This window comes from Prionailurus bengalensis, chromosome A1 (assembly GCF_016509475.1).
Source record: "Prionailurus bengalensis isolate Pbe53 chromosome A1, Fcat_Pben_1.1_paternal_pri, whole genome shotgun sequence".
NCBI lineage: Eukaryota > Metazoa > Chordata > Mammalia > Carnivora > Felidae > Prionailurus > Prionailurus bengalensis.
In genome coordinates, this window is record NC_057343.1 from 220,876,647 (window position 1) to 221,165,004 (window position 288,358).

A 288,358-nucleotide genomic window follows, 5' to 3' on the forward strand; every position below is an offset into this window, starting at 1 on the left:
TGTTTTCAGGAAATCAGACACTTTTTTTTTTTTTTTTTGGTTTCAAATACTTGCTGCTAACAAATTGACTTTCCTGGTGAATGCATATGCCTTCCCTGACTCCAATCAAAGAATAGGATTCCATACAGGTATATGCTTTGGAAAAAAAAACAAACAAACAGGAAAATAAGAAAGCAACATATAATGTCTATGGCATCCACATATGTATGTATATGTAGGAGGCCAGTGGTTAAATTGACTGGTACCTGATCAATACTTCAGATGTTATTCCTAGATGTTTATAAAAACTAGCTATTTGGTGATACCAGTACAGCACAGGTATTCGGTTTAATATCACACAGTTAGATTTTTACCACACTGAGATTTTCTTTAAAAAAGAAAAAGATGGAAAATTGATTTTCTATCTAGGGAGATGTACATTTCTGGCACATTATTAAGAAAGTAGTGTAATCTGAAAGGTGAATGGCTTTTTCTTGTTGAAAAAGAGTATATTTGAAACCGAAAGGTTAATTCCAAAATACGTGAACCCTGTCCAGACTCTAATATTCATTTCGTGATCTTCATATTTAATTTCCCATATAAACAAAAAAATTGAGGCAGATAATATATTATCTAGGGGATTTCTGGACATAGGACTTATTTCCTATGTTTCTTAACCTACTTTGCAGCAAGTGATAACACTGTGTCCTCCCGGAATATGTCATTTTTATACCAAATCATTCCGCTAGGCTGCAGCACAGGAATATCATTAGCTCCAATGATGCTGATTCAGCAGCAAAGTGAACCATATTTTTGTTAAGTGTTATTATCAGGAAGAGTGCTGCATAGTAAGCAATTAATACAAATCATGGATATAAACCCAACTGTCTCTAGTCTAGCCCTTGGGTTTGAAAACTATTAGCCACAGTATATTGTTATTTCTACTCCGCAAATTGCTTTCTAATACTGTTACCACATTAGAAGTGCTTGTAAAATACTGAAATGAAGTAACAAAGTATAAGAAAAGAAATATAAACATTATTTGTACCAATCATAAGTAATTTTATGCAGATATTTGATCTCCAAATTTCAAGTCTATGTTTGAAAGCTCTACTTTTGATTAACCTAAAATATTATCTGATTAGGGTTTCAGAAAAGTCACTTTACTAACCATATTATATGTAGCAGTCCTGTCTGAAATAAACTGAAGTTAAAAGTCAAGTAGCAAGAATGGTGCCTTCATTCTTATTAGGCTTATACTGAGCCATAGTGATATTGATAAGGCATTATACTAAGTATAATGGACCATACCCTGTTATGAATATTTTGAAAAAAAAAATCAGAGCCCAAAGAATATCATTATGAACACATATTTGAGAAATGAAAGTAAACATAGGGCAATATATTTTCCTTTTCTTGACACTTTATTCACATCAATGAGTTCACTGAAAAAAATTTATTTTGTCATAATTAAAATAATCTGAAATATACAGGTAGAAAGAAATGTCCCAAATTTAAACATTTTTAAATCTGCCCTCTCTCTCTCTCTTTTTTTTTTTTTTCTGGTTAAAGCATTTGGATTATGTTCAGAGAGCACTAACATAACATTCCCTGCTTTTATCTCTAATAAGTTCAACACTCAAAATTACAGATTTTTTTTCACGCATGAAGAACGAGAAGATTTCAATCAACAAGGAGTGCCTGTTTTCTAAGATAACAATATCAGCTCACGGTCACCTCCCTTCTCTTCTTCCCTTCTTGCTTTACAGCAGCTTCACTTCGCTTGACATTTTAGTATGAGACTTGGAGCCCTTTCAAATCCAGTCATAGTGTCTTTCGTAAGGGTATCTAAAGCATGAGGCCATTTTTGCCTTTGCCATAACCTCCTTTGTCACTGCTCACTTCAACTAACTCAAGAGTCAAACCCTGTAAGAAAACATCTATCACATTAAAGTTGTAGATTGCTGGAAATGCATTATCCTTAATGTTATATGAACACTGATCAGTTAAATTATCTGACAGTTTTATAAAAACTGTTTCAAAAGAACTTTTGTTTAACTCTTTATTATCAATGCAACTTCTTGCAACAAAAAAGTAATTTGATTTTTTTTAAAGAATAGAGATGCTTTATTTTCACAAATGTCTTTACATTTTCATCCTATTTCTCTCTCTTGCAATGTATGTGATGGTCTGTCCTCTGTATTGCTAAGAGATATTTGTTAAACGTTACCACATGGGTGGTAGATTTAAAGAAAGCGAAAACTGGAAATTGAGTAAGAATGAATAAAATGAAATTACATGCCGCCTCATTTTAAGAAGTAAAATGTAGCATTCCTTAAAAATAGTGACTGCCTTTGGGAGTTGAAATACCTTCATATAACAATCCCTTGTAGTAGAGGAATGTAGTACAGAGTTTGCCAGTAACATAAAGCACTTTACCAAACCATGTGATCTCAATATCCTCCCCGCACCCCACCCCCTTCTTTTAGAAAGTGTCCTGGATTCTCCATACTCTACCTGATGCAAAAATATACAAAGTTAAATGACCTTTGACTTCAGGACAGAATTTAGCAATAGACTGTAAGGTATAATACAACATTCCTTCACAACAGGAAATTCATCATTAAATGACATGTCTGAACACTTCAGAGCCCTGATGATGCTCAGAAATTTTGTAGTGTGCACCCATTCTCTCTCTCTCATCGCACCTCCCTCCCTTTTTCCCTCTCTCTGTCCCTCTCTCTCCCTCCCTCCTTTGTCTCCTCCCTCACTTATGGCAGTTACAAAGGTCCTCGAATGAGTTTTCCATGTGCTTTTTAAAAATATCACCCTATACGAAATAATATTTCTGTAAGTCTTGTGATTTTTATAGCCACTACCCTGTCATTTGCTATATTATACTTTTGATTTATTACATTGTACTTTGCATTATAGCATAAAGTCTATGACAGTTCAGTTGGCTGCTTCATGTCCCTTAAAATGAAAGCACTTCTTTTAGATATTATAACACCTAGGCTTTTAAGGAATTGAAATTGGCACCAATGTAGTTTACTGCACTAGCAAGGGAAGTATGGCAACTGCAGCATTTATTAACGAAATGACTTCTCCAAAGTATCAGAACGTAGAATGCATAGACATGAGTTATTATGTTCAGTACATTGGTTTATTGATTGGGAATCTTTGTTGATTTACTGTAACAGAAAATATTGAAATAGTTGGGCAGTCCTGGTTTTAAAAATAAATTAAACATAAATTGCACTTTCCAGGAAGCAGTCTTTCATTAGACATGTTGATTCTTCTTTTTGCAAGACACGAATATTACCAGTTTGTAATATAAGGATGTAAACTGATATAAAATGAGCAAATGTCTTTCATAGACACTGTAAAGAACTGTCATTGCTCCTTTTTGTTTTCAGTAGAAAATTTGGGAAACGTAAACCATAACCATACTCAAGTTAAGCAGAATCTACGGAAATTAAAATAGTCAATAAGCTCAATAAAGTAAATGTTTTAACTTGGATTATTCTGGTAATTCTCTGCAATGATCATGTAGAATTTATACATAGAAGAATCAAAGTTGAAATTTTGCATAGTTATATAAACGGACCAAAGACAATCAATATGTTTGACTTGGCTATTGAGTACATTTTTTGCATAATGCTAATATAAGTTTTAAAAATGTGACTGGGCCTCCTTTTGTATATAACTTTGCTCCCAATAAAATCAAGTTATATCCACTCCATTTGAAAACCATGGTAACTTTTGGGATTTCTAAGAGTAAAGAATGTTTCCATAATTCTTGAATCAGACTTCACATTTAGATGAGGTTCCATAATATCTACGGATAATTTGACTTACAAGCATCGGCTATAAATTAGTACTCCTTTACTTAGGTAGATTTGAAAATATTTGTACTAACTGCAGGACTTTAATACTTTTGTGTCCACCATGTAAATCTTCTAAATGTGGAATATATTTATTATTTTATTTAAATTTTTGCTTAAAATAACTAAAATATTAATATTTTACTAGCTCTAACTCATTGGTTTAAATCTTCTGCTGATAAAATAAGTAATAGGAATTACGTGTACTTTTAATACCAACAGTGTAGTATTTTATTTGCTTTAGCAAATACATGAAGAAAATAAACCACTGGAATAAAATAACATATATGTCAACTTATTCAATCAAATAAGCAAAAATCAAGTCCACAATGACTAACAATTAGCCCTGGCAAGTATATATGTTTTTCCTTTCTTTCATTTTTTTTCTTCTTTTGGGGCTTCTTCCTAAATCACGGTAAGTTGGGGTTTATTCCTGCTCTGTAGTCTCAAGCAGTATTTGGTTGCCAAAGTGACTTTTTGATGTTTACTCTCTAGGGTGTAAAACCCACCAACATGCACATTTATTCTGTCTACATCTAGCTACTTAAATTTGAGTACAGTAGTCCCCCCTTATGTACAGTTTTTGCTGTCCACAACTTCAGTTACTCACAGCCAGGTGTTATTTGAAAACAGATGACCCTCCAGACATCACAAGGTCAGTCGTAGACTAACGCTATGTCACAGCGCCTATATCGTTCACCTCATTTCCTTTCATCATGTGGGCCTTTTATCACCTCACATTATCATATGAAGAAGAATGAGTATGGATATTTTAAGAGGGAGAGAGAGACCACATTCATCTAACTTTTATTATAGTATCGTTCTATTGTCTCATTTTATTATTTGTTGTCAATCTCTTAATGTGCCCATATAAATTAAAGTTTATCACAAAATGTATGTATAGGTAGAATCATAGTTTGGTACTATCTGCAGTTCCCAGCATCCACTGGGGGTCTTGGAATGTATTTCCAGCAGAGAAAGCGGGACTGGTATAAAAGCCTTTGCCTATGAATAAAAACCTATGGAAAGTCTTCATTTCTTGATCAACTCCTTCACCCCAGCTTCAGCTATTCTTTTGGAGATTTGTTCAACATTGCATCCTAAATACAGGCATGGGCCTAGAGGCATTCTTCCATCTTTCTGCTTTTTCTTTAGGTGTGTGTGTGTGTGTGTGTGTGCATGTCTCTGCGTGTATTCCTGCTGAATTGAAGACTGGAGATTTTCTGTAGAATTTCTCTCCATGAAACAAAGGAGTTTTTTTTTTTTTCCTACTGGACATGATTTTTGGATGGATGAAAGTAAAAATATAATGAGAACTCTACATATTGTCTAAGAATCTCTTCTGTTCTAGCTACTATGCCTTTTAAAATACATGCCCTATTTTTTTAACATTTAATAACTAGAGAGTTCTACATTTTAAAAATTAAATTTGTAAAATTTCACTCTCTTGGGAATAGGCACAAATATTCTTTTCCATACTAAAAAAAATAAATAAATGTTGGTAAATGAATAGCACTAAATTTAAGTTATAATAAATCATTTCTTTACTATTTTTTTTTCTCAGAACTGGATTAGCCTCCATCATAGAATATGAAATCTGCACAAAGTGAGGGGAAAACATGTTTTCTTTTTTAGGGCAAAGCCATGTGATTGTTACATGTACCATCTCTATTGAACATCCAACCCAGTGGAGAAACTAGAGAAATGATAACCATAATTTTGACTTCAGAGAAAAAAACATTATTTCACTTCACTTGATAGGTAGGGTCTAAATCAAACCCATTTCTGGGTAAGGCCAAGGTTAAAAAAAATGTGGAAAAGAAGAACCCTGACCTTTCTAGAAGCAAAGTGTGATGTCCCATATCAACCATTGTCCTCAAAAAACTCCTTATGGAAATTTTCAATTTTTAATAGTGGCAGCAGGCTAAACACTATGATGATGCAAAATTCGCAATAATTAATTTAACCCCCTTTGGTTTTAGGTTATCATATTCTTTTACATGGGTTATATTTTTCACTTTTATTTTCCTTTATAAATTTAAATAATTTCCTGGAGTGTAAACAATAACTCTTTCAATTTTCCCCCAGCTTCTAATTGATTTCATTTATTTTGGGGGAAGTTTCTATGAGCCAGTCCCGTCCCTTAGTACCACATCTGGATATATAAAGATGAATCCAAATATTGTAAACATTGTACTTGAGGAGAGGTGATTCTAATGTAAGATATTGACAACAAATACATTCACAGTAAATATTACATAAGTTATAATAGGAATCTTAGGTAGCTATGTTTTTTATTTTATTTTATTTTTTGAGAGAGAGAGAGCGAGCAAGCGCACAAGCAGGGGAGGGTAGAGAGAGAGAGGGAGGCACAGAATCTGAAGCAGGCTCCAGGCTGGGAGCTGTCAGCACAGAGCCTGATGCAGGGCTTGAACCCACCAATCTGAGCCAAAGTCGGACGCTTAACTGACTGAGCCACCTAGGCACCTCGGTAGTTATGTTTTCAGTGTTTCAATTTTCATGGAATAGCAGTGAATTAGATAACAGGATATCATTTAGTCAGTCACCTATTTCTCCACCTGACACAAAACCTTCAGTTTTGATTTTCTGTTATTTAAACTACTGAAGAAACCTTTCATATCTTGTTTCCTTCATTCATTCTTTCATTCCTCCATTTGGTATGTATTCTTAAAGTGCCTACTGTAAGCCACATACTGCGTGAGCATCCAAAGGTCCACACATGGAGAGAGAGAGAAAAAAACCAAACCTAACCTCTGCTACACTGAGGCATTAAATAAATAATCACATGATTTGTTATCATCACCCAGTTTGGGTAAGAAAGATGAGTACTAGGTACTTTTATAATGAATGACCTGGGGCTCTAATTCACATATTTTTTAAAAAAATTATATTCTGGGGCACCTGGGTGGCTCAATTGGTTAAGCATCTGATTTTGGCTCAGGTCATGATATCGTGGTTCGTGAGTTTGAGCCCTGCAAGGAGCTCTATGATGACAGCTTGGAGCCTGGAGCCTACTTCGGATTCTCTCCTCCTCTCTCTGCCCCTCCTCTCTCTCTCTCTCTCTCTCTCTCTCTCTCTCAGAAATAAACAAACATTAAAAAATTAAAAATAATATAAAATTTAAAAATATATTCAAAGCCACGTGACATCTTTCAGGAAATTGCCACAATGTGTTAGCAGATTAGTTCAAGGTACATTTTTATGTAACCTCAGATTCATTCCGTGGCCTCCTGAAAGTGGGTTCTGAATTGGTGCTTCAGTTAGGGGCCACCATCTTGGTTGGAGTTCTATGTTATACTTCTCGTTTGCAATAGACAATTGTCACCTTATAGCACGGGCTTTAAATTTGAGACTAATATTCTCATCCCAGACATGGAGCCTAAATAACAAGTGCGTATCTGAAGGCCACGTGGACCCCCAAATTCTATTGCTGAAAATTGTTGACAGAAGGTCTCACAAACCCATGAGTAACTAAAATATGCACTGGCATAGAAGCCATTGTGTTTGAAACTTGGTCACTCTGTGAAAAAGTTTCTCTGATACAATATTCTGTTCTTGTAAGGACACCCGATGAAGGTCATGTTTAATAGGGAGGCTAACAGTGATAAGCCTACATGCCAGAAGCACTGAGGTTCCTTTCTTGGAATGGTAAGATTGGCAAGGTTGCCTTTATTAGAATTTCTTTGATGGAGAAAAGTATGGACTGTGGCACCAGGCTGTCTGGCTTCAAATCCTATGTCACTTACCGTATATTTAATAATTAATATTCCTGATACTTTTTCATCTGTAAAATGAGGTTAATAATTACACTTACATAATAGTGCAATTATTATAATTTTTAAAACTTATAAATGTAAAATATAATACCTGAAAATAGCTGTTCTAGTGCTATATATTCTTGTTACCTTTTATTTTTATTGGTATTATTACTACTATATGTAAATTCATGTGATCTATGCTCTTTTTTTTTAATAAATATTGAGTGTGCTTTATTTTAACCATAGCATACAATATGAGTTGGACTACCACTTTAAAATTTTTGACAGTTTTTACTTGTATCCTATAATTGTAATTTTGTGCTTGAGTTGGAATGAAAAATCCTTGGTGTTTTAAGTTAGATTTTGTCACTAATTCTACTGATAACATCATATTTTTTCAAATTATTTTTTGTTTGAAGTTTGAATAATATATTTTCCAAAGACACAGTTTATCTATTGCTGTAATTAGAAAGGGCTCATACAATCTACTATGGTATCTGGCAAAGGCTCAGTATATAACTGCTATAAATATATTCATTCCCTAATGATTGTGAAAATGTCAGTTGCATAAAGAGAGAATGTAACCTGAAAACTTAAATTACATTCTCAGAATCACACATAGTAATTGCATGATCTAGGGAATTGATGGACATGAATTTTGAAAATGATATAAGGACCCAAAAAGGGGACAGAGGAGGGAGAAAGCATTAGAAAGATAGAGACTTACTGTTGTGAGTTCCATAAGCCACATAAACTCACTCAGGTGAAACATGAACCATTTCTGAATACAGGCAGTAATGGTTCTTTTAACAGATTCTCCTTCTTGAGGTCAGAGTAATGAGAATTAGAACAAGAATGATGAACAGAGGCAGTGCATTACAGAAATAATCCCATTAAAGTTTGGATACCCATAAATCTCAAGAATAATTCTGCAGTCTGTATTACAAGCTGAAAGGTCAGTGGACTACTGCTTTCTTAGACTAGGTTCCAGAAACTGTCTGATGAAGACATAGGATCTGCTGCAAAATGTGAAAATTCTAACAGGTTTTATTTAGATAATTCTTTCTTTTCATCCTTCATATTTAAGGTGATATGAAGATCAATTTAAAATCGCTTTTTCTTCTTCTGGCTTGGGGCTGTATATGGTAATTTAAAAGGCATGTGGAATGAATTTTATGACTTACAAAAACAAACCAAAATATTGAGGTCATAAAACATACATTTCTGTGAGTCCATAAATATCTTTCTTTTTACAACTCCTTTTTTAAAATCCAGAATTATATCACAGTTTTCATATTTCAGTCTCATTTATAACCCAGGACTAATTAATGTACTTATTTTAGATGTTAACACATTGAAAGAATATACTTAGTAGTTTATTATCCATCCACATGTAAAGGTGAAATAAGTCATGATAGAGACCACTAAACCTAGCCAACAGATGTATTTTTGTGAACATAATAAAGATAATCCTCATTTTTGGTCATAGCTATATATTTATATGTATTATATATATATATATATATATATATTCTATTTGATCAAATTCACCGTCTTCTTATGTCATCTTTATTAAATAAATGCTGTGATTATTTAATAACAGTCATTTCTCCTCCTGACTTCACTATAATATTTGGATAAATGTTTTCATCTTATGGATGATTAAGATGTCTGACTTAAAATATTCTGTTAATGTTATATATTTTAGTTTAGTAGATATTCTCAAAGTGTGTACTTTTAGAAGGAAGCCTCTAAAGATTAAAAAAAAAATTAGGCATGCTTTCTCTGTAGTTTTGAAATTCTTTATGCTAGTGAGAAAGTTCATTAACTTGCAGGTATTTTCCTTTCATTTAGTTGGAAATCAATTGAGAATCAAATTGTGCAGAATTAGAGGAGAAATTAATTATCAAAACCTAAGCAAAAGAAATGTTGTTGAATAATTAATTATGCAGGCCAAATAATCATTTCCCTTCAAAATCCTCCAAATTCTTTAAGGTTTTTAACCATTTGACATGTTGTTTTGAATATCTGCATTTTAAAATAATATAAATTTTATTTCAAAACTTAATTTGAAGGTTAAAATGAGTTTATGTTTCTGAAGTATCTTCCCACTTAGTAAATTACTGCTAACATTCCTAGTAAAACTGTATTCACCTCTCAAGAAGGAAAATAACATACTATGGTCTTTGGAGCCACCTTGTGGCCACATCATAGTACATTAAGGAATGCTCTCTGGTTTCAGATTCTTTTAAAAAAATCTTTTTTTTAGTGTTTATTTAGTTTTGAGAGAGAGAGAGAAAGGTAGAATGAGTGGGGGAGGGGCAGAGAGAGAAATAGGGAGACACAGAATCTGAAACAGGCTCCAGGCTCTGAGCTGTCAGCACAGAACCTGATGTGAGGCTCAAACACTGAATGGCAAGATCGTGATCTGAGCCAAAGTCTGACGCTTCACGGACTGAGCCACCCAGGCGCCCCCAGATTATTTTCTAATTAATCATTACACCTGGAAGCATTGACACCAATGAAAGAGGTCCCTGGCTAGTTTAGTAGGTAGAGCATGTGACTCTTGAATTCAGAGTTGTGGGTTCAAGCCCCTCTATTGGTTGTGGAGACTACTTTAAAAAAGTAAAATAGAAATATTTTTTAAAAAAATTTTAATGTTTATTCATTTTTGAGAGACAGAGAGTGTGCAGGGGAGGGGCAGAGAGAGGGGAGACACAGAATGTGAAGCAGGCTCCAGGCTCTGAGCTCTCAGCACAGAGCCTGACACAGGGCTCCAACTCATGGATGGTGAGATCATGACCTGAGCCGAAGTCGGACGTTTAACCGACTGAGCCACCCAGGCGCCCCTAAAATGGAAATATTAAAAGAAAAAAGAAACAAATATGAACATAAGGGCTATATAGTAGTACTAAAAATAGGTCATTTTTACATTAATTCAATTTAATTTTTATATATCAGTGTGAGGTTGTAAAAATATCGTTTTGAAAAAATGTAAATAAAATATTTTAAACAACACTTTTGAGGAAATAAATAATTTTTTAGATTTTTTTTGAAGTTTCTTTATTTATTTTGAGAGAGAGAAAGAGAGAGAATCCCAACAGGCTATACACTGCCAGCACGTGGGGCTGGAACTCACGCACTGTGAGATCATGACCTAAACTGAAATCACAAGTTGGTTGCTTAACCGAGGAGCCACCCAGATGCCCCAAAGTAAGATATAACTTTGGAAATGGAAATATTAATATTAAATTAAATTAATTAAATTAAATTAATTAAATTAAATTAATATTAAATATTAATATTAAACTGTATTTCACTGTGTCACTGCAAGTCAACTCTAATGACTCTTTAAATGTTTAACTTTCTCAAGCAACATTTCTTCCAGCATCCTCTGGTATATAGCACAAAGAAACCAGGGGCTGCATTATTGTTACTCTTGAGTTTTGTAAAACTTTAACATAAATATGTAGCCTGCATGAGAAAGCAAACAAATGATTGTGATTGTGTTTTTGAACTGAGCTCATTGGAAGTTTAGGGAGACAATTTTTTTGCTTTCATTTCTCCATAAATACTAGAATAATTTATAGTTTCTGTGGCATAAGGTACCTATCCACAAAATGTGAAACCTCTTTTACTAGTTTTTTTTGTAACTTAACACACTTGCATGAGAGTACCCATAGTTACTGCTTCTCCTGTAATTTCAAAAGAAAATACCTGCACTTAAAAACAAAACAATACAATTATTTTCTAGAAGCCAGAAATAAGCGCTTCTAGATTTTAAAATCTGGAACAGGCATTGATTACTTACATGGTCTTACTCCTCATTGGTTACTTTATTCTCTACAGGTAAAAACGAAGCCGTTTGATTAGAAAACATTTTCTTCCCACATTGCCCGTAGCAAAAAATTTCTTTAATTCTTATTTCTATATCTAGAGCTGTATCTATAGCTTTCTCTATTTCTATTTGCCTGTCTCTCTGGACACATTTATGTTATCATACTAAAGTAACACTGTTCATCATCATCATCATCATTTTCATCAGCATCATCATCAACTGCATAAGACTTCAGTTCCAACATTGGACATGCGAAAGCTTAGTCACATTTACAGCCCACAATGTGAACAGGTCCTGAATTGTCTCTCTGGGTCAGTGAGATGATTAATTAAAATAATAAAGCTCAAAGGGAACCAAAGACAAACTCATAAAATTACAAAATAATCTTATGAAGGTTTTCTCTGTTATGTGTTAAAGCCATAAGTTGTCCATATTTATTATTTTTTTAAACATGTTAATTTATTTTTGAGAGAGAGAGAGCACAAGCAGAGGAGGGGCAGAGAGAGAGGAAAAGAGGATCGGAAGCAGGCTCTGCACTGACAGCAGCAAGCCCGATGCTGGGCTCTAACTCATGAACCGTGAGATCATGGCATGAGCCGAAGTCAGGTGCTCAACAGACTGAGCCACCCACGTGCCCCTAAGTTGTCCGTCTTTATAAAGCAAATCATTTTCTGTCTCTATTTTGAACATGTCAGGTTGCCTCTTAATGTAAAACAAGTGGTCAGAGCATATCATTTCTCATGCACAGCCCAATAGTCTGACTGAAAACAAAGATTACTTTGCTTCCCATTAAGCTATGTTCCCTCTGTCAACGAAAGTGCTTCTATTCTAAGAGATATTACTATTGATTTGCTTTTATTCTCAAAAGACTGCTAGGTTTTTTTTCCTTGGCAGTGCTATACACTGTATTATTTCAAATAAGTCTACAAAGCATTTATTATAATCCAAAATGGAGACAGAAATTGAAATGTTGTGTTTAAGAGTTTAGAAATGTTTAAAATTTAGATAAAACCTTTGGATGATGTTATATTCACATTTTGTGCAATTGCTTTGGACAAAGTTTTTTTTTTTTTGAGAATGGATAGTAAATGGATAATCATAAATATAGAAAGAAAACATATAAAAACATCTCCCCTTGTGAGTAAAAACCAAGAAACATCCCAAACACTTTTAGCTAAAAATTTCTAGTTCCTTCTCAATTTTAGTCTAAAACATAGTATACCTACTTGCCCAAGATAATTGGGTATTATCATTAATCATCATTCCTGAGACCATTTTTAAACTTTTTTTTTATATATGAAATTTATTGACAAATTGGTTTCCATACAACACCCAGTGCTTATCCCAAAAGGTGCCCTCCTCAATACCCGTCACCCACCCTCCCCTCCCTCCCACCCCCTGCTGATCACTTAGATTCCACCTACACCTGCCTAAATAACCCAGAAAAACGCCAGAGGATTACCATTTTTAAACTTTTAAAAATCATTTTTACTTAGGGCAAATGCATTGTTTGTAAATCTAATTCTCTCCACCCCAATATGATTATTTGATGAACCTTTTTAATTCTAACTCTATAAAAATTATAAAATTGTTACTTTTCCTAATTCCAATGCAACAATACAGAAGAGGTTCTAATTGTATCTTTCCTTCTCAGTTCAACCATATTTTTTAAAGTTTTATGAGGTTTGCTAGGAACCTGGGAAATAGTTATAGATAATTTGATCCCTTCCTCAATGAGATGAAAATACGGTAGAAAAAAAGCAACATTTAAAGGTAAATACACTTATAGTTATTTAGCGTTTTGCTTGTAGGATGAATGAGGCTTTAGGGGAATGTGGATAAGGGAACATGGCAATTTAATCATAGAGGCAATTTAATCAATGAGATGAAAATACGGTAGAAAAAAAGCAACATTTAAAGGTAAATACACTTATAGTTATTTAGCGTTTTGCTTGTAGGATGAATGAGGCTTTAGGGGAATGTGGATAAGGGAACATGGCAATTTAATCATAGAGGAGATGAAGGGGAATTTGAAAGATGTTATTTGATTATTGTTCATTATTTAATTTGTTATTGAAGGTGAAACTAATGAAACAAGAGACATGGCTATGTACAAATCCAAAAATCCCCTAGGTGATCTTCTCTCTCCCTGCTCTAGTCCTTCCTAAAATATATTTTTCTTAATCCATTTTTCATGTAATTATTCATTTACTAATCGTCATTGATATTTCATTATGAAGAAGGCAGTAAATTAGATACCGAGATGTTATGGAAAATAAGTGATATTCAAACTTTCTAACCTTGAATGCCTTCTGGTATTTTCCAGGAGACAATCAAAACAAAAATTACAAATAATCTGATGCCTGCAAGGAACAGTATAAGCACAGGGTACTATGAAGTTAAAGATGAGGGCGTATGCCAATGTTAGAATCTAAGAAAGGCTTGCTTCAGAGATGAAACTAAAGGGAAACCCATAAAGCCGTGTCGCTCATTAGCTCGCAAGTTTTCCTGCTTATCTCTGTTTTGACAGATGCTATCAAGTAGTGGTAAATTATTCTCACTCCAGAGTTCAGCGGATGGATCAACATAGTTTTACTTCCGTCACCAAAGAGCTTGGAAATCTCGGCCAAGGTTTTTAATCTAGCTAAGGCTGGGTTTCCTCATCTGGAAGATGGGATAATGATGGCTACTTCTTAAACCTGCTGAAAGGATTAAATGAAACTGTGCTTATAAAACACTTAGAGATTTGTTTTGCAATTATAAACTCCTAATAAATATTACCAGAGTTGTTACTGCTTGCTAGGTAAAATTCAAATTTTCTAACCTAATCTGATCTATTTCTTCTTTTAAATCATTGTAGCTCCTTCAGCATCCCCCCACCCTGCCCACACCTAGTGATTTGCCTCAATACATACAAAGTGACCAGCTCTCAGTTCTAGGAGAATTCTCCTTGTTCTATGCATTATTTAATTATTATTATTTTGCATCTCCCCAGCTTTGTTTATATTGGTCATTCTGCCTCCGGGTTCTGCTTACAAAACCTCTTACCATTCAGATAGGCTTCAAGTGTTGCTTTTACTTGAGATACTCTTTGATTCCCCTGCTAGACAGACTCCCTAGCTTTAGAAAAGTCTTAACTCTTTATTTACACCTCTCTTTTACTATGGTTCATCATCTGTCTTGAATTATTTTTTTGTATATGCCTTGTTTCCTTTTTATATGTAATTACTTTCTTTTTCTTTTTTTAATTTTTTTGTGTGTTTATTTTTGAGGCACAGACCATGAACAGGGGAGGGCAGAGAGAGAGGAAGACACAGAATCTGAAGCAGGCTCCAGGCTCTGAGCTGTCAGCACAGAGCCCAACGTGGGGCCCAAACTCACAAGCTGTGAGATCATGACCTGAGCCGAAGTCAGACGCTTAACCGACTGAGCCACCCAGGCCCCTGTAATTACTTTCTTAAATCCAGGATCGTTTTGATTTTTATCTACAACACCAATGCTTAGCTCCATAACTCCCACATAGTAGCAAATGTATGATAAAGAAACTCATGCATAAGTTGAACATATACTGTGGATTATAATTTAAAGATAAACAGACTACCATAGAGTAATTCAAAGATTAAGTCTTTGAGGACACAAACGGTGTTTCCTTTTCCAGTGGATGATATTCACTATCTCTCCTTTAACAAAAGGCAATTTTCATTTTTAGAAGTATGAACCTAAAGCAGTTTTTTTTCCCCTCAAACTGATTAATTTATTATCTTATTCATTTAATATGAACAACTGACCCCACCCTAGACTTTTTGGAGCTATGATATGGACTTACATATTTTAAATTTTTGTCAACATTTATTTGGTTTTGAGAGACAGAGTGTGAGTGGGGGAGGGGCAGAGAGAGGGAGACACAGAATCTGAAGCAGGCTCCAGGCTCTGAATTGTCAGCACAGAGCCCTGCGTGGGGCTCGAACTCATGGACCAAGAGATCATGACCTGAACTAAAGTCAGCACTTAACCTACTGAGCCACCCAGGTGCCCCTGGCCTTACATATTTTAAAATTCTTCCTGGATGATTTGAATATGCACACCAGAGAAATCATTATAACTAGAAAATACTGTGATGTGTTTATGTCTGGAGCCGTAAATTGATCACAAACCGGTTTTAAAAGGGAAAGTTTCATAAATACATTGAAAATAACTAGTATTTTTTCTTGAAAGTAACCACCATGAAGGAGACGTTACTTATTTTAAGATACACAAATTCTTATTTGATTCTTTTCTAATTGACTCTTGCTTTATAGTCATTTTAAGCACCTATTATGTACAGAGCTTTGTATTGTCCACTGAGATAAGTATAATGGAAAAAGTAAGAGATGCAGTATGTTACTGAGAAACAAAGTAGAACCGTCAGTACTTGGTGTATGATTAAGCACTCAAATGACTCTAAAGCAGTAGGTTTTAGGAATCATTAGTATAAGTTTAAAAGGTGAAATAATGGGGAAGATAGAATTGTTATTTTCCCTTTGCTTGGAGGATGTATACGATGTGTGCAAAGAGCAGCCAGTTCACCATTTTTATCACTAGGAGCAAAAACAGGAATGGACATGGAAGATTGGTTGGCCACTAAGGAACAAAGCTGTGTTTAATCTGAGAGTACTATATTTATGAAGAAACTTGCAAATTACAGGGTTCAGACATGATTAAAAAGTTCACAAAAGGTGTACTAATTTAAAGCTGTTAAAAAACATATATTCTTTGAGGCATCTGGGTGGCTCAGTCAGTTGAGTGTGTGACTCTTGATATCAGCTCAGCTCATGATCCCAGGGTTGTAGGATTGAGCCCTGAGCTGGGCTCTGTGCCAAGCGTGGAGCCTGCTTAATGTTCTCTCTCTTTCTCCCTCTGCCCCTCTTTCCTGCTCATGCACGTGCTCTTGCTCTTTCACTCTCTAATATAAATAAGGAAATATTACTTTACCCTGAATTCATTGGAACAAATAAAAATTAAAAAAAAAAAATTAACCATGGGGTGTCTGGGTGGCTCAGTTGGTTAAGCGGCTGGCTCTTGGTTTCTTCTCAGGTCATGCATTTACGGTTCCTGGGTTCAAGCCCTGTGTCAGGCTGTGTGCTGACAGCGCGAAGCCCGATCTGGATTCTCTGTCTCCTTCTCTGCCTGCCCCTCCACTCGCGCTCTCTGTCTCTCTCGAAATAAATAAACTTAAAAAAAATAATTGAGCATTATGCTTGACATTTTAAATGCCTCACATGGTGGAGTGCTTCAAAGTGAACCAAAACTAATAGCCAGCCTGAAAGTGCTAATGGAATTATGCTAATAAATAGTATGTCTGCCTCTGCCCATTCTCTACCACCAGCAGTTTTCCTGTATGTGCCCTCAAACACTGGTGTGCCCTGCGTTACCATATCAGGTCTGTGGTTTTCCTCCACTCCGTACGCCATTCCCAGTGTCCTGGTTGCTCTCTGGTGTCTTCTACTACTGATGGAAGCATCGTTTTCTCCAGTCTGTGTTTGCTCATGGGATCTGGTGTTCCAAAGCTATTGAAACCACTGATGCCGACACTAGTGAGTTAGCATCTTTGATGTATCACACAGCCTTTCAAAACTTCTGCTTCAGTCGAGGCCCATTTGTGTGTGTGTATGTGTGTTTCTTAAGAAAACAACTTGTTCTTAATCTCATAGTCAGTTATTGGCAAAACACAAAGTAGAACTTATGTCTTAAAATTCCCATCCTTGTGTTGTTTCTACCATGCTATAAAAGTAGTAAAAGGTTTTCCTTGCTATAAAATGGAAAGTCGGGCAATACAGTTGCATGAGTTTATTTATTTTTTTTATAATTAAATGAGGTAATACATGTAATATACTACTGTTGTATGATACACACTGCTTATTCTTTATATAATAATTAAAGCTACCATAGTTCTTTCACTGATACTGATTGTTTGTAGGAGATGTTAGATCTGTTAAAAAGTTTTAAAGCAAATGGCTAAATATTAATAAGCCTCATAATGGCAATAACTGTCATTTTTTGAGAATTTTCTAAGTGTCAGACACTGCTCAGAGTGATTTACATCTAGGGTTTTTCTTTATCATCATTAAAGACAAATTTTTTTATGAATAATATTATTATCTCATTTTTGAAATGAGAGAACCAAGGCACAGAGAGGGTAGATAACTTTCACAAAGCACAAAGCGAGTACGTTTGAGAGCCAGAATGCAAACTCTAGTATGGCCCCTGCCCTTCTATTCTGACCATCTCCCCCCTGGTTACCTAAGCCATGAATGCGTTCCTGAAAGGAGAAAATACATGATCTACTTTTTTCTACTCCTGTTTTCCTTTTTGTAAAATTTCTATTTGCCAATGGCTATTTTTATTTGTTTCTTTTTCAGTGAGAACATTGGACTAAAAATAAGTGGGTTTTAGCATGTAATAGTATAGCGAATGTGCCATATTTTAAGCACTGTTTTATTAATATGTACAATTGAATTATCAAAATTTGTTCATAAATTGTGTCATGGCGAAGCGAAAACTTGCACATAGAACAAGTTTTACTAAAATATCTAACCTACAAAAGTAACCATAAATTCCTTATGGATATCAGGTCATTCTCTTAACATTATATTGTGGTTTTTTTAATGCCTCCAATTAGAGAAATAAGGCATATAATAATACTCTGAAGCATATGTAGGATATTTCTGTAGTAGACATAGAAAAATGGCCACAATGGTTGCCTCTGGGTATTGGGTAAGGGAATTCATGTGTCTGTAGTTAGAAAACCATCTTCATTGTACCTTGTACATTAATCAATACATTGTACCTTATTAGAAAGTATTATGAATATGAACTAATTTTTCAAAACAATATTTAGTTTAAAAAGCTTGTCAATCATCATGAAGCCTACTGAGAATATGAGAAATGAAAGATTCCAAACTCTTAAATTGATCTTTATAGCATAAATTAAGTCATTCATTGTCTTTATATAAAGAGGGAAAAAAAAACCTATTAAGTGAATGTACATATAAACACCATTTACTAAGCTTTAGTAAATTGAACAGATATTACCAAGAAAACTCTCAATAACATTGTTTTTTCCCATGTGGCTCTAACCTTAAGAGGAATTTTATATATTTTTTAAAATTAAGTATTAGCAAACCATGTTGAGATTGTGATATAAACCAATGTTCTTCAAACTTGATTCAGGCTATATGAATTTTTAAAACTGTGAACTTTCATATGACAGTATGGATATATTTAATATAATCATACACTTAAGGCAAAAAAAAAAAAAAAACCCTTCTTGTAACAAATTACTCTTGGGGCACCTGGGTGGCTCAGTCGGTTAAGCATCTGACTTCAGCTCAGGTCATGATCTTGCGGTCTGTGGGTTCGAGCCCCAGATCGGGCTCTGTGCTGAAAGCTCAGAGCCTGGAACCTGCTTCAGATTCTGTGTCTCTCTCTCTCTGTTCCTCCCCTGCCCTCTCTCTCTCTCTCTCTGAAAAATAAATAAACATTTAAAAAATTACTCTTATGTTATTCCAGGACCCACTTTTCCATTGTGATCATTGTCACCATTGAGCTTCTTTTAGGTTTCTAAAGCAAGAACAGAGGTAGAAATATTATATATCTAATGGGTTTTTCCAAGTGAGCTTTAAATGATATTGTGATGAATTATCTGAATTAATTGAAAGTTTTGCCACATAACAAAAAGTGAATCAAGAATTTACTTTGTTCTTTTTTTTAATGTTGATTTATTTATTTTTGAGAAAGAAAACAGAGAGAGAACAAGAGAATACGAGTAGGGGAAGCGCAGAGAGAAGGAGACAGAGAATTCCAAGCAGGCTCCATGCTGCCAGCACAGAATTCAGTGCCGGCCTGAATCCATGAACAATGAGATCATGACCTGAGCCAAAATCAAGGGTCAGATGCTTAGGCGCACCTGGGTTGCTCATTTGGTTAAGCATCCATCTTGGTTTTGGCTTAGGTCATGATCTCACGATTCCTGAGATCAAGCTCCATGTCAGGCTCTGTGCTGACAGGGTGGAGCCTGCTTGAGATTCTCTTTTGTGTTCTCTCTGTGCTCCTCCCACACTCAAATGTGCTCACATTTATGCTCTCTCCCTCCCTCTCTCGAAATAAACAAATAAACACTTAAAAAAGAGGTGGATGCTTAACCAACAAAGCCACCCAGGTGCCCCTACTTTGTTCTGTATGTATCAATCTCTAAATAATTTCCATGTTAATTCTCAGTGCTGTATTCACACTCAACCAATTAGTTATTGTAAACCAAAATAATCCCTTGCATAGAATTAGTATGAATTTGAATACTATGAATTTTGTCAGTTTTGCTTGTAATTACTACTTTTGTGTTATAGTCTAAGTACAAATGTTTGTCATTTCACCAAAAAAATCTCATGCTTAATTTATACATGTTCCAGTAACATTATTCTACAAGTTATTCACATCAATGTAGCAGCAGGAATTATGATAAGAGAAGACAATTCAACCTAAAAGTTCGCGAATAAATCTGAAATTATCTCTCAATATTTAGTTGTTGAGTGAGAGTAATATATCACGGTGGTATTTTTTTTTTGCAGCCAAGATTAACATTTTAAAATGTGTTAGACCTCATGATATTAGGGATGTAACACCAAGAGACTAAGAGGCTTCAAAATAGAGCTTTCTGTGTCCCAAAACCTAGCGTGCATATCTGGTAGAAAAATAGCCTTTGGTATGTTTTCATATTTATGAATTTGTGAATATGTGTATTTGTATGTCTGTATATATATAAGTATATATTCCAGAATCAGACAGATCTTGCTGCTAAATGTAGAGATTTAATCCAAACATTCGGAGACGATGCAGCCTCAGAGAGAGTTCAGTATATCAAATCACGTTTTCATAATGGTCCCATTTGGAAATTTTATCTTCACTGCGGGAAATTAATCCAGTCAACAGTAAACTATTGAGAATTAGTTAGGTGTAGAGCTCTGCTCCACATCAACTTTAACTGCTTAGCCCATGTTGCCAAGACACGTGGTTCTTTAATTTTGGTGTGAAAATGTTCAAGCTCGATCACTTCAAGTATCACTAAAGACAAGAAGAGCGCTGTATGTACTTTGACAAAGATAAAAGCAGTTTTAATGGTATATTGGGCCACTTCCCTTAAATAGTCTAGAATTGATTTATTGTATGTTTTTTATCTAAACCTTTTATGAACCTATTATATTTTCAGCCCGTGTTACTTCCATAAGCACTCTATCTAATAAATAAAGTAGTTTGGCACTTCCCATTATTTGTCCTAAATTTATCTCTTTTAAACTTCAAAGGATGCCCTTAGACCTTGTGTAATTGAAGTTTGTGGATAGCTTGGCTTTCACACTACCAACCTTCTTCATGATTTAATAGATGTCAGAGTATCCAGATTGAAGATTCTAATCTTTAAGGTCTTCCTATACAAAGCTGCTCCATTTCTTTAACAATAGTTTAGTTGTCTCTCTGCGAGCATTTTCTAGCTTTGCTATATTTCTTTGAGGTAACACAGTCAGCATTGTGTGAGAACCTTCAGGCAAGTGGATCACAGAAGTTCATGACACAAAGAGTGAGTATCTTAGAATATGAGTTCCAGTCTCGCCCTTTCCACCAATCAAGGGATCTTTAACACATGCCTTTATACCTCTTGCGTTTATTTTGTTTCCACCAAAAATTGGGCATTTAGAAGCATTGACTTCTAAGTTCCTTTGTGATGTTAGGATCTCAGAAATGAAATTACCAAATTATTTTTAAAAAAGAAAAAAATACTTTCGGATGTGGTTGACGAGGCCGGACTAACAATGAAATAATTTAGATTTCACCTTTGTGTAGTGATTGATACGGTAGCCACATAATTTGATATACTAACATAGAAACCTTCTCATACCTCCATGACCACTCTTTTCAGTCTCGTGTCACCTCATATAGCTTTGTTTAAATGTCTCAGAAATAGTTATGTTTTCCTCCCTCTTTCTTTAGGTTGTTTACTCGCAATTCAATAAAATAATTTTCAGTAATAGTTGGTAACTTTATATTGATTCATTTATATATTGAATGAAGCAGTGGGACAAAAATCCATACATAAAAATCTATGACCTCATGGAATGAATTTCAGGGTGGGGATCACACAATAAAAATCTAAATGACAAAAATATTTAATATGGCTGATGGTAATAAGTGCTATGAAGGAAACAATGCAGAGGAGGGTGTTACTAGTCTAAAAGGGGTTCCTTCCTCTCAACAGGATGCTGCTTCTTTGATGGCGGGGTTTTGGTCCCTCCTGTACCTTGGAGCACCTAGTGAGCTCTCTGAAAAACAGTTGTTGTGTGGGTATCTGGCGATGTCCTGTTTTTTTCCTTCAACCTGCTGTTCTACTGTGATCATGAAGAAATGTTATAGAAATGTATTTTGCAGGGAAAAAAAGAGAGAGAACTTTCATTTCTCACTAGATAAGGTACAGTTCAGAAAATGCAAAAAATAGTTTTGAGTGATACATTTTTCATTTTCATCACTGATACAGTTGACAGTTTTGTGAAGAGGAAAAAAAGGCACATGCTGTGAGACAAATCCCTAAAAACATATATGCGGTTATTTAAAAGTACAGCTCACCCTTCACTTGCATTTGGAATTCAGCAATGCCTTCTGCTTACTTTGTTTTTGATAGCTTTCCTTTTCTGCAAGGTAAGAGATACTCTGACCAGAGGGTTGTTTGATTTCATAAATATTTTTGTTCACATGATGCTTAAATGCTATTGAAACAGCTCCTGCAGGATCTGTAAATCTCTCTGTTTGGGGTTTTCTTATTCTCTGTCGCTATCTTTGCATCAGTTTCCTTTCACGTAGCTTTGAGGTATTTGAAAAGAGAAGTTCTCTGATTGTTTAAATTATTTCTGATTTGAAAGAAATACTCTATTATAAGAATGCACGTTGCAATGGCATTCTCTTTTAAAATTTGTTATGCGATTTACATGTTTTGGGCTGTCACTCACTGCACATTTGTTCTCTTATATATTGTTATTACCTTTTATCCTTATCACGTGTCATATTTTATATGCAGTCATTAGACACTTTCATGCTCAAGCGGTCATTAGCTGTGTGCTCTCCAGCTGTTCACGACTGTTAAATAAAACTAGTTCCCCCATCGGGAGCGTGCCTGACTGGCTTCCCCGCATCTGCAGGAACCGCTGGCACGGAGTTGGCTATGAATGAACATGAAGAGTCTGCCCTGATCTGGTAACTTCATTTCCCAATCCTGTATCTTCTTCCTGGGTGACACAGAGGAAAGGGGAAATAGTACTCATTTCTGGAAGAGCCATACCATTTTTCTTCTTTTCCATATACTTGGCATTATGAGCACAGCACTCTTTGAAGCTACCTCACATTTTTGTATGTCCTAGAAAGTGCCAGAACTAAGGTCAAATATGCAAGTGCAAAGCTTTATTTAGTCTCAAAATCCTTTTTTTTTTTGAAATGGGAAGAATTGAATTGGTAGATTTCTATCTTTTTCATTTCTTTGAGTTTTACAAAATGGAATGATTCTAGGTAAAGCAATATTTAAAAAAATATGTGGATGTGGGTAAAATATAAATGTGACTTTAGAGGGTTCCCCACCCCAACTACCTGTATTTTTATGTCTTTGTAATTACAATACATGAAGCAATGTTTGGTATCTCAGAAATATTGAGAGCTGCCATACTACCACCATGAATATATGCCTTCTCTGTCCTAGAAATTTTAAGTGCTGGGCGCCTGCAGAAGAGTAAGATATCCTGTGTATCCAAAAGTTTATATTAGCAGACTTAAAATACATCGTGATCATCACTGTCAAAACTAACAGGGATTAAGAATGGTGATTCATTTTCTCATTAGAAGTAAGAGTGATTTGGCTAAACACATATCTGACTCTGCACACTCTCATCCATCCTAATGCATTCCAAATTTTCACAGCCTACCAGAATAGATCTTTTAATATCAACAGAGCTGAGTCTGTTATGGCTAGCTAGGAGAATGTCCCTTTTTCCCTCATGCTCCTATCTTCTTCTTCCTTGCACATTCTCACAGCCCACACATGATGTATATGTGTGTGTGTGTGTGTGTGTGTGTGTGTGTATGTGTATTATTCATCCACCAAGTGTACTCTTGCCTACAACATTCAAAAGCTGAAAAAATTTCACCACATTAAATGAATGTTTTGTTAAAAGTCAGCTGTGTCTTGTAGAATTGTACTGATGTTTTTTTCTGGAGTCTTAATTCTAACTGAATTGAGTAGCCTTCACATGGATCTCCTTGTTTCCATGCTTGCTCCACCTCAAACTAATCTCAGCCCAGGTACGTGAGATCATGTCACTCTTGTGTGCAAATGCCTCATTTGGCCTAAAAGCCAAAGACTTTGCAAGAACTGGCAAGGCCCCTCTATGGTCTGGTTCTCATTCGCTCTCCAAGCACATCTCCTGCTTTCCCAGGGCTGACACACCACCTCTGCCATTTTGGTTTCTAGCTGAGCATGTAACATTCTATTATGCCCCTGCATTGGGTGGAGCTTTTGAATTTTTATGTCCCTTCTGGAAATGTTTTCATATATGCATATAAAATATGTATATATGTCACATATCTATTTTATACATATCTATTTGATATATTTGATTTTTACACATGTGTATTCTACATAATCTATGTGTGTATATATGAGGCCAGATTCACTCTTCTTTCCTTTGGGTCTTTACTCAAACACGATCCCTTCATAAACGCTTTCCCTGATATCCCTATTTAAAATAGAAATCCTAGGGGTGCCTAGGTGGCTCCGTCGGTTAAGTGTCTATTATTTTCAGCTCAGGTCATGATTTCATGGTCATGAGATGGAGCCCCGCGTCAGCTCTACATTGGGTGTAGAACCTGCTTAAGATTCTCTGTCTCTGTCTCTGTCTCTCTCTCTCTCAAAATGACTGACTGACTAAATAAATAAATAAAATTTAAAATAGAAATCCTTCAACACTTCCATTTTTCCAATTTCGGTGTTTCCTAAGCATTTCTCATATCCAACATACTATATATTTTACTTATTCCATTTGTTTATTGCTGGTATCCTCCCAATGAAATCAAGGTTCTTGATGACAGTGAATTTGCCTGTTTTGCTTCTGCTGTATGACTTATTAATTAGGTTTGTTTCTTTGTTTGAATCCTTCCAATAAAAATGTAAGCTCAGTACTGGCCAAGAATTATCGTTTGATTTATTTAGCTATGTCCTGTCAATTCATATGCGTTGTTTGAATGTTTTAACAAGTGAATGAATATGGGGATTCTGTAGGGTTTCTAGATGGTGACCAATCCTGGAGATTGCAAGGAGACTTAGATCACTTCTTTGGTTTTCTTTCTCCCCACTGATGCTCTGACATCCTTCAGTATTGTGGGCAAGGTCAGTTGTGGACTCCCAGGTGTGGCTCCCCTGACCTGGCAGTTCCGACTGTCCTTGAGTAGACAGCTGATGAAGGAGGTTTCTTCCTGAATTAAACTGCATCCCAGTATTTGCTGCATGTTGGCAGGTACACCCCAGTTTCAAACTTCAAAATATGAAGTTGGATGCTGATAGGTCCAAATGTCTTGTATATTATGCTGACAGCTAGACCTTGATGATAAGATGAAACTAAAAAGAATTTTCCATAAACCTTCAAAAGTTAAAACAAACTGTCCAGAGCTAGTCAGTCAGCTAAATTGATTGCTGTTTTCTGGAATTTGTATATTTATTCTGCACCTCTTCTGTCAACATTTTTTATGTCCAATATGAATACTGACTGGTACAGGCATGACTTACAAAACTGTGGCAATGAGAGGAGAAAAAAATCTGCTTCACCCCATAAGTGTGGTCATACATAACTGGCCTATTCAGAGTTGATTCTCTAGAGTAATTTTAAACAATATATAAAGGTCAGGAAAGTACAACCTTGACAGGGATATGTTCTGTCCTTACCGCCCGCCAAAAAAAATAGTTGGATTTATATGATTTTAAATCAAATGCAATGTTAATGTGCTGCTTCATTTTTAGAGAACTTCCTTTATTCAGAGGACAGATTTTGAGAACAAAAAGAACTCTATCACATTTTATATGTCTTATGCAAGTTTTTTTTTCTCATCTTAATCGATTCATAATGAAGCCATTTAATTTTAGACAGAATGAACAACTTTGCTTCTTAGTACTACTCTTTCTCAGTGTATTTGAGGTCTGATTGTTGAGGAAGGTTATTTACATCTTAAAAACAATATGGAGTCTTCTTTTAACTTATATAATTTTGTCAAAATGTCATAACTATAAACAATTAACTGCTTCATTTTGAGCTGTCTGACAAAGGAAACAAGGAAAATCTATGTTCAGGAATATTAGAAAAACTTTTTTATGTTTACTGTGATAAAAAATGAATATGTTAACATCTGTGAGAGATTAGAGCTTTATGTCTGAGGTCGGAAGGTAAAATTGAAAAAGAAGGAACTTACAGGTTTTTATTGAGAAGTGCTTAGGCTGATACATGTAAGTATGCTGAGTTCATTTTATGGCTAACAATGTTCCTTTTTTATGAACAAATCTCAATTATAACAAAAATCATTTTAGAAAAGCCCAGTGTGGTACTATATAAGTAGAAACAATACAAAATTAAATTATATGTTAATTTTGGGTATATAAATTTTGGCAAAAATAGAAAAAATATGCATGAAAGCACACACACTAATTTTATGGCAGTGTTATATTGGTAGAGGGAGAAGAAAGAGAAGAGCTGGGATGAAGCTTATTTTGATTTTTAAGAGAGACATCTGAAGCATATGCAATGCTTTTTGACATGTCTAAAGTCTGATTTTTGGTCATTTGATTTCTCTTGCAATATTTGTTATATTTTAAAATACAGGCATTGATATAAACATATTAAAATGTGTGGACAGGTAATATCAGATTGCATTTGTAGAACTATTAACACTTTCTGCACTATTTTCAAACATTCCAGTTTGTATTTTACTTTCTTTTCATGCATACTGTTGAGAAGAAATACAATGGCAGCCTCATCTTTTCCCAAAGCACTTATGGTTCCATATCCAAATACGGTAAAACCTTGAATTGCAAGTAACTTGTTCTGTGAGTGTTTTGCAAGATGAGCCAACATTGCTAATAAATTTTAACTTGATAAACAAGTGATGTCTTGCCATACAAGTAGTATGTGATGACGAACATCACATGATCAGAACTGAGCCAGTGGTTCTTCTCTTGCGCGCGCTTGCTGGGGGACTGTGGGGGATTGTTTCCCATGTTCGGATGCTTGGTCTCAGGCCACGAGATGTGTGGCAGAAGTCAGTGGTCTTTCGGAACATTGGAAGGTGCCCACAACTGGCACTAGTGTACTTTTTGTCACTTCAAAGCACCTATGGACAGTCTTGCTTTTCCATAAAAGAGTGAATTTAGGAATGCTTTGCTTCATTCTAGGTCATTGGATAGGTTCCTTGTTAAAGTTGCACAAAAAGAAAAAGATTCCATTGAACCAGTAGATAGCAGTGATTCGGTTAGTGATAGTGAAAGTCCTGCTATGCAGTAACCCTCCCCTCTCCTGTCTCCCTCACACCAGCCACAAAGATTTTCAAAGGTAAGTGCAGGTTAATTTGTTTATTTTTCTTTATATGTTGTATTTTCTTTATTATTTTGTATTATATTACCCTATTATAATCATTTTATATGAATATTTTTGGGTTGTGGAACAAATCATCTGAGTTTCCATTATTTCTTAAGGAAAAATTTGCCTCAATATACACGTGCTTTGGATTCTAAGCATCAAACATGTTTCCAGAACAAATTATGCTCGCAAACCAAGGTTTTACTGTGTTATGTATATTATAAAATTTTATTTCAACATGAAACATGACATAATTTGTTTCTATATGCCAATGAACATCCCATGTATCAATATACAATATTACCAATATGTAACCTTTATATTCTGATAGACTTTCTAATAAAATACTTTTTTTTTCCTATTTAAAGACATAAAGGGAGAAATATTTATAATTTTTAGGGTCCTGGAAAATTTTCGTTTAGGAAGAATTTCTGATGCTTAAAAATATTAATCTTTTGAGTGAATAGTTTTTGGGGAGATTAAGGGTTAAATTGATAGTGGAAGATTATACCCTTTGTATTTAGTGAAATTTATTTCAATTTAACATTTTCAGCGTTTTTCTCTTTGGGTGTGGGAGGAAGGAAAAATATCAAAATGGCTGTGAGTATATGTGAAAACTTCTCCAAGATGCTGTATGCTACACTCTTTTTTGTTTGTTTGTTTTTGTTTCCTTTTTTCTTAAGGAGGTAGTTTCTAATGTTCAATGAAAAGGGTCAATCAATCCATAATCACTTATTGAGCTTGTATTATGTCTTAGATGTGTGAGCAGTGGTATGGAGGTGGATAAAAAGATAAATAAGAAACTATAATGAATTTATAAGCTAGATAGAAGTTTTAGAAGCATATATATATATATATATATATATACTCAGACCACAGCAGATTTAGAACTTTTTGAGGAGATTCATGAGGACATTATTTATCATCATCAATATACCTACAAACCTAGTTAGGCACCTTTAAATTGGGATCTTGGTCATAGAGCCATATAGTTTTAGAATTGAGATCTGCTATAATTTGCAGGCAGAGGTGATTGGATAAGGAAGGCATAGCCTTATAAAGAGTATTAATGCCCTTGTAAGAGAGGTCCCAGGGAGCTCCCTTGACCCTTTCATAAAGTTATGACACAGCAAGAAAACAGCTACTTATGAATCAGGAGGCGGATTCCTTGCAGACATGGAATCTCCTGGCACCTTGATCTTGAACTTCCCAGCATCTAGAACTATGAAAAATAAATGTTTGTTATGTAAGCCACTCAGTCTATCTCAATGGTAAATTTTATACCATACCAGTCTATACAGACCAAGCAGGATCTTAGCAGTCAGTGTATCTCCATCCCCTATTTTATATACCATCATCAAAAATGTTATGTGATTTTTCTTATATCTCCTGCTACTGCTTCAACAGTAGGTCACAGCCCCCAATTCATCAGTGTCCAATCTCAATGTTTGTTTGGTAGGAGTTTGTTCCCCTCCTCAACCATTTTATACAGATCATGAGGTGATTTATCATATGTTCATTCAAGATCCCATCTCAGAAAAAATGAACTATTATTATAAGCATAATTTTGGATAATTTTGAGTTAAAATAATTTAACACGGGCATGGTGGCTATAATTTTCTGGTGTCTCGAAACTGCACTGTTTGGAATGTTACTGAAGGCTGATTAGTTATAAAGCAAAAGTTCAAACATTTAAGGAGACAACTGTGGTGGAACATGCAAATTCTGTAAAGCTAGTTGCTGAGGGGTTTATTCCCACTTACATTTTATATATTTTCAATATTTACTTCGTTTAAATGTCACTGTTAAGATTCATATGATTATAATCTTTTCTGCACAAATATTAAACGGGCAAGCATGAAACCCTTTTTCATTTTTGAACTTTATACTTTTATTGAAGTTCCAAATTTGTATTAACTATATCTTTTAAACACTGGCCTTAATTTTCTTCTGACATAGTGATTTCAAGGGAGTACTGGTTTCATCTAACGGAGAGTGATTTAACTGTTTACACAAGTGATCCATTAACTGATGCTGACCACTTTATAGAATTATAGATGGAAAAAAAAGTTATATGGTATAGCTATCTAAGTAATACTTAAGCACTATAACACTTTAATCGAATGTTTATTCCTGAGCACGGAACTCAGTATCTATAGGAACATCTTCTTTAATTAGACTTTTTTCTCTTTTGTAGATGTTATTTTATATTGAAAGCAAATGATATATTGAGAAGTATCTAGAGGCATTGCATAGTGTCAAAATAAATTTCCTATAGTCTTAATCATCCTCAATATGAATTTAAAAATGTTTTCTTGACTTTTAAATTTTGAATTACTTGCAGACTTCAAGAGCTTCTGTCAAAATATTACTTTTTATAATTGTTATTCTTGCTTGTTTTAGTATGTTCTATAGAATTGTTCAGTAATCTAGTAAAACAGTCAAGGTTGAAACTAACCCAAAACATGGGTTTATTTTTGAATTAGTGAGAGTATATACAATAGTGATGTGAATTTCCTAATCCTTAAATATTTATGCAAGTGTTAACTTATGTCTTTAAATTTAAAGTGCATGAACACATAAAAGGTAACTCTAAGCACCCGTTTATACCTTTTAGCAAGATATAAATTAGACCCTCTTTTATGAAATTGAATATAAATTATTTGTGAGCACCTCAATTTTAAAAAGAAAACATAGGCATAAATTATTTAACTTGAAGTACCCAGAATTGTATACTATCTTTATGAATGATATTAGTGAAGTTATAAACTATTCACTGGGTAAATTTGTGGTTTAGATTTAAGATTTGAATATTCAAAATTTCAAATTCTTATGCCTTTTTAAAAACTAATTTAAAACCTTCAAATAACAAATAAAATCTGTGATACAATATTAATAGGTAAGTGACTCCACTGATAAATTTTAAAACCCTCATGAAATGTCTTAGTGGTTCTAATGAATAAAATATTACCTGTAACAAAACTTGCCCTTAGAGAGTCAAGTTGTAAATTCTCAGGAACTATAAACTGCACTGAAATAATCATTAAACATCTTTGCTGGAAATTTATTTAGAAATATCTCACATTTGCCAAGCGACTATCATGATGTGTTTTTTTCACATTTTTTTCACATTTAATATGTTAAGATGGCCAGAATTCTTTTTCTTTAATAAAAAGTTGCTTTCTCATCAAGAAAAAATTAAACACCCCTACCAGAAAAAATTTCACAAATAACATAATTATAACACATTATCCTGTATAGAGCATTAACCTGACAAATACCATTTTATTTCCAGTTATACATCCACAGCTTGTCTCAGAGAGGGTGATTTTGTTTGCAAATTTTACTGAACTAACAGCCAGTGAATTTAGTCCTATCCCTAAAGTAATTTATTGGTTCAGTTAACTAGAAGACCACAGATATAGGAATTCTATGTTGTTTGAAAACTTGGGTCTTTCTGGCTCTATTTACTTTCATTCACAGTTTTGAATTCTTCCAGTAATAAGGCCCCTTATGGTTGCAAAAAAAATAGCCATAGGTGGTAAAGAGAGAACGGGAGAGTGAGACAGATCTATCATAAAAATAACTGAAGAGAGCCTCTCAGAATTCTATCATTGGATCAGTCAGGAACAAGGGGCATGGGATTACTGGAACTTGTAAAGCTGGCTGTGGTTAAGTCTCTCCTTGAGGTACATGGTGGGAGTGGAGTAAAAAAAAAATCTGAGTAAAAAATTAAATATTTAAGAAGAAGTAAAAACGAATGAAAGCTAGCTAGCTTTTGGAGATTTTCTTCTAGTTTCTGAGCATGTTCATTTCAATAATATGCCCAGAAACTGTGTACATTGATATTGGATAGGCTTGAGGTTTCACTGAGTTGATCATGAGATGAAATTAGATCAAAAGTCCATTTTAATACTTCATTTGTCCTCATTCTGGGTGTGGATCAGAAAAATTTTTAGGTTCCTAAGTACTTTGATAAGCTTGAAATTTTTATCAACATTCTCAAAATGTCTAGCTATTTCTGTCTACCCAGTTCACAGTTAACCCAGAAAGTCTCATTTGGAAAATCTAGGTAGAAGCTATTTGTGCTGTTACCATGGTTATTATCTAGGTGTGGTCAAATAATCATTCTGAGTCTTTGAAGTGACTCAGTTCTGGAATTTGGCTGAAGAGACAAATCTCTGTTGTTGTTAGAGCATCCTTTTTCTGCCTCACCAACTGAAAGAATTCTCAGTTTCATAATTCTTGTAGACCTTGGAGTGCTATACATCTATTTCACTCCTAGAGACTGAATCATTTAGTCACTGAAAAATGCTCTCTTGTACCACTATTAATTACAGAAATTACATCTTGAATATGATGGTTCATTGGCATTATTTACCCTCAATACTCAAGGGTCTCATCCATGCCCATAGATATAGGGAGGCTTTTTTAACTGCAAAATCCGTTAGTAGTATTTTTAGCTAACAGAGAACAACCTCTACAGGACTTTTGGAAGATGCTGATGTGCTATAATCTATATTTCTTAATACCCATGTTAGAAAGCATTTTTCATTGTCTTTTAAGAGATGTAAGGAGTCAACTGAGTGAATTACACATGATAAACTACTCTACCATTCTCATTTCCTTAATTAAATGAATCTTTTTTATATACAAAAGAGCAAAGAGTTTTGGGCATCTCATAGTCTTCATTAAGTCCATATTTTAATTAGCTAATAAAGCAACAAAGCATACCCCATTATCATGTGTTGAGAATAACACAATAATTCTAAAATTTACGGGAAGGGCAACCATGTTAGTAAATGTTGCATTATAAAATGTTCTGCAATCCTGGGTTTATTACTTTCAGAACTTAATCCTATATATATTTTCTAGATTTTTGCTAATACAAATCCAACAATTCTTGCAATGTTTTCATGATTAATCATGTCTTCTAAAATCTGAGTTTGTAATTATCTTTCTTGGGCACATTGGGTTCTGATTCTAAATTAGATTAGGAGGTAATTAAACATGGTGGAAGATCAACATAATAAGAATAGTTTTGCCTTGTAAAGTAACTCTCTCAAAAGAGATCCTTACTGGATTTTAAGCAAAAGCAAAAAGGGCCTTATCGCACTTGGAAGGAAGGGTTGCTTTTGCTAACCATGATCAGGGATATTTGGGAGTTTGGGGCCACTGAGCCATCTGGATCCTATCACATTTCCCTACTCCAATATTCAGAATCTTACTTATTCTCAATTAATTCACTAGTTTTCATACTGTGGTAGTAATGAGACTGTGTAGACAACCAACTTACAATTTTATAATTGACAGGATCACATTTTTGAGTTTAGGGCTCTGCCTTAGGTCTACAGTTGTAGATGATAGAAGGTTATTTTATTAGTCATAAAATTCCCATGGTTTCTCTCTGTGCCTTGAGCCAAGATCAGAGCTTTGAGCTTGTTATTCTTCTTTAAGCTGTCAGTACAATTTGAAACAATCAACTCTTTTACAGTTCACACATTCCTCATGCTTTTTATATTGTTCTCTGGTAACAGCCACCTGATTCCTCAAAGCCTTGTGCTCAGTGAGCACTTTACTCGAGGTTACCATAGGTCATGATTTAATTAGCTGTTTTGCTACTGCAGACCACGGGATGATAAAATTTCATCTGGAATTTTTTTAGAGCCATAAGCTATGCCAGGCCTGTTAACAGAGTCAACATTTCTTTTATTGCCCTGAGGTCCTGTTGGCTGCGACCACTTCTACCAATTTATGTATCATTTCAATTTGTGATGCATCAGGTTTGTGGAGTCAAACTCACATGTGGGTTTTCTAACTGCAAAGGGGGCTAAGAAATCTATTCTTTGGAATTCTTTCTTAGGATTCAGGAATCAAAAGGCAGGACATTCAATCAACATTGAAAAGGTATTTGAAATAGACTTGTCAGCAAAAATAGTGACAAATATATAATACAATGATTCTTATCTTTTGGGGAAGCATTGCATATTCATTTTTTTACTCATTTTTTATGAGGGTCTCATTTTTTTAAATTAATTTGTCAAAGTACTTTGTCCCTTAGAGGTATTAAATCCTCTGTCCTATATATTGCATGTTTTTTTTCCAAATATTCACATTGTCCATCACAATATATACATTTGTTATTATTATAGCTTTTACATTGACTGTATTTTTGCCTTATTTAATGTATTCAGTTTTTCTTTAAAGACTGTTTAAAAGGCCATGTCTATAATAGCAGTGTGATGTTTTTATAATTACCTTTCAATTCATTTTGATTTAGATTCCATCAGGAACCTAAGTTCTGTTTTGTTTTGGGGTTGTTGTTGTTTTGTTTTGTTTTGTTTTTGTTCTCAAAAAGTACCAAAATTATTTTTTCCTACTGATATGAAATTAATGTATATTTGAAAATATAGTCAAAGCTTATATTTGTCCACTATTTCTTTGATGTTATTATGTAAGCAAAACAAAGTGTTAGTAGTCCTCTTGCTCCTGGGGCTGCCTGTCAGCTGACCTAAACAAATTACATGGCCAAGATGGAGTGGGGATATAGGTGTCATTAACTCAACAAGGAGGCTCTCCTCTTTGGAGGTACATGGTAGAGACTATAGATACATTACCCTAACAGAAGGAAGAAATCAAGACTTACAAGTGGTTGTTTAATTATTCCTTTGTAACATCTTCCATTAATTTGTGGCTGGATATCTCTCCAGTTTTTGTTTCCTTCTGAGATTTGAAAAATATTAAATGATAACTTCGATTTTACATTTATACTTTAAGTCATTTGGAATTTATGTTGACATACTTATGCTATGAGTATCCAATTGTATTTTAAATTATCAATTAGTTTCATCGGTAAATTTAGCTGAATATATGTATTTTTCCATATTTTATTTTATTTATTTTTTAGTGTTTATTTTTTTAATTTTTTAACATTTATTTATTCTTGAGACAGAGAGAGACAGAGCATGAATGGGGGAGGGTCAGAGAGAGAGGGAGACACAGAATCTGAAACAGGCTCCAGGCTCTGAAGTGTCAGCAGAGAGCCTGACGCAGGGCTCGAACTCAGGAACCATGAGATAATGACCTGAGTCAAAGTTGGACCCTTAACCCACTGAGCCACCCAGGCACCCCTTTTAGTGGTTATTTTTTGAGAGAGAGACAGAGTATGAATGGAGGAGGGGCAGAGAGAGAGGGAGACACAGAATCTGAAGCAGGCTCCAGGCTCTGAGCTGTCCCCACAGAGCCCCACGCAGGGCTTGAACCCACAAACTGTGAGATCATGACCCGAGCTGATGTCGGATGCTTAACCAACTGAACCACCCAGGCGCCCCATATTTTTCCATATTTTAAATTAGTACCAACTGTTCCTTTTCTAATGTGGGGCAGTAATGTACCTACTGAGAAATATCAAATAGCTAAGATCACTAAGTCATCGAAAATACCACAAATATTTTATTGTTATTATTGCCTCCAAACCAAAAATGAAGGTTTTCTTTCAAAAAACTATGTTGAGTTAATGCGTTCTACTGAAAACCAAGGTGAGGATAAAGATAGATGGTCAGACAGACTCTTAAGATAAAAACTCTAACAGATATATGCTGTATACTATTGCTTACAGAAAGCAACTTTTTGATCTTCTCTGAACCACTATTCTTGTCTCTACCATATTCCATATTCCTCAATTGCCAATTTTTTCCAGCCTGTCTCTATGCCAATTATTACAGAATTTACTAAGCCATATCAATCACATACTTTAGTGTAAAGGAGCTTTTTTTTGATATGTTCCTGAGTTTTGGTTCAGTGTGACACAGGAGAAAGCCTAAATGTATGCCTGAAGGTATACGGAATGTTTTAGGGAATTTGGTGTGACTGGACTCTGGAGTTTTGGATTATTGGATTAGCTATGCTAGTATGAACCCTTGGAGAAATAATTTACCTGTCTGATGACATATGTATATATATTTTTATAAGTTACTGATTTGGATTAGATTAACTCTGAAGTCATTTTGCACTTCAAGCTTTTGTGAAAATAGCTTAGAAAGGGAAAACAGAATGATATCCTGTAAAAGAAAAAAACAACTTACATTCTATATTTGCATACAGATTAATTAGCAAACATATGCCCAGCGCTTACCTCTTTTCAGGACTTCAGTCAGCTCCTGATTTCAGTCTTCCTTTTCCTTTAAACTTGCACATTTTTTAGGGTTTGTTCTCAGTGCTTAATTAAATTATTCATCTAAATATAAATATTAGAGGTGATGTTACAATTTTGTGGTTTTAACTGGGGACCCTTTTGCTGCTACTTCCCCGGGGAACATTTGGCAGTATCTGGAAACGTTTTTGTCTGTCACCACTGAGCAGGGTGTCATTGCTACTGGTGTTGGGTGAATACAGGCCAGGGTTGCTGCTAATCATCCTACCTGGCACAAGATGGCCCCTCACAACAAAGAATTATCCAGTCCAAAATATCAGCAGTGCTTCTGTCAAGAAAGTCTGATATAAATTCATCATAAATTCAACTTGATTTATTTTCAAGAGGCTGGATTTGCCATTCTTTTACAGTGCTAACCATGCAAAGATTTTTGACTAAAGGGATATGTGTTTTAAAAGGATGAGATAATTAAATTCGATGGAGTTATAATCATGAGAGATGTGTGTTTTTCTCAAATAACTATCTTGCTTGGATGTTCTTGAAAAAAGAAGATATATTTATATAGATGGTAGAGGAAAAATAACACATGCACTCTGAGGACCAGTATAATCTATGGTCATTCCAGAGCATGACCTTAGCTGACATGCAAACTGATAAACACAAGAATTTGGACTTAGTCCAGTGGTTTAATAGATATGAATTTGAGACTCCTGCTTATCTAGAATCAATGAATGCATCTGAATGCCTACTAAAACATTCTGGAGAATAAATTTTATTTTGTTCCACATCTAAATTTTCACAGAACAGGAACAGTTGATTGTATGATACTTTTTTTTTTAATATAGAGAGTATTAGTTATGTCCAGTTTCCAAAATAATTGCAATCTAGGAATAGCCCCTACTTTGTACTAACTTCATTCACATTTATCAATGCTACTATTTGTTTTATATCTACTTATTTAATACTTTCTTCCTTTTTGTTGTTTTTAGCTTTAAGAAATCACAAAGTGTAGAAGCCATACTCAGTTATTTCCTAAAAATGCAAGAATTGTTGAAAAACACAATGCTAATTATAATCCAAATTTATTGCTTAAAAACCAATTCTTAATTCTGATTAACCTTTCTCATTAACACACACACACACACACACACACACACATACACACACACATGAATCCTTCTTTTAATGACTTACGTAATGAACATTTAAGTATTACTTGGTCTTTGCCACAGAAAACTCAGATAACTGAAGTCTACTTTTTTCCCCACTAAACCTGGGTATCTCTTGAAAATTACTACACATAGCCTTCTCTCTTCTTTTTAACCTGCTGAAAAGACTTAAACCCATGCAATGTCATGGAATATACATTTCCTTTCAAAAAAGCATAACAGATCAAATAATTTTGGGTAACAGTGCATAAAAAGAGGATGATTCTTATTGAATAATTTAAAGTAACAGAAGGCATGCTAGCTTGAAAATGTGGAAAGATAAAATTACAAATGCTAGAGCCAAAATCATAACCTCTAATTTCCAACAGATTTGGGTAATAAACATATGCTATGGCTCATCATGGTAAGGACCACTTTATGCTTCAAGGCATAATTTCCAAAACACGTGGCCTGCTCACCATCAGTTTGTTGAATTACATATATGGATTACTTTATGACATCATCAGAATAAAAAAAAGTCAGTCTAATGGATAGGCTTGAAAATGAGAATCTGAACTGTACCTGGAAGTCAAGTGAAAGTTTGAGAGGTATGTTTTAAATTATTTGGAGCTTGATATTCACTAGGAGATGCAAAATCCATGATAGGTACAGGTTTTAGGTAAGCTCTCTAGTCTTAGAAAGACTTAACTTATTCATTCATTCTTTGTTTCATTTGATTTGTGCTAACAGAATATTGACCTACAATGAGTTCAGTACTGCTCTGTGTTTGTGGCTGCAACAAAAAACAATAAATGCTAGTTTGCTGTATTCATGTAGAATGTATTTTAGGAATAGATGACAGTTACACAATAGATAGAAATAGCAATAATATCACTGTGTGATACAATCTACAAAAGAAATGAGTGAGGTGAAATGAATGAGAATATCTTTGAGGCCAAATTTTGAGTAAGATTGTCAGAAATTTCTGAGGATGTGATATTTGAGTTGAGACTTGAGAAATGTTGAAATGTGAAACATGCGGGATGTGAACAAAGCGCTTTCCACACAGAAGGAACAGCAGGTGTAAAGATCCTGATGCAGAAGCGGGCTTGAATGTGTTGGTGGAAATAAATGGAAGGAGAAGAAAACCAACCAAGAGAAATAGATGAGAGATGACTTAAGAAAATAGACAGGCACAGTATTATTATGCATTATGAGTAAAGGACAACCTGAGAAGATGTGGGGAAGAGGAATTTGGGAGTTTATATCAATGGATCTGAAGTTACAGTTATAGAAGATGAAAAAGTTTTAGAGATCTGTGCAGCATAGAGTTTATAGTTAACAACACTGCATTACTCATTTACAATTTTAAAAGGGTAAATCTCATGCTAAGTGTTTTTACCCCCCCCCCCCCCCACACACACAAAGACAAGGAATGCACAAAATCTTTTGGAGGTGGGAGATGTGTCTATTACCTTGTTTGCAGGGATGATATCACAGGTGTATGCATATATCCAAATTAATCAAAATGCATACATCAAATTGTGCATTTTTTGTGTATAAAGTGTACCTCAATTTAATTTGAAAAGAAGAAAAAAGCATAGTCAAGAGTGTCCGTAAATGGACTGGTTCAGTGGCTACACTCACTGGAGACATCAGAACACGTGAATGCCTCCAGGTGCTAAATTCCTGCAGTTGAAGATGGCATGATGGTTGAAGCCAAAGCCTGTATATCTTTGTCAGCTGCTATTCTAGGCAATAGAAAATAAGGGGACTACATTAAAAAAATAAGCCCTGTTCTCTTGGATGTGGCTGGTAAACAATGAGCAAGCAGGTGGCAAAATGAAGAATGAAAGCCGAGATAAATACGGATCTTGTGCTATGCCTCAGTTTAAATAGTGCCCAGAATTCATCCCCAAATATCAGTCTGGTTGGCACAGAGAATTACTGCAGACAGCAGTAGCCTGATAGTTGTGCCTGGTTCTCTCTTTACTGTGTCTGAAAAACAAAACAAAACCAGCTTCATCAGATGGTGGCCTCAACAATGAGAAAGTTGTGAGAGGCAGTGGCAGAGAAAACATAGTGTGATCGATTCCTCACCCATTTCATTGGCTTCTGCAATATCATGCTGGTTCCTTTACCAAATACTTAATTTATCAACCCTCTATTATTTATTTTTAAGTTCATTTATTGTGACAGAGAGAGGGAGAGAGCACAGGCGAGTGGGGGAGGGGCCGGAGAGAGAGGGAGATGGAGAATCTCAAGCAGGCTCTGAGCTGTCAGAGCAGAGCCCAAAGCAGGGCTCAAACTCAAGAACCATGAGATCATGACCTGAGCCAAAAAGTCGGATGCTTAACCGACTGAGCCACCCAGGCACCCCAACCCTCTATCATTTAGAATTTTTAAAATTAGTGTGTACATCCTCAATTACACTGGGATCAGACACTATAGTTTCATGATCCTTATTTTTTCTGTTCCAAACTTAAGTTGTCTAAATTCTATACCATATAATCGGGAGGAAGTGTGACTACCATTGAAAGGGTGCAAGCTAGAATTAATTTCTTGGAAGTAAAATATATTTTCTATTTCTCTATGGTTTTAGAAAGTGAATGTATTGCACATTGTATTATGCCAGATCGCATTATTTGAACATTCCTTGTATCTATACTTGTTTACATTTTCCTACTTCATACATTTCCATTGCTGTGATATGGCCTCTCCTTAGAACTCACAGTTTGTTCTATGAGTAGTGACTAATTATTTTGTTAATACTGTCAGATCCACTGTGTCTGTATTATAGCCACTTACTAATATGAACCACACAATAGAACCAGAAAATACCCTATCACAATTATAAGAATATGTTCCTTAGTTGTGTGATCTGACTTCAGCCATACTCTTCTAGAATGCATAGTTTCACATCCAAGAGACCATCTGTTAGTTTTGGTGTTTAGGTATCCCTACAAATGAATAATTCCTCAGGTTTCAAGTTACATTTGTAATTTTTCTATTCATAAGCAAATGATTCACTCAACAAACATCTACTTAATGAGTAGTTGAGTCAAGGTGTTTTCAGTGGGGATGTGAGAGCAATAGACTCCCAGTTCAAAAAGGCCTTTCTGTAAATTCTTTCTATTCAAAAAATAGCCTGAACCTTTCATATGTATTATGTATGGTATCTTCGTAAGGGACTGATTCTTTAATTACCAATAAATTATGTGCCCCCAAATTAGTGTATGTAAAGCCTGAAACAATCGCCAGAATGTACTGTGTTGCAACCCTGTCCGGATTCCTGAGAATGTCTTCACAAGCTGCCTCAAATACTTCCAAGGACTTCCTTGAATTTTTATGCTAAACGAAAGCTGTATTTCATTTTATTTTTCGGTGAAGAGGATGCTTGCAAGCCAAAGAATACAGCAGAGAGTACAATGAAAACAATGAACAAAATTTTGAAAACTACTATATAGGAAAGTAAGAGGATACATAGAAAATAAAGATGATTTAATCTCTTTTTTTGCTAGGAAGGCTATAAAAGTGAATCATACTGCTGTAAAAATGAGTCTTATCAACCACCTAGTTATTTACACTTGCTCATAGATATATTTACAGCAGAGAATACAAATGCATTGTTTTTCCTGAGTTTTTATTTTTAAGGTGATTTTACTCACCACAGCTATAGTCAAAATATGAAATAATGAACAGTTCAATGCTATACGCCTCTTTCCACACATTCTCTAGAGCTGATGGGCACCTCAATTATTCATTTGCAATTTTAAGAACCAAATACCTCCAGTTTAGATAGAATGAACATAATGGAAAAATTACATTATACTCTTTACATTTTTTTCTGTATGGAAGTGCTCTAGGATTATCTTAGATGATGACAATGATATCCAGTCAGTTCTTGCAGCCTGTCTCAAGAATAGTAGATGTGACCTACATCTCTAAGGGGTGTCTTCTCATGTCTACAAATAAGGTACTGCATGATCCTGATTCAATCACCCTTTTAGAAAGACTCAAAAATATAATGTAATGTTCCATCAGAAGTTGTCATAACCATATACATTTTTGATGACTAAGAAACTACCCTACATTTCCAAAGTTTAATTAGTGTCCTACCAATTTCGCTATATTGATTAAAAGGAATCACACCAATAAATTTAAACAAATGAAAAAAAAAAAAACTTCTTAAACTACCATAAGAAACGTGTACAAATTTGAGGGCCGTATATTTTCTTCAATGACTTCTGAATTTTTAAAAAACATTGTATTTGTGAACCTTGATTTTTGTTCCAATATTGCAGAACAATAACAAAAGTATTTAAAATGTATACCATTAACACATTTATAATTATTGTGGTTTATCGGTTGCATAAGCACTGTCATTTTATGTCAATAAGAGAATAAATCTCTTTTTAAAATTTTTTATGAATTTTTTAAATGTTTATTTTTGAGAGAGAGAGAGAGTATGGGCAAGGGAAAGGCAGAGAGAGAGGGAGACACAGAATCCAAAGTGGGCTCCAGGCTCTGAGCTGTTGGCTCAGGGCCTGATGCGGGGCTCAAAGTCACAAGCAGTGAGATCATGACCTGATCCTTAGGACACTAAACTAACATGCCATCCAGGCACCCCTAAACTTCTTTTAATTGAACTGTGTCATTAACTGAAAGATGTTTTCTACATTCAAAGGTGGTACGATGTGAAAAAAAAAATTCATCTTTGAATTGATGAGTTAAGGTCAGAGGAAATGGGGCATATAGAAAACAAATTATGCCTTTTGAAAGATTTTCTTTTTGTGGTACCTTACTGCAATTGGAACCATATAAAATATGGCATTTATTGTGGTTCAGGAAACTATTCTTACTTCCAGTGGGCCTTTGGTCACTCTGTCCCTTTACTACATACATTTGCATGATCATAAGCACCTGATACTTTTTTTCTGGAAAATGTGATCCTTTTAAAAAATTGATTTGTTTGAATATAATATTAGTTATATATTAGCATGAAACAGATTGTCAGAAAATTTGGCTGCTTAAAACAAAATGCTTTTATTATATTACAGTGGTGGTGGGTCATGAATCCGGGCATGACTTAGCTAGATCCACTGCTTTAGGATCCTTCACAGACTACAAAGATGCCACGAGAGGGACTGAATAGATGGTTGTTGGCAGAATTCAGTTCCTCACAGGTTGTGGGACAGAGGGCCTCAGTCCTGTGATGGCTCTTGGCCATGGGCCAGGCTCAGTTCCTCGTCACATCATCCTCTCCAACATGGCAGCTTTCTTGTGAGCATGTAGAGAAGGCAATGGAGAGAGTCTGCTAGCAAGATGTAAGCCACAGTCTTTGGAATTAATATCTCTTCACCTTTCTTGTATCCTCTTGGTTAGAAGCAAGTGTCTAGGCCAGCTTGACATTCAAGAGAAAGGGATTACACATGATTGTGAATGCCAAGAGGAAAGAATCACTGGGGACCATCTTAGACGTTTACCTGCCACAATTAATGAAAATCTATGCTGAGAAATAGGAGACAGGAATTTTTAAATGTTTCTAGTGATTCTGTTTTATACTTTCTTCCATAATTATGTTTATTGCTGTTTTACAAGGTATGAACAGTCTATTGTTAGAAAATCAGATAATAAAGAGGAAAGAAAGAGACTCTTCTAAAATCTTAGTCACTTACTAGCTATGTTGCCTGAGACATGTTATTCTTCAGACTTGTGTGATTTATCAATTAAGTGCGATTAATACTTTATATGATCTAGTTGTAGGTATCCTGTCAAGGAAAAATAATAGCTTACTTTTCAATAATTTATTGAGTGACTATATATACAAGGATCCACGTTAGGTCCTATGGATTAAAAACAAAGTAGTTAGTCTGTTCCCAGAACAGTAAATAATCTGAAATGAGAAACAGTATTTAAACTATATAGAAACATGTCTGGCCCATAATAGTCACTCAGCCAATGCTGGCCCTTCAGAGGCTTTTTGTTCTTTTTAAATTTTCTCCTAATAAATGTTGGTTGTTGATCCTTCAGTGAGGGCAAAGGGGACAATTGCTAGAGTCTCAGGAAATCAGTAAAAAAGACAGCATCCCTATTTTCTTCAGTACACTTATCCGTTTACATTTCTACACCTCTTTATCATTTCCCACCTTTCTTCCCTACCCTAAATGCACAGAAGCCCAGGCTCTTACAATCTCCTTGAGTATTTGGATTGAAGAAAATAAAATTAAGGATGAGAAAATTGCCAGGAAGTATTTATTGATGCTAGTATGAAGATTTTACCAGAAATAAATTAAATCAATATATAATGTCTATATTCAGGGATCATAATTCCAGTTGGTAGAGCTATTTAACATTGCCATTCAGAGAAAATGTAATGTTTTATTCATAAGTTTTTTTTGAAATAGAGGCCAAACATTCATATTTATAATATGAAAAAAATATTAATATTTAAATATCTACCTCTAAATTTAATCAACTGCAATTAGAATAGCGGAAGTAAAAATACAGATGACCCTAGTCAGTGCAATTTTTAAATGGACTATTTTTAAAATGGCTTGTATATTGAAATTAAGATTAAAGAATTCAATTTCTATTTAAGAAGTTATTTAAGATGATGTTATTTTCTATAGCCCTACACAGGCATCTTAAGTATTTTTGCCTTATTTTTCCCATTTATATAATTAGAAATCTAATTCACAGCTTTTTAAGAATTAACAGCATTTGTGAAAGTACCTTGCTCAGTGGTTGAAATGTAATAATTGGTCATATATGAAATTTGATTTCCCAGAACTATCTCCAGATAAAATTAGATCCTACAAAGAAAGATCAGCTAGCTAAAAATGTCCAGTGTATGTGTATCAATATGGAATATTTCTGATTCCAAGACCCCCTTAAAATATGCTAATGAATTTTTTTAGTGTTTATTTTTGAGAAAGAGAGCAAGCAGGGGAGGAGCAGAGAGAGAAGGGGACAGAGGATCCAAAGCGGGCTCTGTATGAGTCACCCAGGCACCCTGATGCTGAGAACTTTTAATGTGTTCACTTCCCTGCTCTTCCATTATAGTACCTACCAGATGTTATGGCCTGAATTCTGGACTGGTAGGGGAAGAGATGAACAGATATCTGACAGCTAGTGGTGTGATTAGTAATTCTGATGGGTGCCTGATCATGGAGGCAAAGCCAGATGACCAGGGGAATTAGGAGATGGTCAGCAGTGGTGAGGATGACTGAAGCCAGGCTGAGAAATGTGTGTATGGGGAAGAATCTAGTAGGGGAGATCAGAAAGCAGAACATTGTAGGGTTGCTCTCATAGTCTTGTGGTGGCAGTGTCTGATCTGGGATACCTGTTGGTCTCTGTTGCAAAATACCTAGTCCTTAGAAACTACACGGTAATTATTTGAGGGATGATCATTTTGGTAGATAACCCCAGAGTTGTGCTGGCCTCTGATGTAGTATGGTTGGTTTATGATTGTCTGGTAGGATCCTATCATAATCTTGTGGCTGAAATCTGTGGTCTCACTTCCTTGTCTTTTCTTAATCTCCCTTTTAATGTTTGTTCTGGTTCACGAATTACTTCCTCAGAACATGCTCGATTGTATAGGGTTCTGTCAGGCTGCCTTCCCACTCACCCACCTAGGCATATTCATCAGCCATTTCTATCTACCGCCCAGTCTGTGTCTCTAACTCTTCCTCCCCACTCCTCAGCCACACCTTAAGGGTGTAGACTAGAGGCCTAGAAGAGGAAGAAATTATCAGGAGTCAGGAGCCTAACGTCTTTGACCACTTGCCATTCTGTTTGTTTTCCTGAGAGTGCTTCTTCAGAATTTGAAGTGATTTCCTCCTTTCCAGTGGAGTGAGAATTCTGCATTTTATCCTTAGTTCTCTCCATTCTGAGGTAAAGCTTTACAAGTTCAACAATTACTGACTTTCAAGGCATTTATTCTACAGATATACTAAAGAAAATACAGTTGGAAACTCAGTGCTAAATAACACAACTTTATTCTATCCAAACCCTTGGAGCCTAACACCCAAAACTTCCAGCACAAAGAACGGTGTTAAAGTAATTGGGGGTAGCATTTAGCAACATGTGTCATGAGGAATTCTTTGAATGCACAAACCTCAATAACTTTAAAAAAGCTGCATATTCAGTTTATATTGTGAATATCTCTTTTTTTCCTTTTGAACATTAGGCTTGTTTAAAAGAGTGTTGTACTTTAAATCCTGATTGTATTTTATAGTATCTGGTTTATACTAAGTGTTAAATAGCTGTTCATTGAATGAATTGATCAAGTGATGGGATAACAAAGATTTTAAATGTTTTTCACAAATACTGAGACCATGTGATGTGCACTAATACATTCTATTTTGAAATGTTTTGCTAAAATATTCAGATCGTAAGTAAATGAAGCCATTAAAGAACAACATATTGTGTTTACAGGTAGTAAGAAAAGTCAAGAAAGATGGCTCATTATGCTAACAGAATCCATTACTATTCTTTATCTTTTCTCATTACCACTGGTTTAAAATGGGATGATTTGCAATCTGTTTATTTGTAAGAATATGTCTATGTTATTAAAAAATACAAAATATTGTGTCACATACACTGTTTAGTGTACTTCCTCCTAATACTAACATTTCTTGTCAAGGATATTTCAGTAGCAAACTGAGGATTCCAAACATTGTCAGGGAGCTAAAATAGCCAGGTTGATGTTATCAAATAAAAACAAAATAAACTAAAAGAAGGCTTGTTTTAAATATAAAATCACCTTTACAACAATATTGAGTTGATAATTTTTTATCGCAAGATAATCTTAATATTTAGGTCAGGCTGAGATATACTGTTTAAAGTATTAATAAAACACTGTTATGAAAATCATCATAGAGTATTTGCTTTTGCTTCAATATTAACAAAACTTCCATTTGTATGATCTCAGATGGAAAAGTTCTTCCTAGCTCTGTGAATGATTCATAATTTAATTCCTTTCAAGAAATTATTAATTTTATTTTTTTGGATATCATTTGGAAAGGTATAACTAATAGGCACCCCTAGAGAGCAAGATGTAAAATACAATATATGGAATTCTAACTCATAGCTCTTGAACTTCTCTGGGATTCACAAGAAAGTTTTAGAAAGCTTAGCATGTGAGTCATAAAAATATTATTCCTCATTTGTAATTTATGTTAGAAATTTGCATGTGAATAATGTGGGAACGGTAGAAGTCTGGTGGTATCTTTCATAACTTTCGTTCTTATTTATAATGCAACTCTGTCGAGTTTGTTTCCCTAGTTGCCTTTCCCTAAAATGTGCCCTTCCCTATTTTTGTCCTGTTCCATCAAATACTTGTAAATCTAAATCCCTCTGAGCATAACTTCGCACCTTTGCATCTGTCTCCAAGGGAAAATGTAATCTTCCTTCCGTCATCTAATTAGCAGTGGGAGTCTCTGTGCTGTAGGCTCCATCATAGACACAAGTGTGATGTGCCAGTGCGCTGACATCAATAAACACTTTATTAAATTACACACCCCTCTAAGCAGGCACGGGCTTTCAGAGCCCTAATATTTTATGCACTATTGCACTGGCTCCCTGTTTTCTGAAACTGTGAGTATAAGGCCAAGCTAGGGTTATAAAGTCTTGGTGAGATTATGTAGATATAAAAAAAAGATACATGGCACCCTCTTATGTGTTAGGTTTGATGTTTACTTTTGAGAGAGAGACACAGAGCGTAAGTGGGTGAGGGACAGAGAGAGCAGGAGACACAGAACTCAAAGCAAGCTACAGGCTCCAAGCTGTCAGCAGAGAGCCGGATGTGGAACTCGAACTCACAAACCATGAGATCATGACCTGAGCTGAAGTCGGATGCTTAAGTGACTCAGCCACTCAGGCACCCCTTAGGTGTTAGGTTTAGTCTGTTTTAACAACTGATAACTAGCTAGAATTAAAGAATAACAGGAAGAAAGATGGGGCATATAATTTAGTGCCTCTTTTTCTTTGGACCACCGATGTCTCAGGAGAATAAAGGAGCCACTGATCTGAATAAAATTTCAAAATGATAAACCTTTCCTGGAATACTCCATCTTTAGATTTATAAATAGTATGTCGTAGTTAGTTTTCTGGATAATTTATAAAAGTATACATTCTTAATGCTTTTAAAATTATTAAAATGTTTAATATATGATAAAGGTAAGTACAATGAAACTAAATATCCTTTTTGAAAATTGAAATTTATCCTATTTAATAACCATCCTGACAGGTGCGAGGTGAAATCTCATTGTGGTTTTGATTTACATTTCCCTGATGATTAGTGATGTTGAACATCTTTTCATTACCTATTAGCCATCTGTACGAAGGTCTAATTTACATATAGTAAACTGATCCTTTTTAGTGTAAAATTCTATGAATTTTGACAAATGTATACAGTCGTGTAAGTACCACCGCAGAAAAGATAGAGAACATTTCCATCTCCCCAAAATGTTCCCTCATGTCACTTTGTGGTGATTAAGTCCCTGCAACCACTAATCTTTTGTGTTTTGAGTCTCGATACTTCTCTTTTTTCAAGAATGAAAAATTGAAAATATGACAAAAATGTCATATACAAGGTTATGCACTATATATGATTTTAAGTCCACTCAGCATAATGCATTGGAAATTAATCCGTGTTGCTATATCAATAGTTCCTACTTTGCTAATGACAAGGAGCATGTCAGTGTATGGTTGCACCAAAACGTCTTTGTCCATCTCGCATTTGAGGACATTCAAGCTGTTTCCAGATTTTGATGATAAAGAATAATGAATAATCATTATTTAATCATTTACATATACTGTAGTTTCGTGTGAACAAGTATGTTTATTTCTCCGGAACAAATACCTAGAATGAGAACGTTAGAGCAAATGATGAGTGCATGTGTAACATTTTAAGAAACCTCGTTTTTTTCTCTAAAGTGGCTATAGGCAGTCCCAGCCCCCAGAACAAGGCTCAGTAAGTGAATTATTGAATGAATGAATCTTTCCACAATGGTAAGGAGCCCGCAAGAAAGAGTGTTAGTGTAGAATTTGTATGTGGGCTCATCACACCCCACAGCTGTAATCTTGTCACTGGCACTGCTTGGGGTGTCTGAACTCTCCAGTGAAATCCCTCTTTAAAGGTGGCATTGGGGGAGAGACTGGAAGGTGGCGGCGTAGGAGGACGCTGGGTTCACCTCGTCCTGCTGATCGCTTAGATTCCACCCACATCTGCCTAAATCACCCAGAAAGCTGCCAGAAGACTAGCAGAACGGACTCTCTGGAGCCAAGTATAGACAAGAGGCCCATGGAAGAGGGTAGGAAGGGCGGAGAGGCTGTGCGCGCTACATAGACTGGCGGGAGGCAGCCAGGGCAGTGGAGGGGCAGCCTGCCGGGCAAGGCAGAGGCCCCGAGTCTGGCTTGCAAAAACGGAGGGGCAGGACTACATGAGTTCTGAGAGCCAGCAGGACTCAACATCTGGAATGTTATGTCAACAGCTCTGCTCTCGGAGAGTGGGAGGGTGAGAGGACACCGGGAGGGAGAGGTATTGAGCCCAGGAGGACAGAGCTCAGCTCGGTGGGGAACAAAGGTGCTGGGAAGCACCATCTCCCTCCCCCATCCTCCAGCCGAAATCCCAAAGGGAACCAGTTCCCGTCACCGAACTTGCTGCAAACACCCAACACTGTGCTTCTGTGGATCCATCCTTCCAACCGGTCTGCCTCCCTCCCAGTGCTGCAGGGCCCCTTCCCCAGGGGAACACTGATGGCAAAGCAAGCAAAGCCTGGCCCTCCCGCCCCTGTGCATCTTGTGGATCCACCCTGGCTAATTCACCCTTGGCCAGATCCCATCGAAGCAGCACCACAAGCCTAACAGTATGCAAATAGCCCAGACAGGGCTTACACCACTTCACAGTGAGTCCTGCCTCTGGGAGAGGGTAAGATAAGGTACACACCAGTCTGACTATGGCCCCAGCAGTGGGATGAGGGCAGACATAGGGTCTGACTGTGGCCCTGCCCACCAACACAAGTTACTCTGGACAGTACGGGGGAAGTGCCCTGCAGTTGGGAGCCACCCCAGGGACTACCCAAAATGACAAAATGGAAGAATTCTCCTCAAAATAAATTCCAGGAGGTAGCGAAAACTAACGAATTGATCAAAAACGATTTAAGCAATATAACGGAATAAGAATTTAGATTAATAGTCATAAAAGTAATTGCTGGGCTTGAAAACAGCATAGAGAACAGCAGAGAATCTATTGCTACAGAGATCAAGGGACTAAGAAATAGGAGCTAAAAAATGCTATAAATGAAGTGCACCATAAAATGGAGGCGGCCATAGCACGTATTGAAGAGTCAGAGGAGAGAATAGGTGAATTAGAAGATAAAATTACGGGAAAAGAGGAAGCTGAGAAAAATAGAGATAAAAAAATCCAGGAGTATGAGGGAGAATTAGAGAACTAAGTGATGCAATCAAATGGAACAATATCCGTATCATAGGAATTCCAGAAGAAGAATACAGAGAGAAAGGGGCTGAAGTTGTACTTGAACAAATCATAGCTGAGAACTGCCCTGATCTGGGGAAGGAAAAAGGCATTGAAATCCAAGAATCAAGAGAACTCCCTTCAGAAGTAACTTCAATAGATTTTCTGCATGACATACCATACTGAAATTGCCAAAATACAAGGATAAAGAGAAAATTCTGAAAGCAGCTAGGGATAAGCAGGCTCAAACTTATAAAGGGAGACATATAAGACTAATGGCAGACCTATCTACTGAAACTTGGCAGGCCAGAAAGGAATGGCAGGAAATCTTCAATGTGATGAATAGAAAAAATATGCAGCTGAGAATCCTTTATCCAGCAAATCTGTCATTCAGAATAGAAGGAGAGATAAAGGTCTTCCCAAAAAACAAAAACTGAAGGAATTCATCACCACTAAACCAGCCCTACAAGAAGTCCAAATGGAGATTGTGTGAGTGAAATGTTCCAAGGACCACAAAGCACCAGAGACATCACTACAAGTATGAAACCTACAGACATCACAGTGACTCTCAACTCATATGTTTCAATAATAACACTGAATGTAAATGGACTAAATGCTCCAACCAAAAGACTTGGGTATCAGAATGGATAAAGAAACAAGACCCATCTATTTGCTGTGTACAAGAGACTCATTTTAGACCTGAGGACACCTTCAGATTGAAAGTGAGGGGATGGAGAAATATATATCATGCTACTGGAAGTCAAAAGAAAGCTGGAGTAGCCATACTTATATCAGACAAACTAGACTTTAAATTAAAGGCTGTAACAAGAGATGAAGAAGGGCGTTATATAATAATTACAGGGTCTATCCATCAGGAAGAGCTAACAATTATAAATGTCTATGCACTGAATACGGGAGCCCCCAAATATATAAAACAATTACTCACAAACATAAGGAACCTTATTGACAAGAATGTGGTAATTTCAGGGGAATTAATACCCCATTTACAACAATGGATAGATCATCTAGACACAGGATCAAGAAAGAAACAAGGGCCCTGAATGATACATTGGATCAGATGGACTTGACAGACATATTTAGAACTCTGCATCCCAAAGCAACAGAATATACGTTCTTCTCGAGTGCACATGGAACATTCTTCAAGATAAATCACCTACTGGGTCACAAAACTGCCGTTCATAAGTATAAAATAATTGAGATCATACCATGCACACTTTCAGACCACAATGCTATGAAACTTGAAATCAACCACAGGAAAAAGTCTGGAAAACCTCCAAAAGCATGGAGGTTAAAGAACACCCTACTAAAGAATGAATGGGTCAACCAGGCAATTAGAGAAGAAATTTAAAAAATATATGGAAACAAATGAAAGTGAAAAGACAACAATCCAAACGCTTTGGGATGCAGCAAAGGCAGCCCTGAGAGGAAAATACATTGTAATCCAGGCATATCTCAAGAAACAAGCAAAATCCAAATACAAAATCTAACAGCACACCTAAAGGAACTAGAAGCAGAACAGCAAAGACAGCCTAAATCCAGCAGAAGAAGAGAAATCATAAAGATCAGAGCAGAAATAAACAATATAGAATCTAAAAGAACTATAGAGCAGATCAATGAAACCAAAAGTTGGTATTTTGAAAAACAGAATTGATAAAAGTCTAGCCAGGCTTCTCAAAAAGAAAAGGGAGATGACCCAAATAGGTAAAATCATGAATGAAAAAGGAATTATTACAACCAATTCCTCAGAAGTACAAGCAAGTATCAGGGAATAGTATGAAAAATTATATGCCAACAAACTGGACAACCTGGAAGAAATGGACAAATTCCTGAACATCCACACTCTTCCAAAACTCAAACAGGAAGAAACAGAAAACTTGAACAGACCCCATAACCAGCAAAAAAATAAATCAGTTATCAAAAATCTCCCAACAAATAAGAGTCCAAGACCAGATGGCTTCCCTGGGGAATTCTACCACACATTTAAAGCAGAGATAATACCTATCCTTCTCAAGCTGTTCCAAAAAATAGAAAGGGAAGGAAAACATCCAGACTCATTCTATGAAGCCAGTATTACTCTGATTCCTAAACCAGACAGAGACCCAGTAAAAAAAGAGAACTACAGGCCAATATCCCTGATGAATATGGATGCAAAAATTCTCAATAAGATACTAGCAAATCAAATTCAACAGCATATAAAAAGAATTATTCACCATGATCAAGTGGGATTCATTCCTGGGATGCAGGGCTGGTTCAACATTCGCAAGTCAATCAATGTGATGCATCATATTAAAAAAATAGAAGATAAGAACCATATGATTTTGTCAATCAATGCAGAAAAAAACATTTGACAAAATTCAGCATCCTTTCTTAATAAAAACCCTCGAGAAATTCGGGATAGAATGAACATACTTAAACATTATAAAATCCATTTATGACAAGCCCACAGCTAATATCATCCTCAATGAGGAAAAACTGAGAGCTTTCCCCCTGAGATCAGGAACCCGACAGCGATGGCCACTCTCACCACTGTTGTTTAACATAGTTTTGCAAGTGCTAGCATCAGCAATCAGACAACAAAAGGAAATCAAAGGCATCAAAATTGGCAAAGATGAAGTTAAGCTTTCACTTTTTGCAGATGACATGATATTATACATGGAAAACCTGTAGACTCCACGAAAACTCTACTAGAACTGATACATAAATTCAGCAAAGTCACAGGATACAAAACTAATGTAGAGAAATCAGTTGCATTCTTATACACTAATAATAAAGCAACAGAAAGACAAATAAAGAAACTGATCCCATTCACATTTACACCAAGAATCATAAAATTCTTAGGAATAAACCTAACCAAAGATGTAAGAGATCAGTATGCTGAAAACTATAGAAAACTTATGAAAGAAATTGAAGAAGATACAAGGAAATGGAAAAATATTCCGTGCTCATGGATTGGAAGAATAAATATTGTGAAAATGTCAATACTACCCAAAGCTATCTACACATTCAATGCAATCCCAATCAAAATTGCACCAGCATTCTTCTCGAAACTAGAACAAGCAATCCTAAAAATCATATGGAACCACAAAAGGCCCCGAATAGCCAAAGTAATTTTGAAGAAGAAGACCAAAGCAGGAGACATCACAGTCCCAGACTTTAGCCTCTACTCCAAAGCTGTAATCATCAAGAGAGCATGGTGTTATCACAAAAACAGACACATAGACCAATGGAATAGAGACTCCAGAATTGGACCCACAAAAGTATGGCCAACTAATCTTTGACAAAGCAGGAAAGAATAGCCAATGGAAAAAACACAGTCTCTTTAACAAATGGTCCTAGGAGAACTGGACAGCAACATGCAGAAGAATGAAACTAGACCACTTTCTTACACCATTCACAGAGATAAATTCAAAATGGATGAAGGACCTGAATGTGAGACAGGAAACCATCAAAAACCTAGAGGAGAAAGCAGGAAAAAAAACCTCTCTACCCTCAGCCACAGCAATTTCTTACTCAACACATCTCCAAGGGCAAAGGAAATAAAAGCAAAAATGAACTATTCGGACCTCATCAAGATAAAAAGCTTCCACACTGCAAAGGAAACAATCAACAGAACTAAAAGGAATGGGAAAAGATATTTGCAAATGACATGTTGGACCAAGGGGTAGTATCCAAAATCTATAAAGAACTCACCAAACTCCACACCCAAAAAACAAATAATCCAGGGAAGAAATGGTCAGAAAACATGAATAGAAACTTTTCTAAAGAAGACATCCAGATGGCCACAGGCACATGAAAAGATGCTCAACGTCACTCCTCATCAGGGAAATACAAATCAAAACCATACTCAGATACGACCTCATGCCAGTCAGAGTGGCTAAAATGAACAAATCAGGAGACTATAGAGCTGGCGAGGATGTGGAGAAACAGGAACCCTCTTGCACTGTTGGTGGGAATGCAAACTGGTGAAGCTGCTCTGGAAAACAGTGTGGAGGTTCCTCAAAAAATTAAAAATAGATCTATCCTATGACCCAGTAATAGCTGCTAGGAATTTACCCAAGGGATACAGGAGTGCTGATGCATAGGGGCACTTGTACCGCAATATTTATAGCAGCACTTTCAACAATAGTCAAATTATGGAAAGAGCCTAAATGTCCATCAACTGATGTATGGATAAAGAAATTGTGGTTTATATACACAATGGAATACTACGTGGCAATGAGAAAGAATGAAATATTGCCTTTTGTAACAACGTGGATGGAACTGGAGAGTATTATGCTAAGTGAAATAAGTCTTACAGATTAAGAAAGATACCATATGTTTTCACTGTTATATGGATCCTGAGAAACTTAACAGAAGACCATGGGGGAGGGGAAGGAGGAAAAAAAAAGTTAGAGAAGGGGGGGGGGAAGCAGCAAACCATAAGAGACTGTTAAAAACTGAGAACAAACTGAGGGTTGATGGGGGGTGGGAGGGATGGGAGGGTGGGTGATGGGCTTTGAGGAGGGCACGTGCTGAGATAAGCAGTGGGTTTGTATGGAAACCAATTAGACAATAAATTTCATATTAAAAAATAAATAACGTGGCTATAATAGGCAGCATTACCATCTGCAAAGTATAGAAGTTTGATTTACTTTGTATCCTTGCCAGCACCTGTTAATGTCTTTTAAAATTTTATTTTAGCTATTTAATGTAGTGTAGTGGTCAACATTGTGGTTTTACTTTTCACATTTTTATTAATGGTGACTGATGTTGAACATTTCTTTTTGTGATTATTTGGCATATGTATGCTGTTGTAATTGTGGAGCCTGTGCCCATTTTTAAGTGAGTTAATTATTGACTTTTATGGAAGGAACATTTATGGAAAATGTTTTATCACATATGTGTTTGCAATTATTTTCCCCAAGTTTATGAATTTTCTTTTCATTTTATTATGTTTCTTATAAAAGACATAATATTTAATAAAATATATCATTATCTATATTAAATATATAGTTATTACATATATGTTTCTTTTGTCTCCATCATTTAAGAAGAATTCTTCTTTTAATTGTCTCTTTAAAAAAGCTTAATTGACATGTTTTTTCTTACTGAAATTGATATGGTATGCTTTAAATTTCCCTTTAAGCACTTTATTAGCAACATCCTATGAATTTTGAAATATACTGGCTTTTAAATTTTATTAAGTTTAAAATCAACACAACGTTGGCAAGGGTGTGGAGAAAGGGGACCCCTCTTTCACTGTTGGTAGGAATGCAAACTGGTGCTGCCACTCTGGAAAAGAGTATGTAGGTTTTTAAAAGGTTAAAAATAGAACTACCCCATGGTCCAGCAATTGCACCACTGGATATTTAACCAAAGATTACAAAAGTACTTATTCAAGAGGATACAAGTACCCTGGTGTTTGTAGTAACAGTATCAACAATGCCCAAATTATGGAAATAGCTCAAGTGTCCATAGGCTGATAAATGGATTAGAAAGTGCTATGAAAAAGAATGAAGTCTTGCCATTCGTGATGATATGGATGGAGCTAGAGAGTATCACGCTAAGCAAAATAAGTCAGTCAGAAAAAGACAAATACTATATGATTTCACTCATAAATGGAATTTTAGAAACAAAACATGCAAAGGGGAAACAAAAAAAAAAGAGGGGCAAACCAAGAAACAGGTTCTTAACTATAGAGAACAAACTGATGGTTACTAGAGAGGAGATAGGTGGGAGGATGGGTGAAATGGGTGATGGGGAGTAAGGAGTGCATTTGTGATGAGCCCTGGGTGTTACATGGAATGTTGAATCACTAGAATGTACAGCTGAAACTAGTATTACACAGTATGTTAACTAACTGGAATGTAAATAAAAATTTAAAGTAAGATAAACTAAAATAAAAAATCTAATCTAATCCAGTCTAATCTAATCTACTCTATTATGGTACTTCTTTTTTTTTTTTTTAATGAAATTTATTGACAAATTGGTTTCCATACAACACCCAGTGCTCATCCCAAAAGGTGCCCTCCTCAATACCCATCACCCACCCTCTCCTCCCTCCCACCCCCCATCAACCCTCAGTTTGTTCTCAGTTTTTAACAGTCTCTTATGCTTTGGCTCTCTCCCCCTCTAACCTCTTTTTTTTTTTTTTCCTTCCCCTCCCCCATGGGTTCCTGTTCAGTTTCTCAGGATCCACATAAGAGTGAAACCATATGGTATCTGTCTTTCTCTGTGTGGCTTATTTCACTTAGCATCACACTCTCCAGTTCCATCCACGTTGCTACAAAAAGCCATATTTCATTTTTTCTCATTGCCACGTAATATTCCATTGTGTATATAAACCACAATTTCTTTATCCATTCATCAGTTGATGGACATTTAGGCTCTTTCCATAATTTGGCTATTGTTGAGAGTGCTGCTATGAACATTGGGGTACAAGTGGCCCTATGCATCAGTACTCCTGTATCCCTTGGATAAATTCCTAGCAGTGCTATTGCTGGGTCATAGGGTAGGTCTATTTTTAATTTTCTGAGGAACCTCCACACTGCTTTCCAGAGCGGCTGCACCAATTTGCATTCCCACCAACAGTGCAAGAGGGTTCCCGTTTCTCCACATCCTCTCCAGCATCTATAGTCTCCTGATTTGTTCATTTTGGCCACTCTGACTGGCGTGAGGTGATACCTGAGTGTGGTTTTGATTTGTATTTCCCTGATAAGGAGCGACGCTGAACATCTTTTCATGTGCCTGTTGGCCATCCGGATGTCTTCTTTAGAGAAGTGTCTATTCATGTTTTCTGCCCATTTCTTCACTGGGTTATTTGTTTTTCGGGTGTGGAGTTTGGTGAGCTCTTTATAGATTTTGGATACTAGCCCTTTGTCCGATATGTCATTTGCGAATATCTTTTCCCATTCCCTTGGTTGCCTTTTAGTTTTGTTGGTTGTTTCCTTTGCTGTGCAGAAGCTTTTTATCTTCATAAGGTCCCAGTAATTCACTTTTGCTTTTAATTCCCTTGCCTTTGGGGATGTGTCGAGTAAGAGATTGCTACGGCTGAGGTCAGAGAGGTCTTTTCCTGCTTTTTCCTCTAAGGTTTTGATGGTTTCCTGTCTCACATTTAGGTCCTTTATCCATTTTGAGTTTATTTTTGTGAATGGTGTGAGAAAGTGGTCTAGTTTCAACCTTCTGCATGTTGCTGTCCAGTTCTCCCAGCACCATTTGTTAAAGAGGCTGTCTTTTTTCCATTGGATGTTCTTTCCTGCTTTGTCAAAGATGAGTTGGCCATACGTTTGTGGGTCTAGTTCTGGGGTGTCTATTCTATTCCATTGGTCTATGTGTCTGTTTTTGTGATAACACCATGCTCTCTTGATGATGACAGCTTTGGAGTAGAGGCTAAAGTCTGGGATTGTGATGCCTCCTGCTTTGGTCTTCTTCAAAATTCCTTTGGCTATTCGGGGCCTTTTGTGGTTCCATATGAATTTTAGGATTGCTTGTTCTAGTTTCGAGAAGAATGCTGGTGCAATTTTGATTGGGATTGCATTGAATGTAGTTAGCTTTGGGTAGTATTGACATTTTGACAATATTTATTTTTCCAATCCATGAGCAGGGAATGTCTTTCCATTTCTTTAAATCTTCTTCAATTTCCTTCATAAGCTTTCTATAGTTTTCAGCATACAGATCCTTTACATCTTTGGTTAGATTTATTCCTAGGTATTTTATGCTTCTTGGTGCAATTGTGAATGGGATCAGTTTCTTTATTTGTCTTTCCGTTGCTTCATTGTTAGTGTATAAGAATGCAACTGATTTCTGTACATTGATTTTGTATCCTGCAACTTTGCTGAATTCCTGTATCAGTTCTAGCAGACTTTTGGTGGAGTCTATCGGATTTTCCATGTATAATATCATGTCATCTGCAAAAAGCGAAAGCTTGACTTCATCTTTGCCAATTTTTTTGCCTTTGATTTCCTTTTGTTGTCTGATTGCTGATGCTAGAACTTCCAGCACTATGTTAAACAGCAGCGGTGAGAGTGGGCATCCCTGTCGTGTTCCTGATCTCAGGGAAAAAGCTCTCAGTTTTTCCCCGTTGAGGATGATGTTAGCTGTGGGCTTTTCATAAATGGCTTTTATGATCTTTAAGTATGTTCCTTCTATCCCGACTTTCTCAAGGGTTTTTATTAAGAAAGGGTGCTGGATTTTGTCAAAGGCCTTTTCTGCATCGATTGACAGGATCATATGGTTCTTCTCTCTTTTTTTGTTAATGTGATGTATCACGTTGATTGATTTGCGAATGTTGAACCAGCCCTGCATCCCAGGAATGAATCCCACTTGATCATGGTGAATAATTCTTTTTATATGCCATTGAATTCGATTTGCTAGTATCTTATTGAGAATTTTTGCATCCATATTCATCAGGGATATTGGCCTGTAGTTCTCTTTTTTTACTGGGTCTCTGTCTGGTTTAGGAATCAAAGTAATACTGGCTTCATAGAATGAGTCTGGGAAGTTTTCCTTCCCTTTCTATTTCTTGGAATAGCTTGAGAAGGATAGGTATTATCTCTGCTTTAAACGTCTGGTAGAACTCCCCTGGGAAGCCATCTGGTCCTGGACTCTTATTTGTTGGGAGATTTTTGATAACCGATTCAATTTCTTCGCTGGTTATGGGTCTATTCAAGCTTTCTACTTCCTCCTGATTGAGTTTTGGAAGAGTGTGGGTGTTCAGGAATTTGTCCATTTCTTCCAGGTTGTCCAATTTGTTGGCATATAAGTTTTCATAGTATTCCCTGATACTTGTTTGTATCTCTGAGGGATTGGTTGTAATCATTCCATTTTCATTCATGATTTTATCTATTTGGGTCATCTCCCTTTTCTTTTTGAGAAGCCTTGCTAGAGGTTTGTCAATTTTGTTTATTTTTTCAAAAAACCAACTCTTGGTTTCGTTGATCTGCTCTACAGTTTTTTTTAGATTCTATATTGTTTATTTCTGCTCTGATCTTTATTATTTCTCTTCTTCTGCTGGGTTTAGGCTGCCTTTGCTGTTCTGCTTCTAGTTCCTTTAGGTGTGCTGTTATATTTTGTATTTGGGATTTTTCTTGTTTCTTGAGATAGGCCTGGATTACAATGTATTTTCCTCTCAGGACTGCCTTTGCTGCGTCCCAAAGCGTTTGGATTGTTGTATTTTCATTTTCGTTTGTTTCCATATATTTTTTAATTTCTTCTCTAATTGCCTGGTTGACCCACTCATTCGTTAGTAGGGTGTTCTTTAACCTCCATGCTTTTGGAGGTTTTCCAGACTTTTTTCTGTGGTTGATTTCAAGCTTCATAGCATTGTGGTCTGAAAGTAAGCATGGTATAATTTCAATTCTTGTAAACTTATGAAGGGCTGTTTTGTGACCCCGTATATGATCTATCTTGGAGAATGTTCCATGTGCACTCGAGAAGAAAGTATATTCTGTTGCTTTGGGATGCAGAGTTCTAAATATATCTGTCAAGTCCATCTGATCCAATGTCTCATTCAGGGCCCTTGTTTCTTTATTGACCGTGTGTCTAGATGATCTATCCATTTCTGTAAGTCGGGTGTTAAAGTCCCCTGCAATTACCACATTCTTATCGATAAGGTTGCTTATGTTTATGAGTAATTGTTTTATATATTTGGGGGCTCCGGTATTCGGCGCATAGACATTTATAATTGTTAGCTCTTCCTGATGGATGGACCCTGTAACTATTATACAATGTCCTTCTTCATCTCATGTGACAGCCTTTAATTTAAAGTCTAGTTTGTCTGATATAAGTATGGCTACTCCAGCTTTCTTTTGGCTTCCAGTCGCATGATAAATAGTTCTCCATCCCCTCACTCTCAATCTAAAGGTGTCCTCAGGTCTAAAATGAGTCTCTTGTACACAGCAAATAGATGGGTCTTGTTTTTTTATCCATTCTGATACCCTATGTCTTTTGGTTGGCGCATTTAATCCATTTACATTCAGTGTTATTATAGGAAGATACGGGTTTAGAGTCATTGTGATGTCTGTATGTTTTATGCTTGTAGTGATGTCTCTGGGACTTTGTCTCACAGGGTCCCCCTTAGGATCTCTTGTAGGGCTGGTTTAGTGGTGACAAATTCCTTCAGTTTTTGTTTGTTTGGGAAGACCTTTATCTCTCCTTCTATTCTAAATGACAGACTTGCTGGATAAAGGATTCTTGGCTGCATATTTTTTCTGTCTAGCACCCTGAAAATCTCGTGCCAATTCTTTCTGGCCTGCCAAGTTTCAAAAGAGAGATCAGTCATGAGTCTTACAGGTCTCCCTTTATATGTGAGGGCACGTTTACCCCTTGCTGCTTTCAGAATTTTCTCTTTATCCTTGTATTTTGCCAGTTTCACTATGATATGTCGTGCAGAAGATCGATTCAAGTTACATCTGAAGGGAGTTCTCTGTGCCTCTTGGATTTCAATGCCTTTTTCCTTCCCCAGTTCAGGAAAGTTCTCAGCTATGATTTCTTCAAGTACCCCTTCAGCACCTTTCCCTCTCTCTTCCTCCTCTGGGATACCAATTATGCGTATATTATTTCTTTTTAGTGTATCACTTAGTTCTCTAATTTTCCCCTCATACTCCTGGATTTTTTTATCTCTCTTTTTCTCAGCTTCCCCTTTTTCCATAACTTTATCTTCTAGTTCACCTATTCTCTCCTCTGCCTCTTCAAGCCGAGCTGTGGTGGTTTCCATTTTGTTATGCATTTCGTTTAAAGCGTTTTTCAGCTCCTCGTGACTGTTCCTTAGTCCCTTGATCTCTGTAGCAAGAGATTCTCTGCTATCCTGTATACTGTTTTCAAGCCCAGCGATTAATTTTATGACTATTACTCTGAATTCACTTTCTGTTATATTATTCAAATCCTTTTTGATCAGCTCATTAGCTGTTGTTATTTCCTGGAGATTCTTCTGAGGGGAATTCTTCCGCTTGGTCATTTTGGATAGTCCCTGGCATGGTGAGGACCTGCAGGGCACTTCCCCTGTGCTGTGGTGTATAATTGGAGTTGGTGGGCGGGGCCGCAGTCTGACCTGATGTCTGCCCCCAGGCCACCGCTGGGGCTGCAGCCAGACTGGTGTGTGCCTTCTCTTCCCCTCTCCTAGGGGCGGGATTCACTGTGGGGTGGTGTGGCTCGTCTGGGCTACTTGCACCCTGCCAGGCTTGTGATGCTGGGGATCTGGCGTATTAGCTGGGGTGGGTAGGCAAGGTGCACGGGGGCAGGAGGGGCAGGCTTAGCTTGCTTCTTCTTAGGTGATCCACTTCAGGAGGGGCCCTGTGGCAGCGGGAGGGAGTCAGATCCGCTGCCGGAGGTTTGGCTCCGCAGAAGCGCAGAGTTGGGTGTTTGCGGGGAGCGAGCAAGTTCCCTGGCAGGAACCGGTTCCCTTTGGGATTTCGGCTGGGGGATGGGCGGGGGAAATGGCGCTGGCGAGCGCCTTTGTTCCCCACCAAACTGAGCTCTGTTGTCAGGGGGCTCAGTAGCTCTCCCTCCCTTTGTCCTCCAGCCTTCCCGCTTTCCTAGCAGAGCTATTAACTTATGACCTCCCAGACTCTAAGTCGCGCTTGCTGTGGGAACACAGTCCGTCAGGCCCCTCCGCTTTTGCAAGCTTTTGCAAGCCAGACTCGGGGGCTCTGCTTGGCCGGCGAGCCGCCCCTCTGCCCCGGCTCCCTCCCGCCAGTCCGTGGAGCGCGCACCGCCTCGCCGCCCCTCCTACCCTCTTCCGTGGGCCTCTCGTCTGCGTTTGGCTCCGGCGACTCCGTTCTGCTAATCCTCTGGCGGTTTTCTGGGTTATTTAGGCAGGTGTAGATGGAATCTAAGTGATCAGCAGGACGTGCGGTGAGCCCAGCGTCCTCCTAAGCCGCCATCTTGCAAAAAACTACTATTATGGTACTTCTTCTGTGACCCAGGTCTAATAGTTTTTTAAATTTTTAAATATATTGGATATTCAGGTTTTTCTCTCTCATTAGTTACTCATTTAAATTTGTTATAGTTAGAGAAATATGGTATAATTTTTCTTCTTAAATATACTATGACTCATGTTACTGCCCAGAATGTGGCCTTCTCACTGCATCTTATAGGTATATTTGAAAAGAAAGTATTTGCTGATATTATTGGGAGGAATGTTAAAGTTCCCTGTTGTAATTGTGTAATTACTGATTTTTTTATAGCAGTTTATAAATTTTTCAGTTTATCAGTTTATAAATTTTTGCTTAATGTATTTTGAAGTCTGTCTACACATTTATTTTTGTTGCATTTTCTATGTGAATTGGCCCTTTTTCATTATATAGTTTCTTTTTCTCTGGTAATATTCCTTGTTCTGAAGTCTACGTTATCTGATGTTAATTTAGCCAGTCCATATTTTTTTATAATTAGTGTTCTCATGGTAAATATTGTATATTCTTTTACATTCAACCTATCTCTATCTTACTATTCAAGATGAATTTATTTTATATCACATGTAGTCAGTTCGTACTTTGTTACCATTCTGGTACAGGGCAAGTGAAGATACTAGGCTTCATAGTGTTTGGAAGTTTACTTATTTGATAATTAACTCTAAAAATATAATGAAATTTACTATAAGCTTACTATAGTTTTCATTATCAGTTTTATTCATGGTGATAAATCTACCTAATCAAACTAAAAATCAAAATTAGAACTTTTTTCTTTACATTTATAGACTTTATTTATACTGACTTTAGCAAATGAAATACTATGTAAAGTCTACCAAATCTATTTTTTTAGTTCCCTGTATTGGTTTATTTCTTCCGATGGCACAATTTGTTTTCAATTGTGATTTTGCAATCACACTTTGCAGTTGCAAACTTAGAATGCACATTTGCACTGCACAGGAGACATATACAATATTTGAGGGGATGGAATTGGTAAGGACCACTACGAGCTATATGATCTTAAATGATATTTTAGTTTTTGTGTATCTTGTCATATAGTTTTATCATCCTTTTCCCAATGCTGTGGAACTTTAAGATAAATTCAGTATTAGACGTATGAGTCCACTGCTGATATGTGTGTGCGTGTGTGTATATACCTGATATAACTGATATCTCTACTTATGCACAGTGCTGTGCTTCCCACCACACTGTGTTCTCTGTTCGTATGGATATACCATAGATGTTTTATCTCTTCCCTTGTAGTTGTCCTACTCCTATTTTAAGAATGGAAACCAGCTAGGTTTTAGAGTTTTATCATCAAATGAAACTGCTATCATCCAAGATAAGTTATGGAAGTGATCAATGTGTTGTGCTTAAAAAGGTGAATATAAATGTTTACAAAAAGAAATCAGGAGAAATGTTGAATGAATACAGGAGTCTTCCATTTTAAGAAATTAGGACTGGAGGCATATGCCTTCTTTGTGACCCTTTATTCTCATTCCATAACTGACTTAGGAGAAAATAAAAGTGAGAAAACTCAATCTCCACTCAACTTCCTTTCTGTATGTCCCACTCACCTCCCCACCCCCAGGTATCTATGATTCTTTGTTGGTGGTGGTGGGAGGCAGGAAAATAAGTTAAAATGTCCTCAAATGGAAACGCAAACTAGATAATACTTTCTTTGATTAACTCAGTCCATTAAAAACTATTCACACACAAGAATACAAACACACGCACAAATACACAAAGCAATAAAAACATGCCTTTTTCTAAGATGCAGAATGCATGTTTGGAGGAGTAATCAAAAAGTCAGGAAGTAACACCATGTAAAAAGAATCCCACGCAGAAAATAAGAAGGTGTCATGTACACAGGAAGGGGTTATATACAGAAGATATACCTAGTATCCAAGGGAGCTAGGAAATGCTGAACAGCATTCAGCTTGAAACAGTCGTTTGCAGTTAACTGAGGAGATGTCATTTTATAGATTATGTCTTAATGGTCCAGAGTTTAGATGTACTACTTTGTTTCTGGCACTGATCTTAACTCACTTAATTCTTATTAAAATGAAGCATCTTTGTGATTCTCATAGTGATCGTGACTGAATATGGGTCAAGTGTATAATTGTTTCAGGGACCAGTGAATAATCTCCTTTATTATCTGAAAGCTTATCAATTTCATTGCCTTCAGTAAGCGTAGATTTTTGTTATATGACTTTTTTTTTTTTGGTATTACCCTGGATTTAAGCACTAAATGATTCAGTAAAGCAGACTTATAAACTGTAATACTATCTAATGGTTAAAAATAATTACAGATGTGTTTCTTCCATTGGTGTTTATACTACAAAAAAAAAGTCAGATATACATACATGAAAACCAAAACTTTTAAAAACAGGTGGTCATAGGGGCGCCTGGGTGGCTCAGTCAGTTAAGCGTCCGGCTTCGGCTCAGGTCACGATCTCGCGGTTTGTGAGTTCAAGCCCCGCGTCGGGCTCTGTGCTGACAGCTCAGAGCCTGGAGCCTGTTTCAGATTCTGTGTCTCCCTCTCTCTCTCTGACCCTCCCCCGTTCATGCTCTGTCTCTCTCTGTCTCAAAAATAAATAAACGTTAAAAAAAAATTTAAAAAAGTAGGTGGTCATTAAACTTATCATGTGAAAGACTGAGAGCTGTATTTCAGTTGGAATTCCAAGAGGCATAGCAGGGAATTGAATGGTAGTGATGAGGCCAGGAACAGGGTGTAAAGTTAGAGTAGGGGACAGAAACGACTAAATGTAGCCATACCTTTCAAGAAAAATTGTTAATTATTTTTATTAACTATTTTGCCATCAATTCCAACTTTCCTCCTAAAGACATAATTCTTTAAAAAGAAGGATTGCTACTGAACCTTTGTTCTCAAAGGGACTTGAATAGCGACTTTATACTTAAAATTCAACATGACAATCATACGTTTTAAGTCCAAAGCAATCTGTGGACATTACATGTCCAAACACATTTTTGCTGGCATTTTTAATAAATATTCTGTATCCGGAATGTGTATATGTCCACATACTTTTGTGGTCTGTAATTCAGAACACTTCTGTGGTGTCAGATCTCCCCACTCCAGTGAGTTCATCTTTTCTGTGCTCAGCAAACTGGAAGCTAGCCAGGATGTCTTCTCGATAACAGTATTTCAGTGTAAGTTTTAATCATGATAACATCTATTCATTATTAAATTATGCAAGACATTTCAGAACGGTTCAAGGGAAATCGGATGACCTGAGTTGTATTTCTGGTTATGACACAAACTACTGGAGACTGAGCACATCATATAACATTACTCTTGAAACTGTTTCCATCTCTGTCAGATTAAATTATGGGAGAAAAAATTTATTTCTGAAACTCAGTTCAAAAGTACTTGATACTGGGTGACTCAGTCGATTAACTATCTGACTCTTTTTTTGTTTGGGGGGGTGCACAACTAGGGGAGGGGCAGCGAGGGGGACAGAGGATCTGAAGGCTATGTGCCGACAGGCTGACAGTAAGGAGCTGAGGTGGGGCTCAGACTCATGAACCACGAGATCATGACCTGAGCCAAAGTCTGACGCTCAACCAACTGAGCCACTCAAGTACCCTAAGTGTCTGACTCTTGATTTCAGTTCAGGGCTCGTCTTGTGGCTCATGGGTTCAAGCCCCATGCCGGGCTCTGTGCTGACAGTAATACTATTTTTTTTTAAGTTTATTTATTTTATTTTGAGAGAGAGCATGCATGAGCAGAGGAGGGGCAGAGAGAGGGAGAGACAGAATCCCAAGAAGGCTCTGCACTGTCATCACGGAGCTGGACATGGGGCTCTAACCCATATATTTGTGCTAAGGCCAGGTGTAATTTCTCCCTTAGGCACAGTAGGCCCAGAACCTAGGGTCCCCCTTACTTTGGGGGGGCGACCAAAACATGAAGGTGTTTTTATTTCTTTTACAATCAGAGCCAAAAAGTAAACTTTTATATCAAAGACAATTCTTTAATATGTAATATTAATATATGTGTCCTTATATGAATGCCATTGTAAAATATGTTTGCTGTTATGTTTTATCGAGGAAAAAGTCCTCAAGGGGCCCATGGAAGTCATAAAACCAACCTGGCTAAGATAGAGAAGGCTGTGGCTGAAGAATTAGATGGCTTGGACTCTGCATTGTAACAGGCCTGGACCTAAGTTTAGGTTTGAGCTTAGACATCTTAAGAAATTATGTCATACAATCAAAATGAAATGATTCCATTTTATCATGCTCGTTTTTTTGTACGTGAGCTTTGTACAGTCGTTTGCCTGTTTGTGACCCATTGCATATTCATGATCCGTCATTCCAATTCATGGAAAACAATTCCATCCCACTATGTGGTCAGAACTCAGTTTAACCACTGCACATGCTTGCATACAATATGCACAAGTGTTCACAAGATTGCACTCTGTCTCCTCTTCCCTGTGTGTCATCTACGATATGATTTCCTGCAAAAAAGATTTCTCAGAGCTTCCATGTTTGCATTCGGGGCTCTTTTCACCCATCAACACTGTTAATTCTTAGATAGTGAGAATCGTTTCAGCTTTGTTCACATTTGACAGCCTCCACACAGTAGAATGTATGGCACACAGACAGTGCTCCATGAACGTTGCTGAGAGAACAATCCTGAGCCTCAGTGACTGCATCGACGCAGTGAAAATTCTAAACACAGTCCATTGAAATGTGTGGGAAAAAATACATCTACAAGCAAATATTGGTACACCTAGTGCATTGGGATGCTTATTATAATATAGCTTAATATTTTAAGTATCTACAAAACTCACACTATGTCTTAGAGTGCATACTTAAGCATTGATACCTTTAAGACTTAAAAACATGAATAAATATTAGAAAATAAAGAAATAAACCGTTTATTGTCTTTTTAGTTCAGTTTGAAATATATGATGAAAGTACTATTTAACATTGAGCCAAGCATTATGAAAAATAGAAAATAAATTACAATCTAGTCCCTTTCTGCCCCCAAGAAAATGAAATTTAATGCAACACTATTCCAATTTTATATTTCAGCTACAGATGCATAATTTAGGAATTAATCCTTTTTTATGTAATGGGCCTCCATATAGAGATAAGATAGGCTATCTACAAATGGGCTTTTTTAGTATTGTGCAAATATTGAAGCATAATTAGAATTAAAAGTTAGTGCTGATAAAATTGTCTGCTTCTTTTATTTAAGCCTGACCATCTCATAAATGCATGCCAAAAAGATCTGTCTAATGATGACTGTGCTAATCACATGTAATCCACTATATTTAAAAATTAAGTATATCTTTATGACCGATAATATATTTCCACGTTTGTACCTTTGAATAATTTTACAAATTAATGTCATGTCTCTTTGCACTTTTAGGGTTACTGGCAAGAACACAGATTGCTGTATAGTAAATCCCGATTTAGTGCATATACTACACATTCACATAGTAGGACACTCTGAAGTGTGTTGTGATTGATTGCATGCTATTTATTCGTACATGCACAGGTCTTCACATAAGTAACTTGGAAAGGAAATGATCTTTAAGGGGTTTTTCCTTCTAGCTATAGAAGTTTTTCCTTGATGTTCTTCCAAGAATGCATTAAATGAGGAATGACACCCTACCTTGGTAAGGAATTCCTAATAAAATTCTCGAGCTCTTTCTCCCTATCTCTTCATTCATTGCTTTTCAGAAGCAGTTTAAGCCCTGGATCAAAGAAAATTGGGTACCAGATGGGTTTTATCCTAACATCTTTAAGTTACCCTGAGAGCATTCTTGCTACCAATTTCCACACAGTGAAATAAATCCTAGCTACAGTAGAATGAGACTTCCAGGAAGCAGCAGGTGTAATGTCACAGCTGTATTAGCACTGCTAACTTGATCGAGGATCACGTTACATCTGGGACTGTCACAGTCGCTACTGAAGTTACAAAGGCTGCTGAGAGTGAAGCAAAAACTCTTGGGTGCTATTCTTTAGCTTATTAGTGGGAATCTTAGAGAAAATGGCCACACTAACTAATGTGTCTCACTCACCAATGCTTCTCTTTACTCCTGCCACATGCTTTATTGACCCACTGCACCCAGTTTTTGTGTGCTTTGTCTGTTTTTGCTAATTATCATGTTAAAATGTTAGCATGTGGCTTAGCTGGAGAAGTATATTACTGGTTTGCGTGCAGGTCACATTCTGGGGGAATAAAATTAATTTCAAAGGGCTTTGCTTAGAGGGAAATTTTAATCTGAGAAGAATAACAAGGATCAGAGCTTCCTGGAATTCTGTCTGCATTTGTAACATTCCTAACAATGTTTGATAACTTATCTGATACTTTGTGTTACATATGCATTTAAAAATCATATATTGATTTCCTATTTGACTGATGTTTTATGTGAGTTCTGTGATGTTGTATATAAACAGGATATGGGCATAAAACGGTACAAATGGTCGTTGATGCCATGTTGTACATTTTAGAAAAATAAATCGTTTCCTTCTCATTGAAATATTTTTGAATAATAATATTCAATTCCAAAAATATTTATTGAATATTTTGTGCAATCCATTTATGTGTAACTTTTGATTCAAGACATAAAACCATGCTTTAAACCTACAATCTAAACAGAGATACATATGCAAACACATACTTAAAATAGAGTGATAAATGTTCAATTTAGAATTATATATTTCCTATGACATTAGAGCACAGTAGGTAATGTGTAATGAATGCTTGGAAAATAAGATTAAGCATATGGACTCATATTATTTGAGTCCTAAGTGTAGGGCTTTGATTCAGTTATTTCACATAGTGCTTTTTACTAGATGCATAAAATGGTATCAGATGCATAACAAGGAAGTATTTAGTATGCGCTGGCTCACTTAAATTGTATAAACATACCTGAAAAATGTTCTTTTCTTTCTCAATATTGAAATTTCATTAGGCTGTATTGGTGCTATAAACCTCTAAAAGGATTAAAATTATTCATCCATAGAGCCTTGGATTGGGTCTTAATAATCTTCAGGATTTTCTATTGTTATAAATGGTAAAATTAAAGAAAATTTAGGAAAATGGTACATTAAAATCTTAACATAATCAGCTGACTGAAGAATGACTAATTCCTTTTATCAGCCAAGGATGGATTACAGCTTAATGGATCATCTGTGATGTGTAGAGACCTAATTAATTATTGAGATGAGTCAAAATGTCTATTATATTTTGTGATCTGCCATTCTCTGCTTACATATATAAATAAAATTAATATGTTTTAGAGAAAAATGGTTTTGATAAATATTTTAGAAGAATAATGAAAACTCTGTGATTGTAAAAATGAAATGAAATCCAAACATTTGAAAACGTAAATCTAAAGGAAAACAGAGTTTGTAGGGTGATCAGAATAATTGCTGTAGTTTACTGACTTTAATCAAACAGATCTTTCAGATTAAAAAAAAAATTCTGGAATAAACTTGATTATTTGGAAATAATCATTATCTTCCCGCAATAATCACCTTATATTTGATTTTCCTGAAAGTGTAACAGGACACATACCTGAGCTGTGAGTCATTGAACAGGGGAAAGTCATAACACATTCTGAAGATGACTTAGGTTTAGAGAGTCCTTCGATTTTTCTATTCAAAGTGTGTAGGCCAGCCTCATTGGCCTTACAGGGGAGCTTGTTAGAAGTGCGGAGTATTGTGCCCCCCCCCAAACCCACTAAATGAGAACACTGACTTCTAACAGGAGCCCCAGGAGATGTAAATGTACATTAAGGTTTGCAAAGCACTGGTCTAAAGGAATTGCGGGAATGCAGAATGAATGCTCAGCGATGGTTCAATGATTCTTGTGATACTCATGTGAAATTATTTTTGAGATTAAAATACGTTACTGGGGTTTTGAAAGGGCTTCTTGAAAATAAATTTATTAACTGGAAATAAAATTATATAATTTCATTAATTTTTAGCATTTTCATGGCAAGAAATAGTTTAACTTTGGTCTCAGCCCATTTGATTCGTTCTAATTATAGTTCCGTTTACAAGTATAGCTCCCTTAAGTGATATTTTCATATTCTAAACTTTAGCCTTTATTTTTCACCAGAAATAACCCAACCGATTCAGAAAGACTTTTTTAAAACATATTTTTTACTTAATTCAAGAAATGTTGGAGTGCCTAGTTGGGCTCAATTGGTTAAGCATCTGACTTGATTTCAGCTCAGGTCATGATCTCATGGTTTTGGGGATCAGGCATCATGTCTCTCTCTCTCTCCCTCACTATCTGCCCCTCCCCCACTTGTATGTGAGTGCGCTCTCTCTCTCTCTCTCTCTCAAAAATGCATAAATAAACTTAAAAAAAAAAGAAATGTTTACTTACACACCTATATATACACAGTAACAATTCACTAGTGAGGGAAATTCAATAAAGTATAAATACCTAGACAAGATTCAGAATTATGTATTAGTGAGGGAGTAGTTTATGTACATAAAAAGTTACATATCAGGCTTGAAACTAAATAACCCATCAGAAATAATGTAAAAGAATATATTTTTTTAAATATCACTTGGTTCCATGTTATTATCCTGGTAGTTAGATATATTTAAAATTTTTAATTGATTTGGGTCAAGGTGAAATGGTTTTTGGAAAATTAATTTAGCTAATACCCCGCAGGATATATTTTAAGTAAAAAAAATGAAGGTTAAGGAAACCTGTTAGTGTACATTTTTTGCATGAAATGATAACATAAAATAGTGTGTTGGTTCACTTGCTCTCTGCCTCTCTCAAAAAATAAAAAAATAAAAAATAAAAAAAAAACATAAGGGTTCCTGGGTGGCTGAGTTGGTTAAGAGTCAACTCCTAATTTTGACTTAGGACTCTGGTCATGATCTCAGGGTTGTGAGACCCAGCCCTACATCAGGCTCCCTGCTGAGTGTGGAAACTGCTTAAGATTCCTTCTGTCCCTCTTCCCTTCCCCTGCTCACTTTCACTCTTTCTCTTTCTCTTTCATAAAAAATAAATAAATAAGTAAAATAGTGTGTTGTCACATACAATAGGAAGAAAAAAAAAAAAGATGACCACTATGAAGAAGAAAACAAAAACAAGGGTATATATTGACAGACTATGTTGGAGATGGGCTTGAATTAATGGAAGTGTCAAAGATGTTCCACATTTTGAGTTTAGTGAAAGAATATTTATTTGTGGTATTTATAATGAAAGAGCAATATTTTGAAAAGTCTAAAACTGGGTTTCTAGCTGCATAGACCATACCCAGGAAGAATTTACATGGGACAAATTAACTGTTGGTTTGTTTCATACAATTCCCTATTTTTATTTTATGTGTGTGCTTATGAATTGTTTATTTTTTGCAGCATTTTTAGGTTTCCAAGAAATTTAAGAGGAAGGAACAGAGATTTCTAATATATCCACTGCCCCCCCACCCCATACATAGCCTCTCCCATTAACATTGCTTACCAGAATGGTATATTTTCTTACCAAGGAATAACCTATATTGATGCATCACAATTGCTCAAAGTCCGTAGTTTACCTTATGGTTCACTCTTGGTGTTATACATTCTATGGGTTTAGACAAATGTATAAAGTGGATGTGTAAGGTTTTGGAGGATTCTACTGGTATATCTTCCTGATCAAAGACACTTTTCTCAGCCATGTCCAGTCTACTAATGAGCCTAATCATTTATGTGACAGTGTTCTTTATTTCTTGCATTTCTTTTTAGTTCTTTCTTAGGATTTCATCTCTTTACTTACATTGCCCATCTGTTGTTATATGCTGTCTACCTGATTCATCAGAACACTTAATATATTGACCACAGTTACTTTAAATTCCAAGTCTGATCATTCCAACATTCCTGCCGTGTCTGATTCTGATGCTTGCTGAGTCTCTCCAGTTTGTTTGTTTTTTGCCTTTTGGTATCCCTTGTAATTTTTTTCTTGATAGCTGGATATATTGTACTGGAAATGCCACTGCTGTAAATGGTCCTGTAGTAATGGGATGTTTAAGTGTGGGGCGGGGGAAGCGTTCTATAGCCTCTGATTAGTAACTGTCTTTTAGTGAGCCTATGCCCTTATACTGTGAACTTCACAAGCATTTCTCATTTTTTTCCTTCTGTAGGAGAAACCTGAAGGTTATATGGGATTGAATTCTGTATTTCCCTCCCCTCAGGTCAGTTAGGCTTTGATAATACCCCAAGTTAGGCTCTGGTTAACTAGTTTCCCTGAGGGCAGACCTTGTTAGGAACACAGTGTTCTGAGGCATTTCAAAATATTTCCTTCCCTGTTGAAAGCATATGGGGATTTTTATGACATTTTACTATAGGAAACTGGTGAGTCCCCACAGGTAAATCTCCAAGTATTGAGGAGCACCTCCCCAAACAGCATGGCTGGGTCTCCTGGAGTTTTTAATTTTGAGAGTTGTGTGCACTAAGCCTCCATTAATTTGTCAATTATAGTTCAGTTTTCCTCTACCATTACTGGTTCTAAGATGGTTTCTGCTCCTGAGTCTCTGCTGGTAAGCCTTGTTTCCTTCTATTCACATGTCTCTCTCTCCAATCTTGGGGGCAGTAGTTTGCCCAGAGTCCTTCTGTCTCTTATGGATCCAAGAAGAATTGCTGGTTTTTTAATCTGTTCAAGTTTGTGTTGTGTTAGCTTGGAGTGGTAATTTCAAGCTCCTTACATGTGAAACCAAAAAATATCATTCTTTTTTATTGTTTAGTAACATTGCATTGTACAGATATACTCTAATTTGTTTATCCATTCACCTGTAACATTTGGCTTGTTTCCAGGTTTTTTCTCTTATCCATAAACTTCTGTAAACATTCATATACAACGTTTAAATGAGCATATACTTTCATTCCTCTTTTATAAATACCTGGGAGCAGAAGACTGGATTATATTGCAGATGTACCTTTAATGTTTTAAGCATCTACCAATCCTCTTGCTACTGTAACAACTTACCACAAACCAAGTGACTTAGGACAACATAGATTTATGTTGTTGCATATCTAGAAGTCAAAGTCTAAAATCAAGGTGTCGAGGGGCCGTGTTCCATCTGGAAGCCACGGGGAGAATCCACTGCTTTCCTTTTATAGTTTCTAAGCTTCCTGCGTGCTGGCTGCTGCCCTCTTGCTCAGGGCACTCAGACCCCTTGCTTCTGTGATCTTATCTCTTACTATTGACTCTGATCCTCCTGCCTTCTTCCTACAAGGATCCTTATGATTACAATGATCCCACTTAAATACTCCAAAATACTCTCTTGAAATCTCTACAATTGTTCAATTAATAACATCTGCAAAGTCCCTTTTACATATTTACAGATTCCACAGGTACCAGGGATTAGAATGTGAATGTCTTTGAGGTGTCATTATTTCAGTCTACCACATTATCTTCCAAGGAGATTATATAACTTTACATTCCCATTAATAGTATAGAATTGTTCTAGTTCCTCCACATTCTCACTAACACTTGGTAATAGTCACTTTATTTATTTATTTATTTATTTATTTATTGAGAGAGTGTGTGAGCAAGCAGGGGAGGGGCAGTGGGAGAAAAAGAAAAAAAGAGAGAGAGAGAATCTTAAGCAGCGCTGAGATTCCACCTTAAGACATGAGATCAGGGGCGCCTGGGTGGCGCAGTCGGTTGAGCGTCCGACTTCAGCCAGGTCACGATCTCGCGGTCCGTGGCGGTCCGTGGGTTCGAGCCCCGCGTCGGGCTCTGGGCTGATGGCTCGGAGCCTGGAGCCTGTTTCCGATTCTGTGTCTCCCTCTCTCTCTGCCCCTCCCCCGTTTATGCTGTGTCTCTCTCTGTCCCGAAAATAAACGTTGAAAAAAAAATTAAAAAAAAAAAAAGACATGAGATCATAACCTGAGCTGAAATCAGGAGTTGGACACTAAACCGAATAAGCCACCTACGTGCCCCAATAGTTGGTCATTTTAATTTGCATTTCTCAGATAACGAACAACGTTGGATACCTTTTCATGTACATTTTTGCTTTCTATAGGTAAAAATGTTGGTTCAAATACTTTCCCCATTTTTTATTGGACTTTATTCTTTTTGATTTTTGGATTTTGAGCATTCTTTGTATATTTTAGATATGTCTATAACCAAATGTAATATGTTATTATATATTGTTGGCTTGTCTTTTTTAAAATATATTTAAACATACTTTAATGATTTAAAATCATTATTAAGTAATGTATTTAACAGTGTTCAAGCTCATCAAGTTGTATAAATTAAACATGAACAGATTTTTGTATCTCAATCATATCTCAATAAAGTGGTTTAGAAATAAAAATAACAACAAAATATGAAAATATTAGGGTAATATTTGATAAGAAGTAAGCAATATCTGTACACTGAAATCTCTAAAACAGTACTGAGATGAACTAATTGATGTAGAGATATATAGGGTTTTTAGGTCAGAAGAGTCAATGTTGCTGTGATGGCCATTTTCCCCAAATTTATCTAAAGATTCAATGCAATCCCAGTCAAATCCCCACAGGCTTTTATATAGAAATTTCAAGGTAATTATAAAATTTAAATATAAAATGCAAATGTAGACATATATAGACACACATATGTAGACAAACTGATTTTTGACAAAAGCACAGAGGCAATACAGAGGAGAAAGAATGGACTTTTCAACAAATGGAGCTTGGGAAAGTAGATATTCATATGCAAAACAAAGAACTTCAATTCATATCTCACACTATATACAAAACTTGATTCAAGTTGGATCATAGACCTAAGTGTTAGAACTAAGACAATAAACCTTTGAAAAGAAGACATGAGATGAATCTTCTTGATCTTAAGTTAGGCATAGATTTTAAGTTTATTCATTTATTTGAGAGAAAGAGAGAGAAAGAGAATGAGAGAAAGCACAAGCAGGGGAGGGACAGATGAAATATTGAACTAAGTTGAGATCAAGAGTCAGATGCTTAGCTGACTGAGCCACCCAGGTGTCCCCAAATATTTTTAGATATGGGACCAAAAGCCCAATCGAATAAAGGAAAAAAAATCATAAATCAAAATAATCAAAATTTAAAACTTTTGGGAGCACCTGGGTGGTTAAGCATCAGACATCAGCTCAGGTCATGATTTTGTGGTCTGTGAGTTTGAGCCCCACATCAGGCTCTGTGCTGACAGCTCAGAGCCTGGAGCCTGCTTGGGATTCTGTGTGTCCCTCTCTGCCCCTCCCCTGATTGCTCTCTGACTCTTTCTCTCAAAAATAAATTTAAAAAATCATTAAAAAAGTTTAAAACTTTAGCTTTTAAAAATTTTATTTAATCTTGTCATTATTTTAAATGGTTTATCAAATATTTAATTCATGTAAAATATATTTTTAACATATAGGAAACCAGAAAAATGATGAAAAAAAAATTCCATGCGTATGTAGAGCTCCAGTTATTTACTAGCAATTTTCACAGTTATCATCTCCACCTACTTATTCCCCAAAATATTGATGCTTAAACTTTTAAAATTATAGATAGTTATAATTGCATTGAAAATGATTGCCAATATATCTTAGAGTTGCTGGAATATATTTTTAAAATGAAAAAAAGAGATGAAATGAGAATGTTGCTTCAATAAGTATTAAAGCTTTCACAGAAAGTAGATACAGTAAATTATACACACTGTCCTCTAATTTTTAGGAACAGTGAAAGTTTCTGGAAATATTATCTATCATGCCCTGTTACATAAAAAGACAAACATTTGTTTGGTAAATGTTCCTATTACTTAGAATCCAATCAATTTAAGTTTCTGTAATGTCAGTGCTATGTAAGGTAAAATCATTTTATGTATCAGATAATTTCTATACTCCAAGTATAGCAATACATGATTTTTTAATACAGTTTACATCTGTCATTTTGAATGCTTCACATGCTGTAGAAACTCCACTGTCATTTAATACACTCAAGGGAATACTGCTTCACCATTAATCTTATTTGTAAAACATGTTTGCATTAACTTTTAAATCTTCTTAATAAAAGAAAACCGAAAAGAATAAGCAGATTGCTAACAGATTATTGTGGATGAAAGCATAAATGTCAGTGTCAATGCTGGAGGACTTAGAATGCTTGCCATATTAGAGAAAAGGAACTCAATCCTTCGGTACCAAAACTACTTTTTTATAAGAAATGTTTTATCCTATTCTGAAATAAAATCCTTACCTAACAGGAAACAAACAAAGAACAATCTATAGAGGAGATTTTAAAATAAAAACAAGATTGTGAGGATTAACAATAATATAAACAAAGAATAAAATAAAGTAATTATGATTTCAAAAATGTATTTCCATACATAAGTGTTGGAGCATAACTACATAGAAAAAGGAATGGGGGCGCCTGGGTGGCGCAGTCGGTTAAGGGTCCGACTTCAGCCAGGTCACGATCTCGCGGTCAGTGAGTTCGAGCCCCACATCGGGCTCTGGGCTGATGGCTCAGAGCCTGGAGCCTGTTTCCGATTCTGTGTCTCCCTCTCTCTCTGCCCCTCCCCCATTCATGCTCTGTCTCTCTCTGTCCCAAAAATAAATAAACGTTGAAAAAAAAAAATTAAAAAAAAAAAAAAAAAAAAAAAGAAAAAGGAATGGTACTCAGATTTTTTAATCAACTTACAATATATTCATTTATTCAATTAAAATGTTTTTTGGTCATCTGCTGTAAGAGTCTGTTATACAGTAGCAAAACAACCCATGGGATTACAGCAGGGAGACAGAATGCATCCCAAATAAAATAAAGCACTTATAGTATATGGGCATATATGGAATGTTAGGGGAGGATTCAAGAAAGACCTGAAGGAGGCAAGAAGTCTAACCAAGTGGACCTCTATGTGGAAAAACATTACAAATAGAAGGAAAAAGTAGAAAGTTCCAGTTGAGGAGGGGAGAATATGAAGTGTATTGCAAGGTGAAAGAAGGACACTTTGGCTGGAAAGGAGTCAGTTTTGGGAGGTGACATGGGGGATTGGGGTAAAATATGAGGTCAGAGAAGTGACCAGTAGTCATGAAATCAAGTACAGAATTGTAGGTTTTTGTAAGGCATTGGGTTTTAATCAAAGTGAGAGGAGACTTCATGTGAGTTTTTTGTTCAGATAAGTGACATAATCTGATTTATGTTTAATAGGGTTACCTGGGTTGAGGAAGCAAGCAGAGGGAGGGAGGTGGAGAGCAGCCTGGAATCTATGGCCCTCCTTAGTCAGGCTGGGGCAGTGTGGAGTTCTAGACTCAGAACTTTTGTAGTGGGAGTACAGCTGACAATGTCATTCACTCCCTCTACACAGTAGTATGAATTATATTACAAATGGATCTACTTCAGTAGTGATTTTTTTCTACTTTAAGAGGGAAGAGAGAACTCTTCAGCCAAAGGCACTTCAAGTGTTTTATTTGTTCTTATATTGCTTTTACCTTTGAGCAGAATTAAATTGGAAGAAACTGCTGCTGTTGAAAAACATTCAAATATCATTGTATCGCACAACAGATGCATGTTTTCTGTAGCTTTAATTAAATCAATATTTTGTTTTCAGTTTTTTAATTTATGTTAAGTTACTCTGAAAAAATTGATGTGCAAAATTAACTTCATCCCTACTCCATACAGGGATCATAATTCCTGAAAACTGTTATAATCACAAAAGAAAAAAGAAACAAAGCTTAATATGCCCCTTCCTTAAAATTTGTCTGAAAGACATTATTTACCATGATCTTTTCATAAATTGCTGACATGTTACTAGACAAACAATATCTTCCAAAAGTAATCATTATTTTATAAAACAGCAGGAAAGTAGGTATTTTGTTTGCTACTAATCTTTATCAATTTCATATTTAAGGTAACAGGTAACATTCATAATGTTTTCAACTGACTTTTTTTTATTTGTTTGTTCTTTTGTTTGAAGCTTTTGGAAACATGTCCAAAACATTGATGAGATGTTGGAAACCAGTTGAAACACAGTAAAATTCAACTCAATAAAACAGGACTGCTTTCTCTTCATCCACGTTGGAAATTTTCAAGAAGTGAACTATGACAATATACCAATTTTTGCTACTATTTCTACTCTGGGTATGCCTGCCACATTTCTGTTCTCCAGAGATAATGTTCAGAAGGACTCCTGTACCCCAGCAAAGAATTTTAGGTGCACGTGTACCTAGGAGTGATGGCAAAATTCTGCATCGTCAAAAACGTGGGTGGATGTGGAATCAATTTTTCTTACTGGAGGAATACACAGGATCTGATTACCAATACGTGGGCAAGGTAAGTTTGCACTGAAATGGCAAATAGTTACATTTTTTCTTTACATGTCTTAGGAAAATTTGAAGGTTATCAAGATCATCATTCTTATAAAATTTTTTTTAATTTTTTTTTCAACATTTTTAATTTATTTTTGGGACAGAGAGAGACAGAGAATGAACGGGGGAGGGGCAGAGAGAGAGGGAGACACAGAATCGGAAACAGGCTCCAGGCTCTGAGCCATAAATTTTATTCTCTAAATATCCATAAAGCAATTTTTGTTTATGGAATAGAAATTATAATTTGAAAAACCACAGAATAAATAAATACAGCATGGTAAAGGTAGACATTCACTTGATAGAATTAATTCTGTCCATTTCCTCATGGATCAAAGAAGTACTAAAATTACGCTTTTAGAATTTGTAGTCAGAAATCAATGATAGTGAGAAAACTATACGTCAATCTGGCTACTTGAAATGACTAGATAGATAGATACATATGCAATGGTTCCCATCGCTCTTGATTTTCACAGGGAAGAAAAGACATTTAAAAGTAGTTTAATATTCTATAGAATGAGAAAGCAAATGTCATTAAAAATATGACCTAAGGCCAAAAAAAATAGCTTTTTTATAAGAAAACTTATTTCAGATATGAGTGTTATTTACTTTTCTTAAGTCTCACTGTGGGCACATTTATATAAAGGAAAATACATAGAAGACAAGCAGGTAGAAGTGGTTTACTTATTGCGATATGTGGACAGAGACAAGTTTCTACTCTATTCACTTATAAAAGTGAGGAAAATTAGTTGTGGTTGGGAGTCGAATGAAAAGTAACAATGAATGCTTGTGTGAACTATCTTCTATTCATTTTGAGTGTTCTTTTTTTTTTTTAATTTTTTTTCAACGTTTATTTATTTTTGGGACAGAGAGAGACAGAGCATGAACGGGGGAGGGGCAGAGAGAGAGGGAGACACAGAATCGGAAACAGGCTCCAGTCTCTGAGCCATCAGCCCAGAGCCCGACGCGGGGCTCGAACTCACGGACCGCGAGATTGTGACCTGGCTGAAGTGGGCCGCTTAACTGACTGCACCACCCAGGCGCCCCCTTGAGTGTTCTTTTTTTGGCACTATCTGAATGTAGTAGAAGTTAGTGTCTTAAGAAAGGTTTTGTGTTAATAGGCATGGTTATTATTTTTATGGACAGTATGAAAATATATCAAAGAAGAAAGGGAAACACTAGCAAGATAAAAGTAAATATAATCACATGTTAATACATCCTATGTTAACACTATAAAGTTATGATAGATACATTACCGTGATGGAGAATTTTGCGTTAACCTAAACTTTAATAGCTTCATCCAAACAATTAAAATGTGCTAATAATTTTTAATCCTCTAAGAAAAACTATTTTTAAAAGTTATGTATTTTTTCATTGATTTTAAAACACTTTGATATGTTTTTTCATGTTCCAATTATTTCAGTCATCTTTAAATGTCTGGCAATATGGCATAGATGACATTAAAGGTTAAATGTTATATCAATTATAAGGAGAAGGAAAAGTGGCAGCAATCTGAGCAATATTACCAGAAAGCACACAGTAGCAGACTTATCACAGGTCGCATCTGATTGGGTGTCCGAGATCAGTGGGTTAAGGTACATTTTATGGTTGTTGTGATACGCAACATTTAGTTAATGAAAGCAACCACATGAAAATATAATAACAGAAATCTACACCAAAGAAACTATACAGTAAATAATTTCCTTTGGTTCTTCCTGAACAAAGAGCTTATTTGGGTTATTTGCCTGTGTTTTCTTTTACCTAGTCCATTTTAATAAGGATTTGATAAGTGTTGGTAAATTAAGTTACCATTGCATTGTATACTCTCTCATGATAGTCAAGTGACTTCTTATGCACTTTCATTTGTTCTCTCCCAGAAGAGTGTCAACACCTTGAGATCAAGTCCTGTACTTCACACCTTACTTTGTCTTTGGCTCTTTGAATAGAGCTTAATATTTCATTGATTGAATTGACCTGAGTTGCACTGGATTGAATTCCCAGAATCATCTGGTCCTGCTCGGTTCTTTGGGGGAGGGTGGGGGGGGGACTAGTCTAGAATTTAAATCCCTATGGGTAATTAAAACTGGTAATACTTGTATATGCATATTGATATACAAACCAAATTTTATTCTTATTTACTCTGCTTGAACAAGGCAAGTCAGAAAACTCTTTAACAAGAACAAACATAAGGAATTTATGGGATGTGTCCACTAGTTCCTTTCTATGTAATATGTGCTGAATTACTAGATCAACAGAAATTTATTAGATTCTGTAGCTATAAGCTTACTTCTAATGCCCAGAGTATCTATTTTTTGTTTTATATTTCAGGACCACTTTGTAGTTTGAATCATTTATTCATGTCATGACCTGTGAAATAGCTATTTAAACATTTTCCTTTTCTATAGTATAGTACTTGCATTAATTACTTATTATTTATATTGCATTAGTTACTTATACAATTAAAAACCTTATTTAGATATAAACAGATTTGCAGATGTCAAGAAGGTAATGTGCAATATAGAATATTTTAATACACATACTACAATGGATATAAAACATTTTAAATTCTTAAATATTCTTTCTAAAAGTACTTACAGTAAATCTAATACACATTTATCCTTTCTTTCAGAAATTTCACTTCCAGTTTTTACTACCTTTAAAGTAGGAATGTAACATTGATGCTTAATGATGTATCTATGTTGGTTTAGATATATTAATAATACATGTTCTAATTCCTTGACATATGAGAGATAATGATAGACACCCCATTGTAGTGGGAAATATTTGAGAAGCTCAGAATAAGAAAATGGAGAGAATTACACTGATAGGATGAGGACAAGACTGAAAGCACATGCGTGAAGAGGGAATCTTTTTTTTTTTTTTTTTAATACCAAACAATTTGCCAACCAAAACCTATAAAGAATGGATTGGTATATAATTTCTCAGATAAAAGCCCATTACTGATTAAGGGAAACAGAGGGAAAAACCTATTGCTTCTCATTGGGTAAAAGCTGAGGGAAGCTTAGGAAAATCATATAATTGTGGAGCCTCTGTAGCTCAGTTGGTTAAGCAACAGGCTCTTGGTTTTGGCTCAGGTCATGATATCATGGTTTGTGGGTTCCAGCCCTGTGTCCGGCTGTGCATTGACAGTGTGGAGCTGCTTGAGATTCTCTACTCCCTCTCTCTCTGCCCCTCCTCACTCCCACACTCTGTCTCCCTCTCAAAAATAAATAAATAAATAAATAAATAAATAAATAAATACACTTAAAAAAGAAGGAAAAGCATGTAATCAATGATCAGAAGACTTAGGATATAACCTCGTTTCTACTACTATTTTTCTCATAGTGGTTACATCAACCTACTTCTCTAATCCTTCATTCCTTCATGTATGAAATCAACTATGATTATGTGAATGGTTTAATTTATATATTCATGTTATGTAATTATATATGTTAGTTTTATCCACATTAATTTTAATATATTCATCTTACTATATATTCATTTTTAATTTAATAATATTTTGCATTATAAAGTATATGAGAATTTTAAAATCCATTTAGAAAAAAAAGAAGAAATAAACAGAGAGAAAGAAAGAGAAAAAGAGATAGATCAGTCGCCAAATTGTCATTGCCATGACTGTTATTAAGAAACCAAGCCAAGAGGCACTCGGGTGGCTCAGTTGCTTGAGCGTCTGACTCTAGATTTCGGCTCAGGTCATGATCCCAGAGTCGAGGGATTCAGCCCTGCATCAGTCTCCATACTGAGTTTGCTTAATATTTTCTCTCTCTCTCTCTCTCTCTCTCTCTCTCTCTCTCTCCCCACCCCTTCCCACCCCCGTCCTGGCTCTTTCTCTCTAAAATTAAACAAACAAACAAAAAACAACGAAGCCAGCCAATAATGAACTCACTCAAAGCATTTCTTTGTTCAGCTCTTGATGTTCAAAACACATTTTCCTCTAACCATTCAATCAAATACATCCTAAACCAAAATATAATTGTCATTAAGTTATTTTTTCTTTTCAGTGAGATAATAACAAAATTTGCCTTTAAGAAGTTTCCTTTATAGGATAACACCATGTCCCCTTGCTTTAACTTCCATAGCAAGGGGTTTATATTTGAACTTCAAGTAATCTACTTTTGTACTATGTTGCTTTCATTTTGCATCTTTCTATAGACATATTACATTTTTCCAACTTAAGACTTGAGAATCATTATAACTATAAACTATTTTTATTTAAGTATGACTTTTAATCACGGTTTCTTATTGCCTGATTCAGTCACCCTGGACAAATAATTTCAAATATCTAGGTTCCAAATTTTCAAACGATATACATAATGACATTAAACTAGATACTCTTATCTATACTACACTGTCTATCAATTAACATGAATTTAAACTACAAAAAACCCCTAGATACTCTTGAATTTACTTTAAGCTGTAACAGATAAACAGTGGTCAAAGAAATACTAATTTTATTTACTACAAAAATTTTGTATTCATTTTATATAATAATTACTCTCAAGTGGGGAAGAGCATGTGAAAATTAGACTTTTAATCAAAACCAGATACTGAGAAAAACCCCTAACACGCCAAAAAATTAATAACATATTTGGGTAATAATAACCTGATTTTGAGTGAGCATAGTAAGACAATTCACTCCAGGAAGTGAAAATATAATAATACTTTAAAAATAATTAGGGTAACTGTCTACATTTTTTGGTACAATAAAACCATCAGGTGGTGGCAGTAAAGGGGCTGCTACTGGGATCTAGTTGGCAGAATCCAAGTTTACTGCTAAAACCCGCAATGTATAGAACAGACCTCCATAAAATTTTCTAGTTCCAAACATCAAGTGTGCTAAGATCAAGAAATACTGTCCTAGTTTGCCAGTTTTTTTACATTTTCCTAAATAGCTCGATCTTTATTTTAGTTCTTTCTGGGTTCTTGCTTCTGAACCTGCTCCCATTTGTAATTTTATTTCTTCCTTCCAGAGTTGCCATTAGTATTCACTTTCTGAAACGGACTTCTCTTAAGATCTCCTCTCCTTCATGTCCTATCTAATCTTGAAGTCATGCATTTGGTTCCAGCCTCTTAATCACCCTTTTCTGTAGACTTATGGGCTCCACAAACCCCCTAAAACTGAAGTATGCATTCATTCTTTCAGTAAATATCTAGAAGACCCACTACTCAGGTATTAATTACTCCTATTAAGCATATAGTAGAGAAAATGTAATTTCTCTGCTCACGAAGTATCTGCCTTTAAGAGAAGGAGAAGATAATAAGTAAAGCTAACAGGAAGTTATGGGACTCTTTTAATCTCTGAGAGAGCACAGAACCCAAAAGCCACCAACAAAAAAATAAGTGCCAACTATCCCCCTGTTCTATTTCTGCAGTAATTGTAAGTAAAGTGGAAATGAAATTTTGGGATTTGCATCACATAAATCAATGTTATTAAAAGTCAAGATTGGAGAGCCAAGGTATATGCTTTTATTTTTTACTTATCTGTATTTCTTTGGAGCTCTTTTGATGTACAATGCCTCATAAAAAGTGATCACTGTAAATTTCTAGAAGAAAGATCTTCCAAAAACTGAAAAAACATGATCCATGAAAGAATAACCTAACCTTAAACAGAATGCCAGAAATACCAACTGTGCCCACCATATTAGACCAGGTTCCTTTCACCCTTAATAATGTAGGTACAATCAAGTCAGACCTGGTAACAGGGGAGAAAGAGTAGTTCCAACTAGAATAGAGAGAGGAAGCTGCCCTGACCTCCCCACTGCAGTCTTCCGGGGGTGAACAGATCTGAGTCGAGCACGTGGAGAAAATGCTACATAAGAGTTCAGAAATTGCAAACATTTTAATGTTAAATATTATCTTCAGAGAGTTGGATATTTTAACGACTGTCATAATACTGCTCTTCACACTAAAAATTCCAGGTGAATATTTCTTAAAAACAATCCAAATATGACCAAAAAAGACCTACATTAAACAAACAAACAAATGACAACAACCGAAAACCCTTTGACTGTTTAATATATAGAGATCTGATTTTAGTGGGCGGGGGCAGGCAGAGTGTTGGTATATGGTTATTTTCTATTTGAACCCTATTAATTGCAGCCACTAAAAGAATGAGGCATGAAACAAATAACACAGTAGACAATTTTAGATAGAAAAAGTCCTGGAAGAAAGTAAATGAGGATGATGTGACAGATATTGGCAGAGACTCCTTTAGATTAGGTAGTTCTAGACCTTCCTGATGAGGGGACATTTGGACTTTTGGATGGATCAGGACATTATTTATCTGATATGCAAAGACCACAAAATAAGACAAATCTGAATTAGAGTGCTTAAGATCTTCTTATACTAATCCTCAAGCAAGAGGTAATAAAAGCATTTTTAAATAGAAGCCTGGCCTGCGGAACATTGATAATGTTTTCCAGGCAGACCACCTCTTGGTTTTTAATTCTCAAAATGCATACAATATTTATATCTTTCAATACAATGATATTTCAGCCAGAAGTTACATAGGGAAAATATGCTTGCATCCTCAAAGCTCACTATATTTTAACAAAGCAGTATTTAGGAAGGTAGTTGAGTTGCATTCCAGATGCATTTGCATTGAAGATGAAACTTCAAAACCAGGAATAGATGATTTGAAGATATCAAAGGCTGTCAAAAAGAATGTGTATCCAAGTTTTATAAGAGAGAGAAGCCATACTAATTCATATTAACCTTAGGTGATCAGGTAACACGGATTTAAGCATTTTACATATTAACATTATAGGACGTTATTCATATTATACAGATTTTACTGTACTTTGGTTACTAAATTTTAGAATTGGTTTTGAGCTTAGATGTAATGTGTGAGCATTATATTTTTTCTCATTTAAAATATTAGGAAATAGGGTCCCTTTTAACATTTTCAAGAAGGGGCGCCTGGGTGGCGCAGTCGGTTAAGCGTCCGACTTCAGCCAGGTCACGATCTCGCGGTCCGTGAGTTCGAGCCCCGCGTCAGGCTCTGGGCTGATGGCTCAGAGCCTGGAGCCTGTTTCCGATTCTGTGTCTCCCTCTCTCTCTGCCCCTCCCCCGTTCATGCTCTGTCTCTCTCTGTCCCAAAAATAAATAAACGTTGAAAAAACAATTAAAAAAAAAAAAAAGAAACATTTTCAAGAAAAACATCAAATGGTAAATGTTGCATGTTAAAAATAAATGACATTTATTTACAAGATAAATGGAATTAAGTATGGAATGCTCATATATAAATAACAACCACAATCATCTTTTTAAATACAAGTTTTACTGGTAGTAGTGATAACATGTTTTCTGTAGTCTTCCATGAAGTTATTTGCATAACATACTACCAAATATCAAGATTATTCATATAGGGGCGCCTGGGTGACTCAGTTGGTTAAGCGTCCGACTTTGGCTCAGGTCATGATCTCACAGTTCAAGGGTTTGAGCCCCACATCGGGCTCTGTGCTGACAGCTCAGAGTCTGGAGCCTGCTTCGAATTCTGTGTTTCCCTCTCTCTCTCCTCCTTTCCTGCTCACACTGTCTCTCTCTCAAAACTAAACATTAAAAAAATTAAAAAAATAAACAAAGGTTATTCATAAATATGTGTGACAACTTCATTTTATAACCTTCATGAAACAACTCACACACACACACACACACACACACACACACACGCACCCCACCTAAACATATTTACCACACTCCACTGCCCATATTGTCTTTAAAGGATTTATGGAAAGTCTACCCTTTCATTCTCCCATTTTTTCCCCCTTGAGTTACTATCCCAGAGAAGCTGTGAATGTTGTCATCTTTTCTTTCCTACCACAGCCTGACTTTTGTATATTCCTGTTTCATGTTTACTAATTTATTAGCCCTTCCCCACAGAAACCTCTTCTCTTTTCCTGTTTCTTCAGTTAGCCACATAGCACCTCTTAAAATCTACCTCCCTATGTCACATCCCTTGAAGTTACTTTTATTGGAATATATTTTAGAAAAAAGATAATTATGGGTTTATTTTCTAAAGGTTTTTTTTTTTCTGTGATTTTAGGCCAATGAATTCACAAAGACTAGTAATAGTTGGAAGTAGATAGAAGGGCATTCAAAATAATAATAGACTGATGACAATAAAAAATGATTAAAATTTTTTTTCTGTGCCAAATATGTTTTGGAAAACTTACCTATTATCTCAAAATATTCAAATTCAAATAAAAATTTAAAACTATAATTTAACCCATCATTTTTTCAAATATAAACTTTTAAGAAACATGATTACTTTATAATGAAGATTATGTGAAAATTGAGTAGATTTTTAACAAAAACTCGGGAGAAATCTCTGTAGATGAAAAATGTATTAAATCTCACATAAATTTGCTCAGCAGAAAGTATCTCAGCGTAATTTATCAGTAACAGGTGCATGTGTAATGGTCATGAAGCATGGGAAATTATTATTATTGTATTATGAATTTCTACCAAAGCCCTCTCATTTTCTTTCTTGGAGACAATACATAATTATATATTCAATTAAATTCTGTCCCCATTGTACTGAAGAATAATGTTCTCTTCAGGAAAGAAAATGAAAAAGTGGGATGTATGTTATTGTGTTTGCTCATCAATGTTTCACACTTGGTATATGTTCATATATTCAGATTCTCAGTTACCTTTCATGAAACCATGAAAAGGCGTGAATACGTTAATAAATGTTCTGAAGTGAGTTCCTAAATATTCATAGTTAAATTTCTACATTTTTTAGTAAACAATATTATTTAACCTTAATATTTTATTAATATTATTATTACTATTGCCATTATTATTATTGTGATGCTAATTGGGTAACTGTCCCATGGCTTCTCATAATTGCAACTAAAAGCAAAAATAAAGAACAGTATGAACATGTAAGTTTCTATATAGATGGGCTAAATTTAGAGAAGGGAGCAGTAATTCTGTTGGAATATAGTTCTCTCCTTTGGTTCTCTCCTTAGAACCCTAATCCACAATAGGCAAAGGGCGTTTTATGTAAATTTCAGATTCCCTCTTTCAGTAAAATTCTTTCACTTCTTTAACTTCACATTTAAAACTACACTGTATGTGTTTATGGATTACATAAAACTATTAAATTTAGAATTTCAAATTCAGATGTTAACTCTCAGTCCAGTACTAAAATTATTTTATGAAGTATGAAATTTTACAAAGTAAGAGCATATACTATTATAGACCTTTTTCTAAAGGAATATTTCCTATTTTGGTGGCTGTTTAGCTTAAATTCCATCAGTGAACTTCTCAGTTCAGTATTATGTCTTCCAAATACCCAAAAACACTCCAAGACCACTGAGTTTTGCAATTTTCCTTGACACCAATTTCGCCACAAACCTACATCAAATCTAGCAACAAATTTAGTTTGTACATATGTGTTTGACTATTCTGAGTCTAGCAGAACAGAAGGATAGAGTTGTGAATCATGAACAGACCCAGTTTCTGCATCCTTGATGTCTGAGTTTCTGAAGGGAAACAATAAATAGATAAAGCAAATATCAAGGACATGACTTTTGATTAAAAATCAAATAGCATACAGGTAGAGGCAGAGAACATCCAATGAGAAGCGGGGTGGTGGGGTGGTGGGGAAGAAGGGCAAGACTAGCATTATTATAGAAGACAAGGGAGGGAAAAAAAAACTGCAAAGAATAAGTGACTAATTTTGTTGTGTAATGCGAACTCAATCAAAAGACAGGCGTGACAATTTAAAAATCAGTGTGGACCAAGGAGAGAGTTACTGTAATCATCTGAGGCAAATGGGAGTCAGTTAGTTTTGTGTTGGGCAGTTTCTCATAGGCATATTATCAATTAGACAAAATAAGTGGAGAATGAGAGATATTTTGAACTGATGAAGAGCTAGTGATAGGATATTATGATGTGGAAAAAGAGGATGTGAATTTGCAAAAACAGATGAGCTCTCTTTCCTTATTAAAAATTGGAATTGAAAATATCCATCAAGGTGACAGTGAGCACCACACATAATCATAATCACTAAACAAAAAGCATACTGCCGTGTAAATCACCAAGAGAAGTAAAACAATTAAAAAAAACAACACTTTTCTTGCCGCTAATACTTACACATTTCTGAAAGCAAAAAAAAATTGATGTAAATATTATTCCACATGTTTTATGTGAGAATTAAATAAAATATAGTTTATAATAATCTGAAACACACTGATATATCCTGATAATGATAACTGTAAAATTTGATTTATTTATTATTACTTAATATTACAGTAACCTCATAAGATATTTTTATTATTATCTCTCATTTATAATTAAGAAAAATATGTCCTCATTGTCTAAATAAGTGTTCTAAAGGCACAAATCAAGTAACTTGTAGAGCTGGAGTTCTAACCCAGAAGAGATGACTCCAGAGTATATAATAGCCAACATTACACCTCATTACACCATTATTAATAATGATATTCTTGTTGTTGTTAATATTCTGTATGTTACCTCACTGAAAACAATTATATTCTTATTTAAGAAGTATAATGATAGGGGCAGCTGGGTGGCTCAGTCGGTTGAGCGTCCGACTTCATCTCAAGTCAGGATCTCGCAGTTGACGAGTTCGAGCGCCATGTCAGGCTCTGTGCTGGCAGCTCAGAGCCTGGAGCCTGCTTCAGATTCTGTGTCTCCCTCTCTTTCTGCCCCTCCCTCCCTTGCTCATGCTCTGTCTCTCTCTGTCTCAAAAATAAATAAACATTAAAAAAATATAATGATAAGTATATTAACTGTCTTTTCAGAATGATATCAATAGAAAACTAAAACTGCATGGGTAACAGGGATATTTCTATTACATCATAGAGGTGTCAAACTTATTTTGTTATGTGTTTATTATTTAATTTATGTATGAAATTGATAATGCATTTACTTTGTATAAAATTTGAAGGGCAAAACAGAGTATGCAGTTAAAACTAAGAATCCCACCATGATCCTCAGGCCTTCCTAGTTCTCTTCCTAAGAAATAATTGCATTTACCAGGTGGTTTTTGGCAGTGGGTATATATTTCAAGAGACATTATAGAACTATATAACCACACATGTACGATTTGCTTTTACATAAATGGCGATGTACTTTATGCAATCTTATATAATGTCATTTTTTAACTTAAAAATATAATTTGAGAACTCTCAGTTTCAGTAAATAAGGATTTATTTAAAAATTTAATAATAACATGAACTGTTATTTCACACACTGCTGGCATATCTTCAGGAATAAGATGAAAGGTGGAGATGCTGAAGCAGTCTTGAGCGATTTTATACTTTAATTAGTATTGCTAAATGGTTCATCAATGGTGGATGAGAGTGCTTCTTCACCATTTTATCATATCTCTATATCATCATCATCTTTTAATTCTTCCAGTCTTATGAATGAAAACATATTTCTGTTATTTTAACTGATGATAAGCATTTCTTCATGTGCTTATTAAAGTGTTTTCCATTTCTTTAAATGAGTGTTTATATCCTTTACCAATTTTTATACTGGCAAGATAGGTTTTTTTACCCTTAACTTCCTGTTAACTGACCTTTAAGTTTTTTTTTTTAATTTTCAAATGTAATTCATACTGAAAGTTGAATAAAACATGTATATACACTTTAATGAATAAATATAAATCAATGGAAATGGAAAATTGCTACCTTATGAAACTTTCTCTGTGGGTATGTTAACAACATTTCTCCTTTATGAAGGTGTCGATAGGCTTCATGTTGTGTTAATAATGCCTTGCTTTTCTTTATACTTTGGACTTGTATGTAGCCCTTGCTAAACAAGATACTAGAGTTTTTTAATGTTTCCGAAATCAGGTATAATTATAGTTCATGTATTATTTTGTGTCTTTTTTCCTTTGTTCAAATAGGTTTATAAAATTAACCCATTTTGTAAAGGATTTCTTTATATGAAGGTGTTTGGATTTAGTGAGATAATATTAATAATGAATATACACTAGTGTCCCTTCCCCTAGCTTTGGCTATTATTAATAATGCCCTTATGAACATCTAAATATGCATTCTGATACGTATGTATACTGAATAAGTTTAGAGTATATAATTAGGAGTAAAACTGCTGATATATATAGTGTGTGCCTAGCTTTAATTTTTCCAGAGAGTTCCATATTAGCTTCCTAAATGTTAACCGATACATATTCTCACTAGCAGTATATGAGAGTTCTGTTACTTTGGATGCCCAACTTTGTTATTTAACACCCCCAGCCCCCAGTCTGGTATTTTACTTAGCATTATCCTAATTAGCAGTGAGCTTTCATTTTTGTGAAAACATTTTTCGAGTATTTTACCAATTGTTTCTTTAGGTCATCTTTTTTTTTTCCTATTGATTGCTTCATCTCCAAATCCATAATAGTTATGGAGCAGGCACCTGTTATTTCACTAGTTCACATAACTTAACAACATATCCTATGTCATGAAGCTCATGTTTTTAGTAGGAAATTCAGGAAATTAAAAAGAAACATAATAAATATATTACTATTACAGTATGTCAGAAGATGAAGAGAGCTATTAGAAAAGAAGAGATGGGGTGCCTGGGGTGCTCAGTCAGTGTCCAACTCTTGAATTTTGGCTCAGGGCATGATCCCAGGGTCGTGGAACTAAGCCCCCAGTCAGGCTCTGTGCTAAGTGTAGAGCCTGCTTAAGATTCTCTCTCTCCTTCTGCCCCTCTCCTCCGCTCTCTCTCTCACTCTCTCTCAAAAAAAAAAAAAAAAGGAAAAACAAGGGGAGGAATATTGGGAAATGAGACATAGTGGGTGGTGGTGGTGAGATATTTCCTCATTGATAAGGTGGTATTTGAGCAAAGGATTTGGAGGAAGTTAAAGAGGTAACTAAGCAGCTGTCAGTGGAATATATATATAAATATATGTGTGTGTGTGTGTGTGTGTGTGTGTGTGTGTATATATATATATATATATATATATATACTGAAAACTCTCCAAATCAGGAGGTTCCTTGTGAATATTCCAAGAAGAGCAAGGAAGTGAGTGTGGAAAAAAGGAATCAATAAACAGGTGGTAGAAGGGAAGGTCTGAGAGGTAACGGGATGCCCAGATCTCATAGAGAATGGTAGGCAGAATAGTGGCCCTCAAAGATATCTGCATCCTAATTCTCAGAATTTGTGGCTGAGTTGGTTAGGCACCAACTTCGGCTCAGGTCATGATCTCACCGCTGTGGGTTCGGGCCCCCAGTTGGGCTCTGTGCTGACATTTCAGAGCCTGCAGCCTGCATCTGATTCTGTGTCTCCTGCTCTCTCTGCCCCTCCCCTGCTTGTACTCTGTCTCTCTCTCAAAGATGGATAGACATGAAAAAAAATAAGTTTATTTATTTATTTTGAGAGAGAGAGACAGAGCATGTGAGCAGGGGAGGGGCACAGGGAGAGAGAGAGAAAACGAATCAGGCTCTGCACTGTCAGTGACTGACAGTGCAGAGCCTGATGTGAGACTCGAAACCACCCACCGAAAAACTGAAAGGTCATGACCTAAGTCAACACCCTAACGTTTACCAAATGAACCACCCAGGCGCCCCAATGAATATGTTATTTTAAATAGTAAAACACGACTGTGCAGCTGTAATGAAATAAAGGACACTGAAATTGGAAGATTAGCCTGCTTTATTCAGGTGATCCCACTGTACCCACGTGGGACAGATGCAAGAGGGCGCAAGTCAGTAAAGGGACCTAGCAGTGGAACTTGGGATTAGGGTGATAAACTGTGAAGATGGAGGGAAGGGATGCAAGCCAATGAATGCAAAGAGCCTCTGGAATCTGGAAAGTGTGAGGAGGTCCCTGAAGCCTCCAGTAAGAGAGGAGCACTGCTGACACCTGGATTTTATTCTGACTTCCAGAACTATAGGACAATTAATTTGCGGTGTTTTGAGCCACTGAGTTTGTGATAATTTGTTGCAGCAGCAATAGGGAACAGTATGTAGACAGGACCTCTTAAGTAGTCTGACTTGTACTCTGAGCGAAATAAGAAGTTCTGTAGAATTTTTGGCAGAAGAGTGGCATTACACGAATTACGTTTCAAAAATCTCATTCTGGCTTCTGGCTTTAACGTCGATACAACATAAATTTCTGCAGTAGTACACATGGAGTGTTGGGGTTGTTGTGTACGACTCAAAAAATTTAGGGGCACCGGGGTGGCTCAGTTAAGCATCCAACTCTAGATTTCAGCTCAGGTCATGATCTCGAGGTTCTTGAGATCCAGCTCTGTGCTGAGAGCGTGGAGCCTGCTTGGGATTCTCTCTCTCCTTCTTTCTCTTCCCCTCCCCCCGCTCAAGGGCACATTCTCCGTCTCCCTCTCTCGCAATAAATAAACATTAAAAAAAAAAAAATTGGCCCAAGCAACTGGAAAGATGGATTTGCTTTTATTCGGGACTGTAGGATACCAAGAAATTGAGTGTTCTGAGAGAAGAGGACACAGGGCCGGGTTCAGGGGCAGACGCATATTGAAACATGTGTGAGATAGACGAGCATGTGGGGGGAGAGATGAAACACATGATAAATGAAATGGAACATAAACATTCCTTGAACTGCAGGGAACACTAAGAGCCTGGAGTGTCTTAGAATACAGGTAAAGAAAATGTTTGGAGAAGAGTGTGGATTAACTGTGCCAGATGCTGCTGGAAAGTCAAGTATGTTGGGGCTTTTGAATACTAACTTTAGTTTCTCAGAGATTATAGGTGAACTTGATGCTCGGCTTTCAATGATACAGTCATCCAGAATTCTTATTGCAGTGATTTAAAAAGGAATGAAGGGAGAGAAATTAGAGAAAGTACATGCCAGAAACTTTAGAGAGTCTTGCTACGGAAGGGAGTAATGTATGCAGCAGTATCTGGCAGAAGAGAATGTTAGTGGGATCAAGGGAAAAAATAAACACACCTTTTTTTACTTGTCTTTCTGCACTGAAGTAAGCTCTGATGCAATACTGAATAGATGATTTGAGAGAGAACATCTTTATTTTGCTCATGATTTTTTTAAAAAGAGTTCAACATTTTGTTATTAATTGTGAAGTTTCTTAGGGTTGTTTTAAAAAATATTTTTATTATACTAAAAATGGCCTTTTCATCCTAATGTGCTCTGTTTTTAAATCATAAATGAATATGAAGTGTTATCAGATATATTTATGTATCTATGGAACTGTTTATTTTCCCATTGGTATGTTAGTCTAGGGATTGACTTAAATGATTTTTCTTGTTTGAACTAAACTTGTAGAGTTGAAAAAATTCATGTTTGGTAATGATATAATAGCTTTCTATTATTGTATTCCATTTGTTCTTACTTTGTTTAAAATTGTACTGTTATGAAATCATGTGTTTTTATCCAAGAAATCACCCTGTGAAATTTCTTTAGGTCTATTCCTATCATATTTAGATATCAAAATTATGATAATCACATAAAATGAAATAGAAAATGTTACCAATTCATATAACCTTAAATAATTTGTGTGTGATTTAATTATTGCTTTCATGAATGTTAGCTAAATTCACTAAAAATTCACTAAAAATACCCTAGGATGCAGCAGTTTTATTGTAAGAAAACTTGGGCTGTTGACTTATTTTCTTTAACAGTCATAAAGATACTCAGATTCTCTTTCCTTCTTAGTTTCTGTAAATTGCATTTTTTGCATCTATTAAATATTTCTTTGAAAGAAATAAAATGATAATGATAATAAAATAAAATAAAATAAAATGATAATGCAGAAAGGAGTCCCAAAAAGACTTTTTAAAATGCACTATTTTATTTAAAATTTTTTTTTCTCAACGTTTATTTATTTTGGGGACAGAGAGAGACAGAGCATGAACAGGGGAGGGGCAGAGAGAGAGGGAGACACAGAATGGGAAACAGGCTCCTGGCTCCGAGCCATCAGCCCAGAGCCTGACGCGGGGCTCGAACTCACAGACCACGAGATCGTGACCCGGCTGAAGTCGGACGCTTAACCGACTGCGCCACCCAGGCGCCCCTGCACTATTTTATTTAGCATTTATTTTATTTTTACAGAAGAGTTGCAAAGGCATAGAGAGTTTCTATTAACTCCACACCCAGTTTTCCTTATTATTAAGATTTTAAATTACTATAATATGTTTGTCACAAATAATGAATAGTATGTATAGATAATTATTTTTTTTAATTGTTTAACTTTTTTTTTATTTTGAGAGAGAGAGAGAAGAGAGAGAGAGCAGGAGAGGCAGAGAGAGAGGGAAACACAAAATCTAAAGCAGTCTCCAAGGTCTGAACTGTCAGCACATAGCCCAACACGGGGCTCAAACCCATGAACCGTGAGATCGTGACATGAGCTGAAGGCAGACGCTTAACCCACTGAGCCATCCAAGAGCTCCTATGTGATTATTAATTACACTCTATACTTCATTAGGATTTCATTGTATCTTTCCTAATGACCATTTTCTCTTCCAGAATCCCAATAGGAGACGATCCTGCATTTAGCTGTCATATATTCTTATGCTCTTCTGACTGTGAAGGTTTCTTATATTTCTTTTTGTTGATGACCTTGACATTTTTGAGGTGTACTAATTGGATATTTTGTAGAATGTCTGTCACTTGGACTATCCTGATATTTTTCTCAAGTGTAGATTGTGGTTATGGGCTTTGGGGATTTCGAGACCACGGAGGTAAAGTGTCATTCTCAGCATCATGTCATAGCCTGGGCACTTGCTTTCAGTATTACTTATCACTGATACTGTGAATGTTGATTTGAAGTCTTCCTAAGATCTAACATCACTTTCTATATTGTACTCTGGAAATGAGTCACTAAAGCATAGCCCACACTCAAGGGACAAACACTTATGTTCCAAATCCTTGAGGCGTAGAATCTACAAAATTATTTGAAATTGTTCTGTGTGAGAAATGTGTCTCTTCTTTCTTGTTGTTTTATGTAATAGTTTATTTATAGTCAGACAGATATGTGGGTATTTATTTTTATGTATTTGATTACAAGCTAATGTTACTTAATTTGTTGCTTGAATTCATTCAGATTTGGCCACTGGGAGCTCTTTCAGATTGGCTCCTGTGCCCTTTGACATACCCCATCATTTTGTTTTTTGAGCACTTTTTTGTTTTCTAGTACCATAAGATATTCCAGGTTAATCTGTATTTTCTGCCCCAGCACTAAAACAAGATACTGTTCAAAGGGGACATTTCTTTAAATATGAAAACAGTGAGAAGCTTTAATCTTCCAGAGTTTAAGTCAAATAATATCATAATCCCAAAAATGCACATGGCTCTGACAACAAAAAGAAAAAAAAAATCAATGAATTAAGAGAAATTCTGAAAGGTGAAGGAAACTCTCATGAAAATTACATGTAATACACATCAGGAACAACTCAGTAATAGAAAAGTCATCCTCACTCTAACTTGTTATTGGAGCTACTGGATAACAACATAGGGAAATTAAATTCAATTATAACTGATATAATTGAAGAAATGGAGACGACAGGTCATCACAAAGAAAAGTGAAAATTGTCCTTAGAAACAACAGAGATAATATCTTAGAAATGAAGTTGAAAATATAAGTAAAAACATCATTGGCAGATTAATACAAAACAGGTACATGTGAATGATAGCTCTATCATTTGATTGAAATGATCAGAAATCAATATTTTAGACAATATATAATAAATTACAAGTTTTTATATTTTCAACCCAATAATTCCAGTTTGTACAATTTAGAAAGCATTAATTCTACAAAAAAATAAAAAAATGTTTATAGAAATATATTTGTAAAACAACAAATGGAAAATCCAAACTCCCAGCAACAGGATAATGAATAAGCAACTAAGATTTGTTAAAACAATGTAAAATTTGCTCGAGTCTTAACAAATATGCAGACTATGAAAACACATGGAAGTATCTTAAATTAATTCTTACAAATGTAGCAAAAGACTGCTGTAAATTTTCAGACTGAGAATGAGAATACATTGAGGGTGAAGTTTATCTCTTTGTCTCAGGCCAGTTTGAATAACTATTAAAAATTTACTTGAAAATAGTCTCCTGTTTTACAATTATCCTTCATTCTGGTGGAGAGACTTTATTGGCAGAAGTTCAAAATGATTAATTTCGCTTCTAAGTTCTATATTGAAGTTTTCAAATTATTTACATTTAATATGATCATTGATATCTTTCGGTTTGAGTCTATCATCCTGCTCTTTGTTTTCGATCTGTACCATCTGGTTTTGTTGCCGTTTTCTCTTTTTAGACTTCCTTTTGAACAAATTGAATTTTTTCTAATTGTATATTATTACTTTTTGTTTCTGCTTATTAGCCGTAACTCTTCATTTTGTTGTCTTAGTGCAGAGGTTGGTAAACTGTGGTTGGTGGGATAAATTGAACCAAATGGTAGTCTTTTAGCTCATAACCTAATTTATGCAAGTTTTTAAGGCTATGTTTTTTTAAAAAAAGAGAGAGAAAGAAGAGGAAAAATATGGTGTAGGTACTCTATGTGGTTTTCAAAGTTGAAACTATTTATTATCTGTCCCTTAATACACACACACAAAGTATGTTGATCTTGTGTCCATGTTTTCTTGAGGATACTAATGTAGAAAGTCCTTTTTTTGCATGGTAGTATGGGACCATAAAAATGTCTATGCAAGATGAAACCATGTAGTATGATCTTAATAATCATTGAGGAAAATTACAACACTTCTATTACTTTAGAGTTGCTATATTTTTGTCAAAGCTTTAAAACATTCATCGAATATTTGATATAAATTTATAGGAAATGAAAAAAATATATAAAGCTAATATTATTGAGTATGCTCTAATTTAAAAGATTAGAAATCCTGAGAATTAAAGTGTTGTATTTCTTTATTTTAAGAAAAAGTAGCTTGAATAGTGCTTGCATTCTTGTCATCATAAACTTGATACACAGTGAGCATCTTTTTTAATGCCTTGACAAGTTCTCACACTCTTTTCTCCTTGTAAAATATCTTCAAGAGTTTCTTTACTCTACAAAGGGAACTAGAGGCTGGATTGTACAAGTATCACAGAATACATTACTGCTATTCATCTCCAACATGAATTATGTCATCTTTGCTTTTATATTCCTTGTTTCTTTAGATTTACTTACATGTTTTGCTTTCTCTTCACTATTTCTTCTTACATCTCAGACAGTCATTTAAGAATCAGTTCCCTTAATATTTATTAATATATACACTGGTGATGATATCTTCGGCTTTGTTTATCTGATGATATTTCCGGCCTTGCGTTAGAAAGTCAATTTATGTGGGTATAGAATTTGAGAATGGCAACCACTTCAGGTAACATTTCTCTGCCTCCTGCATTATTAATGAATTGTTGCTGTTGAGAAATCAGCTGACAGTCGCTTCCCCTTTGAAGATAATAAGACTATTTTTATCTGGCTGCTTTCAAGTTTTTATCTTAGAGTTCTCTGGTTTATTTGCACATTTTTATTTTATTTTATTTATTTTCATATTATTTTTATTTTTTTGACAGAGAGGATACAAGTGAGCAAGGGGCAGAGAGAGAGAGAGAGAGAGAGAGAGAGAGGCAGGGAGAGAAAATCCCACAATGGACAGAGAGAGAGAGAAGCAGGGCTCACCTGAAGCAAGGCAGGAATTCACCTGGAGTGGGATCGAGCTCACCCAATACCTGACTCGAGCTCACAAACCATGAGATCTTGACCTCAGCTGAAGTCAGATGCTTAACCGACTGAGCCACACAGGCGCCCTACCTGCACAGTTTAATCTGGCTCAAGATATCGGTGAAGGTCAGCCTGTGGTCAGAGCCTCTCATCATCAGTTGTTTTTTCTTCACCTTTACTGTTTATGCATTGACTTTCCTTTATTCCTCAAGTTTTGCTTAAGATCATTTTTTCTTCGGTTCCATGATATGAGCGTCTGCCTTTAAATGTTTAATTTTGGGTGTTAAATCTATAATTTTGGTCGTGAGTTGTATACCCAACATGGGCCACAAAACTGAAAAGTGAGTTTTCTCATATAGACATATTTTCATAGAAAAATAGCTTTGTGATCTGTTGTTCTACTCACTGGTCTAGGTTTTTATTTTCCATTATATTTTGTTGCTGAATCTTGTCTCTTTTTTAAAAATTTTTTTAATGTTTATTCATTCTTGAGAGGCAGAGAGACAGAGAATGAGTGGGGAAGGGACAGAGAGAGAGAGGGAGACACAGAATCCGAAGCAGGCTGCAGGCTCTGAGCTGTCAGCACAGTGCCCGATGCGGGGCTCAAACCATGATCTGTGAGATCATGACCTCAACCAAAGTCGGACGCTTAACCAACTGAGCCACCTAGGGGCCCTTCTTGTCTTGTATTTATTACTTTTATTAAAGTATTGTTTATATTCTCTCCAGCACTCTAAATTGTTTCAACCTAAGTTTTTCCAAGCAACTTCTCTACTGCGTTTGAAAATGGTGTCTCTAAGAGTTTTAATGAGTTGCAATATATTTTTACCAGTGTATGTTGTATTTAGCTATTTGAATATATATTCCTACATAAGACTATTTGATTATGTTTGTGAAGTTAAAGTGTGTATTTCTTTTGTTGTGTGAATTTTCTCTCTGATTCTCTTCTTGGAAAAAACTTCTTTTTTTCTTTTTATTTTTTCTCTTAACATCTTTTTATTCCACATCCAAGTAATTTAGCATTTATTTTCTTCAAACAAAGCCTTTCTGTTACACAATTTCCTTATTTTAATGGTTCTGTTGTGATTAACACTAATACATTACAAACATCTATTTCAGACCACATTCAAATCTTGCCAGTAGTCCCAGTAAGCCCTTTATAACAAAATGATGCACCCCACAGTTATACATTGCATTTGGTTGTCATGCTTTTTTGCTTTCCTTCTATCTTCTGATATAGTTCTCAATCTTTCTTTGACCTCATGACCTTGACCTTTTGGAGATGACAGGCCAGGTCCTTTGTAAAATGCCCTTCAATTTGGGTTTATCTGATGTTTTTTCATGACTACACTTAGGCATCTTTGGCAGGAAATCTCAAGCGATGCTGCTGTCATTGTATCCCATCCTGTGGGGCAAGATTTCCATTTGGCTCATTTCCATGGGCCCATTTGGCCTATTATACTGGTGATAAGTATGATGATTGGATTAAAATGGCATCTCCACTGTAAAGTTAGTCTTGTTATTTATTCCCTTTTGTATTTTAATTTTTTTAAGACTTTATTTTTAAGAGCAATTTCAGATTCACAGCCAAATCACAGATATTTCTTATATACCTCTGCCTTCACACATGCATAGTCTCCCCATTATCAGAATGGTTTATATCTTACACTTGATGAACCTATGTCAGTACATTGTAATCACCCAAAGTTCAGAGCTTACCTTATAGATTACTCGTGACATTGTACATCCTATGGGTTTGGACAATGTATGTAATAATATGTATCCACCCTTACAGAATCAGAAGGACTATTTCATTTCTCTAAAAATCCCCTGTACTCCACCTATTTATTTATCCCCATTCTCTAACACTGGTAACCAAGGATCTTTGTACCATAGTGTACCTCTTCAAATGTAATATAGTTGAAATGAAACAATATGTAGTTTTTCCAAATTGGCTTATTTTATTTAGTAATATGCATTTTAAGGTTTCTCCATGTCTTTTTATAGCTTTATAGTTCATTTTTTTTTTAGCACTGAATTGTATTGCATTGTCTGAATGTTGCACAGTTGATTTATCCATTCATCTATGGAAGGACATTGTGGCTTATTCCAAGTTTTGGCGATTATAAAAAAGCTACTGGAAATATCCTGAGTGGGTATTGGGTGGACATAAGTTCAACTTCTTTGGGTAAATACCAAGGAACACAACTGCTGGAATATCACAGAAAGAGCCTGTTGTAAGAAACCACCAAATGGTCTTCCAAAGTGGCTCTAACATTTTGCATTCCCACCAACATGTATGAGAGTTCTTTTTGTTTCACATCCTTGGGTGTTGTCATTGTTCTGGGTTTTGGCCATTCCAATAGATGCGTAGTGGTATCTCATTGCTATTTTAATTTGCATTTCCCTGATGACATATGATGTAGAGAATATTTTCATATACTTATTTGCCATCTGTTTATCTTCTTTAGTGAGGTGTCTTTTAAATTCTTTTTGGCCTTTTTTTTATTTAGGTTGTTTGTTTTCTTGTTGTTTAATTTTCATATTTCTCTGTATATATTGGATATCAGGCCTTAATCAGATATGTCTATTTAATGTTTCTAATTCATTTTGCGTGCTTTTCTTGGTCAAGATTTCTCTTTTGTTTACTACATTAATAAAAAGTTCTACTCTCTTTTTGTTGCTTCCTCTGTTCCTTCCTTTTTGTTTCATTTTACTTTTCTCATTGTTCCTGAATTCTGTTTATATTTTAAATTTCTGTGTTATTGGAATATCTTCTATCAACTTTTGTGTCGAGACTTGGACTTCTGTTATAGAGAAACACATTTTCTTGTGACAGTTTTTGACAATCCATGCCTGTTATCATGCGTGTTGGGCTTATCATTTTTATGTGGCTTAAAAAAACACTATTACATTATCTGCATTACTAGTAATGCAAACACTATTGCTAGTACCTGCATGATATTTGGCAATTCCGTATAAATTGTTCCTACCTTGTAAAAAATATTCATGCCTATTTCATCATAATTTTCTGATGACCTTTTTTCTGTATGTATCTTTTGTTCCTGATTTTTTTGTTACATCCATATATATATGTTACATCCATATATATATGTATATCCATGTTATCCATATATATATATATATCTCCAAATACACATCCATGTATGTATATACATACATCCACTACTAACTACCAAAGATACTGATTATGATGGATGCTACATAAAGTGAACGAGGATTGGTTCTCCCTAAAAACTCCTAAATTGGATTTTTACTGATGCAAAATTCCATTTTGAGTAATACTCAATGTCTAAAAGAGGACTGAGTTAATGGACCCTGTTTCTTTTCATTCTTCACATCAAATTCTGAAAGAAACTATCCGGAGCAAGTCCTCATTAAAATGGGTAATAAGCCAACAGGACTTCCAACGAGCAGCTACTAACATACTCTTCGTCTTACACGACAGTGAGCCTAGCCAGGTCATAATTTTCTTTGGAAAAAAAGAAATAATTTCAAAGCATTCACAAAAGTAAGCTTGTAAAATTGGTAAAAATTTAAATTGCCTCAAAGCACATTAAGTAAAAACTCTGAAGCACAAATACATTATGAGCAAAATTTTCTAGATTTCTCTAGACAGTTTTAAATTGTGAGATTTGATTAGATAAAATGCAAGAGCATTTAAGTAGTATAAATTATTTGCAGGAGTCAGATAACAAACCAAGTAGTATCTATTTTGAGGGTTGCATGATGTAGCCTTTTGGAATGCGTATTAGGGAGTTCCTTGGCATGAACGCTTGTGAAGGGAGATGTGAGAATTAGATCTGAACAAGGCACCTTTGTGGTGCCTTTGGTTGACCATCTGACTCTTGATTTCAGTGTTAAGTCATGATCTCACAGTTTGTCAGATCAAATGCCATGTCACACTCTGTGCTGAGCATGGAGCCTGCTTGGAATTCTCTCTCTCCCTCTCTCTCTGCCCCTCCCACCCCCCTCGTGCTCTCTCCTTCTCTCAAAGTAACTAAGTAAATATTAGAAAAAAAGAATTAGAATTGAACTGAGAGTTGGTCACTGATACACGCCCCACAGCCTTAGCCCACCTCATGGGGTCTCAGGAGCTTAAATATTCTACCAGAATCTTCCTTCATTAAAGTGGAATGGCCATATCCTTATACTGTTACCTCTATCAGATTCTGGATGTGGGTTTCCCTCAGAAATGGTGACCTGGGTTGGGTAGCTCTCTGAAGTTGAGACCATCCACAAAGGAGATGTCATACAGCTGGAACCACATTCTGTCCTTCATGGCAGAACTGGGGCTGGCAACTCAATGCACAGACCACAGAGCAATGTGTAACCCTTATTGTTTTCAGTTAAAACAAAATTGAATAGAAATATTTTATCACCATTAAAATCATATGCGGAAGTTTCTACAAATTAACGTCTCTAAGAAAATAACAGATTCCTATGTAACAGAAAATTGGAACATTTTGAGAGAAAATTGTCAAGGAAAGCATACAGTTGCTCACACAAACAAACACGGAGGTGACAGTGTCTCCCAGTGAAGAATAAAGATTTGGGGGAAAAAAACACTACATATTTGAAATAAATTTATTAGGCCTACTAAATTTTTATAAAAGCAACAAATAATTTAAATTGGGAAAATGTATAGAGTCATTTTAAATATAAATGTGCACAAATACTTTAGAATGACATTAATGGTTCTAAGGAAAATCTGTTTTTGACAATAGAAATTATTTTGAGAATTTCCCCATGAGTGTTCAGAGGCATGGATGTGTTGCCTTTTAGCATATGTATAAAAAGCATTGCACATCATGAATATTAAAATTAGTATGTTTGGGTGCCTGGTTGACTCAGCCGGTTAAGCATCTGACTTTGGCTCAGGTCATGATCTCACTGTTCATGATTTCGAGTCCTGCATCAGGCTGTTGTCAACACAGAGCCGGCTTCAGATCATGTCTCTCTTTCTCTGCCCTTCCCCCGCTCAAGCTCTCTCTCCTTGTCTCTCTGTCTCTCTCAAAAAGAAATAAACATTAAAAAAATTAGTCTGCTAATAAAGTTCCTAAAATTATTTATTTTATACATTCCCACCAGCAATGCAAAAGTATTTCAATTTCTCCACATCCTTGCTGAAACTTTCTTTTTCCTGTTTGTTAATAGGCATCCTAATGGAGGGGTCTCATTGTGGCCCTAGATTTGTAGGCCCCTCAGGACTAGTAATAGTGAGCGTCTTTTCATGGGCTTATTGGCTATCTGTAGATCTTTGGAAAAATGAGTACCAAAAGCTTTGTTCATCTTTTAATTGGAGTGTTTATTTAAAATTTTATTCATTTTAAATTATTTTTTAAATGTTAACTGAGAATACCTTCTCTATACCCAATATTCCTTTATAGAGGTAATTATGTTCAATACATCAATGTTTTTCTCTTTGATTTCTATTCTATATTTATTTCTTTTTATAATAAGCCTACATTAAAAAATGTTTTTAAGTTGCTTACACTAAAATCTAAAACTAAAAATTCATAGGTAAGGCAAACAGTAGCTATTTTTCTGGAGAGTAGATCACGAGATTTGTATTGAATACCATGCTCTGATTCTAATTTTCTTTATGATTATGGAGAAACATTTAATTCTTTGGGTTTCTGGTGTGACTATTACCAAAAATGGAGTATGTGGCTGAGACCAAATCTGACATACCATTACATTCTATAATTCTATACTAACATAGCTGATAAAATAAAAACCAAAGGAAAGAAATGCACACATACAGAGTTAGAGAAAGGGGAGATACTGTTTGTGGCATATTTAAACTTTCTCAATAAATCTCTTCAAGTAAGGTGTTTTCAAATTTTTCTGCTATAAGTAGCCTATAGCAAATCACACTGATTTGTTTTTGTTTTTGTTTTTGTTTTTGTTTTTTTGCAAATCACACCACCTTAGCTGTAGTCTAATGAGTTTTGAAAAATGCATTTGCCTCTGCAATCACATGAAGTATAAAACATTTTCATCACCCTAGAAAGTTCTCTGTGTTCCTTCTCAGTTAGCAACAGTCAACCACTGTTCTGATTTATTCCAGCAGAGATTAGTATTTCCTCATTTAGAATTTCATACAAATGAATTTATAACAGGTACTCTTTTGTGTGTGTGTGTGTGTGTGTGTTTCTTAGAGCATTTTTTGAGGATTTCGTGTGCTATTGTATTTATCAGTGAATCATCCCTAGTTATTGGTGAGCGGTGTTTCGTTGGATTAGCATACCACAATTTGTTTATCTGGGTTTCAGTTGATGGGTATTTGGGAACTTTTGTGTACATCCATTTTTTGTTTTCCTTCCTTCCTTCCATCTTTTCTTTCTTTCTTTCTTTCTTTCTTTCTTTCTTTCTTTCTTTCTTTCTTTCTTTCTTTCTTTCTTTCTTCTTCCTGTAAATGCATAGAAGTGAAATTTCTGGGTCATGAGCTAGGTACATAGTAAATGAGAAAATTCTACTTTTCTGAAGGGGTTTTATGTACCATTTTATACTCTTAATACTAATATATGAGAGCTGCCATAAAATTGGCAGCTAATGTCTTAAAAATTGAGCCATTCCATAGAATGCATAGTGGTAGAACAACTTTGCATTTCCCTAATGACTGATGACATTGAGTATCTTTAATATGACTTAATAAAATGGAAAATAGCCATTATAGGTAAACCTTTATGCAGTATCTTTATTAATTTTGCCTAATATTTTATTGGGTTTCGGGACTTTTATAAATGACTCCTAGGAGTTTTTTTTTTTAATATTGTGGATGTAGGTTCTTTATCAGATATATAGTTACTGCAAATGATTTTTTTTCTCCAATGAATGGGTTGGCCCATTCATTTTCTTTATGTTGAAGTAAAGGTTTTAATTTTAATAAAGTCCATTATATATAATATTATATATTTAAATATCCTAGAGAATATTCTATATATATATTCTATATTCTATATATTCTACATATATATATTTTCCCTTTTATAGTTAGTGCTTACTGAGTACTTCCTCCCATCTAACAGATTTTTTGGTTACTGTAAGGTCATGAGGTTTTTCTTCTTCTATATTTGCTTCTGGAAAATTTATGGTTTTGTATTTTCTGTTTAGATTTGCATATATTTGTGTGTGTCGTGTAATTTATCAATAAGAGGTTTTGTCGTTATTGTTGTTATTGTTGTTGCTGCTGTTATTGTTGCTGTTGTTTTTCCATATAGAGAACCATTTGTTCTAGAAAAATTGGTGAAAATATTTTCCTGTTCTCATTGCAGTCCTGTCATGCCTTAGTCAAAAATCAGTTGACCTTATCATTGTAGTCTAATAATGAATGATCAATCCACTCCATTGATCTATTTGTATATCATTGTGCCATTCTGATGTTGTCTTGCGTACTATAGCTTTAAAGTAGGTTTTGAAATCAAATAAGTGCACCAACTTTGATTTTATTTTAAGTATTTTTGACAATTCCATGTTACTTTCTTTTTTTATTTAATTTTTTGAATATTTATTTTTGAGAGAGAGAGAGAGAGATAGAGACAGAGAGACAGAGTGGGAGCAAGGGAGGGAAGAGAGAGGGGGAGACAGAGAATCTGAAGCAGGCTCCAAGCTCTGAGCTATCAGCACAGAGCCGATGCGGGACTTGAACTCACGGACCACAAAATCATGAATGGAGCCAAAGTCGGATGCCTAACCGACTAAGCCACCCAGGTGCCTCCCATGTTACTTTTATTTATATATGTATATATGTGTGTGTGTATATATATATATATATATATATCTTACCCATATATATATATATATATATATATATATCTTACCCTCACGAAAAAATATATTTAAAATATACTATTATTTGGATTTCATTGGATTTATAAATCAAGTTGTGTAGAATTCACATCTTACATTAATCTGCTTAGGGCTATCATAGCTAAATAGCATAGACTGTTGGCTTAGACAACAGAAATGTATTTTCTCACTGTTCTGGAGGCTGAAAGTCCCAAAGGTCCAGCAGATTTGGTTTCTGTTGAAAGCTCTCTTTTCCTGGCTTGCAGATACTTGCTTTCTCACTATGTTCTCACATGGCCATTCTTCAGTGTGTGCATCATGGAGGCAAGAAGAGTGAGCTCTCTTTTGAGACACTAATTTTACAGGATCAGAGCCCCATACTTATGACCTTATTTAAGCTTAATTACTCTTTAGAGGCCCCATTTCCAAGTACAGCCAAACTGGGTGCTTTAGCATATGAATTTGAAGGGGACATAAACATTCAGTTCAAAACACATCTTAACATTGAGTCTTCCAGGCTATTAACAAGTTATATTTTTCCATATATTTAGGACTTTTTTAATTATGTCAATAATGTTTTGCATATTTAAGTATAGAGATTTTAGATAGATACTGTTACAATTTCCCCTAAGTGTTTTATGTTCTTTAATGTTATTATAAAAGGTATGCAATTTTAGTCAATTTTCCAGGTGTATTTTGCCAGTATGTAAAAGTACAAGTTGTTTTGTATTTGACCTTGTATACTGTGGCCTTGATTAGTGTATTTGGCACATCTAGCATTTAAAAAATAGATTGCTTAGGTTTTTCTACACAATTAGGTTGTCTGAGTAAAGATGATTTTACCTCCCATCTCTTCTCTTTTCCTTCCCTTCCATTCCTTTCCTGGACAATTCATTTAAATCTGAGACAGAGCAAAGTAGACATTCACTCCCAGGACTGAAAAGGTCTTAGTTGCACAGAATGATGTTTCAGAACCAAATCAGGGTAAGCAAGCATCCTTTTTTTATGGCAGCCAGAAGTAGAATGTCAGAGGCTGTGCAAGGTAAGGAAACATATATAGGGAGTTGAACTGATGTGGCAGACAGACTCAAAGATGAGTGAGGTGGGCATATGTACAGTGACCCAGCACACACACCAGAGTAAGCAGAAGAAGGATGCCATCTGTGCTCTGGACGAACCAGTATGAGGTATCAGACCCCGGGCAAGGAGGTGCATTCTACTGAGAGAGAGGTGATGGTGGCAGATATGGGAGATTTGTTACAAGCAGAATTTATTAAATAAGGATAAATATTAAGGATTACAGTGAATCTATAGATCAAGTTGGGAAGAACTAACATAAAAACAATATTTCTGTCCATGAACATGGATAGATCTTGTATATATTGTGCTAGATTTATGCCTAAGTATTTTATTTTGGGGGGTGCCGATGTAAATGGTATTATGTTTTTAGTTACTAATTCTACTTGTTTACTGATATTAATAGGAAAATAATTGACTTTTATATATTAACCTTATGTCTTGTAACTTCACTATAATTGCTTCTTGGTTCCATTTTTGTTGTTGTTGTTGATTGTTTCAAGTTTTCTATGTAGATAATCATGTTACCTGTGAACAAAGACAATTTTTCCCTCCCTAATCTGTATACTTTTATTTCCTTTTCCCTTTCTTGTATATTAAATTAGCTAGAAATTCCAGTATGGTGCTGAAAAGGAATGGTGAATGGGATTATCCTTTCTAGGAGGAAAGCTTTGAGTTTTGTATTATAAATAAAATGTGATGTTAACTGTAGTTTTTTGTAGATATTCTTTAACAAGTTGAAAACATTTCCCCTCCTCCTTGCTTACTGAGAGTTTTTAACATGAATGGGTATTGGATTTGCCAAATGCTTTTGTCTATCTATTGATATAATTATTTGACATTTTTTATTTAATAAATTTTTGAATTTTAGATCAGCCTTACGTACCTGGGATGTACAGATTTCACTTGGTTGTGGTATATAATTCTTTTTATTCATTGTTTACTTGATTAATAATATTTTGTTGAGGGATATTACATCTATTTTTTTAAGTTTGTTTGTTTGTTTATTTATTTATTTATTTATTTATTTATTTATTTATTTTGAGAGAGAGAGAGAGAGAGAAGGAGAGCAAGCAGTGCCAGCGCAGAGAGAAGGGCAGAGAAAGAATCCCAACAGGCACCACTCTGTCAATGCAGAGCTCAATGCTGGCCTCAATCTCATGAACGAGGAGATCATGACATGAACCGGAATCAAGAGTTGGATGCCCAACAAACTGAGCGACCCAGATGCCCCTTACATCTATTTTTTTGAAATATGACCCCCATTTTTTTTATAATGCCTCTGTCTGGTTTTGGTGTTAAGGTAATACTGGTTTCATAGATGAATTACAAAGTATTGCCTCTGCTTCTGTCTTCTGAAAGAGATTGTAAAGAATTGGTGTAATTTCTACTTTAAATGGTTGGTAGGGCCATTTGAGCCAGATGGCTGAATCACCAAATCACAAAGCTTTCTGTTCTGTAAGGTGATTAATTATTTAATTTCTTTAATATATATGTGCCTATTGAGATTCTCTTTTGCTTCTTGTGTGAGGTTTAACAGATTGTGTCTCTCAAGGAATTGATCCATTACATTTAGGTTATCAAATTTGTGGGCATGAAATTATTCATAGTATCCTTTAGTATGCTTTTTATGACCATGGGATTGGTATGATGTCCCCTCTTCATTCATGATGCTAGTAATTTGTGTCATTTGGTTCTTTTTCCTTAGCTTGGGTGGGAGCTTATGAATTTTATTGAAATTTGTCATAAAACCAGCTTTTTTTGCATTGATTTTCTGTATTGACTTCTTGTTTTAAGTATCACTGACTTCTGCTTTTTCTCTTCTGTTTACTTTATAATTAATTTGCTCTTCTTTTTTTAAGTTCCTAAGGTGGAAAGTTAGATAATTGATTTTAGATATTTTTTTTTCTTTTCTACTATATACTTTCAATGCTGTAAATTTCCAAGCTCTGCTTTCACTGCATCCCACACATTTTAATATGTTTTCATTTCATTAAGTTTGCATTTTCATTTCATTAAGTTTATAATAATATTCTTATACATATGTGTTATTTAGAAGTAGGTTGTTTAATTTCCACATTTTTGGGAATATCCCAGTTATATTCCTATTATTGATTTCTAGTTTGATTCCAATGTGATCTGAGAACAGGTGTTGTATGATTCTATTCTATTAAAAATGTTAAATGTTTTTTTATGGCCCAAATTGTGGTTTATTTTGATGAATGTTCCATGTTAGCCTGAAGAGAATGTATATTCAGCTGTTGCTGGATAAAATATCTATAGATATCAGTTATATCCAGGTGATTGCTTGTGCTGTTGAGTTCACTTTGTCTTTACTGGTTTTGTGCCTGCTGATCCTGTCTATTTCTGGTAGAGGGATATTGAAGTCTCTGTGATAGTGGATTCATCTATTTCTCCTTGCAGTTCTATTAGTTTTTGCCTCATGTAGTCTGATGCTCTCTTGTTAGGCTCATACACATTATGAATCGTTCTGTCTTCTTGGAGCACTGACACTTCTATCATTATGTAATGCCCTATTTTATCACTGATAACCACCATTGCTTTTAAGTCTGCTCTATCTGAAATTAATATGGCTACTCCTTTCTAATATTAACTAAAAGTGCTTTCTTTTGATTAGCTTAAGCATGGTATATTTTTCTGCATCCATTTACTTTTAATCTATATGTGTCTTTATATTTAAAATTAGTGTCTTATAGACAACATATACCTAGGTTTTGTTTTCTGATCCACTGTGGCAGTCTCTGTCTTTTAATTGGCAGATTTAGACCGTTTATGTTCAAACTGATTATTGATATTGATGGATTAATACTACCATATTACTTACTGTTTTCTATTTGCTGCCATTTTTCTTTGTTCCTATTTTAGTCTTCCACTCTTCTGACTTTTTCTGGTCTTAATTGAGCACTGTATATAATTCCATTTTCTGTCTTTTCTTAGCATATTGGTTATACTTCTTTTTTTTTCTTTAACGGTTGCCCTAAAGTTTGCAATATATACTTACAGCTAATCCAAGTTCACTTTCAAATAACACTGTACCAGGGGCACCTGGGTGGCCCAGTCAGTTAAGCATCTGACTACAGCTCAAGCCATGATCTCATGGTTTGTGATTTCAAGCCCCATATAGGGCTCTCTGCTGACAGCTCAGAGCCTGGAGCCTGCTTCGGATTCTGTGTCTCCCTCTCTGTCTGCCCCTCCCCCACTCACACTCTGTCTCTGTCTTTCAAAAATAAACATTGAAAACAAATTTTAAAAAGTAATACTGTATCACTTTCCAAATCATGAGATTTTTATAACAAAATAATTCTCTTTCTCCTATGCATCTTTTGTATAATCACTGTCATTCATTTTACTTATATATAAGCCCACATAAACATTTACATGAATTATATGCAAATCATAGACATTCAAATACATTATTGGTATTATTATTTCGAAAAAAGTTATTAGATCAATTAAGAATAAGAAAAACAAAAAGTTTTTATTTTACCTTCACCCATTCCTTCTCCAGTGCTGTTGTTTACTTTATGTAGATCTGAGTTTCTAACCAATACTATTTTCCTTTTTTCTAAAGATCTTCTTTAAACATTTCTTGCCAGTCAGGCAGGTCTACTGGCAACAAATTCCCTCAATTTTTGTTTGAGAATATCTTTATTTCTCCTTCACTTTTGAAGTGAATAATTTCAGGGTACAGAATTCTAGGTGGTAGTTTTTTTTTCCTGTCAGCACTTTAAATATTCCCCTCCACTAACTTCTTTCTTGCATAATTTTTGAGGAGAAGCCGACATAATACTTATCTTTATTCCTCCATAGGTCAGATTCCTTCCTTTTTTGGTATTCCAATTAAACACATGTTACACCTTTTGTAGTTGCTTCACAGTCCTTGGATATTTTGTTCTGATCCTTCCAATCTTTTCGCATTTGCTTTCCAATTTTTGAGGATTCTGTTCATATATACTGGCTCAGAGATTTTCTCCTCAGCCATGCGCAGTCTGCTAATGATCCCATCAGAGGCAACTTCAGTTTTGTGACATTTTTTGTTGTTGTTATCTCTAGCATTTCTTTTTGGTTCTTTCTTGGGATTTCTATCTCTCTGCTTACATTGCCCATCTGTTCTTGCTTGCTGTCTACTTTCTTCATTAGATCCCTTAGCCTATTAATCATAGTTGTTCTAAATTCCCATTTTGATTATTCTAACATCTCTAATATGTCTAGTTCTGATGCTTGCTCTGTCTCTTCAAACTGTGGTTTTGTTTTTGTTTTTGTTTTTTTCGCATTTGAGTATGCCTTGCATTTCTGTTTGTTTGTTTGTTTTCCTCATAGCTGGACGTGATTCACTGGATACATAGTCCTTTGTTAACGTGATGATGAAGTGTGAGGGGAAGGGAAGCATTCTATAAGTGATCCTGTACCTCTGGACTTTGGACCTCCCAAATGTTTCCCGGTTTTTTTTCTCCCCCACTTCGGTCAGAATGGCTAGAATATCTTGGTGTTGAGTGATTATATTCTCCCAAGTGGACGGTTAGAGCTGACTGGAGTTGGGCATCTCCACTTCCCGGGACACTTAGATCCTGTTAATACCCCAACGACTTGGTCTCTTGTTAACTAGTTTCCCCTGCAGGCAGGCCTTATTAAGAAGAATGCAGTACACGGGCATATGTCAAAATGGTTCTTTTTCTTCTTCCTCTGCTGGGAGCCAGAGGGGATTTTTCTCAGGTAATTACTGTGGAAACCTGCCGGAGCTCCTGGAGGAAAATCTCACAGTTCTGTGAGAAACTCCCCCATAACTACGTCCTCTTGGTGTTTTAACTCAGAGTCGTCCTCACTGCACTTCCATCCACTCATCCATTACAGTTCCGGTGGCCACCCTGGCACAGGTTCCTTTGTTGGTTTCAGCTCATGAATCTCTGATTCATTAAGTGGATTCCCTGTGATTGCCTTTCTGTCTCCAATCTTGAGGGCAGTAGTTTGCCCTACCCTGTGTCTTACCCTTTCTTTGGGACCCAAGAAGAGCTGTTGATCCTTCAATCTTTTGAGCTTTCTTGTTAAAGTTAAGATTGAAGGAACTTCTAAGATTTTCATAGGCTGAACTGGAAACAAGAAGTTTTTCTTATTTATGTATTTATGTATTTATGTATTTATGTATTTATTTATTTATTTATATTTAAAAGCTTTTTATAAGAGACTCTTAAAAACTGAGAACAAACTGAGGGTTGATGGGGGGTGGGAGGGAGGGGAGGGTGGGGGATGGGTATTGAGGAGGGCACCTTTTGGGATGAGCACTGGGTGTTGTATGGAAACCAATTTGACAATAAATTTCATATATTGAAAAAAAATAAAAGCTTTTTGATGGGTGCCTGGTGGCTCAGTCGATTGAGCATCCAATTCGAGTTGGATTCAGGTCATGATCCCAGGGTCATGGAATTGTGCCCCAAGTTGAGGTCCACACTAAGTCTGGAGCCTGCTGGGATTTTCCATCTCTGTCCTTCGGCCCTTCCCACCCCCCCCCCTCCCCACTGTGCTGTCTCTCTCTCTCTCTCTCTCTCTCTCTCTCTAATAATAATTTAAAAAAAAATCTGATTGTGAAATGAATACAAATTTATACCAAACAAACACATATTTATGAAGTGAATAAGACATAATATGAAATTGATGTTAACCACCCCGATATTTCTGCTTTCAAATTGCATATATTCTGTTGCATTCATATTTTTACTAAAGATATTCTATATAAATATTTTACTATATATAATATTAGCATTACCTTTACATATAATATATATATACATAGTACTTTTGAACATTAAATGATAAAAGTAATACTAGTTACCATTTATTGGGGCCATAGTGCATACCAGTTATTGCTATGCCACTTTAGATGCTAAAACTTACACAATGCTTTGCGACCCAAGGATTCCTATTTCTATTTACCAACCAGAAACTGAAGCTTAGAGGAGCTAGGTTAAAGCTACTTATTTAGCTAGTAAGTTATATAGCTAGGATTCAAATCTAAGACTATATTACCAGGAAACTTAGATTATTTAACTATAGTATATTAGTAAAATGTACAAAAAATCACAGAGAACATGCAACTTTATTTTTATGGGTAGGGTTTTTATCGAATACATAAATTTATCAGCCTGAAATTTTCAACCTGAAATTACTTTACTCTTAAGATACAACTATTTATAGACGAAAGAATTCTGAGTTTCAACTTCAATGAACATCAGCAGTCAAGATTCCTTGAAAACATGATCTAATCTCCTAGATTTCATATTTTTGAAGGGAAAAATAACATCTATTTATGCAAGTTGTAATTTTGAAAGTCAAAATTAGATAATGAATATGCAACCTTTGAAAAATCCATCACACCACATCCAAATATCCAGTGTTAATACAATTTAGGGCACATCAGTGAAAAAACCACAATAGTTTGTGACCAACAGGATATTTAATTCAGTCCAATTTTAATTATATAAATGAAGAGTCTAAAGAAAATATTCAGAAATGGAAGTAGCAGCCTAAGTAAAAATTATATGTTGGCCATGTGCTTCTTTCCCAGCATATTTTCCTAGTGGCCTGTTTAATATGCCAGAAACATCTAAGCCAAAGGAACTGTGTAGAATATTGCACAGAGATATACGCACACACAGAGAACTGGAATTAGTTCCAAATAAAACAGAATTTCTTTATTTTAATATAATCAGCAAAGGTAAAGAAACTCTTGCTTCTATTTTTTTTTTTCAAAGATTTTACTTTTCTGCGTGGGCCTCGAACTCACAACCCCGACATCAAGAGTTGCATGCTCCACCAACTGAGCCAATGAGGTGCCCTTAAGAAAATCTTGCTTTTAGCTGAGTGGCTGCAATCATGGGTTGCTAAAGTAAAATCGTCAAAAGATGTTAAGTTAAAGACACAAATGGTTAGATGGTCACAATTTGGAGATATAATAATGAAAACTGGTAAGTCACTTAAGAGCAATGATAGGAAAGTAACAAAATATTTTTAAAAATCACACTTTAAATCATGGAAAATACAATTTATTCTCTAGCCAAAAGTGATATTGCTACTGAAATCTTGCCTATAAAATAAACAGATTTTTTTTCCACTTTATCAGTTAAACAATTCCCAAAGAAAATTTTCAATCTTTGTTTTTTGAATAGTGCTTTTAAACTAGATCACATTTCTCTCTTAGGAAATTTAGACTGTGTTCTCAAAGCATCATTTTGCAAGCAGATTTTTTTTTCTTTAAAATACAGCAATTATTGTTGTAAACTGTTTCATTGTCAGATATATCTGTTTCTGGTAATATTTTTACCACAGATTTTCTTTTATTACAATACACTATTTTTCTCTTCCCTGCCCATGATATGTTTTCAATTGACCGGAAACCTTTTGAATTTACCCTTCCAATAAACACGTTTCTCAAGATAGAGTATTGCAGTGTAAATCAGTCCAATAGTGAAATGTCTGAAAGAAGTGTTGATTGGATATTGATCTAGGGTCAATTTATGCATATTGTAACTATGCATTCATTGGTTAAAAAAAAGTAATTCATTAAGAATATTTCTTTTATGTGCCGAGATATACATTTGTATACGCAGATTTGTAACTAAAAAATGTCACAACCAAATAATAAATTTCAACAGATGTCTATTTGTTACTAAAATTGGCTGTGATATACAACTTGGCTAACCTGAGTTTTTGTAGGATGATTTGCTTGAAGAGTAAAATAACCAACCACAGCCTATTTTCTTTATCTGTTTATTTACACTAACAAGGGGAAAATGATTCCTATGATACCTATTTCCTAACAGTATGTTTATTTGTGTGCACTAATAAAGCAAAGTAGAAAATCAAGTGAATGTTTTTATGAGAATAATTGTCCTACCAAAAGGATAAGTTAAAACAAATAATTCACACCATGCAGTAGTCCCCACCAGCCCTCTGCCCCACTAAGCCACCTTAAGTAAAATGCTTGTTAAAAAGGATAAGGTACAAAAGAAAAATCACTAAGAAAATAAAAAATAAATAAAATCAGGACACTGAATTAGATAGGACCAGGCACATGAGAAAAGATACCAGATCTTAAAACACATTAATGTAAAATAGTCCCATAACTAATGTGATATATTACATTTCATATTAACAGGTCACAGCGGTGTAAAAACGAAGGCTTCTCCAATATTGAACCCAGATGCTAACATTGTGTACATATTTGTAATTGTGTATTGAACCAAACTTCTATAAATTATAATAATTTGGATACCCTTACTTATAGTATTTGATTTTTTTTCCTTCTCTGTTCCTTCTCCTCTTTTGTATTTCTATGCTGATATATTCATTTCTTGACTTTGACTGTTTTGTTTGTTCAGTCTGAAAAGCATACTCTGAGAAAGGGCATGAATTTTAGTATCTCTTAAAATATATACTAACTCCATTTGAAGACTGAATACTTTTCAATATAAAGTGTGGTCATCTAAAATTTAAAAAATGTAGTTTTCTAAATTAGTTCTCCAAATTAATTATGATCTTTAAGATTTTCATCCGAATAAACTTTATTAGTTACTTAATTTCTTATAATTATTCTGTCATAGTGACTTTGCTTGCTAAACACATAATAGTTTGGAAGAATATTTGAAACTATGATCTGGAAAATTTGGAATCCTGATCATAGCTTATAATGAACTACTATATAAATATAATTATCTAAATTCTGTATGTAATCTCTGTATAACCAAATGTTCTGAGATGATAAAATATACTAGCATTGTATTAACCTAGGTAAGTTACAGAAAATGCTCCAAAACACAGTCATTTTCAACGTTACTTACTGAAAGTCTTACAGATTTTCAACACTTAAATGGTCTTTGTTTTAAAATATACTTATTTTAATATTCTCAATTTAAAGAATACAGTCTTTTCCCCAAGCTTATTTTGTTTAATATTACATAAAATTATAATAGGCACAAAAAGTACTTTTATACATCACATCTTGTTTCAAATAACTTGTATTCTGGGGTGGTTAAACATTTTAAGCAAAATATAAGTTTTCTGTCATAATTTCTCAAAGGAGTTAAAAACAATTAAATTCAGTTCTTGCTTGAGAAAACTGATATGCATCATTAGTTACATCTTTAATCCATTCCATTAATCTTATTTTGTTTGGTGACTATACCAATTTTTAAATAATTGTTAAATTCAGCAGGGAGAATTTTGAAATATCATCAGTTGCTTGCAGAACCTGAAGTAGTTATTTGTTCTTTTGGATGGAGATACCTCCTGCAACCTCAGGCCTTCTTCCTTTCTTTTTTTTTTTAAACTGACTAGAAATTCATCTCATTTTCTTTTCCCTTGACTAATGACTAAAGGATTCAAGCAAACAACTTCGTTGAATATGTAAATTAAGCTATGAAATGTTAATGGTGTGTTATCTTTATTTTTATGTGGAGAGGATCACAATTGAACTTAAGCATGAAATTATATGGAAATATATTGAACCCTTTTTTTTCAGCCAGCCATCAGTTCTATTTTGCTAAAAACAGAAGAGATACAAATAAATGAGAACACGGTGGGATATAAGGATGAGTATCTAGGAATATTAAAATAGAAAAAATATCAAGACTTTCAGGTGGTAACAAAATCTAATTGTAAGTAATGCCAAAAAAAAAAAAAAAAACAAAAAACAAAAAACAGAAAATTTCTACCTAAAAATGTTCTGGAAGTTTTCAGGGCTAGAGAGCATCTACACTGAGGTGCAGAAAGTAATTGCAAAATAAAAAAGTGACAGATTTTTAATAACCCCATTTTTATCTGTATTCACAGTTGTAAGATATAGTACTAACAACAGAAAGCCATCTACTCCCCTCACCACATCACCACCACACTTACACACTAAAATTTTTCATAGAATTTAGGCACAGGAAATGAGGCGGTTTAAGCAGACTTGAAAAGAATACCTTAAAACATAGTTTATGGTTAAAATTTTTATAAAAACACATGAAAAACTTTTCAGATTAAAATTTATTAACTTGGCTTTAAATCATTTCATATATGAGAGTATATGTAAAAATATTTTTATGAACAACTCTAGAACAGAAGTGAATGTGTAATCATCAGTGTGTAACACAAGAATAAATTCTGCTCAGTTAGTTTCCACTCTATATGCTGCCATATAAACTATCATACATTGTTCACTATTATAGACCAGTGGGCTGCTTTTTAATAAAGGTGTATTAACTATTTTATTAAATTTTATTAATATTTTACATCTATTCTTTGTAATTTTCTAGTCATTAAGTTAAAAAAATCATCCACGAAATTACTATTTAATGGCTAGTTCGATCAAAAATTTTGTTTAATCATTAGAGGTAAGAGAACCTTTAATAGATTTTTCAGTAAGGATGGAGCCTGACTTAGTGATTTTATTTAAACCTTATGCAGAAGGCTTGTTGAGCTAATCCCGGAAAATAACTACATTTTATAGACTTTATTTATTTTAAGTTTTTATTTTAATTCAACTTAGTTAACTTACAGTGTTATGTTAGTTTCAGGCATACAATGTAAGAATTCATACTTCATACATCATCCTAGGCTCATCACAGCAAGTGCACTCCTTAATCCCCATGACCTATTTCACGAATCCCCCCACCTACCACCAGTTTGTTGTCTATAGTTAAGAATCTGTTTGTGGTTTGCCTGTGTCACACTACTAGGTATTTACCCAAAGAATGCAAAAGTATTAAATCAAAGGGATACAGGTACCCCAATGTTTATAGCAGCAATATCTACAACAGCCAAACTGTAGGAACAGCCCAATTGTCCATTGACTGTTGATGAATGGATAAAGAAAAAGTAGTATTTATACAATGGACTATTACTCAGCCATAAAAGGAAATAAAATTTTGCCATTTACAGCAACATGATGGAGCTAAATAGTATTATGCTAAGCAAAATAAGTCAGAGAAAGACAAATACCATATGATTTCACTCGTATGTGGAATTTAAGAAACAAAACAAACAAGCAAAGAGGAAGATTTTATAGATTTTTAAATGTGCTAGAAATCTGAACATTCTATACAGCAAAAAAATTAAAGTTAACACAATCTTGACAACCTGTTATATTTTATTATATTATATATTGTATTATATTAATATGTAATGAATGCATTGTTTTATTTAATAATGTAACTTAAACCACACTTATTTGTAGAGCATTTAGAGCAAATACTTTCAATTTGATCCAATACAATTGCACTGTTTCAAAAAAAATAATGTTTAGTTTTTTTTGAGACAGAGAAAGAGAGAGAGAGAGTACAAATGGGACAGAGAGGGAGGGAGACACAGAATCCTAAGCAGGCTCCAGGCTCCAAGCTGTCAGCACAGAGCCTGACGCAGGGCTCGAACCCACAAGCTGTGAGATCATGACCTGAGCCAAACCCACAAACCTTGAGATCATGACCTGAGCCAAAATCAGGCGCTTAATCGACTGAGCCATCCAGGTGTCCCCTCTTTTTTACAGGTAGTTTTCCTTCAACTTGGCAATCTACTCACTCTTGGTTATTTCCTTTCCCACCTGAAAAAGAAGAAAATGAAATGATATGCCCACATTACAAACAGAGAGAATGGAAGAGATTTCAACTGAAAAAAAATTATGAAGATTTTATGGGCCACTGAAAGTGGAAAGGTCACATTGATAGCTACACCAATCACCAGAACAAAAGTAAACATGCAATAAGAGTGGTAGAGAAGAAAGCTGAGATGGAAGTGTTACTTTCAACCTTAATTTGGACTCAGTGATTATTTAAATTGCTCCTCAACAGTTAGATGCATGGATTGGCTTTTCCTTCCTACTGCCCCACTTCCCACCTCTACTAACAGCATGAGCAAAACATTCAATCAGATATCTTCCTAGCAGTGATTATGGCTCTCAAATTGGGTATTACTAACTACTAATAACTAATATTTGTGCCTGGTAGTGGAGGTGGGAGCTTCACTTCATGTTTCCCATCTGCACAGTTTATTTTGAAGTTCTCAATCCCGATAGACATATTCTATCCTTGTTGGAAGACAACTTTTCATACATATCTTCACTTCTAGATATTAACAGCCAATTTGCTTAGATTAATTTACATTACAGAACAGTACAAATAGAAAATAGCTCCCTCCCCAGTGGTATTTCAGAATAGTAGATAAAAAACTCTCTCTCTCTTTCTCTGTCTCCCCAGTAAGGATTTGCTTAGTCCAGGGAAATAAGTATAATACTAGAAATTCCTTTGGGATTTCCTGGGTTCAGTGGCTTTCAGCTAGCATAGACCCACTGTATGATTCTGCATCATCCCCTTAGGACTTGGGGAGTAAGGGAAACCAGTACAAACATTAAGTTTAGGCAGCCTGCTTTGCTTAGAGTAATACAGTGTCTAAATCTGTTGGGCTTCATTGTCTTTAGCAGCCAAATCTACAGAAGCATGGCAACCCAACCTACCAGCTGCTACCAAGCCCTGCTTAGGAACTGGTTGGCTGCTTGATGATTCTATTTGGGCTGTGTGTTGTCCTCATGCTCATTTAACAGTCAGACTTTTAAGGAAGGAGAAAAGTCATTTAAGCCTCTAATGAACCTTTTACACAAATGTAAAAGAATAACAAACTGTCACTAACACTTTAGGAAATCCTATAGCACAAAAAAAAAGACCCTCATTTAATAAATAGAGCATCAATCTCTGAGGAAACAAGAAATAAGTCAAAGAACAGTAAAGAACTTTAGAATAATTAAATTGTATTTTCTAAGAGAATGGAAAAATGTAGGAAATTTTTATAAAAAGGATCATTTGAAACAATTTTATTTCAAATAATAAAGCAAATTTTAAAAGGGTGATATGGATAAAGCAGTCAAGAATAAATCCAGAAGGTCTAAAAAGCTATTACAAATCTAGAAAAAGAGGAAGAGGTAAAGGAGAGAGAAAACACACACACACACACACGCACACACACACACACACACACAGAATGAAAACAAAGATCAGAAAATGCAGACATAATAAAATATTAAACAACATATTTATCACCCAAAGCTGATGTCAGACACCAATGATTAAACCTAAGGGACTCCTTAAAGAATTAAAATGAAGTTATTTAATTTCTAGAACTATTATCACAAGATTTCAAAACCAAAAGGACAAGATCTTTGGATTAAGTATACCCAGAATATCTTTTTATTTTTTTACTACCATTAAATAAAAATCACATTCTGACTACACTTTTCAACAGAAAAATTGGATGGTAGAGTAACATGGCACAATTTATAAAATTTTCTGAGGAAAAAATTTTGCGGGCCATGACATATATCTAGTTAAACTACCGATCAAAATATTGAATAAAGCTGTTATTATAAACCATAGCAGAAAAAAAAAACAAATAGAAAAAACAATTTGAAGGAATTAGAGAATATGTACAGAAAAACTAATAAAACAACTTCTACAGCTATGTAATTTTACCGTACATTAATATACAATGCAATGTATAGAAGTGCATATATGTTACACTCAAAAAATGAAAGAGTACTCTCTGGTTAGCCATTGCTGCCTAGTACCACAAAATGTAATGACTTGTCACAACAACAATGATCTTATTTGTCATAGTTCCTGTCTCTGTCTGTCCGTCTGTCTCTTTCTCTCTGTCTCTGCACTTCTCCCTGTGGTCTCTCCCTGCATAGTTGGGATTCCTTAAAGCCCGATAGCTTCACAACAGCTAGATTGCTTACACAGCGGCTCAGGTCTGTAGTCCAAGTGTTACACAGAAGGCTGTAACTTTTTCACTTTTTTCCCCACTTTTTCTGACACAGCCGAGAAAATTATGCAGCCTCACCTTAGCTACATTCTGTTCGTTACAAGGGAAAAGGAATTAGGTTACATCTCTTGATAGGGATTCCAAAGAGGCGTATGGAGCTATTCTTCTTGAATATCAGAAGGGGATAGGGTAGAAATAATGTTGCAGTCATGTGTAGGAATATTATGTGCTACATGTATATGATTTTAAGAAGTGAATTCAAATGGAAAAAAGAGTTGTCTTTGGAATATAAAGATATGATATCAAATATAAAAATCTCAACAGATAACATGGAAAATAATATTAGGAACATAACCTAGAAAGTAAAGCAATAAGCCTAGAGATGGAAAATCAGAGCTAAGTGACAATCAAATTAAAATGAAAAACAGTGCAGACCAATATCTGAATAGTAAGAGTTCCAGAACAGGGAAAATGGTGGAGAGGGGATATCAATGAAAATTTTATTAGAATGTCCCAGAACAGAGATAGCAGAATGAAAGCACTTGGTTACAATCCTGAAATTTTGAAAGAAATGTACAAACGCCAATACCATTCATTTTCAGAAATCTAGACAAACAGAAGATTTTTTAAGTTTCCAGAGAATAATAAATCCCTGGATCTTATACAAAGATCAGACATCAGAAACACTTCAGATTTCTGAACAGCAATACTACTAATAAGAAGATGATGGAGTAGTGTAGTTCAGATTCTCAGGAAAAATAATATCCAGCTTTGACTTCTTTGCCCAATGAGAAACTACATGTACATCCAGTATTTTGGATGTCACCTCAAAATTGAAGGGTAACAACAACAGCAACAAGAAAGAAAGAAACATACTGGAGATTGGAGAGGCAAAGGATTCTGGTGAAGAAAGATCAGAGGATAGCAGCTATAAAGTCTGAATCTCAACGAGTTCCTTTTGGAACATGGTAGGGGCTCTGGGAGTTTGTCTTCTGAAAGATGGAAATTGTTTTAGCCTCAGCAGCTTGAGAGGAAATTCACACAGTTGTGGAAGAGTTTGTGGTTGAAAAAGGAAGAGAGAGAGAGAGAGAGAGAGAGAGGAAGAAAACTAAGGATTTAGGCAAATACTATTTGTGAGGAAAAGAGAAACTACCAATGGTAACAAAGATAATATGTTCAAAAGTAAAAATAATCATTGTGGGCTGGAGAAATAGACCTCAAATCAACTCTGTTTTAAGAGTTCACTTTAATTATATGAACAAAGAAAGTTTGAAACTGATGCATGTACAAATACTAACAAAAGTAAAGAATGATTTGCAATATGATAACAGAAAAAAGAACGGCTAAAATATAGTGAGATGATTCTATCAGTTTATAGAAAAACTCACAAGAAAATTATGAAGTAGGGTTCAGTGGAAAACTTACATTGATTATAATTGATTGATGTTGATCTGCATGTATAATGAGTTTTCTTCATATTACTATAATTCAAACTATCATTTTTGCACACTAGAAGCAACTATACTAATTAAAAAAGTATGTAAAATGATCCTACTTGATAGCACAGTCTCTAGAAACCTAAAACAAAATCTAATGAATTCAGATGGTAAAATTGAGCTAAATATCAAAACCAAATGCAAAATTATCTTGAAGGGGATTAATATGTCCTTAATGTATGGAAATAAAAACAATATTTGAGAATAGGAAGTGGTCTTACGTTTAAGATTATACTCTCTCCAATTTAACCTATAAATTGCAATCCCAATAAAATACTTAGCAAGGTTCTTTTGTTCTTTGTTTTGTATTTTTACTAGAAGCAACATGCTAATGCAAAAAATACATATGGTGAAGACCAATAATTGAAAGATAATTTTTTTTTAATATGGTTAATACAGGGTACTTATTTAAACACCTATCAATCATGAAGCTCCGGAAATTGAATGTGTTTTAGTATTTATACTATAATGGTGCCAATAGTCAAATGGAACAAAATAGAAGGTCCTAAAAACACTTGTGATTATGTAGAAAAGGAAACGTTTTCAGAGAAGCATCAGCTTTATTGGTCTTTTGTGCTTAGAAAAGTGGGAGCTTGGACACCTGAGGAGGGTTCTGTGGTCTCTTCCCCAGTCACTGCTGGTGGAGGGCTTATGCGGGGTCCCAAACCAAGCCAGCCAGCTCTCTCGCGATTTTCAAGAGCAAGTGTGAGACCTCCACTAGCAACGATGGCGGGGGTTCTGAGAGTCCATCGTCCCAGGTCCGGAAACAGCAGAGACCGCGGGTCGCCCAGGGTGGACTGCAAGAGAGGCCTGGCTAGGTGCTGCTTTGGCAGAGGGAGGGGCGTCTTGTCCGGCCTCTGGAACTGTTCTGAGATTGAGGCTGGGCCTGGCCCCTCATCAGCCCATCACTGGGCCTGCCCCTTGTCCGTAGGTGGGCAAGATCCTTGTCCCGGGCTCCCCAGCTCGACCTCGTGGGCCTCGCCGCCCCACGGTCCAGGAGAATGCGGCAGCCAAGGACTCGAGTGAGCCCCGCACTGGCCAGTGTGGCCTGACTGCGTCCAGCTGGGCGTTTGGGGAGGGTTACTGAGGTTGTACTTCACGGGGAAGGTAAGCAGCACCCCCATGCAGTTATGCAGCATGAGGAGCTGGAGATGAGGGCCACCAGGGGTCAAAAGGGCAAAGCCAAGGTCTTCAGTTGGAAGGCGTTGGCCCTTAGCATCTTGATATCCAGCATGTCCTGGGCACTGCTCTGCTTATTGGAGCAATGGTCAAAAATAAATTAAAAAAAAAATGCCTGTGGTTACATAGAATAACTTTAGGTTACAGAGTTGGAATTAAAATCAACGGTTTAACCATATCTACTGTAAATCCTTAAGAAAAGAAAAAAAGATCTGTTGCTAATACCACACACACACACAGACACACACAGCATTCAAATGGTAACAGTGAGCTAACTGTCCAAAGAAAACCTTTAAAAATATTAAAAGTGAAGAGACTATCCGAGGCCATATATATGACTTTGATTTAGGAAAATATTTTTTGAGTAAAAGATAAAAAGAAATTACCATAGAAGGGACGACTGATAAATTTGACATTAAAATTAAACATTTTCTGGGACAAAAGAAACTATTATCAATGTTGAAAGAAACAGACATGAAGAAGACATTTGTGATGGCATAAGAACAAATTACTAATATTCAGATATATACAGAATTTCTTGCAAATTAAGAAGAATATGACAAACAGTGGGAGAAACATGCAGGACAAAAGATAAGGATACACAAGAGATAAACTGAAAGGCCTATAAAACTTAAGTGAGGAGGTGTATCTCATTCAAAGTGACAGCAAGTGCCGAAGACTGAGGTAGAAATATTTTCAACATGTTCAAGAAATAGGGAGGTCAGTATGAGTTCAAGTGGTTAAAGGGAGAATGGAAAGAGATGAGATCAACATTGACAGGCAAGGGCTACATCACTGGGAATGTTGTAAATTAGGGTGAGTTAGTGTTGTAAATGGGACGGGAAGCCATTGCTCAATTTTGAGCCCAGTAGTGGTGATGTGTCAATTGGCATTTTTAAATAATCACTGGCTAGTGTGTGAAGAGTGGGAACCACAAAATGAAGGAAATGGAGGTGGGACACTGTGTGGAAGACTCACCACAGATGATGCTGATTTTTGTTGGGATGGCAGCAGTGGAGGCAGCGAGAAGCAATTGGAAATATATTTTGAAGTCAGAAAGGATTTGCTTATGGAATAAATGGGTAGAGTTAGAAGGAAAATCAATGACCCTCTAGGTTTTTAGTCTGAAAAACTGGCTTGATTATTATGAAGTTTACTAAACTGAGAGGAGTTGCTTTGTGGGGAGGGTGGAAATGAAGCATTCTGTTTAGGACGAGCACTATTACTCAAATTGTAAATATATAATATATGGAAGAAAAAGATTCTTCAGAGTGCTGACATGGGTAAGGATGTAAGGAATGGAGTGAAGGGACAGAGAAGGCTTCACTTGTATGAATTATGTTTTATTTTCATGATTGTTTTGCTTAAAGCGAAAAGGATCTGACATCAATTTGGCAAAATATTGATGTTGATGGAATCCTGGTACTCAGTTGTTTGGTTTATTATTCTCTATGTTTTTCTTCATATCCCATTATGGTGGCATCCATTTTGGGAGGGGGGATTATAGGCAGATTTATAACCCTGGAGTTGATGGTGCATGAAGGGGTCAATATGCTAGGTGGGAAGACAGCGAAGATAAATTATGCTAACCTTGTATTGACATATGATAATCATGCAGAAAAAATGTGCATATCAGAACTTCACACTTCAGTGTATTGCGCAAACCAGTTTAAACTTAGAATACTTTATTTTTTTATTTTTTCCATATTTATTTATTTTTGAGAGAAAGAGAGAGTGTGAGTGGGGGAGTAGCAAAGAGAGAGAGACACAAAGAGAATCTGAAGCAGGCTCCAGGCTCTGAGCTGGTAGCACAGAGCCTGATGTGGGGCCAGAACCCATGAACTGTGAGATCATGACCTGAGCCAAAGTTGGATGCTTAACTGATTGAGCCACCCAGGTGCCCCTAAATTTAGAATACGTTAAACTTCTATCCCCTCTTCTTTTTTTCTATGATGTTATTGTCATGTACTTTATTTCTACACATCCAAAGACATTACTATTATTTCTTTGTATATATTCAGTAATCATTTTTATATTTATTACATAATTACAGTTCTGGTTCTTTCATTCTCTTCAGAAACTTTATTTGAGATTATTTTCTTCCATCTTGAAAACACTAGTTTCATGTTCCATTTACTGAATGCTCACTGGGGTAAATACCCTTTGTTTTTGTCTGAAATCATACTTATTTTACTTTCCTCTGTGAAGCCTGTTTTTAAGCACAGTGTAGAATTCTAGGTTGCTATTTTCTGTTACTGCTTTAAGATGTCATTTCATTGTATTTTGGCATCCATCATTTCTATTGAGAAAACAGCAATCGGGATTAAATCTTGTTGCTTTGAAGTTCATGCATCTTTTTTTCCCTAAATACTTTTCTAGTTTTCTCTATATGTCTTCATTTAAAAATGTGACTATAATGGGACTCGTTTGCTTTTACTTTTATTTGTCCTTCTGGAGCTTCTCAGATCTTATTATATCTGTTGGTTGATATCTTATACCAGTTTTAAAAAATTCTTCCCCATTTTCCCTTCAGATATAATTTGTGCTGCATTCTCTCTTTTCTCTCTTTCTGGGAATCCAATTTCATGTGTGTTGCAACTTTTGATTTGATTTCACAAGCATCCAATGATCTTATCTATTTTTTCTCATATATTTTCTCTCTGCATTTCAGTTGCTATATACCTAACTTCAAGTTGGCAACCTATTTTTACTTTCTGAAAGACTAATCTTGTGTTTTACTATACGCAATCTGCTGTAAAAACTTTCTATTGATTTATGAAAGCCAGACATTGTATTTTTCATTTTAGAATGCTCTTTTGATTATTTTTATTTCCATTGTTTACCTGTTTTTTTCCATTTTTCCTTACATTTTCAAATATACATTATTTTTTTCGATTTTTTCCCTTAAATACAATATGTTTATTATCTGCCATCTCCTGTTATTCTGTTTTTACCCTTGCATAAGTCACATGATCTTACCTTTTTGCATGTATAGTAACTTTTTGTTCTTATCACATCTCATGTATAAAGAACTTAAAACCCCCAGAATGGGTCAGTTTTCACTAGAAAGTCTTCTTCATTTATTGGGTTATTTGGTCACCATGAATGATCATTAATTTTATGTATCAACTTGACTAAAACATGGTGCTCATTTATTTGGTCAGACACTAGTCTAGATGTTTCTATGAAAGTATTTTTAATGTAATTAATATTTATAATCCACAAGCTATAATTAAACTATTCTTCATAATGTGGGCAGGCTTCATGCAACCAGCTAAAGGCCTTAAGAGTAAAAACCGAAGCTTTTAAGAGACACTTAAAACTGTAATATAGAAACCTTGCCCGAGTTTCTAGACTGTTGGCCTGACTCAACATTACAATATCAATTGTTACTTCATTTCTGAGGTTTCTTTCTTTCACTACCAATTTCAGACTTTTTAGCTTTCACAATCTCATTAGCCAATTCCTTATTATTCTCTCTCTAGATGGATAGATAGAAAGAAGGAGATATATGGATATAGATTTCCTATTGGTTCTGTTTCTTTGGAGAACCCTAACTAATACATTACCACAATTCAATCAGGGATTGAGGAAGATAAGGGTAAGTAGCCATTTAGTAAGACTATGTTTACCACTGCTTATTCCTTTTCTGAGAGGGTGAACAATTCAAATAAGAGTGTTTCCTGACTCCTCTGCCCCCAAATTCCATAGCTCTACTCTTCAAAAATTAATCATTTTCTTGAAGCTGCTTCCCCCATTGACAGAAATCTCCAGGAGAGAATGAGTGGGGTGTTTTGCCACTTCAGCTTTGCACGAAGAACAATGCATGTCCTGCTTTATTTCTCCCCATTTGTCAAGGGATCAAGCCTGTACTTATAGCCCTTAGAGGCACTGAGAATAACTGTATGTCCCTAAATAAAAAAAATATCCCTGCATTCCCTCACATTCAATTTGACAGTCCCTGGAAGGGTTTCAAAGTTCACCTATTTGCCATTGTTTTTCAATTTGAGTCTGAGAACATCAAGTCTCTAGGAATGTGGACAATTCTATTCTGGCTTTCAAAGGCTTTTAGCCTGGACTTTTAGCCATCTACAGACCTATAATTCAACAAATGTCTTATGAGAAGGCATTTGAGGACCTTCATTTCTCTAATATTTTCACTGCGTCACCATGTGAGCTCTAAAACCTCTCCTGTTTTCTTCTTACCCTCTTTTGACAGTCACAGATTTTTGTCTCCAAACCTAGCCCAGAACAGGCACATGCCCAGAACAGGCACATGCCCAGAACAGGCACATGCCCACAGGGAAAAAGAGCTTCCAGTCCCCAGTTCATTTTTTTACGATTCTCTCCTCCCAAGTTTTAGTCCGTTCAGTTCTTGTTCACAGCAATTTGGTCTTGGCAATACGTTTTCCTTGTCATCTATGGTTGTTCTAGATTTTGTCAGTGGGAATGTTGTACTGTTATTATTGCCTAGCTACCTTATCCTAATTTAAGTTAAATTACAGATGTTTACAATGACTTACCTTACAGTTTCAGAGACAAATTTGGATTTGCATTTCTATCCCTAGGTCTTCACTGAAAAATTTAAATTTGTCCCCTGGTAATCTATGTATATATATTTCACTGATGCAACCTTATAGTTAAATGGAATTTGTACTAACTTACAGCCCCCATCTTTTTCAGTACAAAGAATAATATTTTCTTTACACACACTTATAATGTAGACTTTTCATTATGGACTTCTAACTTCATTTCGCTCCATTCAGAATATTCATCCTTGCTAAGAAAGTACTACAAAATGAACTCTCTATGCCTCATATCTGTGGCATTTGATGTTGATATTTGTTTATTTCCTTCCACAGATAAATAACTGTGTATTATGTACTGTGAAATGTTGAATCCAAAAGAATGGAAACTTTGTTCTTATCCTCAAAGGAAATATATTTGTAGTTCCATAAGGACTTATAAAAATAATAGTTCAAAATTAATACAGATGCTATGAAATTTTATACATGCAAACACACACACACACACACACACACACACACACACACATTATAATTGGGCACCAAGAAAGAGAGGGTAATTCAGCCTTACAAAGGAGTTTGAAATGATTATGGATTTTCAGGGTGGATAAATTAGTGTAGTGGGGAAGGAGACAAGTTATAGAGGCATGATATTGTCTGGGAACTAAGTTTCCTCATTTAATGAAGATGTAACAGTCTCTCAGTCAAATGAGCAAACCCTTTTCTGAAGAGAACATCTATCTTGATTTCTCAGTTCCTTTTTGTGTGTGTGGGAAAACACAGAAAGCTGACCTAGAATAGGAGTTTTTAACCTAATGGTCTGTGGCCATATTTCTGAGGCTATTTGCACTCTTGGATACTGTGTATATATAACATTGTTTTTTTGTATTTTACACACACACACACACACTTACTTATGTAATTTCTTTTATAGGATAGCATTCATAGCCCTTTTTTGATTCTTATTTAAGCCCATGCCTCAAAATATCCAATGCATGTGAAGATCCAAACCCCTTTTCATTTTTCTTGACCAGAGCCCCTAGAGACGGCAGGCAGCTCCCTGGTCCTTCTCCTCTGGGCTCCCAATCATGTACTTGTTACTCTCTGCTTTCAAGATGAAAGCACCTTTACAAGTCTGAGGAACCCAACAGCTTCAAATACTGCCTGCACAGCAAAATCTCCAAAACTTTGAAATCCTAAAATACCACACTTAAAATTCTCATCACTTTCTTCAGTTTACAGTAGATCAATCCAGTTCAGAATATACTTATTTAAATAAATTCCTTCAAGGCATAGCTATCCTTTAGCCCTTTCCTACCTTTCCCATCTCCTATTGTCAGCCTTTGTTGGTGAAAAGGAAGGAGGAAGGGTTCTCAGCTGCCCATGTAACCCATGCATAAGTGACCATCGGTTTTAATTCTTTTCACCTTATTGATTAGAAATGAAAATCTCTTGGTTTTAATCATTTTGCATTTACTTAACAATTTAGACATGTGTTTACAAAAATCCTGTATTATAAATCCAAGATGCTTAAGAAGACTTCTCCAAGTGGTGGGGAGGAATGAGATATAAAATGTTGATTTCATTTTCACACCACAAGGGGCTACTTTACATAATTAGGTGATTTTCATAACTATAACAAGGAAAATGTCAGGCTTCTAAAAGAATACGAGCCTCCTCTAAAATATTTCCCCAACAACTCTCTTTGAAAAAGATAAACTGGGGGACCAGGGTGGCTCAGTTGTTTGAGCATCTGAGTCTTGGTTTTGGCTTAGGTCATGATCTCACAGTTCCTGAGTTCGAGTCCCGCATCTACTGTCTCCCTCTCTCTTTGCCCCTCACCCACTTGTTCTCTATTTCTCTGTTTCTCTCAGAATAAATGAACATTTTTACTTAAAAAAAGAAAGAATAAACTAATATGTCAGACAGAATGTGACTACGGTTTATGATACATATCATTTAAGTTCTTGAAGCAACTAATGTTCTGTAAACGTGTCTATGGAAAACTTAACTGAATCCCTTCAGTGTCATCTTGGTATCTTTACAGTACTAGCAAAGGAATGTACCCAAGTTAAAACACTTTAAGATGTGGGTTAGCTATAGTTCTAGCAGGAGAGGTCATGTCTTCTTGAATTTTATATCACTTTCTGCAAAGAAAGCTAACCTGTTGCAGGGCCTTGAGTAATTTCTAATGGCTTCAAAGAGTGCACCCAGAACTATAAGATGATTCCAGATTAGACTCCCCACTCAGGGTAGTCCATAATCAAAAACAAAACAAAAACAAAACAAAACAAAACAAAAATAAACAAACAAACCCACACAACTTTCAACAGGCTGAACTCTTGGAAGACCAAAAGAGAAAAGGAATCCTTAGTTATTGAATCCAGACTCTACCAGAGTTTTTCCTCTTGAAGGACATTCTCTAGAGAACCAATGTAGAAAATAAACCATTAATTTTGTTTTTTTTTTTTTTTACAAACCCTAAGCTATGCAGACATCATTATCCATCCATCATTTAATCCTCTATACTTGCCTCTGGTCCAAGAATGAGATTGTTCCAAAAATATTAACTAATATAAATCATATATTTGGTGTATTTTTAAATTATAATTGTTTTTATAATCCATGTCATTGATAAGCTTTAATTTCTCCTCTCCATTTCTATTTTTGAAGGAAAAATTGTTTCATTGGGATTAGTAAAAATTGGCCATATTTTTCTTACATCACAAATATTAAAATAATGCCCAGTTTTACTCTGTAAACCCCACATAATCCAAATAAGATTGTCACTCCTCTTCCCTTTTTTTACCCATTCTCCACAAAATGAGTAACTATGTATTTATTTCTGACCAGATTGTATTTACTTGCTTTAACATGTTTTTGGCTGTTTTCTGATGCTAGTCCATCTTTACTACTACTATTTTTTTGATGCAAATTTGAAGTATTTGATCCAATGTCTTATTTTCCATTTGATACTGTACTATTCATGAGAACAATTAAAACAAAATGCTAACAATGTTACTACCAGAATAGCACAACGAATTTGCCACATCCTGTATTTTTTAAAAACAAATATAGAATATATTAGCTGTTTGAAGGACTAACAGCCATAAAATTATCACTATTCATTAGAAAATATATTCAATAACTTCTGATACTTTTAAGTTAATGCACACACACACACAAAATTGTTAAACTCATATAACAAACGTTACAGTCCTATAAATTCATCAAAATGTATCCTTCAAAGAACTAGTCTAACTGATATAAATATAATTCTAATATAATTTTACAAAGAAAATTCAAATTTTCTCTACTATGTTTTCTCAGTTTTTGAAATAGAACCAAATACCAACAATTACCAGTATCCAAAAAGGTATCAATATTCGGAATGAGAAAGAATCTCACATAGCAATATACATTTCCCTTATCTGGCAGGAATCATACCTTTCCTGGCGGTGTTGACAGATACGGTTTTTTGCTTTTTAAAACTTACTCTTCATTTTCCTCCAGACAAGGGTGAAACTATAGGTAAAAACCTTTTATCAGTTATTCTTTTGGTAATAAATTACTTAAATTCCCTGAACTTTATAGACACTTTGATTATTTCTTTTATTTCTTTATTTAATGTGAGGAACTGAAAAATAAAAATGAACATAGTAAGAGATAAAGATTCCATGAACATAGCACCTAGCCAAAAGTGTAATCTTAATTTAACTTCTGTGTCATAAAGAAAATAACTGATCATATCTCAGTTTCTTCCTCTTAAAAAAAAAAAATAGATGACCTTAAACTAGATAAGCTACAAGGCCCCTTTTAGCTTACAGACTGTTTTAGACAAATATCTTAAGATGATGCTTTACATGAAATATTAAAAAATTATCAGAAACCTGACACATTTAAAATGAATAGGCTTTCAGTAAATAATTTTTGGTTAAAATATTTCTTTAAAATCAATGGATTGCTTAGTTTTAATTACTAAGCTACTCAATACAAGCAAATGGGTTATATAATTCACCACATCTAAACAGAAAAGTTAAATAATAGGAGAATGACTTTTAAATGTGCAACACAGTAGCAGTTGTTCTAGTTTCATTAATTGTCATGTATCGTGCCACGTCCTTTATCTGCTTGTGAATTTACAAGGAACACAGCAGGTTGTGAATTTTTAATAGGCTTTCCTCAAGGAAAGAAAAGGTCAGCATTAACATAAAATTCTTCTTAAAGATTTGTGGCACAAATGTTTCACACAGGAGAACAGGTGTTACAGAGGAACTAAAGCCACAATAGTCTGACATTCTTTCTATGTTTAAAGAAAACTTAATGTTTCACATAATAAAATAACACAAGGTCAAATCAATACAAAAGTTATTTCAAAGTGGATGTTGTAAGTTACTTGGCACATGATCCGTAATCCTATTTCTCAGTAACAAAAACCACTAATTTTGTTCAATTAAATATTTAATTGATCCAAGTATTGACACCTAACATCCAAATAAAAAAGGGAAGAGTAATGAGAAAGCTATCATTGTCAGGACTAACTAATCCTGATTTTTATTTAGTAAATGAGTTGTAGTCTGAAATAGAATTTTATCCCATACAAGAAATAAGAAACAGAGACATTATGCCAGGGAAAGGGTGGGGAAAATATACAAAAGAAGAGGTAATTAGAATAAAAAAGAGAAATTTAAGAGAAGAGAGGGCACTTAAGCAGGATGTTATAATTAAAGAATTTTGTCCACTGGTCTTTTTCTGTAACTGCTAAAGAATCAGTAACAACAGCATACCTGCTGTAAGTTAACTCTTGTCTCTCAAGGGTTTCTTTTTTTTTTTTTTAATTTTTTTTTAACATTTATTTATTTTTGAGACAGAGAGAGACAGAGTATGAACGGGGGAGGGGCAGAGAGAGAGGGAGACACAGAATCGGAAGCAGGCTCCAGGCTCTGAGCCATCAGCCCAGAGCCTGACACGGGGCTCAAACTCACGGACCGCGAGATCGTGACCTGGCTGAAGTCGGACGCTCAACCGACTGAGCCACCCAGGCGCCCCTCTCAAGGGTTTCAAACCAGTGTTTCAATCTCTCAGGTTTCAGAAGGTCTAGAAATGTATCTCTCTGCCTTATAGTAAATATTTGTTGTAGTTTCTTTACTGGTCCAGTTGTCAACTATGTTTGGTTAAATAATATTTTGGTAAACATAGGCTAATTTTAAGCCCCCAAATATGATCATTTTGGCCCTTTATTCTAATGTCAGCATTCCTTAAAAAAGAAGATACTTTGCAGAGCCTGGGTGGCTCAGTTGGCTTAGCACCGACTTTGGCTCAGGTCACGATCTCACAATTGATGGGTTCAAGCCCTGTGTCAGGGTCTGTGCCGAAAGCTCAGAACCTGGAGTCTGCTTTGGATTCTGTGTTTCTCTCTTTGTCCCTCCCCTGCTCGCACTCTGTCCCTGAAAAATGAATAAACTTAAAAATTTTTGAAGAAAAGATACTTTTTTTTAAATGCAATCTCTCTAATGGTTTAAGAAAAAATGCATTGTAAACCTGGCTTCTTAAGACAAAACTTATACAGATTTTTTTCTGTTAAATATGAGAAAATTAGAAATCCTTTTCATTTGATTCTCCAAATCACTGTCCAGCTTCTAACCCTCATCTCTTTGATCTCATTCTACCATGTTAGATTTCCCAATCCAATGGAAACTCCCACAGTATGTGATCCAATTCCAGGATTTATGTTCTCTTTCTGTAGTATAAGTTAAGGTAAAAATCCTGCTGTGATTCATATTCTAAAACTGAACTTCAGAATAATTAAGAGATCCCCATTCTAGCATTTTCTTTTGCATGTATAACTAATTAGAATGGCAGAACTGGTGTTAATGATTCCCATCTTGCTGTATATCCTTTCCCACTCCGAATCTACATTCTATATTCATCTAGTGTTCTGTACACTTTGTAAAATGCAAAAAAAAAATCCAAGTTTATACCTCTAGTCATTCTTTATTTGGTAGTTTAGGTGTTAGATGCTGTAGGAAATCCTCACACACAGCGGTGGGCCTGTGAATTTCTCTTACACACAGCATTTGGATTTTCCATAGCAATAGAATGGAATCATTGATTTACTTTTAGAAGTACTTGATTCCTGTGAGAGTAAACACATATTCCTCAATTAAAATTGTTGAATGGATATGCAGTAAAAATCACAACTGTTTACTACAAATCACAAAGTTATCTGAACAAATGATTGATAATATCATAATCTTTTCTTGAATTCTTTCAATTCCTAGGCAGAATAACTATGCAATGCTTGTGTGCTGTGTGGAAAATTGCCACTGTTGCACATTCATGTCATTGGAAAGTTTCGTGGAAGCTATGTGTGTTTCCAATTACTAAAAAGCATCAATCTTGCAACTTATTGAGAGTGGTTCCCTGGACAACACAGTCATATGTTACTTCTGAGGGCTTTTTAGTTAAAAGCAGACATTTCTTGAGTTTTTCAACCTTACCTTATTGTTTGTGAATAGCTAAAAATGCAGTAAAAAAAATATTTGTCATCCGGCTTCTCTATTTCTTTAAAGTACATATCCATTTGGGTTTCTTTCCCGATATATCTATAATAATGAGTTATTTGTCCAGGAATCAGAAAAAATGACTGATCCAAATTTGATGGCTAAAAGCTAATTACTAAAAACCATTAACTAAAGGGAAGACTGCCTTTATTTATTTATTTATTTAGAGAACAAGCACCTGAGAGTGGGGGAGGGGCAGAGAGAGAGGGAGAGAGAAAATCCCAAGCAGGCTCCATGATGTCAACGTAGAGCCACACATGGGGCTCGACCTCAGGAGATTATGACCTGAGCTGAAATCAAGAGCTGGACCCTGAACTGACCAGGCACACATGCGCCCCAAGAGCAGACTGCTTTTGTTGACCCAATAATACCAGTAATACAATATATTATCTGTATGTGTGTGTTTTAAAACATATATTTAACCTAACAGTTTTATGTTCATGTAAAAATGTTGTCACAGCCAAGTCATTGACATAAGCTCTGAAAAAGAAAAAAAAAGCCTTTCAAATAATATAAGCCTGCTTTAAATAGAAAATAATCAGTTTAATATTTCTACATGAAATTAGATGAAAACGTCTGTTGATGTAAATAAATATCAAACATTATTTAGATAAACGTCTAACTCTAATTTTTGCGTAATTGAAAGATATTGTTTTCAGTTTTTAATTTTTAGGCTGCACATCAGTGTTTCTATTCTACCTTACGACTACATTTTATATGAATACTTAAAAAAATGTTTGTGATGATTCCTAAATTATAATAAATGCCTTCTAGAAGTTTAGAAAATCTGCACATTGTTTTCATATTTCTTATCTGCTAAAAGAACAAAATAAAAATTGTAAACATAATCTCTTATTGCAAATAATCCAACTGTGAGCCCAGCATACAAACTGCTTATTGGTTGGGTGGTTCAATTAAAGAAAAACTTATAATCCTTGTGTTGTGCAAAGCCATGCTTGGTCCCTCCTACATGTTAGCCCAGGCTGCAGGGTAAGAATTCCATGGAGAGCAGGGGATATTCACATCTAGAGCCTGCACATCTATTCCCAGGTAATACTCAAGGTACTTGGGACCCATTATTTCCTGCCCAAACATCCCTGAGCTTGCTTCTAGGTCCAGGGAAGCTCTCTCCTCCATGTCAGTCACCCAAAGACCAAACTTACCAACTGTTATATGCATCCCTAACCTCTGGGGGCAGTCCTAGGGAGTATCTGATAAAATACAATATAGATGGAATTTGCCCACGAAAACCTGGAATCCTAGGTAGCATTTACACTGGGATGGGCTGTGCACTGGGCTGAGATGCCCACATGAATGCCTGCAAAGCTCTTTGACGTGAGTGGATTCTGGATGATTAATGTTGTGGGCATAGGCAAAGAAACAGACTTGCTTAGCATTGTCTTGTTCCTGCACAAAACTTGTTTGAGGTTTTTAGGAAGATACATTTGGCAAGGTAGGAGACTATATAAGACATATATGATTGTAGAATTTATTAACTTGGTTTATAATATTAGAATACATAAATATCTATTTGTACTCTTTTTCTGAGTTTCAAAAATAATCTGTGGGCAGTCTCTCTCTCTCTCTTTTTGTATGAACCAAAAAATAATGCATAGTGCTTCTAACATAGGAGCTATACCTCGTACACCTTTGCCTTTCTTACAGTTAAGCTATCACTAATTCTCCAGTGGAAATGCAATAACTAATAGTAATTTTATAAGAATTTCCTAAATGATAGGAGAATAAGAGAATTTTCCGCTCAAGAAAGAAATGCGAGAAGAAATGTTTACAGAAGCATATCAAGACCAATGACATAGCTTTGTCAGGATTTAATTGCCTATGAAAATGGTTATTTGCAAAGCAAAGTGAAGGGGGGAACTGTGTTTGGTTTATTTTTATTACTTTTTCCCATTTAAAGTAAAAATCACACTGGTATGTGAAAGGCTAGCCTTGCTGTTTAAGATATACAGGTGAGTGTGTTCATACTTATTCAAGTCACATTTCAAGAACTAAGATAACTGACCCCATTATTCAGTTATGGGACATGAGAGACTGTTTGAATTCTTTCAGCATTATGTACTTTTAGGCATTATCATGGATATGCTCTTTTTTATTTCCCTTAGCTTCATTCAGACCAAGATAAAGGAGACGGATCACTCAAATATATTTTATCTGGAGATGGAGCAGGTACTCTTTTTATTATTGATGAAAAAACAGGTGACATTCATGCCACAAGAAGAATTGATAGGGAAGAAAAAGCCTTTTATACTCTGCGTGCACAAGCTATTAACAGAAGAACTTTGAGACCAGTAGAACCAGAATCTGAGTTTGTGATCAAAATCCATGATATCAATGACAATGAGCCAACGTTCCCAGAAGAAATTTATACAGCGAGTGTTCCGGAAATGTCTGTTGTAGGTAAGTTCATTTATAGGAGTTATCATGGTATGTAAAAAGTATACAAAATAATTACCAGAAATTTTTAAAATGCTATGATCAGTTGACATTTTTGAGTCCCTCCTAACAGTACTTATTTAATTTCCTCATGTCGGAAATGCATTAGAAAAAAAAGAATAATTTTTTTACATGCCATGGATTTGTAAATCTTTGCAAATAAGTAGATATTTCCTTTAAAAAACAATGAAAATATCATTAAAATTTAGTAGAAAATTATGAAAATATAATATCTTTGTCACATGGATTTGTGTAACAGCTAGGTAAAATTCTGATCCCAAATATATTGTAAGCACATTTGGGTAAGTATAGATGTAATATAGTATTCATATACATTCTCTAGTTATAATTCGCCTAAAGACTTTGTCTGGTGTATCTAAATGATACAAAAGGTGGAAATGATTAGATTATCTAATTCATATTATTTTAAAACATATTTTTCTTATAAGCATAATCCTGCTGATATAAATCTCTTATTCAAACAAACTAGTGGAAATCCACAATCACATACTGATATACAAATACAGATTTAGGCTGTAGAATCTATAAGATGGAAGGCATGAAAAAGCTACAAGTATAACACTCAAGATAATGGAACTTTCGGGGCGCCTGGGTGGCGCAGTCGGTTGAGCGTCCGACTTCAGCCAGGTCACCATCTCGCGGTCTGCAAGTTCGAGCCACGCGTCAGGCTCTGGGCTGATGGCTCAGAGCCTGGAGCCTGTTTCGGATTCTGTGTCTCCCTCTCTCTCTGCCCCTCCCCCGTTCATGCTCTGTCTCTCTCTGTCCCAAAAATAAATAAACGTTGAAAAAAAAATTAAAAAAAAAAAAAAGATAATGGAACTTTCTTTTTCAATGGAAATAAACAGAAGTTGTTATTTGTAAGCAAAGAAAGTTAAGATTGCCTTATTTTTTTATTAAATAGAGAATGACAAAAAACAAACATCAGGAAACAAAGGTAACATTTTTTTGGAGATAGATATTTAGATTTGGTAGGATAAATTTATTCCTCAAGCATGGGAGAAGTCATATAAACCAATGCAATAATTCTGATTCTTTTCTTTTAAGTTACAATGGCACATTTTCAACTCTGCATTTCTCAAAAGCATTGTTCTGGGATTATTATTTAATATTTACTTCACTAAATCCCGAGGACTTTGGCAATTGCTTTATGATAAAGCTCTTTTTTTATATCTTGAACTTTATTAAATAGCTTTTAATAGTTCATGGAACTTGGGATCCTCTTGGATTGTTTCTAAATTTAGAATTTAATCTATTCATAAAATTGTATTCTAGAGCAGATGTTAATTATTTTTATAGTCAATTAGTGGAGAGGAGGAAAGAGGAGCACACTTACTCCTTTGTGATCAGATATGCCCTTTACATGAAACAAATCTATTATGTGAAAATGAATTTTAATATCAAACCTCATCATATGTAAAGTAACTGCATTTATTATAGTCTGATGCATTGTAGCATTATCTACAGGTGCATAAAAATATACCTGTTGGCTAATTAAATATGTAACTGAATTCAGAGTTTTCCTGTAATAACACTATATGTATGATTTTCATGTCAATTATATAGAAATGTTTCTTTAAGAGGTCATTATTAAAGCCAAAAATCATTCAAGTCTTCCATGAAAACCAGTGCTTTTGCTCCTCCTTCTGGTGCTGTGCAGAACTAAGCTGAATTTGGATACTTCAGGTACTTCCGTGGTGCAAGTCACAGCTACAGATGCGGATGATCCTTCCTATGGGAACAGCGCCAGAGTTATTTACAGCATACTTCAAGGGCAGCCATATTTCTCTGTGGAGCCTGAAACAGGTCAGGAATCGTGAATCAGTTGTTACTTTAAGTCATGATCTTTTCAAGTAGAAAAAAGGTGGGAACAATAAGACAAGCATTAGCATTACTGCTTACAGAAGAGAGATGATATCACACTTAAAGACTTGAGAATTTAAGTGAAATGATTGAGTGAGCTAACAGAAAGAGACCTGGCTTTATGTTTTTTGCATATGGGTTTAGGTCACTATATAGTCAATATGGTATTTTTAGGTAACAGAAAAACCGCACAAATTGTAAAATATTTCCACTGAATCACTTTCATGATTTCTAGACAATAAAAATTAATAGCAAAAATATATTCTGTCTTTCAAAAAACCCTAGATGTATAATATGTGGTCTTAATCAACTAATATTTGAAACTTTAATGAGGATAACAAAAGTTTTTTTTTTCTTCCAGGTATCATCAGGACTGCTTTACCAAACATGAACAGAGAAAACAGGGAGCAGTACCAAGTGGTAATCCAGGCCAAAGATATGGGCGGCCAGATGGGAGGCTTATCAGGGACCACAACGGTGAACATCACACTGACAGATGTAAATGACAACCCACCTCGCTTCCCCCAGAGTAAGCTGCCTTTAATGGTCTTTCCACATGGCAAAAGCTTTAGACTAAAAAGAGAAAAGATATGGAAAAGGTAGTTGTCAATCATTTAATTTTAAAAACATTGAAAATGTGCTACAAAAGTGAAGAAAAAAAAAAAAGGTCCGTATGCTGATGCATTCACTGTTACTGAAATGTAAAAAAAAATATATTTCGGATATATTTCATTTAGAAATAGGGATCTATGGATGATCACAAAACCTGTCCATAAATATGCTCTGCATCCATGACTACAATCCAAGAACTATTTCTTTCAGTTCGCAAAAAGAAATGATGTTTTACTGGAAAACAAAGTCATACTTCTACAATGAATGTGTTTACTTCCACCTAGAATTTAATAAGAAGGATCTTAACTTGAGGGTAACATTTTTCAATAAAATATCTAATTTGTCATATTATGAGGACTTAGTCAGAAAGGGCTACATAGCCAGAACATAACAAACTATTCAGACTTACATTTAATATCGCTGTGTCAGACTTACAGTTACTCTCTCTGTGTTTGGAATGGTAATCATTCTAAACATTTTGTATTCCTGACCTATTTAGTTATAAAACACTAAATCTATTTAGTGATAATGTCATGTATTTGGATCTATTTTTGTTTTAAAATGAACTCTTCAAGTTCTCAAAATAGATCAAGAATAGGTTAAGAACCGTTAGCTTCTGACCATATAACACATGTATTTATTCATGTGTTAGACACATGAATCCCTTTTTTACACAAATTTGTATAGAAATGCAATTAGAGTGGGTGATGTTAGATCTGAATGGGCACCCCCAAGTATCAGACAATTTCCTGCTCATTGGAAAAATCTGTACTTTAAGATGGAATTTTATGTTGTTAGAAATGTGGCATAAAATGCAGGTTGTATTATCTTTGTCATTATTTTTTTAGCATTTTTTGTGTGTTCACTTCTAAGTTGATCTCCCAATTCTAGTTTGATTTTTGGCTTACATACTTTTGGGAGAAATTATTAAAATGTAGTTTTTTGTGATATTTATATTTTTACACTAAAGACTATAATGCAGAAGGAATTATAGTCTAAGAATTTGTTGCATTGTTTTGACTGTTTCAAAGAAATTTACCTCTTTTCCATGTTATTTTTATCTAACTTTGATGAGTAAAAATAGTGTATGATTTGAATTGATTTGTCTAAAATCTTGTGTGTAGAAAAATTATAACATTCACATAGAATATTTTTTGAGCACAGTAATCACTTGTTTATTATTCATGATGATTCTTTTGCTAAATATTAGGGGATGTCCCCATTAGGTCTGCCATTGTGGTGTTTGGCTCCAAACAGAGAAAAGGGTATTTCTTTATGCTCTTTTCAAACAGTCAGACTACAGCTCCAATTACCTGTAGCATCAGCAGGAGAAAGGAAAATAATAATCCCTATTATTTCTTCTCAAACAAATCTGAAGACATGCTTAGTGGCATTAAAATTAAAATTTCACATTTTCTATATATTTCTGACCACCTCTTAACCTGAACTTGTTACCAGGAGAATTAACATGCAAATCCAGTAGAATAAACCATAACTAAATAATCACATTATCCACAAGAGGCAAAAATATTCCTTTAAAAAAGTATTTTTTAGGTCAATAATAAATGACCACTAAGAGGACTATTATATTTTAAATGCTCAGGAACATATATACACATGTCAAAAATTCAGTTCATTTAAAAATGATAATCCAATAAAGGAAATTAATAGATTCTAATTAAGCACAAAAATCAGATATTTGAAAGATAATAATGTCCAATGAAAATTCATTTTATTATTTTTTTCATCTACTATGATACCTTTATTAATTCATTTGATAATTTTTTTCCTTTGCTTTTGTTGAGTCAGAATTTATGATTGGCATCTGACAGATACATTACACAAGCCCTGATATAATTATAATAGTAGTGATGATGATGATGATGATGATGAAATATTGATAATAAAAAGCAGCAGCAACATAACACATTTTCTGAATAACATGTTTTTTGGACACTGTACCAAGTTATTGATTGGCCTACCGTTATTTGATCACAATAACTCATTTAGGTCAATATTATGATCCCCATTTTACAAATGAGAAAAGAAAAGTTCTAGATGTTAAGACCAAACTCCAAGTAATGCAGAGTAGGGTTGAAATCCATGTCCAAATCCAGATGTATAGCACAACACATTTAGAGGAATTGTAGAGCACCTTGTATCTTGCCTCATTATTTTTTAATTATAGCTAGAAACATAATTTGTGGATTTTTATTTTCTCAATTATATTTTCTGCAATGAATATTTGCAACCATATCTTACTATTGGGAACATTCAGTCATGGCAATTAGAATACCACTTGATAACCTCAGTCATCTAATATCCAGAAAACTAGTTTTTAATTTCCAATATCATTTCATTAAATAGCTAAGATTTGGAGACAGTTCCGCAGTTTATGAAGTCTTTCATATGTGGCATAGCATTGAGAACTCAGAACTAACCTATGTAGATCCCTTGTTAGTATTATTATACTCAATGCATGGAAAAAGTAAAGGAGATTCAGAGTGGCAATGATAAAGACAACAAGCCAATGCTGCCTAATTGAAATATAATGCAAACCAAAATTGTGCGCCACGTACGTAATCATAATTTTTATCAGCCATCTAAAAAAGTTAAAAGAAACAGGAGAATATATTTTAACCATATATTTTCTTTAGCCTAATAGTGTCCTTTAGATATGTCAATATAAAACTGAATTCAGGTATTTTATATTCTTTGTTACCATAATTCTTTGGAATATCCACTTAGATAATGTATTTTCCAGTTGCATCAAGTCTCAATTCAGACTAACCACATTTCCACTCGATCACTGCATGGAGTGATTCTGCATGAGTCCCAGTGCTGTCTTCCTCACTTAGTAGCTTTTTCATGTTGGTCAGTTAAACCAACCCTTCTGTTTTTCAGTGACAACGAATAAACTTGGATAGCAGTGCATACTCCATGGTAGAGTGTAAGACTAAATAAATCAACACCTATGAAACACTTGACCCAGTGGCTGGCACTAGCGTATTTATGTGTTCAGTAATGTTGATTTGTTCAAGTGCTGCTCTATTACTATTATTAGTCAATATTATAAAAGTGGCCTCAGAACTTAAACTTGCATGCAGATGGGCTGATCCAAATTCCGTATTTTCCAATATGGTCCATCTGTGAATGATAAAACTCTCAGTCATTTGGAAGGGACAGTGAAAGATGAAAACTCAGATGTCCTGCTTCATTGTTTAGCTTATTTTATTGTGTGGATCTATAACAGTCATTCCCCATCAGGGACAATTTTGCCACCCCAGAGAACATTTGGCAATGTTTTGAGACATTTTTGCTTGTCTCAGCTGGTGGCTTCTACCAGCATCTATTGGGTAGAAGATAGGAATGCTCTGAACATCCTTACAATTCATATGACAGAGAATAATTTGGCCCCAAATGCCAACAGTGCTGCAGTTAGGAAACTTTGATGTGTTATATGAGGATCTGTTCAAGTGAAATAATAAATTTATTTATCTGACAATATTTATTGAAAACACACCGTGTGGCGCCTGGGTGGCTCAGTTGGTTAAGCGGCCAACTTTTGATTTTGGGGCAGGTCATGATCTCACAGTTGTGAGATGGAGCCCCCACCTCAGAGCCTTCTTGGGATTCTCTCTCTCGCCTTCTCTCTCTGCCCCTGCCCCACTTGTGCATGCACATGCTCATGTGCTCTCTCCCTCAAAGTAAATAAACCAAACACTATTTTAGAAATTAGATATATGAATGTTGTCACCAAAGGGTCCTGGTTTTTATCCCTATGACCTTTCATTACAGTAGGTGAGGTCATAACTTACCAGACATAAGTAAAAATATATATATGCAAGGCGTTGACTCAGTCATGGATAAAAAGAGGAACATGTGTGTGCCAAAGGGAAGAGTAGGGGAAGATCTCATTAAGGAGGGGATATTTTATCCAAACATGGCAAGATGAAATAAACTTAGCCATATAAAGAGATGTGAAAATCCACCAAGCAGAGTTAACACCATGTGTGAGACCCTGAGATTGGAAAATGAGTGATTATGTCAAGAACCAAAGATGGTGTAGCTGGATCATACCAAACAGGAATAGGTTGGTGGGAGATTAGATTAAAAAACTCTATACTCCCAGGATCATTGACAATAGCAAATTTTAATTGGTATTAACAAGCATATAACTGTGTTCCTGACCTAAGTTATCATCATGGTCCTGTGCTTTTAGAAGTATACAGGTAGGTGAACATTAATATAATATGGGTGCCCAGCTTAGTGTGATTCTAAAAGAGAGACAATGGATTAGAAGGTTAGGGGGCACCTGAAAACTGAGTTCTAAAAGTATTTTCTGCTCTTTTGCTCTAGATACTAACTTGTATTTTTCAGTCTCAAAAAGATACTCTATTGAATATTTTCACAATCCTGCGTTATATCAAGTGACATAATTTTTAAAATAATAAGGGAAAAAATCTATTGCTTACCTTTCACTGACAGGTACTATGTTTGTACCTAAGCGTATGAACATTAATGTCTTGATTCTTGATTATGAGTCGTATATTGTCTAGCAATAGAATATATCAATAGGAAATCATGTGTAATGAAGGAACTATGCACAGAATGCAGTGGGCATACAGAATAGTAGCACTTATCCAAATTGGGGGGAGGGGTGAAGGTATGAGTACATCATTTACCATGGAAGCTTTTTGGGGGAATTTATCTCTTGATCTAAGTCCTTTCTTAAAACTACTGTATGTCATAAAGATAGAAAAAGATGAAGAGTTCACAAAGTTGGGAATTAGCAAAATCTAATTTATGAAAGGGCATATTCTGTGCAGGAAAAACAAATGATAAAGGACATGCTTCAAAGTGGTGATGAAGATTCTTTGGTGATAAAAATGATAGATGCTTTTTTTAAAATATATATTTTTGATGTTTATTTATTTTTGAGAGAGAGAGAGAAAGAGAGAGGGAGAGAGAGACAGAGTGTGAGTGGGGTAGGGGCAGAGAGAGAGAGGGAGACACAGAATCCAAAGCAGGCTCCAGGCTTCGAGCTGTCAGCACAGAGCCCAGCGTGCGGCTCGAACTCACCAACTGTAAGATCATGACCTGAGCCAAAGTTGGACGATTAACCGATTGAGCCACCCAGGCACCCCTGAAATAACAGATGCTTTTAATGTTTGCTTTTCTGGAGCCTATATTTTTATATGTTTTTGTAACTTGATAATGCCAAAACAAAACAGAATAACAATGGAAAGGACAAAAGTGACAATTACTTCCAAAAAGTCCAATTAAATCAGCACTGGATAGCAGCTATTGGAATTTACATAATGGGAGTAATTGCAGATGATCTTTCCCAATTGGTTTTCGTTGAAATTATTTTGTAAGAAGCTGGAGGATATTAAGTTGAGGAATAAAAGAAGAACAGGAAGAAGACTGAAGAAATAATGCCCGTACTTTAAGAAGTAAGATGAATAAGAAAATAAAATAGACAAACAATATAGTAGTTAGAAAGAAATCTTGAATTAAATGTGGTTTAGTAGGTAATTTCTTAAAGTTTCCTATGGCCCAGGCACAAAGTGGGAATTAGGCCACAATGGCCAACAAAGGACCTGAGCTCCTAGTTGAAGATGCAGACAATAAAGTGATAGCTACAGGAACATAATGTGATGTCTGGTTGTGTGGTAAGTGTTGTGAAGAACATAAAGCAGGTAAGGGGCTAGATAATGGCAGGGGTGCTATTTTAGGAAGGATGAGTAGGGGAGGCTTTTCTAAGGAGACCTGAGTAATTTTAGGAACTGAAAATGCATACAATTAGACAATGTAGCTTCCCTAATCATAGGTGCTACATATACAATACTTAGAGGGTTAACAGTTAATAAATAAGGTCAGGGGCCCACAGGTGGCTCAGTCAGTTGAGCATCTGACTCTTGATTTAGGCCAAGGTCATGATCCCAGGGTCATGGGATCGAGCCCCATGTCGGGCTCTGTGCTGAGCATGGAGCGTGCTTCTCTCTCTTCCCCTCCCTCTACTCCTCTCCCCTGCTCATCTCTCAATCTCTGTCTCTAAAATAAAAGTAAATAATTTAAAAAATGATAAAAATAAATAAATAAATACAGTCACATATGTAAAATGTCTTCAATAGTAACTGCAATATATAATAAGTTCTTGATAAAACTCGATTTCCTCCTCTTCCCTTTTCCTTCTTCATGAGTGTATCTAATGTTTCTGATCTTATTCCTTTCCTGTCTCTGATGTTGCGCTGCTGTTCTTTTGTGGCCAACCAAAGATTAAATAGAAGTGCCTTAAGCCTGGAGAGACCTGTAACCTCAGTGGGCAGAACAAAATGAATGTGCGTACCTCATACAAACGAATGAATTCTTTCATGAATGAGGACTCCAGAGCCTGTTTTTCTGCTCTCCAACCAGTCAGATGTTCAGTGGTCCTTGTATGGTGCTGTTTCATTGTGCTAACCCAGAACATATAACACTTCCTCACCTGAAATCTAAGCTCCTGGTATCCTGCTTGAATACTTTAGTCTTTTTCATTCCATATCCTTTTTTCTTTCCCTAAAATAAGAAAAACAAAATAGACTCCATGGAAAAGGTCTATTAAAAATATTAAATTACTGCAACTTGATCTCTGTGGGAGTTGGAAAAATCAACTGGGACAATAAGATTTATGTCCAATGACTTTAAAAAAAATCTCTGGGAAAATGTTACAATAACTGATTTTCATCCTGACCAGAGTAAATGATTAAGAAATATCTGATCTGCAGAACCCAGTATCTTTGCCTTGATATAGCAGAGAATGTTATATCATAAGACTCTCAAATCCATTAAAAACAAAAACAAAACAAAACAAAATAAACATCTAGAAGGTAAGTTCAGGATTAGGGAAAAGCATTTACAAAAAGCACTTATGCAGATGGTCAGGGTCCCAGCCAGCCAGCTGGTGCTGGGGACTTGGATCTAGTTTTTGAATGGGACAGTAGTTCACTAGAACTCAAGAAGAAGGAAGGCAGCTAAACCTCTGAGACCCTGGCAAAAACTCCAAACCACAAATGAGACAAGTCTAGGGCACAGCTCAAGACCACAGCTCTTTATTCACATTTAGCTGCTTTCCCACACATCCTATCACAGACAACAAAAGACAGAGAGAGTAGATTATTTTCACATCTCCTAACTGTAGGTGTGAGCTCCTGAGAAAACCAGCACTCATGGAACCATGCCTCTAGTCTACTTAACATGGAATCACAGACATGTTTGCACCAAGCTTAGGTGGACAAGTGGGAGTCAGGAACCAGTAACTAGTACATTTATGCAATGTTGAATGAGCTGAAATTCTATGAAGGGGAAAAATTTATAAAATGCAAACAAACTGGGTGATAGTTTTATTTGTATTTATTCTTGATTCTCTTAAGTTTTAGGGCATTATGTGTGTAGATAATCATCAAATCTATGAGAATTTGATATGATGTTTATTATGTCAGTTTCCAGATCTATCCCAAGTACACTCAAAAGAGTGAATTTATATTTGTCCACTACATTTTTTGCCATGAATTATTAAGGACAGTAGCAAAAATCAGTTCATTGGGTTGTTAGTTCTGAAAATTGACACAGAATTTCTCCCTTATAGGAAAGTTTTTTTATTAAGATAAATAATAGGTAATAAGACACTTTCAGTGTACAAATAAACTTAATAAGACTCTACTTTTCTGAATGTTTTAATACATCTCTTTATATTCTCTCAAATTGTATCTAAAGATTATACACAACTATAGCCAATTGAGAAATAATAGCAAACAATTCTAGAATCACTCAGAGCCCTAAAAAGATATCATATGTATATTTATGTGTTTTATCTAAATGACCTAGATTGGACACTGACTGACTTTATTTAGCCCATTAAATTACATAAATATGGGTTATCCAGTTTGCCTAAATTTCAAAAAGGCAGTATAAAAATAATAGTAATAAGCACAGTGTTATAGCATGTACTGAGAACTATAAAATACAAAAAAAACTCATTAAGTCTTCACAATATCTATATAACATTATAACATAATTGCCTCCTCCTTTTTATTAGTTAAAAAACAGGTATGTGTAAACTTAAGTTACTTGTTCAAAGTCCTATAACTGGGAAATAATTTAAAGTCAGATTGGGGATCAAGGTTCTTTGGCTCAAAAATCTACACTTCTAACCACTACACCAAGAAAGAAATTGGTACATGAAAGACTCTCTTCTTCATCTTCCCTGGATCATTTTGCTTTTCATTAATTCCATGATTCACTACTTGTTTGTAGATTATACAGATAACTTTAGATAAGGTATACTAAATTCTTGAAATGTCTATGCATTTGCTACAAATAGGGAAATGAAACCTTTATAGGTTGGTGCTTTTGCAATTCCCAGGGACCAAACATGACTGGCTGTTTTGTTTTGTTTTGTTTTGTTTTTTGGTCCTTATACTTTGTATTTGTCCTTATACTCCTTGGACAGATAAATAAACAGGTTTGCATCAGACAAGGTCTTTCAAGGAAATGTCTCTATGATATACGTAGGGATTTAAGACCTGTACATTCAGTGAGCTGTGAGACTACCGTAATCCCTGCCTGGTACAAGAGAGATTTGATTTAATAAGTGCTGATTTTTCCTTTGTAAATAGAGTCAACCTCTTCTCTACTGGGGATTCTAAGGTAATGTAGGCCTCAGGCTGATCTGCATATTTTAAAATTATCAAGCACATTTCAACTAGAGCAACAGTCAGGTATGTCCCAAGGAAGATGCTTTAGCCTGAGAAAGAAGGAATGAAATTTAAAATATCTCTTTTTCCCTTTTTCATTGTCTAGGAAAAAAAATACCTTTATATTCCTTAGAACTGTTCTATAATTTTTATTGGTTAGAGATAACTATGATTTTTACTGTGACCACCAAAATATTTATAGGATTCTTCCCTATGGTTCCAATGTCTACAGTTTATAATAATTGCAAAGAAATGGTGTTGTAAAAGCATTCCTTGACTTATAAAATGTTGAATGAAGTCATACAGTGTGGGCAGGAACTATACTAGTAAATAATAATAAATTAATAAAGAGAGATACAAGATACAGGATACATCCACAAATGGTTTGTGTTTTGAAGGGTATAGACACAAACTCTCCCTTTCCTGTGTCCTCTCTCTCTCTCTCTCTCTCTCACACACACACACACACACACACACACACCCCTTTATAGTTTATCTCACACCCCATGTCTTCTTTACTTCTTTTCTTGCTTGTTTTTGCACATAGATATAATATGCAAATATCTATGCAAATATCTATGTTTTGCACATAGATATAATGTGCAAAAACATCCATTATGTGTATGTACGGATGTGTAGTTATAAGTATACATGCTCATATATGTATGCACACACATATGTATGTTGACATGCATGTTCCATACCCACCTATAATTGGAGAATGGTGCAATAACATTCATACTATAATTGCCAATTGAAGTCTAAACCATCAAATGATAAACTCTTCAGATGTAAGTGGATCAGGAAAGAGAAAATTATGTAAGAGTTCTCCAGGTAGGAAAACAAAGGAAATGAGTTCCGTTTGGTACGGCTGGACCTCAGGGTTTGAAGCAGGGATTATGAGACAAGAAGGAAAATGTATGGGCATTGTTAACATCAGGAAAAGGGATGGATATAAAACTAAAATGCCATAGAGATTATGCAAAGGAATAATTATGCTAATTATTCTGGCAGCAATGAAGCACACTGCTTGGATCACAAGAGCAACAGTTGATGAGAGTCTGGACCAATGCTGAGGAGAGGAGGAATTTGAAACACATTTAAGTGGGTGATCCAATGGACTTGGTCATCATGTCGACAAAAGTTTTGAAGGAGAGAGGAGAGAGCAAAAGAAAAAGCTGTTTTCTAGCTTTTTACCAGAAGACATTGTTTGAAGAGAGAGACAGGGATTTCAGTTTGATTTGAAGATTTTGAATTGAGTTTCAGATATCTAGGAGTAGTGAAAAAATATGTTGAGCCAAGGTACACACATGACATATAAGTGAAAGCAGACATGTATGATCTCAGCCAGGCTAAATGTTTAGAGGGACATAATTGGGGAAATGCACAATACTGCAAATCTGATGAAAGATATAAATTCCTCAGAGGAGTAGTGTGCATGGAAATTGTACAGAAATCCACTTGAAACTCCCCAGTTATTCCATGGAGAGTTGCCTTCGACTAAACCATTTGGCATTTTGAAAAAATGGGATTCAAAGTTCCTTTGTATCCTTCAGAGCAAAGTTGAATATTACCCCCGGATGAGTATAGATATAAATACTTAGATACAAACTAGCTGTGTAAATGTTTGGCAGTTACATATGTTCTAGTATGCCTATTCAGGGACACAGTGCAAACACAGGGGCCACCTAATACAATGTTAATATGCTTATGAATGACTAGTTTAAGGTTATCTTAACCTCTCCATGTCCTATGTACAATTTTGTTTCTATACATTGCAATTGTGTGCATTGCATTGATACCAAACCTCGGAGATGATTTTAAAGATATGTATCCAGATGGATTTCCAAGTCCCCGGGAATCAATGGGCAGCTTTCCTTAAAGCTTTGTCCTGTAACTTTCCTCAATGAACAGGAAACTAAGACCTCATGCAGCATCTCGTTTTGCTCTAATTTAACTTCAATGCCCAAAGCTAAGCTGGTGATCATGTCTCCAGTGCTCACAAATTTAGGTTTCTGTCTTTCCTCTGGTGAGAGTCTTCAGTTCCAGAGCCTCATTCCTTTGTCAGTCTCTGGTGTGACTTTCAGCTCTCCTCTCCTTTCTCCTAAATGCCCATTTAGCGTTGCATAATTTCCTTAACCACTGTGCAGTTTTCTCCAAGGAGCTTTATCTCGTTTTTAATTTCTTCCTGTTAAGCTCATTAAAAAACATCTTTTAAACATTATACAACGGAATGGTTTATAAACGTGCATAATTGTGTCGTTTTTCTTAAAGCAAGTGTTGTTTGAGATTATTATGCAGCGTAGAGATGTTACAATAAGATTATACACAAAGCAAATAAAAAAAATTAAACTAATGTTAAATTATTTTGTTGATACATATATGTGGTGCTTTTTTTTCTTTTTTTTCATCACAGTGTTAGAAATGCTGAGAGTTCTTACGTAAATGTGAATAGAAACAAGGGCAGGGAACAAAGGAAAAGACAAATTATATCTCTTTCAGCCTTACTGTTTTTTATCAACAAAACAAAACCGCAACTATTTCCTGCCAAGCTCAAAACCTGAGTTTGCCCTTGCTGCCCTCCCACTGGTGTTCTGGCATCTCTTTTGTTGTTTCTGAGGATGTCATCTTGTCACATCTCTTACTTGGCTTATCTTCTGTCTTTCCTCCAGAGTCTCCTACATTGAGCTGTCAATTGTTTCTAATTCTAGTACACAAATCTGCAGCATTTTTAATATTCAAGTGCAAAGGTCCTATTGATCAAAATTTTGGTAAAACAGTGACCTGAAATGTTTAATCTTGAATCTTTATAAAATCAGAAATACATCAAAATTGGGTGAAATCTTTAATAATGAAAATTCAGATGTGATGTGAGGTTGTCAATAATGGTCTCAAAGTGCACTTCCCATACCTTCTGCCCAGTCCTTACAAAGTCTCTGCAATATTATCTTTAAGATTTGTACTTCTAACCACGACTGTCCATATATGAGACACAAATGGCAATTTCCCCTTGCATTCATGCCTTTGTGCTTAAGTCGATAACCAAACTAAGAACATACTCCAGGAAGAAATGTTTATCTGCTCTAAACATTAAAAGAGAAGCAAATGATTCAATCTGACACCTGGGAATGAGTTTAAAACAACTATAAATTGGAATTGATAGGAAAGCGTACCACATAATTAAAGCTCCATCAACTGTAAGAGTAAAAATAAGGAGCATGCAAATAGATGTCTTTAAGGAAAAATGAAACGTTAGATGGGTGATAGGAGCTACTGTGCTTTTGTCAACGGACACGTAACAATCTGCCTCCTTCCGATGTCTCTCTTGCTCCCAACCCCTACATGATAATCACCCTTGCAGACTCCTAATGAAAATAATTTCAGTTTGTTTGACAAACTAGGATACTTGTGTTCAGCAAACTACTCTTGGAAAGGAATTATAAAATAGGAGTGAGTAGTTCTTTCACACATTTAAAATATAGAAATGCAGTCTATTAACTTTGAAATAGACCTAGTGAATCTTCTCCCTAAATAAGTTTCTGCACATAAACATAATTCCAGAGAAAGCTTTCCAGAGAAAGTATTGTCAAATTGTATATGTTGGGCACTGAATAACTAGTTCTTGAACAAATTAATTACTAGAGCTGCCATAGAATTAAAACAATCGTGACTGTGTATATTGTATGTGTGTATATATCATACTATTTGAATTATTTAATAGAGAGCTAAATCTATACTATTTTGATGAATGGGCTCCATCTTAATCGTGGCTTTTCTGGAAAGTATGAGACACCTTGAACATACCTTTATTAACATTTCAGGGGTAAATAAGTATATGTATGTGCCTCTATGTACACACATATTCCCAACTCACCTACTATATGTGTTTATGTTGTGGGTGTGTGTGTCCCTTACAACAAAGTACTGTGGAAGAGAACTGAGATATACATACTAATTTAGTCTTATTATAATATGAACCATTGGAACATGGTCACTTCCTGCTTAAGTCTCAGAAGGTACTGAAAATTAACACGGATAATGCTTACTCTCCTCAAAAGGAAATAAATTTTGCAATGGAGATAGTCCCTTCACCAACCAAAAAATAAAATGAAGTGATAAATAATTTTGGATTCTTGACCAGAACTATAATGACAAGTTTAAAGCAGGCAGATTTTCAGAATCTAAGCATGTGCCTAAAAATACAACCAATCTCAAAAATGTCCAAGCTAAAAATAAAAAGTGGGAGAACAGATTTCCAGAGGCAATATTCAGTGAAATCTGTGTGACAGTAAAATTAATGAAACAATAAAACGTGTTATTCTTTTGTTCTGTCTCTGTCTGTTAAAAGAAGACCCACGATTAGGAAACCTTTTACCAGAACCTGATAATCCCTAATATCATCAAGAAAATTTTCTACTTAAGGTTTTAAAAAAATATTTTGCATCGAAGTATTAAGTTTATATATTTTTTAAAAAGAAAAATAAGCCACCTCTTCCATTCTTCCTGACCTGTAGCTCTAATCCTCACAGAAAACAACTTCAAACTGTAACTTTTTCAGTTCATCTAGGTTAAGCTACAATTCTTTAAGCAATATCTTATTATTTGTTGAAATATTTTTATATCTCACCTTTGATTTCCTTTCAGGATTAGTGAAAATGGAATGCAGTAACATCTCAATCCATTCTCCCCTAGATGTAATTATATCAGTTTTTTCCCCATTTCACTATCCATTATCTTAGCAAATTTAAGTAATGTGATTAGGTTTACTTTATCCACTATTGCCAATCTCTCTCTGTCTTCCTATCCCAACAGCATTTTCACAGAATCACTACATATATATATATATATATATTTTAATTGTCTAAAAAAAAAACCCTGCAAGTTTCAAAAGGAGCTTATCAAAATACTATGCTATGAACTATGTAAAATGTTGACCATTGTGCCACCTTTTTGAAAATGTTTGTTTATTTATTTATTTAGACACAGCAGGTGGGGAAAGGGCAGAGAGAGATGGAGAGAGAGAATATCCCAAGCAGGTTCCGCACTGTCATGGGGTTCGAACTCATAAACTGTGAGATCATGACCTGAGCCAAAAACCGAGTCAGACGCTTAACTGAGCACCCAGGCGCCCCTGGGCCAAAATATTTAACAGAGCATATTCTGGCTCTCAAATGTTTCTAAAACAAAGCCAGACATTTTATTTCCCATGCAATAATTTCAGCTATTGAATATGAGCGATTCTCTTTACCAAAGTTGTATTTTTCCAAGATATTGTAGCTTTGAGCTTTTCATGTGCTCCGTGTACAGCTGCTCAAAACTCGTTCGCAAGCAGCCCCATAGCACTTAGCTTCATTTTGGCAGCGTTCGGGGTTGCACACCTAAAGCCCGCTCGTATTCCCCTCCCAGCATGGGCTGGCTAATCTCTACAGCTCAGGAAATCCTGCCATCCCAGACTTTCCTTTTTTACTTTCGTACTTTGGATAGAAAACTGTCTACATCTCATGTATTCCCATATCTTGATTTAGCACCTTATTTTCCTGGAATACATTCTTCATTAGGTTCTTTCAAAAAGCCCAAAGGGAGATAAATTTGCTGAGTCTAAAACTATCTTTATTGGGTTATCACATTTGATTAATATGCTGGCTGGGTTGAAAATAATTTCATCATCAAATTTTGATGACATTGTTCAATATTTTGCTAGGATCAGAGTCTACCTTGAAAGGTCCATTGACGTTTTAATCCATGTCTTTTTTTTTTTCAACCACGCAATTGCATATGAGTTTTCAATTGCATATACTTCCTTCCATTTATCCTCTAGCCCTCAAATTCCCACGTTGGATAATCATAATCTTCAGTTTAACCCATCCATTATTTTTTAACTTCAACTATTATATTGTAAATATCTATTTACTGTATTTGGCTCTTTATCAAAAATGCCCAGCCACTTTTTATAGTTATTTTCTGGTGAGATTTTTATGACCACTTTTACTTCTTAAAGCATATTGAATATATTTTAAAATATTTTTAATGTGATGGCTCCACATTCTTTTGTTGATCTAACTCCAAGTTTCTATTTGTTTCATTTTATTTGCTTTTGGAATTTTTTATATCAGTGTTTTGTTTTCCTGGGATACTCATGTTTCCTTGTATTATATGTATTATTGTTATTGTATATTATATATTTATATTAATTTATAAGTAATTTTATATTAATATCACATAAATGCAATCATATAATTAATATTTATATAATATATAGCATATATTATATTGTTATAGATAATATATAATATATGAATCCCAAATATATATATACTGATATGAAATAATATATAAATATATTACACATAATATATGATTATAATAATGTATAATGTATACACTATATAATATATAAATCTCAAATATATATTTGAACTTTGTGAGACATGTTGTTGAATCCTAATTACCAACACTTATTTTTTTTTAACTTTTTTGAAATTTTTGAGAGCAAGAGAGACAGAGCGTGAGCAGGGGAGGGGCAGCAAGAGAGAAGGAGACACAGAATCTGAAGCAGGCTCCAGACTCAGCTGTCAGCACAGACCCTGATGCAGGGCTCGAACCCACAAACAGTGATATTAGGACCTAAGACAAAGTCGGTCACTTAACCCACTGAGCCACCCATATTGGTGCTGGTGCCCCAGTACCAACAGTTTTAAGTGATGCTTTGTTGTGTATATGAGTTTGCTTGTTTGCTTTAAATTTTCACGTATGTTATAATAACTACAAGAGAATATAAGTAGTACCACTTGGAATCATTACAAGGACTTTAAAAATAGTTTTCATTTATATGCATGATCCTCAAATTTTGTTATTTAATATATATATTCATATATACATATATAGATAATTTATAAGTATACATATAGCATTTACATATCCATAAAAATATATTATTGATTTTTATTGTCTATAGCTTATAAAAATAATATCACACTGTATATAATTTTCTGATACATTCCTATTTCCATTTATTATTATGTATTTAAGATTCATATATATTTTTTTCACATAACTATAGCTCACAGTTTTCACTTTTGAATTTTGTTTGCAAACATATTATGTAACAAGTTTATTATTCTCATGCTGTTTGACATTTGGGTTCTCTTCCTTTTTTTTCCTTTCTTTTTTTCATTTTACAAGTAGTGTTTCTATATGACATTTCTGCAACTATTCTCATATGCCTTGCTGGGCTTTGTTTATGCTACCATTTAAGTTTGCATTATATATTCCCATGTGTTTCCTGTTATGGGTTGAATTGTGTCCTCTAAAACATATATTTTTAAGTGTTAAACCTCAGTATGTCAGAATATGACCTTATGTAAAAATAGGGTCTTTACAGAGGTAATCAAGTTACAAGGAGGTCTTTCAGGGTTAGGACTTTAATCCAATATGACTGGTGTCCTTATAATAAGGGGCAATTTGGACATAGAGACAAACATTCACAAAGGGAAGACAATGTGAACACCCAGGGAGAAGATGTCCATGTGGCTGGAATGATGTCATTACAAGTCAAGGAACACAAAGGATTTTGGACAAGGCCCAGCAGCTAGAAGAGGAAAAGAAGGATTCTCCCGTACAGTGATCAGGAAAAGCATGGCCCTGCCAGATATTTAGATCTCAGGCTTCTAGGCTCCAGAACTGTAAGCAAATTTCTGTGGTTTTGACACTTTGTTAAAGCAGCCCTAGCTAATTAGTACATTTCCCAAAACCATGGTGCCAAAATTAACACCCATCAGCTCTGCGTAATAGTTCCCATTACACCACATACTTTGAATACTTGGTTTTGTCAGATTTAATTTTTGTCAATTTAGTAGGTATAAAATGGCATCACATCATGGCCTTAATTTGCATTTGCTTGATTAAAATCCAACATATTTCTGTTTATTTACCTTTCTTGTTTCCTCTACTGTAAACTGTTCACCATTCATATTCTTGACCAATTTTTCTGGTAGCTTATGTGTCTTTTCTTATGGATTTTAGACATACTATGTTTTTCAAGGTGAAATTATTCTCTTTATTTGTAACATGTTTCACTTTCTCTATATTGTCTGTTATTTAGAGAAGTTATTAGAGCATAGATTGATTCATCAACCTTTTATCTTATGCATCGTTAATCGTTTGTCCTATTTTAGAAATTTCCTTGCTAAAGATTGCTAAAATATTGGCCTACATTTACTTGTAAATTAAAGTTTTAGAAACAACTTGTGTGTGTAGTGTGTGTGTGTGTATGTGTGTGTGAGCTGAGGATTGTTGCAGATAACCAAAAAGACACTGACTCAGAATTTTTAACTAAAGTTTTTGCATATGGAAAGGAAATTGAAGAGGGACCTTTGCAGGATAAAGTTGAAAATTGGAGATAAACACATCTCTGTGTAATCTCCCTCCTATGTAACTTACAGCTGTCTTTGGCAATAAAATAATTTGGTTAATATATAGATATGCCTTAGTATTTTGTAGTTCAATAATTATTCTGAAACATGAAGGAAAAGGGGAGGAAACTTATGATGTTAATTCAAAGAAGTCATAAGGCAGAGATCCCTGTAATACTCTGACAGAGCTGAATTAACCTTCATTAGGAAATTTCGTAGCTTATTTATAAAGATTGTTGACGATATATTCCATTAAAATATTAAATAACTATTTATTTCCTAAGAATGTATATGCATATGAGTACATACAAATACATATGGATCTATATACACACGTATATGTATTTATATACATATGTACTTATATGTATGTGTGTTTCTATCTCACCAGGCATTTGATATGTTGTTCTATATCTTGTGATATACTCCATCATTTTCCTTCTTTTGTGACTTTATGAGTCAAATATTTACAACTGTATTTTTATTCAGCTATATCTTTCCAGGGCTGGTAATGTCTCTCGCTCTTGTAAAAAGCGCTTGAAAAAGAAAGGTATGGCAAGAGGCAGTGAAGAAGAAGGATCCCCCCAGGTAGCATAATTTCAGTGGTTTTCTTATCCATACACAGATTCTCCCTGGAGTAACTGTAGACTGACTTATAATCCTTTACCTTTGTGTTGATGGATGCTACAGTGTCATCTTTCTCTTCTAGCGGTTAAAGCTGCTTATGTCTGTAAAAAATATAGTTCTTCAGGATCTTATGAACCCACACTAGGAATGTAAAATGTTGTGAAAGGTGGTTTGTTTTTAGGTCACGTTTTCCTGCAAAACACTAATCCTAGTTAATTGTGGAGACAATTTGTTGTTGCATAACCTATCTGTGGATTACGTGGAGTTTGCTATATGTCCTTCTTGCTTGAAGAGGCCATAAAAATAATGATCAATTTTGTAGAGATGGTAAATATCCTCAGGCCAAAAGGGGATTTCAGTTTTCTACTTACTTTTGTAGGTTCTCATTTTCTGTCAACTTGGTGCTTGTCCTTTTTTAATACCTTCAAGTGTATATTTCTATCTCAATTTATGATCCACAAATATTGTTTTCCAGTTAAACTGAATTATCTAGCTTCATTGCCAGAAGCCTGTTTTAATGATTTTCAGTCAACTAAATTATTATTGTATTATCAATGATCATGTTTTCAAAATGATGGACAGTAGAAATAAGTTGATTTTTGTGTTTTTCTATGATCCCATTAATCTTTGATATCTCACTTAATTTCAGTCTAAAGAATTCCTGATCTCACTTTCCATTCCTCTGACTTACAACAGCAAATCTCCAAGAAAATTTAGTTTATATTATGGAAAACACTTGTGACCAGTGTTTGGGCATTAGGGTTGTGTTTCATGCTAGTGGAATAAAATTCTAGGCCTTTTCAGAGACAATGATTAAAATAAAAACGTACAGTTAGTTTATAAGTGTGAATTTATACATAAAAATTTGTGTAATCAGTTTTAATATTATGGTGTTTCTATGAAATATTTTTATTCTGTTATAGCACAGGATTTTCTTTTAGGCTTTAAAAACTTTAAAAACACTAATATTATAAACTTAAAGCACTCTAAATTCATTTTGAAGGATACAGATATTTTATTTTTAAAACAAATATCAGGGGCCCCTGGGTGGCTCAGTTGGTTGAGTGTCCGACTTCAGCTTAGGTCATGATCTCACTGCTTGTGGGTTCAAGCCCCACGTTGGGCTCTGTGCTGACAGCTCAGAGCCTGGAGCCTGTTTCGGATTCTTTGTCCCGCTGTCTGTCTTCCCCTCCCTCGCTCATGCTCTGACTCTCTCTCTCTCTCCCTCTCTCAAGAATAAATAAAACATTAAAAAATATATATATCAGTTAACAAGTTAAAAAAATAAATTCCTGTTACGTATATCTTTTTATCAAAGATATAATTGGATTTCTTATTTTAAAGGCAAGTAGTTCCTTTTCTCCTGGCTTTTTTGACACATTTACACATTATGAAATGAGTTATTTCATTTATTATAAGTTTTGAATACCTCATTATATTTAAAATTATGGTTCTATCTCCATTAAAGAAACTAGGACTGAGGCGCCTGGGTGGCTCAGTTGATTGAGCTCCAACTTCAGCTCAGGTCATGATCGCACAGCTTGTGAGTTCAAGCCCCACATCCGGCTCAGTGCTGACAGCTGGGACCCTGGACCTTGCTTCTGATTCTCTGTCTTCCTCTCTGTCCCTCCCCCACTCATGCTCTTTCTCTCTCTCAAAAATGAGTAAACATTATTTTTTTTTTTTAAAAAAGTAAAAGAAATTAGGACTTACTTTGAGACATGGCTCATTTAAGGCTTGGTCAGGGAAACATAAGATGAACCTGTAACATTTTGTGATGCCAGAAATTAAGGAAGCACTCAAAAAAAAAAAAAAAATAGTGCAGGCACCTGGCTGGCTCAGTCAATAGAGCATGCAGTGCTTGATCTTGGGGTCGTGAGTTCAAGGCCCATGTTGGGTGTAGAGATTACTTAAATAAGTAAAACATTTTTAAAAGGTGGCAGAGGCATGTTGAAAGTCATCATGAACAACCTAAAGGAGCACCCACTGACGAAACCTGTAAGAATTGGTGCAAAAGAATACCTAGGATATTATTGGATTATAATGCATACTATAAAATACGTGTCCTGCAGTCTATGCTGATAAAAATAGACAATAACAGAAATACATGGGGAGAAAGAGCAGCTTTTCCTTTGAGAAGAATTCCAAATAATAAATATGGAAATAATGAAGAAAATAGAAAATCACCACTAGAAAATCACAGTATTGGGGCGCTTGGGTGGCTCCATCAGTTAAGGGTCTGACTCTTGATTTTAGCTTAGGTCATGATTTCATGGTTGTGAGATAGAGTCCCATCTTGGGCTCTGCACTGGGCATGGAGCCTGCTTAAGATTCTCTCTCCCTCTCCCTCTCCCTCTGCCCCTCCTCTGCTCTCTCTCTCTCTCTCTCTCTCTCTCAAAAGCAAACAAACAAATAAATAAATAAGAAAATCACAATAGTAAGTATTACAGGTAAGATCACTCATCAATGTTAAAATTAGTGGGCAGATTTTTGAGGAGAAACAGAATATTTGCATAATCTTTAAGTGTATCTCCCAAAACATGCATTAATTGTTTTAAAAATTACTGACTAGTAATGGAGGAGACTGTTAGAAATACCTTCTTAACCAAGGGATCAAGACATATTGACATCACATGCCTCCTTTTATATGCTATGCTGAGAAGAGATCACTTCTGTGTTCTGTTAACAAATATGCAAAACCTCAATGAAATCACGAAAAAATATAAGACAGACCGAGATTGGAAGACATTTTACGGAGTAACCAGTAGTTTTTTAAAGTGTCAAGGTCACAAAGACAAGGAAAGACTGACACTCACGGATTGGAGGGAGTAAGAAAACATGACCACTAAATGCAAAGTAGGATCTCTGCAAAGACTTTAATAGAAAAGCTGGTGAAATCCAAAGTCTGGAGTTAGTTAATAGTAAAGTGATTAAAACAGCATTTCTCAAAAACTAAACTTAATGTAAATGATGGTGAATTAAACATTAAAAATGAACTTGCTAAACATTATACGATTAGGTGTGGTGGATCTTGACTTTTAACCCACACTGTATAACCATTGGACTCTTATCTGGTGTTAGTATCAGGGTTATATTGTTCTTATAATGAGTTGGGGAAGAACCCTCATTTTTCTTTTCTCCAAAAGACTTTACATAAGAACAGAAAATAAAGAATTTTCTGTTTTGTGAATGTTCCTTAAAAATATTTGACCTGTTGGGGCACCTGGGTGGCTCAGTCAGTTGAGCATCTGACTCTTGATTTCGGCTTAGGTCATGATATCATGATTTGTGAGATCAAGCCCCACGTCAGGTTCTATGCTGACAGTGTAGAGCCTGTGTGGGATTCTCTCTCTCCCTCTCTCTGTCCCTCTCACCCCCCTCTTTCAAAATAAATTAAAAACAATTAGAAAAATATTTTAAAAAAGAATTAAAAAAACGTTTGAGCAGTTACTATTTAGGAGGATAGATCATTTTAAATATTATATCATATATTAAATCATATTTTAAATCATATTTTATTTTCTCTTTAGTAGCTTTTGTACATTTTTAATTATCTTTAGGAATTTACCTAAATATTTAATTTTATTGACATGTAAGTGTTCATAATATTCTCTAAATTTCTAAATCACTACATTATCTGTAGTTGCATTTCTTTAAAACCATTCTTAATACTTTTTGCCCTATCTCCTCTTTTCATGAACCATTTTGCCTTATACATTTATTTTGTGGACCTTTTAAAACAACTAACTTTGGGCACTTTAATTCTCTTTTTTCTACACTAGTTTTCAATGATATTACTTCCTGTTTTTATCTTAATTATTACCTTATTTTTCTTTGATGGCTATTATGTCTTTTCTAAGTTCTTATGTTTAATGCTTAGCTCATTAATTTCATATTGTCTTTCTTTGTATTAAAACACACAGAGTTATACATTACCTTCTCTAGGGGCACCTGGGTGGCTCAGTCAGTTAAGTGTCCACCATTTGATTTTGGCTCAGGTCAAGATCTCATGATTCATAAGACTGAACCATGTCTGACTCTGCCCTGAGTGTGGAGCCTGCTTGGGATTCTCGCTCTCCCTCTCTCTGCCCCTCCCCTTCACACTCTCTCTCATTCAAAATAAATAAATAAACATAAAAAAAATTACCTTCTCTAAGTAGAATCATTTTCTCTGTACCATGTTTCAATTTCTTTTCACTGATTTTTCAATTATTTTTAGGTCTCTATATTTGTATCTTATTTGAACCATCAGTTACATAGGAATTATTTTCAATTTTCTTTTAAATTTTCAAGAATATGAGTATTTGGGAGTTTTCTTTTTTGTATTAACTTCTGTCTTAATTATAGGATGGTCAGATAATTTAATTGATACAGATTTATTAAAATTTATTCAAACATGTCTAGTAATTTAATTCTTGATCAATTGAGATTCAGTGCTTCATGCCAGCTTAAAAAAATCTGTATTCTCTAGATGGTATGTGCAGGTTTCATATACATATCAATCAAATCATTCATATTATTTTTCTTTATTTTGTAAAATATTCCATGTATTCCCTATTCTTGGTCTGGTTAACTGATCATTAATTGAAAACAGCATTAATGTGGCTACACTTCACATATACTCTAGATCTGAGAATAGATAATCATGATACCGAAGATTAAAAAAAAAATTTTTTTCAACGTTTTTATTTATTTTTGGGACAGAGAGAGACAGAGCATGAACGGGGGAGGGGCAGAGAGAGAGGGAGACACAGAATCGGAAGCAGGCTCCAGGCTCTGAGCCATCAGCCCAGAGCCTGATGCGGGGCTCGAACTCACGGACCGCGAGACCGTGACCTGGCTGAAGCCGGACGCTTAACCGACTGTGCCACCCAGGCGCCCCAATACCGAAGATTTTAACAGCAAGTGGCTTTTAAAGACATTATAAACTAAATGATGAAATTAAAAAAAAATATCCTAATGTCAATAATAAGTGCTTTCAGTAGAACAGTGATATTATTTTTGTGTTTTAGAAAAGCTGCCTCTGCTACACTATAATAAATCAACTTACTGAGATGCTGCTTCTGTAAAATTTAATATTTTAAAGGAAGTTGTAGCAGTAAATAGATTAGAGTCAGTGATGTTCTGTGATAGAAAGATTGTGAAACAGATATTTTTCAAAAGAACAGTTAGAGGTTTCCAGGCAAAGAGTTGTGTGGAAAATCGAAGTAAGAAAAGTATACTGGAAAAGTCTAAACCTGAAAGAGACCAGTGCTGTGGAGAGTATTAATTAAGAGAAAGGATGACAAGACAGAGAAGCAAATTTATGGAGAGACAGCTTATGTATGTTTTATTTTAAGTTCAATGGGACCAATCAAAGAATTTTGAAGTTCGGAGTAATTATCAATAGGGTTATTGTTTTCATAAATAAAAGCTTGAAACACACACAAAAGAACATTATTGTTTTCAAAAGGATAACATGACTGCAGTGTATAACAGCATCTGAGATTTTATTGAATTTAGTCAAGTAAAGGAGCTTGTAGACAAGTTAGGAAGTTTCTCATTCACTGCATTCAAAGAAAGAGCGTGAGAAAATAGTGGTGGAAAAATACAAAGTCCCTGTTTCGCATTACCTCTTCATGGTACATAAAAATAAATAAGTAAATGATACAATGATTAGCTGTTGCAAGTACTATGAAGAATGACTGGGTGTAGTATTTCCGATAAGGCTATTTTCAATACGGTTATTGGTGAAAGCTTCTGAGGGAGTCACAGTTGAGCAGTCATCCGAAGGAAGTGAGTGAGGGCCATCTGAATACTCAGGGACAGGAAATTTGAGAAGAAACAGCAAAGGTAAAGAGTGCCAGGACAGTAGCCAAGGAATGAGTTGAGAGTTGCTTTCAATGGTGTTACCAAAAATAGATGCAGAGAAAAATGTAAAAGAAAAATTAAAAACTACAAAATATAAAAAAAAGAACAGGCTGAAACTCACTGGGGAGTGGCAGAAGCTGAGTCCTGGGAAAAGACTTCCCAAACGGAGCAGATAGAGGTCCCTGTGTTAGGGCTGCCGTAATAAGGCACCACAGATTGGGTGGCTTAAACAGAAATTTGTTTTCTCACAGGTTTGGAAGCTGAAAGTCCAAGATGGAGGTTAAAGATCAGCAGGGTTAGTTTCTTCTGAGGCCTCTGCTTGGCTTCTAGATGGCTGTCTTCTCTGTGTCTTCACATGGTCTCTGCTCTGTGCCTGTGACCCGATCTCCTCTTTTGGAAGGACACCAGCCATATGGGATTAGAGCCCACCCTAATGATCCCATTTAGCCTTAATTACCTCTTTAAAGACCCTGTCTCCTAATACAGTCACATTCTATGGTACTGAATGGGGGGTTCAGGCTTCAATATATGAATTTTGGGGAGCACAGCCCCCAAACACTCACTGTAACACTGTAACAGTGCCATTTTCTCAGATTTGATAAATTGCATTGTGATTAGAAGAGAGTAGTGGGGGAAGAATTTTATGTGAAGGAGATAGCATGTGAAAAACGGAGAGAGAGAGATGTAGCACATTAACTTTTGACAAGAAAACTTTGTAAAGTCCAATTTGGTGCAAAACTTCCATACAAGTGTCTAAAGGAAAAATACACTGGGAAAGAATATACTCAGGTAAGAGCATGACTGGCTGAGAGGCCCGGGCTTTATTATCTACATGAAGGAGAATTACTTAAGGTTTATGAGCATGAAGGTGCTATAATCAGAAGAGGGCTTCAGGTCAATTAGTCTGTCAGTAATATATAATTTATGATCATAAATTTATGAGATTTATGTTTATGCACATAAATCTCATCAGCAGTAGAAGTTGTTCCCACTGGAATGACATCTAGATGCACCAGAGACTTAAATTCTTGTTTTGCTCTGGAATAGAGGGAATTTGTCACAATTGAGTGTTTCACATTGACTGTGAAGGGCCACAGACTATTCTTTGTTTCTCCTGTCACAAATTTCTAGAAATGGGATTCCTCCCCACTAAAGCTGATTTCATGGAATTTTGTAATGTTCTGTCCTTCAGCTGAAAGAAACTAAGGTTAGTTAACAATTAAATAAAACCAAGGGGAAACAATTAAATATAAATATTCATTGTATATTCTGAGACTTGTTGTGATTATATAAACACACACAGGTACGTATCTGCACTCAAAGCTGATCTCTAGTTATCTATGCAAATGCAAAAAAAGACAAGGTGCTTATTTTTAAAACAGAGTTCTTAACATGATTAAAGGGTAGCACTCACTGTTTGTTATATGCATAGACACAAGCGCCTAAATTCCTCTTTTTCCATTCCTAGACCTTAATCCATACTATGTGTCTTCAACTTTTTTTTTTTTTTTAATTTTTTTTTTTTTCAACGTTTATTTATTTTTGGGACAGAGAGAGACAGAGCATGAACGGGGGAGGGGCAGAGAGAGAGGGAGACACAGAATCGGAAACAGGCTCCAGGCTCCAAGCCATCAGCCCAGAGCCCGACGCGGGGCTCGAACTCGCGGACCGCGAGATCGTGACCTGGCTGAAGTCGGACGCTTAACCGACTGCGCCACCCAGGCGCCCCTGTCTTCAACTTTTTAATCAGTTAACATACGGTGTAGAGTTTAAGACTTATAATAAAAAATCTCTTTCATATATATATATATATATATACTTTTTTTTTTTTTTCCAGACACCATCCACCTTCGAGTTCTTGAGTCCTCGCCAGTTGGCACAGCCATTGGAAGTGTAAAAGCAACTGATGCAGACACTGGGAAAAATGCAGAAGTAGAATACCGAATTATTGATGGTGACGGGACTGATATGTTTGACATCATAACTGAGAAGGACACACAGGAAGGCATTATAACAGTGAAAAAGGTGCCCATAATCAGTACAAATAAACATCTTCCCATTTAGCAAATAAGGCTTCCGCTATGTGCCATCCACTCATGCGTTGTCCATGAAGAGATGCCACTATCATGGCCAAATGTAATTTATATCATGCACAAACATGAGAGACAAGAGCCAAAGATCTCCTTGGGCGTTTTGACCAAATGCTCTTGTTGACTGAAACACGAAACCTGAGTTTTTACAAACTTTAAAAGGCAAATTAATATATGTATGACTGTATCTTTGAGCCATGTTAATAAAAGCCCCCCCCCCATAATAGCATTGTTTTCTTTTAGTAAAAGCAGTTAATAGCTAATAATGGCAACATATCATCACAGTTGGAGGCATAGAAAGTAGCATGTCGTCTATCCAGATGTATGAAGCAATAATTAGAGCTGCTAATAAAAAAGACACAGCATATTTTCAAAGATAATTTAATTGTTCACATTTTCCCTTCTGCTACATAAATTAAACTTTTCTGCTAACATATGCTCAGTGATTCAGTTTAAAGGTAACTAGGTTTTTCACTGTAGCATCAGTATGATCATTATAAGAAAAAAATTAAGGCCCCGTGACAGATCCCAATGAAATGTCCTGAAAACTCTATTTCATTAAGTAACCACTGAAGAACTGAGGAATCAAAACTATCCAGAGATTCTGTTGCAAAGGCCAAGGTACACAACAAAATGTTTTTAAATGGACAGTGACCAGGAAAGGAGGAAGCAGCTTATTTGTTGTTTTTCATGACTGGCAAGTAATAATAATGCAAATAGAATTTACTGCTTATCAGATAAAAAGAGGAAGGTTGAAGGAATCTCAAACCACAATGTCTTTTTTTCTGTTTACAAAACATACCTTTTGGAGGGGTAAGAAGGGAGGAGCTTGATTTCACACTTGTTACAGTTAAAGTACATCAATATTTAAGTCAGGTTTTTTTGTTTATTCATAATATAACCTAATTACTAATTTGCTATCAGAATTTTTCTCTCTTCTCTTTACTCCAGGTTTTCCTGATCTTCAATGTTTCATACAACTATTGAAAATTTTGTATTAGTCTTCAAAATTACATAAAGTTTATTGTAGTATCATGAGCCCATTAAACTGAATGGAAATATCATGACATACATGTAAAAAGATAACTAAATTTTTTGCTTGCAGACATTTAACAGTAATGCACACATGCACACATGAACACAGACACAATCTACCAGCCATTTAAAAAAAAATGTTTAATGTTTATTTATTTTTGAGAGAGACAGAGACAGAGCTTGAGTGGGGGAGGGGCAGGGAGAGGGAGACACAGAATCTGAAGCAAGCTCTAGGCTCTGAGCTGTCAGAGCCTGAGGCAGGGCTCCAACTCAGGGACTGCGAGATCATGACCTGAGCTGAAGTTGGACGCCCAGCCGACTGAGCCACCGGGCGCCCCTCAGCCCATTTTTTGTAACGAGTCACCACATTATAACATAGGTTTTAATGTTCTTTTCAATATTTCCAATATTTAAAATCTAATTTTCCTATGTTCTGAAGTATTACACATTGAATGCATAAAAAGTAATCATCGAACCTTATCTGATATGTAAAGGTATATTATTATTTTTATTACTTTTATTTTTAATTATTTTTTTAACGTTTATTTATTTTTGAGAGAGAGACAGAGCATGAACAGGGGAGGGGCAGAGAGAGAGGGAGACACAGAATCGGAAGCAGGCTCCAGGCTGTGAGCTGTCAGCACAGAGCCTGACGCGGGGCTCAAACTCAAGGACCGCGAGATCGTGACCTGAGCTGAAGTCGGACGCCCAACCGACTGAGCCACCCAGGCGCCCCTATTTTTATTACTTTTAATTATTTTCGGTTAATAAACAACTTAACAAAATTCAACCAGGCTTTGACAATCACACTGTAACTTGAAAGGAACATATAATCCAATTTCCCTCATTCTAATTTGATGATTTACTTACACAGCCACTTGACTATGAAAGCCGAAGACTTTACACTCTGAAGGTTGAAGCAGAAAATACCCATGTGGATCCACGTTTTTATTACCTGGGACCATTTAAAGACACAACGATTGTGAAAATCTCCGTAGAAGATGTGGATGAACCTCCTGTTTTTAGCAGATCCTCCTACCTGTTTGAAGTTCATGAGGATATCGAAGTGGGCACGATCATTGGTACTGTAATGGCAAGGGACCCAGATTCCGCTTCTAGCCCCATTAGGTAATTATGCCCATGTTGCCGATGAAAGAAAGGGAATTGAAATAAATGTAGAGAGTAAGACATTCTATTGATAGCATTTAATGCATTGAAATATATGAGTCTGTCTGTAAGTTGTACATCAATCTGAGGAGCACAAGTGTTTAAAGGAAATTGTCTCTGAATGTTTTGGGGCATGGCGTGCACAGCTTTATAATTTTCTCCACTTCAAATCATGCCTTTTAGCCTAAAACCTAGCTTGTATCATCTGCCTGTATCTTTTAAGGTATTTGTTCTTCTGATCCCAGTACAGATAAAGGACACTGTGTCAGCTGTGCTATTACAATGTAACTGAATCACTTTGTGCTTTCAGTTATTAAATGATATGAGAAGTTGAGAGTTGTAACAGTTAAAAAGAATATGATTCCAACAATGTTACAGTTCAGTGAAAATACATTTTAGAGACTCCCATGTACTCCTACCATCAAAGAAGGGAAGGTTTTTGTTTGTTTTTGTTTTGGATGTTTCAAAAAGTATTTGTAAAGAAAATAGAGCATTCCAGAAAGATCAGAGTAATTTAATTTCACTTTTTATTTTTGCTTTGCTTTCTATGGCAGCCCAAAAACACATGAAATATGATAAACACGTACAAATGAGAAAAACTCAAAGTTGTTATTGATTTTGTTCTATCATTTTAAAAAGAAATACGGATATCTATATATAATATTTACCGACAAAATGGCCATTTTAAACCATTAGTATATCATGTGTTTTGTATTTCACTCTTTTCCCTAATTCTCAACAGGTTAATTGTGCCTCCCCCTTGCTCCACATGGACTAGTCAAGTAAGAGTTTAAATGATGATTACACAATTTCCAAGCACACTCTTCGATTCCAAAGTATGCAGCAGCAGACTAGGAAAAAATCTTGTATGCCATGTGCCTCTAACTCAACTCAAACTTAAAACTGCTACAGGTTCTGCCATACCTTCAAGTGAAGACATATTATATATAATATATATAGTAAGGAACTTGAAATAATATATTATATGTACATATAATATGTCTTCATATATATAACATATATAATATGTGTATATTTATACATATATATTAGTGCTTGATTTACATAACTTTATCTAAATATTTTTGGTTTTTTTTATGTTTTTTTTTAATTCTAGTGTAGCTAAAATACAGTGTTATATTAGTTTCAGGTGTACAATATAGTGATACAACACTTCCATACCTTACTCAGTTCTCATCAAGATACGTGAACTCTCAATCCCTTTCACCTATTTCACCCATCACCCACTCCCCCCACCAACTCCCCTCTGGTGACCATCTGTTCTCTAGTTTTTTGGTTTTTCTCCCTCTCTTTCCTTTTTTCCCCCTTTGTTCATTTCTTTTGTCTCTTAAATTTCACGTATGAGTGAAATCATATGGTATGTGTCTTTCTCTGACTGACTTACTTCACTTAACATTATACTCTCTAGATCCATCCATGTGGTTTCAAATTACCAAAATATTTTCTTCCATTCACATACAGCATCACAAATCACATACATGGCAATCATGTACAGCTCTCGTCTGCCAGCATGAATTCCCCATAATTGCCTCTTCCACAATCCATTTGTCTTCATTGAAATGGATCCATTCAAGGGGCGCCTGGGTGGCGCAGTCGGTTAAGCGTCTGACTTCAGCCAGGTCACGATCTCACGGTCCATGAGTTCGAGCCCCGCGTCAGGCTCTGGGCTGATGGCTCAGAGCCTGGAGCCTGTTTCCGATTCTGTGTCTCCCTCTCTCTTTGCCCCTCCCCCGTTCATGCTCTGTCTCTCTCTGTCCCAAAAATAAATAAACATTGAAAAAAAAAAAGAAATGGATCCATTCTTGGATATTTTTAACTTTGAAGGCTTTATATAGCCAATATACATACTTAATTTTACCTATTAAATACTGTCCAAGCACTTTCTTGGCCTAGCTCTTCATTGACTTTAACAGCCTGTGTTCTGTGTTCCTGGTTTCAAAGTGGCCTTTTTCAAAAGAAATATATTATATCTAAGGAGAATTCAATTTAAATCCAGGGGTGTTAAGTGGCAATGTAAAATATTTTCCAGACAATGAAATAGATTTTGCATCCTCTTATAGATTGATGGTTATCATATGTCAAAATATGTCCATGGATTTTTGAAACAAAAGTAAAATAGGTAATCAGAATGCAAGTCTAAGAAACGACTCCATTTATGTGTATCATTGCAATACAATTAATGACGTTATTGCTTATTAATGACAAAGTCTATGGCATAAAGGTTGTTGTATAATTGAATCAATGCTAACTTGATATAGAAAATTCAACTTAATATTTTGAGATATTAATCTTGTTGGACCATGTAGTTTAAAAATATATATGTGTAATCAGAAATATAATAGTTTTACTAATGCAATGTACTTATGGAATAGATAGGACTGGGGACATTTTAAATTGTTTATGTCATATAGTGTAGATGTTAATATAATAATCAAAGGGCTTTACTTAAATGTTTGTTCTGGAAATGATTTTAAAAAATAAAATGAAAATTAGCACACAGAATTTGCCAATAGAGAATCAGAAATATAATTATGTCATGTTTGAAAAAGAACCAGGATCTCTCTGTATCTTTAACATAATCTTACATAATTCCTAAATTTTTAATTATTTTTAAAACCAAATTATAAGAAGATGAAACACACATAAAATTATATGACATGGACAATAATGCTTAATTTTGATCTACATATTGCAACTTCACGGCATATTTCTATAGAAATAAGAAAACTTATTTGCCAGAACGTCAAAGAAGTCAGTTGTTCTTTTTCTCGTTTAACAAATACTTGTGGATCCCCGCATCAGATATGAACATATTTCTCAAGGAGTTCTCAGTCTGTTAGGGAGGAAGATTCAGTAAGAGAAATAATATTCATTGAGTGCCTACTCTGTCAAGAATGATGCTTGATTTTGTCATCTTTGATTTCCTGTTTGAGATGTAACTCACATGCTGATGTTGCAGGGAATTCCAAATACAACGTGGTAAGTGGCAGAGATGGGTAGTCCAGGCACTTTTGTATGGAAGGTATGTTGAGTCTTTTAGAGTAAAAGAACTTTGTCAACTTGAGACAGAATTCATGATTTTTCCAGATACAGAGATTCAGTGTTTTACAAATTAATGTGTGATTGGGAAGACATGTTGTTTGCATGCAAAACTGAATTCACATTTTGATAATAGAGAGGGCTAGAGCTTATTGAGGAGATTTGTTAATTACTGTCCTGTTCCATTTAGAACTGATTTAAAATAAAAATCTAAAATAAGCAATCCTCAAAAGTAAAATCACATTAGCTGTATTGACAAGATATGTCATTCCTCTAATGCAGTTTATTCAAAACCCAGCATAAGGATTATAAATTTAAATGGATTTTTGGAAATATTATACAAGTTTGGAACATCAAAAGAGAAAAGAGTTTTATGGCACTTCAAAAATCATTTTGTATTATCACTCACAAAACACCATTTAAAAATAATGTTTCATAAAAATATTAAAATAAATGACAGCTGTGGCTTAAGAAAAGATATGCCAAAATTGAATGTTACTTTAGGACTTGTTTACCTTTATTTTGCTTTGTTTTTTTAACACGGAGCATTAAATATAACTTGAGGATTATGCTGGCTAACTCAGGCACTATAAAGCATGTGTAAGCCACTAGCATTGTGAACTGGCAGGAACCAATGAGGGGTATAGCTAGCTTAAATCTTGCCTGACAATCCCCCAAATAATGGAATTTATGCCAACTATATCAACCTGATTGATAAACCTGGCAGTAGGCTTTAGAATGACTCCCAACACAATGCCTTTAATCAATTTGCAGCATAGTTGGTTTTTTATACATATACTAAGACTTTATTTGGTACAAATGTGTGAAAACTCCTTTCCCAAAATTTTCTTTTTTTTTAAACACCTCTTGTCAAAATATATGCATTTTTTAATGATACATGTGGTTAACAAGCTGAAGCTTCATGGGTATCATACCATGAAGTTACTGAATATCATCCTAAAATGGTAACCTATTATTTTTAATTTTTTTTTAATGTTTATTTGTTTTTGAGAGGGAAAGAGACAGAGCATGAGTGGGGGAGGGGCAAAGAAAGAGGAGACACAGAATCCAAAGCAGGCTCCAGGCTCTGAGCTCCAGCACAGAGCCTGATACGGGGCTCGAACCCATAAACCGCAAGATCATGACCTGAGCTGAAGTCAGATGCTTAACCAACTGAGCCACCCAGGTGTTATGATAACCTACTCTTTTAATGAAAATAATATTGTCTCCAATTTCATCACTAAGAAAAAAACTATGCTTCTGGGAATGTTTTTTCTTTCTTTCTTTCTTTCTTGCTTTCTTTTTCTTTTCTTTCTTCCTTTCTTTCTTTCTTTCTTTCTTTCTTTCTTTCTTTCTTTCTTTCTTTCTTTCTTTCTTTCTTTCTTTCTTTCTTTCTTGTTTTTGCATTAGATCCTTATTGTAATTCCCTAACAGAATTCGCAGCTTCTGGCTAAAGTCAGCTGGTATTGTAAACACCTGTAATCCCAACTATCTTGTAGGAAAAGTACTTCACGTTCAGTTGAATATGGCAATAGGTAGTGATTTAATAACACAAATATTCAGAAGACCAGCGTTTGAATGTGGAGCAAAGTGGCAGCTCCTGCCTCCGGAAGAAGAGGGAGGTGGAGATGGGGTCGTGTGTGTGTGTGTGTGTGTGTGTGTGTGTGCGCGCGCGCACCAATGCACACAAGTGTATGTGAGATAAATCAATGAAACAGTCTACGTTCTACATCAGTACTATGGACTTGTATGAACTTATCATATGTTACTGTGTGTTCACATTACAACATTTTCTCCTACAAACCGATAATACTGCCATGTATTTTTCTTTGCTTTTTTTGTTCAGATTTTCCTTGGATCGCCATACTGACCTTGACAGGATCTTTAACATACATTCTGGAAATGGATCCCTTTATACTTCAAAGCCACTTGACCGTGAACTATCTCAATGGCACAATCTAACTGTTATAGCTGCTGAAATCAGTAAGATGACATTTTTGTATATAATATTTAACATATAGTTTTAGGTTTTATTTTATTTTAAAAATAATTCCTTCTGGGGCTGGGTGGCTCAGTTGGTTAAGCGTCCAACTTCAGCTCAGGTCATGATCTTACAGTTTGTGGGTTTGAGCCCCACATCTAGCTCTGTGCTGACAGCTTGGAGCCTGGAGCCTGCTTCAGATTCTGTGTCTGCCTCTCTCTCTGCCCCTCCCCCACTAATTCTCTCTCTCAAAAATAAATAAACATCAAAAAAAAAATAATTCCCTCTCATTATATGCATGAATTGTAATTTTAGTCTAAGTTTTTAAAAGGCTTCTTAACACCTTTAATTCTTTTCAATAATTTATATATATACTGAGGCATCGCTACAGGTATCCCAAATCAACATTTAATATTGACTAATAAAAATTATCTAGAATTGGACACCAAAGATATCCTCTTTGGGGGAGAAATAAATGCATTACATTTATTGCATGGACACTGTAAATTAAAATTGATGCTGAACATTGGGTGTGTACCATTTAAATTTTTTTTTCAATGTTTAGTTATTTTTGAGACAGAGAGAGAGAGAAAGAGAGAGCATGAGCAGGGGAGGGGCAGAGAGAGAGGGAGGCACAGAATCCGAAGTAGGCTCCAGGCTCTGAGCTGTCAGCACAGAGCCTGAAATGGAACTTGAACCCATGAATCGTGAGATCATGACCTGAGCCAAAGTCGGAAGCTTAACCAACTTAGCCACCCAGGAACCCCAGGTGTGTATCATTTAACAACACACATGTAGGTAGGTATTATTATTACTTCCTTCTTACAGATGAGGAGACCAAGATATTGATAATAATAGCTAACATTAAGCACTCTGTGCCAGGTATTATTCTAAGAATTTTATATTAATTTTCTCCTACTCATATTTTTATTGACTTTATGTATCAGAGAAGGAACTAAGGCTTCAAGGGTTTTGGAAACTTGCCAAAGTCCTAATACCAGAAGTAGTAAAACTAAGATTTAAAACTAGTCATTCTGTTTCTAGATCCAGTATTTAATTCTATACCTAATTTACAAAATTTCATCCCAGTAATAACAGGGAGAGCCAGGATTCAAAATCATATCTGTATCTAATTGCAAAGGTTCTTGCCCATCCAAATGACTTGCTACATAATTTTCAGAGCCCATTATAAAATAAAAGTGTCAGACCTGTTGTTAAAAATGATTAAGATGTTTAACATGGCAACAACAGAGCCTTAAAATGAGTGTGGGGCCCTTCTTAGAGTAAGGCCCTGTACAATTGCCTATGAAGCCAGCTTTGTCCACTCAAGCAAACTTATTCGTGGTTTCTAATTTCTGTAATGTGATTTACATGGATAAAGCAACTCTTTAACTGTTTTAAAAAGAAGCATTAATTAGTTACTGAATGATGGGGAAAAACTAAGCCTATAAATTCCAAATCTGAAATACCAGGCTGAATCCACAAACACATATCAAAGTGAAGTTATTTGAATCCACCATTCCAGGATTTGGAAGGCAGAGCCTTGGGGCCAAATTGGCAAAAGTCTCAGAAGGACAGAACTAGGCTGGACAGATCATTAACAATGAATTCAATCAAGATAAAATAGTAGACTTAGCTTTGTCCTTAAATCTGGCTCTGAAATACAGGTTAACTCCACCATCCAAATGACCCAGTTTTTCTGTATTGTGATATAAATGGTTGTGCCTTTTAAGGCTAACTGAAGATTTTTTTTTTTTTTTTTGAGTTTTTATGTTCAGGAAAGCTTTTACTTCCATTACCTATCTCCATATTACCATGTTGCCATGTGTCTGACAGGGTCCAATCTGATCATTCCAGAATCATGATTGTTTGTGCTCTCTCCTTGACTCAAGATCCTAATTCAAGCCTAACGAGTTAGGAATTGCATTTTCCATTTCAGATACTTTGAGAAATGTAACTTCTAAAGCTAGTTGAAATAATTACGATTCTGTAAAAAGCAAAGCCAATTATGTTCTTCTTTTTAAGAACTAAGCCTATTTTTTGCCCTTAAGTGAAATCAATTTATGGAGTAGCTGCTGGAAATGCCTACCTGCCAAGCCACAAGCAGTCAGGGGCCCATTATGCTGTTCTGGCTGTTAAAGGAATAAGGGAGAGAGGGAAACAGCATATATAGGAAATTGTTTTTCCTAGATTTTAAGCACTGGGTTTGTGGTAAGTGTGCATTACACCAAGCCCTAAGCAGGACAGAATGATGTTTAAATGGACTTCTTACCAATGCGATTTCAGGCCCTGCCTCTAACAGTTTAATTCTATATTCCACAGCAGTGTAGCACATCATATGGCAAGCACTGCTCCAGGTAATTATTTAGTGCGTTATACCGGGAAAAAACTTCCCTTTTTCTTCTTCAAAAAACATTTTTAAACGCCATTTGGAGAATAAAAACCCTAAAATTAAGGTCACACTTGGATTGTAGAAACCTGTTGTAGACACTAATGAGTTCCTCTGCCCACATCTGAAAATTTGGCTATAATCATCGCGATACATTCTGAGAACAGGAGAGCGAAGTTCATGACCAAAGAACTCCATTTTCTATGCGTGGTTCCTTGACAGTAGAAATTCTTGCCCTAAGCAGGTAGAAAAGATACATCTTTCTAAAGCCTCGGATTTCTAGATAGCAATCTAAGCTTTCCTTTTCTTGGGTACGGAAAAGCCTGTTGAATACATAGGAATGCTCTCACATTTTAAGATCCTTTATTGCTGATACATTGTTGCTACAGTGGAGTGCGCCTGGATGACTCAGAGAGAGACCCAGGTGGTAAACATATGCCAGCTACCATTCTGTATGATGACTCTTGGAATGCTTTATGTTTTTATTTGTACATAAGCTGCAACATCTATCTGTAAAAAGATTAGTGTAAGCACTGTTGTTTGAATAGGTGACTCTGGGCCTGATGCTTTATAAGCACATTTATCCCTGTGGATTTAGCTTTTGATTTGAAGAGACTGGAATTGTTTGTAAAGAAGCTGGAGAATCTTCATATGGTGTCAGGCAAAGGACTAACAATGCAGTTGTTTAGATCTGAAACTTTTCTGTCTCTCTTGGCTTCTGCAGCATAGTTAGAAAGTGAATTGCTACCAGCAAGAGTTATTTTTGTCAGGACTCTATATTGAAAAAATATTTTGCTTATGTCTACTATTTAAGTATATGAAAAAGAACATACTAGAAAAGATGGAAGAATCATCCCTTCCCACTACTCCCCATGGCAACAAATAACTCTAGGTAGATTGAGGATTATTTGCAGGTGAACACTTTGTAGGTGAACTCTGGCTATTTGCAAATTGTTTAGGACTAAGGGAGGTAAGAAAAGAGTGGAATGGACTGTTTTTTTTTATCTCCTCTCTCCACTTCTCCCCACACATGGTCCTCTTCAGACCTGTATGAACTGTGGGGAAACTAGTTAACACATTTTTATTGTGTGAGTGCTTTGTGTGGAGTAACATAGCATAAACTCTCAAGGAATGTAAGAAAATGAAAAAGGTATGATGGTGATAATAAAGATGATCTTAATAATAATAATCAACATGTATTGAGCAATTAACCAACAAAGTAATCCTTTTTTTTTTTTTTGGATAGTTTTCATGCATTAACTCCATAGATTAGAAGTTCTATTTTGATTTATACTGAGTAAATTGAGGCATTAAAGAGATGGAGTAAATTGGCCAAAGTCACACAGTGAGTAAGTGGTGAATCTGGGAATCAAAGCAGCTGTGTTCCCAGGGTCTGAACTCTATAACCACCTGACACACAAGAAGTGAACAATAGGTAGCAATACATTAGTAAATATGAGATCAGAACCTGAGAATGGAATATATATGGTTTAAAAAGTGTAAGACTGGAAAAGAGTGTTAAAGAGAGGATGCCTTTTAAATTTCCCTCGAGAAAAGGAAGGCAGATAAACACACTTCAAATAGATTTAGAACTCTGCTTCCTTCATATGACTTTAACCTTGTAAACGTTCCTGCTGAGTAATCAGTTCTTAAGCATTATTTTTAAAAGTGCTGATTTCATTATTTTAGTAACATCATAATTACATGGAGAGAAAGGGGAAGAAATAAATTCTTTTGAATAGTAATATACACCCTATCTGGATATGACAATAATTTTTACTCTTGTATTTGAAAATCATTGAGATAAATAGAAAGTCAGATAAATTTCACAAAGGTAAATAATACTATCCATAAACCCTCTGAGTAAAGGCCATTTAATAACATTGCTATTGTCCCTCACCTCATATGCTATTTTTTGTTTTGCTTTGCTTTTATTTGTTATTTATTATTCGTATTATCATTACTATTAGTTTTAAATTTACATCGAAGTTAATTAACATATAGTGTAATGATGATTTCAGAATAGAATTTAGCGATGCATCACTTCCATGTAACACCGGTACTCATCCCAACAAGTATCTGCCTTAATGCACATCACCCATTTAGCCCATCCCCCCACCCAACACCCCGCCATCAACCCTCAGTTTGTTCTCTGTATTTAAGAGTCTCTTACAGGTTGTCTTTCTGTTTTTATAGTATTTTGCTTCTCTTCCCTTATTTCATCTGGTTTGTATCTTAAATTCCACATATGAGTAAAGTCATATGATATTTGTCTTTCTCTGACTTATTTTGCTAAGCATAATACACTCTAGTTTCATTCACGTTGTTACAAATGGTAACATTCCATTCTTTTTGATGGGTGAGTAATATTCCATTGTTTACATATACCATCTCTTTATTCATTCATCAGTCGATTGACATTTGGGAGTTTTTCATACTTTGGCTATTGTCGATATTGCTGCTATAAACATTGGGCTGCGTGTGCCCCTTCGAAACAGCACACCTGTATCCCTTGGATAGATGCCTAGTAGTGCAATTGCTGAGTCGCAGGGTAGTTCTATTTTTGGTTTTTTGAGGAACCTTCATACTGTTTTCCAGAGTGGCTGCACCAGCTTGCATTCCCACCAGCAGTGCAAAAGAGATCCTCTTTCTCCGCATCCTTGCCAACATCGGTTGTTGCCTGAGTTGTTAATGTTAGCCATTCTGACAGGTGTGAGGTGGTATCTCATTGTGGTTTTGGTTTGTATTTCACTGATGATCAGTGATGTTGAGCATTTTTTTCATGTGTCTGTTAGCCATCTGGATTTTTTTTTTCTTTGGAAAAGTATCTATTCATGTCTTTTACCCATTTCTTCACTGGATTATTTGTTTTTTGGTTTTTGAGTTTTATAAGTTCTTTAAAGATTTTGGACACTAACCCTCTATTTGGTATGTCATTTGCAAATATCTTCTCCCATCCTGTCAGTTGCCATTTAGTTTTGCTGATTGTTTCATTTGCTATGCAGAAGTTTTTTATCTTGATGAGGTCCAAAAGTTCATTTTTGCTTTTGTTTCCTTTGCCTCTGAAGATATCCAATAAGAAGTTCCTGCAGTCAAGGTCAAAAAGGTTGTTGCCTGTTTTCTCCTTTAGGATGTTAATGGCTTCCTGTCTTATGTTTAGGTCTTTCATCCATTTTGAGTTTATTTCTGTGTATGGTTAAAGAAATTGGTCCAGGTTCATTTTTCTACATGTTTCCATTCAGTTTTCCCAACAACATTTGCTGAAGAGACAGTCTTTTTTCCATTGGATATTCTTTCATTAATTGGCCATATATTTGTGGGTCCATTTCTGGGTTCTCTATTATGTTCCATTGATTGATGTATCTGTTTTTGTGCCAGTACCCTATTGTCTGGATGAATATTGCTTTGTAATATAGCTTGAATTCCAGAATTGTGATGCCTCCAGCTTTGTTTTTTTTGTTGTTGTTGTTGTTGTTTTTTTGGTTTTTGTTTTTGTTTTTTGTTTGTTTGTGTTTTTTTTTTTTGCATTATTTTGGCTATTCAGGGTCTTTTCTGGTGCCATACAAATTTTAAGATTGTTCTAGCTCTTTGAAGAATGTTGGTGTTATTTTGATAGGAATTTCATTGAATATGTAGTTTGCTTTTGGTAGTATCGGCATTTTAACAATATTTGTTCTTCCAATCCATGAGCATGGAATGTTTTTCCATTTTTTTGTGTGTCTTCTTCAATTTCTTTCATAAACTTTCTATAATTTTCAGTATAGTGTCAGTGTATAGATTTTTCACCTCTTGGTTAGTTTTATTCCTAGGTACTTTATGGTTTTGGGTGTAATTGTAAATGGGATCGATTCTTTGATTTCTCTTTCTGCTGCTATATTGTTGGTGAATAGAAATTCAACTGATTTCTATACGTTGATTTTATAGCCTGTGACTTTGCTGAATTCATGGATCAGTTCTAGCAGTTTTTTTGGTAGAGTCCTTTGAGTTTTTCACATAGAGTATCATGTCATCTGCAAAGAGTGAAAATTTGACTTCTTTCTTGCCAGTTTGGATGCCTTTTATTTCTTTGTGTTGTCTGATTGCTGAGGTGAGGACTTCCAACACTATATTGAATAACAGAGGTGAGAGTGGATATCCTTGTTGTGTTCTTGGACTTATGGGGAGAGCTCTCAGTTTTTACCCATTGAGGATGATATTAGCAGTGGGTCTTTTGTATATGGCTTTTGTGATATTGAGTTGTGATCTTTCTATCCCTACTTTCTTGATGATTTTTATCAAAAAGAGATGTTGTATTTTGTCAAATGCTTTCTCTGCATCTGTTGATAAGATCATGTGGTTCTTATACTTTCTTTTATTAATGTGATGTATGACATTGGTTGATTCGCAGATATTGAACCAGCCCTGCATCCCAGGAATAAATCCCACTTGATCGTGGTAAATAATCCTTTTAATGTATTGTTGGATCCAGTTTGCTAGTATCTTGTTGTTTTGCATCCATGTTAATAAAAGAAATTGGCCTGTAGTTCTTTTCAGTGGGGTCTTTGTCTGGCTTTGGTATCAAGGTAATACTGGCCTCATAGAATTTTTTGGAAGTTTCTTTCCATTTCTGTTTTTTGGAACAGCTTCAAAAAATAGGTGTTAAGTCTTTTTTAAATGTTTGGTAGAATTCCCCTGGAGAGCTATCGAGCCTTGGACTCTTGATTCTGGGAGATTTTTGATTATTGATTCAATTTCTTTACTGGTTATAGGTCTGTTCAAATTTTCTATTTCTTCCTGTTTCAGTTTTGGTAGTTTGTATGTTTTTAGGAATTTGTCCATTTCTTCTAGATTGCCCAATTAGTTCTCATATAATTGCTCATAATATTCTTTTATTATTGTTTGTATTTCTGCAGTGTTGGTTGTGATCTCTCCTCTTTCATTAATGATTTTATTGATTTGGGTCCTTTCCTTTTACTTTTTGATCAAACTGGTTAGGGGTTTATTAATTTTGTTAATTCTTTCAAAGAACGAGCTCCTGGTTTCATTGATCTGTTCTACTGTTTTGTTTCTGTTTTTTTGTTTTTGTTTTTTAATTTCAATATCATTGATGTCTGCTCTAATCTTTATTTTTTTCCCTTTTTATGCTGGTTTTGGGCTTTATTTGCTGTTCTTTTTCCAGTTCTTTTAGGTATAAGATTAGACTGTGTATCTGAGACCTTTCTTATTTCTTTAGGAAGGCCTGGATTGCTATATACTTCCCTCTTATGACCACCTTTCCTGCATCCCAGAGGTTTAGGGCTGTTGTGTTTTCATTTTCGTTGGTTTCCGTGTACTTTTTAATTTCCTCTTTAACTTCTTAGTTAACCCATTTATTCTTTAGTAGAATGTTCTTTAGTCTCCAAGTATTTGTTGTCTTTCTAGATTTTTTCTTGTGTTGATTTCGACTTTTATAGCGTTGTGGTCTGAAAATATGCACCATATGATCTCGATATTTTCATACTTGTTGAGGGCTGATTTGTGTACCAGTGTGTGATCTATTCTGGAGAATGTTCCATGTGCACTCAAGAAGAATGTGTATTCTGCTGCTTTGGTATGAAATGTTCTGAATATATCTGTTAAGGCCATCTGGTCCACTGTGTCATTCAAAGTCATTGTTTCCTTGTTGATTTTCTGTTTACATGATTTGTCCATTGCTGCAAGTGGGGTGTTGAAGTCCCCTACTATTATGGTATTATTATCAATGAATTTCTGTATGTTTGTGATTAATTGATATATATTTTCCATGTTGGGGGCATAAATGTTTACAATTGTAATATCTTGGTAGATAGACCACTTAATTATGATATAATGCCCTTCTTTATCTCGTTACAGTATTTTAAAAGCTAATTTGTTTTACATAAATAAGTATGGCTACTCAAGCTTTCTTTTGGTGACCATTGGCATGAGAGATGATTCTCCTTCCCCTTACCTACAATCTTCAGGTGTCTTTAGGTCTATAGTACGTCTCTTGCAAGCAGCATATAGGTTTGTCTTGCTTTCTCATCCATTCTGATACCCTATGTCTTTTGATTGAAGCTTTAATGTTTATTTATTTTTGAGACAGAGAGAGACAGAGCATGAACGGGGGAGGGTCAGAGAGAGAGGGAGACACAGAGTCTGAAACAGGCTCCAGGTTCTGAGCTGTCAGCACAGAGCCCGACGCGGGGCTCGAACTCACGGACCGCGAGATCATGACCTGAGCCGAAGTCGGCCGCTTAACCGACTGAGCCACCCAGGCGCCCCTGATTGAAGCTTTTAGCCCATTGACATTTAGAGTGGCTACTGGAAGATATGAACTTAGTGCCATTATGTTGCCTTTAATTGGAGTTTCTGGTGATGTTCTCTGGTCCTTTCTAGTCTTTGTTGCTTTTGATCTTTTTTGTTTTGTTTCATCTCTTCTCTCAGAGAGTCACCCTTAAAATTTCTTGCAGGGCTGGTTTAGTAGTCATGAACTCTTAGTTTTTGTTTGTCTGGGAAACTCTTTACCTCTTCTTCTATTTTGAATGACAGCCTTGGTGGATAAAGAATTCTTGGCTGCATATTTTTCAGATTTGCACGTTGGATATATCCTGCCCCCGCTTTCTGGCTTGCTAAGTTTTTGTGGATAGATCTGCTGCAACCCTGATGTGTCTTCCCTTATACATTAAGGGATTTTGTTCCCTTGCTGCTTTCATAATTCTTTTTGTTTGCACATTTTGTGAATTTGACTATGATATGCCTTGCTGATGGTCAGTTTTTGTTTAATCTAATGGGAATTCTTGGTGCTTCTTGGATTTTGATGTCTGTATCCTTCCCAAGATTAGGAAATTTTTCTGCTATAATTTTCTCACATAAGCCTTCTGCCCTTTTTTCTCTCTCTTCATCTTCTAGGACTCCTAGGATTTGTATATTATTTCTTTTTAATGTGTTACAGAGTTCTCTTAAGTCTTGTATTGTGCTCTTTTGACTTTGTTTCCCTCTTTTTGTTTCTGCTTCATTATTCTCCATAATTTTATCTTCTATGCCTCTGATTCACTGCTCTGCTTCGTCCATTCTTATCATCATGGCTCAACTCAAGATTGCATGTTGGATATAGTATTTTAATTTTGTCCTGACTAGTTACTTCTTTTATCTCTTCAGAAAGGGAAACTATGTTTTTTTTTTCAACCCTAGCTAATATTCTTACTACCATGGTTCTAAATTCTAATTCACACATTTTGCTTACATCTGTGTTGCTTAAGCCCCTGGCTGTCATTCCTTTCTGTTCTTTCTCTTGGGGTGAATTCCTTCGTTTTGTCATTATGGAGGAAGAAAAAGAATAAAATAAAAATTTTAAATTAAAATAATTATAAACAAAACATAAAAATTAAATAAAGGTAACTAGATCATAGATGTGTTTTGGTCTGCTTGTTGAAAGAAGCTTGGTATAATAGAGAAAAAAGGTAGAGAAAAGATAGGAAAAAAATTAAGAAAATTTTTAAAGATTAAACAATATTTGTATAATAAAATATAACAAAATGAAATAAATAATAAAATAGAATTTTAAAACTACAAAAAATAGTAAAAATAATTAAAATAATAAAAAATATTCTTGCAAAAGAGAAAATAAAAATAATTTTGTCTCTTTCTGTAATGAAGAAAAACAAAAGAAAAAAACTATTTCAAGAAAGACAGAAGCAAAAAAAAACCAACAAAAGAAAAACAAAACAACAACGAATAAATAAATGAACCAACAAACAGAATGAAACCCAAATGAAGTTAACATTCAGTGTCCCCTAGAACTTGAGCTATGAAGCACTCTATATAGTCCATACAGTAAGCAAGCAGAGAGACTTGTGCTGGTTGTCTAGGGGATGTGCTTGGAGGATGCATTTGGATGGGGATTGGTGTAATGGCTCCATTCTCCACTATGTGGAGCTACTTAGTTTACTGGGTTGGATGTGCATGCATATGCGTGTGCAGGAGAGGTAGAAATGGCCTCACCCAGCTTCCTAGTCTCTGGCATAGGAACTTCATGCTCTCATGAAGCCCCTCCTTTGTCTCAGGGCTCCTTCCACTCCTTGCCTCTACCCTGTCCATGTCCAAGCATCAGGCTGCCAGGCAGCACCTCCCTTAGAGTTTTATCTCAAGTGGGGCTGTGTTTCAAAACCCCTCTCTGCAGAGACCCCTGTGACTTGGGCCCATGCCAACTCTCTGGGAAAGGGTCTTGCTGAGCAACAACCGGGTGCCTGCTTGCCCCAGAAAATGATTGTGTAATTACACAGTGACGCTTCTCCCCCGTGGCACATGAACCCCTCAGACCCCGATGCCTGCTCCTGGGGATCGTCACTACTTCCTCCCCAGAGCACCAACAGGCACTAAGCACCAGAATTTCAGACTCTGTGCTCCACTGTTTATATAATCCTAATGGTATTGAAATCCTTTCCTTTCTCCCTGTCACTGGTTTTGGGGAACAGAATTCTTGTTCAGTCCCCTGTGAGTGTTTTCACTCTTTCTTTTTCTTTCCCTCCAGCAACTTTTGGGGGAGTGCTTTTCTTGCATGATCCCGATTTACTGCACTCTCCCCCTTTCTCTATCCTCTCTCTGCAAAAACAGCTCCCTACCCTCTGTGGCTTCTCTCTCTTTCCCACTTCACCTCTCTACATTCCTGAATTCTGAATTCTGCTGGATTCTGTGGCTCAAGTTATGCAGATTGTGGTGTTAATCCTCATATCAATTTCCTAGGTGTGCAAAATGGTTTGGTGCTGATCTACGTGCATTTCAGGGACATGACAAGCTGAGGGTTTCCATGCTCCTCCACTATCTTTCTTAGACCCCTGCTTTCCTTTGTTTTTAGCTAGTTACTTCCTTTGTTCTTTTATACTGATCTTCAGTTTGACTTTGCTGAAGTACACATAGAAGTTCAACTATATCCAAAGACTAAGATTTTGACATCACAAAGGTTGATAAATAGAACCTGAATTTAAGATGTCAAATCACTCTTAGATATCAGTACACATTCCTAGAAAATCCCATTGTTGAGATAATGGAATTATGATTAATACATTATTGTTACTCCATGCTATGTTGTTACCTCATGTCTGTAAATAGACATTAATATTTTAAAATTCCACTTACAAATCAAGACAATTTTAATGCATATTTTTATGTGAAAACTTTGATGCTGTTGATTTTTAAATTTGTAAGAAAAAAAAAACAAAACATTATTATTCTACTATATATTACTACCAAACTGACTTTATTTTACAAAATTCAGCCTGGATTGTTGAAGTTATACCAGTAACAACTAATGAAAAATTCAAATGCTTATATTTTACTGTAAATTTCCATCCAACTTGTAAAATTAGTAGCTGTATATTAAAATTTCCAAAAGACGAATTGAGAGTAGCTATTGGAATACATTTTAGTGATTAAAGTAGTCAGGAGGGTAAGTTGTAATATAAAAACCACTCATTATGAGCTTATGACTATGGGCTGGTTAATAATTTAAAGTTATTTCTTCAACCAAAAACTTGCTGAAGCTTAATATAATACTGTATGATAAAGATTTAATAACTATTTGTTCTTATTTTACATATTTTGGACAGTCAGGACACAAATACAATATGAACTCATTTACACTGGATTTTGCTTTTGAAAAGATTTTCCAAAATAATAGTAGTACTCTTGAGGCCGATAATAACTGAATTTATGACTACTTAATTAGGCTCTGTAGTAATTTTCTTTATTGCATTTGCTCATTATGTTAGTAAAATGAACACGATGCTTATTTTTATGTGAGCACTTAATATCCACAAGATGCCTGTATAAATTAAATCTGGTGCACAAATGTGTCTTCCTAAACAAATTTTTCCTTTCCCTTTTCTAGACAATCCCAAAGAGATGACTCGTGTGGCTGTTTTTGTCAGAATTTTGGATGTTAATGACAATGCTCCACAATTTGCAGTGTTCTATGACACTTTTGTATGTGAAAACGCCAGACCAGGGCAGGTGAGCAACCATAGGACTTAAAAGCTTTGGAATATTTCAGTGGCTTCTTAAATATTTTCTTTTCCTAATCTTAAGAAGAATGAGTAAACAGAGATAAAAACAATCATATAAGTACCAGTAATATAATTTTTTTAAAGGTTGATGTTGGGATGCCCGGTGCCTGGATGGCTCAGTCAGTTAAATGTCTGACTCTTGATTTCTGCTCAGGTCATGATCTCGTGGTCATGAGATCAAGCCCCTCATTGGGCTCTGTTCTGGACATGGATGCTGCTCAAGATTCTCTCTCCCTCTCCTTGTGCCTCTCCCCTGGTTATGCTTCACCTTTCTCTCTCTCTCTCTCTCTCTCTCAAAAAAAAAAAAAAAAGCTGATGTTTTTAGAATTAAAAAATGTTCTGAATGACAATATAGTGAGTTTCATATTTCTTTTGTGCAGTTAAAAAGAAAATATAAGACATTGTTGTTGCCACAACAGTTAAGGTGTAAGAAGAAATAAGTTTCACTTGTTAAACTTTCAAGCACAAAAACAGGGAGGAAAAAAAAAAACTCTGCTCTTTCTTTAGATGAATACTGTAACTGCTAGAGAAATGGGAGATGGAAGTTAAAAAAAACACAGAGACAGATACATGGGATCAGCTAGACAGTGCATCAATATTCCAATGTATGCAAATGATTTGAAAGCAGACTGTAGGATTCACTCCTTAGATTTATACTTGTATTTCATCATTATAGCAACACTTAGAGTGCTTAATGACTTAGTTTTTGTCCTTTAAAACATTCTTTATACATCAGCTTTGTTTATAACTCTTTAAGTCTTTTCCTCAGCGGACTCATTTTGTTGTTTGCAAAACTCCAGTGTATATGGCTGAAAGAAATGCTCTTAATTGGTTTGAGTGCTATCTTCACAGAAGGAAGCTGCATGTTATAAATAATAATTGGGAATCAAATGTGTTTTATTAAAGGAAGAGGACCCATCCCAAAACTGTATTATGTTTTGACATCATTTGATGCTCTTTATAAACATCAATGTCATTGTTACATTTTTATGCAAATTACCTTGTGGAATAACACAAATTCTTCCTTCTGAAGATTCTAACAGGAATTCAATAGCCTGTCTATTGTTGGAAATGGCAAAATTGCTGCAATTGGATTCATTTTTTATTTGAAAATGTTATGGAAATGTTTAATTTGGAATATTTAAATGACAAAGCTACTTCCGACCTACTTCTTAATGAAACAGTGTTTGCCCTGAAAATACCATTCCAAATAGTCCTCTGCTTGGCAGGCTCAGCATGATATAAGTTGAAGCCTTTTCTCTAAAGAGATAAATTACCCACTTTGCAACTGCTTCATGCATTGCTTTCTCTATGGTTATTCTATTTGATTTTCAAGAGATATCTTTTCAGAGCATTTGAATCATTTTAAATACTGATTTCCAAATGTATTCAAAATATACAAAATAAGGGATTATGTTTTTTTTTCTTTATGCCTCTTTTTAAAAAATATATCTGGTTTAGTAACTTTATATTTTTTGGACTTTAAAAACCACTTGGCGTATTGAAGGAAAATAATAAAATAGAAGAAAATTTTAATTTAAAGAGTAACCTATTTTGACCAACTTGATAGGAATAACATGATTAATAATTTTTGTCTAATTATCTGAATGTGCAATAGCTTCCCATAGTAGTTTTTATTTTTAATGTTTATTAATTTGTTTTGAGAGAGAGAGAATGAGAGAGAGTATGAGCAGGGAAGGGGCAGAGAGCGAGAGAGAGAAGAGAATCCCAAGCACACTCCACACTGTCAGCACGGAGTCAGATGTGGGACTTGAACCCGTGAACCATGAGATCACAACCTGAGCAGAAATCAAGAGTCAGAGGCTTAACCAACTGAGCCACCCAAGTGTCCCCATAGTAGTTATTTTTAATAAGATCAGTTTGTTAAATATCATTTTGGTCTCACAGGCTGAAAAATGTTCCTTAAACCAAATACTTACGTACTCAATGATGGAATTCTAGGTTACAGCATCCTAGGAGGTAAAACTAAGGTTTGGAAAAGTCCTTCACTGAAACTTCCTTGAAATTTGTTTGTTAACTCTGCCTTCCTTCCTTCTGGGAAGTAGGAGCTTCTCAGGACTTCTGGGTGTGCTTTAGTTATTTGTAGAGTATTTCAACCAAACTAATTCTCTGAATTAAGTGCCGATTAAAAGTAGCACTTTGAACAGCAGTATAGGAAATGATTCCATTTATTTGGTGCGTGGACAAAACGAGAAGACAGAGATAAACTTAACTACCATCTCCTCCTCCTTTTCTGCTTATTCCCTGATCTAAGAGTAGGAGACTTTCCCCCTTGGAAAAGATGGAGCTTACAATTGATGTAGCATTAACAGATCCTTCTTGTGCCTGAACTAGGCTACTTGAGTCCTCATCTTTTCCATCACAGAAAGAGTCTCTTGGGAAGGAGAGGAAAGAAGACCGGCTGTTTCATTTCTCATTGATTTTCAGTCAATAAAATATATTTTAATAATTTTAATCGTTATGGGAAGGAAATACAATTTCTGTCTCAGATTCCCAGAGTCTCCCGAGGGAGGAGTGCTACTTGTATTCACCCACAGATAGTATCTGAGCTCCAGGCCTTTATCAAAACCCAAATATCCCACTACATATCTCCATGGCACAGTGTTTAGTTACTTACCAGCTACTGAAATGGGTGCTTTTTACCAGAACAAAGGTAATTTTTGCATCAATGGAAACTACTACTCTAACCACTGGCAATGCTAATGATCACTGAAACACCTTCTTGCTGAATTGAGATTATTTTAGAATAGCCTAGTAAAAATACAAACCAATTATGTTACAGCTCAAGAGATACAATGTAAATGACTTATCAGTGTCTGTTCTTCATATGCTCAAAATGAATACTAGACATCACCAGTGTTTTTGTTTTTGTTTTCCATAATGTGGCAACCTATTGTATTGGAAGTGATCTAAAATGAATTTGTCAAATTCAAAAATGAATTTGTCTCTAGCAGGAATAAAATAGTGAGTACTTATACAGAGAGATAGGGGATATCTCCTTCTTGTTGCCAACTTATGATTTCTATTGCAAATCAACTCAAATGTATAATATATATATACACATAATATATATTATATAATATATATTTATATTGTATAATATAATATATAATATATGTATATATTATATGCATATAATGTATATATATTATATGTATATGATATGTATAATATATATTATAATATATTTTATAATATATATGTTTATATATTATAATATATATTTTATAATATATAATATGTTTATATATTATAATATATATTTTATAATATATAATATGTTTATACATTATAATATATATATTATAATATATAATATGTTTATATATTATAATATATATTTTATAATATATAATATGTATGTGTATGTGTATATATATATATATGCCCATATGTATATGGTACATATGCCAAAACAAATAAGCACACATATACCAAAACAAAATACAGTTGATTCTTGAACAGCATAGGGGTTGGTTACTTTCTTTATAACATTTAAAGAAAATATATCAGTGAATCACTAATTTTAAAATCAATGATGCTATCATGTTTTATTCAAACAACATATTTTAATTAAGAATTTTTGCATAAGGGGCGCATGAGTGGCTTAGTCAGTTAAGTGTCCAACTCTTGGTATCAGCCAATGTCTTGATCTCACGGTTCGTGAGATTGAGCCCCATGTTGGGCTCTGCGCAGACAGTGAGGAGCCTACTTGGTGTTCTCTCTCTCCCTCTCTCTCTTTGTGCCCCTCCCCCATTCTCTCTCTCTCTCTCTCTCTCTCAAAATAAATAAATAACTGCTAAAAAAATTAAAGAAAAGAAATTTTGTGTAAGGAGACCTGGGTGGCTCAGTCGTTTAAGTGTCTGACTCTTGATTCCTGCTCAGATCATGATCTCATGGTTGGGCTCTGAGGTGAGCATGGAGCCCACTTGCGACTCTCTCGCTTCTGCTCTCTGTGCCCTTCCTCTGCTCACGGGTACATGTGAGAGCATGAATGTATATGCTCTCTCCCAAAATAAATGAATAAACATTAAAAAAAAGGAATTTTTGTGTAAACCGTTATAATTTCTTATATGTAAAGATGTGACCATTTTGTTCTCTGTAGTGTATTATTTTGATTTGTAGAAATAAACTGAAATTATAATTTGTAATCATAACTGAAAATGTATATTTATTATGAAACATTATAGCTTTTATTTTAAAAGGCCTACTTTTAAAGTTTTAGCTCTACTTTTAAGTTTCTATCATTTTGTCTGTATGTGTGCCAACATATTAATCTTAATGTGTATAAACATAAAAATTATATTTAGTCTACTATCTTTCTTGATGTTATTTCATTTATGTCATTTTCCCCCTCAACTTATTCTTATAAATCACTATTTAAAAGTATAATCTTTTAGACTGCCTGACAAATAAGAGTCATTCAAGAAATGTTTTTATAATTGAATTGATACCTCTTAAAGGGTATTAATTAATTATTGTATAAACATCTTTCTCTTTAATTCCTTCACATATGTACCATTTTTAGTTGTGTATTGGATGGCTAAGCAATTAGCAATAATCTTTGATTTTTATTCAATCTTAAATTACCACTAAAGTTTCATTAAATAGTTATGTTTCATTTTAAAATATATTTTAAAATTATTCGAGGCTTAAATGATTTTTTTGGCTGCTTATTCTTAGATAATAAACATTTATCTTTGATCAAATTATATTTCTTTTATCATTTAGAAGGAAGTGGTTAAGGTTGTAAATAAATAGGGAGTACATAAAATTTATCACACTTTTATTTTTATAAGGTAATCTAAAAGAAGACTAATTCAATACAGAAGAGTTAAAATAATTTATTTTTCATATTTACTTGATATAATGTTATGAAATCTCTTTTTATTTTTTTTATTTTTTTTTTAAAGAATTTTGACAGGACTTTATTTTTTTTATTTATTTTTTTTATTTTTTTTTTCAACGTTTATTTATTTTTGGGACAGAGAGAGACAGAGCACGAACGGGGGAGGGGCAGAGAGAGAGGGAGACACAGAATCGGAAACAGGCTCCAGGCTCTGAGCCATCAGCCCAGAGCGCGATGCGGGGCTCGAACTCACGGACCGCGAGATCGTGACCTGGCTGAAGTCGGACGCTTAACCGACTGCACCACCCAGGCGCCCCTGAAATCTCTTTTTAAATAAAAATCAGTAGCAAATATTTTGATCAAATATAGACACAATGTTAAAATGAGTCAATTTATTAAAGTATATTCCTTTTAGTTAAGCATAAATTTGACCATTTATATAAACATCAATATACAAGTTAACAACTTCTGAAGCTCTCTTGCAAATTAAGATGCACAAAAATATATATAAAATGTTATACATATAAATTAAGGACAAAATGGGAATATATGCAAATATTACATAGCTATATGTTATATATATATATTTAATAATATTAAACATATATGGTCAAAGCACTGATCCGATTACAGTATAAGGTGTTAAATTTTCTTCTTTGTTACCATATAGCATCTTATATTGTCTCTTATCCTTAAATAAGTCAGAGATGATCTTTATAAAATAACCATTTCCCATAGTATGCATATATTGAATTAAAAATATGTAATTTTATTTACAGTGCAGATGAAGTGAGCTATTACTGCTAAAGTAGACCATAATGTTTAAGTCCTTCATTTAAAAAGTTTTGCATAATATTATCTACATAATCTCTACTTTCTTTGAATAATTTTCACTTTACTTTTTTTTGATAAGGAGAAAAGCCATAATCACAATAGTTTTCTGAATTTTTCCTACATTAGATAAACTCTTCCAGATTAATGTTTAAAGATGTGTGAAATAACCTACTCATTTTAAATGCTAAATTAATAAGGATGCAAAGAATACAATATTACCAGTTTTTATTTTGAAGAAATGGATAATATATAGGAGAAATTGAGAAGGAGGGACAGAGAGAAGCATGGAGGGAAGTAGAGAGACGAGGACTCTATTAAAATTAAAGTAACAACAACAACAAAAAAGATGGAATAAGCCAAAGATACATGCACAAGGAAAAAAAAAAACAACTGCCTTTAAATTTAGACAAAATTTGATGTTAAAAATTACATATTGTTAAGCAGGTTATACCCATAGAATTTGATAAATATGCATTTTTCTCTTTTCTCCAGCTAATACAGACTATAAGCGCAGTAGACAAAGATGACCCTTTAGGTGGACAGAAATTTTTCTTCAGTTTAGCTGCTGTCAATCCCAACTTCACAGTACAGGATAATGAAGGTAAATTTTAGAACACGGTCATTATGATTTAAGGTGACATTTACAACTTTTCCCCAAAGTAGCAATTAACATGTATGGTGTATTAATTTATTGATCTGTGTTACAAAATGTTGTTTTCATAAGGTATTTAATCAGATTAATTTCTTGACAGTGTTCATTTTCTCAAAATATCAAAAAAATAGTAAATTATTTGAAAAAAATCTCTACATGAGTACTAATGAAGAGATTGGATCTTGTAAACATTAGAAAGGCTGGAAATAATCAGACACATGGGTTAGGGAAATGAATGACTCAGTGAGACCCTTGTGCAAATTTCAATGATACTTAGCAGCAACAGATTCACCAAAGCCAAGAAGGCATGGAGTATGGGTCAGAAGAAAGAGAAATAACCATATTAGCCTGTGAGGGTTTAAGTGCAAAAGCAGTTGCAAGGACAAGATATACTATTCTTTTGTGTAATATGTAAATATTACGATGTCTCTGTGATCAAAAATACTGAAATTACATTTCTTGCATTCCCAAAAAGAGCAAAAACAGATTTTTATAGGAAAAAATATGAAAATAGTTACTATTTTTAAAAAGTTGAACAGCTTTATTCTTTGAAAAATATATGTGGTAATTATCTTAGTCTAAAAGTGTGTAGAGCTTAACCCCCCTCCCGCAATAAGTATATGTTAAACTAACACTATCAGGTGATCTTTCCAAAACGGCATACATATTTTAGAGTAAATGTATATATGGTTATTCTTAAAATAAATGTAATAACTACTTACTACCTTGGCATATTTGGAAATACCTTCATAACGATGTAGCTACACTGGTAGAGGCAGATGGCTATATCACCTCTAGGTGGCTTTCAGAATATCAGAAAGAAGTTGAAGATAATGGATAGTTTTACATTAACCCAATTTTTATTTGAAATATTTGATATGGTAGAAAGTGCACAAATCAGTTGAAGAGAGGGCACCCACTGGTAACATCTGTTTACTAAATTGGAGTTTCTGAAATGTCTGTTTTGTATCCCTCTGAACGTCTAAAATAATTGTGATGGGAAAAATTAGCCTAGGGTTGGCAGATAAGACACAAAATGTCCACTTTCATCTGCATATCAGTAAAACAACACCCATTATTTTAGTTGCTGAATCTGGCATCCTATATATGGAACGTAGACTGGACATCCCTAATACTGAACTGGCGACATCATTCATCTTTCTAAGCGTGTTTTAATTTATGTTCCTGTTAAACCAAGCCCTGGCTCCCAATAAACCACCTCTCAATTTTGAAAAGTATTAGAGACGAAATAGTGTTACCTTATCACAACATTTCACAGTTACTAGGTAAGCACCTTTAGGCTAATCTTAATTAAGTTCTCCCAAGTAGTGGCATCTTCCTATATTTGGGAGAGTTCCTGATCTTATATGAGGTACTCAGAGCAAGAGTTGAAGCCTTATAAATATACATCTGAACATGTCACTATATAGAACACCACTAAAGTCAGATGGAATATAGGATATAATCCTGCATAAATTCACTAATTTGTTATCGTGCATTTTGAAAGAAATTCTATTGAGAAATGGAATTGCTCTTCTTGAGAAAATACCCTTGTGTTTATCTATATGTTCAGCTTAAAAAACTTTATGGTATAAGTTTTTAAAATTTAATTCCTTGCTTCTGTGATAACACACTTGGAACTTTTAATTGTTAAGATTCCCTTACTTTCCACTAACATAGATTGAGAGCATAATTATACGATGACTTTTTGAATATTTAATAAAATGGTTTGAATAGAATGGCTAGTTTAGGGTAAAATGACATTTTGTTCTTCAATATAATAAAACTATTGTAGATAAAATTAACATTTAGAAACTTTGGAAAAGTTAAAAAAGGGAAAGCCAAGAAGATTCTAAATATAACCATACGCTAACACCTGTTGTTTTTTGTGTTGTTGATTTTAGCCATTCTGACAGGTGTGAGGTAATATCTCACTGTAGTTTTAATTTGTATTTTCTGATGATCAGTGATATTGAGCACCTTTTCATGTGTCTGTTTGCCATATGTATGTCTTTTTTGTAAAAAATGCCCATTCTTATCTTCTGCCCATTTTTAATTAGATTATTTGTTTTTTTGGTGTTGAGTTTTGTAAGTTCTTTATAGATTTTGGATACTAACCCCTTATCAGGTATGTCATTTGCAGATATCTTTTCCAGTTCTGTAGGTTGCCTTTTAGTTTTGTTGATTGTTTCCTTCGCTGTGCAGGAGCTTTATCTTTTGATGAAGTGCCAATAATCTATTTTTGCTTTTGTTTCTTTTGCCTCAGGAGACATGTCTAGTCAGAAGTTGCTATGGCTGATGTCAAAGAGGTTACTACTACCTGTGTTCTCTTCTAGGATTTTTGTGGTTTCAGATCTCACATTTAGGTTATTCAGTCTTTAATCCATTTGGAATTTATTTTTGGGTTTGGTGTAAGAAAGTGGTCCAGTTTCATTCTTTTGCATGATGTCATCCAGTTTTCCCAACACCATTTGTTGAAAAGATGGTCTTTTCCTCACTGGATATTCTTTCCTGCTTTGTCAAAGATTAACTGACCATGTAGTTGTGGGCTCATTTCTGGGTTTTCTATTTTGTTCTGTCGATCCATATGTGTCTATTTTTGTGCCAGTACCATACTGTTTTTATCACTACAACTTTGTAATGTAAGTTGAAGTCTGGAATTGTGATGCCTCCAGCTTTGCTGTTTTCTTTCAAGGTGGCTTTAGCTATTTAGGGTCTGTTGTGGTTTCATACACATTTTAGGATTGTTCTTCTAGCTCTGTGGAAAATGCTGTTGGTATTTTGATAGGGATTGCATCAAATGTGTAGATCGTTCTGGGTAATATAGAGATTTTAACAATATTTGTTCTTCTAATACATGAGCATGGAATGTTTTTCCATTTCTTTGTGTTCACTTCCATTTCTTTCATCAGTGTTTTATAGTTTTCAGAGGACGGGTCTTTCACCTCTTTGGGTAGGTTTGTTCCTAGGTATCTTATTGATTTTGGTGCAATTATGAATGGGATTGATTCTTTAATTTCTCTTTCTGCTGCTTCGTTATTGGTTTATAGAAATACAACAGATTTCTGTACATTTATTTTGTATCTTGTGACTTTACTGACTTCTTGTGTCACTTCTAACAATTTTTTGGTGGAGTCTTTTGGGTTTTCTATATGGAGTATCATGTCATGTACAAATAGTGAAGGTTTTACTTCTTCCTTGTGGATTCGGATGGCTTTTATTTCTTTTTGTTGTCTGATTGCTGTGCCGAAGACTTCCAGTACTATGTTAAACAACAATGGTGAGAGTGGACATCCCTGTCTCATTCCTGACCATGGAGGAAAAGCTCTCAATTTTTCCCCGTTAAGAATAATATTAATTGTGGGTTTTTCATATAGGGCCTTTATTATTTTCAGGTATGTTCTTTCTAAACTTACTTTGTTGAGGCTTTTGTCATGAATGAGTGTTGGCAATGATGTGGAGAAAGGAGAACCCTCTTACAGGATTGGTGGGAATGCAAACTGGTCCAGCCACTCTGGAAAACAGTATGGAGTTTCATCAAGAAGTTAAAAATAGAAGTACCCATGGTACAGAACTTTTACTACTATGTATTTACCCAAAGAATACAAAAATACTATTTCAAAAGGATGCATCCTAGTGTTTATAGCAGCATTATCTACAATAGTCAAATTATGGAAACAGCCCAATCTACTCTGACTGATGAATGGATAAAGATGAAGTGTTGCATGGGTGGAGCTAAGCTAAATCAATCAATCAGAGAAAGACAAATACCATATGATGTCACTCATATGTGGAATTTAAGATACAAAACAAAAGAACAAAGGGGGAAAAAAGAGATAGAGACAAACCAAGAAATACATACTTACACTTAACTATAGAAAAGAAACTGATAATTGCCAGAGGAGAGATGGGGGGGTGGGGGAACAGGTGATGGGATTGAGAAATGCCCTTGTTGGGATGAACACTTAGTGTTGTATGGAAGTGTTGAGGCACTATATTGCACACCTGAAATTAATACTACACTTTATGTTGACTAACTGAAATTTAAATAAAAACTTAAAAAAAGAAAAACATATATATCCATATGCCTATAAATGCTAATTTTAGTGTAGGTTTGATACTGGAAGAATTATATCCTAATACTTCTTGGAAGAAAAATCAGATTTGCAAAATTATCAGGGCCACATTTTATTATTTTTTTTAATTTGCAGGTGTACATCTTCTATTTTGCTAATCTCCTTTCCTAGCTTATGCAGTTAACCGATGTAGTAGAAATAACTTCTTACTAATAATTTAGGAAATGACAGTTTTATAGTCAACCACTATACCTGCAATAAATTATCACCGTTCTTTTTCTGTCCTACACGATTTGAGCAATTGGCTAACTCACTCCCTTCCCTCCGTTAGCATTTTACACAAGCTTATGGGATTGGCTAAATAAGACTAAGTGCATTGGATAAATGGAATAGAAAATTATCATGCAAGTGTGTAATGATTTTATTGAAAAAATACTGATTATAGAAGGCTAGGATAAATCTTTGTTTATTAACTGTACCACCTCCATTTAAGGATACTGGCTGAGTTACCAGATAAAGAAAATTTCAGTAGCAAAATACTGGGTAGTAGAATGCTAGTGTTTATTCAACCCTTACATTTCTCTGTGCCTCTGTTAGGCACCCCACATCAGCTGTCTTCCACCAGTACTTTGGGTTATATATTATATTCATTTTAATGGGGAGAAATTAAAGTTCAGAAATATAAATAACTTGCTCACTGTGGTTCATATATTGGGACCCTTGAAGGGTTTGGAGTACATTGTTGATTTTAAGAGCGCAACTACACTTAACATTTGCCCATTCACATTTTTCTTCATGAAATTAGATTAGTGTGTGCTGTGTGTGTGTGTGTGTGTGTGTGTGTTTGTACATAAATATACATGCATTTATAAATAAAAAAAATATTTACTATGATTTTTTCTTCGTACGCATATGTATGTTCTCTGAAAATTCTGCAAACCAATATGCTATCATCCTTGCAACCCTTCTCATAAAAACTTGCCATTTTAAAAGCATTATCTGAAAATTAGTTGGAAATCTAATAAATAAGCATAGTTATCAGATACCTCCAGCTATCTAATCTATCTTATATTTTAGTTGCATTGCATACATTTTATAGGAAAACCGACAGTAATTTTATAGTTTACATGAACATCTTTTTACTTATATGTCAAACCATCAGTGATCAAGACGAGAGAAAGGTACTATCCCAAGCCATTTTTAATATTTTCAAATTTATTTTAGATAATACTGCCAGAATTTTAACCAGAAAAAACGGATTCAATAGACATGAAATAAGTACCTATCTCTTGCCCGTGGTGATATCAGACAATGATTACCCAATTCAGAGCAGCACAGGCACGCTGACCATCCGAGTGTGTGCTTGCGACAGCCAAGGCAACATGCAGTCCTGCAGCGCTGAAGCTCTGCTCCTCCCCGCGGGTCTCAGCACCGGGGCCCTCATCGCCATTCTCCTCTGCATCATTATTCTGCTGGGTAAGAAAAGTGTGTGAAAATATGATTATTGCCACATTGTATATTTGTAAATCAGAAATTCTGTTATCAAAATAATTCTTCCGGGCGCCTGGGTGGCTCAGTCCTTAAGCATCAGACTTCGGCTCAGGTCATGAGTTCGAGTCCCACACTGGGTGAGCAGAAGCCCCTCTTTGTGTGAGCCCTGTTTCTTTCTCTCTCTCTCTCTCTCTATCTCTCTCTCACTTTCACCTTGTCTCTTTCAAAAAAAAAACAAACAAAACTTTAATTTAAAATAAATAAATAAATAAATAAATAAATAAAATATCTCCTCCCAAATTAACTCCAATATTTAAGACAGACATAGGTTAACCATAGGATATTGTTAAATTAAAATATTTTATCTGGTCAGATAGTTATTACATTTTTTAAAAATAAGAACGAAAGTTAGAGCTATTCGAAACATTTTTCAAGATCACACAATTTCTGAGTGGCTCAACAAAGGCAAGACCCTTTGCTGTTAGTTGTAGATAGATTTTTAGTAAATCTAAAGTTTATTTCCAGTTTTTTTGTTCATATTATGGCTGGATGGAGGTCTCACTATCTTACCTTTTCACTGAAATAATGTTGAAATAGGCCTTTACCTGGTTCATTTTCCCTACAATAATACTTGATTTTATAACCTAGAGCAAATTGCTTTTTAACTGCCTTTGAATGAAAAATCTGATTAAGTTTACTCTCCAGTTGCATTATCTTAAAACTATTGTGCATATTCCTATGACCCTAATCAAAAAACATTGTACCTGACATTTCAAGAAGCAGTAAAATGAACTTGGATTTTGGATCCAATCTTAGTAAGTTTCATTATCCTCATTATTAGAACATTTTTTACTGGGTAGGGTCGTTTGGTTGATAATAAGTAATCTAAGGTTCAAAATCTTTACATCACAAGTTTAGGTGCGTGCATGAATATATGAATTTAAGCAAAATAAAATGTCACATTTTCTCAAAGACTTGAATAATAAACTTTTTTTTTTTTCACTTAATGCTGGCCTATTTATTTTTTAACCACTTTGAAGGTCAAGAACACTTATCAATGGATTAAAATTTTATTTTGTGTTGCATTAAAAAAGTCCCTTGTTTGCCCTTTCACACAAGCTTGAAGGCAAGCAGTCTGACAGTCCTGTGTTAATAAAGAGAAAACAAAACAAAACTTCACATAATAATATAATTCTCTTAGTTCAGGCTGATGTAACAATACCATAAACTGGATGGCTTGAACCACACACATTTATTTATCATAGTTTTGGAAGCTGGAAAGTCCAAAATCAAGGCACTGGCAGATTCCAAATTTGGGGAGGGCACACTTCCTAGTTGAAGACGGCCGTCTTCAATTGTATCCCCACGTGGCAGACAGTAATCATCTGTTTGTTGCTTTTTATAAAAGCACTAAGCACTATTTCAATTCATGAGGGCTCCACTTAATGACTTAATTACCTCCTAAAGACCCCACTTCCAAATACCATCTCCTTGGGGATTTAGGCTTTAGCATGAATTTTGAGAGGACATATTCCATTCATAATGATAATAAATTCCATCTCCTATAAGTATATATTCTAAACAATTTAAATAAATATAGATATTTCACCATACGTATATCTGGTAAAAGATTTTCTCTCTCTTCCCTTATCTAATTGAATTCACTTCTGTTTCCCCAAGTCATCATTTTAAAGGATCATCTCCAAAATGTTTGTGGATACTGAATGAGGGTGGGAAAAGTCATACAACCAGAGGGAATCTGAGATTAATATTCTCCCATCTTTTATGCTATTGCCATTATTATGGTTAGTAAAATTATTATCTTATTATTATTTGTAACTTGTCAGGGAAGTAGGGAAATGTCCTTTTTGAGTGATACACGTTTCTTTTTTTATCTTTTTAATGTTCTTTTTTTTTTTTTTTTTTTTTTTTTTTGAGACAGAGAGAAACAGAGCATGAGCAGGGGAGGGACAGAGAGAGAGAGGGAGACACAGAATCGGAAGCAGACTCCAGGCTCTGAGCTGTCAGCACAGAGCTCAATGCGTGGCTCGAACTCACAAACTGTCAGATAGTGACCTGAGCCAAAGTCGGATGCTCAACCAACTGAGCCACCCAGGCGCCCTGAGTGATACATGTTTCTATCTGTATATCTACAATTGTTTAAGATGTATCTAGCCAAGGTTCAACATAGTTTCTGTAGGTAATTCAGTGTAGAAGTTGGAATTCACTCTTTGCCATCTTGTGGTCCTACAACTTATTTTTGGTCTCACATAAATACATACTTTCATGTAATACCTCAAAGATTGCTAAACCAGGAGTGTCTAATCAGGAGGTCACTTCCCCTCCACTAATTAAGACACTGTAAGAAAAAAAAAAAAATGCAAGAAAAAAAATCTGTTTCTTTTAACAATGTAACAAAAAGAAATCTATGTAAATCCATCAGCAAAGCTATTTAACCCAAACCAATACCTCCATATCTTGCAAAGAATGCTGCCTTTTTAATATTGTATAAGGATGTGAAAACTATGGGCATGTTTTTGTCCTTAATTGTTTTATTTGAAGCTGAATTCAATGTGTGTCTATTTTTTATGTAACACCTTATGTCACTATACAATGCAAAATATAAATAATGTCTGTACAATCAGGAGCTAACTTTAAACAGTTCTTAGGAAAAAAAAAATAGACAAAATGTCTCACTGTATTTGAGAAATATCCCAGATGGCTTTAAAAATAAATCGCAAACACTGCACTTGAACCACCCTTCCTGGCCAAATCCTCAACAATCTCCTCTCCCTTCCCCCACCCCCCTCCACCCCCCAAAGGGATGGAAGGACAAAATTAATCTGAAATTCTAGCCTGTCCCGGAAAACCTAAGTAACTTAAACTCCTTTCCAGTGCTTCCACTCGTCATTTATATAGTGTTTTTAGATGGACCGCTAATGAATCTTCTTTTCTTTTTTCAAGTTATAGTAGTGCTGTTTGCAGCTCTGAAAAGACAGCGAAAAAAGGAGCCTCTGATCTTGTCTAAAGAGGACATCAGAGACAACATCGTGAGCTATAACGACGAGGGTGGCGGAGAGGAGGACACCCAGGCCTTTGATATCGGCACCCTGAGGAATCCTGCAGCGATCGAGGAGAAGAAGCTTCGGCGAGACATCATCCCGGAGACGTTATTCATACCTCGCAGGACTCCCACGGCCCCGGATAACACAGACGTCCGCGATTTCATTAACGAAAGGCTGAAAGAGCATGATCTCGACCCCACCGCGCCCCCCTACGACTCCCTGGCAACCTACGCCTACGAAGGGAACGATTCCATCGCGGAGTCTCTGAGCTCCTTAGACTCGGGGACCACTGACGGAGACCAAAACTACGATTACCTCCGAGAGTGGGGCCCCCGGTTTAACAAGCTGGCCGAAATGTACGGTGGCGGGGACAGCGACAAAGACTCTTAACCTAGGCTATCGCTTCTGTTCCAACAAGAGGAGGTAACTCGACGGACACCGTCCGCCCCTTCACAATATTTGATATTCAGGAGAGTTTTCCTGCCACTCAGCACAATTTTTCCCATTTACTTCTTAATTTGTTCATTAATTCCATTAATTCTTTCCTGTAGGATGTCTCATGGAATATATGCGAAATTTTATTTAATCACTTCCAAGAGCCAAAGCTATGGAAATTCAGTGTGGTCCATCTTAGAAATAAAAGATAATTTCAGAAACACGAACAGGATAGGAACCTCACAAGCCGCTTCTGTTAGATACACGTCCTGCCCTTGCAAATGAAGCTTTTATTAAAAAAAAAAAAAAAAAAAAGGTGAAGAAAAACATTTAAGGTATATCCTGTTCTGTACATTAAATTAAAAAAAAAAAGTACATGTGGTGTTAGTAGGTGTGATATGCAACCTGGTATACAAACGTTTGTGCAATTTCATTTCATCAAATTCTATCTGCTAATGTTTTATATTTATATTTTTGTATTTATTTTTAAAAAAATAAACAAGTTTTTACAACTACCTTGTCTCCAGCTTCACTTTTTTTCCTAGGAAGAAGAAGTTTCTTCATGGACTGTCTTGGTACAAAAGTCCACTGAATGCAGGTAAGGGCACACAGTCATTATTGTTACTTTGGCATCTAAACAAGTTAATAGGATATAGGTATGAATTGTTTTTCTAGTGAGTTTTGTTATGCTCTGATATGTGAAAAACTTGTCAAATTGGAAGTAATAGTCATGTACCATTAAGCCGATTTAAAAGCATGGCTGTCTTTATGCTAAATATCCCCAGACATCAGCAATACAGTCATTTCATTTTGTTCATATTCATTAAAATAATATCTGAAAGAATATAACTTTTTTTTATTTTTGTATGACATTTGTTCTTTGAGTTTTATAGGTAAGAATAGTTCAGACAGATTTCACACTGAAATAATCCTTTAATGGAAAATATACTTGCTTCCCATGGTGACTTTGAAAATGCTTAGTTATGATAGTAATAATGCTGAATATTCCATTAAGATACAGCATCGTGATTATGTCAAGTTTTCAAAAAGGCATTATAGATTTATTTGTAATTAAGTCTGTTTTTCTGTCAATGAATGATTCAATAGAAAGGAAAAAAAAAAAAACTGGCAGTTAATTATCTGGTGTCCCTGAGATTCACAAAAGCCAACTGCCACCAACTGCTCTCTTGTCTCTCAAGCTCCAAATATGATTTATTTATAAATGGAGCTCTCTGTTGGGCCTACACTAGGAAGGCGCATTCCCTGCTGAGGAAATCATAAACAATACCAAAGATTTGTGTGCTTTCCAATTAGTGAAAATGCTATGCTTTTGGAGTGAGAGTACAATATTGACATATCCTTAGTGCAGAATTATTTATTTCAGTCTTCTTGGATGATATTTTCCCCCCAACTTCCAGGCTGAAAAAGCATACATTTCACTGACTACAGACAGTTTGCGTGGTAATATAATTGTGAATGAAAAACAACCTATGTGGTCTAGTTAAAATTAGTCACATTACAAGGCTGATACATCAGATCATAGTAAAACCTAACTTGGTTCACTTATTGTATTTCAAGATGCCATTCATATACCCAGAAGGCTGACTAAAAAGGACACAATTTATTTATTTATTTATTTATTTAAAATGTTTTTTTAATGTTTATTCATATTTTGAGAGACAGAGCGTAAGTGGGGGAGGGGCAGAGAGAGAGAGGGAGACACAGGATCCGAAGCAGGCTCCAGGCTCCGAGCTATCAGCACAGAGCCCGACATGGGGCTCGAACTCACAGACCGTGAGATCATGACCTGAGCTGAAGTCGAACGCTTAACCAGACTGAGCCACCTAGGTGCCCTAAAAAGGACAAAGTTTAAAAGGGAAAATAAATGAAATAAAACAAAAACTAAACAGAAGGAAAAGAAAATCCTGAATGTCCTAGGATCATTCATTCAAATAAAATCAACAAAAATTGGAAAAATTAGAAGAAAGTATATTTTACAAACATTTCACAATAATTATGATTAAAAACATAATATTCATTTGGCTGAAAATTAGTTTATAAATTTCCAGCATTAAGTATTTTTATTAATATTGGATATCAGTAATTGGAATTCTTGATCTGAATATTTTAAATTATCCTCATCAGATAATTTCAAACTGACGTTAACTTGCTCTGTCACTTTTTTTTTTTGTCATCCGATTTTAACAAATTTAAGAACTGTAGCAGTGATCTCTAGTATCATCCAAATCAGGTTTCCAAAATTATTGTTAAGGAGATTGATCAGCTGGGATTTCTGCCTATATCCTATGTTGTACAGAAATCATTTTTTCAGAGTTCTGAAACAGTCCTTGGTAACAGATATCCTATTATTTTTTGATAATGAAGGTTACATGTTAAATTTCTTGGAGATCCTGAAATGAAAAAGTATCCCTATAATGTCCTGCTCAGACTCTCTCAGTAGTCTCCTTACATGATGCTCTGTTAAGAAATGCCCAATACATAGGTTATTATATGTCTAAGTTTTTGTTTTTATATTGCAAATGGGGAAAATGTCTCTCAGTATCATGATATTGATTACATCAGATAACTGTGGGTTTTTCATTTATTCATCCATTTATTTTTTCATTCATCAAATATTTTGAGCATCTGTTATAAAAACCAAAAGGTGTTCTAGACCCTAGGGAAGTAATAATAAATTATACATGATTTTTGTATATGTGTATAATCCCTCTATTACTGAAAATGCAAAAAAATGGTAAAATAGTTATCAAAATACTCAGTATTTATAATAAAATACTTAACTTTCACTGTGATTAACTTTTTTAAACACAGAGAAAAATTATTCTGCCATCCTTTATCATGCTTGAAATATTCGGATAAGTGAAATAAAATGATTTATAACCTTTAGTCATTAGAAATGGCAATTAAGTCAATCAATTCTCAATTGATTTTATTTTCAACAAAATATCAAAGAAAGTTTATGCAATGATAAATTAATACTCTTAGGCTGAGTGTCTATATAGTCAGGTAGATATGTCACACAGTGAGAAGAGTTCCAGTGATTCCTTGGGAGACTTAAACATATAAATTATGAACAATTAGATGTCTAAAATAGTCTCAAAAATTTTAAACCCCTCAGATTTCAGATTGAGAATTACGAGTATCTGGTTCATTGACTAACACATCTAAGTGTCTGTATATGTCTTCATTATGCCTTCACCAGCCACACCCCCCTTTGCTGGCCTTTGTTGCCTGGCTTAGGCTGACCACAGGCTGCAGCTCCCCTGCCCTGTGGACTTGCGCCTGGGCGGGCACCCGTAGGGGGCGCTGCAGGAAGGCCTGGCCAAGCTCCCTGGTGGCCATAAATGGAATCTCCCTGACTCAGATCTGTCCGAAGTGTAGCGTGTTCCGACTGAGTTTGAAATACAGCCGACCTTTGGTCTCCTTTTATCATCTGGTCGGCTGGCGGGACTCCCCCGTTGCTTTGAAAGAGTGCAGTGAGGAGTTCAGAACTTCCACTTGGTGACCAGGTTATCCTGCAGGATGTGAATAGTGTGAGGCGGCAGCATCCTAGTCGCATGGGCTGTCTTTCCCCTTTTACTCCAATGATATGCTCAAACCCAAGACTTTGCAGTCATTTTGGACCCTGCTGTTTCTTGTAAAGCCCACATCCGAGAAGGTGGTTTCACTTCATTTGTAAAACATACACGGGATCCCACCACTTCTTTCCATTTCCATCATTCGACCCTAAACCAAAACACCTTTTCTCAATTACTAGGAGCAATTACTGGTCTCTCAATTACCAGCAATTACTGGTCTCTCTGTTGCTACCTTGCCCCACTTACACTCTGCTGTCAGCATTGAGGTCTAAGAAATATTTTCAAAATCCCATTTGGAGGTTCCCCGGTTCTAAACACTACTCTCCTCATTTTAGTCAGAGTAGAAAGCAAAATCCTCATTTTATCCTTAAAGCCTTTGCAAAGAACATTCTCCCATTTATTTACTGTGCCGCAGCAGCTGACCCTTTGTTGATTCTGGCATTCCTGAGTTCACGCTGACCATTCTCTCTTCCCCAGCTTGCGTCCCTACCTTGTCCAAATTCTTTAGTAAATGCTAGTTTTAAATTGAGGTCTTACTCTGTCCAACCTACTTGAAACTTATAGTATTTCCCTAGACTGTCCTCATTGCTCTGATACTGCATATGTTTTCTCTCTAACACTACTAACTTTGCTACATGACATAATTGTTTACTAAGATTATTTTCTGTCTCTCAAATAGAATGTAAAATTCATGAGAGCATGGATTTTGTGTTTTGTTCTTTGTGATGCCCAATAAACAGAACTATATCTGTTTAGGTGCTCAATAAACATTTGTTGGAAGAATTAATAAATATTGTACTATTGGATTTATCACATATTATACTTAATTTTAAACATATATGTATATATATATATATACATATTATTTGCATATGATATTTCTGCCTCCTTCTTTAAACAGTGAACTACTCGAAGTTATAGGAGGAGTCTCAGTGACTTTTTTATTCATTTACTGGAAAGCTTTTTCCTTCCACACTGGTCCTATCCTGGGCCATCATTTTAAACGTAAATGTTAATTAGCCAATGATTATTGTGGCTAATTGCTTTAGGAAATTAGAGATATATCTTAAAAGACACACAGATCTGAGAAAGTCAAAACATTTTAGATGAAGTAACATTGCAAATGTGTTTGGAACATTAGCGAAGTGCCAAAAATTAGGATAGTGGGAATTGACATAAATAAGTGCTGGAAGCACAGATGACTACTTTTTCAGGATTTGGTCTGGTGTGACTGGGGTCTGAGTCATGATTTGGGGGACCTTAATAGTGCTGTGAAAAGGCCAAATAACGGGACTGTTGATCAGGGAAGGTTTTGAGAAAGATTATAATGAAAAAGAATGTTGAAGGAAAACTGTGCCATTTTCTTTCCCAAAGGCACTAGGGTTCAATATCTGAATTTATTTACTTCTTGCATTTTTATTTGTTTATTTCCTATAGGCCATAACTACTGGGTATAAAGAGATTTTTATTTTATTGATTGCTTGTAGCAAATTTCACTTGTTGCAATTGCCAGAAATATACCAAGTTACTGTTATGCAAAGAGGATAGCCTTCAAACTTACCTAAATAGAGATTCTAGAGACAACCTTGAATCAAGAACCCACAACAAAACCAAAGAAATGAGCCAAGGAATTGATGTGAATGAGCAAAGATGCTTGCATTGATAGTTAATTTTTTTAAGTATATGTATACACATACTTTTTTACGTAGCAACCAAAACCAAATCCAGCAAAACATATGTTAATATGTTAATATATATATATATATATATATTTAATTTATTTGTCCACTCATTTATTATACATGTTATAACTTACATCCAATTCCTCTGATAATCCCACTATTTCTTTAAGACTATAAATACAATATTTACCTCTATGCTGAATTAGCTATTTCCTTTTCAGGTATGGAAATCAACTAAGCAAGACAGCAGGGTAAAAAAGGCACTTTTCATAATTCTAATTAGTAGGAGCAAAAACAAACAAAAAAAGGCAAATAAAGATAATTTGTTCAACCTTATTTTATACTATTATTATAAATGGGATTATTTTAAACTAGGCATAAAGTAGCACAATGAGTCATCTTGATGAAATTGAAGGATTTGTATAAGAAAGGATTAACAATTTATAACAGCATAATAAAAGACAGGTAGCCAGTTTGTGAAAACTCTTTTCCAGCTGTGGAATTATCCTGAATTTGGAACATGACATTTGCAACTCCACAGGAAGGATAGCACAGTGACGTCATCCCCAAATTATCTGAATAAACCTCCTCCACAGTGTGAAATATTTAGAAGCATTCCTAAGGTTCTTGCCATGATCTTTGCCTCTCTCCTTTCACAATCAAGAGGATTTCAAATGAGTTTTTAAACCAATGTGTGAAATCCATGCCATTGTGTTACAGTTTATATTTATTTCCATTATCCCCACTACAAATATAGCCTAAAATAAGTCTTTCCTAAATAGTTTTGTTAAGGCTAATACATCTTTGAAGAAAAAAAAAAAACACAAAAAACAGCCAGACTTAGTGACTGACTCTACTTCTGGCACATTCTACTTTTCTTTTAGCAGAGCAGGACTTTAGCATTGCAAATTATTTGTTTGAAATTATTATTTATTTTTTGCAGTTTTCTTGGGATATAATTGACCTATAATATTGTATAAGCTTAAGGTATACAATGTAATGATTTCATATATATATATATATATCATATATTTATGTGAGATATATATGTTTATATATGTATGTATATACATCTTAACTGCATAAATTTCATGCTCTGTTTCTTCAAAGAATAAAATTTTATTATAGGCAGAATTTGATTCTGCATTTATAATAATTCTGAGCATAGAAAATACTCATTCAAAAGGGTGCAGGTACTTCAGAAGCTCCGACATATGGCACATTCTCTTGGCAGATCCATATAATTTAGATTAAAGCAACTCCTTGAGTTTTAGGTTTCATTTGGCTAAACACTTAAATCTGATAAAATGCTCGTGCTGAGCAGCGCAAGCAACACCTAAGTAGGTACTATACAAATACATGTTGAGTGATTGATTAATCTTGGCATTCTAATACTTTGTTTTCTAATTTTGGCACCGTGGAAAATGTCAGGTTCCATGCCTTCCCTACCCTCAACCAAAAAGGCAACATGTTTCATTCATATTTGAAAAAGCATATTCTAGAAATGTCACAGTAACCTTTTCAGATGACAGTCTCTGCCTAGGAATTCTTGACAGCAGCTATGCACAATTATGCCAACTATATATTGAAACGTTCTTACATCATCTTCCCAAAAGTGATAGCCTGAGCACATAGCATTTAGATTAACTGGATGGAAGGAAACCCAAACTTGATGCACTCTTTTACAAAATTTATTTTTGAGACAGGAATGGAAAAAAGTGAAATTCAATTTTTGGTTTATATATGGGCAAAGTGAATCATATTTAAAGATATTTAGAGGTAATCATATCATGTCTCAGTCTCCCTACCTGTGAAGCTAAAATCTCAGTGCATTTACTAACATCGAATATTGAGAACAATTAATTTTGTATCTTGATACATTTGTTAATATACATTTTAAAATTTTCTTGAAAAGTAGGGAAAACAAGGATGAACACAAAGGTTATTCTCCAAATCATCTAAAATATAATGATGCATTTTTTGAATGGTGAATTAATAATGATAAATTAAGTACATAAAATGCCAACGATTAGCAATATCTTTAGGGGGTGACTGGGTGGCTCAGTCAGATAAGCGTCCAACTCTTGCTTTCAGCTCAAGTCATGATATCACAGTTCATGAGATCAAGCCTCTTATTGGGCTTTGTGCTGACAGCACTGAGCCTACTTGGGATTCTCTCTTTCTCTTTCTCTCTCTGTCCTTCCCGTATTCTCTCTCTCTCCCAAATACATAAAATAAACTTAGGAAAAAAAAACAATGATATCTTTAATGTGTGTGCTTGGAAAACTTACTCATAGAACCATAAGGCTGTGTTCTATTTACCATAATAGTAATGACTAAGATTATAGAAATGATGATGATGATGATGATAGTAATTAACATTTATGTGTCTATTAATATGTCAAGAATTATTCAAAGTGTCTAACATATACTGACACATTTAACTGTCACAATGACTGTAAGATAATTACTAATAGTGTCTCCATTTTACATATTAGAAAAATACATAAAATCGTGCAAGTTTCTACTCTTTTTACATAGTGGAGCTGGGGACACAAGTGACTCAGCTCTAAGTTAGTGCTCTTAAACCCAAGCCTATTATTGGTGAATATAAAATAATCAATCCTGATATGTTAGGGTAGTAATGATAGGGAGATTTCTTTCAGCAGTGTTGTTATGGGGAATGAACTTTTTAATAAATAAAAGCAGTAGTTTCTAACCACACACATTTGGCCTGAGCTTCACTACTGATAGTGGGCCATATATTGTCTGGGCCAATAAAATCTGTATGATCATGATCTCTAAGCAATTTGGTAGGGCTTTGTCCCCTTGGGCTCTCTGATATAAGAGAGCCATGTTGTACAATACACCCTCAATCATGAGGTCAGTGTGTGGGAAAATTAAAATGTTGAGGGGAGCATTTATTTGGTAGGTGGATGTGAATGATGTCCTCTCTAATGTCAGAGGTGTTAAGGTTCCCTGTAAGTACTAACAAGGGAGTCCTTAGAGGAGACTGGAAGTAGGGTGGGGGAGGGGTTGAAAATCTGAAGACCAAAACTTAAGCTATATTAGAGTTTAGGGTAAAATATCTGTCTATTTGGGGGATCATTTATCATTTAAAAGCATAAGGAGCATATGTTTGAGTAGACTTTATGCCTCTCTGTAAGTCCAGCTGCTTGGGGCTAGTAAGCTAGGTGGAAATTCCATGAGATTCCAAGTTCTATAGCCCATGATGGAACAGCTTGGGAAATGAAATGAGAACCTTAGACTGAATCTATAACATCTGGTGGGCCTGAGAAGATGAACACATACCTGATTAAGAAGGAGTTTACATGACGGGAAGCAGGATTTCTGGAGGAAGCGATCCAGGAATCCCATGAAAGTATCAATGATGGGGGCGCCTGGGTGGCTCAGTCGGTTAAGCAGCCGACTTCGGCTCAGGTCACGATCTCGCGGTCCGTGAGTTCGAGCCCCGCGTCAGGCTCTGGGCTGATGGCTCAGAGCCTGGAGCCTGCTTCCGATTCTGTGTCTCCCTCTCTCTCTGCCCCTCCCCCGTTCATGCTCTGTCTCTCTCTGTCTCAAAAATAAATAAAAAACATTAAAAAAATTAAAAAAAAAAAAGAAAGTATCAATGATGGCAGCTGCATACCAACCAGCCACCCTGGAGGGTGCAGTGGTTCAAAAACATCAGTTTGCTTTCTTGACTAGGGTCTGTAGTGCAGCGGCACATTTCCCCACTTGGGAGCCTTCCAGATTTTTGGGGGGAACAAAAACGGGCAATTATTTACCACCACATTGGCTAGAGCCAGAGTGAAGGGGGATCTGCACCTATATGCCCAGTCAGCAAGTTCCGTTACTCCCATATTGCCTGATGTAATAAGGGTCCACTCTTCTAATAGGTGTATCCCCTCTGGGGGGAATAGTGGTATCTGGATTTGTGACTGACTCTCTAGGAGGTGGCTCATGTGGGGCCTTGGGACCAGCACGCAATTCGGATAAGGAGTTTGCAATGTTATTACAATGTGCTTCTGGTGCTTGCTGGCAGGTGTGCACAAACACCCGGGATCACAATCGGCCCTATGAGTTGGCTGTATCTTGAGAGACTTCCCTTGAATCATGACATTATCATTTTGTCATTGTCCAGACCAACTTGTGAGCCCACTGGCTACCACCCGGGGATCAGTAAAAAATGTGTTCTTTGGAATTTTATTGTTAGGGCTTGTTGCAGAGCCAAGCTCGCTGCCACCGATTCTGTCAGTTTTGTCAGATGGACCAAGCCAGGAGGAGGCATCCTCAACTAGGGACATGCCACTAGCAGGACGAAATGATGCAGTCTCCCAGCAGGCTACTTCGTGCACGATGGTGGCACTGCTCTTGTTGAAGAATACTGACTCCCTTTCCACGTCAGCCAGTTGGCCTCCAGTTCTCCTGACTTCTAGAGGAGCCCCTAGTGGGAATACCCACCTCAATCTCAGTGAGCAAGAGGCTGAGCATGGGAGATGCTACATCCTCCTATTATCTAGAAAAGCCCTTGACACGAAATTAACTCTTTCCCGATGGCACCCCATTCCTTTTTAACAGTGAGACCTCAGTAGCCATGCTGAGGCTATTGGGTTGAATCCCTGACCCAAAGAGGTTGGGGACTTGTGTGAAGCAGTATGAGCTGTGAGACTGATAGTGCCTCTGTCTGTGAAGAGTCCAGTGGGCTGTCAAACTTTGTTGTTTGAGTGATATGTACCTGGCTGCTATCTGGAGAAGGCGTTTCATCCAGAACCTCATGGGCAACCAGAGAGAACCATGTTTAGTCTCCATTAGGTGGAGTCACACCTGTGGCTCAACTCAGAAGTCTGAGCCCCGAGGGACTCAAGGCAGGGCCTGCTGTAAGGCTTGCGTGGCCAGCTGCAAGGAAGTTTATTGAGGTTCTCACCAACGGAAAGACATGGATTTGCAACTAAAAGCATAAGTAGACTTTTTAAAAAAATGTTTATTTATTTATTTTGAGAGAGAGAGAGAACACAGGGGAGGGGCAGAGAGAGAGAATCACAAGCAGATTCTGCGCTGTCAGCACAGAGTCCAACGTGAGGCTTGAACTCAGGAGTGTTGAGATTATGACTGAAGCAGAAACCAAGAGTTGGATGATCAACCAACTGAGCCACCCACGCACCCCAAGAGCATGAGTAGACTTAGGGTGAATGAGAAAATGTGTAATGTATTGCTTCTCAAAAGTGAAGAGATCTAACATGTGCTGTGCCCACCGCAAAGTTTGTGAGTTGATATTTTACAAGGAGAACTTTGACGCCCTCAGGTGAATGCTAACCCCTTGAGGTCAGCCAACTTCAGTGGCTGCTCCTTTGATATTACACAGGACAGAGGCCCATCCTCTCTACTATAAATAGTGTTAGCAGCTGTAAGTCTGGAAGAGCATCCTCAGAAAGCCCACAGAGTGGAATGTCTCCAGAAGCTAGCTTGACTTGAAGTCAGCAGATTTTCCTCCCCAGCATGTCCCAATTGACCTCCCTGGAATTGGGGAGGCAAGATTTTAGGACTGGCCCCTAGGACTTGAGAATGTAGAACTGGAACTTTGGCACATTGTTCTGCTGTGACACTGAGGAGTGCCCACTCCTTCCATGGTCATTATAGATTTAGTAAGAAGCTTTATAACTTCCTCATAAGTTATAGGGGAGCTGGTACTAGGTGTTTCAGCCATTTGTATTCAGCTATTAGACCTTGCGACACCAGGGATGGGACCTGTGATATTCATGCGGTCGGGAGATGAGGTATGACAGCAAGGTATGCAGTGAGAGAGAGACCATGTGCCCCAGCCACTCTCGCCTTTGTCAGGGGCCCTGCCTTCCTGAGAAGTGAGGGTGTCCCAACCATACTGGTTAGAACTCAGAGTATTGGTGGAGTTCCCAAACACAATGGCCAGGGAAGGGGAATCTCCCTCTCTGTCTTCTAAGAGCTCTGCCTGGCACCTTTTCACAGTAGCCCACACTTGGGCTGGGGTTGGCACTCTCATGTCCTGGCATTAACTAATGCACCAGGACCCTGAAAAAATGTTAGTCAATTCTCATAACAGACAGCTGCTGGGTTTGTGCTTAGAGTCAGGAAATATACCCAAGACCTAACAATGTCTTGGGAATTTTACTCCACAAGGTGTTAATAGGTGGAAAGCACATTCTTGGCGCCTCTAACTGGCTCCAATGATCAATACTCCGAGATTCAGGAGGATTCTTGTGCCTTTTTTCAGAACTTATATTTGGGGATGAGAGTCCAATGTAAAACCCTGCACAGTTGGTGCAAAGCAGCCAAAAATAGCACGACTAAAGGCCAGCAAGCAGTGGATCCTTCTCATATAGAATTACCCACCTGGGAGCATCAGTCAGAAAACCATTTGCAGCTGAAAGGCATTCTCTGGGGTCTATAGCAAATGTGACTCAATCTGCCCAGTTCTGTTGGTGAAACCAATCATTGTGACTTTGTTAAATTAACATTTGTTGAGTAAAGCCTTGGGGTGTCCAATGGTGAGTCAGGGAACAACAAGGGAAAGTGAAGTAAAGTTCAATTTATGGGTTCTGCAGGAGGTACACATTACACCTTGAGGGCCCATAAAAGGGTAAGAGAGGGTATAGGCAGGAGTGGCACAGTACCTGGGGCACAGGCTTTTATCAGGGTCCACAGGAGAAGTGCTTTGTGGTTCCTGGTCTAAGGCCAGATTGGTCAATTTAGATTGAAGGAGTCAGGTCTTAGTAAGTTTATTAGATGTCCAGTACAAGTTGACACAGAAAGGGAAGACCCTGGGAAGACAGAAAAATATTTATCACAAGGTAGTTGGGGGAGTCATATCAGGACCTTGCATGCACTTGTGCCTTATGGGAGAGGCTAATGTCGGTTCAAGTCCCCTGCAGACTGCTTGGTCACACAAACTGGTTGCCAAGGCAGCAGTATTATGGAGTAGTTGAAACTCTCAACAATGGAAGTCCTTGAATTCTCATCTCTTCTGTTTCAGGTCACTACACAATCCTTAGCCTGCAATTGTCTGTCGTGATTTGCAAGCATTCCGAATATGGTGCTCAATGGGAGGTAGATCTGGAAAAAGAAGAAGGAAGACACTGATATACTTTGCTTTACATATTGCTGGTACCTAATTATCCATATGAGCTCCAGAACTGTCCCATTCTTACTTTGCCATATGGCATCGGCTGTGCTTGCTTGTCTTAGTGAGCCAACAGTAGGGTGAGATGCCTCTTGTCAACTTGCAAAAGAAACAACAATACAGGTAATATCATTTCTCCAGCCAGTTCTGTCATAATGTGTGCCCTCTTGTCTTCTCCCACACAAGGGCAGTGGCTGCTCTAGTGTTGGGTTCTATTCCTTCCATTCCTCCCACATAGGCTTCTCATATATTCTCACAAAGTTATCAGCATTCAGTGGTATTATTAAGGCCAGTTCCATCAATCTCACATTCTCTCATGGGAGCTGATATGTGTTTTTCCTTTGGTCAAAGCTTGGTCGTTGGCTTAAGTCTTTCTTAACATTCTACCATCTTATATCTTGGTTCATAGTGTCTCAATTATTTTAAAAAAGTGTATTTGAAATTATAGGGAAAGAACAAGATTAAAGGAAACATTAGTTAATGCTTGCTCTTTTGTTTTTTGCCGATGAAGAGAAAAAAGAAGCAAAGACATATTTACTTACCAAGGTTTTAAGTGTGTTTTTGATTTAGACTGTAATTATTTAGAATATTTAGGACAAGGAAGAAAAAAACCCACATTATTCTGTTATAATAAAGAGAAAGAAACTCTTTGCTTTTTTGAAAATAATAATAGTGTACAAACCAAATTTATCTCCTTAAAATAATCTGCATGAATCACCAACATATTAAAAATAAGCTTTACCTAGGTGTGGAGGAATAATGACTATAATATTTAAATATATAGACATGCTTTTTAAGATGTAGTTGAATATATTGATATTCACATAAACTTTTCAACATGTGGTTGAATGAAGAAGATCAGGCTTTAAAATGTACTAAAATATATATTGAATTTTCTTGTTCATTCTTAACTATCTTTTTAACATTTACTGATGTATTCTGGGAGACATATTACCTATGTTACATATACACACACACCTGTATATATGTAGACACTTTCATACCAAAAAAAAAATATATATATATGCATATCCCCTTATATTGCTGTTATGTGTATACATATAAAACTGTTTTATAACTACTTGTAATTATATATTTATATAATTATATAGATATCATAATATGGTTTTATATATAATAATTCCTTATCACAGTTTTTTGGTATAGATCAGTAGTCACGAATTAAAATATCTTGCTTTCAGGTGGACTGTTTTCTTTTTTAATAAGGTGTGTTCTACGTATAGGACTTTGAGAGGGGGGCTTGCCAAATATGTGAAATATGTAATCTTCACCCCAGTTAACCTGTAGAACATTTTCTTCACTGCTGTATGCTTATCAGGTCATATGCCAGTGAATCCATAGTCCCCAGTCCTCCAGTGCAAAACACATTTCTGACTTCTGTCACCATTACTTAGTTCTGCCTGTCTAGAGTTTAATATAAATGGAATCGTGCAATATGTACCATCTTGTGAGTGGCCTCTTTCCCTTACCACAAAATTTTGAAATTCATTCCTGTCACTGCATGCATCAGTTGGTCCATTTTATTACTAGATATGAACTGCATGAATGCCTCAGTTTCTTTACCCATTAATAGATAAAGACATTAATGGATATTAATGTCATTTTTCCCTTTTGATTACAATGAATGAAGCTTTTATGAATGTTCTCTTGGGAGTAACTGCTGAGTCATATATTTAGTGGGTTGGAATTTATAGGTCATACACAGTAAAGGTCTTGTTTATAAGAAACTGCCGAACTATGTTCTGAAGTGACTGTAACATCTTATAGTCCCAGAAGAAATGTATCTGACATTCAACAGCACCCATACTCACTAACATTTGATAATATCAGGCTTTAATATTAGTCATGAAAGTGAAGTACTTTTTCGTGGTGGTTTTAATTTGCATCCCTCATGAGCACCCTTTCATGGGATTCAGAAGTCTCTTTCACAGTTTATAAATTGTAGTCCTTATTGAATTGTTAGATATACACATACATATACACAGATGCAAACACAGATATAGATAATTCTGGATACAAGTTTTGACAACCTCACATCTATTTAGTTTTCTGCCAATTTGTGGATTACCTTTTCATTTTATCAGTATGTATTTTGAGGAGTAGAAATGTATAAATTTTATAAAGTCTAGTTTATCCATGTTTTATTCCATATTTAATAATCTTAGTATTTTTAAAAGAAATCTTGACCTAATTAGAGGTTGCAAAGATATCATCCTAAATTTTCTTCTGAAGCTTTATAGTTTGAACTTTTATATTCAGTTCAATTATCCTTTTCAATCTAATTTTTATCAATCATTTGAGGTAGGGACATTGATTCATTTCCCCTCATGCACATTTTCAGTTGTTTTAGAACATTTATTGAAGAGAAAAGCCTTTCCCCAGTTAATTACCATGGTGCTTGAATTAAAATTTAATTGATTATATCTGTTTATGTCTATTTCTGGACTCTCTATGATGTTCTATTGATCTATTTGCCCACCACTGCATTTTCCTAATTATTTATACTAACTATGGTATTAAAATTAAGTAGTGTAAGTCTTCTGTTTTGGTCCTCTGCATTCGTGTGTTCATTTTAAAATCAATTTGTCAATTTCTATAAGAAAGCCTCTTGGATTATTTACAGGGATGGACCTTGAATTTGTATATTATTTTTGAGAGGACTTGTGTATTAACAGTATTTACATTGTGTATTAACAGTATTTAAATCCTTTAAATTTATGACATAAACTATCTCTCCATTTATCTAGACCTTCTTTAATTTCTCTCTGCTCTATTTTAAAGTTTTCATTCTAGTGGGCTTACCGTTATTATATATACATATATATGAATTTTAAAAATTATTGTGAATGGTGGTGTTTTTAAATGGTAATTTCCAATAGTTTACTAGTATACTAAAATATAATCAAGTCATTCAGATTGATTTGAACCCTATGATCTTGCTAAATTCATTTATTAGTAGTCTTAGAGCTTTTCCTGATTAATTAGTATTTTATATAAAAACAATCATGTTTTCTGCAAAACAAATTTTTTTTCCTTCTGTTCTTGTCAGAACTAATTTTTTTCTTTCCTTTTTGCATTGGCTAAGAACTCCAGCACAATACTGAATAGTAGTGAGAGCAGACAGACATCCTTGCTTTGTTCTCAATCAGCTTAATTTGTAGTCTGTTTACTAAGTATTATGTTAGCTATAGATTTTTCATGGAATATTTTATCATGTTAAAGATGTTTACTTCTATAACTAAGTCACTGAAGGTGTTTATTATGACTGGTTTTTAGATTTTGTTAAATGCCTTTTCTACATCTATTAAGATGATCATATCGATTTTATTCTTTATTCTCTTAATGAGGTAAGTTACACCGATTGATTTTGAGTGTTGAACACATTATTCTAAGTTATTTACAGTTATCAACTCATTAAATCCTCATACCATCTCAGTGAAAGAGGAACTGTTAATTTACCCAAGGTCACTGAGATAATAATTTGTCAAAATAAGATTTGACACTGTAAATTTCACACCTGAATCTATGCTGTAACCACCACTGTATTTAACAATCTTTTCTAATCAGTCAAATGCATACCATCATTTATTACTCTCATAGAAAATACATACAATTCAAATCTATATTACAATACATTTGTATAAGCATTCTGAAATTTCAAATGATGCAACAGCTCTTTCTAAAATCTCCTCTAGGTTTGAGTATTTGGGGAATCTCTAGGCCCTCCTCTATTACCTCTTAAGCAAGAAAAAACAAATGTTTCATCTTGGCAGATATCCTTGTTTCTGTCAGTGTCACTTGGTGTAATGATGAGGAAAACAATAATATTTAAAGACTCACTGTCAGTTTGTCAAGCTTTTAAACATGTGAATACATTTTTAAAATGTAATGATGATAATTTTTTCAATGTGAAAAGTTAAAAATTGTAACAAGTTAGCCCTCCTGAACACTTTCACTGAATTTTTTAGTTCCTTGGGCCAGTAATCTACTGCAGTATGTGAACTCATTTTTTTCTTTTCGATAATAGTAATGTCAAAAATTGCATAAGATTAGAAAAAGTATATATAAAATTGAAACAAATAACTACATTTGTATTTATATACTAGATGAAATAGTGTTTTAAGTTCTTCTTATATTAATCTTAACCATAAGGGATATTAACTGCATTAAAATGCAGTTAATTTTAATTGTTTTTAAAGTATAGTTACAAGATATTTATTTCTGTAATAAATGATACTTGACTTTCTGTAGGATGCTATTTCAAAGTATAATAATATGCATTATTTTATTTGATCTCTAATTATTCCTACAACTGGTAGATTCTGTTTCATACTTATTATACTAACCATATTTCAAAGGCACTGCCTTCTACTGATCTTGAAGTTTTATTCCCCTACAGATTCCTTTTCCCGAGTAATTTTTATCAATCTTTAATCCATAACGATGAGTTGCAAATCAACTGATTCTTGGACATCACTACGTGCTGGTCTCAACTCCTTAAGAATTTTGTTCAAAGGTCATGGTTTCAAAGACAGGATAAAACTGTGACCAGTCCCCTCCTCCAGTCAAATTCCCGACCCCTGATGATTTCTGCCATCTTTGCAGCTGTTTCTAACAGGAAGCACCCTGTGCGAGGGCACTGTGCTGTTCCCAGTCTGCCAAATACTGCTTCAGTGTTGAGGGTAGGAAGTCTCTCTTCCCATGTGGTGCTCAGACAGGCCCTTTGTGCCAAAATAGATCAGGGCCCCCACATGAGAAACTCTAAGCAACCTATAATTTAATTCATTTGTATGCAGCCATAGACTAGTGTGGCTGAGTCCAGAAAGAAGATGTAAGTGAACTATAATATATATTCCATAAAACATGCTTTCCTCAATTACTCAGGTGTGGCATTTGGCATGAGTTACCATCATATACCATAACCTTTCTCAGGTAAGTTGACCCTTCCAAGGACATTTGCCCTCTTTTCCTAGATTTTGTTTCATTTGGGATCTATTTAATATATGCTTAAAAAATAAGTTTTCTGGTAGAATAGAGAAAAAATGCCCAGTTTTATCTGCAGATTGTGAGAATTTCATAAAAAAGAAAAATGTAACTGGGCTCCATTTAAATAGTGTATAAGAGTCCTCCTAGCAAGCAAAAGTGGTAAAAGCCTGATCCAAAATGGCATCGCTACTTTAGAAGACAGTTTGGTCTTTCCTTATAAAATAAATTTACTTTTACCATCCTGAAATCATGCACTGGGTATTGATCCAAGTGTGATGAAACATATGTCCATACAAAAACCCCAAACTGCCAAAACTTGTAAACAAGTAAGATGTCCTTCAGTAGATGGATGTATAAGTAAGTATGGCTCAGCACTAAAAAGAAATGAACCATCATGTCATGAAAAACACAGACAATCTCTAAATGCACACTACTAAGGGAAATAAGCCAATGTGAAAAGGCTGCATAACATATGATTCCAACTATATGACATTCTGGAGAAGACAAAACGATGGAGGCGTATAAAGGTCAGTGGATGCCAAGGATTGCGATAGAAAGGAAAGGATGAATAGGTGGAGAACAGAGGACTTTTTGTGTGGTCAAAGTATTCTGTATGACACTATAATGGTGAATTCTTGTCATTAGACATTTGTCACAACCCATAGAATGTACAAAACCAAGAGTTGACTCAATGTAATCTAAGGATCTGGGGCAATTATGATGTGCCAGTGTAGTGTTATTGATTATAACAAATGTCCCATTCTAGTCAGGGGGTACAGATAGTGGGGAGAGGCTGTCCTGTGTGGGACAGAAGGGTAAATGGGAATTCTGTACTCTCCACTCAATTTTGTTGTAAACTTAAAACTGCTTTAAAAAATAAAGTCTATTTCTTTAAAGTGCTAAAGCCATTTCAGCCAGAGAAGGTATCTTATCTGAATCAAATACACATTAAGTGGTGGCTCAGCATGTGAGGTGTCTGATAGACCAAACTCTCAGCAGTACCGTATCATCACTGGAAATGTAACAAGGTAGAGACAATGGCTTTTGCTAGTATTTTGTAGAATGAAACACTACACATACTAGGTTAAATCACATAACATTGGCAAAATCTGACATTTTTGACCAAGAAAATACTATTAATTTTATATGGCTCAATATGACAGTGGAAAGTTAACTCTGATTTATATTTTCTACTGGAGGGTGAAGCACCAATGCAATTTCTTAGGTTGTGCTGAATAAGAAGAGTCAAAAAAAGGGTGTGTCCAGTGGACTGTTATATGTTTTTCTGAGGAAGTTTGTTGTTGTTGTTGTTTTTGTTGTTGTTGTCTTTTCTTCAAGAATTATATGGGAAACCTAAAGACAGAGATGACATACTTAGAAAAGAAGAGGGAAGGTGAGTTTTAATAATGGTACCAAGAGTCCACTTGCTCAACATTTAGTATCCATAATCAATATGTATTGAAGAAATATCTGGAGACTATCTTTCTGAAGAAGCATGCAAGTGTGTACACTAGTGTGATTAGATGTTTCAGTTGAGATCTATGCAAAATCAAGGATATTAGAAACAGCCTGGGGAATCAGAGCAAAGAACTCCAAATTTAATGAATTCCAGGATAAAGTCAAAAGAGATAAAGCTGAAAATCATGAAGGATTTTGTGCTCCATTAAGGATGATAGTTCATTCTCCAGAGGCATTGGAGATTCATGGGAAAATGAGATCAGATTTGCATTTTATGAAAAACATTATCTGTTGTGAAATAAATCCATTAGTTGGGCACATTAAACAAGGCAATGACCACTGAAATGAATACAATGGGCCAGTCAGGAAACAGTAGATGTATAAACAAACAGTGGTAGTGAAAAATAGACAGTGAAGGAAAATTTGAAAACATTTAATATAAAGTATTAGAAGAAAAAAAAAACAGTTACAACAGATTATGAAAACCTTACTGGATAGTTTAAATGGAGGAAATAGGATTAAAGAGGAAATGAAGACTAAAGTTTTGTGTAGGGATAGTGAGGGAATATTGTTGCCATTCCCTGAGGAAAGGAAACAAAGAATCAAATAAAGAAACACATTTTAAAATAACGACATCTTTATTAAAGCAACAAATTATGTAAAAAAAAAGAGTACAGTGTTCAGGGTATTGAAAGATAAATTATGGGTTTACAACATGAACAAGAGGTAAAGCACTTGGAAAAAATAATAAAGTGAGAAATATATACACTCTGTCTGTCACTTAACATTCCATGAAAGGTAGTTCACAGGTAAGAATAAACCTATAGATGTCTAACAAAACAACAAAAAATGATGTCACTTTACAGAAATACTGAAGGGAGTTCTAACATTTGGAACATAGACATGTTCACATCTCAAACCCAGAGTACATGCTCATGACCCAGAGCATGTACAGCATATAATTATTGCAAAAGTAGGAGCGGCATTAGAGTGTGCCAAGCTAAGTCAATGCTCCTAAGATGGAGCAATGGCCTTGGAAACATTTGTTGTCAAGGTTACTAATGGGAGAGATACATTTGGAATGGCTAGACCATTTGAGTTCTTCCCATTTTGCTCAGAACTCACTGTAGTGGCACTTGATCTAGAGCTGGAGCAGTGTCATTCCTGAGAATGAAGAGATTAGAGAAATGTTCTTAGAAGCTAATTATGCCCAGAAGGGGATGAACAGTTCATATCCAGAGGACATGACCTTGGCACATACCTTTCAGTAGGAGCAGTACATGTTGTCCATCTTGTACAACATCTAGGAACAGACTACAGCAAATTAGAACTAGAATAGGATTTCCAAGTATTACTACTACCACTACTGCTGCTACTATTAATAATAATGATAGTGATTAAACAAAAGTCCCCCAATATTAGAAAAAAAAAACTTTTATAATGAGAGTAAAGCAACAAAGTAAAACGATACAATTAAACAAGAAACATGGGAAACAGAAGATTTTAGAAAAGATATAATAAAGAATCTTCAAAGGTATGTATTTGGATATTACCTATCTGAAAAAGATTCAACCTATGAATTTGTAGATTAAATTTTTATTTTAGAATCATGTAAATTATGATTATTTATAGTATATTGTCTGTTTAAACTATTTGTCTTCTTTTAAAGCAGACATTTGTAAAACCCTTTATAAAGTAGTTGCCTTTACTTTATAGTTTTTTGAAGCCTCTTTTCAGTTAGAAACATGTCTAAGCATTTTGAAAATAATGTGCATTGCATAAGAAAGAAATGGACCTCTTTTGGAATATAATATCAAGACATTCAACAAATCTTGAATTTGAATTTTTATTTTCTTTTAAGACTGCATATCTTTAGTTAAAATGAACAAAATCTTATAGCTCATGCCACAGAGTTTTTAATGTGAAGTTGTCCAAAGGTGTAAGAATGGAATTAAGTTTTATATTGGCACCTAAATTCTGTCTTTATTGACTGAGAATATAAAGTCCACATTCCAGCTTGCATGTGCATTCCAACTTGATTATATTAATTTCTCTCTTGCTACGTGTAAGTTCCTTGAGAATAGGTAGCATTTTTTTATTTAAGTTTTCTTCACAGAAATTGTATAAAGAACCTTGGTATAGTAGACATTCCAACAATGTCTTATAAATAAATAGAAAAATATATTATTGACAAACTTCCTCAAAATATTTTCTGGGTGAACAATACAACATCTTCTACAAATGAGTCTTTAAGAGAGTAATTACAACATTACTGTGTTAATTTGTTACACAACACCAATTTTTTAAAGAAATGGTGTTCTAATCCCGTCAACTGTAAAACCAGTGCCAGTTGGAAAGTGTTCAGGAAGCAGGCCACTTCAACATTTTCAAAGAGAAAATAGCAGAAAATTTCTTCTTTCTCACACTACTCTTTCTCGTCTTAATTCTTTCCACATATGTGAAGATATCAAGGAAGGTTTTTTCTTTTCTTTTTTTTTTTTTGTTAATTACTAGGAGATTGTCTGACACCTAGTGGGCACTCACTAAATGTTTGCTGAATTATTACAAGAAAGAAAGTTGAGAAATACAAGAGAGAAAGAAATGAGGGCAACATCATTATGTAAAGCATCTTAAAATGCCTTAAACTATAGATGTGATAGGGAGAAAGGGCTGGCATCTTAGAAACTTCCTGGAGGCACTCTTTGAGAACACTCTAGAGGCTAAAACAAATCTGAATTTTTAAAACTAAGAGAAGAATCAGAATAAGACACACTAATCCAAATATGCACATTCATTTTAAGACCAGGATACATTTATAGAAAAATATATATATTTAGGATTGAATAAAATAACCTCATTATAATTTGTGATTTATCCACATAACTTAATGATTCAATATAATAAAGAAAATGTAAAGTTTTGATTGAACAGAATATATTTTATATTTCACAGACTGTTATTGAGTTAGCAATTCTATGTTTATTTAGAGGCTTAAAATTAAGAATATTTACACTACACAAAGAATTAGTAAAAGAGTAGTGAATAAAGAAGTTAACATTTCACCTAGAACACATTAGGTAAGGGTAACTAGAACAATAAAGTTCTAACATTAGAATATGCTGTATTTAAAAATATCCTTTTAGGGGTGCCTGAGTGGCTCAGTCGGTTAAGCTGTGACTGGATCTTAGCTGAGGTCATGAATCATGGTTCATGGGTTCATTCGAACCCCACATTGGGCTCTGAGCTTCCAGCCTGGAGCCTGCTTGGAATTCTCTCTCCCTCTCTCGGCCCCATCCCCACTCGTGCTCTCTCTCTTTCTCAAAATAAATAAAGAAACTTAAAAAAATTAAAAAATAAAAAAAATCCTTTTATCTACAAATGTATATTTTCTATGCTTCTTTAAAGTTGAGGGTTATAAATAAAGTTATCTGTGCATTTCCATTATTTACTACAATGGAATGATTATTTTTTACAAAAGTTAGTGAGCATTCTATTTCCCTTTCTGGAATGTTATATGCTAGTATTACTCAAATTTAAGGTCTTTATAAAAGATAATCCTATGTATTTACCCATTGTGCTGCTCAAAGTTGCTGCTAATCCGTTGATTTTTTGGCCTGAAAACCATATGCAGATGCAAAAACGAATCACAAAGTGACTCTAACTGAGAAGAGAGATGTTGTGGTCAGTCATTCATGTGTGCACCAGGTATGTGAACTGCCAAGCACAATTTCACTGGACACCTATGTGCCCCTAAAAGAATCTGACCTGTTTGTGATGTGTCCAATGCTGCAAAGACAGACAGAATTTCAGGGCCTTGAAAGTGAATACATACTTTGGAAAAAAATCAGAATATAACATATAAATCCACACCTGTTCTTCCTTCCAATAAATTAATATTCACTACAGTTTGAGCAGAGTATGTACTTCTAAAGTTGCTATAATTAACTAAATTTTAGTTAATAGAATTTAAACAATTTTTTGATTATAAAATTTTAAGTTGTAGTACAATGTTATATACCTACATCAAAATATTAGAGAGCCACCTTATTTTCCTGAATTAAAAAATAAATAAAGTATTATATTTATTATTTTATTTTATTTTATTTTATTTTATTTTATTTTATTATTTATTTTAATTCAGGAAAATAATTCCTGGGCTAGATGCCAAAAAAAAAAAAAAAAAGAGAAAAGTACAAAAGACTAGTTTGTTTGACCATTTCGGTAGAAAGGAAATTAATATATAGATATAGGAATGATATATAATTTGCGGTCAGCATTGAGACAGACCAAACAGAGATATGAATGAGCTCAGGGACAACATTTTACTTTATAGTTATAGTTACACATTATATGACAGTCAACCTATTATCTCATACTTATGCTGAATATTTAAAAGGATCCATAAGTACATCACAATATGTTATACTCCTGATCAACCATATGCATACTTATATTAATAAAATGAGGAGGCCAATATTTATTCATTCAGTGGTGGCTTATTGTCCAGTGCTGAGGACCAAGCACTCTGTGAGCTGCTAAGCTGGGTCAGACATGGGTCCCCATCTCCAGGAGGTTGCTGTGGAGTGTGACAGCACTAACAAAGCTGTGCCCTATAGAGGCACAAGGAAAGATGACTAAGTGTGCCTGGAAACTCAGAAGACTTCACAAGGAAGACACTAGTCTATCTCAAACTTGAAGGAGGAGTTGGGTGCTGTGTGTGGATAAATGTGGAAAGACATTTCACGCAGCAGAGATGATATTTGGGAAGGAAGCAGGCCAAGGAACAATGCTTTTTTTCCCATCCAATATATATATATATTTTTTTTACTCAGGGAGGTAACAGGTTGATCTTCGCAGGACTCAAACTTACCTGATTCAAAACAGACCATTTCTTCATCCCCACCATCGCCCCTTTTTGGAATCACTGTAGCAGTCACTTAATCATTAAAAATAAACCACAGGAAATAATTTTACTCTCCTTCTGCTTCCTCATTTCCCTCACATAGTCATGGTTGTCACACGGATCCCTTCTTTCCCATATCTACTATTAGGACATGGGACAGCTGATGGGTGACACATTCTGAATATGAAGTCATATAACCAGGGGTTTGAATGCCAGTTCCAGCTTCCACTATTACTACATCTCCGACATGTTATCCACTACAGGTTATATCACTACATCTTCACATGTTATCACCTGAGTGTGCTAAACCTTGGTTTCATTAGCCCTATCGCGACGGTTAATCTTATGTGCCACCTTGGCAAGGCTATGTGCCCAGTTGTTTGGTCAAACACCAGCCTAGATATTTCTGTCAAGTCACACATATTTTTAGATATGATTAACATTCACAATCAGTAGATACTGAGTAAAGCCTATTATCCTCCATAATGTGAAGGCCGGCCAGTTAAAGGCTTTAGGAGCAAAAATTGAGGTTTCTGGAAGGAGAAGGAATTCTGCCAGAAGATTGTAACATAGAAATTCTGTCTGCGTTTCTAGCCTGCCACCTACCCTGCAGATTTTAGAGTTTCTAGCCCCCACAATCACGGGAGTTAATTCCTTAAAATAAGTTTCTCTCTACCTCTTTGCCTCCCTGTCTGTATCTCTGTCCTCTGTTTGTCTCTTTTTATCTCTCTCTCTCTCTCTCTTTCTCTCTCTCTCTCTGTGTGTGTGTGTGTGTGTGTGTGTGTGTCTAAAATATTGGTTCTGTTTATCTGGTATGGGGTACAAAATTATTTTAGATAATATTTTTGTTTTATTATCAGTATTATTATTCTGTTTTATTCTGTAGACAGAATGGATGAAATACTCCATAAAGAGATTTCCTAGCCTGCAGTGTTTTCCCCTACCACTGAGTTCTCTCCACAGCTGCTGGAATGATCTTCCTATGGAATGAAGACCTACTAATCATAGTAGCAATAAGAATAATAACAGTGTTGATAGTTGAAATTTGAGTACAACTCAGCACTATGTTCACCACATAAATTTTATTATTTTATTTAAACCTGAAAAACCCATAAATGGTACATATGCGTGTACATATTCATCCACACATTTCAAATATGAAAACCAGGGCTTACAGCTATTGAGTAATTTGTCCAAGGTGAAGCAGCTGTTAGGGTGTGGAAGGAGGATGTAAGTCACATTCTGCCTTGTCCCATCACCCACCATTTAACCATACTTCATTCAGTGTCCCTTTCAGATTTAACATTTAGAAGTTCCCGCCCCCCGCCCAGCTAAGCCACCTGCCCCATATATACCCTTCCTTTTCTTCAAATAATATTTTGCTCCCTCTGCTTGAAAAATCCATGAACATTAAGATATCTGGGGGTTTTTTTGGTGCCTTTCCCTTATTTCCTACCATACATCTGGCAAACTGTTCAAATACTGTAGGACTCTGATTAAAAGCAGCTTTTTCTGGGAAAGCTTCCCCAACAGCCAATCTACCTGAAGATGGGGTGTGTCTTCCTCTTCCTCTGTGTTACCAAAGTGACACACACGTACCTCTGTTATAGTATTTCTTATATTCTACCTTGGCTATTTTCACCTACTCCTTTAGAATCTGTAATACATAATGTCAATACAAGGACGTGACCTATTTAGTTTTCTATTCAATTACCTACCTGAGTATCGGACACTTAGAATGCATAGTGGAGACATGAATGCACAAATGAAGTAAGTTTGGGAACAAATGAGGTAAAAAAAAAAAAAAGTCTTGCTTTTTTAAATGCCAGCAATGTAGTGATTAAAATTAAATTTTAATAAATTATTTTGAGTATATAGGCTAAGAATGTTGATAATAAGAATTATGTCAGGCAACATGAAATACAATATAATTTCTTAATTTAATTACATCTGAAGGGTTTTATATCTTCCTGAATTTACAGATTTTGAAAAAAAAAAAGAACTATTTAATGACTTAAATTGATTAGAGATTCTGGAACTTTGGAAATCCACAAGATAATTATACAAATTTCTACTTAGCTTTGTATCTTTGACCCAGGAGTCAAAAAGGAAAAAAAATGAAAATTTCTAACTTCAGGCAAAAATAAGCATCCCACTAATTATTATGAGTCAATTATATTACATAAGCATGAAATTCTGATAGCAATGAACTACATTATGCATGCCTAATGATTCCAAAAATGGAAATGGATTTGCACAAATACAAGGACTCCATAGCAGTTATAAAAGAAAATACAAAAATAGATTGCTATCAAACAGAACATCAGCATGTAAAGTGTGACAACTGACTACCTCTTCATGTGATTCAAATTAAAAATCTCTTACATGTGAAAAAACACAAGGATGTTTTAGTATGAATGCACATAGTGATTTGAGATTATTCAGGCAAATAAACTTCTAATTTCCTTTTAACTCCAAGTGATTAGTTAAAACATAAATGCATGGAACAACTAATAAGAAAGGAAAGTTCTCTGAGGTGTTGTCAAGAGTGTGCTTCTTTTCTTTAAGTTTTAATTTAAAAAAAAAATCCCAGATTCAGTCTCTGAAATTTTGCTTTAGTTCCTTGTTAGGATTAAGGACATACCATGTCCTGAATATGCCTCAGTTTTCTCATCTGTAATACGAAGATGAGAATAATTCTTTTCAGATCTCACAGAGCTGACATAAATGTCGAATATATTAATCCCTATGAAAGTACTTTGAAATGATAAAATACAATGTTGACATTGCTATTATCAACATTTATATTTCTATGATTTTTGACCAAAAGAGATGTGAAATGATCCCAGAGCATAAAATATAAGGGATGGGGAAATCAAGCAGATAAAATCATTTAGTGACTGTTCCTGGAAAATGTGTTTCTAAACCTGGATCTACAAGTATAATCCATGCTAAATTTTTAGACTAGTACTGTAAAAAGTATACTTGGAGGGGAAATTCTTTTTTTTTTTTTTTTTTTAAGTTGAGTAAGTCGCTTTCTGCTCCTGGACACTTCTGAGGAAGTATCGTTAAAGTCTCCCCTCCCACCACCCTCATGTCTAGGTCTGTCTCCCAAAGGGCCTGAACAGCTGTGGAAGCTTTTCATCGGAGATTTGAGCTTTGAAACAACTGATGAGAATCTGAGGAGCCATTTTGGGCAATGGGGAATGCTTACAGATTGTGTGGGGATGAGAGAGCCAAACACCAAACTCTACAGAGGCTTAGGGTCTGTCATGTATGCCCCTGTGGAGGGGGTGGATGCAGCCATGAATGCAAGGCCATGCAAAGTGGATGGAAGAGGTGCGGAACCAAAGAGAAGAGAATAATTTCAAGAGAAGATTCTCAAAGACCTCATGCCCACTTAACTGTGAAAAATATTTGTGTTGGTGGCATTAAAGAAAACACTGAAGAACACGTTTAAGAGACTATTTTGAACACTATGGGAAAATTGAAGTGATTGAAATCATGACTGACCAAGGCAGCGGCAAAAGGAGAAGCTTGGCTTTTGTAATATTTGATGACCATGACTCTGTAGACAAGACTGTCATTCAAAAATACTGTGCTATGAATGGCCACGACTGTGAAGTAAGGAGAGCTCTATCTGAGCAAGAGATGGCTAGTGTTTCATGCAGCCAAAGAGGTCCAAGTGGTTCTGGAAACTTTAGTGGTGGTCGTGGAGGTGGTTTTGGTGAGAATGGAAACTTTGGTCATGAAGGAAACTTCAGTGGGCGAGGTGTCTTTGGTGGCAGTCGGGGTGGTGGTGGAAATGGTGGCATTGGGGATGGCTACAATGAATTTGGTAATGATGGAAGCAACTTTGGAGGTCGTGGAAGCTATAATGATTTTGGCAACTGCAACACTCAGTCTTCAAATTTTGGACTCATGAAAGGAGGAAATTTGGAGTCAGAAGTTCTGACCGTTATGGTGGTGGAGACCAATACGCTGCCAAACCATGAAACCAAGGTGGCTATGGCTATTTCAGCAGCAGCAGTAGCTATGGCAGTGTCAGAAGGTTTTAATTACTGTCAGGAAACAAAGCTTAGCAGGAGACGAGAGCCAGAGAAGTGACAAGGAAGCTGCAGGTTACAACAGATTTGTGAACTCAGACAGGCACAGTGGTGGCAGGGCCTAGCTGCTACAAAGACATGTTTTAGACGAAACTCATGTGTATGGGCAAAAAACATGAGGACTGTATTTGTGACTAATTGTATAACAGGTTATTTTAGTTTCTGTTCTGTGGAGAGTGTAAAGCATTCCAACAAAGGGTTTTAATGATTTTTTTTTCGCACCCATGCTGTTGATTGCTAAATGTAATCATCTGATTATGATGCTGAATAGATGTTTTTTGGGTTTTTTTGGTTTTTTGTTTTTTTTTGTTTTTTGTTTTTTGTTTTTTTTTTAATGTGCTGTGTAAAGTTAGTCCACTCTGAAGCCATCTTGGTGAACTACACCAACAGTATGAAGTTAGGATTCCTTCAGGGTGATGCCAGGTTCCAGGTGACATTTATTTGCAACCCGCTTGGGCACAGAAACCATTGTCTCCACAAACATTGGTGTGGTTGAACTGACAGTTAATGTGTTGTGACCTAGAATTCACCATTAAAAGGGTCACCCAAGCAAAGTCCTAGAATTTATTTGGTTGTTAATATGATTGTTGGCATATCTTATGCAATATGTCTAAATTGAATTTATGGTATCAGATAAAGCTATAGCTGGGATTAAAGCTTGTGTATCATCCATTATCATGTGTTATGAATAAATGATTTAATATTCTTTTAAAAAAATAAAGAAGTGTAAGTCACGAATTTCTCAGATTGGCTGATGTAGTCCAATAATCACTAAAGGACTTCATAAAGCTTAAGTGAAACTGAAGCAGTTCATTTTCAAGGCATCTGATAAAGGAGTAAGACTCAGAGGCAGAGTGCAAGCCATTAGTGTTGGAGAAAGTCAAGGTCTAAATTCAAGCCTTCTTACCAACTTCAGACACAAGACCTGGGATTGAGTTTGAGGTCTCAGATGATTCCTGAATAAAGCTGGAGAATGAAAGCACTAAGAAATAGTTTTTCCTGACATTTTCATTCAGGTTTTTAAAGCACAGACCTATTTATCGAAGGTGAAGAAATAAAGAAGTATTTCCTTCAAGTAATCTGCCCATTTCTTCACACTTTTTTTTCATATGCAAGTGATTCTTAAAAATAATCCAGTGGCCTTTGGGAGGCATGCGGTTTGGAGTATGTGGGGTAGTGGCTTCTCTTGTACCCTTGTATGACTGCCATTGTACCACCCACCCTGGGCATCTGGGAGGAGAAAGACTTGACCTTCATCTGTATGATCTGAAGAAACAGGATGCTATGCACTAAATTGCATCCCCCAACCAAATTCATATGCTAAAGTCCTAGCCTCCCTCCCCCCAAACACACAATATGATGGTATTTGGAGATGGGGCCTTTGGGAGGTAATCAGGTTTAGACAGTCAAGCGTCCTCATGATGGGATTAGTGTCCTTAAAGAAGAGACCAGAGGGCTTGCTCTCTCAAGCTCTCAGCCATGTGAGGACAAAGGTGGTCATCTGCAGGGCAAGAAGAGGCTGTCACCAGAGCCGAGAAGACTGGTACCCTCATCTTGGACCTCTGGCCACTAGAACTTTGAGAAATAAATGTCTGTTGTTTAAGCCACTCAGTCTCCAGTATTTTGTTATAGCAGCCCAAACTGAAACACAGGAAATTCACTGAAATAGTCCTGGACTGGATCTAGGATTCAGAATCTTTAGAGTAGTATGTCTGACTGGAGATCGTAACAGCAGAGATCTAATCACTGGTCTCTTTTCCTTAAGGTTATTGTAAGTAGCCGTGTCCCTCTCTTTTTTTTTTTTTTCTTCAAGTTTTTACTTAAATTCTAGTTAGTTAACACTATGGTAAAATTGACTATAGATGTACAATTCAGTGATCCATCACTTACATAAACATCCAGTGCTCATTACAAGTGCCCTTCTTGATGCGCCATCACCCATCCCCACCCACCTCCCTACAACAAAAAAAAAAAAAAAAAAAAAAAGGAAGCAAATCATAAGAGACTCTTAACTATAGAGAACAAACTGAGGATTCATGGAAGAAGTGTCACTTTTAATTGGCTTATTCAACTACAGTTCTTCCTCATCACAAACAAGATTCTTTGTATGAACTTAAATAGTTGGCTAAGTAAAGCAAAATAGGAACAAAAGTAGAATGTTTAAAATGGATGTTTGGCTACAGAATAAGAGTCTACATTTTTGTCTTTATTTCATTCAGCAGTTCGTAGAATATATCATCATGAGATGAAGGAAAAGCTTATGTAAAGATTTATTCATTGTGGTAATATTTTTTAGAGAGAATGTTATAAATAACAATGGTGTTATGAGAAAACAAAATTATTTACTAATTTTATAAAAGACTTTTCAAGTGCTGTATTATACCACTACTAAATCATATTATGGGAAAACTGCATGAAAAGCAACACATAAATGTATACATGTACATACATACACGAGCATACACATGTATTATAAATTAAGGACAACCATAAAATACCAAACTTCTATCTATAGATATTTCTGGGGAGAATAATTTGTGTGACTTTTTAAAAAATTCCTTCTGGTTTCAAAAGCTTGACAATAAGCATCTGGTACTTCATAATAAAAAAAAGTTATTCTTATAAATAAAGTTATGTGGGCAGAGGCATTCCATGAGCATGTTGTATATCAAAAGGAAAGCCAGTCTCATTTGATGTTCATGGTAAAGAATTCTGGTAATACATAAATATTGGAATACTATACATTGCTTATAGTTATATCCAATTGGTACACATGTAATTCAATGTTGGCAGTATCCTACTTAACAAATGCTACAATAGAAAAACTTAGGTTATTTCTATTACTATTAAAAAAAACTGATCAGAATTTAAGAATTGCCTAATTTTTCTTTCACCGATAGTCTCAGTTTAGTGATTGCAAAATAAGACATGGATAGATATATTTAAGCAAAATTTAAAATAATGCTAAGCTTGGGGTGCCTGGGTGGCTCAGTTGTTTGAACATCTGACTCTTGATTTCAGCTCAGGTCATGATCCCAGGGGTGTGAGATGGAGCCCTGCGTTGGGCTCCAGTACTGAACATGGAGCCTGCTCAGGATTCTGTCTGTCTCTCCCTCTTCCCTTTCCCTCACTCACACACTCTCTCTCCCTCCCTTTCTCTCTCTCTCTTTCTCTCTCTCTCAAAAAATACAATACAATACAATACAATACAATACAATATAATAATGCTAAGCTCTTAATTGCATTATAGAGACCCAAATGTGCACATTATGTTAACTTATGTTAACGGTGGTAAATATTAAGATAAGAGGATTATGTAGTGATTGAGATTGGAGAGGGAATGAGGGCAAAGTGATTTCTCCAACCTTCAAGACTCAGCCTAGACTTCCTTCCCTAATCTTCTGAAAACAGGTACATACTCCTATAGAACCCCTAGCACATTTTATTGCATATGACTATTTTATTATTACACTAATTATTATTCCACTATAATGTAAATTGTAAAAAGAAAAGGATCTTGTCTCTATTGTCTAGATTGTATGCTCAATATGTGGCACATTGACAAATTAGAAGTAATGAATCAATATTTTGAAGTTAATTTTTTTTAATGTTTATTTATTTTTTGAAGAGAAAGAGAAAGCATGAGCAAGGGGGGCCACAGAGAGAAAGGGAGACAAGAGAATCCCAAGGAGGCTCCAAGCTGTCAGTGCAGAGCCCAATGTGGGGTTCAAACCCACGAACTGAACCATGAGATCATAACCTGAGCTGAAATCAAATGGCAGATGCTTAACTGATTGAGCCACCCACATATTCCTGAAGTTAATTATTAAGGAAGAATAAGAAGCTGAGCAAAAATTGAGAAGGGGAAGAATAGGAATTTTTTTTTTTTTAATTTTTTTTTTTTTCAACGTTTATTTATTTTTGGGACAGAGAGAGACAGAGCATGAACGGGGGAGGGGCAGAGAGAGAGGGAGACACAGAATCGGAAACAGGCTCCAGGCTCTGAGCCATCAGCCCAGAGCCCGACGCGGGGCTCGAACTCACGGACCGCGAGATCGTGACCTGGCTGAAGTCGGACGCTTAACCGACTGCGCCACCCAGGCGCCCCAGAATAGGAATATTTAAAAGAAAAAAAAAACAAGATTATTGACATTACTTTTAAATAGAATTACTAATGAGTTGGGCTGTTTTGTTTTTCTACTTTGTCTTTGATTTATCTAAAGCAGTATCTTTGTTTTGTGTAGATGAAGATATTTGAGGTATCTTTAAAAAAAGTTTTGGGGGATTGTTACTAAAATCTCTCAAAATCATGTTGAATGAGAAGAAAGTACAAGATCTAATATCTTGTAAATTCATTATTTAGCAATACAGAAGTGAATTCACCACAATTATATTAATACTTATTTTCAGAAGTTGGAACACAAAATACTTTTGTATTCAACTCTCCTGATGAGAGCCAAGAGAACAAAGATCAAGACAACATAAGGATCAATTAACTACTGATAGAAAAAAAACAAATAAAACCCCACACACTTATACTAACAAGAGTGGTAAATGGGACTTACTGAATATGATAGAGAATTATTTAAAGGGTAAAAAATAGGATTATTCATTTTGGGGGCTGTTGAGTATTATACGTACTTTGTATAGTTTGGATATTAACCCTTTATCAAATAAGTTATGTGCAAATATCTTCTCCCATTGCATAGATTGTCTTTTAGTTTTGTTTATTGTTTCCTTCGTTATGCAGAAATTTTTATTTTGATGAAGTCTCAACAGTTTATGTTTGCTTTTGCTCTCCCTTACCACAGGAGACATATCTAGAAAGAAGTTTCTATGGTTGATGTCAAAGAGATTAATGCCTATGCTGTCCTCTAAAATTTTTTATGCTTTTGGGTCTCAGTTTAGGTCTTTCATTCATTTTGAATTTATTTTTGTGTATGGTATAAGAAAGTGGTGCAGTTTCTCTTGCATGTTGCCATCCAGCTTTCCCAACTTCATTTGTTGAAGAGACTGTCTTTTCCCATTGGATATTATTTTCAGCTTTGTCAAAGATTAATTGACCATATAGTTGTGGGTTTATTTCATGATTTTCTATTCTGTTCTATTGATCTATGTGTCTATTTTTGTGCTAGTATCCTACTGTTTTGATTGCTACAGCTTTGTAATATAAATTGAAGCCCAGAATTGTAATACCTCCAGCTTGCTTTTCTTTTTTAAGGTTGCTTTGTCTATTTCAGGTCTTTTGTGGTTCCATAGAAATTTTAAGATTATGTGTTAAAGCTCTGCTAAAACTGCTGGTGTTATTTTGGTAGGAACTGCATTAAATGTGTAAATTGTTTTGAGTAGTATAGACATTTTACCAATATTTGTTCTTCCAATCCATTAGCGTGGAATGTTTTTCCATTTCTTTGTGTCCTCTTCCATTTCTTTCATCAGTGTTTTACAGTTGTCAGAGTATATGTCTTTTACATCTTTGGTTAGGTTTATTCCTAGGTATCTTATTGCTTTTGGTGCGATTGTGAATGGGATTGGTTCCTTAATTTCTCTTTCTGTTGCTTCATTATTGGTGTATAGAAATTCAACAGATGTTTATACGTTGATTTTGTAACCTCCAACTTCACTGAATTTGTTTATCAGGTCTAGCAGAGTTTTGGTAGAGTCTTTTGGGTTTCCTATATAGAGGATCATGCCAATGAAAATACTGCAAATTTTACTTCTTCTTTATGGATTTGGATGCCTTTTATTTCTTTTTGTTGTCTGATCTCTGTGGCTAGGATTTCCAGTACTATGTTAAATAACAGTGGTGGGAGTGGACTTCCCTGTCTTGCTTCTGATCATAGAAGAAAAGCTCTCAGTTTTTCCCCATTGAGGATGATATTATCTGTTGAGTTTTCGACATGACCTTTAACAGTATGTTCCCTCTGGACCTTTGTTGAAGATTTTTATCATGATAGATATTGCACTTTGTCAAATGCTTTTTCTGCATCTATTGAAATGATGACATGGTTCTTATCCTTTTTTTTATTATTAGTGTGGCATATCAGGTTGATTGATTTGTGAATATTGAACCACTCTTACACCCAGGAGTAAATTCCATTTGATTGTCGTGAATGATTCTTTTAATGCTTTGTTGGATTCAGTTTGCTAGCATTTTATTGAGAATTTTTGCATCCATGTTCATCAGGGATACTGGCCTGTAGTTCTCTTTATCCGGTTTTGGTATTAGGGCAATTCTAGCCCCATAGAATGAATGTGAAAGTTTTCCTTTCTTTCATATTTTTTTGGAATAGTTTGAGAAGAATAGGTATTAACTATTCTTTAAATGTTATGCAGAATTTGCCTGTGAAGTCATCTGGCCCCAGGCTTTCGTTTATTGGGATATTTTTAAATACTGTTTCAATTTCTTTGCTGATTATTGGTCTGCTTAAGTTTTCTATTTCTTCCTGTTTCAGTTTTGGGAGTTTATATGTTTCTAGAAATTGATTCAAATTTTCCAGGCTGTCCAATTTGTTGGCATATGGTTTTTCATAATATTCTCTTATGATTGTTTGCATTTCTGTGGTGTTGATTGTTAATTTGGCTCTCTTATTTGTGATTTTATTTATTTGAGTCCTTTCTGCTTTCTTTTTCATAAGTCTGGCTAGACGTTTATCAATTAAAAAATGAGCAGAGGACATGAATAGATATTTTTCCAAAGAAGAAGACATACCGATGGCCAACAGACACATGAAAAGATGATCAACATCGCTCATCACCAAGGAAATACAAACCAAAATTAAAATGAGATATCACCTTTCACCTGTCATAGTGGCTAAAATCAGCAACAAAAGAAACAACAAGTGTTCGCAAGGATGTGAGAAATGGAAACCCTCCTGCACTTTTGGTGGGGATGCAAACTGGTACAGCCACTCTGGAAAACCATGTGGAGGTTCCTCAAAAAGTTAAAAATAGGGGTACCTGGATGGTTCAGTCGCTGAAGCACTGGATTCTAGGTATCAGCTCAGGTCATGATCTCATGGTCGTGAGATCAAGCCCTGTGTTGGGCTCCGGGCTGACTGTAGAAACTCCTTGGGATTTTCTCTGTCCCTCTCTCTCTGCCCCTCTCCACCTCAAAAATAAATAAATAGACATTTTTTAAAAAGTTAAAAATAGAATTGCCCTATGACCCAGCAACTGTACTACCAGGTGTTTACACAAAGAATACAAAAATACTCATTCAAAGGGATGTGTTTACCCCAATGTTTATAGCAGCATTATCTACAATATCCAAATTATGGAAATAGCCCAAATATCCATCAACTGATGAATGGATAAAGAAGAAGTGAGTATATGTATAATGGAATATTAGCCACAAAGAAGAATGAAATATTGCCATTTGCAGCAACATGAATGGAGCTAGAGAGTATTATGCTAGGCAAAATAAGTCAGAGAAAGACAAATACTAAATGATTTCATTCATATGTGGAATTTAAAAAACAAAACAAATGAGCTCAGGGGTAAAAAAGAGAGAGGCAAGCAAGAAGCGGCCTCTCAACTATAGAGAAGAAACTGGTGGTTACCAGAAGGGAGGTGGGTCGGGGATTGGGTTAAACAGATGATGGAGAATTAAAGAGTGCACTTGTTGTGATGGGCACCAGGTGTTTCATGAAAGTGTTTCAATCACTAAACTGTAGACCTGCAACTAATATTACACTGTATGCTAATTAATTAGAATTCTATAAATACTTAAAAATTAAGGGCAAAAAATACTTGTACCAAATGTAAAATAAATGAAGTACTAGAAATTCTTCATAAGAACCCATTAAGAAATACAAAGCACATATTTTTCTTTTTCTAATTGTACAGTCAATTTAAAAACAAATGAGTAGTATATTGTTCATAAAATGTAGACCATGGTGGTGAGAAACTTGAAACCAGAGGAACTTTCATTTCAATTAGTCATGAGCTGCCTGAGAAGTCTTGCTTGCTTGGAACAATGGCTTTGTCTCCCTTTAGGTCTGTACTGTTAGGGAACAGGAATTACTGTCTAAGATGCTGCACACAGTGCCAGTTCCAATACACCAAGAGCAGAGCAGCTGTAAATTTCAGGAAATCTATTCTCTGGCACCGTGGGGAAAAGTTACAATAAGGCTGATGAAGGTTAAACAGACCATATATTTTAGTTCAGGCTACAAATCTATAGTAAGCTCAAGCCAATAAAAACAGGTAATGTCTCCAATTGAAAAGAAAAAAAAATACAAAAGCCTGTTTAGGGTTATTGTAGAAGATAAAATCTTTTTAAAAAAGTGATGGAATCTTGGCTTAATGAGAATTTATTTTCTTTTGCATTTATTGTATCTGGATCCATTTATTCTGTGTAAATTTTTTAACATTTCTATTTGTCTACCTGTAACTGTGTTTTGTTTAAAACAATTTTTTTGGTGTTTATTTATTTTAGAGACAGGGAGACAGAACACAAGCTGGGGAGGGGCAGAGAGAGTAGGAGACTCTGAAGCAGGCTGCAGGCTCTGAGCTGTCAGCACAGAGCCCGACGTGGGGCTTGAACCCACGAACCGTGAGATCATGACCTGAGCTGAGGTTGGATACTTAACCCACTGAGCCACCCAGGCGCCCCACTGTGTTTTATTTTTTTAAGGAAAATAAAGACCCTTTGAAAAATGATTGAGCTTAGTGCTTTCTTGGTTTACAACATCTATACCAGTAGTTTACATGTAGTGGTCACAAGATACCTCAATGGTGATAAATGGCATCTATTGAAAAAATATGATTACTAAATTAAATGAAAGGTCAACAGTGCAGAAGAAACCTCCCTCTGATATTCTGGCAATGGAGAAGAAGCAGGAGCACTTACGAAAAAAAAAAAAGCATATGATAGAAAGCTGCTACAGAGAAGATACTGATCACCATTTAGTGTTAATTAATTGATACATGTAATGTTAGAGAGGGACTAGCTTTCCTATTCTATTCAATTCATATTGTTATTCAGGATGTCAGCTCAACTTCTATTTTCTCTTAGTTGATTCTCAAATATTTCGATTTATATTTGTTTTCGAACACAATCCTCCAAGGTACTTTGACATGTTTTGTGATAGCTTTTGTTCCCAACTCTATTTTCAAGGATTTTTGTATAGCAGAAAACCTTGAAAGGCAGAAATCATGTCTCCCATTGAGGACAGGAGGTAGGTATGTTTCCTGATGAGTCTGATAAAAATGATGTCTCCATCTGGGGCAAAGTTTGGTCACGTTTGCTAAGAAGCCTCTCAAAAACAAAAATAACAACGACAACAACAACAAATGATTTTCTTCAGCTTGGACTTCCTCCACTCTTGCAAAAATCCACTGTATGTGCAGTGTACAATTGGGCCCACTTCCGGATTGCCTCGGTGGATCTTGGCAGGCCAGTGGAAACCAATACAAATATAGAATCATGCTGTCTACTGTTACTGAATAGTATAGCTCTTTATTTGTGGCCCAAGAGTCTCAGGTCCTCTGCCAGAGTCTGTGGAACTGTGGTAGATTAACTTCACAGTTCTCTACACTTGTAATGGTGTATTCTTTTTGTGATTATTCATTTAGAAAAAGGGCAAAAGGAGAGCACATACAGAGTTTTTTTATGGCCTGAAACCCAATGATAAAAGGCAGAAGAGTCTCTTGAATGTGACCAGAAAATGTTTATTTTAAATATTTCAAAATTTTCTCTTTGAGAAAGAAAAGTGTATTTATTCATTCATTTATTTATTTAAATTTATTTTGTTTTTCAATAACTAGTTACTTTGGATAAAAGACCTAATCAAAATATCTACTTTTTATGGGACGATGTTTGTCAATGGCCAAAGATGAATAGACTTCTGTTTTTGTAATAAGGTGAGTAGTGTACTTTACTATGGGAAAACTACACTAAAAGTAAATTGTGATCATTTGCAGGGATTGCTACAGACCCCACTGTTTCAGATGACATCTTAAGATAAAAATTTCTCACTTATTTCCCCATTTTAAGCAACTGGGGAAAAGTTCCCAGCGTTGGTCAAAACCACTGTTAAGTAGTCATCATGAACGTCTCCTTTGTCCCTAGTCACATTCATCATGAAGGTGAATGTCCAGATCATGGAAGCTTCCTGCTCTGCAGAAACTCATAACCATTTGGTTTGATGTTAGTTTATTTCCTTCTTTAGACACTGCACACGGCAAAAAAAATTCCAACCCCTTCATTGTTTCAGAACCTGGTATTGAGTGATCACTCCTATTACCATATTTTTGGGGGTTGGGGAAAATTCCTCAAGATGGATCTGTATCTAATAAATATTAGATATGCTAAAATATTGCATCAATGTTTCTGACTATTTCTTCTGTCTCTTCTTTCTTCTGGCCTCTTTTATTCTGTTAAAAGATACCAGAGACATTTTATACTGAAAGGGTCATATGTACAATTAAAATTTGTAAATTCTCTTGCAAAGTCTAAATTCACAGTGGTTTCTGATGAGCAGAAGCTTATGTTGTGTTCTATATTGTAGCCAGTAGAATCTAGTGATTTTTTTTTTTAATGTATCACATTGTCTTGCCTACTCTTGTGTATAGTGTGATGTATATTGAGTGGACCTAGAACACTATGTATATTTATGATCAAAGTTCCCCTTCTTGATTATTTCTCATAATTAATCAGTAAAATGATTGTTCTATAATTCATCTTTATACGTTAATCTTATTTCAGCCCATAACCAAAGAAATCTCCTATTTACCAAAATACAAATATATGAGACAGCCAACAACTCATTTTTGTACAGTGAAGCTAAGTAAAGATTCTGTGACAGAATTTTCAACTCTTTTTAACTCATCTTGAGTATTTAAATTTGTTTCTGAACCTTAAATATATTTCTTTCCTCTCCAACCAAAATGAGATAAATGTCAGCTTTTGGATTTGATTTAAATTTACACCAACCTCTTTCATCTCAAATGCACACATCTCATCTGTGACTGCTTATCACTGAGATGACTGAAGGCAATTGCTTTAAGTGCCTAACTCAATATATCTACATCCATCTGTAGAACTTCAGTGCCACACTCATATATCACCATGCTCCATGCTTCTGTGATTCTTTCTATGGAGAATATAAGTCTCATGAGATGAGCACTTGGCATTTGTCTTGAATCACTGTGTTAACCTAACCCCACTGCCTTTCTCTTACAAGACTGGATGAAGAAATTATAGTCAAGTGTGAAAACTGAAGACTCAGGAAAAGAATAAAGAAATATTGAATATCTGTTTCATGAATGAAAGCTAATATGCACTTTTGAAGAAAAAATAACATTTGGGCAGTTGATTCCCTTAACTATTAAAATATTGTTTGGTCTGCTATCGCCTTTCTTGTTCCTCAACCACAGTAGACCCAATATAATTTGTACATTTAACTTTTATTTATTAAAATATAAAATGGCAAGAATGAACAAAATAAATAATGACCAATGTTCTCTTAGAATAGCATCAATTTTAATGTGTGAAATTTAAATATGAATGTCAAAAACAGTTTCACTTTAACAGTATTATGGATTAACATTGCCACAGTAATCTGGAAGTCTGGAAGTTTTTTTTGTTTGTTTGTTTTTTGTTTGTTTTTGTCTAAGGTAACCATATCAAATTTAAACTTGTCAAATTCCTCCTTATACACAGAAATTTTACAACACTTTGAGTGGTCTGCAGAGTAAATATAGATTCTGATTCAGACTAGAAATAAGCAAAAAAAATATTTAAAATGTTTTTATCTCATTTCCTCAATAAATTCCAGTAATCCTCTATGAAAATGTTGCCTAATAGCCTAAAAATACTGAACAAAATAATGTGCTTACACAACATCATTATTTGTTGTGTTAACAAGAATTGGATTAGCTTAATATCTGCTGAAGCAAACCAAATACTAATTTCAAAGTTGGAGAGTATTTTCATAAATTTCATCCTTTGAAATTATTTTTATATGACTAAATTGCGTGTACACATAGGTCAGTAAATTTCCAAGTAAGATAACATTTACTGTTATGTTACATGCTGAACTATTTCCAGACATGATTTGTTACCATACTATCATTAAGTGATATCCTGGTACTGGTCTTAGTTAAACATAACAATATTTTTACCTTCAAGGTCGCAGGACCAGGATACATTGGCAGTTGCATGAGGGGAGGAGGGAAATCCAGTGACTCTGCCCGTACAAGCATGGAGGCAGTTGAGAAACCTCCCTCCAGCACCCCACTCCTTGAACTCAGGAGAGGCCAACGTACAGGACTTTCGTTCTGGGGATTAGAGTGGATCTGCAAGTGCCCACCAGAATTGGGGATGGCAACTTCAATTCACAAGCAGTGAACTCGCTTCTCTATTTCTTTCTTTCAGCTGTGCACTGTTTTCATCAGTAAAATGCACAGTAGTTATTCTCAGGTCACATGTTTTGATAAGACTCTGCTTCTCAGCCTTCAGTTAGTTGACCTGCAACAGCTCTAAAGGAAATGGAAATTCATTTTCCTTGTTACTTTGTAAACAATTTGTCATTTACTATATATATATATATATATATTATATTATATTACATTACATACAATAGTGTATTTTATACACACACATACATAGCTACACATTCCTTTACTAAAGAAAATACTATGGCAAGGGTGAAAAATAGACACAAAGAGCCATAATACAAAGCAGTGTGTAATCAGAATCAGTAGTTACAAAGTGGATGCAAATAAAAGTTGGAAGTGTCCTTGAGGCATTTGGTAGGGGCTCAATTTTGGCCTGGGATGGAACTGAGCTAGCATTCTAGGGAGAGGAAAACAGGAGAAGCAGAATGCTTGGGCAGGAAAACGTACAGCACCTTATAGGATTATAGAGAAATCTGGTGTTAATGGAGCACAATTTACATTTATATTAGTTCTCAAAGGTGGAAGCTCTCGAAAGCCCTTCAGAGAAATCAAGATGTTATCCTAAGGGAGGAAGGGGGAGCTTAGGAAAGGTTCTGAGCAGAACCATGATTTAAGTAGAACTATATCTTAGGAAGTAGCATTTGTGATGAACTGAAGAGAATAATGAAGACTAGAGGAGTTACAGAAACCATTGCAGGTGTCCAGGTAAGAAAGGAAGAGGCATCTGAAAACAAAACTTGTTACAAAATGCAGAGGAAAGGATGCTTTGAGAGGGCACTGACTTCTTTAAAGTTTGCTTTGAGTGAAAGAAGCTACCAGAAACATATACTGATTTTAAATCAATGTGTGCGTAAAAACAATACTTCAAAATTATACAGCATTATAAAGCATTAATTGATATAACTAAAAAAATATTCTAATCTATAATAACAGGGACACTAATTCTCACTAACTTGTAGATCCAGCAGTAAAAAATAATCAGTAATAATATAGATTTGCACAATGCAGCTAATAAACTTGAACTACATTTCAGGTGTAAAACATTGTCCCCAACATCAACAGAATGCACATTATTTTCATGTGAAAATGAAATATCTCCTCAAATTGATCAGATGGTAGATTATTATACATTTGTTTTTGAGATTCAATATACTTCAAAGTTTTTCTTTTTTTTTTTTTTAATTTTTTTTTCAACGTTTTTTATTTATTTTTGGGACAGAGAGAGACAGAGCATGAACGGGGGAGGGGCAGAGAGAGAGGGAGACACAGAATCGGAAACAGGCTCCAGGCTCCGAGCCATCAGCCCAGAGCCTGACGCGGGGCTCGAACTCACGGACCGCGAGATGGTGACCTGGCTGAAGTCGGACGCTTAACCGACTGCGCCACCCAGGCGCCCCTATACTTCAAAGTTTTAAAATCACTTCGGATGTTCTCTAATCACTGTGGATTTAATAATTAGTAGATATTTTCTGTTTTAAAATAAAGTGTTGAATCAAAGAAAAAAATCACAAAAGAAATTGAAAATAATTTGAACTTCCTGGTCATAAAGAAATGATAAAGGATGCAGGCCAAGTAAAGTAGTGTTTAACTAGAAGCTTATAGCCATAAATGTGTATATTAAAAAGGAAGAAAGACTAAAACCAATGATTTAACATTCTTTTATAAAAGTAGAAATAATCAAACTCAAAGCAGAAATAATAAAAAATAAAAATAATCAAATAAGCAACAACAAAAACCAGGCATATGGTCGAGAAAAATCAAAACAAAAATTCCATTCTTCAAAAAGATTAAAAAACTCAGTAAGTCTCACATACTACTGTTGGCAAAATCTGCTAAAGCTGAGCCTATCAATTCACCAATTCTAATTCTATGCTTATATGACACCCCCCCAAACAAATGTAAAAACATGTTCACCAAAAGACTTGAATCTAAATATTCATAGGAGTCTGTTCTTAATATCTCCAATCTGGAAATTGACAATTGTCCATCAACTACAGGGTGGATAAATAAACTATACTGTATTCATATAATTAAATATCTTCCAGAACTGCACAATAATTTAGATGGATCTCACCAATATAATGTTGAACAAACAACCCTGAATACAAAGGTATGCATCATGCATCATTCCACTTATCTGAAGTTGAAAAGCCACACAAAACTAAACTCTATTGTTTAAGGAAGAATATAAACCTCAATGAGCTGGAGATTAACCCTGAGGAGGAAGTCAAGGGAATTCCCTGGGAGACTGGTAATGTTGTTGTGTCTAAGTGCTGGTTATAATGGTAGGTTCAGTTTGTGAAACTTTTACATGTGCACTTTTCTGTAGACATTTTATAATTTAATACATTTAGTGGAAACATATAAATCAATCACATTTAATGTAGTATTTGTATATATACTCCACTATGGTCAAATATAGTATTCATGTTCAATTGAAAGCCATAGTATTCAATTTTCTAAATATGCCTGTTTTGTCTTCTGAAGTTGGAGATATTGCCTCCATAATAAAATCAAACACAACACTTAAAAGTGACATAATATGATGATCCTAATATGAAGTCATATGATAGAGCACAGTTCTTTATTAGCTAAGCATGGCGAAGATTCTTTTGTGCTAAAACAAACCCAAGTATGAAAGGTAATTTGGTGTAGATAAGATACGGGGCAAAAAAATGAGAGAAAATACTAACACTTTTAAAATAGTTTATTTCAAAAATGTAGCACTTTTATGTTTGAAATCCTTTAATTTTTTTAATGTTTATTCATTTTTGAGAGACAGAAAGAGAGACAGAGCACGAGTCAGGGAGGGGCAGAGAGAGGGAGACACAGAATCTGAAGAAATCTCCAGACTCTGAACTGTCAGCACAGCCTGTCGCAGGGCTGCAACCCATGAACCCCTAGATCATGACCTGAGCTGAAGTCAGACGCTCCAACTGAGCCACCAGATGCCCCTATGTTTGCAATGGGACACATACCATCAAATGATGTTTATTAAATATTCTTTAGTGCTGCTGGATTTAACATGCTAAAATTTAATTTAGTGAAATATTATTTGAAGGCATATATTTATATCATTTGTGTGAGATAAATGAAAACTCCAAAGATAAAAATGGTACTTCTTTAAAACAAGAGAGACCAACACATGGCCCTTGATATGAAACTTTTCCATGCTAGTCCAACCAGCTAGATAAAACCCCACAAGAACCACAAAAGCTGCTTCCTGAACTTATATGGAGAAGTAAGCAGTATGAACAATGGAAACCATGAAAATGCACTGCTCAACTCTCATGTTATAGGATTTTAAATGACTGCTGATCCTCTGTTTCCACAACTATGTTTGGACCATGGCAACATTTCCTGTAGACCGCCATGACCAAGAATGGCAAATGCATTAAGGTCAGTCTTTTATAAAGAGAAGCAAGATAAGGTGTTTTGTTTGTTTGGTTTGTTTTTGTTTTCTTAGGTTTTGTGTGTGTGTGTGTGTGTGTGTGTTAAGTTTATTTATTTATTTTTAAAGAGAGACAGAGAGAGAGAGAGCCAGTGGGGAGTGGGGCAGAAAGAGATGGAGAGAGACAATACCAAGCAGGCTCCATGCTGTCGGCATAGGGGCTCAATCCCACGAACTGTGAGATAATGACCTGAGCCAAAGTCAAGAGTAGGACTCTTAACTGACCAAGCCACCCAGGTGCCCCAGAGAAGCAGGATCACTTTCATGGACAACCTTGGCAGGGGGCTACTAGTTCATCTGTGTTTGCCTATCAGTCTTACCCAGAAGAAAAGTACATTTTCCTACCTTTATGACAGGGGATACTTTTACAAGTTGAAGCAAGGTGTCTATGGAGGTTGGGTATCTTTCCCTGCTCAGACTAAGAGGCACTTTAGCTTCCTTCAGGATTAGACTTCAAAGGGATGGCCCTCAAGTCCATGAGAAAGATAGTCTAGAATTGTAAAAGAGGCAAGAGACTATTAAAAATATTTACAACTCAAAGGAGCAATCAAAGAAATTACAAAGACATATTTTCTAAAGTGAATGCTCTAAGAAAAAGGAGAGAAGGGGCCTCTGTTTTTAGGCCATTTGAATTCTCTAAGGGCCATGGCTCTCTATAGGAAATGTGACCATGGCCTGAACATAATTGTCACAACAGAAGGGGACCAGGTACCTAGAGGCCGGTCTAAAGTTTAGCTGAAGGGAATGTAAGGGCATCTTGGACATGTCTCCACTTCCTGCTCCCCATCTCATCTCTTATGTAGGTACATCCCATTTTCAATTCTCTTTCAGTGGACCCAAACTAACACAGCATACTATGTATCTCTCTAATGAAATAAACTATGTAGCTTACTTAAAATCATATCTGCCATGCACAATATGAGAGTATCAGAGGGTGTGCTGACACATAAATGGCTTGTTTGAATAAAAACACTGGCTCCAGACTGGCACAGTTAATGCTCCAGGGCATGAGCTTATTGAACACAGGGTACTATATTTCAGTTCTCCTGTAGTCCCTTTATCTTGGATCCCTTGGTTAGAACAAAAGTCATTAGTTTTGACTATTACTATTATCTGCATTGCCACTATTCCACACCACTGTCTTATCTTGTCAATTGCAGTGGTCTTGCAACTTCATTCTTCTTATTTTTTGAGTGGAAATACACACACACACACACACACACACACACACTCTACATGGACAGAAACATAGTCTTTTAAAAAAGTCACTGTATGTATTCCCTTAAAGTTTTAGTAGGATTTAAACAAAGGTGATTCTAAAGATAAATATTGTATTTGCCATAAAAAGCATATGTTCAACTAGGTATATACTCTATTGATTATGTATTACCATGTAAGTAATATAGTCATGAAAGATTATAACTTCTCTCAATATTTGTATGATTTTGTAGATTTTATTTTTAAGAACTTCATTTAACCCACTATGATAGGAATAATGACTTACATTAACTGCTAAACCTTTAGTTAATCACTGGCATGCTTTCAATTATTTGAATATATTGGGCATGAATAATTAATTTCTTCAGTTCTCATTTTAATATTTTTCATTATTGAGCCTGCAGAATTTCCCCACCTTCACCCACAACATACCACACACACATACACACACACACACACACACCAGCAAAGCCATTTCTAGCATACTTTTTTTTTTTTTTTTTCCCTCTCTCGCTGTTTTATGTAGTCTTAGGGGAAACTTGAAAGGAACTCATTTTATTTCGGACCTATAAACCAGTAACTAGCCTTAAAATCTCACATATGTCGTCTCATTTAATCCTGCCAACACACTGTGCGGTTGGCATTACCATTCATATTGGTAAAGAGATTCAAAGCTAAATTTGGGAAGAAAAAACTTACTCAGGTTCTCAATTAGAAAATTGTAGAACCAGGAATTAAGTTCAGCCTGTCTGACTTCAAAGGCCATGGCTTTCCATTCTATGACCTATCTCCTTTTTCATTATACTATTAAAGTCGTCAACCAATGAATGCATATAAACTTAGTAGTATATATTAGGGTGACATGTTTATATATTTTATTAGCATTAAAATAAGCTAATGGGTATTGCCATATTACTGAGATATATATTGCATAGACTTAATGGTTATTGCAATATTAATAAGATATGAAAGAGAATTTTTGTGGTGGTGATTGCAATTTTAAGAAGATGTATGAGGAAGTTTATAGGCTACAAAAAATAAACATGCTGAAGGAAAACACTGTCATAATGCATATTCTAAGAGTAGCACAGCTTGAATGGTTATGGATTACAAAAGTAATTCCACTGGAAAGTTTTAATGTCTGTTAAATGTAAAGTTAAAATGATATAGGGAAGGCACACTTAAATGATCTCCCTGTCTTCAGGCTCCCCCTGCTTCAGTCCATCTACTAGAATTGTCTACTTCCTAACATACAATTTTGATTTCATTAAGTAAGTTTTTCCAAGTTGTATCAGTTTCATTTCCGTCAACATTGACAGGAGAATAAAGGACATTTCTGTAAACTGGGTTAATAAGCCATTCATGACCTGACTCTCGCCTACATTTCTCCTGTTCAATCCTACATTGCTTCTGTTTTGAACAAATTTGATTTACTAACTGTGCATAAACCCTAGTTACATATTCTCTTCTCCTAAGTTGTCAATCGTAGTCCATCCATAAAAAGTTCTTCTGTGTGCTTTTAAGCCATTCAAATTATCAACTTGCTAACATCCTATTCCAGGTTTATCTCACCAATATACTTATGTTACAAATATTTTCTAAGTAGTATTTGAAGTAGGACTTTTTTAGTACACATTTTAATTGTGTATTCCTTAGATATAGAAACAATTGACTTTTCTACAATAAATATATGTGGGACTCTTTGGTTATATTTTACGGTTTGCAGATTGTATCCAACATGCTGACAACATAATCTGCAAAGAGATCAGCTTTGGTTATTTCTTAATAATCCTTAGGCGTGCCATTAGGGTATACAGGCATACCTTGTTAATTTTTTTTAAGTTTTTAATGTTAATTTATTTTTGAGATAGACAGAGTGTGAGCAGAGAGGAGCAGAAAGAGAGGGAGTCAGAATCCGAAGCAGGCTCCAGGCTCTGAGCTGTCAGCACAGAGCCCAGCGGGGGGACTCAAACGCACAAACCACGAGATCGTGACCTGAGCTGAAGTCAGATGCTTAACCAACTGAGCCACCCATGTGCCCCTGACATACCTCATTTTATTTTGCCTTGAGATATTATATATATATTTTTTAGCGTGTTTGTTTATACTAAGAGAGAGAGAGAGAGAAAGCAGAGGAGGGGCAGGCAGGGGGAGAGAGAGAATCCCAAACAGACTCTGCACTGTCAGGGCAGAGTCCAATATGGGGCTCGAAATGGTGAACTGTGAGATCATGACCTGAGTTGAAATCAGAGACTTAACCAACTGAGCCATCCAGGTGCCCTGAGAGAAAACATTGTTTAAACTGAAGGATTGTGGCAACTCTGCACGGCAAGTCCATTGGCACCATTTTTCAAAAGCTTTTGCTTACTTTATGTCTCTGAGTCCCCTTTCGGTAACTTTCTCAATATTCCAAATTTGTTCATTATTATTTAATTTATCATGGTGATCTGTAATCAATGATTACAACTCCCTGAAAGCTCAGAAGATGGTTAGTATTTTTAGCAAGGAAGTATTTTTAAAGTAAGGTACATAGATTGCTTTTATAGACATAACACCATTATACACTTAGTAGACTACGGTATAGTGTAAACATAACTTTTACATTCACTGGGAAACCAAAAAAAATTCATTTGACTCACTCTATTGAGGTACTCACTTTATGGCAGTGGTCAGGAACTGAGCGGCACTTTGAGCTAAGCCTCTACTTGTGTATGGGTGGGAGGGCTTGAAAGGAGGGGCTGGCAGAGGTGGTGGCCTGGGGTTATCTGCCTGCAAGGTCAGGGTGTTCAGCACAGTGGTAAAAGGAGTGATGGAGAGAGCACCTGAACAGTGGTGTTGATTATTCCAAAACGTGAAGAGCTTACAAATGTCCACCATTAACTGTGGCTGCTGCAAGGTTTGGTAGATTCTCCTTATTAAGGTAATTAATTTCCTTTCTGTTCCTAGCTAAGAAGATACTTTAATTTAAAACATGATTGAATGTATTTAATGACATGTCTATGTATTTTAAAATGATCTTAAGTTATTTTTTCTAGTGGCCTGTGATGTGGTAATTTACATTACTGGCTTGTTTAGTGCTAAATTGTTCTTGCATTTCGGCAAATAAATACAATAAGATCATGTTTGCTTTTTAAACTATTGTTAATTTACTTAAGCCTTTCCTATTAAGGGGCACCTGTGTGGCTCAGTTGGTTGAGCATCCAAGTCTTGATTTCAGCGCAGGTCATGATCCCAGAGTGGTGGGATCCAGCCTCACTTCAGGTTCCACACGGAATGTGGAACCTACTTAAAATTCTCTCTCTTTTTCTCTCTCTCTCTCTCTCCCTCTTACTTTCTCTCCCTGCCCTTCTCCCTGCTTGCGTGCTCTCTCTCTCTTTCTAAAAAGAAAAAAAAAGACTTTTGCATCAGAATTTGTAAGTGAGATTAAATTATTTTCCTTTCTCATTCCTGTTCCAATCTAGTTTATTGATACAATAACAACACTCTTGATGCCTAATAAGCCGTTTTAAAGTAATTCAATAGAATACCATTAGACTGAAATGGCTCTAATGTCTTGGTTGCCTACATAAGTACCAAAACATAAGCCAGCATCAATTCACACAAATCTGAGAAAATGAAATTTAAGGACAGCTAATCACAAACAGCCAAATCAGCATTTCCAAATAAGGCATATATATAGTATATATAATATAATATAATATAATATAATATAATATAATATAACATAAATAATATAATATGATATTATATATTATATATGTATATACTATATAGTATATATAGTATATTAATATAATATATATTATATAATATCTATATATTTATATAATATAATATATAATAATATATGTATATATACACCATACATATATATGCCATATATAAATACTATATATAATATATACATATATAATATATAATATCATATATATTATATTATATCATATATAACACTATATATATATATATATATATATATATATATATACGCCTTATTTGGAAAAGCTGATTTAGAAAAGCTTTTATACACACACACACACACACACATATATATATGCCTTATATATATACTTATATATATATAAGTATATAGTGTATATATATAGTATATACATAGTATATATGGTGTATACTATATAATATAATATATAATACATAATAATATATAATATATACTATGTACTATATAATATATTATATACATAGTATATATAGTATATACTATATAGTATAATATATTATATACTATATATGCTACATACCATATACTATATAATATAATATATTATATATTATATACTATATATACTATATATATGCCTTATTTGGAAAAGCTGATTTGGCTGTTTGTGATTAGCTGTCCTTAAATTTCAAATATATAAACATATATATATATATATATATGCAACGTCTTCTCTATGAAAGCCTTCCCCTACCTTCTGTTTGTTGAGTGCTTCTCACCAATGTTTGGTCCTGCCTCATTGGAATTAGTTTGTTCAAATAAATTATTGGAAATGTAATGTGTTTCAGTTTATCTCTTAACAGACTTTTGCTTTAAAGTCATTTTTTCTTAATGATGTTATAACAATGACAATTTTCCTTTACTTGAATATTCTTACTATAATATTTTTAAAATATGGCTGCCTTTTTTGTGGCAATTTAGACCATTCTATTAATTGTAATTTTCAATATATTAAGACTAATTTTCACCGTCATAATTTGGGTGTTCCTTTATTCAATCTTATGCTTTTTTTTTCTGATATCCTTGGATTTTCCATGCTTCTTATTTCCTTACTTATCCACACATTGGTTTTAAAATTTATACATTGTTATTTTTTTCCTTAAAACGATACTTTTGAAATTTTTTCATGTATCCTAGACTCTAACAAATTTTAAGAATAACATGTACATTGTTAAAATAATCTGCTTGGGGCAGCACAGATTTGGATATAATACAACTGGTAACCATTTTTATTTCCTCAGCAATTCCTAAGACACTATATTAATGTTTCAATAACTTGCTCTACATATTGATATGTCAGTATCTAATTGCTTTAAAGACTTCTCATTGTATTTAGTCACCTGCAGTTTTCCTAAAATAGGCTGACATGCAGATTTATCCTACTTAAAACTTCTGCCCTTTGAATCTGAGAAGTCATTTATTTCATCAAATTATTCCTTTTCCTTCTCTCCATTCCTTCCATAATTCCTAATAGGCATGATAAACTGCCTCCTGGCTCATTATATTCCCTTTTATATGTTTCCCTTCTATCTGTCTATAATATATAACACAACTTCAGGTCCTACTTTTCCAGCCAAATTGAATCTTCTGGTTAAAATTCAATAAGCCTCTATGATTCAAACTCAGTAACACTCTTAAAGATCCCATTTAAATAATTTTAAAATAATCTTGTCTCTCTGCATTTTTATATGTTTGAACTTCCTATATGTTAAACTAATTTCATTATTTTAAATCAATTAAGTGTTCTTACTTAAAAGTCTATTAAACATTTCTATAATCTTTAGTTCTTGGGAGTTTACTTCTTTTACTAATATATCACTCATGAGATATTTTATTTCTTTCCTTTAGCCTAGATATTAATACCTTGTCAATATCATATACAGTACAAATCACTTCTTTCAAAATGTTTGTAGATCATTGTGCAAGCCCTCTGTTTAGTACTATTACTTTTAATATTGATATTGTTAACTTTGGATGCTGTTTATAAACAGTAAGTTCTTTCTTACTTACAAACACATTTTTTCCAATGCTTTTTGAATTTTTCTATTTGTGATTAGCTCTCTAGTTTTTATTAATTTTTGTATATGCAAAATATAAACCTAAATTGACTTTCTTATATCTGGAAGTCATTACCCACCATCAATTTTTGAATAGCTAATACTGACCTCACAGATTTGAAATATCAAATTTATAATATAATCAATATCCATACGTGGGAAAAAAAGGGATAACACAGCATGAGCTGCTGGCTTTCTACCAAAAATGGGGATGCTTCTTCAAAAGTGAGAAGAGAGAGAGAAGTATGTGGATCTGGAAAACTGTCATAAAAAGTCTGTGTGAAAATCCTTTAGAAATAGAAGACATTTAAGAAAAAATGTCATCAAGATATAGTGTGTGTCTTTGGGGTGTTATCAGAAAAGGGTAATAGTCAATGGGAAATCTTTCAATGCGCTGCAACACTTTGTTTAAATCTTAGATTGTTTTATTGCCACAGTCTCATTTGTAATCTATTTTGTATTTTGCTATGATAATGAAATACTGCAGTGATAATATCAATAGATTCAGAAAAACATTTTGATAAATTTCCCTTTTAATATGTGGTTTTTTAAAGAAAACATAATCCATATGATGGAATAAAAAGGAACATTCTAAACTTATGATGTCTATATTATGTGCAGTTAAAGCAACCATTAAAATTTGTAGAGTTACTAAAATGCACTTCTTTTAAAGTAGGAGGAAGAATTTATAAAACCATGTCTGGCATTACTGCTATTGGTCAAGCAATATTTGAGCCTTGAAAATATTTTTAAACAAGAAATAATGCTGCAAGAAAATTCTATGAATATGTTAAGGTGAGAAAAAATTAAGTTTTTTTATTATTTGCAGATTTCATAAACCACATTAAAAAATCTACCATTCCCAAAAGTTATTTTATGGATATTGAAAAACTGTTTCTAAAATTTATATGGAGAAGCAAAAGACCTAAAAGAACCAATACAATATTGAAGGAGAATAAAATAGGACAGATGCTACTTAACTTCAAAATTCACTCTAAAGCTACAGTAATCAAGAAACATTGTAGGGGTGAAAGAATAGACAAATAGATCAGTATAATAGAATACAGAGCCCAGAAATAGACCTCTATAAATATAGTCAACTAATTTTTGATGATGTAGCTAGCAGAGGGAATACAATGGAACAAAGATAGTCTCTTAAACAAGTGGTGTTAGAATAACTGAACATTCATATGCAAAAAAAAAAAAGAATCTAAAAGAATCTAGACAGACCTTAGATGATCCACAAATTAACTCAGAATGGATCACAGACCTGTGATGCCTTTTTAGATACAATATCAAAGGCACCATCTACAAAAGAAATGATTGATAAGTTGGACTTTATTTTTTTGATAAGTTGGACTTTATTAAAATTGTAAAAGTCTGCTCTGTGAAAATAACAGTACCAACAAAATGAGCAGACAAGCCACAGACTGGGAGAAATTATTTGTAAGAGACACATTTGATAAGAGAGTGTTATCCAAACTATACAAAGAACATTTAAAAATAATCAATATGAAAACAAGGTGATTAAAAAATAGGCTAAGGATTTCAACAGTCATCTCATCAAAGTAGATATACAGGTGGCAAATAAGTACGTGAAGAGATGCTCCACATTATACCTCATCAGGGAAATGCAAATTAAAAAAATGAGAAACCACTGCACACCTATTCGAATACAGAACACTGACAACATGAAATCTGGTGTTGAGGTGAACAACAGGAACTCTCATATTTTGCTGGTAGGAATGCAAAAGAGCACAGCCACTTTGGAAAACTGGTGGTTTCTTGTAAAATGTAGCAAGCTTGTTATGGAGTTGAGCATTCATGCTTCTCACTACGTACCCAAAGGAGGTGAAAATTTATGTCCATACAAAAACCTGCACATACATGTGTGTAACAGCTTTATTCATAATTTCCCATACTTGGAAGCAACCAATATATGCTTTAGTAGGTGAATGGATAGGTAAATTGCAGCACATCTAGACAATGGAATATTATTTAGTGCAAAAAAGAAACGAGCTATTAAGCCACAGAAAGACATGGAAGGGCTTTATGTATATCACTAAGTGAAAGAAACCAGTCTGAAAAGCATATATATTATATACTTCCAACTATATATGACATTCTGGAAAAGGCAAAACTAAGAAAAAAAATAAAATAAAATAAAAAAATAAAACTGGTTACCAGTTTTAGAGGCAGGAGGAATGATTAGGCAGAGCACAGAGGACACTGAGGGCAGTGAAATCAGTCTGTACGGTATTATAATAATGGGTGTATGTCCTTATACATATATCGAAGCCCGTAGAATGTACAATAGCAAAATTAAACCTAATGTTCTTCGTGTTATTATAATGTGTCAGTGGTAAAAACAATGCATGGTAAAAAATAAGAAAACATATGTCAATAAGCAATATAAAGAAGATCTGAATAAAAAATAGAGAGGTAAATCAGATAATTGTTTCTTTTTTTTTGATAAATTTTTAAATATTTATTTATTTTTGAGAGAGAGAGACAGCTTGTGAGTAGGGGAGGGGAGAGACAAAGGGAGACACAGAATCTGAAGCAGGCTCCAGGCTCTGAACTGTCAGCACAGAGTCCAACACGGGGTTCAAATTCAGGAAAGGAGGATCATGACCTCAGCTGAAGTTGGACTCTCAACTGACTGAGCCACCTAGGTGCCCCAGATCATTGTTTCTTAAGAGCAAAGAAGTATAAATCAACTTAGCAAGTATATGTATTTTTATTTTAATTTTTAAAATAAAAATTATTTTTATTTTAATATTTTAAATACAAATATTTTATTTTTTATTTTAATTCCATAGTGTATAGTTAACATACAGTGCTATGTTAGTTTCATGTATACAATTAAGTGATTCAATAATTCTTTATATTGATCAGTGCTCATCATGAGAAGTATGCTCTTTAATCTCTATCACCTATTTTACCCATCACCCTACCCACCTCCCCTCTGGTAACCATCCGTTTGTTCTCCATAGTTAAGAGCCTGTTTCTTGGTTTGTCTCTCTTTTTGTTTTCCCTATGCTCGTTTGTTTTGTAGCTTAAATTCCACATAAGAGTGAAATCATATGGTATTTGTCTCTCTCTATTGAGTTATTTTGCTTAGCATAATACTTTCTAGCTCCATCCACATCATTGCTAATGGCAAGATTTTATTCTTTTTCATGACTGAGTAATATTCTATTGTGTATATATGCCATTTCCTCTTTACCCATTCATTAGTCAATGGACATTTGTGCTGTTTCCATAATATGGCTATTGTAGATAATGTTGATATAAACATTGGGGTATATAAGTCCTTTGAATTAATACTTTTGTATTGTTTGGGTAAATACCTAGCAGTGTAATTGCTAGATTGTAGAGTAGTTCTATTTTTAACTCTTTGAGGAATCTCTATAGTGTTTTCCAGAGTGACTGTACCAGTTTGCATTCCCACCAACAGTGAAGAAGTGCTCCCATTTCCTCACATCTTTGCCAACACGTGTTGTTTCTTGTGTTACTGATTTTAGCCATTCTGACAGATGTGAGATGATCTGATTGTAGTTTTGATTTGTATTTCCATGATGATGACTGATATTGACCATCTTTGCATGTGACTGTTAACCATTTGTGTGTCTTTTTTGGAAAAATGTCCATTCATGTGTTCTGTCCACTTTTTAATTCAAAAATAATAATAATTATTATTATTATTTTGGTGTTGAGTGTTTCAGGTTTTTTTAAATAGATTTTGGATACTAACCCTTTATCAGATATGTTATTTGAAAATATCTTTCCCCATTCAGTGGTTGTCTTTTAGTTTTGTTGATTGTTTCTTTCACTGTGCATAAGCTTTTTATTTTGATGCAGTCCCAATAGTTTATTTTTGCTTTTATTTCCGTTGCAGGATATAACAGGCTTGCAGCAATACAACAGGATCCTTGTAGAGATTGAGCAGTTTTCTCTCATCCAGGGTGCAACGCAATTTTATAATTTTAGAAGTGTAAAAGTCAATTACATTTCATTATGTTTTTTTTAAATTATTTTTAGTAAGGAGAGAGATTTATATAGACTTATTTATACAGTCTTATTTCATAATGTGTTGTGTCTAGGAAATAAATATTCAGTAAAGACTTATATGGGATTAAAGACTTAATTTTTTAAAAAATGGGAATAATTTTTACATGTGATCATCACATAAAATTACATATATTTTTATATTTATATGCACTTGTGTATGTGACCTTTTCATTATGTCCTCCTCTTTTCCAAAGCTGTCAACTATATGTGACAACTATATTTTTATATGTGGACCAACAACATAGATACACATGTTTACCTCTACATATCTAGAGATACCTGAATGTACACAAACATGCATATGCATACATAGATGCGTCATTAATACAAAATCTACATTTTCAAATCTTTTTTTGGCGACTGAAGTAAGATAGTAAAATAAGTAAAGCAAGATAAGTAAAATGACTAGTCGACTATGAAACAGTCTGATATAATAACATAATTCACCAAATTGATTGCTGTTCAATTAAAAAAGCCATCACTTTAAGCAGTTTGTCTTATTAAATTATCACTAAACTGCCCAATATGTTTATTTCAATTTGTTCATTTGAACAATGTTAAATGGATGTTTTCTAAAATTCAGGAAAATTGGAAACCAGGGTTTAATTATCATTATGACAAAGTAAAAGACATTAGTTTTATAATTGGCAAAATATCTTTTGCACTATACTGAAATAAAGTTCCATGTTACAGATTGTGAAGCATGCCATTTGAAAATTCCTGAAAAATAACACAAACATCAATAAACCAAATGCAAAAATGCCAAATCATGTCAACAAGCAAACATGGTATACATAAGTGAATATTTTAGAGTGATGGCAGTACATTTAATTTCAAATGTTTCTCGTTCATACATAAAATAATGGAAAGTAAAAATATATTTAGTATCTAAATATAGAGCATATCTTTGATAATTCACACAACACATTTTCCATATTTTTCTTTCAAATAATGACACAAACTAAAGAGAAAGCCTCACTGAGAACTGAACGAGGATACACAACATTTGCCTTCTCCCCTACACTGGATCTGTTTATCCCCACACTGCTCTCAAATAAGAGATTCAGGAATTCAATAACTTTCCTCCGATTTTGGCTCAGAAACAGGCTGTCAGGATGAAAGAGGGTCAGGTTTTAGCAAAACAGGCACTGTACTTGAAGATTAGCCATTAGCTCCAGATCCATGCCAACAATAGCAGCTGGCTTTAAAAAGTCTCACATGCTCACTTCATTTCTGTTCATTGATTTCTCTAAAATGAGTGAGGAAGGATAAATGACAAGGATAGGAGGGCACAAGTATCTTCGTGTTGTTTTCACTAAATTGGAGTCAACAGACTTAATTGTTTTTGTCATGCAATGATCAATAAACTTAAATACAGCAGTGAACATTTTGGATCACATCTCAGAAACGTTAGACAACAAACTGCATTTATCATGCACTGTATGTATGTATGTATGTGCATATGTATGTATGTATATGTGCATTCATGTTTACATACATGCACAAGCATGTATCATAAGGAGTTACAATAATTGGAAAAACAGAGATACTATATTAAGTGCATAATGTATAGCCCATCTTGAATATACACCAAGATTATATAGCGTAACTATATGCACAGATACTTAAAGATAGTTATAACTGGCTGTCAGGTGTGACTTTAATGCCCTATATATTTGTGTGTGTGTGTGTGTGTGTGTGTGTGTGTGTGTTTAAGCACTGAGAAATTAGGTGCATCCACTAAGGTTATCTCTCTATTCCCCTTATTCCTTATTCGTCATAATATTCTTTATCATTCACTCAGTGGGTCAGCAGTAATAGCTTATAGTAGGTAAAGATCCATTTATTTTACACAATATGACAGCCAATATATTCAAATAAAAATTATGTGTCTTAGAGTACCATCAGGATGTTTAAAGAGATTAAAAAACGTTAAGGAGATTTAAAAATTCTTGATTTTTTAGGAGTGGCACAATGATTAGAAATCTTTACTTTCAGAAATAAAATTTAGGTTCACATTGTGATGGACTGTGAGGTGAAGGAGGGTTTGCGTTGAGATGTATCTCCCGGGGTGCCTAAGTGGCTCAGTTGGTTAAAGGTTTGACTCTTAATTTCAGCTCAAGTCATTGTCTCATGGTTCATGAATTCGAGCCCCATATCCACCCCCACCTTGAGCTCTGCACTGACAGTGTGGAGCCTGCTTGGGATTCTCTCTCTTCCTCTCTCTCTGCCACTTCCCCACTCATGCTTTCTCTCTCAAAAATAAACAAACTTTAAAAAGAAAGAAAGAAAAAAGAGATGTATCTCTCAAGGGTTTAAAACTTAGGCATAAAAAAATGGGAGTTTGGAAAGAGCTTTTGACTATTAAGAGCATTCTAAGCAATGATCACTGTCCAAAGCAGATGGAAGGACTTGGGACAGAGAATTCTAGTGGTACTTAAGAACATGGCTGGGGACTGTCCAGGGGCTTTGGAAGCACCTCAGTAGCTGAACATGTTCAGAGCACAGTCTATTAAAAATACGTAGCATGTGGGGCACCTGCGTGGCTCAGTCAGTTGAGACTCAGACTTTGGCTCAGGTCATGATCTCACCCTTCGTGAGTTCCAGCCCCGTGTCAGGCTCTGTGCTGACAGCTCCGAGTTTGGAACCTGCTTCAGATTCTGTGTCTCCCTCTCTCTCTGCCCTTCCCTCGCTCTGTCTCTCTCTCTCAAAATTAAACATTAAAAAAATAAGGAAAATATGTATGTCATTTCTAAAATGGGGAGATTTATGAAAGTGGAGAGTTCACTAATTTTTTTTAAATTACCCAAACTCACTTTTTCCCATTTCTCTTTTACTTAGTGATGTTTGATATTATACTTCCAAATGATATGATTTAATTTGCCATAAAAATTGCTCCAAATGGTAATGTGTTGTCTTAAGAAGCAGAAGACATGGAAATTCAAGAAGATATCTACAGTGTTTTTAAGAAATCTGTGAGTTGAATAAATTTTGAAATCATTAAAAATAAAGTGAGAAAAATTCCTCCTCTCACAGGATTTATCATTATGGAAACATCTGGCATTTGGAATACAGATATTAAAATAAAATTCATGATATTTTACAATATCATTCACAATGTATAATTGATCTTTTTTAGCAGATTTTTAAAATTAGTCATTCTTTTTTTGCTTTCCAAACATGTATTTTATATGACCCAATCATCTTATATTACATTAAAACATAATAAGAAGAAAATTATACTATATGTTTTTATTTATTTTTTTAATTTTTTAATGTTTGTTTATTTTTGAGAGAGAGAGAGAGACCTAGTATGCGCGGGGGAGGGGCAGAGAGAGAGGGAGACAGAATCCGAAGCAAGTTCCAAGCTGAGCTGTCAGCAGAGAGACCCACGTGGGGATCGAACTTACCCACTGGGAGATCATGACCTAAGCCGCAGGCGAAGGTCCAACTGACTGAGCCATTCTGGCACCCCTATACTGTACGTTTTAAAGAAAATTAAAAGTAACTTCATAGAATAAGGAAATTAGTTGGGAAAAATTAAAATATGCATCATATGCTAAGGAGAAAAATACAATAAAACCCAAAATATATGTCATATTCTAAGGAGAGAAACACAATATGCAAAATAACTCCACCCAATAAAACCTTATTTCTTCTTTCTCACAGAAGCAGCTGTGTGGCTGTCATATAACTGTGCCGTTTGAAAGACAAAATGCATAATTAGTGGTCATTAAGACACTAAGGTTACTTTCTGCATGTGTCAGTCTTCTCCATGTGCCCCATGCAAGAGATTTCTTGACTAACAGCAAGAACAGAAATGTTATATTTGAGGGCCATGAAAGACTGTGTCCAATCATAATTTAGAGTGGATTTACTTCAAAGTTCTTAATTACAGGTCACTTCCGCGGTGCGACAGATGGTAGAATGGTAAAGTGGATAACAAGACAGAAAGACAGGTGGCAGAGATGCTGAGGGAATTTCTTCTAAGACCGTGTCGGTCTGGGCATTTTAGCGACATTGGGACTCCCGGGGCGAGATCATGGGTGGAGTCAGTGCTGATCCGAAATCATTTAAAGAATTGATAATTGCCTTCAGTGAAACAGCTCTTTTAATTATCATCTTGAAAGTGCATACTAACAGTACATCGAATTGTTTTGTGAAAACAAAAGAATATTCCTCCTGGCCTTTAAATGTTTACTTAGGAATAAGCAAGTTCAATTATATGTCTAGTGAACCAAAAATAAGCAAATAAAGCAACATATTTGGAAAAATCAATTTTTGTTAGGAAGGTTTTCAAGACATCCACAAGTCCCAACATGTTTTTAAAAAAATTTTGTAGAAAAATGCCTCATAGATCTCTTTTAAATCCCCCTCTGTGGGCATGACTATCTTCGGAGATAAAAGGAAGAGGATAGAGGCTGGGATGTTCTGCTAACCTTGAACAGGGAAGAACAGTGTCTCCACCGGGAACTGGCTATGGCTCATTTTAAAGGGCAAGAATTGGGTGGAAAGCTGCCTGGAGCAAAAGCAGTGCCAGCAACGAGAGCAAAAACACAAGACACTCCTGTTGGGATCAGTCAATAAATACTTATTCTATGGGTATTTTCATAAATCTCACATTTTTCTTACTTGCTGTAGCAAATTAGAGTTACATATACTAACCATGCCTAAATCTTTGAAAATCAACCATTGCCTGGCATGATTTAGGAACTTTGATGCTCCAAACTCCACAAGAATAGCACGACACATTTCAGCACAGCAGTTTTGCATGAACACAAACTTAGAGATTGTGTAGTAATTTTGTGTTGTAGAAATAAGGATGTTGACCCTTTGACATGTCCACTTTTATTTAAAACTGTGACTCTCCTTTCAAAGCAATGAGTGGTATTATTTTTTTACGATAACAGTAATAATAATAACAACAAAGTGTGTTCACAAGTTCATAATAAAAGTAATCAAGAATTATTTGGATATTATATTACTAAAGGTGATGTGATTAGTTATAGAAAGTAAGCAAATTAGATGGACTAAATCAATAGCTTTACAAGGACAGGAAAAAATATCTCCATTTTCTACTCTAGACATACATTAAATTAATTTTGAAATAAATGATAGCATTATTGTATTTTCATTCTTGAGTAATAGTCACTTAAGAAAAATACAGGTAAAAGGATGGGAAAACATTTCCCTTTATTTATTTAGGAAGAAATATTGCCTATTCCTTGTGGTTTATTGCTAACACCTGCTACATAGGATATTTAAGGACTTAGTAAGGACCAATCAAAGGGCTAAAAAAAGTACCTTGGCAAACTACAGTGCAAATGATCTTTTAAACACAATATAATAATTCCTTTAATATTCAAATTTAAAATAATGCAAATTTCATTGAATACATTAGAATATGGCTAACTTGAAGCAGCATCCTAACATTATTACCTTGGAAAAGTTCAAGAAATTAATAGAGATTTATATATAATTTTGCATGTATCTCACAGTTTCTATTTTATTAAGATATCATAAAATTTCTAATAAGTTAAAAGCATCTAATAATATAAATGCAGAACTTTTGAAAGAGAATCACTAATCACTTCTCAAAATTAAAGTTAAAATTTTAATAGATATTTCCTTATTAGTTTATTAATCTACCTAGAAAATCTCTATTACAGAAAAATGTCATATAAAGCCATACAAATAACAACCTATAGTTGTTATTGTAGCCCAGGAGAAACATTCAACTGGTCTACACTGGTTAAGATCCATTTTAAGAGTGGTCTCTATTCAGATTGGCCTGTATTTCTTGGATGGTTATTAAATATTCTGAATATCTCTGCTGAATTTGAATGTTACCTTGAAATGGTAGAGATGTTTTCATCTGCATTTTATGTTGAATTCAAATGTGTAGGCTTCCATGTCCTGCTAATGCAAGAAGATACATACCAGGACTGTGAATGAATTTTTACTATGATCTTTTAAGGGCACAATTCTCTTTACCACATAAGGAGATGAAACTAACACAAGCTTATTCAGAAAGGCATTCCCTGTTTTATGTCATAGAGGTCTCTGAGTTATTCTAGGTCTATAAGAAGGCATGAGTAAAAACACTGTATTTGAAGTTAGAACAGCACTTTCTTCTAGTTGGATAGTTTTCTTTCTACCCAGAGAAAAGCTTCAGTGTCAATAAAGCTCACCAAGGTTTTCTTCAAGAAGTAGCTTACACATTCCCCACAACTTGGGGAAATATTTGGCTGAGATATTGTAATTGTAAGTCATCACCCTTGACAAAACAATTTAATTTGCATAATTTCCAGAGTATTCATTCTCTTTACTCTTATTACAATTTAGTAGTATCTCTGGGGGGGTGGTGGCATAGATGCTTGGTTGGTTCTCCAGCAAAAAAGTTTGAGGCCAAGGATATCCAAATTTCTTTGATTAGCTGAGTTAGTTTCTGTTGACTCTTTAAATAATAAAGAGCATCAAGTATTATGGGCTGAATTGTATTCCCTCAAAAAAATATGTTGAAGCCCTATCTAACTACCTCTCAGAATGTGATTTTATTTTGAAATAGGGTCCTTACAGATGTAACTGGCTAAGATGATTACCCGAATAAGGTGGGCCCCTAATCCAGCAAGGTTAGCGTCTTATAAGAAGATGGCCGAGTGAAGTAAGAGAAACACTGGGAGTATGTCCTGTGATAATAAATTCAGAGATTTAAGTTATACAGCTACAAGGAATACCAAATATTGCTAGCAAATCCCCAGAAGCTAGAAAAGACTAAGGAGTCCCTACAGATTTCAGAGTGAGCATGGCCCTTCCAATATCATAATTTCAGGCTTCGAGCCTCCAAAACTGTGAGACAATACATTTATGTTTTTTAAGCCACTTAGTTTGTGGTATGTTGGGATAGCAGCCCCAGGAAACTAATATTTCTGGCTAATAAAATGTTCACTTAATTAAAACCAAGGTTAAGATATTATATGTTATACTAGTTATATTAGAAAAATTGCTTTCTGTATTGGCTCCTGTTCATTAATGATAAAAACACACATGTGGAATACAATATATGTGTCCTCCTTTTTCTATAATGTTTGTACGTTGGTCTTTAAAATGCCCGAATTCATGTTCCTACATGAAGGGATCACAAAAACAAAACACCTTCATTAAAATGCTTCAAATCGTGACTTGCTTTGTGAGGAAGCCATTTCTCTCATTCTTAGACTGATATAAGAGCAAATCAGTTAAATAGTTATATCTGAAGTGGTCTACCCACAAAGTATTTCTGGTAATGAAAACCAACACTAGTTCAAGGTCGCTAACTCCTTGAGTTTTCAATAAAGTTGCCTATCACCTATGAGGTCCTTATTAAATGTTTGTTGAATATCTGATTGAATTAAAATATGAATGCAGGTAAAACAAAGAATAACAATAAGTAGTAATGAAATTGTGTTCAATATATGTTTGCTTTTATTAAATATAGAAAGAAACTATTCATATGATGGCATCATCTGCTTCTCAGGTAATAGAATAGAGCTTGGGATATAAAGAAGACCTTACTATATTCATTTTCTTTCGCCTCTAATTTTACCATTGCAGTTATATGCTTGGAGAGGGAAACCTTGATCATCTTCACATTGTTGTAGCGTTGTGTTTTTTTTAATGTTTATTTACTTTGAGAGAGAGAGAGAGAGATGTACAGAGACAGAGGGAATCCCAAGCAGGCTCTGTTGTCAATGCAAAGCCTGACACGGGGCTAGACCCCCCAAAACATGCAATCATGACATTGGCTGAAATCAAGAGTCTGAGGCTTAACCAATTGAGCCACCCTGGCACCCCTGTTCTAGCATTTTTATGTCAAGAATGCTTGTGGTTAGGAGATACCAAATACTAAGTCTTTAATAGCATCATCTTTAGTTTGGAAATAAAATTTACCTCTACACTTGACTCACAAGTCAGATCATAAGATAATTTGCCCAGAGAGTTCTAAATCAGTGCCTCATAGTGGAATGATCCTGTTAATTAGGATTATATATGAATGGAGCTCTGGAAAAGCTATGCACATTTAGGTTCTTTTGCTGATGTATCAGTTGTTGGTAATATAAGCTCTGTAGACACTGAAAGATTTCCAATTTAAAGTCAGGCAACTAAAAGGATTTCAGGCAAGTTTTGAGGGAACTATGATTGTTACAACACATTGATATCTATTTCATTAGGAAGCTTATTCAACATTTTGAGAAATAAGTTTGCATAATTTGTGAGCATTTTCAGAGAACATCTCTCTGGCATTCAAGAAAATTGATATGATTTATCCTTTTTACTTCAGTCAAAACCATAGTTAGTCTTCATAGAAAAGAACCTAAAAGATTGGAGAGGATATATATGTATACAATAATTGAAACTCTTTAGTACAATATACCAAGTAGGAATTAATTTTTACCATACATTTATGTCCAGGAAACCCAATAAAATGAAAAAAATAATAGATTTTCGTTTTTAAAGTTTCAGTTAGATCAATCTGTCACACTTGGTGGAGTAGCTATCACTAAGGTAAGTGAAACCTCTTGCATTGCCTGGCAGAAAGTGACATTTTGTGTTACCAGTCGAAGGCACTCTCTTGCATGTCCCTCAAACTACACTTTTGTTCTTTATTCTGCTTCTCAATGTATTTAAACTTTGAGATTTTTTTAGCTCTTTCTAACCAGGAAAATTTTCTCCTTCTTGCTTTCGCATATAAGTGTATATTTTATGTTTTTATTATTTATCAATGTCATTTCATAAATGTATTGGGGTTCATGCCCAAAGAAGAGATGGTATGTAGTCAGCTCACAATCTGAAACTAGTAATCTGTTCGAAGGTTTAGTTCCAGTATTTGATAAAAGCCATAAACTTTGTCTGGATTGGAAACAGCACGTATATACTAAAACCAATTTTTAAGCCACTCCCTGACCCTGTCATTCCAGAGACATCATGGCTCTATCCCTTGGTATTTCAAAACACACTCCAGGCTGACTCAGTGGAAGTGTGTGTCAAAGTACAAAGTGATATATCTGAATTTCGTATAGCACTTAAGGTCCATAGATTTAATCTTCAACCGCAAAGAGAGAAGTTACTGATTACAAAAATTCTATTCTTTTTATAGCTAGTAGACTTAATTATTGACATAAATGTTTTTCAGAGAATCATGAACTTTTCTGTCCAATTTAAAGCAAATATGTTTTGTGCTTTTGAAGAAACAAGGCAAAATAATTTCTGCAGCCAATGAAATCAGATCGGTTTCCCTAATACACACCTCAGGCAGAGGATGTGGAACTGGCTGAGTTTTTAGAAGGTGATGTGCTACCAGGTCAGAATACATTTGTAGGTCAACTTTGAATGATAACTTGCCCCCTCAGGTTACTGGAATCTTACATTTTTCCTTGTCAAAGCTCTTGATAAATTGGGAAGCAGAAAAGCACCTTGCACTTAAACACTTTTGATGTCTACTATCTTTCCTTCTGTGTGAGACGACTCAAGTTGTCAGGCACCGATATAAACAGACTTTCTTTATGTAATGATTTCTATGGTCCTAAAAATAGTAAATCTCCCTGCATGCCAGTATGTGAAGAAGGAACAACAATTTTCATTTTGAACCAGTGTCAAAGTTAATATTAACTGAACTTAAAGACACCTAACAAGGAGCCACTGATACCTGTTTTGGGGAAATTGGCACAAACGTTCTGGATGTGTAATTCATAAACCAGGAACTAGGTTGCTTCAAAAAGTTCCCAGATATGAACTGATAACTGAAATTTGTTCCAGCACCGTGATGCACTTGGGTGGTTAGTAAGTAATGTGGTCATATAATTTGTCATATACACCTGCACACTTTGGAGCGAATGGGGGTGTTATTAATTGCACAGGAAAACAACCATAACAGAAGTGTCTTGGGCCAGGTAGAATGTATGGTGACCCAGTTTATGACTTCATGCACAGTGCCAGTAGCATGTGTGACTGGCACCTAATAGATATGCACGAAAGGAGTTCCTGACCTCCCAACGGAATTTTTCTGGTATACTCACTAGAGTCTGATGAGTTTTGTTTCAACAGTCAGAACCATAAGGTCTTAAAAAATATACCTCAGAAAAAGAGTTTCAGGTCACAGTTATGTTTCAAAATGTGATCCTTTACAGATTAATTTGGATGAAGTTGGCTACTCAGAATATACATGACCAAATGCTACTTCCTTAGTTTCTTCTTGGACCCATTTGGTGTTATCCAATAGTGTAAAAATTGTGTTTGTGTGTGTGCTCACACACACGTATGTCAACTAGTAGATACATATACAATTATACACAGAGATTATCTTGTTTTGAAGCTACTTGACTAATAAGAAAATAAAACCCCAGATCCACTAATTTAACTAATTGACCTATGTGGTAAACACACTTAAAAATCACTTAATAGATAACTTTGTTGTAGTGCCATAAAATTTGAAATTTTTTAAGAAAATTAATATCATTACAAGTAAGTTATTAAGTAATATAAAAATAAAAATGAATACAAATATGCTAAACTTGATTTTATCATAATATTTATATTTAAGCAAGCGACATAATGTATGATGAATGTTCTTTCCAGATGTTACACATATGTACAAATTCTAATACATACTAAACATAAATTGTAGATGAAACTATCTTTTATCACCCATTAAAAAACAAAAAGAAAAAAAAAGCCTCACCTGAGAATTGGTTAAAATTCTATGACATTTTGTATAGACACTCCTGGTTAAGAGCCAGGAGGCTCACTCTTAGATACATTGAAATTTAACATTGCTTTTAGTCTATACCTATCATAATTTCATAGGCTAGATGTCTGGAAAAGAACCCACCTAAAAGTATCTTTACCTTCTTTTATAGTGCAATAATTATTCTTCCTGTTCAGAACACATTTTAGTAAGGTGGAGGTCAATCTAACAGTGACCATTTTTATTTTGTAATTGTAGGTGCAAATTATAATATATATAATACATTACACATATATTGTATATAATATCATACATGATATATTTTTAAACTATCTATGAAACATGGTTATATTTTATAGGTCAACATAGTGTTCTCTGTTGTCTCAACCTATAACTGTGTAACAAAAATTCTTGAGATAAAATCTATTACTATCAGATGCAGATTAATCAACACCCAAAGTACAATTTATTTACTTTGCAAAATTAAATTGGTATTTTGTATACAAGTTTGTATTAAAGTTACTTAACCCAATTTTTAATTTTTTATCTTCATTGTTTTAACAGAAAGCTCAGCTTATGTATAATGCTTTCATTCATTTCAGGCTTACATGTTTTAAATTTTAATTATGCATTTTCCCTTTTTACAACCTGTATTATGGTCTAATTAAGTTTATTTAGAAAAGCAACAATCATTTAATAAATGCCAATGGTTTTAGTTTATCTTTGCATAAGTAGGTTAATTAAAGAAATTATTGTTTTTTCTTTTTGTTTTCTTTTCTACAATGTAAAAAATGCATCCTGATACAAGGTGCAAAATTAGAATAAGATAGATTACAGACTGAAATGGATTGTAAATCAACTTCTGTACTGTGAATATTTTATAGCAGGCATTTGCAAACTAAAAAATCTGACATTTATATAGCAATGCATGCATAATTTTCCCCTTATATGTCATTTCCCTGAGATGAAAGTAATTTTAAAATGCAAGGTCAAAGAAATGATTACCCCTAACAAATAATAATAGAAGTTAAGGACAAATATCAGGAAGCAATTTGGCATTTTTCTATTCCGTGGAGCATTTAATATCTAATGTACACTTTCCGATAAGACCAGGGATGGTGAGGTAGAAAATCCTTGCTGTAATATGGAGATAACTTCAAGGTAGATAAATTGTTCCATTGATTTAATGGCTGTTATTGTTCCCTGGCCAAAACACAGTTGGAGCTGTTCTTGTGGGACCAGAGTATCTCCTATATCTGATAAATGGTATGACCAGGACAACCTCAGTCTCAGCAGGAAAGACGCTGAACAAATTGTCAGCATGATTTACATACAAGTTGTCAACAGCATCTGGGTTGCTCTCTGAAAGAATGATGGCTAACAGATGTTCTGGGAAATGCTACCATCTGCCCTTTCTCAAAATACATCCCCTGTGAAACAATGCATTTGAATGGATGCCACAGAGATACCTTTCTTTTGAAGAACTTAACCGTCCTCAATATTTCAACGTTACTTGCGGCCGTCACAGAAGCAAATGGTCTTAAGAGTGTAAATGCAATCAGGCTAAGTAAGCAGACAGGTCCTTGAAAAGGTCTTTAAGTTTAGTCACATAGTTTGGAAAAATAATGGTTGATGACTCTAGTGAGTATACCAGAAAAATTCCGTTGGGAGGTCAGGAACTCCTTTCGTGCATATCTATTAGGTGCTGTCACACTAGTTAGTGGTTTGGTTAAAATCTACAGTGATTTCATAATATTTTAAAACTAATTACTCTACAATGACAATAATATAAATATAAAAATAAAAACATATAATTCAATAAATTGACACCAGTATTCACCTGTTCTAGAGATATAAATACTCTCAGCAATGTTATCAGTATGTTGAAGGTTAAGCGGGCCACAGTTGATCAGTATTAGCAATAGTAACAGTCAAAGCTCTCAAGAGCGAAAAAAATATTTAGCCACTTTCTCTTTGCTTTTCTCCCCAGTATGAATTATTTATTTAAGCAAAGAGTTTCTTCCTTCTGTAGAGATGGTGATAAGATTTGTGCTTGCTGGACCTGGCATCCTATATACAGTGAAAAACTCAGAATTCAACCATATTTAAACAATCTACTAAACAGTTTTATATACTGAATTATTAATAAAATGTTATTTTTAAAAATTACCGCAAAAAGCATTCATAAGATTTTCTTCCTTTTCAGGATTTGTTGTGTTTTAAATTTTAATGTATAAACTCCTTATGCATATGATGAGAATACATTTATTAAAAATAAGATAATAGACGTTAATCTTGACAGGTGTTTAGCGACATTATAACTACATTGATATAGACTTATTTTATGATGCTTAATTAATGTAAATTTTTGAAATGATAATCTTGAGGAGTTTTAAGAACCAAATAAAATAGCTTTCAAATTATGACTATTTATGTTGTATATATTATCACATTTATATATGTCAAAATTTTCCTATCAGTTTGTTAGAGATGACAATTTTATGGTAACGAGAATATAAAATTAATGAAAGTAATTTAATCTTAATATCACTCAGAATAAGAAGAAATACAGATATTTTACGATTGACTTGTAAGAAGGGAAGAGTAGCCTAGGAGTGAAATCATCTACTCTCAGATTATACAGTGTCTTTATATGGCAGTCAAAGTTTTAAAAATGACACACATTCTCTCACTCTCTGTCTCTCTGTCTCTCTGTCTCTCTGTCTCTCTCTCTCATTCTCTCTCAGAAGAACAATAGCCAGTTTGTATGTGGGAAAATACATTTAAACCACTGAAATCTATCCCTAGCCAATTCTCTTTCATATTGGAATTCCAAAAAGAATATTTTATCTTCTTCACTTTTATCTTTTCATCTCATTTTATCTTCTTGTCACCATCACCTGTGACAAAATCAGAGAAGGAGTTACAGTATTGAATTATGGCAGATTAAAAGGAAGGGATTAAGTTTGCTGACCTCTTTTCTTTTTTAACTAAGGTTTTAGAAAAACACAAAACACCAGAGAATTACTTATATTGACTTAAATTGTCATAATTTCATCCAGTTCAGTTGAGCAAACACTGAGGAAGCAATGAGTAGTCCTGTGTGTTAAGGAGGACACAAGTATAAAGATGCAATTGTTCACAGACGGTGGGATAGTGAGACAAACATTATACGGAAATCCACTGTGGATGCCCTAAAATTTATATTAGATGAAATCATGTGTCAATTAACATTATAGTTTGCTTTTGTCTGCTTGCCTTTATCAGCAACAGAGCTAAGCACATCATGACCATTTATCTATGAAAAACAAATAAATGTAGCTAATTAACCCATTTTCTCTCAGCCCCAAAACAAAACAGACCTGTTTTTAAAGATAAAATATATCATGAAAACTGTCAGAAAGACATAAAGAAAGAATAGGTCCATAAGAGTCATTATACATGGAATATAGTCCATAAATAAAGGGATCAGATTCCATTATAACTCATACCTTGATGACCCTTAAAAGTTGATCAGCAACAGCTTCTTTGGTATAAATAGCTTTTCAAGTGGACTTGATTACACAGAACTAACCATAGATATAAATGATTCTATATAGTACAAAGTTATAGTCTCTAGTAGAGGTCAAGGATGGATGCCCTTTTATTGGAGATTACATGCAAGGTATAGGAGATTGATTGCAATAATGGCCAACAATCTTCATCCTTCTCCCTTATATCTACGTTTTTTTGCCATGTGACTTCACAATTTCTCTCACTAAAGAGACTGAATCTATTCCCCTACCCCTGAATTCTGAGTTCAGGTATATAACTCACTTAGGCCAACAGGACATTAGAATATGTGATCCATGTGGAGGCTTGGAAAAAGTGTTTGTGTGTTTCCTTTTTCTCTCATCTCCTTGGAATGACATTAGGATATACTCACATTTGTCTACTTGAAACAAGGCTATTTTAGGTAATCTGAAAGCCAGCTAATCCACAGGCATGTGAGTAAATCCTACAAGATCAGCAGACCAAAGATGTATGAGCTAGCCCATTTGAAATCAATGGAATACCCAGATGTGTGACTTAAATAAATGTTTGACAATTCATGTCACGAAGGTTTTGTGATCGCTTTCTATGCAGCATGACTATAGTTGTGAATAACTGATACACATATGCATAGGTTATTTCTGTTTGTTTGTTTTGTTTTTGACCAGCATAGTTTTTTTAAGATGTGATTTGAATGACTGTCCTTAGAAAGACGAGTTTTTCAATTAACTGAAGAGTCAATCATATACTATTGTTGTGAACCTGGAACAAAACACACATTTATGTTATTTGCTTGAATTTTACAGGGTTTTACTTTTATAGCCCTTGATCTTTGAGGATATTTATAGAATATTTATTCTCTTGATATAGTAAAGCACTGACATAGACTTTGATTTTACAAATGTATTTATCTATGAGCTAAAAAATCTCTGGGTTAACTGCCAAAAAAAAATATTTCCAGAATAGTTATTCAAATGCAATTCAGTCTGTAGAGATGAACATTGTTGACCTTTATTGCAGGATTTCCTAATTGTCAGGACCAATGTCATAGAGAAAACTCAAAGAGAGCACAATATAACCTTTTAAATGGTAAAGAAATTAAAGAAAAAGAAAACAAGGAAAACCTGTATCTGGCTGTAATAGTATTGAACCATGTTTTATGATTAATTTAGTTTTCAGTCATAAAAATATAGTTCTGAGATTAATTTATTCTCATTTTTCTTTGAAAATGATAATGAAAGACAAGGTAATTTTAATGACTTGTATTTAGAGGTGGTTAAAATTATTTCCTTTCCTTCATTAATATTTTGAATAGTTTCTTCTAAAATGTCACAGTAGATAATATACCAAATTAACAGATACTCATAAACATACTGCACAGTGCAATTACTTCTGTTTTGTGAAGCCCACTACAAATAGATCCTTTTCTGAGTCTTTCCCGGAACTACACTAAACTTTATTGGTTCTTTTTTGTTCTTTTTTCTCCCCCATTCTTCTTTCATTTGTAATATATATCTATATACTGAGTACATGTTATGGGCTTTAACAATGCCAAGTTTTAGATGTTCCCTGCCTACAGGGAGCTATTAGTCTGGTTAGGAGGTGGACTTTTACACAAATTAACTCCTACAAGCTTTATCTAAGCCATTCATTTTATACGAAGACTAAGCAATCTTGCATTGCTGTTATTATCAACTCACCAAGGTTAGTGACTGTGCTTCAGATCTCTCTACTTTTGTATACCGCAATTCTGCTGTTCGGTTAATTCCAGGGTCTCAGGGAAACCATCCTAGAATGCATTCTGTCTGCTTCTCAAAAAGTCCAGGAGAACCCAAACCTGTGCTTCCAACAGCAACTACACAGTAAACACTCTCCTAAACTGCCTTTTCCTCCTTCTCTACCCACTCTCCCTGATCTGTTGCTCCACATTTCTGGGTCGACCTCTACCTCCTTAAACCCCACTTTTTCTCTTCTCTTAGGAGAAATCAACTAAGACTTCCCTTAACACTCATCAATAAGTAAATGGGTTCCCTTTTCGTAGCAACATATTTTACAAAGGAGCTAAGTAAATGTTCTCAAATGATAATGACACTTGTCACATTCAAAACCTGGAGTTCCATAAGTCCATGATTGGTTGGTTAATTTTTTAGGTGAAAAATTTAATATGAAGCATGAAGATCAGTGGAGTCCATTGTCTCTGATTATCAAAACAACTCTCATGAATTCCATATTCCTGTTATGTAAAGTAAACATTTTTAGATACTGCCAGATAATTAACAAAAACTATGTGCTTGAACCGAGTGAGGATCTGAAATGGAAAAATAAATTTCACATCAAAGATTTAGAAGTTAATGACTCCTAATCCTTGCCAGGTGAGAAATAGCTAGTGGGACCTACTTCTTTCTCTTATTATGAATTTCTAAAGTAATTTTTTTTCAAATGCTATAACAATAAAGAGAATAAATTACATATGGCTCTTTAAAATTCAAGTGACCATACTAAAAGCATGCTGAGTTATGCTGTTATTATTTACAGGAAATGTGGCTCTGGGTAAAAGTCATCTTCACTTATCTCTTGCCAAGTACTGAGAGCTATTGCTCTTATTACTTAAAAATAGTGAAAATAACTTCAATAGATACTTCAAATAGTTGTCTTAAAAAGAGATATAACAAACTTTAGTTAGATGTGATTTTTTTTTTATTTAAAAAAATTTTTTTCCCAACGTTTATTTATTTTTGGGACAGAGAGAGACAGAGCATGAACGGGGGAGGGGCAGAGAGAGAGGGAGACACAGAATCGGAAACAGGCTCCAGGCTCTGAGCCATCAGCCCAGAGCCTGACGCGGGGCTCGAACTCACGGACCGCGAGATCGTGACCTGGCTGAAGTCGGACGCTTAACCGACTGCGCCACCCAGGCGCCCCCGATGTGATTTTTTTTAAGTTGGTTTCACTGTATATTTTTGCATTTCCCATTTCTCCATACTTGCTACAGGTACAGTCTTCTATTGTGCAGAAAATGAGTTTTTAAGGATTTCCACTCTTACAGTATTTCAGAGGAGTTATAATCAAATGTTTGGATCATCATCAAGGCCTGTTTTATTGCATGGATTATAATTTAATACAATATTCACAAAAAATAAATTATTAATTAAGTATTCCCCTTTATATAACTCAGTGTGGTAATATTCACTTTTATTTTTTTAACGATTGTATTCATTTCTCAATGTCCCTTCATCATTGGTATATTTCTATAAGTTCAAAGCATTTTTACTTATAATTTTTCTAAACATCCTTGTTCTTTGATTATACATAAATTATACACAATGCTTATTGAAATGTTTGAATTTCATCATATATTAGGTATAAATAAATAAAAATATTTATTTTACCAAAAAGAATGGTGATAAAAATTTATAAATATCACCACTGAGTAGCTGAGTATTTTCTTTGTATTAAACATTGTGTGAGATATTTCTTAAGGAAAACCACAAAAATTTCCCAAGCTGTATTTCATGTTTAACTAATATATATAACAGTTTTTTTTACATGGGCATTATTTTCATTATCAAAAGATATAATTTTATATTCTCTACTCTTACATCACACATATTTCTCATGCTTCTAGAGTATATTTCTTGTTGCCATTTTACATGACTGTAGATCATTACCTACAGTTGAGGTATTATAAGTAGCTGTGTATTTTGAATACAGAGTCTCATTTAAAATTTTTGTTAGAATATTTCATATATTTTTCATCTGTAAAATAAATGTGCAATGATGGACTTATAGAAATAGGCTTAATATGTAGAATATATATTTCATGACACATTGGTGACCAAACTATTCTAATAGGAAGTTAAAAATATCATCAGTCTATGAACATCAATTTTACTATGAATGCTCCAATATATATTTTCCTTCTTTTTTTCCCAAGTATTATCTTTTCTAATTTATTAACACAAGTTTCAGTTTCTACAATGTTGAAATATTCTTTATATTTTTAAATTAATAATACACCTTTAATTTCTCCCTTTTTTATTGAAGTGTAATCGATATACAATGTTGCTTTAGTTTCAGGTGCATGGCATAGTGATTTGAAGCTCTATACATTACACTATGCTCACCACAAGTGAAGCTGCTATCTGTCACCATAGAAAGCTGTGACAATATCTTTCTGTCTGCTGTAACTTTTGTCATTGTGACTTATTTATTACAGAATTGGAAGTTTTTCTCTCACTCCCCTGCATGCATTTTGTCCATACCTCCACACTCTGCCCCTCTGGCAACTATCAGTTTTTTCTCTGCATTATGGGTCTCTTTCTGCTTTTTGTTTGTTTTGTTTTTCAGATTTTACATATAAGTGAAATAATATGGTATTTGTCTTTATATGTCTGACTTGTTTCACGTAGCATAATACTCTCTAGGTCCATCCATGTTGTCTCAAATGACAAGATCTCACATTTATTTTTTATTTTTTTTATTTTTTCTTAAGGTCTATTTATTTTTGAGAGAGACCAGAGACAGAATGTGAGTGGGTTAGGAGCAGAGAGAGAGGGAGACGCAGAATCTGAAGCAGGCTCCAGCTCTGAGCTGTCAGCACAGAGTCCAACGCGGGGCTCGAACTCACAACCTGTGAGATCATGACCTGAGCCAAAGTCGGACGCTCAACCAACTGAGCCACCCAGGCACCCCTAAGATCTCATCATTTTTTATAACAGAGTACCATATATATATATACATATATATATGTATATATGTATATACATATATACATGTATATGTATATATGTATATACATATGTATATATGTGTATATATATATGTGTGTGTATGTGTATATACATATATACGTGTGTGTGTGCATGTGTGTGTGTATATATATATATATATATCATGTGTTCTTTATCCATTCATCTATCAGAGGATGCTTGTGTTGCTTCCATAACTTAGCTATTGTTAATAATGCTGCAATAAACATAGGGCTGCATATATTTTTTCACATTAGTGTTTTAATTTTCTTTGGGTAAATACCCAGTAGTGAAATTAGTGGATCCCATGATATTTAGAGATATGATATTTCTATTTTTAATTTTTTGAGGAAACTCCATACTGCTTTCCAAAGTGGCTGCACCAATTTACATTCCCACCAACAATGCACAGGTTTGAACCTTCAATTTCTTATAAAAAGTCCATCTGTGTCTTTGAGCACACTCATATTTCTGTTGTAACCTAGCATTTAACCAATTATACCATTTTATACCATTCATAGCATAAACACTTAGCATTTTTTGTTTGCAAGTGAGTATGGTTATGTCATAGATATAAATCTAGTTTGGGAAAAGTAATTACGAAGTTATGATGAACATTTTATTTGGGGAAATATAGGTATGAAAAGGAAGATTTCCAAACAATTAAATAAATAATATTTAATATATAATAAAATTCAGGATTATAACAAAATGGAAATTTCTAATGATGGCCTCTTCACTTACAGTGTTAAGTAGTATCTCACTGGAATAAATATGGGAAGTTTTGTATGAATATGTTGTATATGAAATTGATTATAAAAACTGGTAGATCAATTGTAAGGAAAACCATATAGAAACTAAAATTCTTAAAGGATGAAACTATCCAACTTTCATTTTTGAGGCAGAATATTAACATGGGTATGGCAGACAATTCTCTTTATTCTTGACATTTATTTACTTATATAATAATATTTGTTCCCTGTTGAAAAAAATGTTTGTTTTTTACAGAAAGTACACTTACTCTACTCCTTACTTGTTAAGATTTAAAAGTATATTTTTTTCCATTTTACAAATGACAAGAAAACAATTTTAGCTTTAGTTTAGTAAGCTATATTTTAACCTATTTCCCTAATTTCACAAAGTATAGAATTTTAGAAATTGATTATTAATACCAATTTACGCAACATATATTTTTATTTCAGTATTTTTGTATTGGTATGGATGTACATATAAATATCTTAAATTTAAACTTCTGTTTTAAATAGATTTTTCATTTGTTTTGGCTATTGTCAATTCATTGAAAGTACAGTGCCTTTCTTAGTATTGCCAACAGTGTACGTATATGGAATAATTTTTATACTCCCCAACCTCTGAAAATTTAGTTTCTGCTTTTTCTTGATATGTAAATGTTTGGAAAAGTCATATGGTTGTTTTTATTTTATATAAATGCAGTATTTCTCCAAATATATTTTCAAATCATTTTTTCATCATAAAGATATTCTATGTCCGTACTGATATAGACTGAATGTTTGTGTCCCCCTCCTCAAATTTATATGGTGAGGCTTAATCCCTGTTGTGATGGTATTTGGAAAGGAGCACACAGCCCTCATGAACAAGATTAATGTCTTATAAAAGGGACCCCAAAAACTCCCTGCAACATGAGAGAACACGCTGAAAATGCTGGACTATGATGCAGGACGCCAGTCTTCACTGGACTCTGGATATGTCAGCAATACTTTGATCTTGGACTTCCCAGTCTCTAACATTGTCAGAAAAAAATCCTGTTGTTTATAAGCCACCCAGTCTATGGTATTTTATTATAGCAGCTCAAACAGACTAAGACAAAATAGATTTAAATTTTCTTTTTGTCTCTGTATAATATTTACAAATATAAATTGACCTAAGTTTAGCGAGAAGTTTATTACTGAAGTACATTTAAGATTTTTTTCCAATCTAGGGGCACCAGGGCGGCTCAATCGGTTAAGCTTCTGACTCTTGATTTCAGCTCAGGTCATGATCTCATGGTTTGTGCTTTCTAGCCGTGCATCAGGTTCTACACTGAGGCTGCTTGGAATTTTCTTTCTTTCTCTCTCAAAATAAAGAAGTAAAATTAATAAAAATATTTTTTTCAAACTAACTGTAATAATCATTATAAACAATTCACTGATTAGTATATATATATTTTTAACATTCTTCGATGTGGTCCTAGAGGGTGTGTGTGTGTGTGTGTGTGTGCATGACAGAGAGAGAGAGAGAGAGGGAGAGATTACTGTTAAATTGCCTTCCAAATTAACCATAGCATTTTACTCTTACCAACAGTAAATGACTGTGTTTGTTTTCAATTCTTTATATGAATGATATTCTGAGAAGCTTAAAATGTGGACCATCTAATGGTTTGTAAAATTATTTATTTTTATAAACTGCTACATATTATTATGATAAAAACATAATTTCTTATGCTTATTAATTGTGCATTTTTTTCTATTGTGAATGACTTTGGTTTTTATTTTTAATTTTGATCCAGATATATATATCATATATTTCTTTAGAAATTTTGTACTTTTGGAAACTTTCCTTAACCTGATATATAAGCATATTATTCTGGTTGTTCTTTTTATTTGTAGTATCTTTGGTGTTAGTTTTTATTTATAAAATGTTTGATTTTGAGTAACATACATTTTCACAGAATATAATCTATGTCACTTAAAATTTCAAGATTATTATATTGCATTAATTTAAAAATTATTCTTTGTACATATAATCTTCTGGATTGTCTGTGCCTTCTCTGTTTTTTGTTATTTTTTTAAAAATAAACTTTGTGCTTTAATGTGATTAATTCCTTAAGACAAATTCCATGATGTAGGTACTATTGAGTTATATGCTATGTATATTACAAATGCTGACACATCATAGTTGGTTGCTGTTTTCAATATTATCTGCCCAGTCCCATAAAAAATAAGTAGAACTTATTCAGATATTCATAAAAGCTTTAATTCTCTGTGATAGATAAGGCATTTAGGCCCCATGAAACTGATGTAATTTTAAGTCATGCACTCTGGCTGGAGTGGACAAACCAAGACAGGTATGGAAATGAACCCAGCAGGTGTTATTCTCAGCAAAGATCTGGAGGTCTGATAGACAAGGAATTAAGTTATGCTCTGGCACATAATGACTGGGTGATCTTAAGTCACTACTGCCTATGACCATCAGCTTCCTCATAGCTATATGGGAATGTTGTGTAGAGTTAACAAAACTCCTACTCTATGGACAAATAAGTTTCTACCCCTGTTTTTCCTATAAAAGTAGGATGCCAGCTGTGTAACTAGGTATAATTGCTTATAGCAAACATGACCCCATATAGGTAAATGACATCTGGACAGAAGATCAATGAATAAACTATAACTGTCTAGTGAGAGTCATAACTTTGACACTGTCCTGAGGGCAGTGGATCTTATAACTCAGATTGCCTGTTGAGATCCTGGAAGTCTTGCCTATGGAATTGTCAGGAGACATATTGGCTCCTCTTTGACACATAGCACTTCTAAGCCAGGGGAGTGCCACCATTTGTATCTCCTGTCCTTGCACCTGGGCTATCACACTTGCATACCAGAGAAGAGCTGTATGGTTTGTGGTCTCTTCTGAGAAGCCTCATTGAAGAAAAACCCCAGAGGCTGTCCTGCCCCATGCCCTATTTCCTTCCCTGTGTCCTTTTGGTAAAGCTGGTGCCACATACTGCCTATCGGAGTCTTTTAAGTTTAATGATAGGTTGAGCCTAAGAAAACCCAGACTGGGAGCAAGAAATATTAATAATAACCACCTTACAGAGTTGTGAAGAATAAATGAAATAATGTAAATGGAGCTTGGGCATAAGGTCAAAACCTTCTCTGTATCTCAGAAAGAACACTTGTGATTAAGCTCTTTTCCTCGTCTTTTCCTTGGGGAAAGCCTGCCTCTGAGCATACAGTGTGAATAGTCAAGCCATAGTTTTTTTTCTTCTTTGCTTTTCCTTTCCCCTTTCCTTTCTTCCTTGGGGAGGATCCATAGGGGTACTGTCTCTCATTTTTAATGAAGACTTTGGTCAATGATACTCAGAGCAGCGTTCCTTGTCCTTGTAACAGATATTTCAATCCTGCTGGTCTGTAAAAACTGCTTCTTATACATGGCATTTGCACTAGCAATCAAAGACTGTTCCTTAATATAAAGATCCAAATATAAATTAAAAAAAAAACAAACTCCAGTCTACATTATCCTATGCTAAAACATTTGTTTGCACACAATACAAAGTTCTATTTCAAATGAAAGAGAGATCTACTGAACACTTTGTGTGACTACTACAGTTATCTCAAGCAACTCTTTCTTTCTTTAAAAAGTGAGATTTGGAATGCAAACTGGTACAGCCACTCTGGAAAACAGTGTGGAGGTTCCTCAGAAAATTAAAAATAGACCTACCTTATGACCCAGCAATAGCACTGCTAGGAATTTACCCAAGGGATAGAGGAGTACTGATGCATAGGGGCACTTGTACCCCAATGTTTATAGCAGCACTCTCAACAATAGCCAAATTATGGAAAGAGCCTAAATGTTCATTAACTGATGAATGGATAAAGAAATTGTGGTTTATATACACAATGGAGTACTACGTGGCAATGAGAAAGAATGAAATATGGCCCTTTGTAGCAACGTGGATGGAACTGGAGAGTGTGATGCTAAGTGAAATAAGTCATACAGAGAAAGACAGATACCATATGGTTTCACTCTTATGTGGATCCTGAGAAACTTAACAGAAACCCATGGGGGAAGGGAAGGAAAAAAAAAGAGGTTAGAGTGGGAGAGGGCCAAAGCATAAGAGACTCTTAAAAACTGAGAACAAACTGAGGGTTGATGGGGGGTGGGAGGGATGGGAGGGTGGGTGATGGGTATTGAGGAGGGCACCTTTTGGGATGAGCACTGGGTGTTGTATGGAAACCAATTTGACAATAAATTTCATATATTGAAAAAAAGTGAAATTTGGGTGTCTCCGTGGAAATTCAGTGGAGTTTTTCTGTATGAATATCATCTTTAGATGGACCCCTACCCCCAGAAAAAGGGGTCACAGTCATTGAGGTTAAGCTTTACCAGCATAGAAAGTAAATCATTCCCACTTTGGCATCCAATCTTACTTTAGCCAAAGTCACACATGGGTATATTGTTAAATGGCAGTAAGAGTGGATGGGTGGAAAGAGAACAATCTATTATGATAGATGCAGTGAAGATGGATAGATCAATGCTAGATACACAAGAAATAAGCAGATAGATGATGGTAGAATCAACTGCCCTCTTCAAAAGTATTGCCTGTTTGTTAACACTGAGACTGTGATTGCCCAATAGACCACATGCTTTCTTTAGCTGCTTAGTGCATTTACTTGAAGTTAGGTTACATTGGAAGTCAAATTCAAATTACAAAGGTTCTTTGTGAGTATGGAGTCATGGGAGGAGAGACTATCTTCATTCATATCTTCTTAGATAATTGTTTGTTGTAATCACACTGATGGTTAAAGCGCATCCATTGGGTTTGGGTTTTCCTACTTGACTTCCAGAGGGCAACCTAATTTCCATTGTGTCTAAATTGACAGGAGGTGAGGTTCATTGTCATCCCTTTGTAACAATAGCACTAAGTTGATGAGTGCATTATTTATCAAATTTATCAGGAACTAGATGCAAAAATTAAAGATTACCTTGAACTGGTCAGGTTTCTATTTTAATGGAAACACTCAAATATTATTTTTCATCATGTTAAAAACAATTGTGATAATGTCACCATTAAATTGTTGAAGACAAATGAAGACTTTACTTCACTTCCTACATAAGTATTGTGCTTTTGCATGTCTAATATCTCATCTCTTCATTCACATCTGTTAAAACTTAAATTACAAGAGCATTTTTGCCCAATTAGAATTTTTTTGGTAAATTTTCTTTAATGTTTTAATGCATAAAAATTGAAAACTCAATGTTTATTTTTCCATATATATATATATATGTAATTTAGAGATATTTATTCTGTAGCCTTAAGTGTCATTATGACATAATTTCCCTCATGGAAAATTACCCAGAGTATTTAATTTTCAATATAAACTGAAAAAAATACATTAATTCTCGTATCTTTGTATTTCTTGATTTCCTTATATACAATTCATTTTACAAATTTATATTTTACTCAAGTAACATTGCTGGGCTAGATCATATTCCATAATAGTATTTAATTTATTCTATGCAATGTCAGGGGCGCCTGGGTGGCACAGTTGGTTAAGCATCGACTCTGGATTTCAGGTTCTGTGCTGGGTGCAGAGCCTGCTTAAGGTTCTTTCTCTCCCCCTCCCTCTGCCCCTCCCCTGCTTGTGCTCTCTCTCAAAATAAATAAATAAATAAATAAATAAATGAGTAAATAAATAAATAAAAATATCAGTACAGCAAAGTCATAGTATGAAAAATAATATTAATAGTAGTCCCAACATTTTAATTTTTTTAATTTTTTTGAGAGAGAGATAGAGAACAAGTGGGGAGGCGAAGAGAGAGAGGGAGACACAGAATCTGAAGGAGGCTCCAGGCTCTGTGCTGGCAGAACAGAACCTGATGCTGGGCTCAAATTCCCGGACCATGAGATCATGACCTGAGCCGGAGTTGGACACTTAACCAACTGAGCCACCCAGGTGCTCCTCAGTTCCTACATTTTAAATGTTAGATCTGGCATTATGTTAAATACTCTCTATACATTTATACAATTAGTATATCATTAATATAAATATATTAATAGAAATGGATATTAATATAAATGGAATAATTATTGGATGAATAAATATTAATAGTAATGGAATAAATATTAATAGAAATGGAAATCCAGACTGGGAAAGAGTAAGTTCTTGTCTTAAATTACAAAGTCAATATGTTGTAGAAATTGGTCTGTGTGACATCTATGCATAATACTTAATCATTATGGTATTGGTATCAATTCTATTCATAATATCTTAGTGAACCCAATGAATAGTTTTCTTTGAAAACACTTTTATGTAAGGGGGTACCCAGTTGGCTCAGATGGTTAAGCATTCGACTCTTGATTTCAGAGGTGTCATGAGCTCCTGGTTTGTGAGTTTGAGCCCCATATGGGACTCAATGAGAAGGCTCTAAGCTGACAGTACAGAGCCTGTTTGGGATTCTCTCTCTCCCTCCTATTGCCTTCTCTGTCTCAAAATAAATAAACTGAAAAACAATTAATGCATTGCAATAAGAATATATAGTATAGGAACTCGAAATTATTTATTCAGACACAATAAAATTGTTAGGGCTAATTTTGTGTCAATATCACAAAAAGCAATGTTTATTTTTAATTTTTTTTACATTTATTTTTGAAGGAGAGAGAGAGAAAGAGCATGAGCGGGGGAGGAGCAGAGAGAGAAGGAAACACAGAATTCGAAGCAGGCTCCAGGCTTTATGCTGTCAGCACAGAGCCCGACGCAGGACTGGAACTCAGGAACCATAATATCATGACCTGAGCTGAAGTCAGATGCTCAACCGACTGAGCCACCCAGGTACCCCACATAAACCAATGTTACATTGCCGTTATATGCTCCTCTATCCAAAAGCAATAAATATTCTTTTAACTTTATACTATTTTTCATCATTTTAATCTTTTTTTCTATGTTAGGATAAAAAAGAAGGGCAAAATTATTTTTGGTGACATGAATAGAATCCAATATCAATTTTTCACATTCGTGGTGTACAGAGAACAAAAGATAATGAGTTTTATTTAGAATGTAAGCACTCAAAGAGACACAGAATTGATACTTGGCTGTCTGAGTATGCATATCAACTATGCCAAATAGACCTGCTATTTAAAACTTTTTGAGGAATTTGTAGTCAAAGAAACTACTCTGTACATTCTTAAAGTGAACTCAAGCCATAAAGAAATAAATCGTGTTTTATGGCAACAGTAGCGTGACTCAACATTGGGTAGCCTTCAGAAATGTGCACTGGGAGATCATAAGAGCTTGCCTTATTTGTAGAAATAATTAACAAGTCCATGCTGATGTCTTTGATCTCCTTCTGTTGCATTCCACTATCTATTTTGTAAATGGAACAGTGAGAAGTCTTTACTAGTGACTAGAGTTATGGAAGCTGCAAGAGGGGAAAAACAAAACAAAACAATGGACATAAGAAATGGAAGAATGTGCACATTATGGAAAAAAAAGATAAAAGAAATGAATAGAAAATAAGTATAGAAGAATGTAAACATAGAAAAATTACGTCAGAGATCACATGTGTCAGGGCTGTCATCCTAATAGATACTCAATTTTTTAAAGAAATATTCGCCCTGATATATATATTTATACTAATGGTGTACATCCAGTTTTTAGCACAATGACAGAAACAAGTTAACATTAAAAATGTAGGTACTGCTATTCATATTATTTTTCATATTATGAATTTGTTATATTGACATTTTCCAGGATAAATTAAATACTATTGTTGAGTATAATCTAGCCCAGAAATTTTACATAAGTAAAATATAAATTAAAAGACAAATTAGAAAGAAAGAAAAAGAAAGAAAGAAAGAAAGAAAGAGAAAGAAAGAAAGAAAGAAAGAAAGAAAGAAAAGAAAGGAAGAAAGGAGGGAGAAAGAAAGGAAGGAAGGAAGAAAGGGGTGCCTGGGTGGCTCAGTCAGTTAAACATCTGACTTCTGAGTTTGGGTCAGGTCACGATCTTACAGCTCGTGAGTTCAAGTCCCGCGTCATGTTCGGTGCTGACAGCTCAGAGGCTGGAGCCTGCTTTGGATTCTGTATCTCCCTCTCTATCTGCACCTCCCCTGCTCACACTCTGTCTCTCTTTCCTTCAAAAACATTAAGAAAATGTTTAATAAAAAAAAGAAATAAAAAATAGAAAAATATGAGAATTAACAATTTTCTGGGAATATATAGAAACATATTTTCCAAATTCTTTCCAACAAAGCTATCTTCCAAATGAAGAGGGTTTGGCAATTATTGAAGGAGTTTGTTTATAAGATAGCCCAACATATCAACAATATCATATGCTCAGATAGGACTCCTTTTCTCTTACAAAAGAAGATATTACTTTCCTGTATGTCTAAGGAAGTCCCTGGAGATCATTGTTTGTATGTTTCTTTGTTTTTGTTTGTTTGTTGCATTTGTTTGTTCATTTACATCACTAATACATTTTAAGAATTCCTTATCAATTCCTTCTCCAAAATATTGGGCCACAAATGTTTAGAATGCAGATTGGTTTTGGAATTTAACATAATAATAAGTGGCATAAATATCATAAGCACGTCAAGATTCAAGGCTGCACTCTGTAATCAAATATTCTCCTATTGTTGATAGCATATGAATAATCACTGAATGTGGGCTAAATAATTACTATACATAGCCTCATGCCCATGCAAGGCTAGTTTTGCTGCCAATGAACTAGTACAAAACCTCAGCAACAATAATAACAGCAACAAAACATTTTGGTTTTCAAAGCGTTTAGGGTCTTGGAATTGCTATAGGGTATTGAGAAAAGTATTATTAAAAAGGAGATTTAAGCTTTATTAAACTTCTTCTTTTCTTATTAAAAGTGATGTTTGATCATTCAAACTTAAAGTAAACCTTTTCTGTAATCCAAATATATAGGCAATTTAAATTTCTTATTACTTTTATTTTATACAATTTTTTTTAATTGGAAATCTAGAGAAAGGTGTCAGGTTATTTTTCTCATCTATAATAGATGTAATGGGTCAAAGATTACTATTGTTTATTAGTTATTTTTCTTCAGTGTAGTGATTTTGAAATAGATTTTTGCTTAAATTTTGTATAAAGCAATTTAACTAAACATGACCATTTGAGTGTTTTGTGGTATGCTGAATTATATCCTGTTTTTTTTTTTTAACTGAGATTAAATAAATAAGTGTATTGCCAAGAATAAAGGTGGTATTGAACCTAAGAGCCAATATTTTGGCAAAGCATCATTACCCATAGGGGTCTCATTAATGCTTTGGCACAAAAATTGGGTAAACAACATGTGTTTTACTAAATCTATTTAGCCCCCAGGGAGGACTTTAGCATAGGGAGAACAATATGGAACATCAGCTTTTACTGAGTTTCCCAAATGGTCATTGCTATTTTATGGAGATGAGGACACAGGTAGTATTACAAAGTTTCCCAAATAATAGTTGGGAAATCATTTTGATATTGGATACTTTAATACCATTACTACTAATTTCTCCAATCCCATTCCTCTCCCCACACACATGGGGGGACACATGGGGGCACACCCACACAAAGCACTGTGTTATAAAGAATTTTTCACACTTAAAATGTATGTTTAATATTTTTTTCATGAATTCTAAAACACAACTTCCTATTTCAGATGTAATTTTTTTTTCTGATGGCACCACAGTATGCTAATATGCAGAGGCACTACTAGCAAAGGCTTGTTTTTGTTTGAATTGGATAAAGGCAGCCTGCTAGATGGCTGAATTCAGAGAAGACCTTACTAGAGCACAAGGAAGTTAACCCATCACTGACCCCCTCAGCTGAAGACTGCTGTGGGAACGAATGTAAAAGTGATTCTTCTAAGTAAAAACCTATCTATCTATCTATCTATCTATCTACTCAGGTGTAATATGTACAAAACTTTAATGCATGAATCAATGGAGGCAATATTCATGATGATTTTTCAAACCACTAACTCCACACTGTTTTAAAGTAAGTTGAAAATGTCATCCCTACAGTGCCTGGTCACGTTTCTTTGAATCTATAGTTTTTGTCTTTTTTCCCTATACCATCACACCTTAATGTTGACATAAGTGGAGACCACCCCAGTGAGAGCAAATAGAGGCTACTTACTGAGAACTTGCTATAGAAAAGTGCCAGCCATCATCAACTGTGTTTGGTAGAGATTTAAAGGCAGGTAGGGGAGTGGGAAAGCTTTAAAGAGAAAAAAAATTCAATTATGCTCTGAGTAAAGGGTATTGTCATAAGGAAGTTTAAGAGGGTTAACTTGAAGTGGGGCATCTTCGTGTTAGGCTTATGGTGGAGGGTGCATATTTGACTTTCTCTTATTGGCCCTGAATCGATCCGCACGTTGCCCAATTGTATATTCATTCTCTCATTAGATATTTAATACACAACAGTGGCTGCCTACAGTGAGCATTCTCACAGGAATATAGGTTTTTAGGAGTACAGCCTCCCATCCCCATCTCAATCTGCTTTGAAAATCATGGTTTCAATATTTGGGTTGTTTTAAATTCCAGGAAAGAACAGATAGAAATATCTTTTTAGAAACTCTTTGAGTTTACAAAGCTTTCAGTATTCCAGATTATGGTGTTCTTCTCCAAGAATCCAGGGATGACACTAGGTCTATTCTCTACATTTCAATATTTTGTTTTGTTTTGTTTTTGGAAAAGAAACAACTGTTTATCTAGGCAGAGGGGCCACACTGCTTGAACTGAGGAGCCCTGAAAAATCCAGTCATCTGCAAGTTTTTTTCTCCATTGCAATGATCATTTTATAGACCAAGAATCAGATGAGCAGAGAATGTAAGTAGTTTGCTTAAACCCACACAATTTGTAATTTTACAATTTAGCTATGTCAAACTGTTTAACAATGTATCATTCTATCTTCTATACCATACCTCTGGTAGATAACCACGATAAAAAGAATAGAAACAGAAATCCTTGAGGATTATTCACACAAACGAATGTCATCTCAAGCAATACAGTGTTATGCTGTCCAAAGCAATGGCATTTGAGGGGCGCCTGCGTGGCGCAGTCGGTTAAGCGTCCGACTTCAGCCAGGTCACGATCTCTCGCTCCGTGAGTTCAAGCCCCGCGTCGGGCTCTGGGCTGATGGCTCAGAGCCTGGAGCCTGTTTCTGATTCTGTGTCTCCCTCTCTCTCTGCCCCTCCCCCATTCATGCTCTGTCTCTCTCTGTCCCAAAAATAAATAAACGTTGAAAAAAATTAAAAAAAAGCAATGGCATTTGTAATATTTTTATTTATAATTTATCTTCAATTTTACTTGCTTAACTGAATACATTGAACCATGTGGGAAATGAAACTCAACGAAGTCCAGGACTAGACTCTACCTCTTTTATTCACTTATAACATAGAATATTTTGCATCATAAATAATAAATATATGGTGGGGGGATGAATATTTGAAAACTACTGTTTCATTAACATTCAACAATTCTTACCTATCACCTCCTCACCCTCTAGCTCATCTGCACACATTCATACACATCTCCTGCATAAATTATTCATGCTTATTATAATCTGTTGGAAACTTGATTTTGATTGGAGAAAGCACATAGGTTCTGGGTTAAAGGACTCAGAAATCCACTCTGATTTGGGGGAGACAATTTTAATAATCTTGCTTTTCTGGATATTATTCCTTCAGAGAATTTCATCCTTTTTGAATTTTATGTTTCTTGGTTATTTGCTGTCTCTATTCAACCTGGAAGGTAAGAAATCCTTACTGTTTTCAGTTTATCATTACTGTATCAAAAATTTTTTTGTCCATTCTCTCTTTCATGCAACATTTTGACAACATATCAAGGATCAGACCCTGTATTAGGTGCTATAAGTAAAAAGAATGACTACAACCGTTAACCTCATGGAGATCTTCCATTTCTGTATTACCATTTCCATTTAAAACATAATTTTAAAAATACTTCTCATCTACCAACAGAATTCCATGTTTTCTCACATGCTTTGGAGTAATCTGTGTCCTACTTGAAGCACTCATACTTGTGACTCTTCTGGTTACTATTGTTATTTTTGTCTGTTTAAATGCATTGTAAACCGGAAATAACAAAAGTATGTTCAACAATTATAATCATCGCCTTTAGAAAATTTGGGTTGCCAGGAGTTCAATCACCCATATGTTTTGAGATGAAGAGCACAAGGTACAAATAAAGAGTCTTCTAAAATATGTCACCAAAATGTTTCTTAACTACTGTGGTGCTTTTAACATAGGCTCACAAATTGTTTGGTATTCTTCCCTCCAGAAGGGCTTAGTTGCCCTTGCTTTGAGTATAGTTTGGTCTTGGTAAATCCTCTTAATAAACAGTGTAAGCAAAATGAAAAAACAATGTAATTTTACTATAGAAAACCCTGGCAGACACCACAGTAACCAAGAGGTCAAAGTTATTATCACCAGATGATATTCAAAGTAAATATCATCTACTTCCTGATAGGATGCAATGAGAACAGCACTTCGCCTCTCTGGCATCATCTCCAACATTCATAACATAGTCTAATCATGCGAGAATATCAGACAGATCTAAACTGAAAGACATTGTAGAAAATAACTAACTAGTACCTTCTGAAGTTTAAAAGCATGAAAAACAAAGACACACTGAGAAATGTCACAGACGGGAGTTTTCTAAGGAGATGTAATAACTAAATGCAACATGATATTCTGAACTACATCCTGGAATAGAATGAAAAAAAAAGAACATTAGTGTAAAAACTAGTGAAATATGAATAACGTCTGTAGTTTAGTTAATCCTATTGTATCAAAGTCGATTTCTTAGTTTTGGCAAATGAGCCATGGTGAGGTACCATGTTAACTGTAGGGAAAGCAGGGTAAGGTATATATAGGAACTCTGTAAAATTTTTATAACCCTTCCACGAATCCAAATTTATTTCAAAATAAGAATCTGAATAATAAAAAGTCTCAATCATTTAACTGAATACTAATCAATTCCATTTAAATTCTTTTTTTGTTGTTGTTGTTCTATTTGTACAGAGTCCTATGTGAGTCCATCAATGCATAGAGAGAATCTCTTCCCCATGTAAGGGCTCAGAAATCCCAGCTGCTTCCGTGTATGAATTTACCATTCAAATATAGTCTTCATTATTGACATGAAAAGGGTAACTACACACAGATAGATTATGTTCTAGTATCGAAAGGATGCATGTCCTTTGAGCCACTACTCAGAAATAATCAAGAGGGATGGTAAATTAGGGTGAACTTCTGGCTCTTTAGGAAATAACAAATGGACCTATTTCAACGGCATTTTAACGAGATCAACAACAACAACAATCTGTCGTTTTAGGGATAACTGAACAAGTGATAAAATTATGAAAATCAAAGAAAGCATAAAAAAAATAAGAACAGTGAGTGTATTAGGCAGGATACAGAACAATGAGGATCAAGAAGGAGAAGATAGACTGGGGCGCCTGGGTGGCGCAGTCGGTTGAGCGTCCGACTTCAGCCAGGTCACGATCTCGCGGTCTGTGAGTTCGAGCCCCGCATCAGGCTCTGGGCTGATGGCTCGGAGCCTGGAGCCTGTTTCCGATTCTGTGTCTCCCTCTCTCTCTGCCCCTCCCCCGTTCATGCTCTGCCTCTCTCTGTCCCAAAAATAAATAAACTTTGAAAAAAATTTAAAAAAAAAAAAAAAGAAGGAGAAGATAGAGAGCTTCAGTAATGTTTTATATTAGAATCCATGTTATTGGTCAAGATATTTATTTTGGTATAAATAATTCTAATATAATTTACATTTAGATTTCATACTTTCTCTTTTTATGGGTAAAAAGTCTTATAATAAAAATAAAGAATAGCCATGATGTGGATAATTTTAATTTTTTGAGAAATGGACTTTCCTTCATTAGAAGAAATATACAAGGAAGGCACTTATGCCACATTAAGGCATGAAATGACTCTTTAGTGGAAACCTATAAATTTCTTCTGTGTTGTAAATTTTTAATATCTTTTTCTTGACTCTGTCTCTCCCTTCTTCTCCTGAGTTATTAAACATATTAAATAGCATAAAATTAAACTTTATGTTACCCCTAAGTAATGGCAAATCAGTTCTAAGATTGATTTTGATAATCCACAAAAGTTGAGATTTGAAATATTTTATTCATGCCCTAAAAATTAGCTGGACTAAAGCTACATACATAAAAATGTCCAGGAATTCAAAGCTGCAGCCATTTCTGGCCTTCGGGAGAATCCAAAGAAAATTGCATTTTCAGAGTTTTCCCCTTCTAAACCTTTATTTCAGAGCCCCTAAGCACAAAACCTGGCCTCATGACTTATCAATAACTTTATTCTAAGCAATTTACTTCCTTTCTTCTTATCCTATAAGCTATTTACAGATAATACTTTGGTGTAGTCAATCCCTAGTGACCTTCTGCTCCTCAGGGGACACAAGTGTTAGTCTGCTGTCGTATACTAAAGTCAGATTTTGCACAACTGGTATAATCTTAGAGTTTTTCCTGAGGTTTTGGAATTCACTGGAACCTGACTTGCATAATAACTAGCCTGCAAAATGGAGGGAGTGACAGGAATGTACTTCATATTAAAACTCTTGTCAGAACAAAAAGCATAGGACAGGAACGGAGAGAAGGTTTCTGTATGGTTTTACCTGACAGAGTTTTCTCAGTCTTCGACGTTAACCTTGTGGTCTCAACTGACACCACCTGTGTGAGGAGTGAAGCTACCCACCC

At 35.0% G+C, this 288,358-nt stretch overlaps 1 protein-coding gene and 1 pseudogene across 1 annotated transcript; both read left to right on the forward strand.

Moving 5' to 3' along the window:
* The first annotated feature begins 76,745 nt into the window (after positions 1–76,745).
* Positions 76,746–199,531, forward strand: LOC122495036 (cadherin-10). The gene is made up of 11 exons (XM_043600749.1): positions 76,746–77,098; positions 135,382–135,676; positions 137,417–137,536; positions 137,955–138,122; positions 163,669–163,856; positions 165,831–166,084; positions 171,030–171,166; positions 183,419–183,540; positions 189,790–189,898; positions 195,250–195,501; positions 198,481–199,531. Exons 1-11 carry the CDS (start codon positions 76,868–76,870, stop codon positions 198,969–198,971), a joined length of 2,367 nt encoding a protein of 788 aa, XP_043456684.1. The 5' UTR covers positions 76,746–76,867; the 3' UTR covers positions 198,972–199,531.
* Positions 199,532–216,971: 17,440 nt separating this feature from the next.
* LOC122480133 lies at positions 216,972–227,215 on the forward strand (annotated as a pseudogene).
* The last annotated feature ends 61,143 nt before the right edge of the window (positions 227,216–288,358 follow it).

Bases quoted from the DNA above. Each gene is read 5' to 3' on its own strand.
- LOC122495036 (XM_043600749.1), top strand. From the start codon at position 76,868: ATGACAATATACCAATTTTTGCTACTATTTCTACTCTGGGTATGCCTG. The intron at 138,123-163,668 runs GTAAGCTGCCTT...TTTTTTTTCCAG, and splicing joins CCCACCTCGCTTCCCCCAGA to ACACCATCCACCTTCGAGTT. The intron at 171,167-183,418 runs GTAAGATGACAT...TCCCTTTTCTAG, and splicing joins TGTTATAGCTGCTGAAATCA to ACAATCCCAAAGAGATGACT.